The sequence below is a fragment of the Melospiza georgiana genome, chromosome 2 (genome assembly GCF_028018845.1).
Source record: "Melospiza georgiana isolate bMelGeo1 chromosome 2, bMelGeo1.pri, whole genome shotgun sequence".
In the NCBI taxonomy this organism is placed as follows: domain Eukaryota; kingdom Metazoa; phylum Chordata; class Aves; order Passeriformes; family Passerellidae; genus Melospiza; species Melospiza georgiana.
The window spans coordinates 85,716,242-85,925,973 of record NC_080431.1 but is presented as its reverse complement, the minus strand read 5'-3'; the positions used below and the strand labels follow the sequence as shown (position 1 = coordinate 85,925,973).

General features: G+C 44.1%; 9 protein-coding genes across 12 annotated transcripts; 6 read left to right on the top strand and 3 right to left on the bottom strand.

The window, feature by feature from the left end:
• Window positions 1–4,841: 4,841 nt before the first annotated feature.
• Window positions 4,842–6,463, top strand: LOC131080515 (apovitellenin-1-like). Its single transcript, XM_058018831.1, has 3 exons — window positions 4,842–4,902; window positions 5,273–5,432; window positions 6,034–6,463. Exons 1-3 carry the CDS (start codon window positions 4,842–4,844, stop codon window positions 6,131–6,133), a joined length of 321 nt encoding a protein of 106 aa, XP_057874814.1. The 3' UTR covers window positions 6,134–6,463.
• A 13,014-nt stretch (window positions 6,464–19,477) lies between these two features.
• GPR15 (G protein-coupled receptor 15) lies at window positions 19,478–20,578 on the bottom strand. The gene has a single exon (XM_058018497.1). It carries the CDS (start codon window positions 20,576–20,578, stop codon window positions 19,478–19,480), a length of 1,101 nt encoding a protein of 366 aa, XP_057874480.1.
• A 7,351-nt stretch (window positions 20,579–27,929) lies between these two features.
• On the top strand, window positions 27,930–35,872 carry CLDND1 (claudin domain containing 1). Of its 2 annotated transcripts, none has more exons than XM_058018933.1 (6): window positions 27,930–27,984; window positions 28,365–28,542; window positions 32,377–32,671; window positions 33,883–33,990; window positions 34,385–34,522; window positions 34,614–35,872. In XM_058018933.1, the coding sequence occupies exons 3-6, from the start codon at window positions 32,383–32,385 to the stop codon at window positions 34,832–34,834; spliced, it is 756 nt and encodes a 251-aa protein (XP_057874916.1). In that variant the 5' UTR covers window positions 27,930–27,984; window positions 28,365–28,542; window positions 32,377–32,382; the 3' UTR covers window positions 34,835–35,872. The 2 variants fall into 2 exon arrangements, with proteins under 2 accessions (XP_057874916.1, XP_057874915.1); XM_058018932.1 differs by lacking the exon at window positions 27,930–27,984 and adding an exon at window positions 28,181–28,229.
• Window positions 35,873–55,221: 19,349 nt separating this feature from the next.
• Window positions 55,222–66,499, top strand: LOC131080446 (phospholipase A2-like). The gene is made up of 4 exons (XM_058018702.1): window positions 55,222–55,286; window positions 58,409–58,574; window positions 63,162–63,268; window positions 66,336–66,499. Exons 1-4 carry the CDS (start codon window positions 55,244–55,246, stop codon window positions 66,497–66,499), a joined length of 480 nt encoding a protein of 159 aa, XP_057874685.1. The 5' UTR covers window positions 55,222–55,243.
• A 13,704-nt stretch (window positions 66,500–80,203) lies between these two features.
• GRAMD1C (GRAM domain containing 1C) lies at window positions 80,204–129,970 on the top strand. Its single transcript, XM_058045497.1, has 17 exons — window positions 80,204–80,329; window positions 96,044–96,128; window positions 98,872–98,975; window positions 100,727–100,822; window positions 101,974–102,054; window positions 108,332–108,450; window positions 109,658–109,778; window positions 113,561–113,720; window positions 120,142–120,285; window positions 121,064–121,182; window positions 122,282–122,424; window positions 123,995–124,098; window positions 124,788–124,967; window positions 126,425–126,482; window positions 126,987–127,097; window positions 127,921–128,026; window positions 129,764–129,970. Exons 1-17 carry the CDS (start codon window positions 80,282–80,284, stop codon window positions 129,839–129,841), a joined length of 1,857 nt encoding a protein of 618 aa, XP_057901480.1. The 5' UTR covers window positions 80,204–80,281; the 3' UTR covers window positions 129,842–129,970.
• Window positions 129,971–131,035: 1,065 nt separating this feature from the next.
• Window positions 131,036–138,383, top strand: ZDHHC23 (zinc finger DHHC-type palmitoyltransferase 23). The gene is made up of 4 exons (XM_058018709.1): window positions 131,036–131,157; window positions 131,378–132,073; window positions 132,750–132,917; window positions 133,738–138,383. Exons 1-4 carry the CDS (start codon window positions 131,051–131,053, stop codon window positions 134,003–134,005), a joined length of 1,239 nt encoding a protein of 412 aa, XP_057874692.1. The 5' UTR covers window positions 131,036–131,050; the 3' UTR covers window positions 134,006–138,383.
• A 3,059-nt stretch (window positions 138,384–141,442) lies between these two features.
• On the bottom strand, window positions 141,443–162,676 carry CCDC191 (coiled-coil domain containing 191). Of its 2 annotated transcripts, none has more exons than XM_058045370.1 (16): window positions 162,578–162,676; window positions 160,402–160,543; window positions 158,002–158,130; window positions 156,921–157,099; window positions 156,190–156,413; window positions 155,261–155,408; window positions 153,251–153,441; window positions 152,268–152,514; window positions 150,532–150,995; window positions 149,944–150,038; window positions 148,349–148,431; window positions 147,171–147,272; window positions 146,000–146,143; window positions 144,778–144,930; window positions 144,235–144,389; window positions 141,443–142,736 (listed from the first exon to the last, which is right to left on the bottom strand). In XM_058045370.1, the coding sequence occupies exons 1-16, from the start codon at window positions 162,674–162,676 to the stop codon at window positions 142,604–142,606; spliced, it is 2,688 nt and encodes an 895-aa protein (XP_057901353.1). In that variant the 3' UTR covers window positions 141,443–142,603. The 2 variants fall into 2 exon arrangements, with proteins under 2 accessions (XP_057901353.1, XP_057901352.1); XM_058045369.1 differs by having other exon boundaries at window positions 144,778–144,981; window positions 162,578–162,647.
• A 105-nt stretch (window positions 162,677–162,781) lies between these two features.
• Window positions 162,782–175,955, top strand: QTRT2 (queuine tRNA-ribosyltransferase accessory subunit 2). Of its 2 annotated transcripts, XM_058018822.1 has the most exons (8): window positions 162,782–163,055; window positions 164,029–164,084; window positions 165,306–165,382; window positions 167,993–168,202; window positions 169,125–169,324; window positions 171,838–171,989; window positions 173,478–173,595; window positions 174,637–175,955. In XM_058018822.1, exons 1-8 carry the CDS (start codon window positions 162,859–162,861, stop codon window positions 174,875–174,877), a joined length of 1,251 nt encoding a protein of 416 aa, XP_057874805.1. In that variant the 5' UTR covers window positions 162,782–162,858; the 3' UTR covers window positions 174,878–175,955. The 2 variants fall into 2 exon arrangements, with proteins under 2 accessions (XP_057874805.1, XP_057874806.1); XM_058018823.1 differs by lacking the exons at window positions 162,782–163,055; window positions 164,029–164,084 and adding an exon at window positions 166,688–166,691 and having other exon boundaries at window positions 165,339–165,382; window positions 167,945–168,202.
• An 8,818-nt stretch (window positions 175,956–184,773) lies between these two features.
• DRD3 (dopamine receptor D3) lies at window positions 184,774–198,009 on the bottom strand. Its single transcript, XM_058045642.1, has 7 exons — window positions 197,939–198,009; window positions 195,418–195,709; window positions 190,382–190,494; window positions 189,049–189,191; window positions 187,813–188,009; window positions 186,604–186,949; window positions 184,774–185,774 (listed from the first exon to the last, which is right to left on the bottom strand). Exons 2-7 carry the CDS (start codon window positions 195,697–195,699, stop codon window positions 185,578–185,580), a joined length of 1,278 nt encoding a protein of 425 aa, XP_057901625.1. The 5' UTR covers window positions 195,700–195,709; window positions 197,939–198,009; the 3' UTR covers window positions 184,774–185,577.
• Between the last annotated feature and the right edge of the window lie 11,723 nt (window positions 198,010–209,732).

Genomic DNA, 209,732 nt, shown 5'->3' with positions numbered 1-209,732 from the left:
TGAAGGAGCCCTCCATCTTTATTTGTTCCTCTAGTCCCCATAATTGAGATAGGGTGACTAATTGTGGATTGTGAACACAATTCACAAACTGTGAAATATGTGAGATTTTATCTATATCATACTTGATTTCCTGTTCAGTCACTTTGTTCATGTTTATAGAAACACTAAACAAAACTCTTCAGGGAAGATTGATTGTATCTCTGTGTTAATTTTGTAATTTCCTAAATTGTGACAGAAGTAGATTGGGTGATCCAGCAGGGAAGCAGAAATGATAGCAGGCTCACTGGTCTGCAGACCACTGTGGTTCATAAAGCCACCAGTTGGTGGGCTGTGAAATAACGACAAAGGAAATGTGTCTTTGCGTGCTTTACAGCTTCAAGCGGACAGAAAAGTGGGAAGAAAATAGGCTCAGCTTTAGATGCTTATTTCTGATTTTAATTGGCTATAAATGAAACCCATTGTGGCAGCATTGCACAGTACAATGTGGACCCTTTTCCTGTAAGCTCACAGGGTCTTTGACTTTTTAAGAGAGAGAGAGAGAACTGAGCAGCTCCAGTACAGCACATTGAAAGAAATAACAGTAGGAAATATCCTAGCCTCATTCTTTCTACATTGCAATTTATTCATGATTCATTTTTTAGCCATTCCAGAGAGCTGATGTTCATATGTCACCTCATTTGTGATGGAAAAAGTTGAATATTTCACATATGGGAGTTATTGCTATTCTAAACTTTTGTTCTTCTATTCTTGTTGAAAGAACAAGGAATATATCTTACTCCCAAAGAATGAATCTTCTGTCTTAGATAAAGTGCCTTCATAGCCACCTGTTTTTGCCTAATTTAAAATAATGTAATGAGTAAGTGACCATACCACACAGGGCCAGATAAGGTCACGCATGCTGCAGTCAGCTGCTTTCTACCTCAGACAAGAGATGCACAAGAGAGATAAAGAATCATGTAATTTTTCTTTGAATAAGAAAATACTTGCAATATCTGGCTTTCTTGCTTATTTGCAGAGCACCCTGCCATTCTGGAATGCCATTCCAGGAATGGGGGGCAAGGGCTGCTTCTGTGCAATCATTGATATGATCTTGGCAACTGCCCATTTGGCAGTAGAAAGTGCTGAAACACCCAGTTGCTATCTGTGGGACTGTATTCATGATAGCACTGCCTAAAGTTAGGGAGACTTCAGGGCCAGGGAACTTGCCTTGTATGATGACAGCCACAATGCAAAGCTCTGCAGCAGCATGAATCACCACACAGGGCAGCTGAGTCCCTTCTGTTACTACCTCCTGCAGCACATCAGTTTAAAACACCCACTCAGAGCTTCCCATTTGTTGACCTGACATAAGAAATAAATAACACTTGAGGTTTTCTTAAATTAACCCCTCCAAGTAATGACTGCTCATTTCTGTTTCTGCTAAGTGTAATGCCTATGATGTGCCTTGTGCTGGTCTTCTGAATGTTATTGCAGCTGTAAAAGATTATAAATGTGTAGATTCTCTTCAATGACTGTAAAATGTATAATTGAAATATAAGAGAACTTTCAACCAGTTGCTCTAGTGTGTTCTTCCTAGGCCATAAATTGCTTTTTTAGTGTTTGCACCAGAAGTGGAACTGAAAAGTGTCTGTTCTTATTTCTTGAGTTAACCTTTTTATACATCAGTAAGAATCTTCTGTTGTTAATTTTTTTGGACAAAAATGCAAAATGGTTTGTTTGTATGTAGGATTCCCCCCCCCCCCCCTTATTTTGGATACTTTTTTTTTTCTTTATTTTTCTAAGAAAAAAGGTCATTTGGATAAATAACTAGAGAGTGGAAAAATGTGTGGAAATCACTAGCAGCCCTCTTCAATGATGTGACTCATTGTAGCTTGGCTGCCATATCTGTAAAATGTTTGGTTCTAATGCATTTGGAGCACCATGAGAGGAAAAGTCCTCTAGAAATCTTGTTTGGTTGATAAATGAAGGTACTGGTTGAGCTTTTCACACTTCCCACATGTGAGAGTCACCTAAAATAAGTGGTCAACATAGGAATGGAAATCTGTTTGGTCTCATACAGTAGGCTTAATTTGTGTCCTCCCGTTCCCCCAGCTGAGTTCCCCCAGCTGATGCCCTTTGTAGTTCAGTGTTGCAGCCTTTCTGTCTCTTGCCCCTGTCTACATGTGCCAAGCACAGGTGACAGGACCTACTGGAGACCCAAGGGGCACTTGGAAAATGAGCTATGGGAAAATATTCCCTACTGCAGCAATGCAGCCACTTTCTGACTGGGACTGGGGAACCTCAGGAGATGTTACCATAGAATCTTAAGAATGGAAGGGACCTTACAAGATCATCTCAACCACCCTGCCCCTGCCTTAGGCAAGGATACCTTCCACTAGACCACGTTGCTCAAAGCCCCATCCAGCCTGGCCTTGAGTACTTCCAGTGTCCACAACTTCTCTGAACAACCTGTTCCATTGTCTCACCACCCTCACAGTAAAGAATTCTTCCTTGCATCCAATCTAAATCTACCCACTTTCCCTTTCTCCTGTCAATACAAGCCTCGGTCAAGTCTTTGTTTCTAATAAGAACCCTTTAAGTATTGAAAAGCTGCAGTAAGATCTCCCTGGAGCCTTCTCTCCAGGCTGAAGCCCCAGTTCTTTCAGCCTTTCCCCACGCGAGAGGTGTTCCAACCCCATGATAATTTTTGTGCCACTCTGCATCCACTCTAACAGCTCTGTATTTCTTGGGCTGGGGATCCTGTACCTGGATGTTCCTCCTGGTGAGGTCACAGAATTCTCAGAATAACTAGGTTGGAAGGGACCTTAAAGATCATCAAGTCCAACCCATAGTTTTGACAGCTGTCTCAGGTGTATTCTCATCTAGTCAGCCTGTGCAGAGTCGGTCACGGGGAAAGAAGCATGAGAGGGGTGCACACCTCTGTGCACCATTTGGTTAATGCATTTGCTGCAAATGGAGACGAAACTGGTTGTAACAGCTGCAGGTAAGTGCCAACAGAGCAGTGGGGTTAGAGCACAGGAAGAGTGGGAGCAAAATTTAGCCCAGCTGTAGCTGCTATTAATGTGGAGTCTGGTCAGTTTATGAAAGGGGCCTCTATGACATGGCTGCCTGCAAAAGTAAGGGGGCTCAGTGACCCAGAAGCTGCCTTCCACAACTCTTGGGCTCAGGTCAGACTGACCCTCCATTACCAAATCTCAATAACAGGTCCAGAGTCCTCCACAGCTTCTTGCCTGTCCCACTGAGCTGGATGTGCTTGCAAAAGAGCACATGGGGAAACAAAGCAGGACCTTTGACCCCTTGCTACCACTATATTAGCTCTGCATAAATGCCAGGGTCTCACATGAGCACCTACCTCAGCCTGAGAAAGAGAGGAAGCAGGACAGGTAAGAGCTGAACTCTGTTCTGGTGGCTTGGACTTTGTGACTGGTGTATCTAGCTCATAGACGAGTGGAGGTATCTTCTAATGTGCCCCATCTGCTACTGTGAACCAAAGTGTGAGCCCTGCTCACACTCCGTAGCCAGGAATTGTGCTGAAATAGAGGAGGGTGGGAGTACCTTCACCTGCTCTGAAGCTGAGTGATGGATGCTCCATAAGACATGGATGCTCCATCAGACATTCACAGGAGGGTCAGGCCCATGGTGGGAGTTGCAGAATTTCAGTGTTGGGAGATGCATTACCTTTTCCCAGGTGCCTTCACCACAGGGACTTCAGGTGCTAAAGCGGGTAAGAGCATCTGTTCATGCTCCTGGGAAGCAAATTTCTGCCTTTTGTGTACACGGAGAAAAACTGGCTCAGGGATTAAAAATCAAGGAAGGGTAATAAAGGAGCAACTGTGCAAACATCTAGTGAACTGGGTGGTAGCTTTTGGAGGTAATCTGCGCAGAAGGAAATAAAAATGGATGGAAATCTCCTTACTGGGGGATAAGATGGAACACTGACTTGTAACCACCTGGTACAGGATTTAGCAAAGCAGTCATATATAATAGACTTTCAGCCTATTTTGCCTTTGCAATTCCTATGTTCAACGTTTCATTCATGTTCCTCTGAGTGATGCAGCCCCCTAACTGGGGGCATAAATAAATTTTAATTTCTAAACAGCTTTTTAAATGCAGTGTGTTTGGAAACTTGTTTAGATGTAATGTCATATTTTCAGTGTGCCAAGTAGCAAATTCTGACTTTTTTAAAAGACAAAAGTAAAGGAAGTCAGATGAAGCTAAATTTTGCATTCCTTCCCTTTTGGGAATTTGTTCTACTTAGGCTACTGTCTGCTACATTAATCCCAGAGTGAAAAAGACAAGGGAACCTAGTTAGCTGCTTGGGATTTTCCTCAACTAAAGCAAGACAAAGTACTCAGATCACTGGGTCACTAAGATGATCATTGTATGTGATGCACTAACTAGCACAATGTTCTTTAGAGCAATTTACCAAAACAAGTCAAACGAAGAAATCCCACAATATTAATTTTTCAGTTGTACTTGAGCATTTTGGAAACCTATTCTGACTTCTAGCACTTTTACTGGTTTGCTCAGTGCTGAAATGGGATTTTAGCTCTCATATAAAAGAACTAGCTTTAACTGCCCGTATTTTTTGGGGTTCTGAAAGTTATTATTTGGGATATTTGTGAATATACAAAGAAAAGATAACATTTTTATACTGCCTTTTCCTCACTTCTTCAGAGGAAATGCGCATGATCTTTCTGTTCTTGTCTTCGTTTGTTGGTTAGGTTCGTTGCAAAAATCTGGTGTTTAACCAACGTTTTATTTCTCTGAAAACAACCCAAACACTGTATGCTGATTCCCGCAGGTCTCTCTGTGTAGAGAGCAGAACTGGTACTCAAACCATGCTGCAATCCAGGGCACTGGTGATAGCTCTGATTCTGCTCCTTAGCACCACTCTCCCCGGTAAGTCTGAAAAGCTTTGCGGTTTATCTGAGACAAAGCTCAGCTCTACAGGTTCTCATGCATCATGAAGTAGGAATGAAGTCAAATAATTCAGTTGAAGACCATGAACACACAGTGCTTGGCAGCGTGGAACCAGTCAGTAGAGACCTGGCATGGAAACTGCCCATACTTGGTGCAAATACTCTGCCGTGGAAGGTCTATGACTCAGATACCCATGACTGGGTGAAGAGAGTGTGCTGAATGCTGTAGAGCAAATTCTGGGAGAGGTTCTGAATCTCAGAATTTCAAATCTCTTCCCCTGCAGCTGGGGGAAGATACCAGAGACACAAGAGACATGAGAAACCTCATGGGCCTTTACCTTTTTTCTCAGAAGTGCAGTCAAAGTCCATCTTTGAGAAAGACCGTCGTGAGTTGCTGGCCATTCCTGAGACTATTGCATCTTACTTCTATGAAGCTGTGAACAAGGTGTCCCCTAAAGTCAGCCAGTTCTTGTTGGATACTGTCCAGAGTCCAACAGTTATTGCGGCCAGGTATGGAAAGCTCTGTCCTAACACTCCCACAGCCATGTGTGAAAAGGGAGAGGGAGGTGTGGGAGAAAGAACAGCTATCTCTGTGGAGAGATCCAAGGGGAAATTAATCAGCAACCAAAGCCTGATGTACCAAGGGAGCGAGGTGCTGGAAGGGGGGGTGAGGTGATATGGTCTGCTGGTGAAAGCTCTTCCCAGGGAGGCACATGGCACACAGTGTTCACAGGGATGGCAGGTACTGCTCTTTATCCACGGGTAGTGAGAGAGGAGGCTGCTGGCTGCTGGGCAATCAGCTCCCCTGGAAGGGTGCTGCAGTGCTGTGAGGGGCTGAGTACTCAGTGACAGACCTGGCTCTAGCTGTGCATGTGTCTTGCTCAGCGTAGGGGAATGAGTTTCCTCACAAAAGGAAGAACATATCACCCTAGAGACAGTTCCATATAACTCATGGCACACAGGTACTGCCTATTCCTGTCTTCTGAGGAAAGCCCCTCTAGGACTGCCGGAGCTCTGCACTCCTGGCGAGAGGCAGAGTGGTAGCTGCAGCAGACGGGAATTACCCTCACATACTTGTGTGTCTTACCACATGCTCTGTTGTCTCCTGCAGACAGAGAATCGCCAAAGAAGCAACCAAAGTCAGTATAATGTTTGAACAGCTGATTGAAAAAATAAAGAACCTGTGGTACACAAGAGTCCTAGGCTATTAGCCAAATTAAGACAAGTCAGCGTTTCCTGATGTGAGCGTGTAACACCTTCCAGCGTCCCCTTTCCCCCGGCCCCCCCCTACGGACCAAGATCAGTCAATAACACAGAATCGATGCTCCCCTTAGTGCCACTAGAGGGAATCCACCTTCAAAGACCAAAAGATGGAAGGCATCTGCCGAAGGCATCTGCTGAAGCCTCCCCAGAAAAAAATCAAGCAGCTGGGCATGGAGAAGGCAATATAGAGATTCTTCTGTAGCCAAATCTTGAAAATTAATTCGTCCTGAATGGCTTGGTCATTGCCCCTCTAATAAAAAAAAATGTTGGTTGCTACACTTCCTTAAGTCTGTTGTTTGTATTGAGCATTATGGAATCTGACTCGCCTCGGCATCCCATTCTGCTGGGAATGTAGCTGTGATTAACAAGAAGTGTTTACAGGCAATGCTAACAAACCCTGAGTGTTCAGGAACTTTTAACTAAGCTCAGATTTATCTTGGGTGGAGGAGGCACTACCTGAGCATCTCTTAGAGTAGCCACAACTGATTGTGCTCCTAGGTTAGGTGGGAAGCATATAGGTGCACCTGTATCTCATGTCTGAAGATTTCAGATAATTTGGGAAAACAAATGGCAGTAAATTAAACTGTCCATCAACCTAAACTGGACTTTGGAAGTATATCTCATTGGTCAGAGAGGCTACTGAATGAGCTTTTCCAAAGGAGAAATTAATGGAAAATTTCTCACTATCTTGACCAGTTTATGAGAGGGGTCTATGCCTGGCACTGTGTGTGAAGACCTGGCAAGTCCTCGTCAGTCCTGTGTAACTGCATTGGCCCAGATGCTCACACTGCACAGAGAAATCTATCTTTCTCATTAAGCAAGCAGAAGCAAGTAGGCAATTTTTCTGAATCACAGCAGGAGACTGTGACATAGGCTACAGCAAGCCAATTGTTTTGTTGTTTTGTTTTGTTTCTTTAATTATCAGTCAGATCAGCTATAAGCTTGCTCTTAACCACTTGCCTGGAATAAAATCCCCTCATTTTCCATTTTCTTTGTCCCAGCAGCTCCTTTTTACCATGTGCAATCATAATGAAATCAGAGTCCCCGTGCAGTGCAGCAAGTTCTTCCTTCTCTGATGGCTTCACCAGTTCTGCAGAGATGTTTTACAGGTTTATTAATTGCTGCTTGTATTCCTTAGACAGTCTTCGCTTCTCTGGCCCAATGAACAAACATGTATTATGTAAATGGACATGTATTTAGGAGGAGATTCAGAAAAGCAGACTGTTTTGCTGATAAGAATATTTACCACATGAAAAAGCCAGGTGGTTTAGCTCTTTTGCTACAGGGATGACTTTCTGCTTGTTTCCCATGTGTCTGTTCAATCTTTTCTTTTTTTTTCCTCCCTAAATATAACACTTAAAAGGAGAAGCCCTGCAACTTAAATCCTCTCTTGTCCCAAGGAATAGTTCAGCGTTCTGAATTTTCTCAGAATAGAGCTTGTTCTTCTGTCATTTCAAAAGCACTTCTTTCTGACAGAGTGAAAGTTATGAGTATATGAAAAAGCCTGAATATTCTCTTAAGAATTTGGTGTCCTGGAAATGGGCATTTCAGCCTTTTCAATCTACTTGTATGCCCTGCCAAAAAGAGTAGGAAAAAGTTTGGAAAGTATAGGGGTCCTCATGTAGCATTTTGAGCCTGTTGTGAGACTTCACCAATGCAACCCAGTGATATTTCTGTATTGCATCACAGAAATGCTGGAGCAGCACAGTAGCTGGTATGAATTCTGTGCTAAAACATTAAAAAGTTGACATTTTGTTAAGTGCACCTTATTTTATGTTTTTGCTTCTTTGCAATATGACCTCCATAAAATCCACGCCAGACAAATCCGAAAGAGCAGTTTGATGTCTGATTTTAGCAGATGGGCAAACAGAATCAGACTGCAGATCTCTGTGTTTGTTTGCACTCAATCTCCTCACCATGTAGTTACTTATCTATGCATTTTTATGCTTAAAAAAAACAAGTCGAAAATCTTCCAGGTCGTTAATCTCTTGTACAATCTACAATGTGGGGAAACTTATAAAGAGCAAAGTAGACAACCTTCCACTGCCACTTCTACCCCATGTTACCAGCATCCTTTAAGACAGAAACTAGCAGCTGAGACAGCATTCAGGCTGGGATTGGGTAGAGGAAAAAAAGATTTTTAGCCCAAAAAGGACCCTGGGGCAAATTCATGGAACATGTAATGAGTGGGCCATTTTATATCTCAATGTTAAACTATTTAATATCTACTCTCAATTCTCAATTGGAATAAGCAGATTAATCTGTAATTTCCTTTTAAAATATGTACAGAAATCACTTCCCAAGTGATGTCTGTTGCAGAGTTCACTGAGGGTTTCAAGATTCTTGGAGAGGATTCGTGAGTGAAGCATTTATTTCAGTGAGATTCATGTCATAGAAACTTTCTTTTTGAGTAATTATCATTCACTTTGCAGATTTGGAAAAGCTTGTGGTGTAACTGGTTCAACTGAGTCAATTAGCATGAAATCTTAAGAAATGTCAGATTTCTGTTGTTTCTGAGATGGGGGAATAACCCCTTGCGTGTTCACGATTTCTGCAAAAAACAGCCTTTCTTGAAAAATATTTTTATGGTGGGTACTTTACACCATTTTCAGTGGCTCGGATTGTTGATGGCATTTACACTTCCCAGCTCCCCTCCCCTCTTTAGCGCTTGGAAAAATCACTAATTAATGCTAAGGGAACGCAGGCCTCGGGCTCTGTGCTGCTTTGAGCAGTGGTTGCTGCCCTTATCGACGAACAGCCCAAGTCCTTCGGCGGCAAAAAAGTCCAGCGCAGGATGTTTGAGAAGGCAAGGACTGGAAAAAATGTTGTAAAATATTTGAGACCTCTGGCTGGTACTCACACGCAGACATTCCATCTCAGTACCGCAGTTTTTGTCCCCTCGTGAGGGCCCTGCGGCCAGGCACAGCGAGGGAAGGAGCAGGCTGCGATGCTGGACGCGCACTAAGGCGCAGAGCTGGCATCGTTCTGACGGCTCTGCCCTTCCCCACGGGCTGTTGGCAAAGAGGCTTTCCCAGGTTTTAAGCATGAACGCCAAAATCACAAACGGGGAGCCGTGTGTGCATGGGTGCGTGAAGTCAGTAAGATCAGAGGGGCACAGGGCTGCGGCGGGGGCACAGGGCTGCGGAGGGGGCACAGGGCTGCGGAGGGGGCACAGGGTTGCTGAGGGCGGCACAGGGCTGCGGAGGGCGGCACAGGGCTGCGGAGGGCGGCACAGGGCTGCGGCGGGGGCACAGGGATGCGGCGGGGGCACAGGGATGCTGAGGGCGGCACAGGGCTGCGGAGGGCGGCACAGGGCTGCGGCGGGGCGCACAGGGCTGCGGCGGGGGGCACAGGGATGCGATGGGGGCACAGGGATGCGGCGGGGGGCACAGGGATGCTGAGGGCGGCACAGGGCTGCGGAGGGCGGCACAGGGATGCGGCGGGGGCACAGGGCTGCGGCGGGGGCACAGGGATGCGGCGGGGGCACAGGGCTGCGGAGGGCGGCACGGGGCTGCGGCGGGGGCACAGGGCTGCGGAGGGCGGCACGGGGCTGCGGCGGGGGCACAGGGCTGCGGCGGGCTCGGCGGGCAGCGGAGCCTTGCGTGCCGGCCGGGGCCGCTCAGCGCCGCCGCTGTCGCTCCCCGCGGGCGCTGACTCAGAGCGGCACCGGCGCTTCGCACGCGATGCGCCCGCGGCCCCGCACGGCACGCTCGGGGGGCGGGAGCTGCCCGGGAGAACATGGAGTGCCCAGCCCGGCAGGGGATGCTCGGGGAGGCGGGAGTCGGGCAGGAGTGGCTGGAGGAAGGGAGGAGCAGTTTTACAGCCGTAATTCCACTCTTTGGTGAGGCTGGACAGGTAAATTCCCCCCTGCTGGCCGCCTGAGCCCGTGGAATGGGAAGTGTGTTTCGGCATGGGCCGGGCTGGGGCTGACGGGCTGCAGCTGGGCCGGCGTTGGGTGGGGAGGGTTTGGATGTTGTTTCCGTAATGCACAGAAAGTTTTTCTCATGTGTTTGCTCGCTTACCTGCGTGCTCACCCGAGAGGTGGGGGCTCCTTTCATCTGGGCGTGTAGTGACCGCGCTGCGCTTTGCAGACGCAGTTTTTTGTGGGGGAGAAAGGGTGTGCCGGGCTAGATGATCCCGTGTTGCAGATTTGGGGCGATATGCGATTAGGCCACTTGTCAAAGTGTTTATTTGTGAAATGTTTCTTAAAGTGTTTTTGAGTCTGCTATTAAAAAACCTAGAAAATTGCAGTATAAGTACAAGCTAACTGTTTTGACAGCAGCTGTGTTAAAACTGCTTTATTAAAGTTTCCCAGTGCCGTGACACGGTGGTGTTCAGATCTGCACCACAGCATCACGTACACCCCGTGCCTCGTGGGAGAAGCATTAACCTGCCCACTGCCATACAGGAGTGTATCTGGAAATGGTTTAAAGAACATTTGCTATCGACCCTGACGTGCACTGATTCCTGAAGATCTTAACAGAATAAATATTTACAAGTACAGCTGCTGTACATGTCAGTGAAGAGCGCAGATCATTTATATTCACCTTTACACTCACAGCTGCCTATCTTCAGGTTTACAGTAGCATCCTTGTTAAATGGATTCAGATGTTGGTTTTGCGGCTATTTTATTCTCAGTTCGCTTGAGAGAAAAAACTTCAGATGTGAGGGAAAATGTGTGAGTGACCCAGTGTTTGAAAACAAGTAGATTAAGTTCCCTGCTTAGAAAAAATACTTCAAGACAGTTATTTTTTCCTGATTGTAACATTTTCTCTTCTTTCCAAAGGCTTCCTTGTCTCTTGCATTTCTCAGGGGTGCCTGATGTTAAAAGTCCTGCCAGTGAAGGATTGCTCTCTTTGGAGTGGAGCGCAGATCCTCCCAGGTAACCTTCCCTTCAGCAGCAGCTTCCCAATGCTGTGCTCAGATGGGCTTTGATACTTGGAGGGCACAGGACTGTAAAACAGCCAACGTGGCTGTGTGACCTGCAGGAGTAATCTGTTCTCAGCTGTGGTCAATTAAATCCAAAGTTGTGTTGTTTTGTTGGTTTTGGATTTGTTTGTTTTCTTTTTTTTTTTTTTTTTAAGGAAGGAAACCCACCTAAATCAAACCTTTTTAATGGCCACTGGCTGTTTTGTCCTTAGTTTAATTCTGCCTTTTGTCAGTTAAACTGCCACTGAGGCTGTTGGCTAATTCAGCCTTTCAGGTTGCCCATATTTCTGAGCAGCTTTGCTCAGCGTGAAAATGGGAAGTTTCCTATTTCTTCTTTTTTGGTGACAAAAATAGTTGGAGCTACATACAATTATTTTAGCACTCTAAGTAACTAATTAAGCCTTTTCTGGTCAGGAGAAGGCTTGTGGTTTTTAGATTTCAACTGAGCTTTTATTATTCTAATAATAAGGTTGACTTGATAGAAATCCTATTTTGTAAAAATAACTGGTAGATTTTGCTAGAGGGAGAAAATGATAATTTTATTTGGAATTACCCATTTTTCCAAATAGTACTTTGATACCCCAGAAAACTAAAATCTATTATATAAAATTAACATATGTATACATGACACGTAATACTTAACTATTTATTGAGAAGCAATGCTTCATCCAAAACAGTCATTAATCTGATTAACTGTGTTTCTAAAATGTTCTTTGTTCATATAAACTCCATTCTTCTTCTTTGGACTTCTTAATAGCAGTTAGGTTTAAAAATTTTCCACTTCAATTGTAAGCGCCTTTTGCTCCATCATATATTATTGAGGAGGGTTCACTGTGGGGATGAAGGAGTGAGGAAAAGAAATATTTCTCTGTTGAATTGACTCCCCATAGGTCAATAATTTTTGCCAGCTCATGTGCAGTGTTAGAAATATGGTGCAGGCAATTGTCATCTGTAAACCTAGAGAAAAATTCTTGTATCAAAAGACAAAACACAAGAACAGTAGGCACTGTTAGAAGTTTTTTGGGCAGCTCATTGGCAGCTATCCACTAGACAGGGCTGGCAGGTAATGCAGACATTGCAGACTCTTGTCATAACACATAACATCAAAATATGGAGCACGAATGCAGAAAGTACTTCAGTTTTTGACATGCATTTCCCCCTACAGAGTACCAGGGTTTATGACTGACTCCCCTGATGAAGCAAATCTCAGACCTGACTTAAATAACTGAGTAAATAAAAAACCTGGTTTTGAAGCACCTAAATTGGTATGTGGCAGCATGGCTGTTCCCTGAGTGGACTGACTAATAGGTGGTTTTACCCTCAAAACTCTTCAGCTTTCCTTTTAAAGGAATGTTTGTTTCCCTTCCAGTGTGTGTAAGGAAAGTGTGTGGTTAAAAGGTAAACCTACAAGCTAAAAACCATGTAACAGGAACCTCTGAATAGATTTGGCAATGCATCTCATGATTTTCAGTGAATTTGGTGAGTTCTGAAGATAAAGGACAGCTACCTACCCTTATGGGTTTTGACAGATATGTGTGAAAAATAATCTGTTAAATGTGTGCTCTTAGTGAACCAGATGATTGCCTGCAGTCTTCTTCAGCTGTGCTGGTAATGGCACTTGTTAGAGCATGAGTCAGAACACTTGGCTTGCATTTTTCAGATAAAAAGGAAGATGCACATCGCTATTTGTGCTCTCCGTGAACATGAGACACTCTATGTCAAAGCCCAGTAGTTACCCTGCAGCTGCTGTGTTGTTATCCCACACTTTATCCTGTCCTTACAGCCACGGGAGAAGAGCAGGGAGCAGAGGTGCCTAAAGCAGAGAACACAGATGCCCAAATCACCGTGACCTTGTCCTATGCTTCATCCAAGTTGCTTGAAGGCACTTTAAGGAAGGTGCAGCCTGCAGCATCAGGAAACCCAGTCCAGCAGCACAGCTGGGAGCACTATTTGGGTGGCTCCTCTCTCTATGTGAGGCCACAGAACTACGAATTTCATGGGTCTTCAGAGCTTTTGGAGATGAATCATTAGCATGAATTCTAGGAGACAAATCAATCCAGTTGGGTTCACTACTGGGTAGGTAGTTTGTGAGTTAGGCTTTTAGTCTTCTCAGCCAGCCAAACCCCAGCTTTCTTGAAGTTAGTCATATAAAATTCCAGTTAATTTTCAACAAAACCAGCAGTTTCCATACTGCCAGTAATTACTTATTTGGACAACAGTGGAAATAAGGACTTATAAGCATCACCAGTCTATTTGTACAAGTACTTAAAAATTAGAAGAGTAGGAGAGTTACCTCTAAGGAGAAGGTATGGTTGAAATTAAGGTTGAATCAGCAGGGGTTTCAGACATTTTTAATAGCTTCAGGAAGGTCACAGCCTCTTGAGTGGCTGTGCAAAAGTGTGTGTCAGGGCACCATCAATGTGGTTGCCAAAACATGACTCCTGGAAGCTAGGGGATTATAAGGTGAACTCAAGGTTTATTCTCTTCTCTTCTCTAGCTCTAGATTTTTCCAAAGCCTTCTTCTCTCTTCTGGTGAGGCATCTGAAAAAGTTTTTAAATTACTTGGTTGTGTTCCTAAGTGGTCAGAAGTACCATGTTCTCTGATCAGAGTTCATAACCTCTGACACCCTATCTAGAGCTGAGGTTTTGGGCACACCACTGCACTTCTCAGTGCATTTGTTGCCCTCTTTGCTTCTCAGCACCTCTCCATCCATAGTGTCCTGGCTGGTTACGAGGAGAGCAGCAGTTTATGTATGTATATGTGTCTCTTGAAAGCTGCCAAGCTTTTACTCTTACTTGCACCACCTTTTAGGTGGCATGATGGCACCCATGGTGGGTAACTCTCACGGGTTCAAACACAGGCAAAAGCAAATACACACCTGCCTGTATTCTCTCTTTTTTTAAATCTTCTTTTCTTTTATAATGGCTTGCATGTTTTCTCTGTGTGAGACATGGGTAGAAGTTTCTGTGGCTGCCAGAAACTTCTGAGGAGTGGGTGACAGGGGAAATGGTGGTTGTGGTCAAGCACTTATTCAGGCAGCACACAGAGGGAAGTCACATGAGTGGTCAAGTCAGGTGCATGGTACCATATATGGCAAACATTTGTGCTGTATTTAATTATACATGGTGTTTCTCAGTGCAAAAGCTGCTCTTTGCATTTCAAGTCTGACTTTTTGGACATTTTGTGTAGCAGTTTTAAAGCTAGACTGAAAATTTTGATGGATTTTAAAACCACTGATCAGGTTTCATTCTCTGAGCAGATGCCACACAGTTTCACAGTCTGGTTTTCTTTGCCTCAAATTGAGGGTTAAAGAAAGGGCATTCTTTGAGAAACAGCTGTTCTTTTATATTCATATTAACTAGTTTTATCAATGGAGAAAGAAAGAGGGCATCAGATTCTGGGAACTCCATTGCACAGTAAAAGACAGAGGGTTGCTTGTTTGGCTTTTTTTTTTTCAGAATTGACTATTAACTTTTGGATGCATCCAGTTATTTCCTGATATTATTGAATCCACTTCGCTTTTGAAGGATCTGCTTTTTAGAAAGTGAGTAGTCACCTTTTCTCAATATCAATGCTAATACAAATGAAAGCCTCTGAATTTATCTTGTGGGAAGCATTTTCTTTGACATAGGATTCTCACCTTACCTCCCCTGTGACCTCCACTAGTCCCCAGAGCAGCTAAATTTAGTCCAAATTTCAAGAGAAACATTTGCATTTTCTTTTTTGAGGGTCTGGTGCTGAATTGCCTCTTGTAAAATCTCATGTACTCTAGAAAATGTGAGAAGTAAACAGCAGAGGATGTATATTTACTGATTAGATTTAGGGGGAGATTCTGACTAAGAATGTGGTCTCTTACTAATAATGAAACTGTTTTGAAGTTTGAAAATATGTATTTTGGTCACAATGCATTATTTAGATGATTGATATTGATCATATTGGCTCTCAAAACCAAAGTGGCCTCAGTTTCCAAAGCTGCTGCAATCTGTTACAGAAAGATAAATGAGGTGAATTGGGAAAAAAATCCCTACACTTTAACTCATATGTAAAAAAAAATATGAACACAAACAGCCTCGATTTGGGCAGCAATTTTTTACCAACCCAGAGGTGGAAGAATGCCTTTCTTCTTGAAGGCTGTTGGTTTTTAATCCACTTGCTTTCTCATCTCCCATATTTTGCATTCTTTTAGTTCATTATGAGCTCAAGTCTTAGCTGCCCAGATGCATGGGGCCAAAACCCCTCTGTCATTTAGTGAGACTGGGCTATTCCAAACCCTCCTGTCCCTTGCAGCAAGACTGCAGCAGTGTACTGAGCACCTGCACCTGCAAACCGAGCAGCTGCTTGGCTTGTTATTGAGAGCTAGAGTTCACTAATTGCAGGCTTTGTGGTACAGTATTAAATGTTAGATGAAATGCCATGGGCCCTTTCTGGTTTTCTAGGGGCTCCCAGCCACCTCTGTGTGTGACATTTGGTAGCATTGTAATTACTTCTGAGACCATTTAACTCACTGCCAGTTTCCATCGTTGTGGATTTACGTAGCTCTTTCTTTGTTCCTGTTCATGAGCTTATCCCTTTCTCTGACAATATGCAGAATGCTGGCATATTTGGTAAATAGCCTGAGGTGATGGATTTTCCATTGCAGGATTGTGGGTGTCTGCTTTCTGTTCTTCACTTGCTGCTTAACTCGGTGAAGCCTTTTAATCCAGAGAAGAATCATAGAATCATTTTGATTGGGAAGGACCTTTAAGAGCATTGAGTCCATGTGTTTCAGTTAGACGTTTTAGGACATGCAATGATTTGTGCTCAAATCAGTTTGCAGATCTACTCACAAGTTCCTGCTGACCTCAAGAATAGAAGTGATCCTGCAGGGATAACAAATTAGTATTCCAGTAGTAATAGTAACAGTCTATCTGTTAGAAGTATGTGTAAGTGTCCCCACCCATGAGCTGACATCTCTTTGTACAACATAACCTGCAAGCACCTGAGGAGAAAACCTCAACCTTCCTTTGTCAACGACCTTACTGTCCCTGTGTAGCAGTTGACAAATATATCATTGCAACAACATTACAAAGTCAGGAAATATTCTTTTTGTAGTCCACCCTGTTAGAAACCTGAGGCACAGACAGGCTGTGAGGGCTTTTCCTCCCACCAGTCTAAAGGAGCCAGGACAAGAAGCTGCAGATGAAATCTGGATGCATCTAAGTCAGTGTAAGTTTTCCTCTTGGCTTCCAAGAACCAATCTTCACTGCACTATTTGTGGAGGGTCAGTCCACACAGTGCCTACACCACTTTTCTTGTTTTGCAGGCTGCAAGTTTGCCCTGCTTGTTCTGGGTCTGAGGCTATTCTCTGTGTGACTTTCTCCTCAGTACTCTGCAACTCGAAGTTCCATTTAGCTGTGGAGCAGTTGTGGGTGTTAGCACATCTGCTGCTCAAGGTTGCAAAAATTCTTTGCTTATTTAAGCAAGCATCAGGTCTGGGTATAATTTTTCTTTGTGTTGAGATGAAATACTTTATTTCTGAAAATTCCTGATTCATTCAAGCCAAAATGGAGATCAAGAGATGTATCTAACAGGCTCCTGATTTATATCAAGAAGAAAAGGCGCTTCAGCTTCGATTGTGCACACCTCAAGAAAGTGCACCAACCTCTAGACTGGAGGTGGGACTGGTGGTGTAGTTGTTTTCATTAAAAACCTCAAAAGGTCTTGATTTAATTCTAAGGCAATATAAAAGTATCTCTGAAATAATGAAAAGGGTTGTGGGATGGGCAGATGAGTGTTTTCATCCCAACTCACTGACAGATTTTCTAGTAATGCTTTGCTACTTCTTCATGACAATGGAAGCAGAAGTTAGATTACAAAAAGCCAAACCATATTTATTAGCTGCAGTCATACTGAATTTATTTTAAAATAATAAATGTTGTGGGGGAAAAAACGCCCAATCTAAATTGCTTGCCAATGTCTTTTGCAAGTGTCATATCAGAATTACACTATTTCCATTTTACATAGCAAACCAATTTACTGTTATTCCATTCTTTTAACATTGATAAAATAGGCATCCTGTTACATTATTCAAGTCTACCACATTAAACACTTTCACAATAATTTTGGTATCATTCTAAGATATGTAAATGCCAACAAACAAATAATAAGTGTTAATATGGAATAGTAAAAGTTCCTGAGGTAAAGCTGTTCAAGTATAGGTTTTCTTTTCTTTAAAAAAAAAAAAAAATTGAAAATAATATTTACCATGTCATGAAAGTGCCAAATGACCTGCGGTTCACAAGAAAATAAATCACACTTGGGTGAAAGACTGAAAGAAACTGGCAAGTTGCCTCTTATATATTTTAATTCTTTGCTCATGTGGAGCATTTGCTGTGGCATTTATACATGATTCTCCTCAAGCCTGACAATATTTATCAAGTATATTTGTTATTTTCCAGAAAGTAAATCTTTAGGCATGAGATCTTGGTGGAGCTCCTCAGTAATTTTTCCAATTTGATCTGGTGTTTTGAAGTATCAAAAAAAAAAAAAAAAAAAGAAAGAAAGAAACCAGCAGCTCTAACTAGAATTATAACTAGAATTATTTAAAGTCTTGTGGATTGGACATATTCCAAAGTATTGTAGTGCTTTCAGTGAGGATTGAGGAAATAATGAACAAGTCTGACTTACTGGTTTTTTCCATAATAAAAATTGTATCTTAGTTGAAAGGCAAATCTTAGGCTTACTTTTCTAAAAAAAAAAAAGTCTCTTGTTGTACACTTTATTTGCAGTTTCTGAAGGTCACTGCAAATAAATTTGAAACCTTAGAACTTTAAAATTGGAAGTGACACTTGCCTCATTCTCAAACAGTGGCAGGTCTAGGAAGAATTGATGCCCTTCATGCAGCTGTAAGCCTGAAAAAGGAGTTTGGCAGTTAGGTGGGGGTGGGAGGGAAAGTCTGTCATGTGGAGGAAAAAAACCAAAATCTTTTAGAAGAGGTAGTGAGGGAGGAAACAAACACATGCAGTGAAGGGAGGGGAGAGCAAAAAGCTTGTGTGTCTCAATGATACCCTTGTTTTAGTATCCCACTGTGTGCCAGAGAGCACTCCGCCACCAGCAATTGCTGAAAGACACTTCTGCCTCCCCCGAGCCAGCTCTCCACCTGCTCTTCTAGCCAGTGCTACAGTGTGGAACTGGCTGGGGAGCTGGGCAGGATGTGCAGATGTGCAGGTTTCCAGGTTTGCGCTGCCCTTGCGCGAGGTCTGCTCTTGTTTCTCTGCAGACATTAAACAGCTCAACTGTTCAACAAGGTTCAATGCAAAATGCAAATACCAGGATTTATTTGTAACACTCAGAAGAGTCATTCCCATTTACAGTCATTTAGAAAATACAAAGGTGTGAGAAGCCATAGTGAATGTACACATGCTGCAGTTACATCAGAGGGATGGCACTTCCGTTGTCCAGTCTCCAGGGTTTTTTTCCTTTACTGTCCAGATAGTTTTTTCATGAGCTGTGTTAGCTGACATAGCTGTCCTCCCTTTGAAGCCTTTAAGCAGGTTTGCATGTGTGTAACCTTTCACTCTAGAACTCACTCCTTTATAGAAGGCAGTGACACTTTAGTTCTAACCCAAGAAATCAGAAATTGTGTTGGGTCCTCAAAACGTCTTAAAAAGCACAAGTGTGCTTTTGTTGGTCTTGTTTTCTTTAAGAGAAAGGTTAAGTGTAAGGTTTTGCTTGTCTCCTGGTCTCTCTGCCTTCAAGTTCTGTTTTTTTCTGAAATCCAAGGGGTTAAGCACTCATTATTACTATTAAAACTAAAGATTTAATGCTGTAATAAGAAGCTGAGAATTAAAATGCACAAAACTCGAGTTACGAGAACTGGTAAAACACAAATTCATTAAAATATTTGATTTTTAAGTTCAAAAAACCTCCAAAAACCCAAAATTGATCATGTTGGTTTGAGGACATCGCGCACTACTTGTGGGCAAACTAGGAACAAGAAAGAAACACCGGGGTTGCTTTTGTTGCACGGAATAAAAACCTGTATATGCATAAGTTCAAAGCTTGTCTTGGAGAGGCCCTGACTGAATCATATGGTTCTTTTCTGTAGTTTGTAGCACTTGTACTGGGGTTCCAGCATAAGCATTTGCACCTATTCCTTGGTATGAAGGTTTCACATTCACACCATGCATTGTCACAGCAATCCTTGTGAAGTAATTCTGTAGTTAAGGTTTCCATCTACCTGCATTTAAAAGGAAGCAACATCCCTCCCACCTGAAGCACTGGTTGCATTACACTTGCACCTGTCTCTGTTGCTTGTTTCTCCTTTTCTTTTCCTGCTATCTTTGGGGGAAGAAGTCCCTTCCTCCGCAGTCCCAGCCCGCAGTCAGAGGGACACAGAGCGCTTCCTCTTCCTGGCGGCGTACTCCCCTGCCACAAAATTGGATAGGGAATGGCTCAGGTGGCTGTCCAGGGTATCAGAGCTGTTGCTGCTCATTTTCACCCATGGGCACAGGCACTGGAGCATGGCTCTGCGGATGTAGTTGTCAAAGAAAAAATAAATGAAAGGGTTGGCACAGCTATTGGCAAAAGCAAAAGGGCTGCTCACCTTCATGCCCAGGTGGGCAACCGTGCCAGAAAAACAGTCGGGCTGGTTTAGGAGTCGCAAAAGGATGGCCATAAGCTTGAAAAGGTTGTAAGGGACCCAGGAGACAACAAAAGCTGCCACTACAATGAAGACAATCTTGATGGATTTTCTCAGTTTCTTATCACGTTTCCCAGCCTTCTGATAGTGCACACAGAGTCTCTTGGTGATGGAGCAGTAAAAGGTTAAGATACTAAACAGTGGGAAGAAGAAGGCCAGGATTAAAAGCGTCAGTGACATGATCTGTTTGACTTCTGTCACGTCTTTGTCTGTACAGTAAGTCTTTCCATACTGCGTCTTCAGTTCTCTGGACAAAAGGGTTGGCACCCCTAAGCAGCAGGATAATACCCAGACAGAGATGCAGAGTGCTCCGAAATAGGATCTTGTCCTGATCCGTCGTGCGACAGAGGGGTGCATGATAGCCAGGTACCGGTCAGCACTCATGCAGGTGAGGAGCAGGATGCTGCAGTACATGTTGACTGAGATGACATAGGAACTAGCTTTGCAGAGGAAAGATCCTACCCTCCAGCTCTCACCCGACACCTCCATGTCCACCCACAAAGGCAGTGTGATGAGGAAGATGAAGTCAGATGTAGCGAGGTTGATGATAAAGATGTCAATCAGCCTCCGGACCCGCCGCTTGAAGATCAAGGATGCTATCAGGATTGAGTTGCCAACAATGCCCACCAGGAACACGGCACTATAAAGGACAGGCAGGAAAGTAGACAAGTGTTGGAGGTGCTGGTACTGGCACTGGTCATCGTAGTAGTAGTCATAGTTGAAGGTGACAGTAGGCATGGATGACAGCGAGGTGAGTTCCATTTCTGGCCCAGCTGTCCTCATCCTCTCTCTGAAAGAGGCTCTGAGCCTCCCCTACCGATCCCTTCCAGATCTTTAAAAATATTATATCAGTGAGCAGGTAGGAGGGGGAGAGCCGGGAGGAGGAGAAAAGCGGTTTTTGTGGGAAGATAATTTGTATGCTTTTAACCGACGAATGAGAGTATCTGATGAGTCAAAACCCTGCCTTCAGAATAAATGCATTGTGGCTTTTTTTAAAATCAGGTATAGCTTTACTGATTCTGTCTTCCTTTTGTGTTTTTCAGCTTCAGGTTTTGCTTTTCTTTCAGGTGGAGGAAAGGTATTTTTTGAGATTCTGAACTTTTTGGTTTTTAGGAAAGTATATTGGTAGTTTGAAGAAATTTGAGATTGTACCAGCTTATAAGAAACCCAAGAACAGTGAATTCAGGTGCCCCAACCTTTGTCTATATTCAAAACATTTTGTATAAATTGCTTGTCAGGGCAAGTCTGACTTTCCTGAGGCTTGGAGGTTTTTACTTTATTCGACTCTTTATGATTGTTGCTTTCTGTTTGAAAGCAATTCACTCATATGAATATATATAGGGAAAAACATTTAAAACTCCTATATCCATTCTGCCCTGTAGCTGGTTGTTCTTTATCAGTCCCAGGTTCTTGGCTGCCCTGCCAGTGCCCCGCTCCTGCCCTGCAGCCCTGCCAATTCCCCTATGCCTGGACTTTCCACACCCAACTTAAGGAATGTATTAAAAACTTTGAAAATAATGTTCCAAATTGTTGTATATTCTTCTATATATATTGCACATTGAAACTTGATGCTCCCATCCCCCACACAGGCTTCCTCATCAGCCACAGTCCCGGACTCTAGAGCAGTGGTTTGTTCCTTCTCCTTCTGGCTGCACAGCCTGCGTGACTCCTGAGCTGTTCTCATAAACAGCACTCACTTGTCTTACCGAGCTCTGATTTCCTTCATCTTTCATGTGCAGTATCAGTATTGCTCCAGCTGTGGCTTACCTTACAGACAGCCCTTTCAGCGTCTCATAAATCAAACCGAAATTCTCATTTTTAAAACTACTGAATTCATTACACCTTTGTCAGTGCATACTAATTTGAAATCTGCACTATTGGTCTTCATCATCCCTCCTCTCTTCTAAAAATAAACTAATTTTCTCCTTCCTCTCCCTTCCACCAGTACATTCACAGACCAGGCAGGCCTCCAGGGTTCTCAAGGCTTTGAAGAAATTGCCTCCTGCTGCGTGCTCCATCCCTGGGCAGACAGATTGCATCAGTTTGTGTCTCCACATGCAAAAAACAATTCCAAATTGCGTGCACAGCGAGCTAGTCCTTCCAGAGCGCTCTGGATGCACTCAGATTCACTCTCCCAGTGCTCAGGTTATACCTCCCTGTGCAGCAGGTTCCTGGTAGACTTCCAGGCACCTGGAAAAGCAGAAGCTGCTGTAAAACGACTGGCTGCTGGATGGAAGAGAATTTAGGTGCGCACTGGCTCATGTGATATGTTGATATCTAATAAGTACTCACTGATACACAACTGCCTTCCTAACTGTAGAGCACTAGTGGACTCCAGCTGACTAATTTCATGGAATGTGTAAGCATTAAGTTAGTGAGTGTAATTCAGCCATCACAAACTCTGAAAAAGGCTCAAGGTGTATAAAAACACCCCAGCTAAGACTATTTGTATGCCTCAGAAGTAAATGTGAACACTTAATGAATAACAGGCTAAAAATCATCTTCCTGCTATGTCAAAGTGGGTTGTAAGCATTCACCCTAAAAATCATTATATTCTCTTCTAAGCAAGAGGCAGTGACTCTGTTCAGAGTAAAAAAAACTCCATAGATTTGTAAAAGGCCTTGTTGTTATTCTAGAAGTAACCTCCTGCACCTGATTGCCTGAAATACAATTCTTATTTTTAGTGAAATGTAAAGGTCTCTTCTGTAGTGATTACAGTGAGTAGGTACTGTTGCTGCAAGTCTTTTTCTTTATGAGAGACTTGTCAGTGGTCAGTTACAGAATGGATTTGTGTGCCAGCTTATTTCTTCCCTGGCAAAGCTGGCAGAAGGAAGCACAGAACCAAACTCCTAAAATTCTAAAAATCAGGTTGCATTGAGGACATTGCAATTTTCATGCAAGTGACATCAAGTGTAAACCTGCAAGAAAACACATGCTAAAAATCATCCTCTCACCATCTGAAAAGTACAAAGAGTTTTCAGCCAAGACTTGTGTAAAAGTGCCCAAGTAGCTTACACTTTACAAAAAACAATGGTTGATGAATTCAGTGCAGAGGTGAATTTTGTGTGATCTTTGCTTATTGCTGCTCCAAGGAATGTGTTTTAGTTTGGTTTGTTTTGGTTTTTTTTTTTTTTTCCAAGAAGCACTGGGAAATAGAGGCATTCTCTTTCTATTAGTACTAGGGCAGGAGACCAGCTGAACCCTACAGTCAATTCTACACTTGTTCTGCCTCTCTTGCAAAGGTGGATCTCCGTCTTGTTTTACTCTGCAGTTAGAATATAACAGCTTACATGCTTTAGAAGTCAGACACAAACTTCTCTTCCCTCCATTGCACACTACTTTATACTCCTTGAAATTCACTCCTTCCCTCTCTATCTCATCGCAAACAAAAAAATTAATAACTTAAAGAAGCTTAAAGGCATCATAAAGATACTTTTATATATGTGTATTCCTGTGTTTGTTTCTTACTTTGTTGTCTCCCTTTAGATTAATAGCCTTACTCACTAAAATAAAAAATTAAATAGTAAGCCTTTTCCAACAGGGACCAACTCTTCTGTACTGAATTTGCTGTGTATTTCTTGAATGCTCTAAGCAGACGTAGGGATGTCACTGCATGTTGCCATATTCCACATGTGACACTTCCTTATCTGGGCAGAAGAGTTGTGAAGATAATCTAAAGCATTCTTATGAATAATAAAGTGATGTGTAATTATCTGAGTGGAGCAGCAGCAGGCATATTTGTCCGTAGTCTGGGGTGTTTTTATGTGATAGGGATTCACTTAGGGCATCATGTAGGGTCTTACTCTTCCCACATCTCTCTTTCCTGAGACAGAGCCAAGCTATCAAAAATACTGAGTACATGGAAATTCCTCTCCTAACACCCCTGTATAGATATTCCAGAAAGTTCGGGAGGACAGACTCCATCCTCTCCTCATCCTACTCCAGTATTCCCACAGCATTTTCCTCCTCCCAGGATTCACCAGATACATGTAAACACTCTCCCCTCCTGAAAATTCTCGGAGATACCCATCTTGTCCAGCCCTTGATGCAGATCTGAAAAAAAAAAAAAAATGAAGCTTCTGGGTTCTGAGTACTTTTGAACCTGAGAACCAACTTAACTTTTGTAACCAGACATTCAGAGCAGGTATTGATGGTGGCCCTGCATTTGGCCAGATCTGCCTTTGGCTGTGTGTTTCTCTGACGGTTCTGCCTCTCTCAAATGCACCTGTGAGATCTGCCAGGTCAGAGTTTGCATCATTCCTCAAATCTTCCTCATAGGAATGCGGAAGTATTTCCAACAGCAGCAAGGGAAAAGCTTTCGTGTCTTTGTTCATGGTTCTGCACTGCCTGTGATACGTGTATTGTGGTAAGAAGTCATATAATTTGTGGGGAAAATATCTTCACAGGAAGTAGGCAGTGTTGCTGATTTTCTTTTTTACATACACCACCCCCCTTTAGAAATTTCTGCAGTTGAAGCATTTCAAGTAGCAAGGTGTGGATTTGGTTTATTTGGTTGTTTATTTTTTGTTCTTTTGTTGCTGTTGTTGTTTTACACCCTCTGTTTTACTGGTAATTTAAATGTCATTTTATTCCAGCTTGTACATTGACTTTTATATAAGCACAGTCATCTAGATAAAATAAGCTGCATATCTGTAAATTATTAATAGTGATAAATGCTGAGAAGGACAGAGGTTCATTTGGCTGTAAAATAAAGTGTAGTCGTTTCTGAATGATTTTACTTAAAAACCATGTAAGAAACAGACTTAATTAAAAAAAGAAAAAATCAAAAAGCCTACACTAAATTGGCTGAAACTGTCCTATTATGCTATGACTAGTTAAAGGCATGGTCAGAGGCAACCACATGAAGGCTAACCAATGGAAGTTTCATCCCTCAACAAATAGGAAAGGGTGGAACCTATTTAGGTAAAATTGTGGCCACTGAGGGCAATGCATCAGGATAGACTGAAATAGTTTTGTGCTGAGAGCAGCGGTCTAGAAAATGCAGTGCAGGAATAAAATATTTTTGTACACTTATTTTTTAAATATTAATTATTGTTTCTTGCCATTTATCTCATCCTTTTTTAATTTATTTTTTTGTTGTTTTATAATGTACATTATATATTGGTGTGGTAGTACATGTGTATACTTTAAAAAATATTTACATTATTAGGAGTGCCTGCTCAAAAAGATTTTACTGACAAGGTACATGACAAAAAGATGTGGAGACCACTGACATAGAGGATGAGTATCATTATAATGCCCCAGTGCTATTCATGGTATTTGGGAGAAGTACATCTAGAAGGCTTTTTGTCTGTGAAAATTATACTACTGTGTCCTGTGCCACAAAAAGAAAATAAAGAAGGCAGAAATAAAACCAGGCAAACTGCATAGAGAGGTCTGAGGGGAATCAGAGGATTTTCTGCTCACTCAGGCTGTGTAAAATGCTCATAGACGGTACCTAAAACTATTTTTATTATTGCCAAAAGAATATTTCTTGTGGGAGGTGGCTCTTGTAAGTTGACTCATAGTTTTGGAAAAAACAGGCAGAGACTTTTGAATGCCTTTTCAGATCTGAATCAATAACCCCTGGTGTGAATATGATATATGAAGAGGGTTTTGTTCTTTTTTCATCCTATGTCAGCTTCATTTAATACAGACAGTGCCACCTCCTACAAATGTTTACTTATTTCCTTAGATTGTGAGAACTAAAATTACAGACATTTTGTACTAAACAATTTAATTATTTTTACAACATAGTGGGGTTTTGGTTTTGTTTGTTCTGTTTGCAGCACTCTGATGTTAACCTCTCTGTCAGTGCCTGAGAAGTGAGTAACGCTTGTGATCCAGGTCTGCTAGCACAGGTACTTTTGCAAAAAGCAAGAAAGGCATTTATCCTATAGCCCTCAGTATTATTCCCTTTGTGCTTGTAAATTAAGCAAACTTTTACTTTTAAAACCTTCCCAACTGATGCTGTTCTGTAACTAAACAGATCAGCCAGCAGTTCTGCTGAGGCACATTGAGGAGGTGTGAAAGGAAGAGAAAAAAGAAAAAAGATAGTTGCTGCAAGGAATGACCCCGTGCATTCACTTGTAATGTTTTTACTGGCTTACTCTTAGATATAGAAGGGTATTTTTCCAGCAAAAAAACCATCCAGGCAAAGTCTGTAGAGAGTATTTGATTATAAGTAAATAAAATGAAAATGCATCTCTTCGCTCTGGATGCTTTTGAGCAGCTGCACATTTCACATTGATCAGGGCAGATTAAGAAAAAGAAGAGGTCACTGTAGCCTAATTTAATAATGCAAGTAGCAGTGGCTGCAAAGTTTTTCAGAATTGATTTTCATTTTTACGAAATTAGATCTTTTAGGAGAAAAACTGAAGATGTGCCAGTGTTAGATAATTCACTGCACTTTACAGTAAATGGTTCAGACTCTGCTTTTACCATGGCTTAGAATACACAGGGGTTTTGTTGAATTTTTTTTCTTTTAATGTTTTCTGGCTTCAAGCTGTGATAGCTTTTCCAGGTATACAGAAAGAAGTTCCTGTTTTTTTTCTTCCCTATTGCTACTACACATATTTTATAGTCTTGCAAGTCCTTAGTTCAGTAACTTAGTTCCTTAAATAAACTCCAGTAAATAAAATTGGCTGACCTTGGTGATATATTTCATTGAGAGAGATTTTCTAATTGCTCAGTGATTTTCATATCCCTTTTCAGGTTTATCTCTATTTTGTCAACGTATCAAAACTAGATGTGCTATTTCAGAGTCAGCAGCAATTCTAGATGTGATACCACATCTTTCCTCCTTGTGATTTCTCAGTTTGTACATCTGAGGTTACAGGAAAGTTGGGGTTTTTTGTGGGAGGGCCACTTCTTGGCAGTTGGTACTTCACCAACATTTTTCCTTTTCATTTTTCGTTTCCCAGGATAAAATCTCAGGTCAGGTAAGTATAGACTCCAGTCTTTGCTTTTAAATTAATGAGCTCATCAATGACCTTATTGAAATGCATATTTGCTTGCCCCAGCCGCAACACGATCAGGTCACCCTGTCCCAGTATCTTCTCCATGTCATTATTTACCCTTCCCTCGTGTCATCTGTGAGGTTTATCAGCAATACTCTGCTTTCTTCCAAGTCACTGATAAATATGTCAAGTATTTAGAGTCCAGGATTAATCCCAGACAGACCCAAAATATGCCTTTGTAGACAGCTACATTATGAGGTGGTGGTGAGACAGCTTCATGTTCCAGAAAGTGGGGCATATAGACAGAAATTTCTTAAATCAAATGTAATTTCTGTTTTTTTTTTAAATTAAAAATTAATGTTGCATCAAACCCAAGAAGTTTCTTCTGTGACTGCTTTCACCTTTGCATTGTAGTTGCTAACCTGGCTGCAACAATGCTCCCTGGCTGTTTGGTGGAGGAGTTGGACGGGATAGTTCCCCAGAACTCCTCAGAGGTGTGAAAGCCTCAATGTTTCTGGGGTTTTTTTCTGAATATTTCCTTGTTTGGAGTTTTGTAAAACCAAGACTGGGTGGGCTGGTCTCTCAGCCATGGAAGTTGTTAACCACTTCTAAGAATCTCTGGTCATTTCCACGGCTTTGTGCATCAGGGTGGAAGGAAACGGCCACCTTGGGGCATGGAGCCAGTGTTGCCAATTTTTGCAATTTTTCCCGATTTTTCCCCCCTTTACTTGGTGTTTTCTCGAGTCATTCAGCCAGGATGTCATATCACCAGTTTTTACAAGCAATCAAGAGAAACAGAAAGAACTAGAAAGGAGGGTGCAGCCAGGTGGGGATCAGCCTCTTCTCCCAGGTAAACAGCGACAGGAGGGGAGGACACAGAGCCGGGGAGGTTCAGGCTGGCCACGAGCAAGAATTTCCCCACAGGACGGGCGAGGAGCCATGGGGAAGGGCGAGGAGCCACGGGGAAGGACGAGGAGCCATCGGGAAGCACCAGGAGCCATCGGGAAGGGTGAGGAGCCACGGGGAAGGACGAGGAGCCACGGGGAAGGACGAGGAGCCATCGGAAAGGACGAGGAGCCATGGGGAAGGGCTGCCCAGGGCTGCTGAGGCCAGCGCCTCCAGAAGAGGGCGGCAGAACTACATCGCCCAGCGTGCCCCGCGCGGGCGGGCGCGGCGGGCGGAAGCGGGGCCGGGCCGGGTGCGAGGCGGCGGCGGCGGCGGCGATGGGCGGTGGGTGCCGGGCCGGGCCGGGCGGTGAGGGGATGTTGGGCGGAGACGGGAGATGGGGCTGAGGGTTCGGGCCGTTCCCCTGGGGTTTGCTGTCGGTCCACAGCTGCTGCCCCCCGCGCGGGGCTGCCGCCTGGGAGGCCCGAGACCCCCGGGGGCGGTGGCGCTCCGTGGGGATGCCCGCCCGGCCCGGCCCGGTACTGGGCTGATCCTGCGGGACGGGTGCTCTTGGCCTGAGAGCTCTTCAAGTAATTTCCCCTCTCCATCTTAGCTTTATTTTTTTTCTTTTTTTCGTTAATGATAGCACTGGGAGATGTTTGTGAAGTAATTTAAGAGTAAAATGATGATGATGTCCAGCCATTCCGTTTGCTCTTTGCTTGTAGGTCACTTGTTATGAACTGGTGGTGTGGAAGAAGCTGAATGAATGGAAGAGTCAGGGCAAAAGGGAAGTTTGCGTTTCATGCTCTCCGTTGGCCACAGGACACAAACAACGCTGTGCATCTGAAGAGACCTGGAATCATCGGAGCTGTGTGTCCTGAGGGACTCTGAGCATCTCTGAAGGTAAAAAAAGTATTTGGTAGCAAGCTTTCCTAACGTTTTGTTTCCCTGATCCAGCTTGGTGTTGTTTCCAGCCCTCTCCCCATATTTGCCCCCTCTTTCAGGCCTTCTAATCCCTTTCTGATTGCTGGCATGTTTCCTGAGAGAATGCCAGCGAATGCACCAGGGACTCTTTTGCGATGTCACGTAAAAGGAGTTTCTTAAATGTGGTGACCCACTGTTGGCTGAAAGGAGTGACCGCAGCAACAAGATAAAAATATGCATGTTTTTGTATTCCCTTCTGCCATGGTACAGTAACTTCTTACAAAGACTGTCCAGTCTTCAGTCTTAGAGTTGATTTTTTGCCAGAATACTTGTTTTTGTTCTGTTCTCTGTTTTTTCTTCCCCAACTCTACTGACTTGTCTCCTTTGTTTTTCCCTTCTTTGAACTGCATGCAATTTAGTCATTCTCTTGAGTATTGCTTCCAGTTTGGCCTTTACCTTCACTTTTTTGAGCTTTTTTCAAAAATTTTCTTAAAATGTAAAAATTTTTATGTGTCTCATTTCTTGTAAAAAATTAATATAATTGCAGTATCTCATTAAGCACTTTTGCCTGTTTACAACTACCTAGTGTTATCTTAAATTCGTTGCATAGCTTAGTTTCAGCTGTAATTTGTCTAAAATAGCATCTTCTGCTAGGCAAAAACATGCTGTCAGAGCTATATGAACATACCTCTTAAAACAATGAAGGTTCTTGTTGACAGCCTGTGGATAAAAAGCATTTTTATTTATTATCAATCTTTATGTCTTTATAATTAGTGTAATCTTTGGTAATAGAAATGTTATTTTTTTCATAAGTAAGTTTATTCTAAAGCACCTCCTACACATTGTTCTGCACAGAATCTTTTGCAAAGCGTGGCATTAATCCCATAAACAGGCAGTGTGTTTCTTCATGGTCTTCTCTGGTCACTATTTCTTACTGACTGTGCTCACTGCTTCCTTTGAGCTCAGCTTGGGGCTGGCAGGATGGTTTTCTCTTTTAAAGGACACCTCATTTAAGGCAGAGCTTGTTTCCTGTAGATGAAGATACAATGGATATGCACAGTGGATGGGCAGAGTAGTCAAGTCTTCTCCACTGACAGGAAAAACTGGTTCAAGCTTTGCATGAAGTGTTGTGGAGTTCTTCATCTTTTATCTAAGCATTTGAAGTGTTTGGCAGAAGCACTGAGGGGACCTTTGTTGTAAGGAATTGTGGGCCCACTCTTACCTTGCTTGTCACTGTCCTGTCCATACTGAAAGTAATTTTGGGACAAAGGCCACACAAAGCCACTCGCTAGATTTTGGGGTCTGTAGCCCCCTTGGCTGTTCTCTACCAATGCCTGCAGTAACATTACAAGAACTGAGTGTCACTAGAACGCCATCTCCCATTTACCAAGTGGATAATGAACACAGGGCAAAGCTTTAATTTGCTGTTTGGTGATTAAGCCTTCATTTTGAAGTATTTCACTTATGAACTGTTCTTGGTTACCAGCTGACATCAGCTCTGCCGTGTTCCCAGCACATCAGCTCACAGAAGGCTGGTCCAGCATGTGGTTGTTTTTTAATGGTGATCTGGCAGGGATAATGCCAGCAGCAGCGCTCTGTATGTGGCAGCAGGGATATTTAGCTGAAAGTAAGACTTTTGGGCCAGTTCTTTTCTTTCTCTGTCTTAGGTATAAATTTGATAGGGCTTTGTCATTGTCAGCATTTATATTGAAAGGTAGTGACAACAGATCAGTGGCCCTGATTACATTCCTTGTCACCAGACACTACTCTGAGGATGGAGCTTGTGAGTTCTTGTGATCCTTCCACCCAGAGAGAACCCTTCCTAAAGAAAGGAGTGTTGCAGAGAGTTCCTCTTGCAGTAAATGTGATTGCAGTATAGTGGAAGATCCAGACCAGCCTGCTCAGCAGCCTGTTCTGCTGCTTGCTCAGAGAGTGATCTGCTCAGCTCTGAGCTCAGCTGGGCAGCAGCTTTAGCCCTGCAGGTGCCACTTGCTCTGTTTGCTTCGGGGGCAGTGTGTGAAGGGGCAGGGATCCCTCAGTTGACTCAGTGGGGCTGAATGGTGAGGTCAGATCTATACAACAGCTTGCTCTCCCTATCCCATATCCTGTGTGCCTGGAGCAAGTCACTGGGAAAGAGAAAGAGAGTGGAAATACATAACCAGGGATTAAATACTGCACAGAGAATTTGCTTCCAAGTCTGGGCTTGATTCTATGTTTTCCACATAAATAAAACTGGATATGATGTGTTCTCCCTCTCAATATTTCTATTATCTTATAAAAGTTTGTAGATTATTATTTAAGTAAGTTGTGGTATGCAAACTTTGCAGTATTTTAAATGGATGTTTTTTGTTAGTTCACCACAAATCAGTTCTATTCCTTCTCATTGCTAAGGATGCAGTTCAAGGATGGATATTGCAGAGAGTGTGGCTCATTTAATATGGAAATGAAGCACAGGAAATGATATGGGAACACATAATTTCACCTCCTTGCAAGCCAGTTCCAGACAAATAGAGGAGCAGATGGAGAGGAAAAGAAATAAGAATGGTGCTGTTAACAGCAAACATTGATGCCTTTGAAATTCCCTTCTTTAATTTGCAGTTTGTTTCTTAGTTCATAATTTCTTACTGACAAGTCTGACTTGAGGCCCTTCACTGTTTTTTCTTGTGAATGTTGAGCTTTAAGTCATTACTGTTTCCAGTTGCGGTTTCTTTAGTTGAAAGAAAGTAGAGCAAAATATTTTGATCAAAGTGTGTGGGAGAAGGGAGGAGACAAGCAAGAGACAAGCTGATTAGATAGTAGCTCCTACCACAGCCTACCTCTAGCTGCTGAGCTAGTTTCAATTTTTTTTCCTGTCAAGTGCCTCAAGCCTGATTCATAGTAATCCATAAATTTAATCAAGCACAGAAAGCACATGAGAACAACTGGCATCTGAGAGGAGTCCTTTGGTGCATTGCAGCCACAAAACATTTTTACTCATTAAAATTATGGTGTTGTCATAAGCATGTGTGATATTTGTGTTTTCCCCATGCCTCCTTTGACCCTGAATCTATGCCATTTGGGAGCACGACCCCACAGAGGATCCTAAGAGAGGGACACAGAGCAGAGGCCTTGTGGGAACATATGAAGGCCTTTCAGTTTTGTCCCATTGTTCCCATGAAACAGGGCACCCCCCTGTGTTGTTCTAGGTCTTCAAAAATACCACGGTATATATTGTAGCATTATTGCAGCATTTACCATTGTTTCCAAGCCTGTCTTCCAGTGCTTCCTTCATGTTCTGTCTCTAGTGCCTAGATACATTTCTCTCTTCCCTAAAGGCATTCCAGCACCTTGGCATGGCTGCCCTTTGTGAGCAGCCTGGAAGGGCTTTTTCGGCATGCCTGTGGTTCTTATCTTTGCTGTAAACACAAGCTGTGAAAGCCGTATGTGGTGGCAGGATAAAAATAACGTCTACTCTTGGTAATCTCTTAAGGAAAGCTAAGTCTTCTTCCTGGGTGTTGTGGAGGGAGTCTCTGACGTTCCCTACAATCAGGATCACAAATGGCAGCGAGCTGTGTCATCTGCTTTGGGGATGAGTTGGTAGGGCGGGCAGCCAGTGCAGCGTGGCTGGGAGAGCACGCTCTCCAGGATATCATCCCTACTTGGAACGGGCAGATCCAGTGGATGCTGGCCAGCACTCCGTGTTCCTTTGGTTCCAGCAGGTAGGAAAAGGAAGGCCTGCATATCCTGAGGGGACCGTGCAGCAGGGGCTGATGAGTATGGCGCTGCTGGGATAACACTGTAGCGTTGCTCACTTGTCCCTGTGTCCCCGGCCAGGGCGCCATGATGGATAACCGGTTTGCCACAGCGCTGGTGATCGCCTGCGTGCTCAGCCTCATCTCCACCATCTACATGGCCGCCTCCATCGGCACTGACTTCTGGTACGAGTACCACACCCAGTCCCCAGCCGAGAACGTTAGTGAGGCTGGGAGGAGCATCTGGGAGGAGTTTGTCAGCAAAGATGCAGATGAGAAGACGTACACGGATGCGCTCTTCCGGTGCAACGGCACGGTTGGATTGTGGCGGAGGTGCATCACTGTACCCAAAAACTCTCACTGGTACAGCCCACCAGGTATCTCCAGAGCAGTTATCACTTCCCTGGCTTCCCTGGGGTGCTGTGTGCTAACTTTCTCAGAACAGACTCATGCCACTTTGTTCCTCCAGAAGGCTTATTTCTAGCTTTTGTTTTGGTTGGTTGGGTTTTTAATAAAGACAGTCCAGATTTTTAAAGAAGCAAAGGGCAAAATGGTCTGTGGCTGTCAGTGCTGCAGTTTCTGGGTTTGACACATGATACTTGATCTAAATTTAGTCTTACGAGCTTGATTTTTATTTTGTCTCAGCTGTCCAGTTGGGGATACCTTTATAGTTGCTCTACCAGTTACTGTCTTTTTAGGATAGATCCTGGGGTCTAGCAATGGAATAAAGACACTACTTTATCAAGGAGGTGCTCATTCCTTTTAGCTAGTCATTCACTTGTTTCACATCACAAATATCCCACCTTTACATCAGCACACTTGGAATCCTTGAATGGATATAGAGTGAAATATTTGTATTATTTTTTCAAGTCATTGGGGGATAAAATGTGTGGCAAACAATTATTTTAATTGCTTCAAAGTTAATTTTGAGTGCTTGCTGTACATGTGAACTCCTTCATTTTGAATCTTCTTAAAGACGTACTTTAACTACATTTTGTGGAGAAAAAAACATGCATGAAATACTTTTTTTTTCCCTCTCTCATGCAAATACTTATTTTGGAAGACAATTAAATCAGTTCTGATCAATAGTATTCTCAAAGTAAAATCTGAGGTAGAAACTTAGTGTAAAGAAGCAAATCCTTCATGTCCTTTAAATAGGCCTTTCTGTCCCATTTTTGATTTAACTGTTAGTATGAGACCACATCCTGCATGTGGAGATAAGCAGACCTTAGTTAAGGGACCCTGAGCTCAAGACTATGTGACAACATAGTTCAGCATCATATGCCACCACATTACTTTGCCAGTATGTTACACATGGCACAATTATCTGTGGATAATCCATGGAAGCTTGAAGATTCTGCATGTAAGAATGCTTATCCCTTAGTGTAGTACCTCATAACAGACACATTGTGCCAACTACATCATAGGAAAACATGTACAGATCTGTTTGGAGAGGTAATTTTTTTTTACAAATGGAACTCTGAGGAGCTTCCTAGCTCAAATTATTGGGAAAGGAGGATTTGAAAGCGGGGAAGGAGGGTTGAGGGGAGACACCTAATGGCAGCTTTTTCTTTTTTTCCACCCCTAGAAACTGATATGACTACAAACTGCATCAGTTTCTCCCTCTCTGATCAGTTTGCAGAAAAGTACATAGAGCCTGGAAATCACAACAGTGGCACGGATTTGAATCGGACTTGTAAGTGTCTTTCACTTGTAGTAGATAAACAAGTAGAATTAAAAAAAGTTGTTTCTTAAATTCAGTCACTAGTGAGGAAAGATTCTGTCTCTCTTGGTCTTGCTCACCATTTATTGTTTTTTACAGGTGCACAGGCAGTAGGTCAAAGTTTAAAAGGAAGACATAGATGTGTTAGCAAGGGTTTTGCCTATGAAGGCAGTACAGGGATTTGTGAATTAACAAATTAGGTTCTTTCTGTTTCAATGGAATCTTTGGTCCTTTTTGACTATGTAGAATGTAGAATGTCTGATGAAGCAGAAACAGCAGCTTAGAAGGGAATGTTAAGATGGTGGGAGAAGATCTTTTTCCAGCCCATTTTCAGCAGAGGTGACTGGTGTGTTTTGTTCCCATGCAGATCTCTGGCGGTTGCAGTTTCTCCTGCCCTTTGTCAGCATTGGCCTCATGTGCTTTGGGGCTCTGATTGGGCTCTGTGCCTGTGCCTGTCGCAGCCTTTACCCAGCCATTGCCACTGGAGTCCTGCATTTGCTAGCAGGTAAGTGTCCTGCCATCCTCCTCCAGAAGCTCAGGAGTAGCCCTGGAGCTCCGTGGGTGAGCTCACTGTGCTTTGCTGCTTGCCTCCCCAGGGCTGTGCACACTGGGCCTCGTTGGATGCTATGTGGCTGGGATTGAGCTGCTCCATAGGAAGCTGCCTCTGCCCGAGGATGTGAAGGGTGAATTCGGCTGGTCCTTCTGCCTCGCCTGTGTGTCAGCACCTTTGCAGTTCATGGCAGCTGCTCTTTTCATCTGGGCAGCTCGCACCAACAGGAAGGAATTCACCCTCCTGAAAGCCTACCGTGTGGCTTAAGGGCTGCTGGTGCAGTCTGGGCTTTCTGTATTAGAACCACTTCTCCCCCAGCCCTTACTACTTTTTTCTTTCAGTCAGAATTTTATCATGTACTGCATGCTTCTTGCCAGTCAAGACAATTTAGCCTGCAGGCCCTGAAGACAAAGACCTCTGGGCTAAATGACCAAAGCCTGCCAGAAGTCTGCAGAACTTGAACAGGTTTTTTAATTGGGTTTTTTTAAGAATTGTGATTATTTTTTAAGCTACCTTTGGTTCTTAACAGTTCCCCTTAGTTAGATGTACATGCCCCTTCCTAATTTTATTACCCTGTCAGCCTGGAGGAAATAGAAGTGGTGTTGTGTGTTGTGGGGTGGAAGAGAGACAAGAGAAGGTGCAGGTACGAAAGAATGGGAACCTCAGTGCGCAAATAATACATAATCAGGAGCTGTCTGCTGTGTGACTGAAGCAGGCAGTATCTACAGGGAGCACCCAAGAGACATGAGGGAATTCAGAAACCTCTGTTATGGAAATACTGTAGCTGAATTAGTCTGTAGCTGGGCTCTGGATCGCCTGTTATCACTAGTTTGCTGCATTTTGTGGCATCTGCCAAAACTGCTGGAGGCAGAGCAGGCAGCTGGGGCACTGCCTGTACAGCACACCCTTCTGAAGGCACACTCTGGACTTACTTCTGCCCAGGAGTGGGATTAGATGGCCCTCATGGAGCTCTGTCCTGCTGTAGCTCCACTGCTTCCAGGACCCAGGCTAGTTTGGTATCTGCACTACATGTGATTGTGCACTCTAATCTTAATTTGTGGTGCTTTTGCTTGATGTGGAATAAGGCTTTCTTCTCTCTTGTTGAAAATGACCTCCTCACTAGATTTTTGGTTTTAATTTGGTTTAGTGTATGTGTGTATATGTACATATATAAACTTAACTTTTCTTAAACCTCGCCTGTTTATCCTGTATAGCACACAACAGGGTTTTTTAAAAGGTGCTGCTCTTTTCCCCTCTTGTTTAAATTAAATAATAATAGTAATAATAAAGACTCAGAAATTTTCAGCATTGCATGAATCTGATGGGAGGGTGAGGAAATGGTCTAGAGTGGATTTTACTTGGGGAAGGAAGAACCAGTGTCTAGATCTGTTTTCATGGAAATGTCACCAGAAACAATGACATTAGATCAAATATTTAAAATTAAAATCACTGCAACTTTAGCCATACTAGGTGACATATCATATCTAGAAAACAGTGTTCCAAGACTGAAGTGTTTAATTCTGAGGCCTTGGCTCACCTTGTTTCCTTATTTCGGGCTTAATAAATGAAGTGTGCCTTAGGAGAAATAATTCCTGACAAAACGAGGGATGGCAAAGATTCTGTGGGATACTGGTTGATGAATATGACATAGAAGGAAGCATTTTTGTCTCATGGCTGTTTTTCTATTGTACCTTCTTGCTTTTTTTTTCCTTGTAGGTGTTTCTACCCAAGCTATGTTTGCTGGGTCAGCAAACAGCCCTAGTCAAGATTTCCCTGAAGCTTGGAATTACACTGCTTGTGTAATTTCTTTTATTTTTTTTTCCTCAAGTCTGTGATAGGGTTTTATAATTATCACTGTTGAAGCCTTTACAAGTAAAACAGAGATGATGAAAACCAGAATCACTGAAAAGCAGTGGCAGGTCATTCAAGATAATCCTCTTTCTCCTGCTGTTGAGTAGTTTTTTTATTTTTCTTCCTTAAACAGTCTCTTTCCTTCCCTACAATGTCTGGGTCAGTTGTAAGCTTGTGAGAGGAGGTGTGGTACTTTTGTGCAGTATCTGAGAGTAAATGAAAATCTGTGCTGCCTGATCTGTACTGATAGGCTGTTTTTTCAGAGTAATTATCCTGACTTAGATAGATAAGGCCTAACAGCTCAGCTTGTCATGTTCCTCATTTTTTAGAATTACTAGGGCACGCAAGCCTCAGCGTGGGTCAAAAGGACTGCAGTTGCTATTCTGCAGTTTGGGAGGAAACACTGCTGCTGATTTTATCTAGTACACTTTATGAGGTTTTTTTCTTTTTTTTTTTTTTTTGTTTTCAGGAGCTGGCAGAATAATTGTATTGTGTGATTTTAATCTGAGCAATGGAAATCCCATGCCCTCACTCTCCTCTTGTATGGGACACTTACTTTTCTGAAACGTAAATCTCAGTTTTCAAATTTTGGCTTTCTTGCTTTCTGTCTATAACAGAAGACTTGTTATAGACAGAAAAGGGGATGTTAGAGGTGCTGTCAGTTCTCTCTTCATAATTTTAAATACTAGCAAAACTAAGATTGCCTGCTTGTGTCTGTGCCTAAGACAAAAGAGGCTTTAATTGAGCCTCGATTTGGATCTTTTTAAGTAAAATGAGAGTTGCCTTTCAGATTTTGTGGGGGTTATTTTCTGTTTTGCCTTTTTGTAAAAATTTCTTCATCAGAGTGGGTCTTGGTGAGAGGCAAATCTCTCCCAGAAAGAGGGCTGGCCCTCTCTCTTTGGGGTGGTGGATCTGTGTATTGCTGTCTTGCTTTGTAACTGTGTGTTTTGCTCAAGGTTCTTGAGCAAAGAGTTCTTGGACTGCTGGCTTGGGTCCAATAAATGGCATTGGAGGAAAGAACAACAGAGGAGATACTGAAGATGGAGTAATTCTGTAAAAGAGGTGATTCAGCACATTAACAAATAATGAGACCCAGAGTGTGTGACACAGGCCCTTCACACTGACATGACTTGTGTTCAGAGGCTGTCTTCAAGAGGAACTTGAGGCATGTGTGTATGTTTGTGGTCATGGACATGTGTGCAAGTGCAGACACCCTTGCTCAAAAAAGGAAAAATTGCTTCAACTCAGGAGGATAAAAGGCTGTATTGTATTCCTTAGTCCTTTGTGGTCTGACCATGGAATATGTTTGCTGATACTGGTTCAGTGCTGAAGGTAGGGATGGGGCAAATACAGTCAGATGAAAATAGGAGAAAAAAGGGGCTATTATGTGTCTGTGTGCACAGGGAAAATGGCACACACCTCTGACACTGTTGTATGGGTTGGTGAAAGTGAATAAAATCAGTACCAAAGGAAAAGGAAAAACAAGAGGAGGAATCTGGAATGAATGTAAGAACTGAGGACTCTTGGCACTAGATGGGAACAAGCTCCCAGGACTCCAGCATGATCCCCATGTGGAATTGTGTAGCCAGGATTGCCAAGGCCAGCTGCTGCTCCTGCACCACTCACAGCACCGTCACAGTGGTGACTTAAGTGGGTGAATTGTCCTCTTGTGCTTATGAGAAGCTCTCAAAGGTTCTGTTCCCCAAATGTGAGGTCAGGAAGCTGCATTTCAAACAGGCCACTGTAGTTGTTTCTTCCTCACAGGCTTGGGTTTGTTTTCCTGCCAACTCTGAAACGTCTGGGAAAGCAGGACTAGCAGAAAGTTTCACAGATCAATTAAGTTTTTAGTCTAGGTAGCAGCCTCTTCTTTTTTTTTCTTTTGTTTCCTTCAAATGGATGTTTTCCCTATTCTCTCCCCATGCTCCAGCACTTCTGAGGAGGAACTGATCAATGAAGTTGCAAAGAGGGGGTTTATTACTGTGTCTGTAAGGACAGCTCCTGCTGGTTTTAGAGATGGCTGAAAACAGAAAAGTCAATCCCATTTCCTTAGTTTAATAAAAAAGTAAGGAAATAAAAAGTAGTATAGAGCAGACACAAAATACTGGTTTGTTGTGTAAAGAGGACAGTTTGTCACATACAGAAGTAATGATATATTTTGGGTGCAAGTAGTAGGAGAATCTGGGATGACCCAAGAAGCCTTTCTAAATCTTGTCATGCCAGAAACTGTCTTAATCTGGTTTTCCTTCTGGATCATGCTGGCCTAGTGATCTTTCCTCAGAGCAGGTCTGTTGCAGTCTTTTTGCAATGGTGATAATGAATGCCTCCTCTCTCCTCATATGAAATGCTCTAAAGTATTTTTTGAGAAGGATTTTGGTTAGAGTTTTATTTTGTTTTGTTTTCATCTGATTTTTGCTGCATAGGGCTGGCACCAAGTTGTGTACCAGCTTGCAGTCAGTCTCTTGCAGTGTTGTTCTGTGATCCAAGGCAATGACTTCTGAAAAGCTCTCTCCCACTTTCTAGCATTGTGTGTACTCAGCCAGCACCTGTTATTCAAAGGAAAATTCTGAAATGTCAGCAGCTTGTTATCATCACATCTCAGACTGACTATCCACGCACTATTTGTGTGTATTTCCTGCTTGAGTGGATTGTGTGTCTCAACTGAGAGGACAACATCTTGAAGCTGCTTTTTTTTTTCTCATTTCCTCGGGAATAGCTAGAGTTTGTGCTATAGAACTTTATAAACTGGTTTTAAATAGGAAAGGATCAAAAATTTGCATGCTTGCTTTTAGCTTTCCTATTGCTGTAGAATATTGTCCTAACTTTTTAAACTGTGGCTTTCAGGACTATAGAGTGACAAATGAAGCCTTTGTTCAGGTCATGGTTTAGATATATGGCAGTGGAAGAGTGACTCCTCCATAACTGGAAGATTGCATAGGTGTCTGTTGTGGCAATAACAGCCATATGCAAAATTACCATTTAACAAGCACTTGTCTGCCTACTGCTACATGCCAAGCCTTTGTACAAACCAATGAGCACTGAAAAAAAAAACGTGAAAGTAATAATATATTCCACTCCTTTGTCTCCTCCTTCCTTCTAAATTTACCCCTTTTAAAAATAGCTGCAAGGGACAGTGTTTTATTTATTCCTCAGGTTAGAGCCATGAGTGTCAGATGTCTCTGCTCCATGCTTTCTGTGTACAGACAAGGGTAAAGATAATGCCTGATTTTTGTAGGGGATCCAAGCATCTCTATTGCACTGGGTTTCCTGAGGTGAAGACTGAAAATCTTCACAGAAGCTAGAACCTTTTGTTTAATAAGAATTGTTACTCAATCAGAATCCTCTTTAAAAAAGGTAGGGATTTTTTTAATAGTTTATATTTTCACCCACCTTTCTCACATCTTTCATGTGCCTCTTTTAAAGTCTGTCTTACATTAAAATGCTTCAGAATACTATATTTTTATATATTCCTGCCCCTGGAAGCTCAGCCAAGAGGAGTTGCATTGCCTGTGTTAGTATGGAATGTCCTTTGCTCTGCCAGGCGAGAGTGATGAGAGCCTGTCCCAGCAGTGTCCATCCACCACGTGCCATCAGTATTTGTACTCTTGGACTGAGCTACAGAGTCAGCCCTGCAGTGAATTTGGGGCTTTTCTTATCCTCTGAGGCCAAGTACAGATTCCATCTTTAGGTGATGGGATTTTTTGGGAAATTTTTCTACAGGGCCAGGTAGCTGATGCTGTTGGCTTAGTGACCATGAAAATAGGTTTTTTTTACGTTAAACTAAAACGTTTTTTTTTACATTTAACTTTTTTACGTTAAATAGTTTCCATGTGAATTTCCTGGGAAACTTTCTCATTCTCAGAGGATTTGCCTGTGACAAACAGTGTAAGGCCACCTGAAGTGTTTACACTAACATTGATTTCACTGTTGACTGAGTCCACTGGGTGATCACTAAGTTGGTGGGTTTTGGAGCACTGGCTGGGTGAGAGCAGGAGTGTGCTGGACTGGCAGTGCAGAGTGGATGCTAATTTTCTGTGGTGCCTCAACTCTGCTAGAGCCTTCCTGCATGCTGGAGAGCTGTTTCCACAGCATTTCCAAGTGCTGGGTCTCAGCCCTGCACTGCCCAGTGCTCCTTTACGCATGCTAATTCCCTAATTTAAACAAACTGCTTTGTGTGGGTGATTCTGTGGTCCCGGTGACTTAAGTAATTTCTCCAGCCCTCATAAAATTGCTTTGAAATTAAGAAAGGCATGGGGTTCTTGCCCACAAATCACATCTACTTTCTGAATGTTCTCTAGGGCTGTAGCAGTGGTTTCTTCTGCAAACAGATACCTTTTGTCTTGTGCTGAAGTGACCCATTCAACCAGCTGGCCTTGATTTGCATTTTGATGTTTACTTCTACACAATACAACAGCAGCAGTGGTGTAGAACCACGGTGTCTGCCCAGCGCTGGGACTGCTCGGGTTCACTAAAGGTCTTGGAGTTCTGGGAAGTGGTGACCCATCCACAGATAATGAGGATGTCACCAGCGGTGGCAGTAGCACGGTGCTGCTGGCAGAGGCACCCCAGTGTCCCGATGCAGAACTGGGAGGTGAGGCGGGACAAGCTGCTGAACTGGTCAGGTTGCAGTGTGATGTGAGCAGCCCTGGAGAGTGTGTCCCAGCTTCTGGAGCAGCTTCACCATCCTGCTTGAGCCACTGCAGACCAGCCTGGGAGCAGCACTGGGACAGCTGCACCCCTGGGGTGAGGGATGGACAGCACGGACCACGCTCGCTCTGGGCTTTCCCCTGCGTGCCCACCGGGGCTCGAAGGGGCTGGAGCAGCCAGGGCTGTCCTCTGCTGGGAGCACAAGGAAGTGCACAGCATTGTGGGGAGAGGAAGCCAGACCTGTTTGGCGGCAGATAAATTTGCTTTACCTTCAGTCACCTTAGTGAGCTGACAAGAGTGGCATCATCCAGGTGGCAAACTTGTTCCTCCCCTTCTGTGTCTCCTTGCTTCCTTGCCCCAGCTCCTGAATGTCCTCTCGCTGATTATCCCCTCCTTGTCTCTCTCTTTCACCACATTAAATAAACTAGCTACTCAGGTCAGAGACACTTTGGGCCATCCTTGGAAGACCTTAAATCTGTCCATATTACCATTGCACACCCAGCTGGGTGCATCTGGAAGCCTAAAACCAGCTAATTGGAAATGTGAGGCAGAGGGACATGTTAGGGCAGGCAACTACAGCCACTGGCACTCAATTTAACATGGCCTGGATGCTGTTGGCTCTGCTCCGCCAGTTGCTCAGTTTACAGTTTAAACTCTCTGCATCCAGTGTTTAGACAATGAGAATTAAGAGCTTCATTTGCAGTAAAAGATAAGCACTGTACAGTCTGGGCTCTGCTTCTGTTACGCTCCCTGCTCTGGGTCATCTTCAACCCAGGAGATGCCAGCAGGCAGCTGATAGCTTCTTGGTCCATGGACATTGTTGGTGTTCAACAGGCTGTCAAGAAAACAGAGATCAGCTGATGGAGCACTAGAGAAAATTGCCATGGTGGTGTTATACACAATGCAAATATTCTGGTCTACAGATAAAGACAGTAGGGCTATTCCCCCCTCCATTTTTCAGCAGCTGTATCATATGTTTAGCTTGGGTTTTTCCCCTATTGCAGGTAATTTTTAGATTAATTGGTAGAATTTCTAGAAATTACAGGAGTCACCTTTGTCTTCTCATTTGAAGAGAATATTTTCAACAAAGATGTCACAAATTTCAAGCTCCCTAACTTAATAAAAAATTATGAACATTAGCTGAAGCAGTGAGAATGGACAAAGAAAGTCACTGAAAAAGAAGATTGAGGAAGTTGAATTTCAGGGAAAGATTATGTTTTCTCTAGGTTTCCTATTGTGGGGCATAGTGAATTGGAATATGTGTAAAAAATGCAGAAAACAATTGTTCATCGCTTGACCACATTCAGCCTTAAGTGGCATTGTGTGTTGAAGCTGTAAATAGCTGGGGGTGTCCTAAGAGGAGTGAACGCTGCCTCTAGAACTTTTAGAAACCATAACCTACAGAATAGGGAAGGAAGGATTTTTGTGTGGGTCAGGAAATTAATGCAGATAATTGTTGGTAGTTGTCCACATCCACTGGTGAAAGGACAGGAGGTAACCAGTCTGTAGTAACAGAGCACTAAGCTGATGGACTGGGAAAAAATCTCAGTTTTGGTGGCTTGATTCTGGGTGGATGATTGTTTGTCCTTTCAGCCCTACGTTGTTCCTCATCCAAGTCATCTTCAGGAAGATGCGTCATCTACCCAAGAGCTCATCTCCTGAGTGTTAGAGAAAAAGTCTGTGGGACTTCCTTTAATTCTGTCACACAATTATTTGTGAAATACAAATACCAAAACCACTAATTAAACATGGACCCTCAAATGAGTGTTGTGAAATTTGATGAAGATTCAATTACTTATTTTACCCAAGACACTGTCTCAAGCTCAAGATGTGTTCCAAAAAGTCTCTTACATAGGTGTTTCTTAAAATCTTTGTTTGTTGTATTTGTTTGAGATGTGTTTAATTTGGGGCTTATTTAATCTAGTTATTCAGTGAGGCAAACCTGAGGAAATGATGATGTCTATGTGTTTGTGATGTTGTCATTCCTTCCCCTTTAGAATTTACTGGCCAGTTCAAGCCATAGGGGCTGAAATACTAGTTCTGTTTCTTGTAAAGGAACCTCATGGAGGACAAGGACACTGGTGGTGCCTCTATTGAAGGTGACATCTGCATGCAGACTAAGATATTCTAAGCAGAATAATCCTTTGTCTAGATGGCAATTCATGGTTATCTTACCCTTCTTTTTTAATCCCAGATGTCACTGTTACTCAATGAATGAGAGGTATTAAATATCTAGACTTTTTTAAGTGATTTTGCAAAACATTAAAGAAATGCACTGGGGTTTGCTCTCCTGGATTTAGGACAAACAAAAGACCAGCCTTGAAATCCTGCAGACATTAGAGTGATGCCATGCAGATCTGGTCTATAAAATTCACAGTAACTGATACATAACTGTTTGGAACCTTGATCCAGCATTCTAAGTCTGTCACTTGCTGTAAATGGAGCAGCTCTGTTTAACTCTGACATGATACATCTCACCATATTCCTGTCCCCTTTATGGCATTTCCTGTAGGGCTGAAATGAGACCACACATATCATTCGTAGCCAAGAACAGCTGTCTCTTAGGCATTGCTGGAGTATTTCACAGGGACTTACATTAAAAATTTGTCATAAATAGCAGAATAAGGGCAGATGTTTGGTATGGGCAGCGAGATGTCTTTTTGATGTTTATATGCTGAATCAGGCTGAAAGTGATCAAAGAAAAGCATCAGAAATTAGAGGTGATAGAGGACTAGACAAAAGCAAAATTTGGAAAATAAGTCTGAGCTGTAAATAATAAAGCTGACATTCCTTCTGGCCTTGCAGGAAAGCAGACAGCTTCATACTAGTGACACAGGCATATCTGTTATGAGATAATATTCTTCTTCAGCTTATTCACACAGAAGTACTCATCAGCAGTTTCCCCACAAGCTTCTTTGGAATTTACCTCTAAAAATGATGGGTTTTGAGCACGATTTCTTTGTTATAGATTTCTCTTTCTTTTTACAGATTTCTAAGGCAGAATTCTCTTTCAAATAGGAAATAACTTGTTTCTCATCATACTGTTCTTCTAATAAGAGATTCTGCCCTATCTGAAGTCATTGTGTGCTTCATTCTTGAGCTCGCCTTTGTTCTCTGTGTCTTTATTTTTTAATGAAAATTCTTTCTAATGTGTGACTGATTGCTCTCAGATGAGTCCTTTGAACTGTTTCCAGCTGTGTCATTGAAAGCTGTACAGATCTTTTCATAGTGACAAAATTTACTAAACAAGAGGAAAACATTAAAATCATGAGCAGGTAAGCCCATGGAGATAAGAACTGGTCCAGCTGGAAGTAATCAAATTTGAAGAGGGTTTCTAGCATCTCAATGCCACTTTGGATCTGTGATGCTGATGTAATAGGTTTCGTATTCAAAACTTAGAAGGAAATGCTGTGAGTTCAATTCTGGTAATACCAGAGTTGATCACACACTTAAGGGTTTAAAATAAATTTTTAAGATTTTAGTATTAGATGTTAATTTTGCTTCAACATATTGCCCTGCACTTATAGAAAAAATAAGGAGAGACTTTGGGACTTTGTTTCTTGCCTAGACTCTGTGTTATAGGGAATTTGTTTTGAAACCACGTTGTGGCTTTCAGCTCATGGGGTTTGCTTTGCAGCTTTCTTTGTTTTTGAGGCAAACAAAACCTTAGTAAGAGAACTGTCTCCCTAGAGATCACTGCATCAACACTTATAATCTCTAGGATTATGCTGCTTTGTAGAATGTCAGACTGCTTCAAGGTCGACAAATTTACTTCTTCTGAGGCATTATCCTATGAAGAACTACAAAAATATTAGGTTAAGAGAAAGTGTCAGCCAGCTGAACATTTCCAATCCCTACTTTTTCACAAAGCCTGTTAATATCAGGCTTCCAGTTAAAGCTCTGTAGGATGGTACAGAGACAAGTGAGCAAATAGCACAATGGAGCCCTGAATATACAAGTTAAAGTAAACACACAAATACAGTATTATGCCCATGGGCAAAATATCAGTCTTGGCACTTCTCAACACATGTAGGTAGTAAGAAATGCAAATTCAGAAATCTTCTTTTACAAGTCAAGTATAGTAATTATAGCCAGAAAAGGTTGGCAGAGAAGAAAGTGAAATATTTTCTTTCAAAGAAAATAAGATGTGACTCAGAAAACAATATTTTGGTCATTTCTGGCATTAACATAAGTTGATAAGCAAAAATTAATTCAGCAGTAGTCTCAGAAAAATACTCTCTGTATGAACAGTAAACAAAGCACCAAACACATAACTTGGCAGTGGTTGGAATGTGTGAAGACGTGCTCAGCGCTGTGCAAGAGAGGATAGCACACTTGCCAAGCCAAATTTAAACTAAACAGTGGCCTAACTATCACTCTGCCAGGGAAAGCCAAACTGAAATGCCAAGGAAAATATAAAGGTTAAAATATCAGGGAATATAGTGATTACTGAGAAACATGTTTTGATTGATGGATGTATATATTTACAGTTAAACTTGCTAAACAAGTGATGCCCTTGGTAGATCTACAGACAAAACAATTGCTAATGGAAGAGCATTCATGTGATTTTGGCTTTTCTCTAGCAAAACTGCAGAAAAATTGAATGTTTTGGAAACAAAACAAGTAACATCTTCTGTATAACTTACTCGAAGAATTAGATTGCTTGTGTCACTCAGTCCACCAGAGCTTGATGGAATTCTGTTTGAAGAAAAAAACCTACAATAAGTTGTATTCCTAAAGTAATAGAAGACATGGGCAAATAGACAGAATCCTTGTACTGAAGTACATAAAGCCAAGGAACCAACTGACCAGTGCCTGGATCCCTGGCAAGAAAATGGAGCACCTCACTCTGGAGACATCTCTATTCACGTGGATGAGAAGAAAATCAGGAGTAGTCAGCATGGATTCACTAAAGGTAAATGGTTGTGTTCTATAATGAAGCAATCACCTGGGTGGATGAGGGGGAACAGTGGATATTGTCCACCTTGACTTCAGCAAGGCTTTTGGCACTGTCTCTCACAGCATCCTCATTCTCGAACCCAGGAAATATGGACTGGATGAGGGCACAGTGAGGTGGATTGAAGTGAATGAACAGCAGATCCCAGAGGGTCGTAATCAGTGGCACGGGGTCTAAATGGAGATCACTAGTGGTGTCCCTCAATACTGGACCTAGTATTAACTTCTCCATCAGTGGAGACTTGGGTGAAGGGGAAGAGGCCTCCTCAGCAAGTTCACTGATGACACAAAGCTGGGAGGAGTGGTCAATACCCCAGAAGTCCGTGCAGACGTCGACAGGTTGGAGGGATGGGCAGAAAGTCCCCACAAAACAGCCCACGTTTGGAGCTCTTGTCATGCTGTAATACACTGCCTGCCCAGCAGAGGAGTTTGAGAACCAAAATATCTGTATCCTCAATCCAACAGAAGTAGGAGTAAATATTGATGGAGTTGCCCCTTAGCTAATTTCCAGGCAGAAGCCAGAGAGAAACTGTGAGCAGCCAAAGAAGTGGCACAAGCTTTACCACTGTTCACATTCATTCTTCTGCCTGGAGAAAAGAGAAGCTTCATCCTCTCACAGGTCCCAAATGGATTGAGTATTCAGTATAGCTTTGCTTGTGAAGATACTGAAATCTTCAATAAGTCTTGTGTCAAAAAGTTCAGGAGCTGATTGCAACACATATCAGAGGTGTTCAGAATGACAAGAATGCCTTCAGGCAGACATGGATGCTGCTTACTGTGCAAATATGACAGTGATAGAGATCAGGGACTTGATGTCCAGGGGGATATGCACGGATAGGAACAACATGCAAAAAGAGACAAAATACACAAGTTCCAAACCTACAATAGAGCAAAGTGGGAAGGGTGAGTGTCCAGACTGTGAGAAAATGCACTGAAGTAGAACATAGCCATTTTAACTAGGACTATCTGGAGCTGACCTACTCTGTGCTACCCAGCCTAAAAGGCCACACACCCTACATCAACTTACCCAGTTTATCATTGCAGATCTTTTTTCTGCTAACTAATCAAGCATTCTTATTGAAGGCAGTTTCTTGGTGTGTTGGGAACTGGGTGAACTCCTGAACTCTCAAGTGATGGCTGGCATCCATGAAGTGATAAGACATTTCATCAGGCACAGCTTGCTATCTCATTCCACCACCTCACAACCAACAGCATTCTAGTCATACATTAGCACTTAAAATTATACATATACTGTGTTCTTCAGTGAAGTCTTAATTTTTCTGTAAGCACTACGTCTGGTATGAGATACAGGCAAGAGAGCAAGGTAGAGATTGAAAATTTCCTATACCTGTAAGCAAAAGGCTGCATGAAGTCATAATAAAAATGCCTCACCTGAATTATTCACTGACTATAAGAGAGACAGCTTGACTGAGAATTGAGATCTCCATGGGGCTGGGGACTTCCTGTGTTGGCAGCTCCTTGCTGTGTCTCAAGGCACAAGGCACAAAGTTCTTCAGCATTCAGAGCACAGCAGCATTCAGCCCTCTTGTGCCCAGGACCAAACCTGATCAAAGTTGTGGGCTTTGGTCTGATAAACCCTTGTCACGTAAGGGAGGAGAGGACTGGCACTGGCACTGCAAATGTGGTCATTTACCTGCCACAAGGACAAAGCCTGAAGAGGAGATATAATACAGGCAGCATGCCCTCATCTAGGGGCTGGCCAGACAGCAAAAGCCCACAAACCTGCTGGGTGACCATAGTGACCAGCCCAGAGCATTGTGTACCAGCAGAACAAATCTCAGAGCCATCTCCTCTCTTCTTCCTGAAGGGTGGAGCTCTTTTCACTGTCCTGATGCTTTTTTCCTTGTCTTTTTTTCCCCCAAAATCTTTTGATATACCCAACATGTAACTCAGAAAACAACAATTTCCAAAGCAGCAGAGGTGGTGAGTCATGTAACAAAACAAGGTAGCAGTATTCAATATGAATGTTGGTGCAGATGTGTACATATCTATAGAAAGAGAGAGGCATTGAAGGGCCTGTGGATGGAATGCACTGTGTGAAGTACAGTATTTTGAACTTGGGCTTGAAAATTCAGACTGGCATTGTGGAAGTAGTGAAGAGGAGTTTCTAGGGTACTTTAATTAATACAAGTTCAATTGTGTGTCTCCATGTAGGTTAACAAAATCCTGGTCTGATGAACTGCAGAGGGTTTCCAGGAATGCTTAAAAGCTTGCTGTCATGGTTCCACTTGCCGTATGCAGCATTGGTTGTTGTCAAGAAAAGAGAGCAGCTAAACCTTTGCTATGCAGTGTTTCTTCTACTAAGTCTGTAGCAGTAACCTTGAGCTCATGGCCAGCCTTCAGAAGGAAATCTGATAGCAAATCTTCATAGTAGCATCTTCAGAGGAAGATTTCATATTTCCTGTAGAAGTAGCAACACCACCTAAAATTTAGCCCATTATTGACTTGCTCTTTCTATTCTGAGGTATCAAATATAGGAGACTTTAGTCGGTACACTTGACACATCCTAATTTAGCAATCTGAATAATGGAGCAGAGGTAGTGTGACATACATCCTCTTTTCTTCAGGAAGTCCCTAATTGCCCTGCCTCTTAAAAGTGGAAGACTCAGAGCTCCCAAGTGCTCCCTAAATTAAACAGGACAAACTGCTGTTTTGAATGGAAGCCTTTAGTAAAAAAGCACTTTTCTGTGTCTCTAGCTGAGGGTGGAAACAGCTACCAGCCTGAGTCTCCAAGCGATTTATGATATTGAAGATGGAAGTGGTGGATTGAAACAAAAGGCAGAAGGAGAGAGATATGACATGGCAAGTGTAGAAGCAGGAAAACTTTTAGCAATTGAAAAAAATGAAAATGAAGCCTGAACAGTGGGAAAATGAGAAACTAAAGCAGACAGTGCACACCAGACTACTTAGATAGGAAGCACAGGAATATATTGGCAGAGCTGAGTGAGGACAGTGGTACAGAATTGGCAGGGTTGAAACGTACTTGCAAAGGTGGAATAAGAATTTTATGTGCTGATTGGTATTACACCTTCCCCACTCAGGTCAGCCCCTCCTCTGTCTCCCAGGAGGATCTATGAACACACCTCTGTTTACATTAACTTTACGACCAGAAAAGAAAAAAGTACCATTTTGCTCTGTTGAGAACTGCCCATGAATTTAAACAAGACTTCAAACCCCTGACACATCAAACCAGGTATTTTAATGGGCTTCTGAGTCTAGATTAGTATCATGAACCTTGGTGTCATTGGTATGAATTCGTGTCATGGGTCTTTCAGTTTTGTCTCTAACAGGAGTTCCTGTTAAATGAGCACAAACATTTATGTTAGTAATTCTTTTTCAGGGAATTTAGAGGCATTCCAGGAACTTGTTTTGGAAACCAGACTGTATGTTCATCTCCGTGTGTGGGTGTTCCCTGGCCTCCTGGTGGATGAAGCAGCCAAACCTCTTGGTGGATCTCACACACTAAAGCAGCTTGAGGGGGTGTTGGTATTGGAAGAAGACACTTTTATTCAACTTGTACCCATGTACTTTATCTTTTAAGTGGGAAATGTCATCAGGGCTCTAAATGGAAAGCCAGCTGTCTCAGGGTGCTCAGCTGATCATGTATTCCTGGCTTTTGCTACAGGCAATGCTCAATGTGGTTCCAAGGAGATGCATTTGTGGTGGTGATGGCAGCAGGTTCTGCACTGCCCGGGCATGCCGTGTTCCTGATTTCTGACTGTCTATGGCCAAGGGACATTGACTGCAGTCTTGAAAACCTTTTGGGAGTCATGGTCCCCTTGCCCTGACAGTTGCAGTGGGTTATGTGAGTTCCACCAAAGCCCAACAGTTCCTGGAGGACACAAGAACCTCTCTGCTCCTGGGCGAGCCTGTCTCTCAGGCGGCCGGCCGGCTGCTGCTCTAAGCAAAAGGCAGAACAAACAAGGAAGTGGGAGCTTCCAAAGGCCTCACCATGAGAGTGTCACTAACACCTGGGAGAAGAAGGCTGGGAAAGTCTTGATACTCCCAGTGACAACAGGAGAAGGCTGCTGGGGCCTGTCACCACCTGCAGTGACTGCACAACAGTGGGACATCTGCACCCCATCTCTCTTCTGTAGATTGCCCCTCCTCTCTCCATGGCTTGTGGAAGGAATGTGTGAAGGGATGCAACTCTGTGTGTCGTGTGAAATGAATGGACCTTGTGTGGTCACAGACCCTCAGGAGGGCTGGATGGAGGCAGCCGTGAGGGTGGCAAGGCAGCCTGCTGGGGTGGTGTAGCTCTTCTCTAGCACACAGCCCACAGGGTTTGCCTCACATTACCCAGTGCTGACAAGGAAGAAGCTGCTGCTCCCTCAGCATATCATATTACTCTCCTGCTTCAACTCCCTTCATTTCCTGACCCCTGTCAGCTCCACCTGCCTTCCACTCCAGCAGGTTATACATGCAGACCATGAGGTCCACTCCTTCATGGGAGGAGGGCAAGAAAGTGTGCAAAAGGGGAACAACATATGTAGAAATTACTTCCGAGGGGAAGGTCCTCCACAGTCAGCTCAGAGCCTTCTGAGACTGCTGGGAGAAAACTGTGACAGTGAAATCTTGAGAGAGGTGGCCTTTCACCTTTCACCAAAGGGGGATGTGTGATTATAGACAAAAGCAGGCACTGACTTTGAGAGGGTGCTGCAGGCTGGAGCCATCCAGCTTCACTATTCAGAAATGACACCATCAAGAGGAGACCATCACACAGCAGCAGTGAAACTCAAGGAGATGCATACTAGATGCCCTCAAACCAGGAGGCACTTCTAGAAATTGTTTTGGGGCTAACTTAGAAACTGGAAACAATAATAATAATAATAATAATAATAATAGTAGTGGTAGTAGTAGTAGTAATAATAATGTCTTTCCTCATTAAAGACTGAATGGGCTTTATCAGCACTAAAATATGTGCAGACCTTCCATCCAAGACAATATTAAGCAAGACTATTTATTTTTTATATTACTCTGTTAACTCTGTAACTGGTTATGTCACCAGAAGTCACATGGCAGTCTTAGATTTACTTTCTTCCTCCAGACAGCTAATGTGGAGTGTGCTTCTCTTTAGAACTGATTTTCTCTTCTAATTCTGACTACCCAAACAGTCATTCTGTATCCTCCAGTCTTCAGTCTCCTGGACTTTGCAGGGGCAGATCCTATAGGGAATTCTAATGCTCATGGTACTGCAAGAAAGAGTCCTCTGCCTCTCAAGGAATCTTGGAAATCAAGGAAAACCCTTTGGCCTGACAGCAAAAGCACCATTGATTCTTCTGGTGCTGAACAGAGATGTCCTCTTGAGGTTGGTGGCAACATCCACAGTGGTGGCTGGGTATTTCATTTGAGGAAGCACAGCCTCTAGGGGATGAAGGACAGCCCATCTTCTACAAGAAGATCTGAGAGTTTGAACTTCGTTGGGTACGCCTTATATAAAACTGTGGATTCCTTACACTCCCCTTCAACTGAAGACTTTTCCCAAATACTGTTTTTCAACAACAAGCCCAAGAGTATGCACTGCCACCATCCCTGAGGGCCAGCTGGTTTGGCGGTACACACCAAGGGAACTGTTTTCAGCAGAGCCAGTTTATCTGAAGAAACAGCCCCCCAGCAGCACGGATCAATTGCCCCACACAAGTGACCTGAGGCTCAAAGTAAGTTTATTTTGCATGCAGTTTGGGACAGACAGTAGTGTGAGTCTGAGTTTGATGAGGTGACATCCAACACTCTCATGTGCTGCCTCTTGCTACTAGTGAGAGTGGACCTCAAACAGGTGACATGCAAAATTCACATGAACAGGTGGGATTGGAGAATTAATTTTATTTCCCTAAACAGTACTAGAAATGCCCTCATGATCCCAGTGTATTTGTTGTAACATAGTAAGAACATGATTAGCATTTAATGCTACTTAACAAATATGTTAATTAATTTAGGCAACAGTAATCAGTACCTGCACAGATTAACAAACTTGACCAGTCAGTGGTGTGAAACAACCATGAGGATATGATATATTAACTCTGCTTTGCATTTTAAGGTTGAATTTGGGCATCCCTTCCTAATACCCTGAAGAAGTCTTCTTCCAAAATTGAAGATACATTTGGCTATGACAGGAGTCTCTATTTCTTTATTTTGTATTTGATGCTGAATGGGGGGCAAAAAACTAATCTGTTATTTGGGGTGCTGTGAGAACATAAATAAAATTAATTTGAGATCTAAAACTTCATAATGTCTTTTTTGATCAGGTTTATAAATCATCAAGGCTTTGGAAGAAAAAGATTAAGTGTCATTGTAAATCCAAATTATTCTGATAAATCCAAAGTAAATAAAGCAAAATATCTACCAGAATAGATACTTTTGGTGACAGTTCCTCTGGACTTGGGGACCCCAGGAATCCTGTAAAGCATCTGCAAAGGTTCCTCGCAACTCCCTCTGGTCCCCAGTTAAGAACTGGGCCAGCCAGGTACCTGTCAGTGGTGGGGTTTACTCTAACAGGGTGTAGTTCAGCCCGACCCCACATGGTGTTTCAAAGCCGGCCTTTGTTGCACTTCTCCTGTGTCCGAAGTGCCTTTGATCACAGCACATCTTCCTCCAGCATCCTCTTTCCGCAAACTCTCATTCTCAAGGTCAAACGTTTGCCAGCAACAGCTCCCACACACAGCAGCCCTGAGCACAAACTCAGGCTGGGTGGGGAATGGCTCAGGAGGAGCCCTGGGAAGGACCTGGGGCCATTGGTGGATGAGGAGCTCAACATGACCCAGCAATGAGCACTCACAGCCCCGAATGCCAGCTGCATCCTGGGCTGCATCCCAAGCAGTGTGCCAGCAGGGTGATGCAGGTGATCCTCCCCTCTGCTCCAGTTTGGTGGGACCCCACATGAGGTGTTACATCCAGCACAAGAATGATGTGAGCCTGCTGGAGCGAGGCATTGAGGGCCATGAAGGTGATCTGGGGGCAGGAGCACCCCTCTCTCCTACGAAGGCAGAGTGCTGGGGCTGCTCATCATGGGGAAAAAAGGCTCCTGGAGGTCTTATAGCAGCCTTCCAGTATCTAAATGGGGCTGCAAGAGAACTGGAAAGGGACTTTTTACAAGGGCTTGTAGTGACAGGACAAGGGGCAATGGCGTTTAAATGAAAATGAGTAGGTTTGTGTCGCCCTGTTCTTCTAAGTTCTTCTAAGCCTTCTGTTGTTTACATTTTTGTAATGGAGTTTCTCAGGCACACTTTCATGTAAATAATGATTGTTTTGCATTCTTTTCTGGGGGAAGAGAAAATTAATGGACTGTTGGTTTGACCGGTGTCATTGGACTGTTGGTTTGACCAGTGTCATTGGAGAGGTAGCAATTTCATCCTCCAATACAGGGTCACTTTTCAAATTCTGTATATATCAAGACTGAAAATAAACTGCCCTTCTTTTTTTACCTTGGAGGTTCCAGCACGTGTGTCATTTTGTGTCCAATTGTAACAGGTTTGGATTAGATATTAGGAAGAAATCCTTTTCTGTGAGTGTGCTGAGGTACTGGGACAGGTTTGCTCAGAGATGTTGTGGATGCCCCATTCATGGAATCATTAAAGGTGAGACTGGATGGCACTTGAAGCAACTTGTTTGAGTAGATGTCTCTGCCCATTGCAGGGGTTTCAAACGATTTTTAAGGTCCCTCCCAACCCAAACCATTCTATGATTCTGCGATTCTATGTGATTTGGCAATATGACTTGAATAAATGAATAGTTATTGAAGGGGGCTTCGAAGGGCAGAAGCTTTGCAGCTTCTCCTGAGCCCCTCTGAGGTAGTGCAGGGCAGGGAGCAGCGCAGGATGCGTGTTGTGCTCAAGCTGCCCTCCCTCCTCCCCTACTGCCAGCACATGGCCCTTCACTGGGGTGCTGGTGGAAATTTCAGGCTGGTAATTGTAATGAGATTTACTCAATCCTGCTGTCTTGTTTGCCCTGTACCACAGGGCATCTCCCAGGATGTACTGTATCTTGAAAACTTGCTTGGCAAAGAGTGACAGCAGCTGTACTGGGGCAGGTCTCAGCAGAAGGGAGCTGCATAAACGACTTGCTGATGAACTTTGATTCACTACCAACGTGTAGCAAGCAAATATTTAAACCCCTGCCATTCAGAAGGGAAACACAGCTTTAGCAAGGAACACTCAGGCAAGGAGTGCTGCTGTGATAGCCCTGGGCTGTCCCCAAGAAGGGGCAAGCAGCCCCCTTCCCCTCCTGTTCCACTCCAGCAGAGCAGCCCACCGTGCCCACACCAGGGCAGATGCTCAGACTCCAACAAGTCAAGTGACTGCTGTACCAAGGAAGGAAGGAGTTTAAAAGCTGTTTCAAGCCCAAAGACAAAATAAGTGTGGCCATTCCTCCTGCCCACATTGCCTGTGACCTCATACAGGCAGAGGCTGTGTGACAGGGAGGCCACCTCTGGATTTGGGTGCCTGCTGTGACCAGAGCCCCAGGGCTGGACCCAGCTGCTGGTCTCCTGCTGTGGCTGGCAGCCGCATACTGAGTCTTCAAGAAATCTATTGGTGTTAGTCAGGTGCAGCAACAGGCCAAGAGGGTATTTATCCCTCAGCGTGGGGCCAAATTAGCTCTTTTGGTCACTTTATAATTAGGTACCTGCATTTAACAGTATTCTTTCTGTTGGATTTTTATAGTTTTGTCTTTTCTTTTTTAAACATGAAAATAATCAGTCTTAAAATAAAATCATTTATTAAAAAATACCCTGGGAAGTGATCTATAAAAGGACAAAATCCTTGCCAAGGGAATGCCACAGCAGCGGGCCCAAGCCACAGAAAGCCCGGTTGAAGGCTTCGCTTTGCCGCAGCTTCTCAGAGGTTACCCAGGGTCTGTAAGCAAACAGCTTAAAGGAGCCCGGCTTAGTGCCGGGCTCTGGGGCTGTCCCGGAGCCTCCCGGAGCCTAATGCCCTGGCAGCAGCCCCTCCCTCGCTCCGGCCCGAGGCGATGCTGGGCAAACAGGGCCAGGCCTCGCCCTGCGCTCCCGCCGCGGGGCCGGGCCGCGCTGGGCTCGGGGGCATCGCAGGAGAGGCCGTGCCAGGCGGGCGGGCGGGCGCAGAGCCATGTGCATATAAAGCACGGGGCAGCAGCCCGGCAGGCTTGTTCAGCACAACCACACCTCGGCTCGCCTGGCAGCACGGCTAGGCGCTGATCCCCGGAGTACCCGAGCGTGGGAGCGATCTGCCCATGGGCCCCCGCCGGCTGCTGCTTCTGGCGCTGCTTCAGGCAGGTGAGTAGCACCCCTCGGTCCCTCTGCCCTGCCGTGCCGCCCCTGCCCGGGCACAGCCTCTCCCTGCGCCATCAGCTTTGCCTGCTTCGCGCCAGGACCGCCGTGTGATGCGGCCAGGTGAGGGGAAAAAGTGTCACTAGGCAATCTTCAGCTTTACAGTGAGGGACAGCGTAAGTGAGCTGCCTGCCTGCCTCACTTCCCAGCCCCAGCTATGGTTTGCATAACCTGTATAAACACAAATCATCTTCTTTTATAGTAGTTTTCTGCTACAGAGCTGTTAGTGTCCGTGTTCCGTTGAAATACCTTCCTTTTATACCAGTGTCCATGGAGTGAGCAGTTTTCATAACATCTGAATTTAAAATAGATTTTAAAATTCTGTTTATAAAAGCCATAAATGGCCACTAACATAAAGTCCCTACAGACAAAGGCAACAAAACTCTAAACTGGCACATCTGAGGTTATACCTGCAGTAGAGTTTTAAAAGAAAAAAAACAACCTCCTACCTCCATTTACAGCAAAGGCTGCCAGTTTAAGCAGGAAATAGTGCTAAGTTGTCAGATTCACCTCTGCTCACCTCTCTGCAGGTATGTTCTTCTCTAAGGTGGTCCATTAGTAGTTTAACTAATGATTGGACATGCTGCTAACGGGACATTTGGCTAGGAGCAGGCTGCTGTGGAGACTCCAACTTTTTCAAGGCTTTCCTGGCTGTGTTGGCTCAGCTGCCTAGCATAGAGAAAGCAATTTCAGTTCTTGGTCAAGTTATTAGCTGTGCACCTGAATATTAAAAATGTACTTGCTAGGGCTGACCTCTCAGCTGCAGCAGCGCACTGCTGGCTCAAAACCCAGACAGCTTTCAAAGAACAGGAACATCAGAGGCTGCCTGGACGCCTTTTGCAGAACACACAGCCCTAAGCACACTAATTGAGTCTTTTGGACTCAATTTCCTTTGGGGCGCTCTCTCCACTTTCATAGCAACTCTGCACTGTAATTACAGTTCCTTGATCTCCAGAGATATCCCCAAAAGAAGAATGGCCTTTCTTCTTCTGGGTGAGGTAAAGTTACCTTACAGCAGCCTCAACCATTTTCAGCCAGCGGCCAAAAGGCCCAGCAGTGCTGGCTTAAGAGGCCAGTGAAAGAGCTAAAAACGAAGTCAAGCCGTTTGTCAGAAGGCTGGGATTCCTACAAAGACGTTTTTGTCTCCACTGGAATATTTTCAGGGTCAGCAAACTGGAACAGGTTGAAAAATCATGATTTATACCCCCAAAGCCAAAGCAGCTCACTACTTGTGATTTCCCCTGAGAGCAAAGCCCCCTTCTAACTCTGGAGCCTTGCTGTTTAGACAAGGAAAATAAGTGGTCTCTTTAGTTCTCATTAAAACCCATCCAATGTGTTTTTAGCACGAAACCTGAACACTCAAGTAGTGTTTAGCTGAGCCAGCTTACTTTTTTAGGAATGTGCATTTAATCCCTGAGGAATGCCCCAGGGAGCAGACTGAGGCTATGCTGCACAGCCTGAGGTGTGGATCCCTGGGGTGAAAATGGTGGCACCCTCTCCTACTGGGGGTCGGGCTGGGAGAGGGAGCAAAGCCCTGCCTTGTCCTTCGTGGGGAGAGACCCTCCTTGTCTTCACTGGCATTTGGATTGGGCTCGGAGGGCAAGCTGGCCCAGGAGATGTGGGAAGAGGCCCAAGCAGGGGGATTAGAGGCTAGGTTTTAAAAGGAAAGCAACTGTTTTAATAATAGTATTGAGTCCTTGGGTGGTTTAGAGGATTAATTAGCCCGTGTTTGCACAACACTTTGAAGAGGTCAAGCATGCTGCAATAGCCAGGGGCAGGTGGCAAAGCAACTTCAGTGGCCAGTTCCCAGTTCCCAGGAGTCACCTCCCTCTCCATCCAAGCATGCTGGAAAGCCCCTGTTTGATTTTGGAGTGGCTGTGCATGGGTGGGATGAGCAGATGGGTCAGGCTTTCGGGCTGAGGATTTTGATCCTACCAATAAAGGTGTGCAAAGTGCATTTGGTCCTTCAGTAAATCCAGGCATGAAATGCTCCTGTTTGTCTCTACAGCAGGATAAGAGCAACATTTGTGACTGAGCATCACAGTGGTTTGAGTATTAGGGGCAGGGTACTCTTGGTTTCCATAACAGCTACTGCAAGAATGAGCCTGTGGCTTCTAAAAAAGTTCCAAATTAACATGCGAAATCACGAGACTGATCAAAAGACTTGTAACTCAAAAATCTCCAGACTGGTTTGGGTGGCCATCCACACACTCCAGCTGACACAGAGCTCCTTTCTCCTTTTTTCCCCAAATTAATGGGGCCCACCTGTTACGACTTAGGTGGAACATAATAATGGAAGCAGATACAAGTGTTGCCAGCACTTCCAGAGTCCCAAGAGAAAGTGGCAGTACATGCATCTTGGCTAATGGAGGCACTTTGTCCTTGACAAAGTATGTACTCTACAGGCTCTGGGGCATGTAGCCATCCCTCTATGCAGATTAATAGGATTATCAGTATGTTTTGCCACCTGGAAAATGGGTTAAAAGATCCTGAATAATAGAGAAACTTGGATAATGTAAGAAATCTTGAGCAACATAGAAACTTCATTTCTTTCCACGGAGTCCTGGTTAGGTCTGGTTGCCTGGCTGTAGTCTGGGGCTTCATGTCCCAGTCAGGAGCATAGCATAGCTGGAAAACTGTCCCAGGTTTGGGAGCTCTGGGGTGCAGTGAAGCACAGGGGGCCTCCATGGTGCTGGCACAGACCCTGCAGAGCTTGTCAGCTTGGGCTCTGTGATGAGCACAGCCACGCACACTGCTCGCGGGTGCAACACAGCTGCAATCACACACTTGGACACCAGAACTAACAAGTCCTGCTTGAACTGAGCTCCTGTGGAAGAAGTAGCATGCTTGGGCATTCCTGCATCCAACTTTTGATTATTCCAGCTTTGTCTTCCAGGCAAAGCTCCCTGCAAGACTACCTTTGGCCAGCTGAATGTCATGACTAGTTAGATTGTCAGGGCTGCCCCCAACCAACCAGTCAAAATCAAAACCATCTCCCTTTAAGGACTGTAGGAAGATCAGTAGGAGGATGTTTAATCCTTGTGTGTAACCGTGTCCTGTCTTTGCAGTTTGGAAAGGTGTTCTGGGAAAGTCCCATTCACTGCACACTCGAGGAATCATTGAACTGGCTGGAGCCATAACGTGTGGCACAGGACGGTCTCCCTTGGCATATATTGGCTATGGGTGCTACTGTGGACTGGGAGGACGAGGTTGGCCTAAAGATAAAACAGACTGGTAAGAGAAACCTTGCCTATGTGTCCAGAAGCAGTGCAGATCTCCCTACTTTTCTCTGTTTGTGCTGCTGTGACTCCACTGACACATTTGCTGCCTTGTGGGCAGGGAGCTTAGTATATATGAACATACTGGGGATTTGGGAGTGATGACCCATGTATCACTTGGGATTTGAATGAGGGCTTAACCTCCTTCTGGATGACACCAAAGCTCTTAGGACCTTGTAATATGTGGGGTAGAGGGCAAAGGAGAAACCAGGATGTAATTTTTTGAAATAGCTGTTTGTTTTTTCATAGAGAGCACACTCTGCCTGACAAAAGGAGTGTAATCCAAGGTATTTGGAGGGTTATTTCACCTAAATCCTTAAAATGGAAGTGATGCAAATATCACTGTTTATCCTCTTGAAGAAATCCATATAGTTGCAAGGAGTAATCAAACCTGTTGCCCTAATTGGCTGTTAGTTCCCACTGAATCAAGGCAGAACAATAAGGGAAAGCATGGTGCTATTTCTCCTTTTCCTTGTTAGTGGGGAAGATGTTGGCCTTGTTACTCCCCACAAGTGTTGGAGGTATTGCATGCCATCAAAGGCTTCTTTCCTGTACTGTGCAATGAGCATAAGAGAGTAAATGAGAGTAAAGCTGAGGATAGTGGACACTTGTTGCTCTGAGCCTGGTATTTGCAATCTCGCCAGGTTTGAAATACCAAAGTCAAAGCACACAAGTCTATCTACAGTCTTCAGACCAGGTGCTACTAGTAAGCAAGCTCTGCTTTTAGCAGGGGTGAAGGCAGTCTGCAGCTCACTAGGAAGGAAACTGAGCTTTCCAGAATACCTTGATGCTGGAGACATTGCAGGTTGCTACAAAACCAGATTTTGCTGAATTAGAATGACAGAAAAAAGGGGGGAGTGAAGGAAGAAAAGGTGTCAAAGCTAAAGATCTCTGTGGGCATGAACGAGAAGACTAATGGAGCTGTCTTCATTAATGCAGTGAGATGTTTCACTCCCAAAGCCCTCTCATCATGTCCCTTTATTTGTCTGTGAAATATTTCATCTATGAAACAGTCAATATGGGCCTCACAAACGATGAGTAACTGAAGTAATATCTCCTGACCTCCTTATCACAGCACTTATCTACAGCAGCGTATGTAGGGTGTTTAATTATTTCTGTTATCCTTTAACAAATTTCATAATAAAGCTTTGAAAGTAAAACATTACTTCACTAATTTGGAGCACTGCTTTTATTGAAGGGCTGAGCAGAGTGACTTAAAAGCTGTTTTCCATAGAGACTGAGTGACGTCCAAATTTATGTGAGCCTAGGAGATGCAAGAAGTCATCACTCCTGAAAAAGAAAAAGATGGCCACATGTTCGCCAGCCAGTGTTTCTGCTGTTGTTTAAATTGCATGGAGTATTTTAGGATTTTATCCTAAAGGCAGAAAATGAGACTTTGCAAGTGGAAATGCCTCAAAATATCAGATAGTTTGTAAAAGGGAAGCTTGATCCTCTAAGTACATTCATTGTTATTCTTTAGCTGCAATGCTTGGCTGCTGTAGAAAAACTTAAAAGTTTTATTTAGGTTCTTAGCTAGGACGAATCAGCAATGCCACACTAGATTTAGGTCTAAAAATTTCCATTTTCTGTTTGTAAGAGAAATATTGATATCTGTTACTAAGCACTACTGCAACGATTAGAGTGGTTGAGTACCCCACACCTGTCAAAATGACCACATTATTTTCCCTATTTGCCATTCTAAAAAGGAAAGGGTGGCAAAACTACTGGCTGTGAGTGACAAATACTGTTTGAAAATTATTCACCTCCTTGACCTTCTAGGTTTTTACAGAGACCTTTACAAAAGGAGTAATTTTCTTGTGTGTAATTCAGTCAATCTGTCTAGACTGGGCTAGAGTGCTTCTAAGCACCTCTCTTTTATGTGAAAAAGAAAAAAAAAAACCATTGAGTGGATAATCCTTTTATAAGGTTTATTCCACATACTGACTTTGATGTGGTGTTGTCACAAATTACCTTTTCCCTTTTGTTCCACTCTTCCACTCTCACAGTTCCATCACTTCAAGGTATAATGACATTTCTTCCACATAGACTCAATCGATTTGTTTCTCCTTTCTGTTCCCCTGGATTGCTGCAGCACCTAGGTTGTAAAGCAGGACCTAAGGGTGCTCAGCACTTCCCTGAAAACACCACGAAAGGCAGGGTGCATCCATGACTCATCTAAGTCACAGGATCCTTAAGGCTGGCAAAGATCTCTATGATCATTGCATCCAACTGTTACATCCTGGCCAACTCCTGGGAAGAGTAAGATCTCTCCTCTGTCGCAAGGTTAAAGCAAAAGACACACAGCAGTGAGGGTGCTGTTGGTGTGACAAACACAACGTGACAAATTCCTACCTCACTGGCATTTGCTCAACAGCAGGGCTCTGGCCAGCTGATCCCTGCGGGCCGGCCGGAGCTGCCTGTAGCCACCAGGGCTGTCTCGTAGTCCAGCCGTGACCAGCAGGTTGTTGAGTACCCAGGTGACACAGTTGTGTTTGTTTGCCATCGCTGATGATGACCAGTGCTGCTGGCTGCCTCTGTTTGTGTTGCTGTAACCGAATGTTAGCAGGTCATTAAAAGCTTAGCACCACTCTGACCCAGGTGCAGCAAAGGGGGACCGGAGGGGACCATCTGAAGGTGGCAAAGGACAACAATAGCATTCCTTAGTCTTCATGCCTTGACAGTTCTTTCAGATGTTTGTAAATTAGAAGCTTTGTGTTGGAGTAAGCTACCTGTTACCCTGCTGCAGCTGTGGGGATCATCAGGAGGAATGCTGTAAGGGGAGGCAGAATTATGGCCCAGACCCTGTGGTTCTGCAGAGCTTATGTGACTTCCCCTAGTTTTGCCAAGCCAGATAAGGAGCAGCAAGTTCTCACTGCTAGCTAGAACACCATTTGCTAGTGCAAATTCAGTGCTCATTTGCTTGTCCTTGCCTGATTCACAGAAAATGTTTTGCCCCCTACAGTATCTGTCCTCACTTCTACTACCTCTCTTTCTCTTTGTTCCTTCTAGCTCTTCATAAAGCACAATTTCTTTCCCTTGGTACACAGGGCCCTAACACCTCCCTCTGCTCGTCTCTCTTCACATTGTTCTTCTTCCCCATACTCCCCCATCACTGACTCATCAATTTGGCTACTGACTCACGCCCCAGACCTCAGAGACCTTTGGTTTCTATAGCTGGCACTCCCCTCCACCACAGCCTCCGGTGCTCAGTGTCCCATATATGAGACACTAGGGATGGGCCTGCTCTGCTACCTATCATTCCCCTGAGGATGGATTAGGCTTTGCTGCAGCTTCGGGGTTTTTATGTTAAATCAGCCTGCCTCAATTTTTCCCAGTTAGTAGAGTGGTTTCTCTGTAGAGTCAGTTCTTGCAGGGATGTCTTCTGGAAATACAGGAGATCACCGTTCTCTGGCTCCAGCCTCTGACCTTGCATCCTTGCTGAAACAACCTTTGTTATTCAGCAGAGAACATCTTTTAAGTGCTGAATCTTTTCTTGGTGGAATTTGAATCCCTAAATTACAAGAATAAAATTCAAGTGAGGTCAGATTTTCCATAAATTTAGAAGTAATTGACAGTGAGAATGATCTCACTGACTAGTCCATAGGACAGATGTCATCAGCTGAGCTATTCCTCCTCATTTCCTCTCTGGTCAGTGAAACACAACTGCATTTTTCAAATCTGATGCTTTTCACCCTGTGTTAGATCTCTGCAGCACGAAAAAGTGAACTGTGGTGCAGATGTGCATAGAGAGAAGATAGGTGAATGCCTTAGATGTAGATGGTTTTTAAGGTTCTTAAGTTAACTCATATGAATTTCACCATTGAGACTAATTAATTTGTAGCCTGCCCTCAGAACCTTTATGTGCCAAGGAGCACATGGCAGGTGAACTGAAGAGACTAAGTTTCTTGGTGATACCGAGGAAGGCAAGAAACACTCCAATTTCAAGTTTTGGGATGGGTCTAAGCCTAAACCAGTGAGCCACAATATTGTAATCTTCACAGCAACATTGTTGTTGCTTCTCTGCCAGGGCTCCTCTCTGACCCTCTCTGAATGCCTCACCCCCTTTTATCCCAGCTACCTCCACAGGCTACAGCTGCTGCCCAATTAAGCACATCACAGTTGCAGCCCATTTACAATAACTAGAATCAGGGCAATACAATACAGAGATCTTTTACTGCCATACATATGTTTACAATACATATATTTACTCAGGCCCCTACACCACAGTAGCACAACTTATAGGAAGACTTCCGCTCCTTTTCAGCCAGATTACCGTGTCTTGACCACAGATGCTTTCATGAGGGCAAAAGCTCAGAGGAAGAAGCGCAGTGGTCATGGGAGCAAATATGGCATTAATGAGCTCCTGAGACAAGCGAGCCTTCCCAGAGATGCCAGGATACTTGCACCATCAACAGATGATTTACTGACAGGCCAGGGTGAACATTGCTGTCATGAGCTGTGTGTGAGCAAAGCTCCCCTGAAGCCTGTGCCAACAGGCAGGATGCAGGAGGACACCCATTCTCTCTCTTTCTGTGTCTCCCAGGTGCTGCCACAGGCATGACTGCTGCTATGACACGGCAGAGAAGGAAGGCTGCAACCCCAAGGTGCAGCGCTACCAGTGGGCGTGTGAGCAGAACACCGTGCGGTGCGGTAAGGAAAGGCTGGCTCCTGTCTTGGGCTCCCTCCCTCCTTCCCTCCCTCCCTCCTCTGCAGGCAGCAGGCTGACCACAGAGCTTTGGAGGCCCCAGAGGCAGGTTTGTGCTTGCCAAGCTGGTTTCAAAGCTGCTTTAGGCAATGTCCGTTCTCTTCCAAGCTCCCTGCCTGATCCTTGCCAGGAGCTGGGAGGAAAGCTGAGCCCCAGCACAGCCCATTCCAGGTAACCTGAGATCCACCCAGCACAGCCCATTCCAGGTAACCTGAGATCCACCCAGGCTGAGGAGCAGGACTGGGGGCCATGGAGCCCCCAAACCGTCCCAGTTTGACAGGGATGCAGATGACTCTCTGGAGACTTTCTGCTCACTGGCATTAAGTGTGCTTCTTCCCACAGCTGTGGGTCTTCAGGGGTGCTCTTTCCATTGCAGTTCTGGCCCTCCCTCCAGCAGGGCTGTCCACTTTTTACTACCCTTAAGCACTGCTAGGGAAGAGCCAGGCTATTTAGCATGGCTGCAAGATAGGTTAAACAGGATGCCAGCCTGCACCTCTGCCCCGTTTGGGGCTCCAGCCTGAAGTCTTGGGGTTCCAGCAGGGATTTGGAACTATGCAGAATCAAATGCTCTCGAGTGCTTCAGGCAGACAGCAAGTGTGGGCTGTACTCAGCTCTACAGCTGGTACCCAGTCAAGAGGGTTTGAATTGCACAGTCACAGCCCGTCAGTGTCTCGCACAGTTTGTTTTGACATACACCAGATGACTTGAGTCTTAGAATTTGTCACTTGTGCTTCTAAGTCTCCAGAGAGCTCCTGGTAGTAAAATCCATTGTAGAAGACTTTGAAAGTTTGAAAAGAAATCGTGAGAGTAAAACTTATCCCCATAATCATCAAAGTTACTTGCTGGAACATTAAAAGACTATTTCTACCTTATCAGAAAACCATATTTTACTGGTGCAATCCTCAGCTTCACCAGCAGCTGAAGATCTGCCAGGAGATAGGGGATGGGACACAGCACATCTGCAGTTGCTCTTTTCCTAGTTCCAGAACAATCTAGTAAATACAAAGTCCTGGCAAAGGAATGTGTCGCTTTAATGTACAACTGCTCTCCCTCCTGCCATATTTCCATAGCTGACTGATATTTTCTGCTAGTCATTTTACAGGGGAAAAGTCCTGTTTCTCTTTGCTGTGAAGGAACAATCCAAGTTGCAGATATGAGATGTATCATTCAGTCCATGGCAGTGGACATAGGAGTGCAGCAGGCTGCACTGACTTGGCCAACAAGCATGAGTTAAAAAAATGTCATTAATTCCTTAACTGATGTCCAGGCAAGACCTGATGCATCCATCAACTGCTCTCCATAAGCCCTCAGCAGACTACACTCCCCCTGATATCCCTGGTGAGGAGGAACAATAGAAATGTGTTTTGAAGGCAAATTTCCTACCCCAGGATACAGCACTGGCAGGTCTTACTGGGATGTGAAGGTATAATGTCTGATCCCATTCAAACAAAAGAGATGAAGAATTAAATTTCCAGGCATGCTTGCTGAGCTCAGGGTAATGATGTCCAGAAGTGTTATAAGCAGAACTGTTTGCACTGTAATTTCAATGCAACAGGAATTAGATGCCTGCTGCCTGACACTGTACCATAAATACAGACATTTTCATGTAAAATAAACAGAAACTCATTTTACTTGGTATTTCTCCTCTTTTTGCTACCATTAGGTAGTTTTCTTTGTGAAATGAAAAAAACTGGCAAAACTATATTCTTCAGTCTAGATATGCCATCACCTGTAGGCAAATTCCATTCAATAGATATCTGGAATATTGAAAAGGCTGTTAGTTGAGGGGTCTGGTAAAAAAAACAAACATTCCTCTTGAACGAATGTTACAAATCCAGACTTTTGTACTCACATTTGAGGAACAGTTGCTGGTACAGCATAGGAAGAGCTCAAGTAGCACAGGGGTAAGGAGAGCATCAGGCAAGACTGGTAGCTAAGAGAAGAGTGGCCTTAAGTCCTCATTGACCCTTAAAGCACTTTTAGCAGTAAATACGTGATTATTCTGAACAGCTTAGGAAACTAGGGCTTTTCTTATTTTTCTGATACAGGGTTGATCCATCAAAGTCCAGTGAAATCTGGAAAAATTCCTATACTTGTTCCAGTTGGTTTTGGAGTGAAGCCCAAGTGCACTGGCACATTAAACTTTGCCTAGTGCAGGGTTTTGTGGCTGTTAGATAATCCATGGTAGCAGCCTCAAAGAAGCAAGGTACTGTGCTTTAAAATAATATTAACCCAACAACTGCATTTAACCCACTATAGGTGGGATGAGGTTCATTAATCCAAACTCAGTCATTTGCAATGTAGCCTTCTAAGCTAGTGCCTTTGATGTTATTTATGGCCACATAGTCATATATTTGCATTCCTGTATAGTTCCATGTATGACTTTGATCACTTTATTAGCTGCTAGCTCATAAAAATCAGGTACCTGGCCCTGCTGCAAAGCTCCTTGGCTCCTCTGCTGTGATCAGAGAGAGACAGCAGCAGCTGGTACAGCAAGAGTGAAGGATGCCTGGTGGGTGCTCTGACGCCCTCAGGTTTCTGAACATCCCTCTGGGAGGCTCCTTCTTTCAAAGTAGTGTTTTTTTCTTTTGAAATCAGTCTGTTTTGCAGAGGGAGGAGTTAGAAGGGAAATTCACTGACTGAGGAACAGTGGAATATTTTTACCTCAGGCTAAGATTAAATAATTTTCCTTTTCAGCTTTGACTACTGAATTAAATCCTCATAGTTCACAAAGTTCTAGAAGCAGGGAGTGCTCTGTGCTGAGCAGATTTTTATAAGCATTGCCAATCTACATTTAGCTGCTAATTTCTGATGCTCTTTCTCACAGTCAAGGTCAGATCTGTTGACAGAGAGGGCAGGGGAGGGTCAAATCCACCCACAGCACAACATGTTGATCTGCTGCCACCAGCCTTTGATCCCCAAGGGCTGCTTTTTTCGGGGATTTTTCCCCCTAAAACTGTTTCTTGCCTTTGATACAGAATCTCTCAACCTCAGCTCACATTTTTTTTGCAGATAACCTGACAGACCGATGTGAAAAAATGGTGTGCCTGTGTGACCAAGAAGCAGCCAAGTGCTGGGGAGCAGCCCCATACAATCCTCACTTCATCCTCTGGCCAGACTTTTTATGTGGACAGACGCATCCCACCTGCCATGTCAGATATGGGGGGCCAGAATAGTCTTTTCAGGACCTTTCTTCCAACAATTTGAACTTGAAGGTAGTGGAATAAAAATTTTCCTCATTTTCCAGATCTAACAGTGGTGTGAGAGAATTTCTATCGGTTCAGGATTTATGGGGAGGAGAGACAGACAGAAAGGTGCGTTGGTGGAGTTTCCTCTCTGTGAGAGAGCACTTGGAACGTATCGACCTCTGCCTTTGGGTGGACAACAAGCAAGTCAAGATCTCACTGGTAAGGGAAAAAGGGCAGACTAATAGAGGTAACACTGTTGTGAGTGTTTGCTACAGGCCACCTCATGCAGGAGAAAGTGCATGAGGTCTTCTACAGACAGCTTGAAGCAGCCTCATAGTCACAGGCCCTGGTTCTGGTGGGGGACTTTAACTACTCTGACACCCGCTGGAGAAACAACAGGTGACAAAAGTGATTAAGGGTCTGGAGTATCTCTCTTTTGAGGAAAGGCTGAGGGAGCTGGGTCTGTTCAGCCTTGAGAAGAGATGACTGAGAGGGGACCTCATCAGTGTCTATGAATAACTGAAGGGAGGGTGTCAGGCTCTGCTCGGTGGTGCCAAGCAATGGAACAAGAAGGCATTGAGTAGAAACTGATGCACAAGAAGTTTCACCTGAACAGGAGGAACAACTTCTTTACTGTGCAGGTGACTGAGCACTGGAACAGGTTGCTCAGATAGGTTGTGGAGTGTCCCTCACTGGAGATATTCCAGACCTGTCTGGACACAATCCTGTGCCATGTGCTCTGGAATGACCCTGCCTGAGCAGTGAGGTTGGACCAGATGATCCTCTGTGCCCCTTCCAACCTACCCAGCCTGTGATTCTGTGACAGGTAACATATATGATGAAGCAAAGGGAAGATTCTGCTCTGATCATGCTTTTGCAGAAACAGAGGGTTTGGTCTGTGGTGCAGTGGGAACACCTCTCCTGTCACCAAATAGCTTTTTTTTTTTTTTTTAATCATAGACTCATAGGGTAGTTTGGGTTGGAAGGAGCCTTTAAAGATCATTTAGTTTCAATCTCTGTGCAATGAGCAGGGACACCTTTAACCAGACCAGGTTGCTTAGAACCCAGCTGTCTTATCCCTCATGCTCCTGCGCCACAGCCCTGGAGATACTTCTGAGCTGTGTTCAGGGTAAGCAGAGTTACACTGGGCTATTGCAGTTGCAAGGTCAGCAAGGATTTCTGACTTCTGCTTACTAGAGGCATACCCACACTTTGCAAAAGAATATACTCACTGCTCCACAGGCTTCAGAGCTGATACACTGCTTTCTGATACATGTAGAAGAGGGTCTCCCATAGTAGCAGCAGCAGACCCGCCACAGGAACGATGTGCATTGACTCCACGATTGCAGGAGGCTGAACAAATGCTTTATTGAGCTACACTACACTATACTATACTATAGAAAAACCCATCACCCTTGCCAGACAGTCCAATATGCACATGGATCCAATTGGTCAATCAAAACACCATCACCAGAGTCCAGTTAGGAAATCACTCTTTTGGTAAACAATCTCCATAACACATTCCACGTGTGCACAATAATAGGTGCAGCAAGTGAAGATAAGAATTGTTTTCTCTGAGCTTTCTCACAGCTTCTCAGGAAAATCCTGGGAGAGAATTAAGTCTCTCTCTGTTCAGAGGATATGTGATTACCACAGTCTCCTATATTGGCATGTCCCCCAGTCACTGACTGCCTGGGAATCAATTATTGTCACATCAGGAAACAGAGGCTGTGGAGAACATCAGTCATGTCAAGCAAATCTTTCAACTCTCCTTTTTTTTTTTTTTTAAACAGTATTAAAGGCTTATATTCAAATGCAACATTTCCTTCTGGCAGGAGAAACCAAAATCCCATTCTTTCAGCCAGGAACGCTGGCTATGTACCAGTGGGCCCTCTTTGCACCTTTGTTACAAGCATTTAGGCTGGACAAGCCACCAGGACAAGAACCTCTCTGGGAGGAGGCACGGACAGGTGGGAGCTGCTCCTGCCTCCCCAGAAGCAATGCTTTTGACTTCCTCGGGAAGGTGCTAGCACTACCTGGATATCTGGAGCACCTGGGTAGTCTGGGCTCCTTCTGTCTGCTGAAACTCAGCTGACAAACTTTGAACTGCACTTTAAAATAAGATGGCACAGAGAGACCCAGGGTGCTTCATCAGAGTCTGAATTCAGAGATACGTGGCCAAACTAAGTGGAGTTTTTGCAGGTGATAATAATAATTTCATCACAAAAAGCTGTTTTGCTTTTTGCTGCAGGAGGATGGTAAATATGCCACTGTGGCAGACAAAGCTGCAGGAAAAAGAAGCTTGCTAACAAAAACAAAAATGCCAAAGTCAACATGTAGAGGCAAAGGCTTTTATTCCATCTGGAACTCCATTTTTTTTTTTGTTTATGAGGTATCAGAAGTTGTTCCATCTGCAGGCTTCGCATATCCCAGCGACTCCTGTAATGCTGTACCCTCAAGCTCTGCTGAGCAAAAAGGAAAGGAGAGAGAATGAGTGAGCAACAGAGTCAGGACAACACAATAAACTCCTTCGAGGCTTTCTGGCAAAAGAAGTTGTGAATTCTTAATATAGAGCGTTTGCAGAGGGATGCTGCCGCGTGGACAGCATCAGCCTACGGAAGGGAGTGCGCTTCCCAGCGAGGGCTGGAAGATCGTGCCCGGAGAGAGCTCCCGGCGTGTCCCTGTCCATCAGGTGGCGGCAGCGCTCCAGGGAACTGCAGGCACAGCTCTGCCTTCAGCCCTCCAGGGAGGGGATTCTTTCATCAGGCTCAGCAAGATTTCTGAGCGCCAGGAGAAGAGGTGCAAATCACACGTCTCCTCAATGAATGCAAAAAGTCAGCTGAGCTCGCTCTGAAACGCATACCACATCTTGGGTTGCTCAAAATGGGAACTCAACTTGTTTCAAAATGCAGTGTCAGTCTCCTCAAATTAGATCAGTTAGTTGACAGAATAGAAAAAAGTAGGCGAGCTTTTGGGTACATCAGCCTCTTATTGAGGCATTTCTTTGGCTCATGTATGGTGGAAATGCCTGGTTTTCCCAACGTTATCAGCTGATCTAATAGAAGATAGGTCTTTAAGTAAGGCTTTATAAACCACACCTGTCACACCTAAGCCGTCATAGGTTTTCTGTACAAAAGCATTGCAAGAATACAGATGTAAGCACGAAATTGGCAGGAGGAAGAACCATCCTTCAGTATAAACATAAAAGAACTGAATGAGTCCTTGGTCTTTGTTAAAAGAAGCTGCAGCATCTCATTGAAAAACTCTTAGTCCAAAGTGGCAATTAAAGAAGATCCTATTATTCTCTTTATAGGTAACTCATTAGGCCCATTGGTAAAGCTCTACCCAACATAAACAAAAACCTATTTGAAAAAGTGATGGAACACAGAACCAGCTCTGTTAGAGTTTTGTTCACACTGCTTATTTTCTGAACCAGATCCCATGTCTGACCTGAGGTAAGTAAATGTCTTGTCTTTCAGTTAAAACACCTTTAGGTCTTTCAGGTACCTTTGGTGAGACTCCTGTCTCATGCAGAGGATGCACTTCCTCAGCTGTGGGGTTAGAACAACGATCAGAACCGCAATGCCTCCAATACCAGCTGCCACAACCCCAATGATTGTTCCAATGGATTCTTCTATACCAAACAAGCCTGGGGGAGAAAGGAAGGCAGAGAGAGATGTAAAATGTTTTCCAGACAAGTATATGCAATGTAGCCAGCATCTTTTCTGCAGTGGCTGCAGAGGAAGCTGCTGACTATGATGATGCTGATGTCTTGTCTGACATGAAATCCCTTCTACATGGAAGAGTGACTTGCACTACAGAGCTACTGATTTTTTTAATTCCTGTGTAGGAACTCCTAAGCAGCATTCCTAAGCTGCTATGCTATCTGGTGCTTTAGGGACAGGGCAGCCCCATCATCCCAGAAATCTCCCTCAATAGCTAGACACTATGGGATGGTAAAGGAAGCTGCTGCTTGAGTTAATGGGACTCAGGCCTGTACACTTTATTTTTGAAAGGAAAAAAGTTATTCTGACAACTTCAGGAAAACCATTGGTCTGCCTATCTACTTCCAAGGGAGACAGCACCAGAGAGCAGAGACAGCTCCACTGGAGTCCTTTCTTTGCCTGATTGCTCTTGGGACTGTTGCATGACAGAGATAGCATAGTGCTGAAATTATACATTTCATCATCTCAGGAACACAGGAAGGCAATTATGCTGGCCAGAGTGCAGACATTTCAAGAGTAATCTGTGCTACCAAGACTGTGAGATCAAGCCAACAGGAGACCTCATTAGACACACAACCAAAGCCCTTGCAGAGGGGCATAGTTTGCTTGCTTTAGTTGTACAGTTTAAACTGAGTAATGTTATAAAAATTAGTAAATCAGGCTCAAGAGGCCAAAGGCTTAGTGAATCTTGGTGAGATAGAAGCTTTGGCGATGAAAAAGAGGAAAATGGCACTTGCATAATTTACTCTTGACACAGAAGGAGGCATTTTTTGTTAATTAGACAATAAGATAATAACCCTTCTAATGTATTGACTTTTTGGGACTGGAATCTGTTTAGCCTATATAAAAGGAAAGTTTGACATTTCCAGCTGCTGCAGACATAGCAAGTTACCTCTTTACTTAATATGCCTGGTGTGTATCTGTGGGGCTAAGAAAACATAGCATGGCACTTGTAATGCTACTTTAATGTGAATGAAGTTAATCAGAAATTATATAACGATCATATTACATATGATCCTCGTGATTATCGTGGGATTACTTATGTCATTCAGAGTTCAGGAATGACTATGCAAGTTAGTGGGTTGGAGAGAAATAACATCAAAAGAAAGAGGTCTAGAGCTGTTCCTTGAGATGGTACCTTGTCACCTGTCACTCATGGGGGTTCTGTCAGAACTGTGAGTACAAGGGGAACTTGTCTGGCTGCTTCATTCTTTGCAGTGACTTTATTTTTATGGATACCTGTGATTGTTTATAGAGACAAGCTAGTGAATTTTAGCTGGCCTTACAAAAACAATGAGAAATGTTATAGAGCAATTACACTCCATGACACCAGGCCCTTACTGCCAGAGGACAAACAGGGCAACTTCTCTCTTTCCACCAGTGTGCAGACCAGCTTTGGAAGAAAAACAAAGATGAAAAAGGTAAATAACTCCAAGTATTACCCAGAGCCCTCCTGACCCTGAGCTTTGTGCCATCTCCGGTCACCACCTTCCCGTCCGGAAGTGTAACCTCACAGAAATAAATGCCATGGTCACTGGTTGTCACATTGAGGATAGTCAGGGAAACATCCCCTTGGGACAAGTCTCCACTCATGAAGATCCTGGAATTATTTGGCAGGATGGTCACATTCTTTTCTAGCAAGTCCATCTGCCCCTTTTCATCTTCTTTGTACCATTTCACCATCAGGTTGGTCAGGGAGGGATGCTGTGGACTGTTAAGATGACAGTTCAAGGCCACAGTTTCACCCTCTTTGGCTTTCTCCTTGGCTGGTGTTTGAGTCACCAAAAGGTTCCAAGGCTCAGGTGTCAACCACACAGGCTGTGCTGTTACATGAATCACAGCTGCTGCATTCTCCTTGTTTGCACCTCCACCAGTAACTCCTACATCTGTACCAGGGAAGAGAGAGAAGAGGACAGCTGAGGCAGATAGGATGATAAATGTCCCTGCTGCTCCTAAACTCTAACCAGCACGAAGAATGGCTCCTGGCATTAGCACATGAGAGCAGTCACTGTTATGATGACAGGGATTTTCTTCTTAGTTCCTGCTTAGATTATGTTTTTGTGTACAGACAGGTCTTTTCCTGAATATCATCTCCTTTCTACTGCCATACTAGAGGAAGGAAGATTAATGCCATTGTCTAATGGCTTTGGGTAAAATTCAGAGTCCAGCCAGCCCCATTTCCATCTGCAACACTAACCTCTTTCTTCCCACCCCAAAAAAGTCTCAGGGCCTGATGTTCCTGCCTCAACTGCTTCTGAGGCAAAGCAAAAAAAAATGCATGTACAGTTTTACACTGGCAGTTCTATTTTGGAAAGTGCAGTGAATAAGTGTGCATCTAATGCAACTGCCTGTATCCCAAAACCTAATGTGGTTCTTAGAATTTTTGTCATGCACTTTCAGTTACAGGACAGGAAATCTTGAAATCATGGGAAGCATCTCCATTACCAGAGACTGAAGCCCTAGCAGATCCCATCAGCAGTCTGGGGGACAGAACATCAGCCTGATGCCCATACTGAAGCTGAGGGTTACAGCTATTCTCTGTGAAAGGACTGTCTCCAGCTAGCTTTTGATAGAAAAACATGAACATGCCTGTAGCAGACATTTCAACCTGCCTTCTCATACTCAAGTGCTAATCATAGTATCATATCCTTGAGCTAAGAGTAGTGAGAGGGGTTTCACTTCTGGGAACAGGCCTGGGCACAGAAAATGAGAGGAATAGTTGCTGTCTCAAAAAGAGGAAAAAGCAAACGCAAAAAAAAAGCTTTTGCCAAGAAATAGTTTGGAACAATTTTTGGAAAAGGCTCTTCTGTTTTATTTTCTTCAAGTGAAATAGTCTCCCTTTGAGAGAGTTGGTGTCTTCTCAAGGACTGCAGACACTTCCAGAGTGAAGGTCCTGATTTTCCATTGTCTTGAGTTTTTCATTGCCATCCACAGAGTGTGCAATGCTATTGTGGGGGTCTGGTAAAGCATCACAGTGATAATAGAAACTCTCTGCTCAGGAACAAATGTCTCGAGGCAATGGAAAACCAAACCCCTTTATGATCAGTTTGAGAGTTACTTGGACGGCTCCTCCAGGCATGCTTGTACACAAAAATCACAGTTGTGTTCACAGTTATTATTATTTATGACTCATATGGGAGTAGAAGATTTCTGTCAGCCAGCATGGTCCTCTTTTTCTGGGAACCTTGCAAAAGGCTGGGGTATAGAGCTTACAGTTTAACTATGAAACAAGAGAGAATTAATGGATGCAAAAATACAGGAACTATAAACTAGCTGTGAAACTAGGCAACAACAGAGCATGTGAAATACCTTCTGAGCTGTTTTGGCACTTTTACCTCAAAGTGAAAATTTTTGCCTTAGAACTGAAACAGCAACCCATAGAAATTGGATGCCTGAGAATTAGGTACACAAACACAGGTTTTAATCTAGTCCCTAAAATTAGTTCTTATTAAAGGTACCAGGCAAGATATTATCCTTCTGTTCATATCTTATCTTACCAATGAGCCCACTGGAGCTTATTGGGGAAATCTGAGGTGCAGATCTTCCCTGTCCAGTTAGATATGTGCATTGAGGTAGCAGTCATAAAAGTTGAAGTATCTTGACAAGACACATTGAGGAAATGTAAAGTATAGTTGAAATAACTGACAAAGCTTGACATACTACAGTTTTTGTGCATAAAATATTCTGAAGTGATCTATTTGGCTATTTATTAGAGTGAATTTGAGTAGTTTCATAATGAGTACTCTTATAAAATCTCAGTTTATTAATAATTTTCTCCACTGGATAACTGCTGCTTTAGCTAATGTGTGCTACTGCTACCTTGTTTTCGAGGAATGGCCACAAAATTTCTTTTCTGCTACAAGTATTCCAGTCTTGCCATATGCACCCCTGTAACACAACTGTAATTTTTATTTCTTTTAGTGATGCAAAAGGTATACTTTTTACACAGACAGTGGCATAGAAAATGTAGCTGAGTAGAAACAATGTGCTTTGATGTTGCCTCTGTTCATTGTGAGTTTTATACGCCCCTCCTATCATGAAATAATAGTCATGATATAATAATTGTCATCTGTTTTATTTCCACATCTTTTATTCAATACAAATCATGTAACTTAATTAGGAAAATTAAAACAGGAGAGGAGTAGGCTGTCTTGTTTTGTCCCAGCTCTCTTTGGGGATTTCACTGAGAAGGTCACAGCACTGCCTCTATTTCTCCCCTTTCTTTTGTTTCTTTTTCTTTTTTAAGGCTGCAAAACTGGAACATATTAGTTCACTGGTATTCGATTACACAATGCCCTTATCGTATTGGCATCTGGGAGCATACCATGCCAAATGCTTTGCTGACTCTGCTGCAAAGCTCTTTTAAAGTCAATTGCTTCATTAGCAGAGTGATGTGTAGCTCCCTTGTCATGCGGGTTGTGGGGCTCAAGCCCATGGAGAGGAATGCAAGGCTTTGTGGTGAAAGCACTTGAGCTAGACAGGGTAAGAGAAATACAGCATGGATGATCTTGTCTAGACCTGGACAAACGATTAGATGAGCTAATAGGTCATTGTCATATGAAGTCCTTAGTTCACATCCAGTTTTCAGCCATGAGGGGAGAAAGCTCTCAGGGACTCCCTGCAATGTGGCAATGTGCTCTGCATTTGGCGGTACTAATAGGGCACCTACCGAAGCCCTCAGCCTCTCCTCCATGTAACCTGCAGGTTGATACTTCCCTGTGTAGGGCCATATCAGACCCTTAAGTGAGAAATTCCGCAAGGCAGGCTAGAGGGGCTGGGGCGACAAAAGGAAAGAACAAAATACAGCTGCACTCTCTTCCTGTCCTGGAGCCTCAGTTAAGAATTTGGTGCCTGCAGTAAATCCGAGGGGCCCTGCAAGCTTCTTCTGCCAGCTGCCAACAGCATGGGGAAATCACAAAGGTGTGGGGAGGTCAGTGAAGAATTCTACCTTTCCAGTTTAGCCTCCTCTCCTACATTCACACTCAGTAGCTGGAGGAGGGGTTGAGGGCAAATAGGGCTCAATTTCCAACCCACAAAAAAAATCCTCTCCTGATGAAATTACTGTCTTTCAGATGGTTTTGTTTGCTTTAGATCTCAGCTTCACACTCATACCATGCTGGTGCCATGAAGGTGCATTACAAACTGTATCCAGCTCTCAGACATCTATGATTAAGTGATCAATGACTGCACATTGCTGCTTTTAATTTATATGACTTTTGCCTTGGGCTGAGGTTGGCTCTCACAAATAGATATGAATATGAACCTTGTGACAATAACTGGTGGCTAATATATCAGAGAAACAAAACAGAAATGAAGCTTCTAGGAATGACGAGACACATCTGGGAAAAGACAGGCAAATAAACTCTTTCTGAACACTAAATACAATTTCTCTGCACCCTGAGGAAGCTCACAATTGAAAGTTGCATTTTGAAAATAAAGAGAACTTCTCAAGCCAAGCTTCCAAGAACAACCCGTATTTCTTCTAATTAAGGAAGGTGGTTTAGTACTCACCCACCATCAAGAAGAAGATGAATGAAGAGACTGCAGATCTATAGAGCTTCCCAATGTGCTGGTCCATGTTTGCTGAAGTACACGGCCTCACCATCTCTCCCTCTGGTAGTATGGGTAAAAAATATGTGTGTGTGTATTATAGCAATGGGACCTCACATTCTGCCTAGTGAATGTCACACTTACTAAAGTTACCACAGCTTTGAGCTCACAGTGCTCTGCCTGCTCCCTGGATGAGAGCCACATTGTAAGTGACAACAATTATTTCCCCAGCGGCTGTTCTGATCTCTCTCTGAGAACATGTTGAAAATGCTCTGAGAGCAGAGGGAAGATAATTAATTGTTTTTCGCTTTTGGCTTGTATAAACCACAACTTTGGGCTGAGTAGAGAATATCCAGATACTCCAAAGGAGACCACTCTTGTGCTGAACCCCTCCCTAGTGATGGTGAGAACACAAAGAGCATTGGCTTAATTTTCTGAACAGCCAGACTCTAATGCACCACATTATCACCCTAATGCACCACAAAAGGAAACTTCAGGAACTCAGTATCTTTGTGGCTATACGCACATGGTGTTTACAGGTTAAGTGTATTCCCCAAAGTGTTTTTTTAGTGCAGAACAAAACCTTTTTCATCAAAAGTTGACTACTTAAACTCTACTTATATTTAAGTAGAGCTTGTCTATGCAACTTGGGTGGAGGGGGAAACTGCTGGAGAGGGCGGCCTATCTGCAAAACCAGCAGGTGTGCTCTGAAGTAGTCTGTGTTTATAGAAAGCCCACACAGAGCAGGACCCTGTGAGAGGAGCTACAGCAACTCCAAGCCCCACCTGTACCACCCAGCCCTGCCAGCTGTGCTATGCCTGTACCAAGCATGGACTACTGTCACTATCCGGCCGACACCTCTTCCCTCAACTGCAGGATTAGGGATTATGGCATACTTTATCTAATGTCTTCTATCCATATCTTCAAAGCTCTCCAGGTAATGGAATTGTGCTTGAGGGTCCAGTAAAGACTCAATTCCATTTCTCTTAAAGCACAATGCAGCTGAGAGAGGCATGAGTATTTCTGCTTTTCTTTGCATTTGAAAGCCAAAAGAATCCATAACTAATTCACAAAACTTGGCTGACCAATGTCAAGAAGAACAGCCCATTCCTGGAGTCACCAATTGTCATTTAAGCTTTGGTGTGCAGATCCCAAAGCAGTGGAAGCAGTGAAAGGAGGATGGGCTAGAGGGAGTATGGTTAAAAGAACCTAGGAGACAAATACTTTTCTGAAATGGCTAGGGAGAGTGGGAAGGCCTGTGATTACCAGGCAGAAATCATATTAGGAAGGGAACTGGGACCAAGTGCAGAGCAACAGAGCACTTCAAAAGGAAGATGGAAGTTTGTGAGGGTCTTCTGAAGGAAGTACTGCCAAAGTGTTAGTGAGCAAAGCCAAAATATTGTGAAAGGAAAAGTCAGAGGAGTAAAAAACAATAAAGAGTTTGATGAGGGAACAACTGGTAGAGTCGAAGGCACCTGGCAGATCATGAGGATTTTGGACTGAGTTACTGGTTTAGAGTGCTGATTGTGACTGTGTCAGAGGAGTTAGCATGCAAAGATGGATTTGAACTAAAGGCAATCCAAACACTGCCTGATTTAAAGCAAGTACTTGGTGTGTTTCAAAAAAGCCCTTCAAGTGTGTTATCATGGACATACCACCACTGCTCCTGCAAATGCTATTTATGTTCATGTCATCCGGAACTAGCAATTCTCTTGTGAATCCTCCATTAAGTAGGTCATGCCTGAGCCAAAGTGCCAGGGCAGCCAGCTTTTAACTGAGGGAATACAAAGGAGGTTGGTTAGTGTCGCTGGCAGCCAGTAGCTGAGCATGAAGTTTCTCTCACTTGAATAACCCAGTATGATTCAGTTTTTGGACAAGAAGAGAAATAAACTGGTACCCTGAGTGTTGTTTAAAAAAGCCCCCAAAATTCAAGTTTCAGGTGCATATCAAGAAAGCAAGGAACAAAAATGAAACAAACCACACATTCTTTTTTACACTCTCTTGTAAATTTAATTAAGCAGTTACTTGGATTAATGCTGTCCTGTCTGGGCCAACAGATGGAATAGGGAGTCACCCACGGGACTTCAGGTACTTTTTCTAATGTAGCAGTGAGCAGGTATCACAGAACCCTGATATGTCCAAAGGGAGCCTCCACGCATTTCGCGGGGAAGAGGCAGAGAGAAAGGGGACAACAGAAGGAAGTAGCATTGACACAACAGGCTACTTTACCCATCCATACTTTATCCATCCATCCATCCATCCATCCATCCATCCATCCATCCATCCATCCATCCATCCATCCATCCATCCATCCACCAGCCAACTACCTAGCAATGTGATTTCTTTGCACATCACACGGCTCTCCTTTTTCCTGTGAGGTGAGCTGAGGGTGCAAATCTGGGAGCCATGGTCGCTCTGGCTGCGTACCCTGATTTGAGGAGCCCTCCGGGTGCTCAGAGATTGGGGCAGGAACCACTCGGCGCTGCTCAGCAGCTTCAAAACTGAGACCCAGGGTTTCTGGGGTGAAAGCCCCTCACCGACTGCCCCTCATCCTCCGCTCGGCCCGCAGCCGGCCCTTCCCCTCTTCCCCTAGGAGTCCCCGGGAGCGGCCTCTCGGCAGTGTTTTCCGTCGAATCCCAGGAACCCAGGATCTGGGAGCCGTTTCGCTGCCCGGGCGCTGTTTAACCGGCTGCGCTCACGGAGGGCGGCGGGCGCGGGGCTCTCCTCGGGCAGGAGGCAGCGAACGCTGCCCCCCCTCACTCCCCGCAGCCGGGAGTTTTTTCCTACTACAGCCCTTAAACTTTCCACCGGCGCGGAGGCTTCCCAGTTAACCCGCTGCCGCGGCCGGGCGAGGAGGGCACCGTAGGCGCCTCAGCGCTCTCCGCCCCCCATGACGGCTCCCCCTTCTCGGGAGCAGCGGCGCCGCTCGTCCCTGACAACCTCCTCCCGCCGCGGGCCGGCAGCGCGGCCGGCGCCGGCCCCTTTAAATGGCGGCCGCGGCCCCACCGTGCGCCCCGCGCAGGCAGCTGGCGGGCGCCGCGCGGCCCTCGCCCCCCTCCATGGTAAGCTCTGCGCTCCCCGCCCCCCCCTTCGGCGGGCTCCGTGCCCCGGCCGCCGTCCCGCCGCCCCCCCCGGGCCAGCGGAGGGCCGCCCAGGTAGGTGCGGGCAGCGGCAGCCCCGCTCCCTTCCCGGGCAGCCGCACGGGCGGGACCCGGACGGGCGGCGGCGGCGCGGCCCCGCGGGCAGCGCTGGGAAGCTCCGCCGTCCCCACCCACCTCCCCAAAGTTTTTGGGGCGAGGCGGGGCCAGGGGCAGGGGGGCCCTCGGGGAGCCCCGATGAGGGGGGCGGCGAACGCCCCGCGCGTCCCCGCAGGGAGGGTCTGGGCTCCCGGGAGAGCCGGCGGGGAGGCGGCCGCGGGGCTGCCGGGCTGAGCCCCGGCGTTTGGTGGGGAGGAGCGGGCGGGCAGCAACTGCTGGAGGTTGCAGCGAGTGCGGGTGTTGGCGTGGAAAAGCCCCGCGGGGGCCGCTCGGCTCTCAGCCCACGCTGCCCGGAGTGTCTCTGCCTTTGCCTCGCTCCGCTGTCCCCTCCGCAGCCTGTCTCCAGCCCGGGCCGCGGCCCCGGCAGCGCTGGGCGGGGTGGCCCAACACGGTCTCGGTTCTGAGCTGGTTTGGAGTTGAAACCCGGCGTTACCTCAGCCCGGCGGATCCGGTACTGCAGGCGGGGTTACTGGTTAGGGCCCTGGGCTGGTTTTGTACCGTTTGCTAGCTGGGATGGCACAAGTGACATTCCGTGGCTCAGTTTCCCTTCATAAAGTAAAACTGACTTCCGAAGTGAAGAATACTGATAACAGTGGAGAGTGCTACAGAATTAGAAAATAGTGCTGCTTATTATCTTAATAGTGTTATGAGTCAAATTACTTGTCTCTGAGGTGTTTGTATTTCTGTACAATTTATAGTGTAACTAACAGTAAGTATAAACACTTGATGTGTCAGTATTATAATAATATATGTCAGTACTCTGGTAAAAAGTCAAACACCTGTATGACTTCTCTCAAGTTCTGAAAGGTGTCACAGGTTCCTGAGATGTGCTGCATGTTAGGCACCAATATCTTGTGTTGATATTATTTGAGTTCTAGATATCTGTGCAGCTTCAACATGCAAGTTGGGTGGGGGGGCTGCACTGGAAATAAAATACTTTGATAAAAAATGTAAAATATAATTAAATATAGTGTAGTCTAAGGGGAACAAAATAAAACCAATGAAAGAGATGTCTGTGGAAGTGTTTCCATGCCACTCACCTCGGTGAAACTACCATGTCAGGTTTCATTTAATATACAGCTGTTAAATGGACTAACCATCTTGTTTCACCTTTCTCCACCACTGTTGGATTACATACCTTACTTCTTTGTTCACAGGAAGTTCATGAAGTGGATCATGGTCTTATTAACCAGCTACTTGCTGATTCAGAGGAGACTCTTAATTCATGCACAGAGAAAATGCAGGGTCCTGCTCAGTATAGCTGGAGTGCTGACTGGAGCTTTTGGGTAATCTCTGCTAATTTGGCTTTAATTTATAAATATAATACCTGTCTGTTTTAATTTGCATATGTGTGTATATGTACAAGTTTTATATCCACAATTCTCAAGTTGCTTTGTAGTCATGAATTACTAAAGTGTTCTCCACCCATGTAGTGAGGCAGGTAATTTTATCATTACTGGCTTACTGAAGTGTAAGGTGAGACTGAGAGGGGGTGAAGTTGTTTATCTGATGTCTCAGATCAAGTTAGTGACAGATCTTGTGGCTTCTATGCCCAGTCCTGTCTCTCAGGTCATGACATGAACTCATGCCAGCCAACCTATGCCAGTGTTTCTTATGCCTATAGAAATACATTTTTGATGCTGTGATGCTTTTTAAGCATAAGGACTGAATTTTGATTCTTGGTGGTTGGTGGTTCTGAATTACGTTCCTAGTGTTCATTTTTGTCAAGTAAACATATTTGTTTTCCACAAGAGTAAATAAACTTCCTGTTTTCTGTAAGAATTGACTTTGTGAATAAAAAAGGCAGAAAATAAGTAATTTGTTTTTTTTTTCTTTCCGGGGAAATACCTGACTGAAAGCATAGTGTGTAATAAATAATAAGTGCCTATTTCAGTACTTTTCTTTTGGTAGTTTTTTTTTTAATGCCTTGAGAGAAGGTGAATTGTGTGTCTAGACTTGGAGTGTATGTTTTGCTGTTAATTCGGTGCATGGATTGTTATTGTTTGATAGGGAAGGAGACCACGTGTGCATGGAGCCACAGGCAAGGTAACAGCTGATCCTGTGGGAGACACAGAGTGCCAGAGCTGTGAGGAAGGGTGTCTGACTCAGGTTCTGTATCAGGTGTCCCCAGTACATCCCTGTGCTTCAGCTCACAGAACATCATCTGGTCCACTGTGTCCTTTTCCTGACAGGGTCATCACAGTGTTCATTGTACTTAGCAGGTGAAAGATTGAGTAGCTAGTGAAGGCCAAAAGGAGTCCATGGCAGAGCTGTGAGCAGAAGCAGGGGATCAGATTTTCCAACTCCTTGTTTATAAGTCTAGCTTGTATGTTTTCACTCCTCTTCACAAGCAGATGTTCTAATGATCATGACATCTGGTTTTGCACCTCAGGCCATAGGGATAAATCCACTCCAAATGTATGTGTACTCTTAAAAATGCAGTAGTAATCTGGAGCCAATGGAATGGGACAGGACTAATGAAATCCCAGCAGGTCATAGACTTGTGTTGCTAGAGTGAGTTCTTGGGGTGTTCAGTATTTTCTTCACTATCCTTGCAGAAACAAGGATGATCCAGGGCTGTCCTGCCTGTGCCCAGCTGTGTTGGTACTTGAGTCCATAGGACGTCGTGCTGTGCAGACAGTGCAACTGCCAGCTATGTTCTTGTTAGGTGGCACGTTGGATTGTGCAAGCTTGGTTTGTATACAACCACTAATGCAGGTGGTATTTTGTGAGAGGAATAAACTTATTCAGGTCTTGGTGCCAGGCTGTTGGACCTGCAGTTAACAACCCAGTGTTTCCTTGATAAGCCTGGTGATTTAAAATAAAGTTATTAGAGTATTCTATGTGGAGAATGTAGATGTGCTACTGGCTTTGCACTTTTAGGTTTGAGACATGTGCTGAAGGCTTGAAGTTTCTTTTCAGGAGAGTGGGATCCTTCAATGCAGTCGCAGCTGCTGCCTGGGGTGTTTTTCACTATTATTAAATGATTATCTTCTGTCTTATTTATACTCCAAGACCTTAGTATGTGTTTGATGTTGGTGTTTATCTGGCTCTGCAAACATGACCTTGCAGTTAAAACAAAGTAATTGCGCAAATACTTCCCTCTTGTAAGGTAATGCTGTGGCTGGAAATGTAGCCTTACCGTCTGTCGCTGATTAGTTTTAAAAGCTGTACCAGTCTGCTTGCAGGAAGCCATGGTGCTTATTTTCTCAGCCTCAAGGCAACTGAATTGTAAAGCAGCAAGAACCGGGAAATCACAAATTCAAGATGAAAATTAATTAATTCTATTTAAAATGTTATTGGCATCTCTCCTTGCTCTTGACAGAAGATGTTTCAATAACTTGCATGGTTGATGATCAACTGCTGACTATTAAACCAAATTGTTAAATCTCCCTGAATTGAGTCATAGTAAATGTGTAGGTGACAGCATGGAAGGCAGTGTGTGAGGTATGTGTCACTAACATTTGACAAAGGTGATCTTAGTGTCCTGTGGCAGGACCTGTTATGCTTGTTCTCACTCTTGAGTCAGTAGAATGGAGGAATTGCTACAACAGCAGAACTAGCCTCTGGTAGCATCCAGGGATCAGCTTTGTTGCCAGGGTTATTTGCTTGGAGAGGCTGCGTGTTTCCAGCAACTTAGGTGTGCTCCAAGGGTTCATTTCTTCTGAGGGTGATATACTCTTGTTTTGCTGATGATAGAAACCAGATGTGGCTGTTAGAGCCTGGCTGGTTTGACTTCAATTTTTCATGGATTGAGTGGGAGTAGGCAGTTGTGCCATGCCTCTGGAAGTCAGGCCAGGTATCATGCATGCACAATAGGTGCTGTGAGCACATGTAATTAGCAGCAGGCTGGGGTTGACAGCCTCTGGGACACAATCTCTCTCCTGGCTATGGTGAGTGGGGAGAAGGAAGGGTAGACAAAAAGCTATCGGGCAGGGAAGAAGAGTATCCTCCTATGTGGAATTTTTCTTCTCTCTTAAAAAAAAGAATACTTTGGATATCTTTATTGAATAATTTTGAGAAATAATTAGTTTTCTCTGTTACTGTTAGCAATTCTTAAACTGATAGTATTACTGACTGCTATTTTTAATGTTGGTGGTGTGTCCTGGGATATCTTTTGGTTTTTGTTTTTGGGGATTTTTTCCCCCCCTCACCTGGAGGTGGACAAAGCTGGACTTCTATAAACTCATTGGAAGAAGAAAAAAAGATTGCTTACAAACTTAATCTCAGGGCTTTCTCTCTCCACTGGAAACTGTAAAGCTTTTATCTCTAGTTGATTAAATAGTCCTAGTTTTGGCAACTGCAAATAGATGATGAAAGTCAAAGATGATTGGAAATTATGTCTGGAATCCCTATCTCAGGATTCTGAATTCACCTTTTTATGCGTTTCATACTGACATATGGTTCAGTTTAATATCCTTGGAAGAAGAAACCTGTGAAAGCTTTAATTATTTTCCTACCATAGTGAAGAAGGTAAAGGTGAATGAGGAGGCTAATGGAAAGGATCCTTGCCTCAAAAGTGAGGATGTTGTGTCTGGGAACTCTCGTTTGTATTAATGAACAGTCAAAGAAAGGTCATGTTATGCTCACAGTAAGAAAAATGCCCATGGGAAAAAACCTAAAAAAGTAAGTCCTTCCCTTGGAATGAAAAGGTAGGTGGAATCAGTGGAAATCAAATGAGCATCTCAGAAAATTGCTTGTATCTGGGAGGCTTCTTAAGGAATTTGAAAATGTGAGATATCAAGGTGTTGAAAAAAAGATAATAAAAAAGGCTTAAAAAGGCAATTGATTGGAGTGCAAGTTGGATGCCAGTTTAAAGAGTTGGTCAGTGTGAAGGAGTTTGAAAATAGAGGCAAATAATTGATACAGTGAAAATAAGCCTTTTACTTTTCATAATATAAAAGCAACTGAGGTTGCACAAGATGAAGAAAGTATTTTGAATTTTTACATGCATGGATCTGGTTTCTACAAGAAAGAGCTAGTCTGTGAGTGTGTGACAATATGTATGGCAAGAGTACAGTTAGCATATATGACTCAAACCTGCACAAGGAGGGATGCAGATAGGTATCACAATTTGCAAGATAGTTTATTGAAGCACAGATACAAATTGAGGCCCTTTGGGGCCCAAGACAGGTAGGGTTAAATGAAATATTTATTGCACCTATAGTTGTTTGAATCTTCCTTCCACCTTTCTCTGAAGACTCACCCCATTCTTGGAATGGCTTACTGGGCTGCTTGAAGTGGGAGTTGTTTTGGAGGCTGATATTTAAGGCCTTCTGACAGTAGCTCTCTTACATTATATACTCGGTATGTTGTTCTTATTTGTGCGTCCAAATGTTTGGGTTGTGGAGGAGATACATCAATTCTCTTCACATTGGAGGAGGATTTTTGGCCTCCTCATTATTTGCTGGTATGAAGCAGTCTGCTAAGGAGGATGAGAATTGGTTAAATTAATTGCTATAGGTCTACAAAGAGAATAAAATTCTTTAGCACATTAATGCTGCATTTTGGTGTATTGTTGGTGGGGCTTTTGTTTTTTGGGGTTTTTTTTTTGTTTGTTTGTTGGTTTTTCTTTAAATGCCCTAGCTTTAGTACAAATACCTTTTGCTGTGGTTGTAGGACTGTCATGTTGTTTGTTTACCTGCCTGGAATCTCCAGAAACAGGTACCTTTTTTCAGCCCTGTGATAGCCCTGATTATACAGCAGCAGTATTTTAACGTGGTAGGAGGATAGACTGCAGTTGTATCCAACCCTTGAACATGGGTGATTAGGCTAAAGGGGTTTTCTCCCTTCTTTTGGTGCTGGGAATGTCTTTGGTGCTGTTGATGCAGCTCCAGACTGAGCACTGAGGTAGATCTGGTTGACATAAAATTTCAACCAATTCTAAGCAAAGACTGCCAGTGGTGCCCTGTGAAAATTAGCTTTTGCCAGCTGCAGCAGTAGATAGTTCTATATATATTAATTATTACTATACACATATAAATTAGTCTAGAACCTGAAGATTAAGTATAAAAGGTCAGAAAGAAAATACTTCAGGTTTGTGTGGTGTACTTATTTTTTTCTAGCCACTGGGAGAAAAACCATAAGAAAGGCAACATGGTTCAGGAAATCTGCATGGATATCCTTTTAATGAAAGGGAACTCTCTAATGCAGAATGAGAGCTTTAAAAGTCAACTCTAGGAGATGGAAAGAAGATTTTTTTAAAGTTTTATTTTGGCCTTAGTTGTTCATTTACAGCTTGTATTTCTGCAAACAGATAGTGGTGTAGCACTGTCTTTTTCAGGTGTGCTATGGGTGAACCAATTGTATATAAGGAGAGGAAAGAGGACAGGTAGATAAAACTGTGCAAGATGTGATTGTTTTTTGGTATATTAAGTCATTAGCAGCAGCCAGGAGAAGTTTTGGGGCAATTGCTTGGTGAGTGCCACTTTCCATAGAATTTCAAATGCAGCAGGGCTACTAGCAGGCTTAATGAGATGACCAGAGTAATTTATAGCAAAGCAGTTTATGTAATTGGCCACAGTCATTCCTGCATTATTATCCATGTAGTGTTGTGGTTTAATATGCTCCTTCAGGTTTTCACTGTAGTCCTGACTGAAAGTATTTATGTCTCCTTGTATGAGTTGCTGAAAACCAAATGGCACCAAGGGGAATTACTACCATGGTGATTGTTTCCTTCATGATGTTGTTTTCTGATCCTTGTTTGGGCACTGTTACTAAACTTAAATATAGATCAGAGATGCGGTTACAGAGAGACAGATTTTACTGGCAGGGTAAGGAGGGAAATGTTCGTTGAAGGGTGCTGTTCATTTGCTTCTGTATTTGTCTACTTTGGTATCACATAATCTTGGTGGGACTTAGTTGCAGGTAAGGAGGATGAGTTGAGAAGTTAAGTCTTGTAGTTTCTTTATTGTATAAGGCATTTTTCATCACCCTCAAAACATCTGGATTTTCCCTGTCTCTGTTAAATGGATTAAATAAGTCTAAAGACAGGCAGTTTGAACTCTTTTTGGATTACTTGGGCAGCGTGCAGCAGAAGATCAGGTGAAAAAACAGATGTTCTTAACCAATAACATTGGCTACTTGTTCCACACACGTGATATAAAAACAAATGTGAGTCAGATGAAACTGCTGTTCAGAAAGGAATGTATTTTGTTATCCAAAAGGAAATAATCTTGATTGGGCTTTTAATTGCCATTGCATCATAATACTTAGTACACTTATGGCTGTTGAAAGCTGGACAACATAGTTACAAGACTCAAAATTAGCCTGGAGAGTAGACAGATTGACTTGAGCAGAAGGGTAACTTTGTGCTGGAGGATGACAAACTCCCTTCAAGTACACTTAAGTGTTAAGGTAGTGCAGAGTTCATCCAAACACACTTGGTTTATTTGTATTGTTTGTTTTAGAAGTTGGTGTATTACAGGACTTTGTGGTTGTATTTTGATTTACCCTTTATCTTTTTGGGTAAATCTTCATGGGGTGGACAAAACTACTAAAATAGAACAAAAAGAATGCTTGAATGCTGCATTTGTGAAGTCAAGACAGTAGATACAGATCCGCCATTTTCCCCTAAAAAATGAGAAGGACTTTGGCAGTTAGGAACCGTGTGAACTTGGCTTGTGCTAATTCTGGGGAGGCAACATGAGATGTGGTTTCTGGTGAGGGGCATTATAGGAATAGTTTTACTACCAGGTTCAAAAATGTTATTGCCAGCTAGGGAGGTGTTGATGAAGATGCTGAATAAATCTGAGATTGGGACACCTTAGCTCTTAAAAGCAGTTTAAATTCTAATTCAGAACTGAGGAAGATGTTTGTCCATGGAAGTGTCCAAAGTTCTTGAATTTTTTACCTAATTTTCATATTTAAAATCTAAGTGTTTGTTTCATCCAAACTCATAGGTGCCTGGTGGCAGTTATATAAATAATTCTTTTTGAATCTGAAATAATCAGCCTCCTTGCTAATTGCCAATGTCCACACTCAGGTGTTCAATCAGCTGCAGATGGTGTTATCTTATAAACAGGAAATGCACTTAAAACAGTCTGTGCTAATGCTATTTTTGAGACCTGAGTCACACTGGTACCCAGGCTCTGGTAAGGCCTTTCTGAGATCACTTTGAATCCTCTCACTGGCTTTCTGATGGAAATAAATTGTCAGTGAATATTTTTCTGTATGGATATACTTCTCAATATTCTCCTATTCCTTTCAGAACAGGAAGATTACCCGTGATATATCCTATCTTTGCTTTGGGAAAGCAGAAGAGTTACCTTGTTTTTCTGGTGAAACCAGTTCCTGCTATTTGCATATGTAGCTGATCTTGACAGCAGAACTGCAGGTCCTTCAAAACCACCACCCAGCTAGGTGCGCAGACAGCTACTTACCCTAGCCAGCAGCTGGGGCTGCAAAATGACTGTAAACACAACCTCTTTTTGTTCCATTATCTTCTCCTTCCAGACTTTCAGATTGAAATCCGAGTGATTACAATGCCTTGACGTGCATTTTTCTGGTTCTTCTGTCAGTTTCCTTAGTAGGGCTGTGCTGGGAGAGGGCTCTCTGCTGCTGACTCCATGTAGTTAGTTGTGAAAATGTAGCAGACAGGTAAGGCAGGTGGAAAGGGAGAGCCAGTGCAAAGACAGCAGAATAGGTGCATGGCTGCTGTTCCCCTCTCAGAGCAGGCAGAGATCTGTTGGGCATGCAGAACCCTGCATCCCTTGCCTCTAAGTGCCTGTGAAGAGCTGAGCTCTGGGTGGCTGGTAATGTACACATTTTGGGGAATTTGGGTGTACATGAAACATGCCCTGATGTCCTGAGCTCCTGCTCTGAACCTCAGCCTGACTTAAAACAGGGAACAGTGGCTGAGTTTTGATTTGGCTCCATGCTGAGCTGCCAGGTGCAGATGTACTCTTCAGGCTGGTTCATGGATTGTAGCCTTCAGCAATGCAGAGAGGAGAGGGTGCTAGGCATTAAGTGCTTCTTTCCAAGCTGCTGTTTCCCTGGTGATAGTACTTTTCCTCTGCTGTTCCCTTTGGGACTTCTGTGAACTTGAAGTGATTTATGCTACTGCAGTCTGCTTCCCAAAATCAGTTTTGGTGATGGTGGTTTTAGGTCGGAGCTGGGCAGTTCTTAAATGTCACCCCTGCATAAGTTTTCCTTGCCCAGTTGCTGCAATATTTGTGTGCCTGTTCTGCAAGGCTGGGGTGTTTCAGCCTGTTTTCCAAGGCAGCATGCAAGCAGAGGCTGGCAGAGCGCTAGCTAGCACTGCTGGAGGGGGGCCAGCACCAGCTCTGAGCAAGTGGGTGAGAGAGGGGGGAGTTGTAGAGGCTTTGGCCAGGGATTTGCATGGTTTGGAACAGGCTGCAGGCAGCTAGAGGAGGTATGTGTAGGGGGTGTGTGTCTTCTGTCTTTACATTAGCTTCATGTCTCAGTCAGTTTTATTCTGAAATGGGGCATATGCTTTGCTCTGCACTGTACATGGCAAGGTTGAGATTTTTATCTCCAAATCAGAGTTGTTATGAAAGTACATTGGCTGCGCTGTTAAAATGCTTTAAAACACTTACTTGCAGAAAAAAAACCAGGACTGAATACTACAAAACCATTGCTTCAGAATAAGCAGAGGATATTCTCAATCCAAGGTCTTGTTTTTCAGGAAAAAAGATATAGTACTAGTAATGGCAGGAGGTTTTCTTATAATTGATAAGAAGGTTATAATTTTGTTTCCCAAGCACCTTCAGCTGAACCCTGTTTCAGTGAAATGGGAAAATGAGCTAATTCTGGTGTGACCTTGCAGGAGAAATTTGTGAGAGTTCCTCACATGTTCTAAACTGAAATACTCTGTTACAAAATTCTTCCCAGTCTGTTCTACTGTTTTGGTTTGTTGGGTGTTTTGATTTTTTTAAAATTTGTTTTGGGTTTTTTCCCTTGTTTTCTTTTTATAGAACATGAAAAATGTAATCTCTAACTGGTTATGCAACTCAAAGTTCTCTGAAGAAATACCTCTGTATTTTCAACACTAAGTCTTTTAATTTTCTTCTTGGGAAGGATGCCAGATTTTAAAATTATTCACAAAAATGTTACCTTTGTTATAATTATATAACCTGATGTTAGCAGCATAGTATTTCATAAGATGTTAAATTTTCTTGTCTGTCAAAATCATAACTGTAGCAACTTTGGTTGTGGATTTTCTAGGCTGTTTTGATAGTCATATAGGGGAAGCTGAAGCATGAGACCTTCATTCCTGCTCTTGAAGGAACACAGTGACTGGTGAGGTGTGGGAAATGACCAGGCCTTCTGTGAGCAGTATTCCAGCTCAGCCAGGTTCATTTTCTACATGGGGAAACATTTGTGATCAGGTCTCCCTGGTCAGTAGTTGACCAGAACTGCTTTTCAGGAAAACAGGCTTTCACCATGTGCTAGGTCAGTGCTGGCTTGGTGAGACTGGTGTCCATCTCACTTGGTGAGAGCTGGGCTACTCCTGTGGGACAGTGCTTTGATGTGCTCTACCCAGTCCACAAAATAAATGGAAATAGTCTTCCTTTCACAAGCACCTCTTTCAGTCACTTCCTTGACACTGAGTGTCAGATGTTTTCTGAGTGGGCATCCAGTATTTCAGCAGCTCTCCATAATGCAATAGTTCTGAGGAGTTTCCTTCTATGTGGATTTTTGGAAGCTCCTGGTGTTATTGGCAAGGCATAATCTGCCTAACATGTTCAGTGTGCCTGCCTGTGTGAGAATTGTGAGAACTATTGAATGGTAACACTCATCTTGGGAGAACTAGGGCTCTGTCTTTAGCCTTGTTTATGGGGTCTCGTAGGCTTAAAGAAACACAACTACCACCCCTCACTCCTCTATTCACCCCAACTCTCCTCACCCCCAATGAAACTAACCCCTGGAAGATACAGTAGCTGGAGTATTTGCCAGTGACCTGTATTTGAATGACCTTTCTTTAAATTATACATACTGTATTTCCAACAGAAGAAAGACATACTTTCACCGAAGTTCTTCTGGGTGCTACTGAAGGAGGATGCTGTTGTTTTTCTGCTCGGTCAATAAGAAATGTTAGAGTTCCTTTCTCGTTCAGCTTCCACAAAGAAAAGGGGGGCTGGGCCCCAGGAGTGGGCACATAATGGCTTTAGTGCACAGCCCTGTGCCTGCCAATGGCCCTGTGCTTACGAGACTCCCCCCTCAGCAGGTAAGGGTGAAGGAAAAACAGCATATAATGAATGTAAGGAAAATATCTGTAGGTCCCTAAACATTTCCCCCTCCCGTTGTGACTAGGAGCTTGTTCACATTTCCTTGAGAGCATGGGAACTTTTGAAAAGCAGGCTTCTAAGGAATACAATGGCTGAGCAAACCCTGGCAACAGTTGCAACAGTTGCTTGGTTTCTTTTTTTTTTTAATTGGTTGACATGCCTCTCATGACCTATCAATTAAATACAACTGTGTGGATAAGCAGATGTGATCAAATATCTCCTTACTAAATAAAACCAACAACCAAAAACTCCCAAATACACACAACACCCCTCCCAAAACCAACAAAAGTGAACCAAAGTAGACAGCAAGTCACCCTAAGTAATGTCATGGTCCTGTGAGTGGTTCTTTCCCCATGTAAATTAAATGCTTTTGTCCTTCAAGAGAGAAAAGAACATAAGTCACTGCTAGTAAGGCTTTTGAGTACTTAATGATTGAAAATTGTTCCTAAACAGTTTTTTTTGTAATTTTTTTCAAGAAGTGGTTAGTGAAAGGAGATCACTATAACAGAGTAGATCTGAATTGTTTATGTACAACAAGATGAAGTGAAGAAGTCTGACACTTCCAACATACAGCCTAGTTAGTGCTTGGTGTCAACAGAATTGGGAAACTGTGCCCTGTAACTGCAAAAAGATAAGGCAGACTGGCAGTCATGTGGATGTGAGCTTTCACTGTGATTCTGTGCCTAAAAGCAATCTGTGATTCAGATTTATGTTTGTGGTAATTCCTGCAATACTATATCTAGCTTTCAAGAAGGGCACTGGAAATGAGAGGATTCAGAAAAGCCAGAAGAATTAGTCTGAAAAAGAACAATCTTTTTGCTGATAGGCTTGAGAAGCTTAATTCCTACCTCAGAAGGAGATATGGAGTAACTTGCTTACCATCTAAAAATAATTCACAAACTAAAGATGAAGTTAACCAAATATACTAGCAGAAGAACTATCCATAGATAGGATGGATTTTTCCATCCAGAGTAACTTTCAATTTTAAAAGGTAAAATATATATTTTATTTTTTTCCAAAAAGAAATTTGATCATTGCAGCTCTGCTTTTAAAGCCAGAGACTTGTGGCTTGTGTATTATAGATCGGATTGTATGATTAATGAACTTTTGTGGACTGGAGAAATGGCTGCAGTGGGATCAACATTTCTGTGATGGAAAGGCTTGTCAGACCTGGCACCTTTTACAGGGGAGAGATCCTCTCAGTGTGCCATAGAAAGTGTTCCTGTGATAATAAGGGAGTCTGCCTGAATCTGTCCTGGTGTATGTGAAGTCTCAAGTTTGTCTCCTTTACACTGTTAAATGAGGCTTTTATTCAGGGCTGTTAACTTGGTTCTCATCTCCCCTAGTGAGTCTTTAATTTCACTATTTCACTGAAAGTGGGATCTCTAGTATGTTTTGTTTAGGTTCTTTTTGGGGTTTGTTTTTTTGTTGGGGTTTTTTTGGTTTTTTTTTTTTTTTTTTTTTTGTAGGCTTTGGATTGATATTTTTCCCTACTTTCACTTCCCCTAATCAGGTGCGTTTAAAGAACATTTGCAGTATAGAGGAGTCCTGTATAAAATCCAGACTTCTCTCTGACTGGGTGTTGTTCTTCTGGAGACTGTGTTCTTTTTCTTTCTCCTGATGCTAAGAAGGGTTTTATTATTCAGTAGAAATGCAACAGCTTTTGCCAGAATACTTAATGTTTGTTTTAATATGCTTATGTAAGGTTAAAATGTACTTTTATCGTAACCTCACTAATACTTCCAAATTTGTTTTTGACCATGTCTAGAAACGTCATAGGAAAGTACAGGTCTTTGGGGAATGGTCAGATGATCTTCTATTTGGGGTTTAGAATTAGTGACTTGGATTTACATATTAGACAGAGGAGCAAAGCTTTAAGTTCCATGGGCAATATTTTGATGGTTAAGTGAGGCTTCTGAGCATAAAAGAAATGGTAGTTTGGGCAGCTTCCTTATGGGCTTGTTTGATTCTGGGACCCTGAGCCTGTGGTGATAACTGATTCTGAGGCTGAAGCTCAGTGGGAGGCATCTCTTGAAAATAGGTGATATGAGAGTTATTACCCTACTGATAAGTTTAACTTACCTGTGATTTCAGCTGTTGAATTCATAGCTGCATGTCACAACTGTAGAATGCAAATCTTCAGGTTACCTGGGTTTTGTGGTGTCTCAAAACAACGGGAAAACACTAACAAAACAAATGCAGAATTATTGCTGTCAGTAGTGATTGTTAAAAAATGTGCACACCATTCTGCTGAAGTTGATTGCTTATTTGCATGCTTAGTGATATCTGCAATCAAATAATTTCCTAATGATTAGGATTTTTGATGTACTCCTGAGAGAAGTTGTTGCTTAATTTTCCTCTGCAGTTTGCTAAATGGCTCAAATTGTTTGCAGTGGCTACACTTTGAAGATGTAAATGTGCAGGGAATCTGTTTTTCTTACCAGGCTTCTATCCTATAAATAACTCAGCTTAGTTCTATTTAAGTTTACATGTGTTTTTCTGGAACATGACTTTATATAGTTGAACCGTCCATTTCCAAACAAGGTATGAGAATAATTTGGTTTATGTGTCTCTAATATCTGGTTCTTACATAACTGTCTTCTGTAAAACTTCTTGGTTGTCACTGAAAATGGTTTTCTGTTGATGCTGTTTTACAGGTTTCTGGTTTATATTGTGGCTTCAGATGAAAAATGCTAATAAATTGTTGGCTGCACTTAATAATTTCCTTGGTGATTAAATATAGCATGACCATAAATGCCTAAGATTATCCTCAGGCCAAGTGTTTGCCTGATGATTTATAATTAAACTTAGAAATGTGTATGTATTAAAAACAAGTTGCTGTTTTCATCTTGTGAGTGCCATGCTACGACCTGTTTTATGCCTTTCCTCTTTTTATATTTGGTGCTAGATTTCGTAACTCAGAGGTGGCAATCTGCTTCAAATACTGCCACATGTTGGACATTATAGTAGAGATTAGGAGAGATGCTGTATTCATAGAAATGTGTTGTTTTCTTCACTTTAAGGAAATTAAAGTTACCAATAGTGTTAAAATTGCCCCTCTTGTTTCCCAAGTTTGTTGACGGATCTCTTCTCAATCACCAAGCCACCTGCTGAGTAGGTAAAAAGTACATATTTAAGTGAGCTAGCTTTCATGCAAAGTAGGGAAAATATAAGGTTCACAAGTTTCAATGTGCTCACATTTTTCTGCTGATGAGATAAGGATTCAGAGCAGACTCTGCCTAAGTGTCCTAGGAGCTCAGTAGAAATCTGCCATTAATAAGGTTTTCTTATAGTCCAGTCACTCATGACAACGCTTCTAAATGCTAGCAAGGGTTTCTAAGACAAACTGTAACAGGTTTTATGCTCTAGAAAATTTCAGTTCTAAGTTAAACTCAGTATCCAGAGTCTGGATTCTTTTTTTCTGTTGAACTGGCTGATTCATGCACTAATATAAATATGTCTGTGATGCTGTGATGCTCCCCTTTTCTTTGATTCCTTTTGTCTTATAACCACAAAGATGCTGAACTTCAGTGTAGCTCTTTGCTCTTGTATACATCATGTTTGAGAAACTACATTTCTCCTTAAAAGCATTGCTCCCTAAATCATGATTTCACAAATCGTGACTTTTTTTTTCCTCTCATGGCAAACTAATTCTTTTATTCCCTGTATGCTGGTGTTGGCAATGCAAGTCCAGACGTCAGTCAGCTGAGGTAGGACTGTGTGTAAATCATAGGGACTCTGGAACTACAGGTGGAAACTTGACAGGTGTGAGTTAATTTTTCATTTTTCCCTATGTCTCTTTCCAGAGTAATTGCAAAGAACTAGACTTCTTCAAAGCAATGCAGATATTGGAAGCTTTTTTTGGATGATCAGTTAAAAGTGTGCATTTCAGGGCTGGATGTTGCAAGCCAAGAAACCATAGCCCACCTACTTCAGCAGATTACGTGCTTTCCAAATGTTGTTTTTATAATCACAGAAATAACTGAAATATAACTGGAGGCATTACAGTTTAGAGGAGACGTGTCTAACATGCTTCTCTTTAGCTACACCCAAACCTTTCATGTTTACTTTTCTCAAAAGGGGAGGGGTGAATGTATTTTCTGTCTCCATCCCTTGCTGCCTTTTTGCATTACAATGCTCAGAATATCAGTGGACAGGAAATATGTACTCAAACAGAGGTCAAACATATAGACTTTCTTTTATTCATGGTGTAGATGGTAAATTGACTTATTTTTTAAGAGCTGATCTGTGTCAGAGCAACTTTGCACTCTCACATGTTACATGCACTTGATCACTTGACTTTGAGGTTGCACTTGAACTTGCACTTGCTGTGGCCTAAGAGCTCAGTTCTCAAGTATAAGATGCCAGACAATTGTAAGATCTAAGTGTAGGGTTGTGTTCAGGGAACTTTTGAACTGCAAGAAGCAGGAATGTCCTCAGTGAAAAAGAGCAAAATGTGGGAATCTTGAGGAGGTGGGAGCAGTGCATTTGTTCTAGTTTATTAAAAGGGCCATCAAGCTGAAGAGAAGTCTGGTTTTGTCCTGGGGTTTTTTGGACAAGCACAAACATAGTGAAAGGATAATGCCAACTAAGATGCTGCAGGAGTGTGTCTAAAGTAAGGTCATACAGTCAAAATTAGTTCTTTGCCTCCTTTCTTCCTTCTTCCCCCATCCTAAATATAAATAGCAACTAATCTTATGATGGAGATGGGTTTAATGGTGAATGTCAAGTTTTGGAGTAATACGGGGACTCAAGCAGAGAATAGCATCCATGTGCTTAAGATCTTTAGAAAGGTAAAAAAAAAAAGTGTGAAAGAGGCTTTTGTAGTATATTTATACCTGGTTCTAGGAACACTTAAAAGTGATTTCTTCCTGTAATAGTTTTAGTCCAGCTGAGTCATGGCCTTATACAGCATTTAGTTAAGACTGCCTCTAAAATAAGTGTCCAATATCTGTTAAGGAAAAAAAAATGATCCTCTTACAACTGAAAATGAATAGTAGGACTTCTATGCAGAATATTTTCTGGAGAAGGTGCTAAACTCTTCATTTGTATGGGAGCAGGGACATTGGTTTATAGGAGTAAGGAGTTAAAGTCCATTGAGATAGTCCTCTGCTGTGAGTTTACTGCCCAATTTGAATCTTAAGAAAATCCTAGACAATGATCTCTTTAAAATGGGGTGAACTGTAGAACATGACAGAAAATCAAGAAGTGATGGTGATGCTGCTATTCATTCTTACTGGAGGAAACTATTTTCTTTGTTCCTACAGTTCTAGTTACAGCAACTGTTGAAAAATCCCGTGCATTGAAGTATTCCTGAAGTAATATTCCAAGCAGACATTGATGTTCTCTGTTGGGTCCTTTTGTTCTATTGGCCTCCATGAGGGCTTGACTTTTTTTCTGTCACCTCTGTGTTATGGCCTTGCTGCCTTTTCACTTGGTCTGTGCTAGAATATTTAGTCCCAGAAGGGCTCTCATCCCCTTATAGGGGGAGCAGGTTGCTATCATAGCACTGTAATGCCTTGTGACTGGCATCTGGCCTGATACAGGGAATAGTTTGGCCCATGCCAAATAAATACTCTTACATAAGTAAGCATAAAGTTACAGTGATGATCACATTTAGATACCACCTATTCTTTATTGCTCTTCTGAGGTTCATTTGTTCTTCAAGATAAAATTACACATCCAGTGTGAAGACAGTTGATGGCTGAAAATAAATCTGTTTGCATAACCTTTTACTGTTCTTTGTTGCAGCTCTCAAGTTCCACTTACAAATATAGGAGTGAGGAATTCAAGAGACAGTTTTCTCATCTGCCAGACTCAGAGAGACTCATAGTAGGTAAGAAATAAGCACAGAAAAAGTCTTTGTCTTCTGTTTGGTGACTTCAGATTGCAGTCATGTCAAAGCATTTTGTGTTTTTTTTATGGCAAATTCTGACTACAGGTGATAACTCCCTATTCTCCTGTCTTTGAACTAGCAAAAAATACTTTCAAGGAAAGCCAGGTCCATACTTCTCTCTTCTACTGCCTGCTTTGTGGGAAAAATAAAAAAAGGGATGTTGTTTCTGAGACCCTGTTAACTAGGTAGATCATCTTTAGAAAAAGCTTTCCCCTTGCTCCCTGGAATTAATACCCCTTCCCAAGGCACCTTGATTAATGTGACTCCCGGGACAGAGTGACACGTGGGTGGTTGTAATTTAAAAGACTATTTTTCAGATGAATGGGAGAGGAAAGAAGCAGGTGTCAGAGAATATCTAACTATGATGCATTACTTTTCTCAGCACTGAAATACTCCTTTTCCTGCTCTCTTTCACTCCACTGCAGAATCCAAAGAAGGCAAGCGTGTAACCCTGCCTCCTTTGCATAGTGATGCACCTTATTCCCTTCATCATCTGCCTGTGTTGTATTTATGTAACAAATACACTGTATATTTTCATACAGAAGTGGCATTGTGACTGTTTCAAGTTCATCTCTCATTTTATGCAACTTTTAAGGACGTGAATATTGAGAGGCTGTTTATTGTATGCTTGGAGTATGCAAGCAACAGCTCTGAAGCAGTTAAATCCCTGTGTCTTTTTCCAGTCTCAAGAGGCAGTTATCCTCTGAAATGCCTTATGCATTTTTAAAATACTTCAGTTGGGATGTGAAACAGAAGGAAAGGATATTACTTCAAAGCATTGTTTTGATGTTTCTCCTTCTGTTGGATTGATGCAGAAAGCCATGGAGCAAACTCTGAAGCACAGTTTCAAAGGGACTGCATAGGATTTAGAGAAAGATTTAGTAACGGGTTAATCTAAATCTGCTCCATAAGAAGCAAAACCACTACTTTCATATAAATTTCTTTTACCCTATAAAAAGCAGTGTTTCCTTGAAAGGACTTTTTGCATCCTCCAAGCAAGGAGCTCTTCCTTTGCTTGGTGTAGAGAAACTTGGTCCAGGCTTTGCAGTGCTCCGAGAAACCACTGCTTGCTGCTGTTCATGAAAAGAATTGTTACTGCTTCTGTTTTTAAATCAACTGTTAAAATTAAGTAACTATTCCACTGTACTGAGCACTGCATGTAAATATTATAGAAAATAGTATTTTCTTAGGGAATTACTTAGAGCTTCTAAATGGGAGCTTAAAGGAGTGCTATTATAATTTGCCTGAAAATGTTGTTTTCAAGCAACATATTAAGTTACAGTTGTGAAAACTTAAAAGGAGAAATGCTAATCTCTTCCATCTGTTTTGATATTCTCTTTTGTGTAGGTAGGTCAGAGTGGGATTGCTCATCAGTTGCCCAATGATGACCTCTGTAGGTCTGAATCCCTCTCCTAAAAAACACAGAAGTCAGATGCAAGCTTCTTAGTAATGCTCTCCTCAAGTCCTTAACTTCAAACTCCTGTTGTCTTCCTCTGTCAGCATTTTGATATCTGACAGTTCTCAAATATGCACTTAGTTCTTTAGATTTAAGCTTCTGTAGTTCTAGTTGTAGTTACATCTCCAAGGGCTTGTATACATGACTCATTCTTGTTATAAGGAAATTTATTTCTGCTTGATTATTTGAGGAGGAAAACACTAGAGAACTTTTAAAATCATAATAAAAGCTTCTGTAAATGCAGATTTAGCTTGAAGTTAGGATGTTGGGGACTCCTGATGTTCTTGATATTTGAACAAGGAGTCTATTAATTATGTTCCTGTAGTACACAAAATCAAAATTCTGGCTCAGACAATACCAGATATAAAGGTATTAGATGCCTCTAAGGGCAAAATCACTAATATATATTGTATCAATACATACATTCTGCATATTTTGTGTACATTAGGTAGCCTTCTTTAGGTTGGACCTCGCCAAAGAAGTCCATCTTAATTATCTAGCAGCAGTTCTTCTGAAAATTCCTTTTGTTTGAATCTTCAGGCTCTGAAACTGGGAAAGCTCTGAGATTTTTAAGAAATGCAACTAAATCCTCTGCTCTTGTTCTTATTTAGCAGGTATCTGATTATGGGTAATTAAATTGTAGATGAAATCAATTTTTCAATAGGGGTGTTTCAGTCAGAGACAGAATGATAAAAATGATAGTCAACTTCAGGAAATACCCCCTGCCTCAAGAACTGGATAGCTTCAATTTGCCTGTTAGTGTCTCACTCTGCAGATAGTTTTAGCTAGTGAAAGGATCTGTTTAGTAGAAAACTATTATCTTGCTACAACATGAACTACTGTTATGTAGGAGTTGACAGTATAATCTGTTTTACTATAAAATATTTTGTTTAGATGCTTTGAAGTTTGACTAATGAATACTTCTCCCATATACTCCTGGTCTTGCCTGACACCTCTTCTCTGAAAACCTAAGATAGTACACAGGGGATGGAATACATAGATGGAATGCTGTCCTCACATGGATGTACCATCAGCTCTGGCTTTGGGCTGTTCCCAGAGCAATGGTCTGGATGCAAGCCAGTACAAGTCTGCCTTTGTAGACTTCTTAAAAGTGAAAGAAATGGCTTTTTATTGTATTGTAATACCCATTTCATTTCAGTTAACAGGTTTGGGTGAGCTGTGCTGCAGTCAGTGGGTGAGTAACTTGCTCTTGCTCTCTGTACACAGATTACGCCTGTGCGCTCCAGAAGGACATCCTGCTGCAAGGACGCCTGTACCTCTCTGAAAACTGGCTCTGCTTCCACAGCAACATTTTCCGATGGGAGACCACAGTAAGATCTCTTAGCTCACTTGAATCCCACCTTTTCCATGTCCTATTCTCTCAGGATATAGGATTAGAGTCTCTCAGATATCATACTAGTAACTCTGGGCTGTGAAGAAAGAGCCTGCATCCCTGAGTGGAAATTCAAATCCTTGATGTAAAATAAGAGTAGCAGTGGAGGCATCTGAATGCTGAAGTAAGCCTGTTCAGTCTGTCATTCAGCAGAAGAAGTTTAGGAGTTATGCTAAAACTGGCTTTTTAGTTCTGGTAATGACAGTTTGCCTTTCCTTACCATGCGAAATTGTCCTATAAAGGAATGTAACACATAACCTCCTACTGTAAGTCCTGGGGCATGGCATGGTACATGGTGTTGCCCTATTCAGAACTCTCCAGTATTAAACCTTACTTGACATAGCCTTACATGTAAATATCAGCATCTAAAAATAGCTAAAGGGAATAGATAAATGACTTCTGCAAGTTCTCATATTGTGGTCTATGGCTTTTGAACAGTACAAGCAAAGGTAGATAGGTATTTGTGATATGTTGGCCCTTTATTTCTATCAGATTACGTTAATGAGTTTAAATTTATTCATTCAGATGCAGTTGTTGCATCTGCTGCAGAACTTGCATGAAACAGTGAATAAGAAAATTAAGATAACCTAGCAAACAGAGGATGGACAGGTCAAAATGTTCTGTGAACTATGAGACTGCTCATAACTTAAGTCAGTATCTCACATTTGAGTGCTCTGAAATATACAGGACAAAAACCAAATAGCTTGTGTATTTAAGCCCATGAGGGGCTGTAGAAATACTTAACTGAAAACCAAGCTTAATTTCATCAGATGGATTTGATGATTGAATATGTCTTATTTTAGATGTAAAATTAATTAAAAAATAAACTATAGTCTTGAATATATAATCTGTTCAAAGACTGATTGTTTGTTTTTTTTTAATCCAAAACAGCATACATCCTGGTAACCTGTTTCTGCCTGTCTAGCAGGGTGATATCTTCAGCAATAGCTTTAGGCAATCTGAGCTCATCAACTACCATGATAGAGCCAAGTTTGGGACCTCATTAGCAGGCTGTGTTATTGCAAAGAGGGAGGGAGTAAGTGGAGAACTTCCTGCTCACACAGGAAAAAACAAGTTAGAGCTGTACCTTCCTCCTTTCTCTATGCTGAATGGCAGCACAGCCTTATATTCAAGAGAAGAGGGGGGGTAGGCTGGAAGGAAATAGCTTCTTGCAGCCAGTCAGACCATGTTCTTCTAAACAGAAACATTTCAACTACTAATACACAAGTCAAATGTGCCTAGAAAGGCAGAATTTCTTGCAGTGACAAGACTGCAAATAAAATTTTGAAAATTGACTATATTGTAAACATCTGTGAGATAGATGAGAGAGCTCAGGTAACAGACTATGTCCTGCTTTATGTATAGCATCCTGATTGGGATTGACTTTCAGATCTGTGATTTGTGTTTGGTTGGGATTGTGGCTGGAGGAGTGGAAGAAAAGCAGAAAGAACCACTTACTTCCCCAGCCCCAATGTGAAAGAAGAGATGACTCTTAAGTCACCTCAGCTTCTACTTTGAAATGCTTGCTGTTAAAGCAGCAAATGGAGACAGTAATTGCCTTTGTGATCTCGCCTGAATTGCATCCCAGAGTTTGGAGTTAGTTTGAGTTCTTCTTGCATGTTCTGTAACTTCTAAATTTTTAGTCATAAGTTATTTTTAATATGTCTTATTAAATGTGTTTCTGCTTAGATTTCTATTGCTTTGAAGGATATAACTTTCATGACAAAGGAGAAGACTGCTCGTCTCATTCCAAATGCCATACAAATAGCAACAAAAGGAGAGAAGGTAAAAATCTGTTTTTAAAAATATTCTTGCTAAATGATAGAGTCCTGAACACAGTACTTGTTCTAGTCTATATTTGCATAAGTACTTCCCTGTCAAATGTTTAAATGTGATTTGGATTAGAAGGCAGACTTAGATTTGGTCCCTGTGCATGTTTGCTTGCTAATTCATCTCCAGTTTGACTGCAGAATCCCTTAGTGGTGTTGATACAGTAACTAGAAAGTAAAAGTTTGTCTCACCTATTCAAAGGAAAACTAATTCAAAGCATGAATTCAGAATGTGTATTCTTCATACTGGAAAAATATCAAAGTCACTGGATTTCAAGTACTCCTTGAAGAAAACTACTGAAAACAAAAGGACTGTGATGTCATGGGTTTTGAGTAATGGAGAGATTTACCCCAGAACATGTGCTGGGAAATGAAGTTTTTAGGTGTGTATTTGAAAAACTAAAAAGCATGATGCAGAGTCTTATGTGTAATACACTTTGTGAGTAGTTCTTCTATAAATGCTTTAAAAAGAATAATTATTGGCAAAGAACAGAGCTTTCCACTGTGAACCTGGAGCTGTTCTTTGGGAAGCAACTGTGATTCATCCTATTTGGCTGTTCCCTCTCAATTCATCCAGCATTAACTTTCATTGACAAGGAAGAGAGACCTCTTGGCTAAAAAAGCCCCAGCTTTCCAATGGGAAAGATTCTAATACTTGAAATGATGCATATAATTTGATCTTCTATTTTAATTATTTTAATTTCACATCATCTTGTGTGAAAAAGTTAGTAAAAGGCTTATGGGGCAGAAGAATGGAAATAGCTGTGGCCTGTGAGAAACAGGCATATGTATTTCTGATTTGTTCAACCTCCTGTGGGAAAAATTTAAGTGTGTTTAAGTTGAGGAGGGAGCTCTTCCTTTATACCAAGGGTAGTGACATGGCCAGAACAGCATGTGTCTTCATTTACTGTGTGGACATTGGGGAAAATCATCACTGAAAGTGATTAAAACTGTGGAACCTGAGGAACATGACCCCAGGTTTGTTGAATGTGAAATGAGTCAAGCTGTTACTGATGACCTTGGGCTATTTGAGATACAAGGAAGCATTCTGGGATTCCTGAAGATAGCTACATGTGAGCTTATGTTTTACTTTGTTTTTTTCTGCAGTTTTTCTTCACATCATTCAGTGCAAGAGACAGAAGCTACCTCAGTATCTTCCGTTTGTGGCAGAATGTGTTGCTGGATAAGGTAAGCTTGTCTGCAACACTACCTGTGGTTAAGCAGCCAAATCAACTTTTTCTAATGTTGACAGATGTACGTCTGGAGAATAAGAGACTAGAATTTGCTTTTCTTTTCTGACTTAGAATTCTAATCTGATGTTCTGCTTTGGTTCCTTGTACTTTAGATCACAGACAAAATTCTCATCTTTTCCTTCTCAGACTGCCACCTACAACTCTGCTGTTGAAGGAGCATTTTGTCTTTCCATATCGTTTGCATGCTTCTCTTCACTATGAGCTCAAGCATATGTTACTAAATTGATATGCATTTGCTTCACATTTTCTATGCCTAATTTGTGATCAAAAAGGCAAGACATTTTCTCAGAGAAAACTTCAAGGAAAAGAGGCCAAAACTCCTTATTAGATAAGTTAGCTGAACCTTTGCCAGCCTACTCATTACAACTCTGCTGACCTTGCATAAATGCAATAAAAGCAGGCTGTATGATATGGAAGTGTATTTTGGCAACTTTGGCTGGTTAGCTTGATTTATATTGCAATTTGTGGCTACTTAAGCTAATCTTTCTAAAAATAGACTGACACATTTGCAGAACATCATGAAAGACAGACAAGACAATTTTTTGTAAGAAAGACAATTTTGTAAACCAGTTCCTTCCTGCTTGTCTCTCATTGTTTAAATATTTCAATTCAGTTGCAATTACACACCAAAATCTCCATATATAACACTGCAACGATCCCCAAAGGTTTAAAGCTGTTTTGCTACTTACACATAGTAGCTACACTTTTTTTCTTTTTGTTGGATGAATTTTAGGGCAGACTAGAGGCACTTGTTGTCAAAGAGCACTGCAAATAAAGGCAAGTGCTATTTAAGGCAAAACCAATGTTTCTTGCAAATCCCTTGTCTCTCAAATCAAATACTATTTAATTGATTTGAATCCAGCCACAATGTACTTTGTCACCTTTTGATAGAAACGAGCAACTGGAAGTAACCTTGCTTTCTTTCATTGTGCAGTTTGTCAGAAATGGCACTTATGTTATTCACTTATTTAGTTTGTGGTGCTGGAGGGTCAATGTATGGACATCCAGATATACAAACCTATCCTAGGACTGGAACAGAGGTAACAAGCTTTGTGCTGTTCAGTATTAATTTTTCTTGTGTGTTTCTTCTCTGACACTGAAATGAGTGTCATGTTAGGATCAAATTTTCACTTGAGAATAGTAGCAAAAGGACAGATAAGAAAACAGGAGGCATGGAATGCATGCAAGATGAGATTAATTAAGCCAGCAGGTTTTAGGAACCAGTGCATTAGAGTAGCTTGGGAACTATCCTTATTATTTCTGTCAAATCTTGCTGTTAGCTTGCTTTCATCCTCACTGCAGTATGTTAAAAGGTAAACCTGTTTATGAGAATTTCTGCTTGGGCTTCTTAGTTGTAAAATGGAGCATGGTCATGAGGTGTATCTAGGGCTTTTTAATATAGTATGTTTAGAACTATTATTGAAACAGGATTTCTGTGAGGTTGAGCTCCTACTTCTGAAACATAGTAATGACTTCTGATTCTCTGCTAGAATGTGTTTGAGTCACCTGTCAGCCTTCTTTATATTCTTTACTAGCTAAAGCTATAGAGGGGCACTGTGAAGTTGAAAGTAGAAACTGAAGTTGCTGGAGCTGGATCCACTGACACTACTAGAATGGCAGCTGTCTACTGAAGTAATACTAAAAGAGAGCCCTTGGTATTTTCGAGCAGTTTTGATGTTTTCTCCCCACCACTCCAATGTCAGGAACCGCATACATTTGGAAAATGTCCCATACACCTGAGGCCCTGCCATGGTACGCAGCACCTGAGTGTGCGGAGTTTGGTGTTCCTGGCTTCAGTGATCAAAGGGATGCCATCAGAATTTGTATGGCTTTTGACAAAAAACAAATGTCACTCTGGAACCAGTTCCAAAAGGAGCTGGTTTTAATGTTTCCTCTGCCAATAGCTAAATGTTTTGAAGCCTTTGAATAGCTTGTTTATATTCTGGAGCACATCTTCTAGACCTGGAGATGACATCTAACAGTTAAATTATGAAATAAAGTTGTCATCAAAAGTACAAATCTTACTTTGAGTGTCATAGTGCTGGTTTGCACCACCTGACAGTGAAGAATCCTCAGTTTTCAGGATTTGGATCCAGGGGACTGGAATTACATTTGCTTCAAATCATGGTTGTACAGAGGTAAATTTTACTCCCTGGCCTCCTCAGCACTTCTGGGCACAGATTTTGTGCTATGAAGTCTCACCTCTGAGGAGTGACCTGTCTGCATTAGCTGATTCACCTTAAGCTTTCACCACCTGTGGAACTTGTCGGTGGGGTCAGCCTCATACCCTTTCCCAGATCTCCATCTGGTGGCCATTCTGCCTTGTACCTCCCAAATATTGCATGTCCTAGGTGGTTGAACAAGTAGTGTTTTGACAAGTCTGCCTTTCTGTCAGAAGTTCTGCACTGTGCAAGAGAACCAGCAAATGGTTATGTGCTATTCTGTGCCCAGACTTACTTCATCCATCAAGATGCTTCCCCCCAGCTTTGCACCACTGCTCTGACAGGACTCCCAGTCCTCCTCAGCTCAGTTACAATTTTGTAGCTCGTAACTTCTTCAGACCTTGCTCAGAATACACTATAGTGTGTTTGGTGCCCTTCAACTCTAGTTCCTCTGCAAGTCAATGGGTACTTTCTTCTTAACACGGGTCTTTCTTAGGCTTTTTCATTTTTAAATGTCCGTGGAAAGACTTTTTTTCTTTGAAGGAAAATTACACTTTATTTGTTTTTCCATCCCTGTTGCAAAACATGTGCAGAGTGAGTCTTGTAGGCTTTTACCTTGCCATTGTGTTTTAAATGATCCAGCATCATGGAAAATAAGGAATCATTAATGCAGGTCTGGAAGAGACATGACACCGGTCTTGATAAAACAGATAGCTGCTTCCACATCCACTGCAGCTTTCAATAATACTTCAGTTTCTAAAATCAGCCAAAAATCCTATTTTGCAGTGGGCTTTCCAGATTGGCACAAGGAATTTATTCATGGCTGCTATTGACAATAAGAGCAGTGCCATTCACAGTTTTGCTTTGTTTTCCTAAACCTTACAGGTGTCGAATATCCTTCAAGTTTAAGGGAGAAGGAACAAATTAAAATGTAATTAGGCAGGTCATTCAAATCCCAAACAAACACAGCGCTCCTTATTTCTAATGGAACAAGATCTTAACTTAATCGGTCTCAATTCCCATGAGTCCTCTGCCTTAGAGTTGGATTTATTTTCCTATTGTTCTTCTTATGCTTTGCTGGGTAGAGATTTGCACCTGTCTCTGAAGACATTGTAGCAGGTAAGTCTAGAGGTGTGAGAAGGGACCAGAATTTCTGATCACCTGGGCTTCCTGTGGCAAGCATCTTCCAGGACAGCAGTTCTGCCTTCCCCAGCAGTTTCTTAGGGAAGGTTGTGAAAAGAGAGATGTTTATTTGCACCTTTGTGTACAACAAGATTAATTTGAGAGATGAAGGAAGACTTGGTTTGATTCTGAGCTTCATGTTTAGGCAATTAGAGGGGGAGTTTGCTGTTTCCCTCCCCTATTCTGCAAACAATCAGAGTTCTGTATCAGAGTTGCCTGGTAGAAGTGTGGTGTGTGGTGAAGGCTGTCTCTTTAGTCAACCTGTATGGCAGGTCTTGTTCTTATTTCTGCATTTATCCATAGAGGGTAAAAATCATCAGCTTTGCTTCTGTCGGTGGTACTCTGTAGTATTGCTTGTGCCATGACACTGCTTTGTCTAGCATTAAGCAAAATATTGATGATCTGTGCTCTGCTTGAAAAGACAGAAGTGTATCCCAGCTGCTTCTTGTAGCCTTTGTTTTTGTATACAAAGGGAACTGAGGGAAAACGCGGTGTAGACCATCACCTTGAATGGGCAAAGTAATGAATGTTTAGCTTTTGCCTTTCAAGCTTCAGAGCTTCTCTAAGACATCTCTCAGAAGCAGAAGTCTGACCCAGAAAATTTATGCCCTTTTTTTGTTTTCAAAACTGACTGGTTCTGATACAATAAAGCAAGTCTCCTTTGATCTTGGCTTGTGACCATTAAGAACTTACTATATCTAGCTGAGCTAGGAATAATTGAGCATAGTGGAAGAATCCTGTTTTAGAAGCAGAAGTTTGTAACATTGCTTTTACAAAACAACAGGAAACAGCTTTATAGATTCCTTTATAGAAGCTGAAAAGCTTCTTTGCTTTCCTCGAACTATTGAGCTGACTGTAAAAGGGCGGACTGATTTGCCCATAGAAAGAACATACTGGCCAAATTATTAGCAACGTTAACTCTGTACCATTATGACTGGAAATCAAGGCATTGGCAATATTGGGCAACAGAAATGAAAATGGCTTTATTTCTGTCCTTTGATTCCTACTTGGAAGGTGTGCTAGCTAAAGATTCACCTCAATCGTATTTTGAAACCATGTAATGCCCACCCCTGGTTTTGGCCATTTAATAAGAACTGTAGGCAGTTGTTTGTGGTTATGAGTTTATTGTTTCAGAAGACAGAATGCCTGGGGAAAGTAAGGCCAGCTGTAAGTGGATGCATGTGTTTCAGCACTGCGTTGCTCTGTGGAACAAACCCGCGTGCAGAGGGAGGCTGCTATGACCCTTGCTTTATAGCTGTGTGTTTTGTGTTTTAATGTTTACTTTGCCCTCGCTAGGATTAAATACCTTGAAACCGATCTCTGCCAATAGGGTTCTTGTTGCCAGCTGCTTTCTGAAAAGCCCGAAACCGTGTTGTGCTGGAAAATACCCGAGGGAAGAACCCTTCCTGGTCCCCCGAGTTGGGCTGTTTGTCCCGGCCCTGGGGGGAGCGGTTCCCGTGCCATGCGATGCGATGCAGCGCGGGGATGCCGCAGCGGGGGCGTGGGGACAGCGGGATCCCCGCGGGGCCCGGCGGCCGAGATTGGCTCTGTCCCGCCCCGGGCGGGCGGCGGCAGCCGAGCAAGGCGCTGCCCCGGCCCCGGCGCCGCCGCCCAGCAGGAAGTGGGAGCGCGGCGGCGGCTCCCGGCGGGAGCGGGGCCGGCCCGGCAGCGGCGCTGCCCCGCGGGACGCGCCAGGTGGGTCGCGGAGCGGGACGGGGCGCGGGCAGCGCCGGGGCTGCTGCGGGCGCGAATTTACATCCTGAGGGCGGGTCAGCTCCTCCGTGCCTGTCTAAAATTGCGGGTGCTGTAACTAACACTCTTCAGGTGAAGCAAGCGGGTGGAGAGGATCATTTAAAGGCCTGTTAAATAATGCATGGGTATTTAATGTCATCATTTCATGCAAATAGTAAGCGCTACTTGTGTTACTGCCTCATTAGCACAGTTCTGTTCCCTTGATCAATATGGATGGTGGCCGAGGCACATTTTCCAATGTGGTGTCTCCTGTTTTAAGATCGCTAGTATTTCTCTCTGAGCTCTGTTAAATACAAAAACCTTTGATTTCTTTTCTTTCTCTTTCTTTTTTTTCACACCCCCTCCCCCCCAAGTCCTTTACAGCTAAGGTGGACTTTGAAACTCATTGCTTACTTTGCAGATATGAGTGTGTCATACTACTTTCACCTCCAAGCTTTCCTGACAATTTAAGAGAACTTAAATATGTCTCGGTAGGTGTGGGAATTCTTGGAACAGGATAGAGATATTGTAGAGAAGGAGAAGACTTAGCTAGTCCTCAATCAAGGTAATCCTGAGGAAAAGCAACTACTTTTCATTAAGAGGATGCTGGTGGTACAAAGTGAGGACCTTCTGTCCCACCTTGGCGAAGTGGACATTTGGCTGACCTAGACACCAGTGTAGTGACTGAAATGCTAGCCTCCCACAATTTGTAAAGTACTCTGAGCATCCTCAGGAAACAGGTGGGTATCTATTAAGCAGTTTGTTCAGAATCAAAGAGGTAATTACTTACCTTGTGCCATATCAAGTGAAGTTCAAGAGGGAGGTACCTTGAAGGTATCTATGAAAATATTGGTGACATGTGAAGAAGCAAGTAATGGCTACAAGTGTGTGTTTTCTTAAAATGATGATTTTTCTTACATTGGTATGGTTGGTTGAACAGCAGTGGGAGTGTGGAGTAGACAGGAGTACAGTTGCCCAAAATGCTGAAACCCAATCTCGGAACGTGATACCTGAATGCTTTCGGTCCTTGTCAGAATTGAGGTTAAAGGCTGTGGTGTAATACAAACTTGTTGCCGTTTTTCCTCCAGTGCCTTACTGTTCCATACTGTGGTTCTTGACTAGCCTGCTTTGTTTCAGAGGCTGACCAAGCAGGAATTCTGGCAGCTGGTGCACCAGAGCTATGGCTCTGAGCTGGGCCTGAACAGCGAGGAGATGGAGAGCTTCCACTCATCGTCAGAAGACAACGGGCAGTCTCGGTAAGGAGAAGCTGAACAGCCTATTGAAACATCTGGGGAGAAGCAGTGTCCTCTTTCTTAGAAACTCAGTTTCTAAAGAGCTGCTGTAGCCTTACCAGAATGGTTGAGCCTGTAGTATAAGGGTGCAAAGGTCTGAACTGCATAGACTGAGTGTGCATGAAAACTTAACTGTGTGAATTTGCTAAAATAGTAGCAGTGCAGCTGAGGCCCCTTAGAAGAGGAGAGAGGAACATCTTGTTCTAACCCTAGATTGGCTTGGGGACCAGCATAGGGTAGCTTAAATAGGAGCCTTTTTGCATGATGGTGCCTAGTCCATCTAGCACCTTTATGCCCTTCAACAGTTTGGAAGGTTTGCATACAATGGACCTATATTATGGTTCAGATGCTTTCTTTCTTCCTGTCCTCTGTGGAGACTGAAATACTTGTTTTGCCTTGTTCCCCCGATATCTGATGTCTTAGCTTATTTTTGTATTGTCCTCAGTTTGAATTAAGAAACAGGAAAAATAATATAACAAGCCAGAATAGTTGTAATAATAATGATGTGGAGTTTGGAAGTTTCCTTGATTGTTTTGAACAAATGTGAACTGATTTATGACCTGCCAGTGTCAATCTAATAACAGCACTTTACATATCTCTGTGTAAATAAGTATGACTCTCCAAAATGGAACAATGTAATTTGACTCTTTAATCCTGTGTTATCTGAGTATGTTTGTGAGAAAAATGTCTTGAGTTCATTACAGGCTTCAAAAGATGTTCTATTAAGTATTTTTGAGTTTTTTTTTTTTTTTGTTTGATTGGTTTGGTTTCTGTTTTTGGTTTGCTTGGATTTTTTTTTGTTATGTTTTGGGTTTTTTTCTGTTAGAAAGTTGCAACTTTGGAATAAGCTATGCAGGAAAAAAATTAATTTCTGACACTTTCTTAATGCTTTTTCTTTCCAAACTAGGTAAAAGCTGTATGTTTCCTCATTTCTCACAGCACTCACTTTCTTGGTGTCATTAACCTTATGATCAGAAGCTGAATGTTCTAAGAGGTGGCTGAAATGAGGAAGATGGCTTGATATTAGTGAGCTGCATGTAGGAAGAATGACTTGGTAGTTTTTAATGTTATCTGAACAGCCATGTTTTGCAATGCGAAAATCCCATGAGACTCTTTCTTGGATTTCTCAGTGCTTAGATCTCCAAAGATATCTTCTTTTTGCTTTGGACAGATCCAGCATTTGTGATGATTCTGGAGAAAGGGATGAAAAACTACCCAAAGTGATTGGTTTAGTTCGTGAGCCCACACTTCAAACAGAAGGAGAGTCACTCAACAGACACATGTTGCCAGGAGTAAGTGCTGACACAGCCTTTCTTACTGATAAGTGTATGTGCTTAACGTGTATGTCTGCAAACATAGGCTGAATGGAGATTGTAACTTCCAAGGAAGTCTTTGAGAACTCAAGAATGTTTCTTAAATTTTAAAATGAGCGAAATTCTGTGTAAGAGAATATTGTTGGTATGAGCTTCAGCAGTGCTCTGTCACTAATTCGCTGCGCAGCCTTGCTACAATGCTGAGGCTTATGCCCTGGTCTGTTTTTTTTTTCCCCTTTAGAAACAAAACTTCTTGGTTTTTCTTATCCAGCTCCCAAGGGGACCATATTTGTGTTTTATCCAAGTGCTTTTTGAAAGTAATGCCTTTTTCACTTCCAATGCTTTCTTGCTTGTGCTTATTTGTCATTTAAAATGATATCTTCTCTTATTGTATCTCCTATATATAAGGCTTATTAAATGGTAGTTACACTTTGTCTTCCTTGCCTTCAATGGTCAGTCTGCTGTTGTGAATATATGAAACCTTTTTAATGCTTCAGAAGGAAGGGGAAAGCCCCTCCACTTGCTATAATCAAGATGAATTTTACCTTGACCTTGATGCCTTGGGTTAGTGCAGCTAACAAGCATGAATGCTCGCTCGTGTTCACTCATGTTGTATGAATTTGTGAATGTGTTTGGCTAGTGTGAGCAGCAAGTGCATTAGTAGTGATATGAGATGGGCACAGTGTCTAGCACAGCTACTGGGGCTCCTGTGTGCAGCTGTAGTCCTAAAAAGTTGCAGATATTTTCTCTTGGTTATTAGGTGTCCCAAAGGTCTTGGAAAAGAAAATAAACCGCTAATGCATTTTTTATAAGCTTCACTAGGGTTGGGTACTTAATTACCAGTTTTGCTTAGGAGAATATGTGAAGGAAGAAAGGAGATTATTTTAATAGTTTTTACTACCCTACCTTTAAATCTTCTGGCTTTTGTCACTTGCTGAAACTGACCTGGAGGTTAAGTAGGATTTAAATAATTTTGCCAAAATCCAAGTTGATGGCTAGAGATTCATATCCAGCAAAGAATATTGGGGTTTCTCAGATGTTAAAAGCATGGATGCTTGAGTGATGGGTACTCTTCATACTCCATCACTCAAGCAGTATGAAACAAGATTTTTGGAGAGTTGTAGGGGAGGCCTGAGAGTACTGAGGATGCTGTTGGAATTTGGACTGTTTGGGATAACTAAAAATCTACACAGGTAGCCTTAGTTTGCACTTGTAAATCTTACTTGCGCAAGAACAAGCCATTTAAAGATAATTGCTGTGCCTGGAAAAGAAGCCACACCCCAAGATGTCTCTTGCAGGTGCTAAATCTGATTTGGCATCTTGGTAAGGAGGAATGCCTGGGGATTTGGTCTGCAAAAGTGCCAGTGTTCTGCCTTGAATAAACTGCTTTTGAAGTCTTTTAATGGTAGCGTTAAACTGCAGTCTTGATAAATGTGTAACTAAACTGTTTACTGTTTCAGGGTAGCTAAAGTGCACAATGATTTTGTTTAGCTGTATGTGTCACTTGGCATTACTCAAGAATATCCATGCTGTCTCCACAGCCCCAGGATTGCAGCATATTTTGTAGAACCACAAGGGCAGTCGGAGGAGGCAGTAGTGCTTAGAATGTATTTATCAGAAGTCATCACAGTGATGACACAAAGCACACTTAATCACCTTCCAAAGACTGGAGGGAAACAGGCTTAAATTCCCTTTACTGCTCTGATAGACAAAGTAAGGCCCAAAGCTCTCCTAAGATGAAGATCTGAATAGTGGAGGTCTAGTATTATGCCCATCTTGAAAAAAATATTGTTAATGGCTGTCTTGTGTTGATTGACACAAGTTTACGTGGCTTACCTGCCCTCTCAGTACATGTGAGTGTGGGAGCCACCTTGTTGCCTGTTTTTGCAACCATCATCTTCCCTCCTCCCTTTATAGGGAGGCCTTCCAGTCCCAGATCTTGCTGTTCACAGGCTGAAAACCAAAAAGCCCTTGGCACAGAGCTTAGCACTACTGGACTAGCTCAGGAGAGAAGTGTATAATTGGCAATAAATTATATATCTCTAATTCCAGCTGACAGATCTTAAAATCTTTACTCTTTAGTGTGGAAAAAAATACAAACCAACCCAAACCCCCATGAAATCTGTGTTAAACTCAATCAGTTATTATAAAAGCCCCAGCTTGAATCTCTTCTTCCATGACAACATGAAAAGCTTTTTTTTTTTTCTAAGAGCTGTTGCTTTTGTCTAATTACTTGAGCCGGGCTTCCCTGCTCTGCTTGTGCCATAGTGGGCTGCTCTTATGCTGCTGTTGAGAGCCTTACTTCACTAGATTGTGATTGTTGTCAAAATGCTATGAGAGTTCCTTGGGTTTGTGCTGGATCTGAGTGTCAATTTTTAGGCTGTTCTGTTGCGACTAGCTCCTTTTGGACTTCATCCATCTGTATTGGTATTTTGACATTTAATGTTGGTTCTGTCCTAGATCCTGTTATGTGACTGAGTATAACTTACATGGCAACTTCTCTCAATAGGAGCATTTGTTAACTGATGTGTTTTTCTGATTCCGTCTTCCTTTATATTTTTTTGACCCCGAAGGAGTACTTTTGTCTGCTTATACTGCAGTCAGATTTATGCCTGTCTCTGTTTTCCAGCCACCCACACCTAATAGCCCTTGGTTGCACAAGAAAAGTAGCAGGGTTTTATTTTTTAAAATACCCAAGAAGTACAGGAAGTACATGATGATTGTTCAAGCAGTGGATGCTTTTGCTTTCTTGAGTCAATGCTGAATACTCTTTAGGGGTGATGGTTTTGCAGATGAGTCAGAACAACTCAACTGAGGAGGCCTGATCATATTTACTGTGGTCCACACACTGCTCTTCCAGGGCTGTGCTGCTCTTCATCCCGCATGTTCCACTGGTGGCAGTGGGGCCTTGAGGAGAGGATTAGAATGAAAACTGATTCAAAGCTGGTAGCCAAACTTTTTGGGTGGCATTTTTAGATACACAAACTTTGTCCATATAGTTTCCCTGTTGATTTACTTATTTAAGTGTGCAATGGCATACGTGCTTAACTGACAGTTCTTGTTTAAGGTGAAGAGCTGCATCATTGATTCAGTGACTGATGTTCAGAGGGATTTCCTTCTTGCTTACATATTGGAGATGGCAAATGATACTCCATTGCTTTGTTTGTGAGAAGTAATATTTTATAAGTAGGATGGCTCTAGACAGTATTGTAAAACCTCTTTTTTCAAAGGGTGATGGTATCCTACAAAATAAAAACTTTTCAAATATGTAATTGGGTTAATCTAATTTTGCTGAAAGAGGGGCACCCTGCCTGTTTCGTTGTGCTTCCCCTCTGGGTTGTTGGACCCTTGCTAAACTGCTAGGAAAAACTAACCTGATGAATGTAAAGTAAATCTGTGTAAGGTTAATTAATTTATCAATGCTGGTGTTGAAGCAGGGAAGGGGTCCAAACTGTGCAGATGGGTGCAAGAGGACTGTCCCATTTAAGGGAGCTCTTGGTACCGTCAGTACGTACAAGTAAGTCTGTTTCTTGTTGCCAGAGTTTAGTGAAATATTTAAATAAAGGGAAGAGAGGTTGGCTGGGGTGGAGGAACAAGAGGGAAATTAGTGCTTGACTGTGTGGTAATTGAGCAGATAGAACTTGTGGCTTACTTTGTATGGCTGTCTTCTTTTATAGTAACTTTCTCTGTTTTTTGTTTTTTTTTTTTTTTTTTAATGGTCTCTGATTGCTGGTATTTTTTTCTGCTCTTGGTTGTTTCAGGTGGAGGAGTCCTCAAGTGAGAAGCAAATAAAGAGTCCTCTTCCATCTTCAGAAAGAAAACCTGCTAAGCTAGTCAGAAGCAGGTCTTTAGAAAAGTCTTTGGACCTTAACGAGAATGAAAATCTTCCAGAGAAGAGCAGTGCTTCAGATAGTGAAGAAGGTATAAATCTCTTTCTTAACAGTTGAGATCTGGAAAACAACATGACTTTGGTGTTCCATCTCACTTGTGGAGAAAGTTAGAGAACTTTCTGATCTTTCGGAAGTTGTTTGCTTATTTGTGTCACAGAATTGCAGCAAAAGCATTTTTTAATCTTTGTTTCTGTGAGGGGAAAATGTTGTTGGGTGTTTAGAATGAAAACAAAGAAATTGTGGTTTTCTTTCTCTCTTTTGGTGGGTAGAGAGTTGCCAACAGCTTAAACTAAAAGTTTCTTGACAATGGGGTGGTGCTAATTTCAAAGATGTTTCTTTCATTTGTTTGTATTTCTTGGAAACTGAGGAGAAACGTTTCAGGCTGTACTTAAGTTTCTGAAAGTTTCCCCCAACCCCCTTCTTGTACTTGCTTAAGGCTTATGGGCTTCATTGTTATTGGTGGAGTAAACTGAGGAGCTTACTGAAAGCCCAAGGTTTCAGGAGAGTATAGTGCATGCTCTGAGTCTGATCTGAAAACGAAAAACCTTAGTGGATATCTTACAGCAGCTTTCACTCTCTGTGCTAACAGTGGATCCTAATATACCAACCTCATATCTCATTACCCAGTACAAGATAGAAGCAGCACAGGTACCTGGATGACAGACTTGTGCTGAGATTTGTGGGTGCTTGTGCTGAGATTTGTGGGTGCTTGTCCTGTGGTTCCACAGTAGCCCCTGACAAGTTCTCACTTTCTGTGATGAGATTTTCACTTGCCCTGGGGAGGTTTTCTGTGCCAAAGGGCTGTAGTTGTTCAGACAGCTCATTGAACTTTGGTGGATATTCTGTAATATCTGAATCTTGGGTTCTGTAAATGCTTTTAATGTGAAGTGTGCACAACCTGTATTGGTTCCAAGGTTATATGGTGGTGAGAAAAAAAAGACAGAAAACCCCAAGAGTAGTACTGTGCTCAGTAGCAGCTGTATATTTCTTTCATGTGCAAAGAGAACTTACTTCATCACTTGTTGGCAGGAATAGAACAGTTTAGTTAATTGAAGGCAGTTCTTAATCTCACTGAGAAATTTTGTGACTTGTTGTTTTCAGAGCTGACAACTGAAGTTGTTTGCAGGTGTTGTCACAGGGGAAATTGTTGAGGTATGCAGGAAAGCTTTCAGAGTTACAATTTGAGTTGGCTGCCTTCAAGTTGTGATTTTTGCCTGGGGATATGGTTATATTCAGTTAACTTTGCTGTTGCTCCCTCATACTGCTTCTCTGTTGGCTTGAGTTCAGATTCAACTCAATGTATGTCAGGCATTATCATTTTTGTAAATATACCTACTTAAAGAGGCTGTTGTTTATGCCATACTCCTGCACACTTAACAAGCTTCAAAAATTAATTTATTCTTTCACAGGTGTATCTCTTAGAGCAGCAGAATGTTCTGGCTTTTGGATGTTTTAGATATTTTGCAGCTTTCCTATTTTTCTATTACTACATCTCTCTTCTGTCTCTGAATTTTATTTTTTATGGCGAAGGTCTCCAGTTAAACTGATTAAAAAGTAGTCCTGTTGTATTTCCTGCTGCTAGTGCCTAAACAATAGCAGTAAATATTCCCTGTCATGCCTGCATTAATGATGTTGAATAAATAGAGCATGTTAAACTGGAGATACCTCTTTAATAAAAAACAACTGATTTCATGCTGCCTTTCTTATTTTTCTTCCGTTCCCTAAGACTAGTCTTTTTTTGTTCGGAGCAGGATTTTCTAGACTCACAACATTAATCTTTTCTCTCAGAATCTTCATGCTTAGAATTTTTTTCTTCTGTTTCTCTGTCTGTTTTCTGTTGCAGTTGCCCCACACTCTTACAAGGTGAATTCCTTCACGCAAATGAAACTAGCTTTCCTACATGGCAAAGGTTTACCCATGCGATTAATTTCTCTTGTGTCCTCTGGCTCATACTCAGGCTGCCCATGGAGGTGTCCTGGCAAATAAGGTGAGGGGCAAGCTCAAGACTGTTGTTCTTCACAGCAATAATTCCCTTGTCCTAAGCAGTTCTCACCTTGGGGATGGGGGTCTGCATCCCACTGTGCACCACTGGCCTATTGACCTGCATTTTGGTGTTTTTGTTCAGTTTCAAAAATCAGAGTGTAAATCCTGAGCCATGACAAACTTTTGGCTAAGCTAAACATTAATATCTGTGGCCTGAATTCTGAATTTCAGAAAACAGATTTTAGTTCAAGCATAGAATACATGTTTCTAACCCAGAGCCAGGAGATCTTTATGATTTCCTCAAGACTCTTTAGTATAGTTTGTTTGTTTGTCCGTTTTCCATGACCATGTTTGGCATGAAGTACTTCAAAGTAAGAAGGGGGAAGCAGGATATAGGGAAAACAGTATTTTCTGCTAGAAGGCTCTACTGTATGCAGGGAGATCACACATTTCTGCTCTCCTTGTGTAACATGACAGACTTACTGTGTTGTTTCTATGTGTAGTAATAACCACCTTAAATGTGTGACCTGCAGGAGAGCATAACTGCCTGCATCATGGTGCTGCAAGATGGGCACAGCAGAGGCTTGACTGCTTGCAGATACTGGTGTAGAGGGCATTCCTCTATTTAAAATACAGGACAGTTGAAATTAGGTTCAGCCCTGTATTAGTTGTCCTCCTCTTCCCCCCAATACAAAATTTTGGATATACATTGTATGTAAGGAAGAATAGCCCTGTTATCTTATTGGCATTTTAATCAAAATGCTGAAAGGATATACTTTGTTGAAAAACAAAATTCTTTATTTTGGTGTTTGGAGGATATATGTTTAAGTCACCTGAAGGCAAAAATTGGTGAGGTTCTTTTATCTTGTGAACTGGAAAAAGCTAGCATTGTGCAATACTTACTTAGTAGTTCCCCAAGATGATTCTGTACTTCAAGTATAGGAGAGTTCTCTGAAAATGGTTAATACTGCTGGTACAGTCTTTAAATAGATGATGTCTGGAACATGTTCACTTCTAGGAATTGGTTTTATTCACTCGATTTCAGGTGTATTTGGTTAAAAGCTTCTACCTACATATCTTTCATGCAGCCTGTAATTTTTCCCTATCCCAAACGGTATAGAAATGTTCAACAGTGCCAAGATTTGCATACATTCTTTTTAAAATCCTGATCCTCCCCCAACTCTGTGGAGTGGAAAATCAGCCTTCTTACTAATTTGTTTGATAGCCTGTGCTCTTATCAGTTCGGCTTTCTTAATTTGCGTGTGGTATGTTTAGCTTTTTGCTGTTCCTTGTTGAGGGGAATTTTAATAACAGTGGTTTTCTTACTGCCCCATTCCCCCCCCATTTTCTGTCTCTTTTTTTGCACTACAGATGTCTTTAAACCTTTACCATCTCTGCTGCATAATGGTATTATATTCAAATATTATTTTGCAGCTTGCTTTGCAGTGATGAAAATGACCTTAGGAAGTGCAAAGTAGTAGTGGGGGAGGGAATAGACCTGCTGTTGTTAGGCTGAATCAGAACACTCTGGGTAATATGCTTACTTCTGTGTTTTTGGGTCCCTAGTGATCCTTACCTAAAGTCAGAATAATCTCATGTTCTTTTAGCAGACAGCTCCAATTTAGCTATAAATGTATTCAGGTTGAGAAAGTTAGTGTTGATAATTATATGTTGCTGAGGGGTTAGAACAGCTCTCAAAGTGAGGGAGTTAAACTGATATCTCTCTATTTACACAAAATACTTTGTTAATAAAGAGCATTCCAAGCCATTCTTAGGGTAAAATGCTTTGTGTTGCCCTACTGGTGTGAAAAACAAAGGCAAAGTTTACCTGTGTGAAATGAAACCGTAGACAAACATGCACCTTCACTTGTAGCAGAGATAAGTGGTTAAGGCTGCCTGTTCTGTTCAAATGACAAGGGTGTAAAGTGTATGCTTATTCATTGCTATGCTACTGTTTGTGCTCGCTGCTTCATTAGAATTTTTACAAATAGATTTTGAGAAGCCCAGATGGAAGTGACTCGAAGCTTGTCAAGTTCCTGGTGTATCCTGCTACAGATGTGGAACTCACAGCATGTATACACACATGCACCTTCCAGAATCATTGTCCAGAAAGTTTAAAGTTTTCTTGGAGAGCAGCTGTTTGAATCCCAGCATCTAAAGTAGCTGATGGGCCTGATGTGTAAATCCAGGTTTAGCTTGGATTTTCTGAAAATTACTGTTGTATGTGCTAACAGCATTAAAAAAAACTCCTTTGTTTCTTTCAAGAGCTGAGAAGGATTGTAAATAGAAAACATATTTCTCAGTAGGTGCTCATGCACTTCATTGGCACTTAATTGACTATTCCTTATAAGAGACATGACCATATAGAGCTAGTGTAGGTAGATTAACTTAGGGGAAGTTTTGTTTAGACCTGTGGGTGCTTTTTGTTCAAACTCACTAGAAAGAGGATAGACTCAGAGTAATAGAGCTTGGTAGCAAGATCTGCACTTTGAGGTAGTAAAGCATGGACTTTGTGCATATCACAAGTTGACCTGGCATACCAAATTACCTTGCATCAGCAGAAGAATAGCAGCTGTCCTCTGCAGGTGAATGCAAAGTTGAGTTGTTTAGCTCAGGCTCACTGGGGCAGAGGTAACTTGTGTTATCTTGTGTTTGCTAAGACATATACAAGGAGCTGACAAAACCAATCTGATGCTTATCTGGTGGCTTGATCATGTGTCTCGGTGTCTTTATTTTTTTTTTTTAAGTGGTAGCAGATTCCTTGGGCATGTCAATGTCCAGCTGAGTAACACTCAACCACAGTAACTAGGTGTGTATTGCCTGGTAGCTGATGCACAGTAGGAGCGGGGAGGTCAGCATCAGTATCTGAAACTTCCTGTCTCTTAGCAAAAGAGAGGATGTGGGTAGTGCACTCTGAAAGGAGAGATCTGTAATGTTGAGGTCTTGTTAAATTAGGTCAAACTTACAGTTCACTTGGCCTGCTTTTTATTAGAGTTAGAATCAGTTAGGAGAGAAAATTCAGTGAGTAAAAGCTGAAAACTCAGGCTGAAATTCTGGCTTCCTGCAGAATGTTTCAGCACAGCAGAATTCATATTCTACGTGTAATGACTGTGTATTGACTGGTTAAATAGACCTCTTGAAATGTGTGTTTGCTTTCTGTCCATCTCATAATTGTTTGGAATTACAATTGCATAAGCAGAACACAGCATGGAGAGGAAGTCAACCTCTTGTGCAAGCACAAAAACACAGCACTCACGCTTCTCTTTTGGGGTCCTTTGAAGTCTGATGAGATCAAGGAGAGCTTTTTTGGAGGCAGATGTTCTAGCAGGCTAGGAGCAGCACTAGAGAGGGAGTCTGCTCAGTCAGAACTGGCTTTCCTTGGGGACTGCTGTGGTTGTTCAGTCAGTGCATTTGCCTTATCAATACTGACTGCTACCAAGCCAGTAATGTTTTAAGTGCTGTAACCTTAGCCTCCAGGCAGCTTGTGAACTACAGCGTGATATTCAGGCTCCCTTTGCATTTGTGGCTGGCACTGACCTTTCCTAGCCCTGAGCATTCATTTGTATCAGTTGAAAGGTTGTGTCTGTCTGCTGCAAGATTTGCTTTTGGGCTGCTTGTTTCATTTTAGTGATGTGTGGTGCCGGGGGGGGCTTGTTTGTCTTGCTGGTAATTATAGTTTAGGATTGACTTCTTTCTAAAGCATAAGCAGATTGAGTTGGGATTGGCACAGGATTGGCCTGCCCTCCAGGATTATAGTTCTATCCCTTATCTCTTGCAAGCGTGGCTGAGAAAACCACAAAGCTGAGTCATGCCAGCAACCACCAAAAAGCAGAAATAGCAAAGATCAGTGCTGCAGTCACAGAATACCACTGGGGTGCTCAGTGGCTTTGAAATAAATGGTGGCATTTGAGCCTCTCCATGCATTTTTGGGAACTGCAAAATGGAGCAGGGTGCCCCTTGTGTTCCTGTTCAATGGGTATGGAGGGAAGAACTGCTTGGGAGTCTACCTGATCCCTTAGACTGTGGGCATTACCAGTATTACAACTGTTAAAAGCAGAATTCTGGAACCAGCCATAAGAAGAAAACTGTTATGGTTTTACTGTCCTTTTTTCTTGTCTTTTGTACAATAGACATACATATTAATGAAAATTATGCTAACTTTCTTTCCCCAGTGTTTCTTGCAGAATTAGGAAAATACTGAAGGCAAAATTAAAGGGATGGTAGCTTTTGCTGTTAACTTATCAGTTTGCACGTGGTGGTAGTGGCGTGTATTTGAAATCAGCTTTGGACTTTGTTCCTGAAGGCAACCTATCTACCAAATCATTTGCTGCTATCCTTACTGGGTTTCTGAGAGCAAGAAACAAATGCTGATGCAAGCTTGGGAGAGATCTAAGCTGTAATAAAACCTAGAATGCTATCAAGGTTATGTGTAATACTGTTCTTAACCTGATTTCTGTCTTTCTTAGCAGTGAAGGAGACTGTCTCTGACAATGATCTCTATGGGAGACTTTTTATAAACAGAGTTTTCCACATCACTGCAGACAAGATGTTTGAAATCCTTTTCACCAATTCTCACTTCATGCAGAGGTTTCTTAATTCCAGGAGTATAGTAGGTAATAAACTCTTCTCCCTTCTGTCTGTTACAAGCTACCCTGAAAATTTTTAGCTCTGAGAATTGCTAAATAGGGCTGAGTTGAATTTGTTTGAAGTTTTTCCTTGCTTTAAAAGAATTTTTAAGCTTTTAAGTTTCACTATGAGAGAGGATATCTAAAGCTAGACTATTGTTTCCCTAGGTATGCACATTTTGGAGTAAAAACCTCATTTCAGTGCACCACAAAATTGCACCTTAATGCCTGAATTTTGAGTAGTTTATTAAGTTGATGCATTCTGTGGGGTATTTCTGGTTACATTGTGTCCCAGAAATAGTGAAATTTGTATGGTTGGTACACAGGCAAAAATCATTGCATCCTCCTAAATGATATTCACAGGCTTTAATTTTCTGGGTGAGTAAATTTTATTCACTGAGACCGTAAGAACAGAAAATCAAGTCAAAAAGGATAATATTTATTCAGTGTCAGCTGGGAAGGCAATGTGGCAAAAGCTTTTGATAATGCTAAAAGAATCTATGCAACTCTAAGCAAAAGGGAAATGACATATTTTCATTTAATTGCTTACTCTTTTGTCAACCCTATTTCAGTAGATTCAGGCTCAGCTATCCAGAGCCTCACCTTTGTTTATTAGCAGACTACACGGGTATGGTTTTTCCTGGAAAAGCCCCACAATTAATTGGAACCAGTTTTCTGTCTTTCCCCCTACTCCTGTTCTCAAACTGTTAAGACATGATAAGATGGGTAATTTTTTATGTGAGATCTTGCATAACTTCTCATCTAGATGCTGTATCAACCCCTTGGAATAGAGACTCCAATGGCAATCAGTTGAGGACTTTGACGTACACTGTAACGATTAACAATCCCCTCTGTGGGAAGTTCACCACTGCAACGGAGAAGCAGGTACTGTGTGTGTGTGTGTGTGTGTGTGTGTGTGTGTGTCTGTCTGGTGCCCTTTAGAGCGAGGGACAGATCCACTCTGTGGTCTGTCACAGTTCTCACTGTGGATTAAAGTTCAGTGAACTGAATGTGCATCTGGAGTTTAAACAAAGCATCTCTCAGGTGTCTTGCTGTGTCTCTCACCATTACTGAGCCAATGCTTATGAAATGAAAGAGGCTTTCTGCCTTTACAGATGTCTGTAAATTCCTGTGAAACATCTCTTAGGAACTGGGGGGTGAAAAGGTGCAATTAAAGGCTTTCAGTGTCCGCTTCTGGGCTCCCCAGTATGAGAGGTGAAGGGCTTAACAAAGGGCCACTAAGATGATGAAAGGACTGGAGCATCCCATGTGAGAAATGGCTGAGAGCTGGAAATCTTCAGCCCAGAGAAGAGAACACTCAGGGACATCTTAAAATTTATAGAAGCATCTGAAGGAGGGTGCAAAAAATTCTGAGTCAGGCCCTCACTATCAAAGGCCACAGATTTCAGTGGTGCCCAGTGACAGGACCAGAGGTTTGGACACAAACTGAAACACAGATGATTCCTTCTGAACATCAGGAAACACTTTTTCACTGTGACGGTGACTAAGCAGTGGAACAGGTTATTCACAGATGTTGTGGTACCTCCTTCCCTGGAGGTACTGGAAAGCCACTTGCACATGGTCCTAGGCAACCAGCTCTAGATAGTCCTGCCTGAGTTCTTGACAAGACAAGCACCAGAGGTGCCTTCCAATCTCAACCCTCTTGTAATTCTGCTTTGGGAAAGGTCTCAAAGAAAAGCTGTGGTCATGAGGCAGTGGCCAGCCTTATATCTGGTACTTGAGGTGGCAGTGGGGAAGTCCTGATGCTGCTGATGTTGGCTCTAGCAGGAGGCATCTTCTCTTTTCCCACCCCACCTATACTTGATATTCTTAACTGGTTTTTATAGTGTTTCTTCAGGCTTTCTCTCTTCTTAAGTTCACTTGGAGTTGGTTGATCCAGCCCAAGGAACTCAGGCTGAAAGGTGGTGGGGGAAATTTGTGTACCATGAGTATACCTTCTTAATTGTCTTTTCTTTTTTGATAGATCCTGCATAAGCAGAGCCAGAAAGGTCAGTCTTACCAGGTAGATGCTGAGGTCCTGACCCACGACGTCCCCTACCATGATTATTTCTACACTGTGAACAGATACTGCATCAGCCGCACGTCCAGTCACAAGTGCCGGTTACGGTGAGCCTGCGTGCTGCGCTGGGGAGGGCACAAGCCAAGGCAGGGATGTTCTCAGTTGAGATTTTCCAGCAGCACTGAGAATGTTGGCTTCTTTTATGAAGAATAAGCTTAGTTTATTTAGTTTATTAATTTATTTAGCTGTGCTTGGATCTCGTTAATGCAGTGAGAAATTAATGAGATGTTGACTCTGAGGTACAGAACTCGTCTCCCAGAGTGAACTGGGTCCTGACCAGCCTTGTGTTTTTTGAGTGCAGCTGTGTGAGTGGGAGAAATTGGAAAAAATTGAAATGCTTTATTAGAAGGTTTCCCAGTCATCCTTGTTAAAGGCTTGTAGAGGAGAATGTTTTTACAGGAATGTGCAGAGAAGATAGAATGTACTTAATTTTGCAAGGAGGGTACTCAAGTGAACTCTGTCTAGATATGGAATTTCCTCTCCCATTTGTTGAAAACAATGTAAGTGGTGCTGTCTTTAGTAAGAGCTTTTTTTCTGGAACTTAATCAGTGCTCAGGAAAGGTGAGCAAGCCTGGATTCTATTCTGGCTAATCTCAGGCTACTGAAAACTACCTCTCTACTGGGAGAATGGAATGAACAGTTGTCCTTGAACAACTGCTTTGGATTTTTTTTTTTTTAGTGAATCGCTCTTCTTCTTTGAGACCTAGACTTGCTTTTTCTGAGACATACCACAGCCCAAGGATAAGAGCAAAAACCTAGGTGCACATGCTGCACAGAGCATACATGTATAGAACAGAAAGGCACATGGTGATGTTACAGCTGGCCTTACTAAACTGTGTTTAAAATGGCTCAGAAACTCTGTTTGAAAGTTGTTTTCTTATACCATGCACAGTGGGCTAACGTTGATTTGGAAGATGACTTAAAAAGTTGAAAAAAGTGTATTCTAGGATGGTCAGTCTTCTTGATTGAAATCAAGTACTTTGTCCTTTATGAATAGCTTTGGGATTCACTCAGTTAAAGCATGCCTCTGAAGGATTCTAGTCCAATTCATTTTTATTCCGGAAACAGTATTGATTAGCTTTACCTGAGGAACGCAGGGAATGCACAGTAGTAATGGAGGTTTCCCCTCTGTCATGCTCATGGAAAGACAGATTTTAATTTCTGTCTACTCAGGGTAGGATGTGAGCACTTGAGTTGTGATAAAGAATTTCACTTTCTGCTATTGTAGTGCCCGTGTGATATATCATGTGTAGTCATACAAAGTAAAAATCATTACTTTATTATCTGGAAGCCTGAATCCTATTTTAAATATGTGTTAAAATGAGAATGCTTCAGAGGATAGAAATCATCTGGTAGTCTGAGCCTGAAGGAAAACATTCCAAAATGTTTCCCATAATTTGGACATTTAGATTTTGACACTTTAGCTAGAGATGTCTTTGCTACTGTCTGTCTCATGCATTTTTTCAATAAAAGTGCTGCCCAGCTGGAGAGCAATGGCAGTTCCAGTTGGTATTGCAGATTGTAGACATAAGCTGGAGGCTGCTTCTGATAAGAGATTTCTGCTATCACTGTGCCGCCTAGAAGAGCACTTTTCCATTATTGCATTCTGTTTTCTAGGGTTTCTGCAGAAGTGAAGTACAAAAAACAGCCTTGGGGCCTTGTCAAGTCTGTAATTGAGAAGAATACCTGGGGAGGAATACAGGAAAACTTCAAACAACTTGGTGAGGCATTTTCTTCTTTGTGCTGGAGTGAGGAGCCTACCTTTGCTATGTACTTTTTTTTTGTCTGTCAAACCTGGCTCCTCAAAGAAAGGCTTGGAAAAAAAGGCAACACCTAAGCAGTCTTAAAGACAGAACTTGCTGTCATCAGCGTATCTGCCAGTTCTGGGGTATGAAAGAAGCCTTGTGGCTAACAAGGGGCTCTTGTATACCTGGCCATAATGGCTTTCAGAAGGAAACAAGAGGAGCAGCAGGAAAGCTGTTATTCTCAGCTGGATGTGCTTATCTCTAAGAATTTCCTTGACTGTGCCTATGAGAAGAGAAGCAGTGGCACTTGGCAGGCTCCATGGATGTCTGTTCATAGCCTGGCCAGCCACTGCTGCAGGCTCACAGTCTAACACAATTTCAAGCCTCAGTCTAACAGTGTCTTGCAGTGCTCTTCCAACTGCTGTCTGGCATAGCATTGAACAATCCTGCCTGGGGCTGTGTGCGCACCACCCCTGCAGAGTGTTCCAAGTGCCCTCTAGAAAACAGAACAAGGGTGGAGGTCAGGGTGTAGTTCGCCAATTACCTGCTTTAAGTTCATGTATTGGAAGGTGTGCTTGTTCCTCTCACTGCCACCTTGCATATCTCACAATTTGTCTTCAGCTTTCTTTTTGACACTTTGGTAACCTTATTTTTTTCCACTGCAGAATCAGATCTCCTAATGGAGGAATATGCAATTAACCAATCCATAGAAGATTCTGGGAAATTACTTGCTCTGAGACGAAGGCGACGCACTTTACACCGGGGTTTGGCAGAATCACTTCCCAAACGCTCTTCCCAGCATTCCTCTGGTGACCTGGGAGTAGAGTCCCAGGGCAGCTTAATAGGTAGGAATTTTTTATATCAAGTGTTTTCCAAAAGGTATGTTCAAGAAAGCATAACTTTTAAAATAGTGCAAGAGTAGTGCTTGTGTATGTATTGCTCTTTTCTGTGATAGCAAATGCTTTAGCAAGTTCAAGCTTGCATAAATTATATTTGGAGCATGCATGATCACTTTTATCATAAGTATCTCGTGAAATTAAGGCTAAGATCACCTTCAGTTTTAAAACAAACAAAAATCAACCAAAATCTTAAATACTGCTCTGTATCTGCAAAGGTTTGAAAATGAGATTGGATCAGGGAAAGTAAAACCTGATCCATGTAAAGTTTCTGAAAAATTTTTTTCTTCAAATAACCACACACACAGGTGATGAGTTGATTGAACTTTGCCACTTGCCTCTTGGCCCTGTCATCTCAGTTTTGGCTATTGATTTTTAATGTTAAGAAGTCTGTTTCCCATATGCTTCTGTAATTACTGGGTCACTGAAGCATTTCTTGCAGTTCTACTGCCCTTAGGCATGACAGACTTGGCCCCCAGCATATACAACATTTGTTTCACCTAGGGAGATGAGGAACATCTGTGCACTAGTTTGCACTAGGGAATGGTGGATTCCATGACAGAAGTTGGATTGTAAACTGTGAGGTAGGAGCAAGTACACTTCCCTAAAGAGGGAGACAATGCTGATTATAGATAGCACTGAGGGAATATTTGGATCAACAGCATGTGTAAAGAACTCTACCTATGTGAAATTGCTTCCTAATTACTTAATTTTGCTACTGTTGCTCCACCTTTTCAGATGGGTGTGCCTCTGTGTGCATTACAGCTTTTATGTATGTCTATTGTGCAGGGCGGGATGTGCAAAATCAATTCTATTTAAAGATAAGTGTGCCCACAGTGATAACTGCTCGGTTTGGAGAGAACAGGTGCATTCTGTCCCTGATGCCTGCAGAACAGCAGGTGGCCTCCCAAAGAGCTGTTTTCAGGACAATAGATAAACCAAGCAGTAAGAATGGGACCAGTTACAGGAAAATGTGACTGACACTGGTTGTCAGAAAGATGAATGTGAGCAGGAGCGCAAGCAGCAGAGAGGCACTTTGCAGCCTGTCTCTGCAGTGCATGACCCACAGCACGTTTGTGTGTTAGTAATGGATGGACTTCAGCCTTCTCAGGCAATTCAGGTTTAATGTGACCATGCCCCAGTATTGTGTTCTCCCCAGCAGAGTGGGTAGGGGGAATTCTGATGGAAGAGCTAACTGTTCAGCCAGCTTCTCAGAGATGATTGCAAAAATGCCTTGGTGAATGTTGGAGGTGGTCCTATGCACCTACATGACCTGATTTTTTTCCATCAGAAGTTTTTGGGCTATTCTGTGTGAAGTGCTGGGCACTGACATGTATCTATCTGCAGACATCCTTTAGGAATAGTCTTTAGTACTTTTTAACCTTCTTCTCTTCCCTGCCCTATAGGAAGGAAACGAGATGCAGTAAGTAGGACCACCACCATCATTGTAGTAATGAGTGTCTTGTAAGTACTCACTTGCATTAAAGTGTTGCTTGACTCAAGCTCATCTTGTTTTTTATCTGAATTTTTTTCTCATTTTCATGTTAAGGATGCATGTAGCATGATAAACTAATTTGAGTGGAACATGGGGGTGTAAAAGAGGAATGGATTGACTTGGAAATGACATGTGGGATGAAAATGCTGACTTGTCAAACTAGTCTACCTTACACGTTTACTTAGGTCTGATTCTATTAAAGTCTATAAAGTCTAGAATCTACTCATTCCTAATTTTAAAAGTTCCAAGAAGAGATACTGTTGTTATTTTTTGCTATTATCCAGCTTAATGGCAACTGCTAGGAATTGTTCAGATAGATACTAATTTTCAGTATAGTGCTGCCCCACACTTTTTTTTCTCCCAGGATGCTGGGAGGATTCTGTTTCCTTAGCTATCTTTAGCCATGATCTTGTATTTGTGGCATTGCAACTGAAATTGTTGAAAAATTGATTGTTGTTCTCTTCTATCTACAGTTTGCTGCTCTTGGTTTTGCTGAATATAACACTGTTCCTCAAACTCTCAAAGATAGAGCATGCAGCTCAGTCCCTTTATCATGTCCAGCTTCAGGAGGAAAGCTCTTTGAAGTGAGTTCACAATCTTTGCTTGCTTTCTTCTTCAGCTTATGTGAGAATCTGATCTAAAAAATAAATTATAAACAATGAAATTGAGTGGTAAGTTTTCAGAAGTGACAGGGGCTTGCTGTACTTCTGTGGTCTATGCTGAAATCCAGTGACATGTCTGACTACATCTTGCAGTAATAAATTTCTTCTTTGACAAGCTGTTTTGGGAGAAATGTTAACCTTAGTTTGCATTTATCAGCCTGCTGTGACTCATCTTCTGTGAATATCATAGTGCTGATCACAGAACTGAAGTGTTTGTCCTGTGTGAACCAGCATGTTCTCAAATGGAATGTTAAAGATTCATTTAGCTTTTTAGCTTCTCTCTGTGAGTCCCCTAAATCTCATCTCCTTCACAAACTTCCATGTTAGGTGCCTTTTGTACTCAGGCACAGAAAGATGTTGCTTCCTCTTGAATACAGTATCAAGAAAAAAGTTAAAAAACATATCCTGATTTTGAGTCTGGAAGGGATGTGGCAACCTCCCATAGTGACAGAACTGGTTAGAGTGACTTTCTTCTTAAGAAGGCTCTTGCTCCCTCAAGTGTGGACTGTACATTGTGAACATAATGTGAGCACAGTTTTTTCTTGGTGGCTGTTGCCTGTAAAGGTCTGAGGTACTAGCTTCAAGCAAACAGGTATTGGAATTCAATTGCAAGCAGCTTTGTATGTGGCTTTTGTAAGAGGATGCTCTCAGCAATGGCAGAGCAATGGTGGCAGAGAACAGTTGCTTTTAAAAAGGCATTCGGGTGCATGTTTCATGTTTCTGATGTAATCTCAATCTTTTTCAGCATATCCCCAGAAATTGTATCAAAAGAGGAGATGCCTCAGTATGATAAGGAACAGGTTAAACATGTGAAGGGAGTTTTAAGAGACTCAATTGAAATGCTTGAGCAGGTAGGTCTGAAAATCTTTCCTGGTGATGTTTGTTCTTGTACATCCTGGTGATGTTCTTGTACATCTTTTCTCCCTTGTGTTATCATAGCTTGATGTGGTCTGATGCTAGATAAAGTTTTCTTGATCTGTTTTGCCCCAGGCTTGAGTTTAGTTAACAGGCAGTGCTTATGTTTCTGATGTTTCGGATCGCTTTGGTTTTGAATTTGTTTCTTGAAGGGTTGGTTTGTTTTTTTTTTTTTGTTTTTTTTTTGATGGTTGGTTTTTAGTTTTTGTTTGGGTTTGTTTGTTTGTGGGTGGGTTTGTTTTGTTTTGTTTTTTATTTGACTAAGATGTAAGTACCCATGTGAATTTTCTTAAACTTGTCATGTGCTTAAGAGGAGATGTGTTAATGCAGTTCTGAATCATGACAAAGCAAAGACTGGACTATTTTAAAACACATTCCCTTTTCTAAGAACACTCATATTAAGATTTGTGAAGTGTTTTCCCATCTTACTATGGAATTGCTTCATTCAGGTTTATGCTGGCATTTGTTCCCCACTACTCCTCTAGATATTGGCAAGAACTTCCTTTAGCTTTGATATCAAGAGGTTACCTAATCTCCAGTGAAAAATAAATAATTTCTGCAGACCATATGTTTCTGAGAGACTCCACAGAAGATAATCCTCCTTCATAGTAACTTAAAATTTCAGGCTCTTGTATACTACAGACAAAAAAAAAAAGAGTAGAATATTGTTGTGTCTCTCTGATCATGAAGCCCATGACTGTTAAATCCTTACAATCCCTAGACTGAAATTTCAACTCAGTACCTGAAGGACAGTAAATTCATGCTTTAGTTTTTACTTACTACTCAGGAATGTTCTGATTTTAACTTCATTGATTATATCTTGAAATGTGATGGAATAAATTATTAGTTTAGGAAAACTGAAGGGAGATTTCACATGTACCTTTCTCCATTGTTTGCTCTTTGTTCTTCCATGAAAGTACCCATATCAATTTTCTCCACTAAAGGAGGTTAGAAAAAGAAGCCATTTCTTACACTCCTTGTTTAGAGGTGTCTCTGCATGCGCAGCTGCTATTAATCTGTTAATTAACCACCACTTTGATCACAACTTGAAAAAGCCTAAGTGCTCCAAGTTTCACTTTAGAGATGAAATTTTCTGGTTTTCATGCCATTTTTATTTTCTCGGCTTACTATTCAAACAGTTCCTAATTCTGAAGCGTTAAGTGCTTTTTGAACACACAGTGTAAAAAAAGAAAAGTGAGAATTTAGCCACCTTTTTCATCCAGAATAACACTTTTTGTCTGGAAGTCCTGAAGCATCTTAATGCTTGCTGCCTTGTGTTTTCTGAGGGTTGTCAATAACCTAAACATGTTTTGTGCACCAAAATGCACTAGGAGGGCCAGGTAGTAAAAGAAAATTCATGTTGTGCTGCCATGTTCCTTGGAGTATTTGCACTGAACATTATCTGTGACTAAAAATGAGTGGAGTGGTTTATCTTCTGTGCTGTTGTCTGGTGAGGTGTTAAGACTTTATCATCCTGGACTGTTAGTATTTATAAACTCTACAGAGTGTAGCTGTTAGGAGAGCACAGTAAGCTGTTTATGGAAACAGGGAGGAGGAAATCACATGAAATCTTTAAAAGAAAATGAGGAGGGAGACTTTATTTTCCTGATATCTCACCCATGCAGGAGACTGACTTAAGTAATTGGTGGCGGGGGTGGATTGTGTCTCCACAGCTGAAGATTTCCCTTTCCATGCTCCAAAGAAGCTTTGACCACTTGAACAGGACACAGAGCAGCAAGACTGAGAGTTAATAGCCACATCAGCTTTTCATTCAAGATGCTGGAAGAACAGATGTGTGTGTGAGGACTTGTGGGGTAGGGACTGTAACTGTCTCCTCTGGACTCTTTACTGTTGCACAGAATAAAAGGTTTGTGGAAGAAGTAAGTCGGGTTCTGCATTGCCGTAGCTTGGCAGTCTTGTCTCTCCTGCCAGCCTTCTTCTCTGGGGAGTCTCAATTCCAAACAGTGCAGAGCTCTTGGATCCATCCCAGGGTGAGTGAGTGAGGGCAGTTGTACTGCTGGTGAATGGATCTGAACATTTCAGAGGGAAAAACACCCTTGGCAGAGAACTGGGCTTGTCTCTTACAAAATTGCAGCTTTTTATGTCAATGTAGGAAAATGACCATCAGTGAAGAGTGTTTTGGAGAAAAAAGAATGTTAGTGGATTCACAGCCACAGGATCTTCATAGGCTTTTTTTAGCCATGGGGACCTTGTGAAAGAAGTCACCATCTTAACGATGAATATGCCTAAGATTAATTAACAGGAAAGGGTTTGAGATCTCTTGCATACTGCAAGCTTTGGCAAGCTGCCTTCTGCCATATGTTTCCAGCTCTCCCAGAGAAATTTCAGCCCTCGGTGTTTTCCCTCTATCAAGGGCTGTGCTTCAGCGTGGTGTGCCCACTGATGATGAAACTCCTTTTCATGTGCTTCAAGCGTTTTCCAAGCAGGTTGAGGGAAAGAAGATGAATACAGAAAGAAAATCCCAGAAAATGCAAGGTCCCCCTCCCTCGAGCTGTGCTAGGAGGGCAGCGCTGGCTCGGGCGGTGCGCAGCCCGTGGGGCAGTGGTGCAGACACAGGTGTGGGGAGGGGAGGGGGTGCAGGGTCGGTGTGGGGGTGTGCGGGGGGCAGCTTTTCCCGGCCCCGTGTCCAGCCCGGGCCCGCGGCGCCGCCCCGCCGGCCGCCACCTGTTGCGCTGTCCCTTTAAGGCAGGTGCCCCCGCGTGACGGCGGCGCCGCCCCCCCGCGCGCCCATTGGCGCGCGCCGCCGTCAGGTGGACGGTCCGGGCGGGGGCGCCGCCCCCCGCACACCTCGGGGCGCGCGCGGCCAATGGCGGGCGGGCGCTGCGACGGGGGCGGGGCCGCGGGGCGGGGGCGGCGGCGCGCGCGGAGCACCTGAGGCGGCGGCGGCGGCGGCGGGAGCCGCTCCCGGCCCCGCGGGAGGGACGGGGCGGGCGGCGGCGATGGAGGAGCCGCTCTGCTGCTGCGAGTACGTGGACCGGCGCGGCCGGCGCAACCACCTGGCGGCGTGCTGCTGCGACTGCGAGGAGCTGGACGACGGCTGCGACAGGTACCGGCTCCGCGACCCTCGGGGGCCGCCGACTGTGGGACACCCTCCCGGCGGCGGCGTCCCCGCGGGGCTGCCGCCCTGAGGGCGGGATAGCCGCGCCCCGCTTCCCGGGAAACTTGTCGGGAGAGAGGAAAGGGGAGGCGGTGGGAGCGGGACGGGGCGGGGGGCGGGAGCGCGGCCGTCCCGGTGCCAGCCGGCGCTGTGCTCCCCGCGCTCGCAGGTGGCTGACGTGCAAATCCCTGCCCCCGGGAGCGCTGGAGAGGATCGCCGACACCATCGCGGACCGGCTGCGGGTCCCCTGGTTCTCGGGGGCCGTGAAGATCAACGTCAGCCTCGTGCCGCCGCTCGTCCTGCTGCCCGTCTTCCTCCACGTCGCCGCCCTGCACTTCCTGCTGGGGCTCATCATCCTGACGTCCCTGCCCGTTGTGGTGCTGTGGTATTACTACCTCACCCACCGGAGGAAGGAACGGACTCTGTTCTTCTTGAGCCTGGGGCTCTTCTCCTTGGGATATATGTACTATGTGTTTCTCCGGGAGGTGGTTCCCCGGGGCCACGTGGAGCATTCCCAAGTGGTCACTCTCACGTGCGGGTTAATTCTTATGCTTGCAGCCCTGTCTCGAGCCAAGAGGGACCCTGGCTACCTTCCCATCCCAGCAGGCAACGAGAAGCCATCGCACCAGGGTTTGCACAACAAGAGTTTTAGAGGGAGCTCCGGCGGGCTCCATGGCATCTCGGGTGCTGCCAGCAGTCGTGCTGTGAATGGGGAGGCTAAAGGTTATTGCAGCATGTCAGCTGAGCAGCCAGCAGGTGTGAAAAAGGACTGGTGCACTAAATGCCAGCTGATCAGGCCAGCCCGAACAGGGCACTGCCGGCTTTGTGGCAGGTGCGTGAGGAGGCTGGACCATCACTGTGTCTGGTAGGTTCTGCACGGCTGAGGCTCCCCGTGTTCTCTCTCTGAGTTCCCTCCTTTTTACAGTAAGCTTCTTTTTTTACAGTCCCTGACAAATAGAGTTGCTTTTGCTATGTGCAAGACCTTATGACACTCTTTAAATACAAAAAGCTTTGTATTTACCCTTTAAAAGAACAGTTAGAATAGCTGTTTATTCCAAGTGGGTTGAGCTTCTACAGCGTACTTCAGAATTGCTTTTACTTCTCTACTGTTTTTCATCAGTTTGGGATTGGTTTTGCTGTGGGTTTTCTTGGATTTGTTTTCTTTTGCTTTAGACTTGGTCTGTAGAGCACTAGTAATCCTGCAGTTAAGTTGCGTTAGCTCTGTCCTGGGGCAAGGGACCCCAAAGCTACCTTTTGGGTGTTCTTGTAGGGTGTCATGTATCTCAGCAAAGGATACTACCCCTGCTAAAAATTTGATGCAAACAGTCTGCTGCTATTACCCTACAGGTCTATTGTCTTGTGCTTGTAACCTTTCTATATAAAGTTATAAAGTTTCCTTGAAGATTTTTCAAAGTTCTTAGCCTGTGTCGACTGCAAGTACCTTGGAAATCAGGTTCTCTGACAGCTGTGGGAGGAAGAAGAAATAGAACACTGTTTCTTTTCTTTTTTTAAGCAAAGTAATCTTTTCTTTCCTTTTGGAGGATTAACAGCTGCGTAGGGGAGCAGAACCATCAAGCTTTCATCCTTGCACTCTCCTTCTTCATGCTCACCTCTGTGTATGGGATTACCTTGACCCTGCACACCATCTGTAGGGGCCGAAGTCTGTTTGTGGCATTGTTCTACTGCCCCGGGGCCTATTCTGACTACAGGTGAGATGTCTGTCTGGGAGAGCTGTGGTGGGAGCAGGCTTGCTCAGGCAGCTTAGCTCCTGTTCCTCATTCTGCTGGTTGTCAGACCTGATCACAAAGTGTTCCCTAAAAAACTCTGGAAAGCAAAGATGTGTTTCTGCTTTTGCCAAGGCGGGCAGCCTGAGACTTGGAGAGAGCTCGCTATTTATGTGGAAAAAGTGGAAGGAGCTAGGATTTGAAGTATTTATTGTGTTATGTATAGATCTGCTTTTAGATATGTATGTCCCTGCCCGATGCACGTAATGGTCTGACAGCTTGGAATCCACATGCTCTCTCTCTCTCTTTCCCTCTCATTCCTTACTATTTATCTAGTGAATGTCCTCCAAGCTGTCTGCCTAGAACATGCTGTCTGGCAGGGAAGGTGGTGGGAGCTATTGGACATGAGTTCAGAGACCAGCACTACCACAGATGGGCAGAGTACTGATAGTACTCAAGTGACTCTTCCTTCCTCTGCTCCATCTCGTGACCTGTAGAGTGAGAGCATCCTGGGGTCCTTAAGTAAGGCCTGAGCACCGTTACAACACGAAGAGTAAAGAGCTAGGTTGTGTGACAGCAATGTGTAAGAGTAGCTCTGCTAGCAGTAAAAGCTCTCATTAAGTAAACCCTGAAGCTTTAATTTTGGGAAAGCCTTTAAGGATTATCTGATGAAAGCAGCAAAGTGAGATCACTGTGGCAGATGTAGACAGGGATTTGAAAGGATAGTGATTACCAGGGAAAGTCACTTTAAAGCAGCTGCTCCTGTACTAAATGGCTTCCTTCCCATCTTTTTCCCTGCTGCCAGCTCTGCTCTGTCGTTCACCTGTGTGTGGTACTGTGCCATTGTAACAGCTGGCATGGGATACATCCTCCTTATCCAGGTGTTGAACATCAGCTACAACGTGACTGAGAGGGAAGCTCGGCTGGCTCTGCGGGACAACACTGGGCGCAGGCTGCTGGGTGGGTTAGTGATAGACACTGGCCAGTACAACAGGGGACTCCTGTGCAACTGGGGCCACTTCCTGAGCCTGGGGGCTTCTCCTCCACAGCGCTCTGCCGAGGATATCGTGTGACACCCTCGTTCTGCAGATGGCGTTGTGTCATGGCTCACTGACTTTGTTTAGCAGGGGAGCAGCCCCTCCCGCCAGGACTCCTCCTCACACAACCTTTCCTCGTGGTCATTATGTGGGCTATCCCCTCACTGACAACAGCAGATGTTTTCCCCGGTGGAATGGTTCTTCACATGCTGTCAGCCAGCAATAGGATGCAGAAAGCAGCAAGCCATATGTGCAGGTGGGGAGAGGAGGAGCCTGCTGCCTTTTTCACCGTGGGAAACAGCAAGAAGAGCACAAGGTTTTGAGAACTTGAGTTTCCCTTAGATGTGAATGCTGGCATCAGGAGGAACCTGCTGCTGGGCTTCAGAGAGTGCACTGCTTCCTGCAAAGGTTAAGGAATCCCTGGATTTGTACCTATGTGTGCCATTTTGGAGATGTCAGAAGAGTGAACTTTGGACACAGATAACAGATGGAGCCCTGCAGAAACCGGTCTCTTGGGCTAGAAGAGACTGTCTAGGCAGTCACTGGGCAGTGCTCTCCTCTCTGGTGCATTTATTTATTTATTTTTACTATCTCTGATTCCATCCAGCTGTGTACATGCTTCTATTAAGTGCCTTTGTGAGCTACATTCCTGTAGGACTTTGTATGATCTCTTCACCTCTTGATTCCTAAAGTTGTTATTCCATCCCTGTCTGTCTAAATGAGTGAAAAGAGATCCTGTTGTTCTTTCTGCAAGCTGGGTCTGTATTGGTTTGAAGGCTTTGCTCATCTCCCTCAAAGTGTTTCTGCTCTGATTATGGGTTGTGACACATGACAGCAGGTAAATACACCAAGTAAGGAGCTTTGAAGCAACATGTGAAGTGAACTTTGAGGGCAAAACAAGAGTGCTGTCTGTCTGGTATTAGTGTAGCTTTACCTTCATCCTATGTGTGTGGGAGAGCAGGCAATTCTGCTAGCAGCATGTTTGGTAGGTAGCATCTTGGTTGTATTGCTGTCAGCACAGTGATCTTGTCTCCTCTCGGCCCGGTTACTGTGGAGCTGCCTGACTATAGATCTGATTTCTCAAGCCAAGAAGCCAAGGAACAGATCAACCCTAAGGTACATAGGAAGAGATGGAGGATGTGTTGGAGGTGTTTGTTTTTGGGATAGATGACCTGTACTGGCAGGTAAATGAACCTGTTTAAATGTGCTCTGCAAGAGTGCCGTTTTTTCCTCATCAGCCTGCAGCTGTATTATGGCCTGGACTCAAGCTTCAGCCAAAATAACAAGGTTTTGGTGGCAGTGCTTTCTGGATTTCAGGGTGGGATTTTTTGTAGTTTTTTGGTTGAAGCCCTTTATGTATGCTGTTGGCCCTACAGTAATAGGAGAGGTCTGGCTGGAAGAGCTGGGGACTGTGGCACAAGAATTTCAGGTTGGGCCTGAGTTGCAAAAGCAGATATGGAGCTTTGTTCCTAGCTGTGGTGTTTTCAGGTGTGTGCAGTGTGCGTGGGTCATGCCTGCCCCTGAGTGCACGGGCATGGCAGGCAGCTGGGGGATGTTGGACTGGTGATGCACATTCACTGTGCTGCTGAGCAGTAGCTTTGAAGAATAAATGGATGGTGCATGATGCCAAAAGAAAGCAGGGGCTGTCTGTTGGGATCCCTGCCATATTTTTGAGTGCTTCTCATGATATGTCCCAGTTTAAGGTAAAGACTGTGTTGCTTTTTGCTCTGTTTGGTTTCCTCAAGTGGCACATTTTATAACCAGCAGATAATTAAGGAGCAGCTGCATTTGGAATGTGGCTATACAGTTACTGAATTTCCCTTATTTCTTTCTCCTTTTCATCCAGTAAAGCAGTTCTCTATAAAGAGGTAAAGGGACAGCTCTTTTGCTTCCTGCCTCTAACCAAGCACAGCAGAAAGTTCTGACTACTTTCTTGACTCTAATGTTAATAAAGAAGTATGCAGCTGGACTGTGCAAAGTGTTACTTTATGACCTTCTGTTTGGAGCTTGAAGCATGATCCTAGGAGTTCAAATTGAGACAAAGTTGCTTTCACTTGAGTTGTCTGTAAATGTTTCCATGGCACATATGTATGTTGTGACACCTGCTGAGATGATGTTAAGCTTGGCAACCCTGGAGATAAGGATGCTGTGGTCTAGGAGGATCTTCTTAGATCTTACTCTGCTGGCACTGAGGAAGATAAAGGCAGAAGGACCTCCTGGGCTAAATGAACCCCTGCAGTGGAGACAGCCAATTTGTCCGTCCCTGTGTGCTGCACACACCGGAATCAATCATGCACCTACAGGCTGAACAAGCTCTGGGAGCTTTTGCAGGTTTGAGATAAGTGATTTCTCAGAGTCCTGCTACTCCTGGCTGGGAGAAAGCAGAGCAGATCACAGGGTGCTGCCCTGGCACTGCTAACCCTGTGGTGCTCACTTACTCCCACAGGCAGAGATTTCACATGTTTCACCTTTGCAGCCTGTCTGTCACTGTAGCCTTGTCCCTTGTCTCTTAGTGAGTGGCAGGTTTCATCTGAGCTGCTTACACTGAGACTCTCTCTGTTCTCCCAGGCAGTGTGGAATTTGGACTGCAGATCGGAACAAAGGACCTGAGACTGATGTAACCATTCCATACCTTGGTCAAACATGCTCCAGTAGAGTGGGGGCAAAGTGCTAAAGTAAATTTCATTTTTTGCCCTGGCTCCAGGGAGAACTGAAACCATTCAGGACACTAAAAGATTGCAAGGGTGGAGTTTTTTTCTAGGAGGAAAATGCAGTGCTGTTTCCTCAGTGAATAGGAGGTTCAGGTGGCTGTCATCTGCATAGTAATGGTGACTGTTTCTTTAACATCATGGCATTGGTTTACCTCTTCTTCCTGAAAGGATTTGCTTTGTGAATGCATTGGGAGATGAGAAGCATAAAGTAATGGGATATTTTAAAGGCATCTAAATGGGCGGAAGAGTTTCAGTCCCTTCAGATGCATATGTGGGAACTCTCCTTTTAACATCCCTGAGAATTAGCAGGAAACCCTTGGAGGGTAATGCTTCCTTTCCAGTTATTGCAAGGGCAAACTGTTGTGATCTGGCGTGCTCAGGAACACTTTATTCTCTGAGTAATTTCCTGTTGAGCTTGGTACTGACCATGCTGGTAGAAAAATGTTAAAATCTAGGCACACACAGTCAGTCCTTGGGCACCCTGTGTTAGTAGCTGCCTAGATCCATGCTGCCTGGGGGTTGGAGCAGTGGGAGCAGCCTGCATGTGACAGGGGACTTGTGGGTTGTGTGTGGCCTTCAGGCAAGGGCCAGTGTCTCACCTGTAAGCTGTATGCCTGGCAGTGCAGAAAACAGTACCCTGCTGGCTCTTGATTATTTTCCCTGTTTGTGAAGAGAGGACCTAAAGCTGACCAAGAGCAGGGAAGGATTTTGATAACAGCTAGCCCTGATGTTTTCCCACCCAGAGTCTGAGAGTTAGTTTATCTTGTTTTACCCATGACCTTTTAAGAGGCATTTGTTGTTTCACAAATAGTGTGGATTTCTGCAGACCAGGCAGCTCTTAGGAGCCCAGGATTCTGGTTTTGCTGGTGTTGTAGTGTTACACCCTCCGTGTCCAAGTGCCATCACCCCACTGTTTGGTGTCTGTAGCAGGAACAGTGCCTCATTGGATACATCCTGTAAGTGGTGGCTTGGCACTCTTTAACTGTGTCTTCCTGCATTGTGCTTTTTTGTAGGTGAGTCACAGGTCCCCACGTTGACTGTTTCTCCATTTAACTTGTCCTCAAATGACAAAAGTCACTGGTGAGCCTGAGCTGGTGCTGCTTGTGACTCCTAATCACATTTCAGCCTTCATGCTATGATGGTGCTTTTTTTTCCTTTCAAAGTAGGTTGCTTTCAAGTGTCTTAATGAAACCATTTGCTGTAAAATTTCTTCTGAAGATAAAATGGATACTGCCTCACTGCCTAATGTCTTAATAATGTGCTTGGTTTTTTCCTCCTATATGAATGTATATTGCCTCATTAGGGCAGGAAGTGTGTGTGATTATGGATGTGTTTTCCTGTATTCCTTTCAGTGAAAAATTCTACAGTTACCTAGGATTTATTTTTTTGCCACTACCAGGAGGATCCTGCAGCAAAAATCTGTTTGCAGACAGGTGAGCTTCTTTGTGAAATGTGGGAATTCAGCCTCCCAAGATCTTGTCTTTGTGGAATTCCTCTGCTGATAATGTGAAGAGCGATGGGCTCTAGAAGAAAGTGGAAAGTATTTTTTTTAAAACCTGAGCTTTAGGAAGAAATTTTGTGAAACATTTGTGAGTGTTTTTGAAGAGACTGATGTGTGTGTTTACGTCCATTTTGCATCGTGTTCAGTGTTTCCAAATGGGTATCAAATAAATCAAAATAAATTAATGGAAGTGGTCTGTGGAGTGACCTGTTGATTTATGCCGACACATGCAGGCAAGCTGAAAGATCAAAAGCTGCCACTACCTCATGGCTATTCAGCTGAGAGCTGGACTTGGCAATAAGGGAACAAAAGGTTAAGGAAAACTTGGGAAACAAATGTTCATCCAGTTCTGCAAAGGTTGACCTTTGGCCTTGTTGGTGGTGAGATGAGAGACCTGCTGGCAGTTCTCAGCATCCTAGAGACATTCCCTCATGGTAGCAATTTGAATGGTAGCAATTCATCCTGTGAGCAATGCATTATCAGTATCTGAGCAGGTTCCATGCCTTTTTACCCTGGGTCTTGCTTTCCCTCTGACACCTGCCCACATAATACACCCAGAACCCCAAAAAGGAACAACCTCTTGCTTTAAACTCTTTTCTAAGCCATATTTGGAAATTATATAGGATATTCTCCTTGTAGATAGTGGGAAGAGATGTAACCTTTAATTCTGTTGGTATCTTGGGACTGCTGCTGAAAGTCAAGATAACTTTTAATGAGTAGACTCACAGGTGCCTTTGATTTGTTGTGGTACTTCTGTCTGCTGCTCAGCTGTTTGTTTGAAGATAACTTTGCACTGCTGACAGCAAGGACCTTCCAGCAGGGTTTTGGTTGGATGAGACTAGTGTTTGCAGAAGGTTGTCAGACTTGGACACCCAAGCATGACCAGTTTTAACTCCAGTGCTGTTGATGGGGACATAAGAAACTTGTTTCCCCCTAGCTTTTATTTTTACCCTGTTGTGGCTTGCTGTGCTGGCCCTGCAGAGCAGGGCCATGCCTGGGATGGCAGCTCCTGTGCTGGGAAGGCCAAGGTCCACTGCTGGGGCAGGTGCCTGTAATGGATAACAGATTTGCAAATATGTGGGCTGTGTATCACACTGCATGGTCCATGGACCCCTCCCAGGCTAACTACTGTTCCTCCCTGACTGGGGGGAGGAGAGGAAATTGTTTAATATTTCAGGCACCCTTTCAGATCCAGTTTGTGCAAGGCCTGGGGGACTTGGAAGTGACTGGTGCACAGATTTAATGAGAAGATGGTATTTCTGTGGTTGAGGTTTTTGGGAAACTGTTAAAATGCTGTAGGGGCAGGGGTCTTGCTAGAGGATGGGGAGTTTGCAATCACTTCAAGGTTCTGTATTTGCTGTTGTACTGCAGTAAAAGTCCTCCCCCCACCCCTGTGCAAGAGAAGGAAAGCCTGGCTGTGCAGCCACCTCCCTCTCTTGCTAAGAAAAGCAAGGAGCTGACAGGCAGGAGTGTGCCTGAGCTGTGAGTGTGGGCTGATGACCAGCATTAAGGCACTGACATCTGCATCTAGCCAAGTGTTGGAGCAGGAGGAATGCTCTGGCACAACTGCAAGCTGAAGCTGTTTCCTTGGTCTGACAAGCTCTCATGTCACTCTCCTGTGGGAGCCCCAATTTTCTCCAACATTGTGCCAGGGATTTTAGGGATATCCTGTGCTTCATCTGGCATGGCCTTGCTTCTGCCAAGGAGATATGAGTTGTTTCAGCCAAGTGTGCATCAGTAAGGAAGTCAAGGGGCTTCTCATGTCCCTTTTGATTTAGACCATGTTCAGTATGAATTTGCCTGATCCCTGAACATCTTCCCTGTCCCTCAGCTGGATCTAGCAGAGGCTTCAGCTCCATGCTTGCACTGGCAGTAGGCCAGGGCTGTCAAAGCACAGCTCCTGGATCTTCTTTTGATTTCTTGCTGCTGCAACTGTCCAACCAAAGAGCATCTTGTCAGGAGAATCTTTCAAAGCTACAAGGAATAGAAGGAAACCCTGGAAGGTAAGAGTATTGGAAGCAAAGGGCAGTTTCCAAAGTGTTGACTGTATTTCAAATTCTTTGAGGCAACAAAGCCCCACATAAGCAGCATTATTTTCATGGATGGTGAGTGGGAACTGAGATGAGTGGGAGGTGTGGGCTTTGAGGACAAACTGTGCATTGCAGGGGAAAGAATCTGCAGTTTAGTAAACTGGATACACCCCTGAGTAGCCAGTGGTTTGGGGCACCTTTTTAGCTGTGCAAGATGTAAATTCAATGCATGCCCAGCCTGTTACTAGGGTCAATTCCAGGCTGCATGTGGGCGCATCCACTCTTCTGCTAAAAACTCCTGTTCCTCCCCTTACAGCTGCAGCATGTCCTGCCTCTGGCTGGCTGGAATGCTGCCTTCTCTCCACATAGAGATGCTTTTTCTCCCTCACCTTTTGTCCTCTGGGTCACTATTGTCCTTAGACAAATCCAGGTGGAAGGTGGGCCAGAGGCCTTCCTTGCTGTGTTCATTGTCAAGCCCCGCTAGAGAGGAAAATTCCAGCAGAAAAATGGGAGTATAAGGGCTGGTTCAGAAGTTCCAGGAGCTCATTTTGCACTACATGGCAGAGACTTCCAACAGGAAAGAATGTCCCAAGAGCAAGTGGATTGCTGTTAGCAGCAGGTGTGGTTGCTGGCTGCACTGGGGCATTACTTTGGGAGCTCAGCCCCAGCTCTGCTCCTCCCTGGCTGTTTGGCTCAGTCCTCTGCAAAAAACGCTGCCTGCTCTTCCCCGCAACACGTGTTATCCAGCCTCTCCCAGCTTGTGCTTCCTCTCACAATCTGCCTCTTAGTGCAGCCAGATGGTCTGAGCTTGCCCACGCTCCGTGCAGGCACCTTCAGCTCCCTGCATTCGGAGAACGCGCTCGTCTGACCTGCTGCTGGTCGGGTCTGCGCCGCGCCTGTGGGACACGGGGAATGTTTGGGTGTTGCAGAGGATGGCTGTGGGAGGTACCTGCAAGTGACAGCTGTCTTCAGACCTGCACCAACAGCCTGGCTTTGTGGGCAGGGTCCTTTTTCTGGCCACATCCCTGCGTCCACTTGGACAAATTCCTGATGCTAAAGCTCTGGAATGTGCTGCGGTGCTTGGGCACCCACCCTGTCCTATGCCACTTTGTCTGCAGCACCTAATGCTGGTCTAGGTCCTGGCTCTGGCCTTTTGTCCAGTGCCATTCAGTTGGCTTGACACAATCTGCACCAACAGCTCAGTTGTATTAATTTCAGATTTGAGTTTATTGGAAACTTCCAGTGCATATATGGGTTTTACTAATGATCTGTTACAAGATAACAGTAAACTGTTGTCTTTCTGGTGTTACTCAAGTACTTCCTGTACTGCCAAATGCTTTTGGAAAGCTTTGCCTATCTTGCTGTGAGAGGGAAATGATTCCAGCTTCCTGCCTTATGTTGTTACAAAGACATAGTGTACCTGAATGGCATTACCCTGTCTGCATTATGCTGCAGGTTAAAGTTAAACAGTACTATGGAACTTCCATTTTAATCATGTCAGCAGCTTCTGTAAAACCTACAATCTGCCTTTTTCTTGGAGTCTTTGTCTTTTTTCTTTGAAGTACTGGATCAGGTGAAACACTGGATTAAGACTTGCACAGTACACCCTGAAATATTAAACAGCTTGGGAAGTGTTTAAATTACAATTGAGGCTCATAAAGTTGGGACCACTGCTTGGTACCAAAATCAAAGCACTGTGCTTATGAACTGGCCAGTGGGCAAACAAGACAGCCTCTTGCACAAGAACCCAGGTTTTAGACTTTCCATATCCAATGATATGATCTGGATCATTAACAAATATGGTTTGCATAAGAAACTCTTCTCTTTCCCCCTCCCATTCAAACCTTCCTGGCACAGTTAGCTAGAAACTGTGCTCTGGGTGGCCAAGTTCACAGCAGTAGTCAGGTGTCAGCTGACAGCCAGGTCTGTCTGTCCTCTGGACAAGCTGTCACCCTACATAGTACTGCCAACAGAAATGCACCAGGTTACTGCTTCGGCAAAAAGAGGTATAGTTTAGTTCTGTGCTTCCTTGGATGGAGGAGGATTCATGTCATTGCTGCAGCTAGCTCTGCATGTGGAAATGGCCTTGGCCTCAAAGACACCCTACGCTAGGCTTTGGTTATCTGGGCTTCATAGCCACCAACCAAGACACCCCTACAGAGGCTTAAAAGAACTAAGTTCATGAAGTGCATAACGGAATTGATGGAACTGTCCAATAAGCTTCCAGCTCTGCTTCATTTACAACAGCAGTGACCACAGGGAGCTCCCTTTGGCTCTAAGATCCTCTGCACTTTGTAAGCCTTCCCCCTGGACTTGTTTCAGTCTGCAGGGAGATAGCACTGAACTGAACTGGTCTTGCTGCCTCCTTCCCATCTCATCTGGCTCTCTTCTGTCATGTTTGGAAGTTGGGGAGAATTTCAGCTACTCTCCTGCGTAGCTGGTTTCTTCTTTCTTCTCTTTCCCTTTCCTTCTTCATCAGCAGTGGGTACTGCCTCCATGCCTTGAATGCCTTCAGTGTAATTCTCCTGAAAGAAATTAGTGACACAAGGAACAAAGTGACAACATGCAGAAGTGTACATGACATAAGTGGCAATCAAAAGAGAACTTCTGTTTGAAGGGGGAATTCAGATCTTGAAGATTTGTCCTTTCTGCTGTTAGTCAGGGCTGTCACATGTTAAATATCTACATGCAGACCATTTCATTGAAATGTCAATCATGCTGGGGAAGAATAACATATTGCTCTTTTCTATTCCTCTCCACCAAGAATTCTGCTCTCCTCTCTGACAGGATTCATTAGCTGGTGTTTGCTTAGCACTCTAAAGACGAAAGAGGTTTTCTGAAGAATAAATAGGGCCTCTGAAAGAAGTTTCTTTTCGAAAAATGCAGGCTCATTTGGTCCAAACCAACCCCTTGGGAGTGCAGGCAGCTGGGCTCATTGGGCTCCAATTCTTACCTGATTTTAATCATCCCACCAAAGGTGCCCTTGCCCTGGGTTCCCATACAGGCAATAGGGAACCACAGTCCTGTCTAAAGAAGAGTTTGTTATGGCAAGGTCTGAACTGCCTTTTGCAAGTCAAGAGAGAGATAAAGAAGAATGTCAGGTGATTATGCTCTTAATAGGAGGTCATATATAGAATGAATCCAGTCTCTTCCTGGGTCTAAACTTTCCCCTAGTTCCTCTAGTTTGCTGGCTTGTTAATGCTAAACTGTGCGCTATTCAGACCTTACTGACACAGCAAGCTAGAACAGGTTTACTCTACCACAAAAGAGATGAATTTCATTTCATTCTTCCTCTAAGGTGCTGCAGATCCTGTTGCGGCTGTGCACAGGCACAGCCTATTCATGACTGCATGCAGCTACCATGCTTCCATGATGAAGCAGATGAACAGACTTCTGTTCTCTGCTGAACTTTGACAATAGTTTTTTCTTCCTGCTAGAATGCATTTTATGGGGCAAGGAGTGGACTGGGTGTGTCCAGCTCCAATCATGATTGGTAGAACTGACTGCTCTAGTTTTAGCTGCCAAGTCACACTGGTGATGGCATAAATATAAAGACTTCTTAAGTAGGATTTCTAGTTGATCAACTTTGGATTTGTGAACTAAATCATCTGCTGTGGACAAAAAAGTACTATGTAATTCCTACACAATCATTTGGCTTGCTATAATTGTACTTAAAGATTTTCCTAAGACAGCTTTTAGTGGAAGCCGCATGGCCAGATCTGCTAATCAGCTTAGAAAGTTTCAGCCTCTTATCCTTACTTAGGCTTTCACTGTATTCTCTTTTTTTCAGATTTAGAAGTCCTGTGAAGGGTGCCATTACACTTTCTTTTCCAAGCTGCATAGAAACTTAGCATAAACTTCTGCAGATGCTGTCTGTGCATATCACAAAAGCAAAACACCAGCAGTACAGAACCTGTTCCATGTGTTCCTGGGGACAAGGTGACCTGTCAAAAAGTAGCCCCTAAAATAATCTACAGAGTATATTAAACTAAAGTAAAAAGAACTGCTAGTAAGGGTATGCACCTCTTACTGTGTCCAGCAGCAATGTTCAGCCTCTCCCATAAGGCCCTTTTTTCCTCCCTGGTATGATCAAACCATGCCCAGAAGCACTTCCTCACGAGGCAGACTGTGCGGAAGGTACTCGCTCTCTCCTCCTGAGCACAGAGATAATCCTTGTACTGAGGAGGAGGACAAAGAAACAGGTGAGAATGGCTTTTTTTCTTCTTTTCTCTTCCAACCTCTGGCCCAATAAATAAAACAGTGCTGAGACTGTGGCAGTGAAGGGTGGTGGGCACACGAGTGGAGGAAAATCAACAGGGAGCAGGGTGAGACAGTAGATGGTGGAGGAGCAGTGTGTAAGAGAAAATTCTGTATGGAAGAGAGTGATGGAGAGTGAGAAGCTGAGAGAAGGTCTTTGAAAAAGGGAATAATGTTGCTGGAATGGGGAGATAGCATTAACTTGGCAAAGGTTGTGCTACAGGTGAGTGAATTGGCACTGTGGTTACAGGAAAGTGTGGCAGCAGCCAGCCCTTTTGGTATCATTTCTCCACTGTGGTGCAGGCCAACCTTTAGCCAGTTCCTGAAGCCCCATCTTAGTAACATATGGGAAGAGAAGTCCTCAGCCCGAGACATCTTCTCCTTGAGACTCTGCTGGGCATCCTGCAGCCAAGTCATGAGGCATTTCCTCTGCAGGCCCAAGCTGTGGTGCCTTTCTGCCACCTTGAGAGAAGACAGCAGAGACAGCAGCTGGTTACCTGAACTGGTGACTACCTAAGTATAAAGCCACAGAAAACTGAGTGCACTAGAAAATCATCTCAGCTTTTCTGGGGCCACCCAAATCCAGATTTCAGCTGGAATAACTTAGAGGATCCAGCCAAGAGGGGTCAGCATAAGGAACAAGCACAGTCTCTCTACCAGGCCACTGCTGCATCACTTGTAGAGAATACCCTTTTGAATGAGATGCTCAGTGTAACTGATTGTGAAAGGGGCAGAGGCGTGGCCTGTAACAGCTTGGTCCAAGCCTGTCCATAACGCCGACCAGCAGGGTGGACATACGGAACAGCTTCTATCCATCTACTTCTTCCCAGCTGGAGGCCTGTGTGCATTTGGTCAAGTACTGTGAGTAGCTCCAGTTCCAGTGACTTAAATGGAAGCTTTCCAACTTAGCCCTGGGCTCTGGCTGCATTTTCAGGATACAGCTGAGTGTTATCAGTCTCTCCCTGATAAGGGATGCTGACTCAGTCATGTGCAGAAACGGTTTTTTAGCAACATTCCTGCATCGAGGTCTCAGAAGCTGCCACTCGCTGTTCTGCACTCAGGACAGGGCCAGGATAGAATAGATTGTTGGATTATCACCTGTAGTGTCCTGCCACTAGCAGTGGCCTGCTCTGTACCAGGAACTTCATAGAGAGTGAAAGCCCTGATGATAGGCTGGGGTTAACTTCTGCAGCTAAAGTTGCTTGGCAGTATCTCACTGATAAGGTTTGCTGGGGAATAAGAAAACTGGCAGGCACATGTCATATGACTTTAAAATTTTTTTTTTGCTGTTTAATCCTGTTTAATCAGCTATAAATGAGGATGCCATCCCTGCAGGTTTTTAATGGCTTTTCATGATTATTGTCAGATGGGCTTATTTGAAAACTAATATAAGGCTGGGTATGCAGGGAGAATTTTGCTTTTTTCCATCTCTACCTGGCCTAAAAGCCTATTAAGGCTTCTGCTAAGTGCTGCATCTACTTTTTCCCTTCCTCCTATGGCACCAGTCATTTCCTTTACCCTCAGCACTTACCACTAGGTTTTCCTTGGCTTGCTCCCTCAGCCTTTTCCATGGCACTATTCCTAGCTTTCTGAGAAGGACCCCCTCATAGTGATCTCTAGCCTTTTTCTGGAGCTGCTGCTCTTTCTCTAGCCTTCTCTGCTTCTCCAGTTCTTTCTGCAATACAAAAAGCAGTAGTTTTAATTCCCTCAGGATGAAGGGGATATTAAGCAATGGCAATAGATTATCATATTGGAGCTGGAGGTTCTGACTTGATAGGAATTAGAGATCTGCATCAGTTTTAGCACTGCAGACCAGACATGACCCCATGCAGTAGAACTGTGTCCTAAAGCATCTGTCTTCTCCTGGGAGATGATGGTATTCCTGGACACTCCCTTGGGCTGTGTATCAGCACTGCAGTTTGGAGTTACTGTAACAGACATGTCACCTGCGGCTACCACAACTGCTGATGTAGCAGGAACCTTCTTTGACATCCAAAACATGTCCAAAAATTATTCTGAGTTGATGCATGGACCCCACCACTTAATCTAGCCTAAACAGCAGGGGAGGGATGTGGGTATTTCATAACTGTGTAACACTGCTTTTGACTCATACTCAGGAATGAAGGTCAAATGTTCTAAAACACTCAATCCAAGTAGAACAGTAGTTGTAGCTGAATTCCTGTAGGATTTCAAATGCGCTATCTGGGTTATTAGGAGAACTCATTTCCAAGTAACAATAATGAAGTGCAGCTATTCCTAGGTTAGCTCCAAGAGAAAAAGGTGCCCTTGATATAACTGTCAGGCTCGTTTACTTCTGAATCATGTGTTTGTGACTGGTATCACTGCGTACATTGGAGGGGTGACAAGAGTGGAAGGAATCTGAGAGTAGGCTGAACATGCTGCCACTGTGAGGGACTTATGTGGCTGTATTTCAGCAGAGAATGTCTAGCAGCTGGGACCTCTAGTCCTGCTGAGGAGACAGACAGCATATACTTCATAGCACATTTGGGACACAGCTCTACCCCTCACACTGCCAGAAAGAGGGCAGTCTGTGAGTCTGTATTGTGGGTGCTGTGCTGTGGAACTCTGCTCTACCAATGAAGACCTTCATTTCACATTACTCTGGCTGCTGACTGAGTACCAGTGGGTACTTCTTCCCTATCCCTGCTAAAGGGGAAGAAACAGGTGAGGCATTTGGTCACCAGCTTCTGCTGCCTTCTCTCCTCCTGGCGTTTTTCCCGCTGTGCTTCCTTTTCCTCAGCTTCCTTCCTCTGTTGTGCTTCCTCTTCAGCCTTCAGCTGGGCCTTGAAATGGAGAAAGGTGAAATTCAATTTGTTTCATGTGACCTTTTCCATGAACACAGATCTTTAAACTTTCCTAGTATTCCTCTAATATTGACCAGCACCTGAAACTTCAGCAGGTGAGGTTTCACATACTAGACACGATCCGTGCTCAAGAGCGAACTGTGGAAAGGACAGGGAGGAGGGGCTGTCCTTTTTACTGCCTAGATGCATATCTATCTATCTATCTATCTATCTATCTATCTATCTATCTATCTATCTATCTATCTATCTATCTATCTATCTAACTTTCTTTGCCCTAAGTTATAGTATTTGTCCACTATTCCTCAAAAAAAAATGTAAACCATACCCCAAGTCATTTATTGAGAACTGAAGTCAGTTCTGAATCCCTAGGCTCTGCTCTCAAGTTTCATTTCCACATGCAAAGCAGCATTACAGGTACCCAAACATTTCTTTCCCCAGACTCTGAAGATCACACTTTCTAATCCTAATGCAATTTACTAGTAATATTTTCAGTAACAGTTTAATACCCTGACTTGAAGAAGGCTCCTCTGTTGTATGTGTATCTCAGAATTTGTATATTAACTATACAAACATTGTCAGTATCTTCCCTCTTCAGCAGAGATTTGCCAGAAATGTGCAGATTTTTACTAGGTGAGACTGCATGTCCTCAAGCTGCACGTGACCAGAGAGGAAAGGCAGGGAGGGGAACCCCACCACTGCCAGGTCCCATCAAGTGGATCTCTGGGTGCATTTCCACCCTTACCATTCTCAGCAAAGACAAGCTACAGTCATGGGGTAGGTGTGAAAAAAAGTGTTTGGGGGTGGTAAGGGAGGCTGTTTCTAGAACTGCAACTTCAAGATGAAGTACCTGTCTACGCTGCAGGAGGGTTGATGCTGCAAAACCAGCAGTAATTACTTCTTTTGATATGTGATGCATATTTGCTTTCTCACAAGTCATAAAACTCCTGCTTTGGATAAAGGGCCTTTTCTCAGTCCCTGACTCTGGAGTTAAATCAATATTTCTTGTAACTGGAATGATGTGAAAGACACTTTGTTTCATTTTCCACTTCCCTTACCAATTTTTCCTCTGCTTTTCGTTGTTTGGCTTCTTCTATTTTCTTCTTCTGTTCTGCCCGCTGAATTGCTCTCTCCTCCATCCCTACAGAAACAAGGATAAGGCTTAGTGGAAATGAGCTATGGTGTAATGGCAGAAGTTTGGTGAACAAGGATGCATCACTCTAAGCCATGCCCCCACTGCCCTGGCAATGCCAGCACAAAGGGACTTGCTTCCTGCTGGCCCTTGCAGCTGGCAGTGTCATCAACAAGGGACCTTTAAACGTCTGTGAGATGACTCAATACCCCAGCAATTACATAGGCTCAGGTATGGAAGAACGGCAGCGTTCAGAGGGTTTGTCCCTCCCTGCCTTGCCTGAGGCTCAGGGCACATGATTTAGCAGCAATTGCTCTGAGGTTTCCAGTAAGCTCTAACTGCTTATTTAAAAGCAATTTCTTGACAGCATCACTGTCACAGGGACATACAGGTACTTGGTCCCACTAGTAAGAAACTACTGCTTAATGCTTCTTTCGGAAGATAAATTGCAATGGAGTGATCTTGCTGGCCAGCAGCAAAGGTGTTACACACAGAACATGCAGAGGAGTTGGGAACCTGTGCTTGCTTCCTCTGCAGCTACAAACAAAGCACAAGCTGGAGCAACCAATAACTGGGAGGCATTGAAGTGTTTTGACCACAGTGTGTTTCCTCAGATTCTTTTCTCCTCTCAGCTGTCCCAGGATTCTCAGCCAAGGGAAAACTATTCAGTGATAACTTCTTCACTGAATTTTTTTGGGATCTTTAAACACAACTACTTGAAGGCTCTGAAAAATATATTTTCTGTCTCGAAGGTGTACAGAGTTCAGGCAAATCAGGGTGAACGATGGCTTGGACTAGGTAGCACTGGAGATGAACACAGGTAGTAGAAGACAACTATTAATGCCCAACTGTCATGGCCAAAAAGGTCTGCTGATTCCAAACTATTGAAACATCACAATGATTGTATTCCAGACAACTTTTCATGCAGACTGACCCTAGGCTGCATTGATACACAAGAACATGACTGAGGGATATAACAGAACCCTGATTCTAGTTTACTAATGAAAAGGCTATGTTGCATGTTTATTGTGTCCTAGTGTAGCCAGAGAAGGAGAGATATCTTACAAAAGGCAGGGATGTGGAGTTCCTTCCCATCCTGGCTATTGTTGTCTCACAAAACCTTGACTAGGGATTTAATTCCCTCTGTCAAAGTTGGATGAAAATGACTGGCTAGTTTAAGTGTTACTTGGATGCATAACAAGGGGAATGAGACTGATGGCAAAAACACCTGTACAGCTTCTCTGAGTCTTGTCATGGCAGAGGCAACCACAGGTGTTGCAACAGCTGCCACAACAGTGTACTAAGTGAGGAGCTTGCAGTGTCCCAGGTTTTACAGATGCCTGACTCAGACAAGAAAACAGCTCACCCTCTCCTCTCACAGCACTGTTAGACTGAGAAAGAAAGTGCAGAATTTTACTTCCACCATATCATCAACCAGCAAAGTTGAGGCAAAGACTGACATTTCCATACAATCTGTTGAGAAAAATGGTCTGGAATGGTGTTTGCTATCTAGAACAATACCTTTCAGTATGGGATGAGGTGAGGTCAGCTGGCTGGAAGGCCTCCTGCCTTGCATTGCTGCCCTTGTGTTTTCTGGCCCACGAGAATCAGGTGTGCTATGAAAGAAAAAGAGTAAGGAAATTCTTCAGTGAATGTGGTCAAACTATGTCTCACACCTACCACCTATGGCCTTCTTGTTTCTGTTCTTCATTGTGCTGCATTATCCCTGATACACTTTTCTTCTGCTTGAAATGGGACTGATGATGCACCCTTACAATGGAGTTCCAGGGCTCCTGCATGGTCTGAAATAAGGGAGGATGATGCTCTTTTTATTCATAACTAAACAGATCCCTGCTGCTGCTATGGTTGACACTGGTGTTGCTGTTTCTAAGTAGATCCTGCATGGACCACCTGATGTTGAGCCAGTGCAGGGAGGCAGAAGGACAGAGAACTGTGGCCAGTCTGATACTTCTTTTGAGGCTAAGTCACAGCTGAGAGAAACAACACTTAGCACTAGCATGACTGAAATGTGCCTGGCAAATTCTGGCTCAACTTGAGTGGGATTGAGACATGATGACTAACTGACCTTGCTTTATGGAGGGTATATACCTCAAAGGGGTTGTATTTGTGCATCTGGGTTCTTTTTTCTCCACGGATTGAGAAACAGAACTGTTAAACATGTGGGTTACAGCCATAGCTTGTGCTCCCCCTTCTTTATCTCTGCTCAGCTTCTGATTTTCCTGCAGTTTACGAATCAGCTCTTGCTGTTTCTGCAGCTGCTGCCTCTGCTCCTCAATCACACGTTGCTGGAAGGCATGACGGTGCTCAAATCGACTGCCATAAGCAGGAGATGTCCTTGGACTGGGTGCCTGAAACTGCTGGAGGACTGTGGCTATTTGATTCCTGTACATAGCCTGGTCCTGGGCACTCAGGGCTGCATGTTTAATTGTAATCTCCCAGGCGAATTTGGGATTTCTGCAGAAATGAGATGTGTGAACAATATTCCAACAAGACTGGTCTCTGGTCTGATCAGGCTCTTTCTGCTCTTTCTGTATAAGGCAAGTTTCAGTTGGCTAGGGAAAAACCAAAAGAAATGAGGAAAAATTGGCATTGATTAAAACCAAGCATTCTTCTGCCCTTCCTGCATAGTGTTTTTTTTAAATGCAAATCTAGCGAGATGCCTGAGAAGTAGGGTAATCTCAGCTATGCAATCCTTATCCAGTCAGGCCAGAGGGGCCCCATTATGTACAAAGTGGAGGCTGTGGGAAAGAACTCTTAAGAAGCTGTGTGCCATTTCACCAGGAGGAAGAAATCCTGATTAGACAAGAGCTTTAGCAGAAATACATCCTGACTATTTTGTTAGGGAGCACGTCTTAGGACAGCTCATTTCACAGGAATTAGCACACTACCTTTTGGACTGTGTTGTCCCTGCTCAGAGCTCAGATGGAGAATAAAATTAAAACCAGTTGTTGAAGTGATCTACACAGCTGATCTACTGAACAGTCCCCTTTTAAATGGAAGAGAAGTCTACAAGGTCCTGCTTCCTCATGCCTCTTTTCCAGCTTTGATAAATGTTACCACAAAACAGGTGCACAGTGGGGAATGAGGGTGCACCTTTCTGACACATGGTCATCCTCTGAGGAGGCATCAGCTATAAGGTTTGCTTTCTGATTCCTAGGTCAAACCCTAAATTCAGTCCCATTCCTAGAGCACAAATATTACCAGTGCAGCAGAAGAAAAATACATGCCTACTAGGATAGTATAGGCACTGAAAGAATCAACATTTGCTTACACTTAAGCAAACAGAAAGCTTGACCCGTAATATGTGTGTTTGAGCTCTAATGCTGACATTAGAGTACTGATGTGGTACAGGTTTCATAGACAGAAGGGAAGGTGGGATCCAACCTGACAAATGACAAGTTAAGCCAGCAACCTCTGATTCTCCTCTCTTACCTTCCTGTGATGTGCATTATCCTGAAACAGCCAGTGACAACCTTTTTTTTCCTCCATAGTTAAAAGCAGGAAAAGTGCACTGGCATGAAAAATGTAACTAATCTCTCAGTAAAAGTGATCTGGGGGTGGGATGCTCATTGCGACTCAGAGTACATGAAAGGTTGTTCTTTGGCAGCACTAGAGATTATTTTTAAAACTCATTCATTGTCCTTCACATTTGCCTCTGATTTTTAGACTTCTCTCCTGAACAGTTGCAGGGAGGTATTTAGGGGTCATCCTGGGAAAGAAGCTTTCCTCTGAGACAATGTACTCTTTATTTCAGACTGCAAAAAGTAAGTACTTTCTAAGAATACTGCTATGCCAATAGGCAAAACTACATGAGAAAGATTTACCTTGTCTTGCTGTAAATATTGATGATGGTTTACTTCTGCTGTCCCAGGCTTGTTAACCTCCAGTGGTCTGTCCTCACCTGTCCCCTGTGATATAGCCTCCAGCAGCTGCTGCATCTTTCTCTTTGTCTGCTCCCTCTTCCTCTGCAGCTCTCGCTTTTCCGTCTCCACTCGGCTCCAGCGTTGCCAGGCCAGAAAGCAGCAGCGCAGGAGCCGTCGCTGGTTGTGCTCCACAGCCACTTGGGTCTTCCTGAATGAGAAAGTGTTTGTGTTATGGCAGAAGTGAGGCTTCTGCCCAGGAACAAAGCCACATCACTTCCTCAGTCTTTTTGCTGTTCAACTCTGAAGGCCCTCTGAAAATGTACAGAGCTCCTCCAAGGAGGAGTAGGAGGGTAGAAAGGATGCCTGCTATTCTGAATTAAGTTTCACTAGTTCACACTTTGCAATTTCCTGTGGCATCTCTGGGATGCAGGACAGCTGCAAAAGAGGTATCATGTTCCCTGGCCAGCAGCATATGGCAAAATGACAGTGTCTCACCACTGCAGCCTGCCAGACACCTGCGAAGGGAAGTATTTTCTCTGGATGACAGGGAATTCATCCAACAGCCTCCTTAGTGAAAGGCACTGGCCAATATCATCTCTGTTATACATCTACTGAAACAGCAAATATATTAATCAGGAATAAATTTGGCAAGGCAGATTCTCTGGAGTCCAGAGCAAGCCAGGATAAGTTTTCTAGGAAAGACACCTACAGAGACTAAGACACAGACTTGTTGAAAAGTGCTAAAGCTCTTGTTTATATCTGTCCTCCTTTTCATCTGTGCCACAATGCCTCTGGCAGCCTGCAGGCAGTATAGCAATTTTCTCAGAAAGCTGCTGTTTCCCTCCTGCTGGATAACTGACAAGCTCCTTTTACAGTCCCTGATCACTGCTCTGTCCAAGTACAGCTGCAGTAGGAGGAATTCCACAGTAAAGGGTCACCACTACCTGTTTTGATCTTGGAGATGAGCTTCCAATTGCTCTGTCTCCTGTTCTACTTTCTGGGCCCAAGTATAGTTTCTCCAAGCTCGCAGGGCCTTCAGCTGGCATCTCCAGTCAGCAAGGGCTCTGGCTTTTCCCATTTTAATTCTGTGCTCCAGAATGACCTTCAGCCAAGCAGAGAAATGTCGCTGCAAGCACTGCATGGGAGAGTTCCAGAAAACCAATGAGAAAGATACAACCTCCTTTCTGAGATTCTTTTTAGAATCCTCTTTTTCAATAATTACCTCGAAGATTAAAAAAAAGTATTGCAGAGCATGTACAGGTCTTCTACAAAAAGCAGAAAGGGTCTAGAAAGAGACATATCAAGGGGCTTTATGCTTTGGAGTGAAATGCACTTAATTCACCAAGTATAGAGGAATGAAATGGGTGAGGAACATAAAATTTCTAGAGAAAGGGAAAATATTTTCTAAACTAGAAAATGTCTAAGATGCTACAGGTAAGAACACATCTGTAAATAACTGCTGCTTTTTAAAAAAAAAAAAAGAATTTTTAACTTAGACAAAAATCAAGACATTTCCTAGAGTGAATTTATGACACAGCCTCAGCTCATCCTCATTCCAGTAGGAAGCCAAACCTTTCCCCTATTGTGTAATTAGACTTGCTGCCTTTGGGAGTAATTTACATTGTACAGAGCAGAAATTTGCTGTCTAATCTACCCCATAATTCTAGTCCTGTCACTGCAGATACTGTTCATTTTGATCCTTCAAGTGGGTCAACTTACAGGACTCTGCTGTTCCCCTTTTGTCATAATGCCTTGTGTTAATTGCATTCCTCTCTCGCTGAAATCTTCAAATGGAGACTTACAAAAAGTCAATCCATTAGCTGTTTTTTTGTGCTTTAGGAAAGTAATCAAAATGTCACTATTGCTTAGCTCAGCCAAACTGTGTCTTCTTACATTATGCCAATCCTGAATTGTTCTGTGGTTTCATTCAGGCTTATCTTCACAGCTTAGACTGTGCTGGAGAGAGGTTGTGTACTGCTAAACAGCAGCCAAGCCCAAATCCAGCAGATGGGCAGATGGATTGAGCTGTGAGGAGAATCACCATAAAATCTATAGGATTCTTCTGCTGAAAAAACCCCCTAGATGCAGATATATAGACATCAACAATGATGACTGCTCTATTAATTAAAAACATTATGGGATGGATGGCATTCATACCTGCACTCTGGAAATTTATTTCCTTTGCTGAGACTGTTGAGATAATAAAAAATTATTCAGTACTAAAAGATCACTCTTTGGTAGTGAATATTTGATACACATTTAACCCAGAGCTGACCATTGTATCAGAATAATGAAGGTGAAACAAAGGGGTTCCTACTAGGAATTACTTAAGTCTGTTTGCATCAAAAGAGCTATTGCAGTAAAACAGAATATCCTACTTCACCCAGTGGAAGGGATCCTTGAGGAACCTGTTGCTGTGGATGTACTGGCATGCATCAACTCTCAGAGCCACTGCTCAAAATTCATCCCAGGTTGCAGCATTTCTCCTTCCTTTTCCTGCTCCTGAACTAGAGTGTGCAAGGCAATCTTTAAAATGTCTTCCCACGCACACAATAAGGGCTTCTCAGGCCTTTTTTCTGCCACTTTCCCCTGTTATTTCCCTCCTTGAGGGAAAATAAATCTCACTTCACTTCCTTCTCTGTATATGTCTTTATTTCTTGACTGCAGAAGCCTGTATGGTCTTATCTGTCTTGAGAGCCCTGTCTTTTCCACAATTCTAAGTGAAACATCCCACTGAATACACTTGAGGCACAGGCTCAGTGGGGTCAGCACCACAGGATTTCTTGCTCATAGTCTTGTAACACACTTTTGGCCCCGCTTTCCTACTTTCCTGGTATCAGGAAGTCTTTGAAAAAGTAAAAAATTCTGTATAACCAGGACTTTTTACTTCAGGTTTGCAAATGGTAGACAAGGCAGGTAGCTCAGAGTCTCAGATAAAGAAAGGTGATGCTCACTCTCTGCTTACTGGCGTGAATCCTGCGAAGCAACTCCTGAGTTTTCCTCTGTTTCTCCTCTTCTTGCTTTTCTCTCTTCAGGGGTGGTGACACAGCAGCCACCTCCTGCACTGACAGCTTCTGAGTTTTTTCTTCTCTCTTCTCCGCCCTGCAAAGCGAACAAACACACAGATCTAATATCATGATATACAATCTAACACTTTCTCTTTTTGGGCAATTGTAAGAGAACCACCTCTACAGCTTAGAAATTTGCTGATTATTTTAACTCAGCCTCCTTAAAAACCACCTCTGTAATGGTTTGGGGTCCCAGAGATTAAACAGTCCAGTGCATTTCCTAAACATAGAAGGCAGAAGAAAATAGTAAATGATTCCAGTAAATATTTCATTAAAGCACTTGTATAAGATTTAGGATCTCAGGGCTGACTAAGTAAATAAATGGCATCCCTAAAAGGGACATCTCTGTGAGAATCCAAGCTCAGCAGAAGAAAAAAATAATGTCTCTGCAGAATTCTCAGCCAAGAATGCTCTTTATTCTCTCGGAGTAGGGAAAGTATTGCAAGGGCTAGACTTTCAACACAGACTTTTTTCTTTTATTTTTTTCTGTGTACTGGCTTTCATGTGGCATTAGATGCTGACAAGACTAGATGTAGCCACAGTCTTGATGGAGAGAATGCACAGTGGTGCAAACACACTGCTACTTTGTGATTCAGTGCATATACTGTAATAATGGCAGAGGGGAGGATAACACTATCCTTAGCACACCTTCCCACTTATGAAAAACTCTGCCACTGATGTTGGTAACAGAGGACTAAAAGGTTTTGGGAGAGTTCAAAGTCAGCAAAACAGCTGTTTTGTTAGGGATCACCACTACTCTTATATTTAACAAAAGGACCTTATAAGTGGTTTTCATCTCTCCACACCCTGCTTACATTCTCCAAACTTTTGCCACAGTGCATTTTTTCTCAGCCATTTCCTTTCTCAGCTTCACTATTTCCCTCTGGATCTCCTCTTCCTCCTTCTTAGCCTGCAGGGCCTTCCTTCTCTCCTCCTCCTGTGCTTGGAGCCTGGCCTCAGACAGAATTGCTTTCTTCAGGGACTCTTCTTGTCTCTGAAGCTCTAAAGCCTTCTGATGCCTCATTCGGTTTTCTTTCACCTGGGCAGGAGAAAATTGGCAAAAGTCAAAGCAAACACCAAAGGCTGAAGAATTTGAAGTTCACTGAACGCTGCCAGGGTGGGTCACAATCCACCTTTCACATTAAGCAAGAAACCTTATCTGTAGCAGGCACTGACTGGAGAGAATTGTTCTTGACCAGCAAAACACTCCATGTGAGAGAGTGAAATTAAATCAATATTCCTCAATGGGAGCAAACTCAGATCTGACAGCTGTGGCAGCTCTTCCTGTCAGTCTTCAGAAAAAGGGGGAAAACCTCAACAGTTTTAGTGAAAGCTGATATGCAAGCTACTGCTGAATGGCTGATGTGCACACGGAAATGCAGTAAAGTTTCAGCTGAACTCTGGAAGAGTATCTTTGGGTAGTTGCTTCCAGGTCAGAGATTATTGCAGGCTCTGAGAGAATACTGGGGAGATATCACTGAGCATTTACTCTAATCCTATAATCCTCCACCTTATTCCTTTTAACTGAGCTGCCTTGTCTGCTCACCTGCTTATGTCTGAGCTCCATGATTATTCGTGGATCTGCAAGTTTGTTTTTTTCCTTGATCTCTTCAAGTCTAAGATGTTTCGCTATCCCACAGTTCACAGCTTCACTCTGCAAAAGATGCTGGAGGTATTTCTGGACAGAGGAACTTTCCATTTCACATTCCAGATAGCTGCACAAGTCTGAAATGAGAAATTCAGATTATCTCAGGCTAGTCTGAAATGAATAAACCCTTCTGTCTCAGATCACAAAGCCTAATGTAATTAAAGGGATCACTTCCCCAGACTGTGAATGCATTTCTGATGAACGCAGACACACTGACTGCACTCCATTTATCCCCAGAGTCTTAATCAGTCTCCCACTGAACACGCTAGAGCAGTAACAATGTTTCATCCATTTTTTACAGTGCCTCTGAGCATCTCAAATGGCTGTATAAACTTGACAGGCCTCAAAAATACCTGTTCACAAAAGAAAAAAGAAATCTCTTTTACAAAGGGAGACATTGAATGTTTATGAGTCACATTTATGCAGCCCTACAGCAAGATGCTGTAAAGATCTGGGGGAAAAAATCATCACATTTAGTCTTGTTTCTACTGAGTCCACTGTCCTGGCCTCAAAACAACTGTTACCTTTCAGTCTTTCAGACAAACCATAAGGCCTGACTGTGGCAGCAGCTCTCTGGCCACAGAGAGCAACAGACAACTTCCCCAGGCATCTTCCTGGGGAAGGCCATGAGAAGATGAGGGAAAAGGAGGAGAAACAACTCTTATCTCCACCTGCTGCACCTGTTGTTGTGCACATGTGGAATGTGATATGGAGATTGTTTACCAAAGGGTGATTTTTTAATTGGACACCGGATGGTGATTGGGGAGATTGACCAATTAGGTCAAAGCAGTATGGGACTGTCTGTAAGGGTCACAAGCTTCTCAGTAAGTATAATATAGTATGGTGGAATAAAGTGATTGATCAGCCTTCTGCAATCATGGAGGCAATGCTAATTATTACCCAGCTGTGGAGACACCTGACCTCCTTCCCCAGCACAGCCTCAGAGAGGAAACCAGGACCTGCTCTGCAGTGCTCTCACCATCAAAGTGCTCATACTTTGGAGGGGCTGCAGAAGGCTCTTCCTGAAGGACACAGTCAACTTCCTCTTCTTCATTGCTCAGCTCCAGTTGCAACTGGGACTTCATCCAGTTACTGAGCAGCTCCTGGGCTACCAAGAAGAAAGAGACTGATGACTTCACTTGCTTAAAAAAACCATATGGCTAAGTGTAAACTAGTAGTAGTCTGGGATAGTATTCTAGGAATGACTGAAACCAGATCTGCAACAGGAAATGGGATAAAGCTAATAGTTCTGTTCTTATCTTCTTGATATGTAAAAGAACAGGAAGAGAAGGTGGCAAATGTTTTCCCTGTCATGTATATCACAAATTAATTCTTCTCCATCTCACTTTTACTATGATTCCGCAGGCATTTAGATTACTTGTGATTACTTTCTAGCATTTATCAAGGAGATGGAATTCACATGAGGTAATTCATAATTTAGACAGCTTTCATATGTTCTACTTGCAGACACTTAGATGGTTTCCACACGTGCAGCCAAGGCTGTCATATGCTAAATTCAAAAGAACCAAAAGTTTGGACAAACTTTTGCTTCATGTGTACAGGTTAACCCTTTGCAAGTACCACAGAAACAACTGGTGAGTCTAATTACAAGTCTGTCAGGTGGCAAACTTCACCTGGGACTCAGGGTTAAGACTGCAGCTACAGGAATGCACTCATGATGGATGTGGTACTCCTCAGTGAGCTCAAATGCCTAATGAACAACTGGGTATGAAGTCCTGCAATGGACTGTTTGCATCTCCATTCTTTTCTGCAGAAAAATGAAAAAAAAAAAATTTTTTCAGAATTTCTTCTCAAAAGCAAGGTCAGCTCATGGGTCTGCTGCTTAAAACAAACCAGCTGGCCTTGCTGCATGGGTGGCCAAGCTGCTCCTGAAGCAGGACACAGGGCTGTAAACTGCAAGGCATCAGGAGCAGCCCCATGAGAAGCAGAACAATCCTCAGCCATCTGTGTGGTGAGGATGAGCAAAGAGCCGGGACCTCAGCAGGAGTCATGGCACAGTGTGAGACACACAGTCGATGGACAGAAGCAAGCAGCTGCTCCTCATATCCACTCCTAACACACACTGAAGATGCTCCCTGGTATTTGTAAGGCAATAAAGCCTTTTTCAAATTTTCTTTGAAAATGGTGAGTTTTTGAAGAAAACATAAATCTAATGTTTGTTCTCCTTCAAATCACTTTTATTCTCTTTCATAATCTCTCCAGCAAGATCAGGAACAGGGAAATATATCTGATAACAGAAAAAGAGCAGAAAACAACTTGCCACTTGGGGAAGGGTTACTTTTTTCACTGGGATTTGTGATCTTCTTGTAACTAGAGTAAAAGTCTTCTGGCACTTCTCTTTACAAAGTTGGCTTTGTGTAGTTACTACCATTAAGTATTGTAATAACGGATTCCAGGTAAAAGAATTTTATTTGAGTTAGGAACAATTCTGAGGGACTGGTAGCTATAAAAAAGAAAATCCTAGCAGAAAAGGGCAAACAAAAATAATAAAGAAACATGAGGAAAGCAAGCAACCTTTCCACCAAAAGAAAGACAAGGCTCTTCACCATAGCAAAGACAGCTCCTTTGGAGCCATTGGCTGTATAGTGCATTCAGACAGGGCACTGTAAGCAGGTAAGGGTATTCCATGCTGTTAGCTGAACCCTTGATGATTACAAGTGAAAAAGCTGACTTCCTGGACTGAAGTGGATGCTCTTAAGATGTGTCATCACGTTGTTCTGTAATGCTCACTTTTGATTCTTAAAAGAATGGTTCACTCAGTTTTTAAAATACTGTCTCCTATCAGCTTTTTACACTGCAGACATTCTTCTAGCACTGATGGGTAATAATCTCCCTCCTTTTTGTTTTTTAAACCTACCACAGGTTTACTTTCAAACTTCAGCAAGCACTTTTGGCTGCAGGCTTTACAAAAGAAATATTTATTTAGGTAACTAGTAAGGAAAATTTTGCATGGGAATCAAAACAAAACCACACAGTTACTCATAAATGTGAAATTTACACAGAGCAACTCCATTTCCAGAATTAATCTGCTATCATAAATATGTCACGTGATTTCACCTGGCTTCCTGCAGTGCACTAACTTGGCTTTGACCATACAGTGTATCTTCAAGGGCAGTTCTTATCCTTGTCTTGCCCTGGTATCTCCAGGAGACAGAGAGTTTATCCTTCTCTCAGGAATGCCCTTTAAGATCTGCCTTGAACTCCAGCAACTGATCCTTCTCCATTAGATGAAAGACATCTTACTATCAACTGTTTCTTGTGAACTCAAGCTTTGCAAGAGCCTGTTCAGGTTGAACTGCAAGCTGGATCAAGAACAATTCATTTTAGGCATCTTGTGGCAAGCAGAATTTTACCTCACCTTCCTCACAGGCCTCACGATGAACTTGCAGCCGTTCTGCAGTTTCCAAACTTGTCACAGGACCCCAAGGCCTCTGTGGACACCTTGACTTTTGAAGGGAAAAAGCTTCAGAGACAGCATACTCAGAGGCTCGGTCCACTCTCTTAAATTAAAGAAAGGAAAACATTTCTAAGGATATTCATTTTTACACTTCCTATATCCACATTTTTCCTCCAGAGAGCAAACATCAGTGGGAATGTAACATAAAAGCATGTTATAAAAGAATAGATTGTTTCTGAAGTGCATTTCTACAACTGCTTGATTGCATAAACTGGACTTAGAAGTCATTAGGCAATAAACAGTCATTTGCAATTAGTGCCAAACACAGAGACTGGAGAACACAGAGAATAGAAACACCCAGCCCCTAGGGGCTGGATGGAGACTTGCTGAGCTAGTGCCCAGCAACCAGCAACTATGAAATTTGATATCAGCTTTTTGTCATAGCCAGGCTGAGAGAATACCTGTCCCATATTCATCTTTCTGAAATGCTAATGGTCCTGACGTGTCACTGTGTTTTCACAAGTAACACCTGTGCACCAGACAGTCCAGATTTCCAAGCTCCTTCCCTCTGTGCTGCTGCCCGAAGCCCAGGATACTGCCTGAGGAAGCAGATACACACTCCTACCTGCCACAAGAAGCATGCTGAAGGTTGAGAGCATGGGTGTGCCCAAGGAAGCAAAACAAATAGAACCTCACCCTAGAATTCATTTTCTTTGATGTCAGGTGGTTGCAGGTGCAGGACACGGTGCTTTGGGGTAAAGCTCTTTTATTACTTGCCCAAAAAACCTGCAGCACTCCTCAACAAAAAGTTTTTTTGTGTTGTTTTATGCATAACAACACCTTATTCTTCATAGAGTTTGGATTAGAAGGTACCTTTACAGGTCATATAGTCCAGCCTCCCTGGCATGAGCAGGGACATTTTTGATAACACCAAGTTGGATTGGAATGCTGCTCTGCTTGAGGGCAGGAAGGCTCTGCAGAAGGGTCTGGACAGGCTGGATTGATGGGCCAAGGCCAACTGAAGTTCAACAAGGTCAAGGGCCAGCTCCTGCACTGGGGTCACAACAACCCCAGGCAGCACCACAGGGTGAGGCAAGAGTGGCTGCAAAGCTGCCTGGCAGAAAAGGACCTGTGGGTGCTGATGACAGCAGCTGAACACAAGCCAGCAGCGTGCCCAGGTGGCCATGAAGGCCAATGGCATCCTGGCCTGTATCAGCAATAGTGTGGCCAGCAGGACCAGGGCAGGGATTGTCCCTCTGCACTCAGCACTGGTGAGGCTGCCTTGAGTCCTGTGTCCAGTTCTGGGTCCCTAAATGCAGGAAAGACACTGAGGTGTCTATTCAGAAGTCAAAGCTGCTGAAGAGTCTACAGGAGCAGCTGAGGGAACTGGGATTGTTTAGTGTGGAGAAATGGGAGGCTCAGGAAATGTCACTCTCTACAACCACCTGAAAGGAGGATGTAGCTAGGTGGGGGTTGGTCAGTCCCCCCAGGTAACAAGTGACAGGATAATGGCGAATAGCTTCAAGTTTTGTAATGGGATATTTAGATTGGGTATTAGGGAAAATCTCGTCACTGAAAGGGAGATCACGCATTGAAACAGGCTGCCCAGGAAAGAGGCTGAGTAACCATCCCTGGAAGTGTTCAAACAACCTGTGTATGTGACACTTGGGGTCATGGTTTGGTGGTGAACTCGGTGGTGCTGAATTAATGGTTGGACTTAAGGATCTTAGAGGTCTTTTCCAACCTTAATGATTTCGTGATCTTCAACCACCTCAGGTTACTCAGAGCCCCGTCTAACCTGATCCTAAATGTCACTGTGCAAGTTATTCAGCCTTGGCCCATTGTTCCAAGCTACCCAAACCTCGGCAGGGACTAAGGAAAACCACAGCGTTCCAAGCTCCCGTGCCTCCTCCTGAACCCGAGTTTCACAATGCCAGCTTCAGCGCCTTTTCTCTCGAGTCCAGCGCAGATTTCCCACCCGCCGGCAAACCGCACGGCCCTGGGCAGCCTCATCCGTGATCCTGACCCTGCCATGCTGACCGCCCGCGATCCCAAGGAGGCGGGATCCCAGGGAAGCGTCCCGTCCCCGGCGCCGCTGAGGCGAGCGGGCCGCGCTCCCCGCGCCGTGCCCCGTTACCTGCGGGAGGCGCTGCCCGCGGTGCGGCCCCGGCCGCTGCCCCGACAGGGCCATGGCCGCGCCGGGCACCGCCGCCCGCCGCCAGCCCCGCTCGGCCATGGCAACGGAAGGGCGGAGCCCGCCCGGCGGCGCCCGCTGATGACGCTCAGCCGGGGCCCGGGCTGGGGCGGGAAGGGGCGGCCCGCTTTCCCGGCTTTCCCGGCTTTCCCGGCTTTCCCCGCTTTCCCCGCGTTCTCCGCGTCCCCTAGCCCCGCGTCCCTCGCCGGCGCCGCGGGACGAGGATGAGGCTGCAGCTGCTCGGTGCGGGCGGCGGGCGGCTGGGCTCGCTGGCGGGGCTGGGCCGCGGCGGGGCCGGCGCGCTGGCGCTGCCCGGCTGCCTGCTCTACACGCGGACGGGCGCGGCGCCGCACCTCAGCCACGACACCCTGCGGGAGGTGCGCGGCGTGCCCGGCGTGGCGCACATCGCCCTGCCCGCCCTGTGAGTACCGGGCCCGCTTGCCCAAAGCAGGGAGGTGCGGGGGCGGGGTAGCAAAGGTGAGGGGAAGGGAGCTGGAGGGCTGCCTGATTTTTAGCGTCTTTAGGCCAAACCCATCGTGGTGACTTCACAGTCATCGTCCTGAGGTGGGCAGCAGGGCGAGAGGGGTGATTCTGCCCCTCTGCTTTACTGACACCCCACCGAGAGTGCTGCATCCAGCTCTGGAGCCCGCACCGTGGGAATGATGTGGGCCTGTGGGACCAGGTCCTTTGGAGCACCACAAAGATGCTCAGAGGGCTGGAGCATCATTCCTGTAACAATAGGCAGAGAGATTGGGGGTGTTCAGCCTGGAGGAGAGAGCCTTTTACCAGGCTTCTGATACCTAAAGGGGGATTAGAGGACAGATGGGAACAGATTTTTAACAGAGCCTGTTGTGGTAGGATTAGTAGTAATGGGTTTAAACTATAACAGGGTATCTCTTGTAATGAGGGTGGTGAAACACTGGAGCAGGTTACTCAAAGAGGTGGTAGGTACCCCATACCTGAAGACTTTTAATGTAAAACTGGAGCAGCAAGTAACTTTCAAAACTAGTTAAATTGCAACCAAAAGAAAAGATAACATGGTAAAGCTTGTGCAGCTGTTGAACAATGTGAACACATTAGTGATGGTCCCCAAAAAGTCACAGTATAGCTTCATGCTCTCCTCAAGTCAGTGGTCCCTGGTCAGTGCAGGTGAAAGTTTTACTTTTTTGCCACAGAATTATGAGTGCCCCAGGTTGTGAGCTGTGATTCTAGAGCTCTGTGACCCTGGCATTTCATTCCATCTGGCCCTGCTTCACTTCCTGACAGCTGGATGGCAAATACCAGCTCAGTGTCAGACAATGCATAAGTATGGGAAAAAACCCTTAGTTATGAAACCACCAATCTCTCTAGACAGTTGCCTGCTTAGTTAATGTGTTCCTATATCTGGATTGCAGGGCAGAAATTCATGACGTCCTAGAAGAGTATAAAGAAGGAGCTGCAAAATTTATGGGTAAAGTACAAGTACTTGCTTGTATATCTGAGAGATGATGCAGGTGGATCCCACTAGAGCATGTTCAGGTAGTATAGTAGGCAGAAAGATGTAGGCTTTGCACATTTAGGGATTTTCTCAATCAAAGTGGCACTAGGGAAGACTTGAAATTGTATGTTGTCACTAGTATGGCAAAAAATCCTTCATTTAGGCAACAGAGTGATGATGTGTCTGTAATTTCTATAAATTACAGACAGTTCTTTGTGTATGGAATCTAGCACATTTTACAAGAAAAAAAATGAGTTGCCTAGGCTTGTTTTGTTTGTTTTAAAAATCACATAAAATTTTGGGACATACATTTCATTATGTATAAAAAAAAATTATGGGTTGGTTTTCCAAAGGAAGTTTGCACCCAAATTTCAATAAACCATACCTGTTTGGAGCAACTTACTTCTTCAAGAAAAATTGAAAAATGTATTTGTCTGGAACTTCCTGGAGGCTTTACCAGTTTCAGTGACTATCTCTGAAGAGGAGGCTGTATGTCATGGAGGCATACTGTCTAGCTCTCTGACATTTGAAACCTCCAGTCCAGCAGGGATGATAAATTTCTCATTTGTGTAGTTGAAACATTCTCTAACCCTCCTGTTCTCACTCTTTTGAGGGTGGTGAGCCACTCAAGTTGCTCATGAATGTCTCATCCCTGGAAATGTTCAAGGCCAGGTTGGATAGGCTTTGAGCAGCATGATGTCCCTGCCCATGAGGCATGATCTCTCAGGTCCCTTCCAAGCCAAACCATTCTATGATTCTACTTTGTCCTTCCTTAAAAGTTCTAGGCTTGGGATTGTTGCTAGTTTGTCTCAAGTGTCAGGTGTCTCCAGCAGTTATCAGTTGAGTGGCCAAGTGAGTCAGCTGTTGGATCTGGAAAATTTTAATAGGTAGAGTATTAATCAAGAAGTAACATAAATAAATCCCAAAGCAGCTATGCAGGCTGCAGAACCAAAGAGTGTTGTTTCATGGTTAGTGCTGCTGCTGCTGCACTCTTCTCCAGGCAGTTAGTAAAGCTGGGGAAGAAATCTCTCTTCTTTGGTGCTGAGAGATGAACAATATTTTCTTCGTCAGAAAGGGTGTATTTGTGTGGGGGACAATACCCTGTTCCCTTTTGCAGATCTGCAAGCCACATCTTTGTCTTAGCTTTGCTGTGGTTCATGGAACTCTGCTCTGGACCTGTCTCTCTGTTTTCAGGTATGCCAGATGCTGTGATCTACTGCTCCCTCCATGACCCAGTCACTCCCTGCCCCTCTGGCTACAACACTAACAAGGTACAGTAGCTGTAAAGACTTGAAAGGGTCCACCTAAAGTTCCCAAAAGAAATCTGCCCATCCTCCCTTCATCTTTGTGGGTGTGCTCAGATAGCCATAAGATTAGCAAAATAAATCTTTGCACAAAGAGGATTGTCATTTACATGCTCATACCTCTAACTAAATGAAGCTTTACATGTTCTTATTGACAGCATGTTCCCTGGATGGTTCCTGAGCAGTTGAATGGCAATTCAGGTAGAAAGGAGAACTTTGGGCTACCATGGTGTTGTGGTTTAATTGGCAGTAAAAGAAAATACCTGTGATTTGGCATGTTTGCTGTACAAGCTTGTGCTCATGCCACTGATAAGCAGTAAATCTGAACCCCTGTGTGTTTATTTACATACAGCCTGCTACAGGCCCACAAAGGGGAAGGACATCAGAATTTTTGCAGGAGGGTGGCTCAGCAATCCAGGAGTGCACAGTTGCAGGCATTTGCCTGTTCCACCCCACAGGCACACACTACTGTGAAATCCACACATAGGCTGTTTGGGTAGGGCCACGTGTGGTGGAAGGTCACTGAGTGATGGAGGATAACTCCTGCCAGACAGCTGTCAGTGTGTATTCCTTGCTGCTGGGATCCAGGCTGAGCCCTGTCCCTCTGCAGGGAAGGCATTACCTGAAGCTTGTCCCACTGTTGTGCAGCTTTGAAGTGAGAGCAGCAATCTAAACCTGGGTGTTGGGAGTTTGATTCAGAGGTTTTTTGGGTTTTTTAAATAAGCTGGTGAGGATATCTGTCACCTTGTTGTAAGGCCTCCTGCAGCTGGATCTGTGCTGACAAATACTTATGAAAGCTTTTTGAAAGCCATGGGACAGAAAGCTCTGTGCTAGAAAGCCTAGCACTGGCTGGATTTAAATAATCACAGGATAATGCTCAGCTCTCTAAGCTGCATGGCTATTTTATTTATTAAAGCAGCTTTTTTCCTCGCAAGAACAGAATGAAGGTAACTAGATGTGATTACACTCTGCCCTTTGGCTCAGACAGCTCTGACTTTCCTCTGCCTGCCTTCACCAGCTGTTCCTTGATGCTCTCATAGTAAGAGTCAGCAGGTACTGTCTGAACATCATGCTGCTGCAGAGAAACATACAGCTGCTGTGTTTCAGTTATTCTGTAGATGCAAATTTTGGAACTCCTTTTGGAGTTGCTCTTTGTTTTTAGTTGGAAATTTGCAAAAAAATTTATTGCTTTGGAGACTTCTGGTTTTGTTCAAATTTGGTGAAATTGGCTGATAAGGCCAGAAGTAATCAGTATGGATGGATGGACAACAGGCACGTGGTATACTTGTGCAGTCCTTTTGGGTCTTTGTGGGGACCAGCCCAAAAAAACAAAAGGGCTTCTGCTCATATTTTTTGCGTCTGCTGATGAAATTCAATTTGCAAATTAGTATACATGAGAACTGCTCTGCTTAATCTGTCTGGCAGAGGCTAAGAGAATGTGTTTATACCCTCAGGCCCCAAAAAGTGCCCATAACACTCCAAGCTATATGCTGTTCCTGATAGCTGAAAATCCCTTCTCATTTTAAAAGGCATGAACGGAATTGCAGATGAAAAGAGCTGACTTCTGAAGGGCTCAAGCCCTTGACTTAACCTACTTGAATACCCCTTTAAAGTTTTGGAGCAGCAGTGTCACAAGCCAATACAACCAAAGCAATGGCCAAGCTGCACTCACAGATTAATTACAGATTCTCCAAAATAGGCTAAAGTGTGAACATTTTACGAATCTGAATGTTTAGTAAATTGAATGGTGACATATGCTAGGTGTTGAGGTAAGATAACCTCCCTGTCCACATGCTTTTGTCTTGCTGTAAATTCTTTTGAAGGTGTCACGGAGTAGCGATGGAAGATGGGGTCCCATGTGTGCTGGCACGATGGGAGGCATGTGAAGAGACAGGGAAGATCGTGTGTGAAATCCTCATGAGCCATTCCCTACATTGACTTGGTTTGGGTATTTCAGTGCCTGCTAGAGCTGCTGGATTTGAGACCTAAAATAACATGGGGTTTTAAGACTGAGTGTTTAACAAGCTTTTGTATTATTCCCAGACTGCATGGTTTATATAAATGCAAACATTCACATGTGTTCACATTCACATTATACACATTCACATGTGTTGTGAGTTAAGTGCTCAGAAGAGGAAGTAGTTTCTTGGGTTTGCATTTTGTACAGAAAACTAGCAAGTTGTATTTGCCATTGCAGCCTTTGCTGCTTTTTATAAGCTTTTGCTTACTTGACAACAAGTTTGGTGGTAATTCAAGCTTTTTTTTTTCCCAATTCTGCCATTAATTTGTATGATGAGAGGCCAGCTGCTCTATCTTGGATTTTTAAATATGGAGAAGTTAGTGTTGAGTGGGATGGTTTCACCAAAGAGTATCATAGACGTTTCAGTTCAGTCATTTATCTCCTTTCATTCATTGTACCAAGTGCAGCTGATTATCTGAGCTGTGCTCCAGGGGAACTTATCTAATGAGCTATCATTCCAGTAGCTGGTGTGTCACCAGACCAGTTCCTTCTCTCCTCTCACCCTTAAGATCTGCTGTCATTTGGAATTACTGTTGGTCCCTGTTCTCCCTGCACAGACGGTCTCCCTGTGGGGCAGCTCAGGGCGCATGGAGGTGACAGCTTCCAAGTTCATGGACATCCAGCGGGCCATCCAGCCAGACTGGTTCCAGTGCATCTCTGATGGAGACACCATTTCTGGGGAAGCTGGCAGAAAAAGAGCCAAGAAGTCTGTGGATAGGTCGCTTTCCTTCTTGGATATATGCCTTCAGCTGCAAGAAAAATCACCGGTAAGCTCCCCAAGATACTGAGGCAGTATCACTGCAAGTGCTTCTTGGTCCATGCTGTGTCCTGGACCAGCCCCAGGAAATTGTAGTAGGAAGTTGGGTCACTTGTAAATCAGAGAATGCCCAGCTTACAGTCCAGAGTGGGTATAACCAGTAGCACAGTGAGTTTTCCTTCCTTCCTTTAGTAAATTGTCTTCTGCACCAGGATCACCTCTGATCTCTACTTTTTGAGGGGAACTACATTTTAAGATTTTTCTTTCTGCTTTTGGGTTGTGATGCATGTCTTTCACTTACCTTATTATTAGATGCATTGGCAAAGTGGGATCTTCTTGTTCAGATTAAGAAAACCCATCTTTTTGCTCTGAAGTCCCCTTGGTTCCAAGTGAGGGAGAATTAGTAAGTGCTATTCTTTATTTCTTCCAGCAGATTTGAAACTTTCCTCCCTCTCAGTGAAAGGAGACATACTATTTGAGTCTGCACTACAAGAGAAAACGTGACAGGAGTTAGTGTGTGGGTCTCCTGAAAGGGAATTCCCTGTGACATCTGGTGTCTGTGAGAACCAGGATAATGGCACCTGCTTTGTATTTTGCACTGACACATCCATTGCTGAGACCCCTATCCATAAAAAGCCATGTACAAAAATGATGTGTGCTTATTGCCTTCTGTGGGGAGGTGGGAAGAGTGGCATCAGAACTCTCAGTGAGTTAGTGTCAAGGCCAGGAGCAGAACCTTGTCTCTACTAGTCTCATTTCTGCCACATGGACTTGTGTGGGGAATAGTTTTGCGTGAGATGAAACCCCATGGCTCTGGCAAGTTCCTGGGAATGTGGGGCTTAAGCAGCAGGCATCTGAAGTCTGGGCTGTGAGATGCCTTTCATGTCTTTGGCAGAGCATGCTCTAACACTTGTAGCTTTCTCCTGGGACAGGAACTACAAGGAAGTGTAATGTTTGGGGCAATTGAAGGCGGAGATGTCTTGGAAGAGAGGCTCAGATCAGCCAGGGAGACTGCCAAGCGGCCTGTGGGTGGCTTTCTGCTAGATGGCTTCCAGGGAAGTGCCATGGTCAAGGAGACCAAGTTGAAACTGATAGCTTCTGTCACAGCAGAGCTGCCAGAGGATAAACCAAGGTAAGTTGTGTGGGCAACATCCCAAGAAATCCATCTGTTCTATTATGAGGAGCATCTACAGGCTGCTGTGCAGTTTCTCTGTAGGAAATAATCACTGTATTGCACAGCTCTATGTGTGCCAGGCTGCATAAATTTTACCATTGTCAAGCTGCAGTCTTCAACACTTGTTTCAGATTTTAGCTGCAGCTGGCACCAGGCTTTGCTCATACTGTGGGTTTGAGGAAAAGTTTTTAGGAAGAGTTACAGGTAGGATATATCAGGGTTACTTGCATTTGGAGGCCATGGTTTACTTGAAGTTCATCTCAAACAAAAACATTATTATCAAGGTATTTTACAGGAACTTCTTCTCAGTAAGAGTGTAATTTTTCCAGTTCTCTCTGGCCTGAACTGGCAGATAGCAGAGAGGGGGCTGGCAGAACCAGCCAGTGTTTGCTACACGATCTTGGTAGCCAGCTCTGTCCTAGTACCTGAGGCACTGAGCCTGTGTGCTACCAGGGTGGTACAGGCTGGCCCAGAACAGTGCTATTCTCTTCTTGGACAGTCTGGGGTTCACTGCCTGTCTGAGTTGTTAGCTGTGCCCATCACACCCATGCCAAGGACTGGACAGGAGTGGCAGCTTTCTTAATCCTTATAACTGACTTACAGTAACTAAAGACTTCTTGAAAATGTGTGCTAATATTTGCTAGTGGTTCAGAAGTGTAGGAGTTTCTTTATTGGTTTGAGCTCGCTGGATTGTTCTTACCAGAGCAACCAATACAGAAATAATATGGTTGCTTTTTTCATCATTTCCTGTAAAGAATGACTGAGGCCCCCCTCTGTTCCTGCTTCCCTCTGCTTGCAGACCATTGCTCTGACCTAATGGTGTTTAAAAGGAAATTAAATGCAAGAGCACTGTGTCTGGTGCTGTAGCTTGTTCTTGCTCAGGGGTGCCTGGGGTTTGAATTTTCCTGACAATTAGGAGGCTTGCTGTGTTGTTGCTGTTCTGTCTGGTTGAGCTGCTTTAAAAGATCCCCTGGGAGCATTGGAGTCCAATCTGCTCAGCTAACCTCAGAGTCTACCCGTACATCTGGCTCATCTATCAGATAGTTTGCTTGTCTTGTTAAGACAAGTGTTTCTGACCTCTTGGTAGGAAGAGAGCTGGTTAGCCCCGGGAATCTTGGAGGTACCTCACGTGAATTTCAGGCAGCCATTGCTCTGGAATCACCCTTGCCATTCTGGCTGGAGAGGTTGTTCTTCATCTCTGTTCTACCCCAGCATGAAATGCTCTAGAAGACAAGCAGTTTTTGTGCTCCACTCAAGAAGTGGCTGCTTTTTGTGTGATTGTAAAATGATCTTATGAGTGTACTCTTTATAAAAAATCCTTTCATGCACCTAAAGGGGCTGAAGTTACTTGATAAAATTTGTTTTCCTTTCCAATAGCATAGGAACCCTTGCAAGGACAAATGTTTGTCCTTACCTGTGCAGAGATGAGTTTCAGCAAGGCTTTGATCATATATGCAGAGCTACTGTTTTGACTTTTGCATTTCATTTTCTCCCTGTCATGGGAACCTGAAACATAAAACACTCATGCTGTAAACTTCTCTTCTTATCTGTGCTCATCAATTTAATTGGAGTACTTAGAAAAGTGACTAAAAATGGCACCTTGTGACTTCATTTATCAGCCCCTGTGTATTTTCCTAATTATCTGTTTAGCTCATTGCCCTACATTAACTTCTACTGCTTTCAGCCTATGCACCTGCAGGAGAGCAGGCACTGCTCTACTCTCTTACACTTCACCCACCCTCGGTGAAGCTGCCAACTAAATTTGGCTGCCAGCAGGATCTCTATTACCACTGATGGCAATCCAGGAAGAGCCTGGCTCTTAATGCCATGTCTCAGGAGATGTTACAGCCCACGTTCTTGGGTAAATCATTTGAGCAGTTAGAGTGTAAACTGAAGGGAAGACTAAAGCAAGGATGTTTTCTCTTTCTAACAATGTTTTTCATTAGTATGTTCTCTCCCAGGCAGTTTTCCAAGTGCTATAGGATGTGTCTGTCACCTGAAGGAATTGTATCTTTGACCAGCCATCTCCTGCTGTCTCTGAGACTCTTTTAAAGCAGCTAACAAGCAAAAGGGTCCATGTGTCTGGGAATTGGTAGCTCATTGGGTCACAAACATGATTAAGGAAAATATCTGTTCTATGGCACAGATGTTAAGAATCTAATGGTATTTATGTGTATGTGAAAAAAAATCACATACAAATCACTTCAAACACAATGAACAGAATGGGGTTTTTCCACAGTAAGTGAGGGGTTTTTGCCTGTCTCCCAAAGGGCAAATAATGAAAAGCCTGTTATGTGCTGGGTGTGTGGGAGGCGGGGAAGCAGAAGCACATGGAATTCTGAGTGATGACTGTTAGCAGTTGCAGAGATAAGCTGCATGTGCTGTGCATGACGTGGAGGTCTTTTCCTTCAGGTACCTGCTTGCTTCTACTCAGAATATTGCAGATTTTTCTTCCTGTGTGTCTTCTACAGAATCATTCATGGTGTAGGCAAACCAGATGAGGTGCTTGAGTGCATTGAAAGGGGAGTGGACATTTTTGAGAGCTTCTTTCCCTTCCAAGTGACGGAGCGAGGCTGTGCCTTGGTTTTCAGTTACAACTTCCATCCAGATCCTGAAGCAACAGGTAGGCTTCCTGATGGTTGTTATAGGGTTTGCATTTTGTATTGTGGTAAGCATAATTCACACTTGGGAGCAATCTGTATTTGAGGGCTTTGTTCCTGAAAAAAGTGCAGTGACCACTGGAAAACCTGGGATTCCACTACCACATGTTGCTTTTGAAGACAGGGTGCTTTGGTGTGATATCTGTTGAGTAAAACTTGAGGATTCTGAATGTCTCATTAGCCAAAATATGATGATTAAATATTTCTTAAACACCTCCTGAATAGAGGGGTTTTAGTTTGACACCGTTGGCAAATTTTATGTTACTGTTAGCAGTGAAGGCTGGACCTATTAAGTGGTCTCTAGGATTAAATTATTATGTGTCTGTTGTAGTAATATATTTTTGAAGTTCTTTTTTCTAGCTCTCAGAAGTTTCCCATTTATTTGGGCAGTTTTCCTCTCTGTCCTTGCATTCATAGGTTTATATCAAAACCAAAATGCTCTGTTCATTATACTGTGAGATGGGAATGTGTATCATCCATTAAAGCACCTATCAAATGTGTTTCAAGCAGCTGTTTTGTTTTGGCCTCTTAAATGTTTTTAATACAGGGAAACATTTCACATTTTTTCTCTTGGGTAGAACCTAGTGGCTTTTCATGCCTGGATAATTCAGAGCCAGCTGAATAGAACAGAACACCTTGTTTCTTCATGCTGTCTGCTTTTTTTTTTTTAACCCTTTTCTTTGTTTGTTGTTCTTTATCTTGTCTTACTTTATCCTTAAGTTGTGAGGCTCTGGGTAATGGCAGTGGTTTTGTCCCGTGTCCGTTTTAAACACGGTAGGCGTGGATTATGCAAACAGTAATATTGGTATTTCAAGATACATCTCCTTCTCCTTAAGAACAAACTCAAAAATGCAAACCTATAAAATCATGGGATAATTCTTTATTTTTCAGATAGATGCTGAAAAGGCAGATGTTGACCCACCTCTTCTGAATTAGTGCTACCAGCCTCTTTTGATTCCAGGGGGTTTTTTTTAAAAAACAAACCAAGAGGCATCTAAATCTCTGAATTATCACAGCATGGAAAGTATAATGAGTGAATGCAGATGAGTTGCCTGTCTACTCTAACAAAATCTCAATAAAATCCATTTGTTCAGGTGATAGCATTCTATTCAGCATGCAGTTCAGACAAAATACTTTTGACATTTTATAAAGAATTCAGCTCAGTAGAGCAGCAAAAAGTTATACTGTTGTTTCAGCTCTAACTTTTGATTTGTTCTAGTTGATTAGTTTTCACTTGTCTCTTGCTGTTTTGATCATCTAAAAGTGTATTTGTGTTAACTAACCTACAGCAATTAAAGTAAAATACCTGCTTTCTAGAAAAGAGAGGTGGAAACTTGTGGCAGGAGTTTTCAGCTGGTAAGGAAGCAGCAGAAATATCTCCTGTAACGTTGCTACCCTTGCTCTGCTCTTGCTTTCTGTTCTAAGGCTGTTTTTTTTTTAAATTTCATCAGTTTTAACACAAAATGGGATCCAGGACCTGGAGAAGAATGGTGCTCAAGAAGACCAGGAGGAAGTATCCAAAGCTGATCCAGAAATGACACCATTTGAGATATCTCTGAAGGATAAAAAGTATGTGAGTTTGTGAGGAGGGTATGTGTGACTAAATATGATACTTCAGTCCTCTGTATTTATTTGCAGCTGGTCAGCAGCTGGATGAGAGACTTCATAAAACATGAGGCTGTTGAAGAGAGTAATTCTGGACACTGAGCAGATAGTGTTGGACAAGCATTCTGGCTTGTTATCAGGCAACAGCCCAGCTCTGAAAGCTCTGTCTTGCCTGACCTAGAGCTAGGGGTTTTCTGATCATTTATTCAGCAAATGTGGTCATCATTATGTCTCAGCTGAAAGACCATAGGTTCACAAAGGTGGTCTGGGAATCACTTTGTTCTTCCACATCTAGCTTGGGTTGTCTTGAGATACTAGATTTTATTTTAACTATGGAGACCCTCTACTCTCTGACTCAGTTTGGGCAGCTGCAGAGCAGTTCTGCAGTATCTGGATACTTCCCAAAAACTTGGGCCATTGTTACCACTTGTCCTTCCTTCTCTTTGTCACAGCTACTTCCAGGCTGTCTGAGTAGACAGTGGTGCTGCTTTGCTCTCCCTGTGAAATGGTGCATCTCACAGTGGAGTGGAATACTGTTCTGTGAATAGTGGGATTTCTAAATCTGTGGTTTTGGTGCCTTTCCCCTTCATACACTGTGTGATAGCTGTCTTGCGCTGCAGCTTTTCTGCTAGGGAAGGCACAGATGGGGCCTCTCTGCTGTTAGCTGTGAAGTAGTCAGAGTTATTCTGGCTTAAATGTATGGCCTTTGGGCTCTGAGGTGAGTTCTGGCATGAGGAGGCCTGGGGCTTTCAGCAGCCATGGCCCCACCATGGAAGGTGTGGGAGTTACATGATCTTTAAGGTCCCCTCCAACCCAAACCACCTCTGATATCTGATGTCCTTTGTGCCCATGATGCTCGTCTGAGTTGTCAGCAAATCTGGATTAAGGACCTCAGCACTTTAAGGCTTAGGTCCCTGCAAAAGGCCAGGTGGTTACAGGGGAACTCTTTATTGCTTGGATGGCTCTTCTTAGCTGTGATGTTACCCACCATTGCTTGTTCCGTAGGTACCACGATGATTTTGGCCCTGTGCTGGAAGGATGCAGCTGTTACTGCTGTCAGAGGCACACCCGTGCCTACGTGCATCACCTGCTGGTGACCAACGAGCTGCTGGCCGGTGTCCTGCTCATGATGCACAACTTGCAGCACTACTTCGGCTTCTTCGGTGCCATTCGGGACGCCTTGAGGGACAGTAAGCTGGAGCAGCTCAAGGAGCTTGTCTTCAGGCAGGCACTGCAGAGACACTGAGCTCAGAGAGGACAGAGGAGCCTGCAGGCTGCATCCTTATCCAGTGGGACTGCATCACCTGGACCTGGCAGTAGTAAAATGCCTTTAAAATGCCTTTTTTCCTTCCTGGAGGGACCTGAAGGAGATGTGTGAAGGAGATCTCACTTCCTGGTGGGCAAGGATGATCTTGTTCAGATGCCTCTTTTGGTTAATTGGCTTGGTGCATTCTTGGTGGCTGGAAGGGCCTGGACAATTCACCAGTAAGACCAGTGTGGATGGGTTTGCTTCAGATACTCACTGTTGGTTTCCCATGTGCAAAGACAGAGTAATTGAACTTGTGATTGAGGATAAAGCAGGGCATATACTTAAAATTAATCCAGCTGCATGGAGACTCAGCAGCTGCTTTGGGACTCTTGTTCCATACGCCACAGTAATTATTTTTCTAGAAAAAGCTAGTGGTGTCCTAGTCTCTCGTCATGTATCCCCTTAGTAAGAAATCCCACCTCAGTCTTTAAATACTGTCCTTGTAACCATTGCCAGCATCTGTGTCCTTGTAAAGAACTGACTGGAAGTGCTGCTGTGTCCAGTGGCACAAGGGACTTTGTGTGTGCTCCTCTCTCAGGCCACCCGCAGTGCAGAATGTTCCCTGGGCCTGGAAGAAGTCTGCAACCTCATCCTGGCCTTGAACACCCCTGCCTCAGGGGTCCTGTTCAGTAACATTAGAGCCAGAGAGAAAAGAAAGTGTTTAATCCATGTCCTGCTGTAGGGCTTTTTTTTTTTTAACTCTGCACTTTTTTCAGATTTCACTCCTGTGTTAGCACATGGGTGACAATGTCTGTATCATCCTTTCCAGCCACCCTAGCACTGGTCACAGAGCAGGCTGCACAAATGTCACTGTGCAATGGAGCTGTGGAAGGGAAGTGTCATAGGAAGGGACTTTCAGAAAACATTCTGGTGGGTCCTTGTTTCAGAGTATGACTTAGTTATGTTACATTCCTCTTACTCAGTTGCAGTTTTTTACTGTCCCTCACTGTGGAATCATGGATTTAATAGTTTTATATTTCAAAGCAACAATAAAATACATTTATTATTTGTTTCACTGGCTCCTCAATGTGTGACAGAGGTGGTATACCAGAGAGTTTGAACTCAAGAAGGTATCTCCTGAAAACTTGACCTAGCAGCCTAATGGAGGGCATTATCTGGGAGTATCCTGCCATGGAGCAGGTTTCCAAGTAATTTGCTTCAAAAGAATGTCATAATAGACTTGGAAGTGTTGAAGAGAGCTGCCTGTCCTTCTCCCCATAAGGACTCTACTGCCTTAATTAAGCTTGAAAAAATACTATGCTTTACAGCCTTAAAGCCATTAAGGATTAATCTGTAGTTTGCTCTTAACAATTTCTGCAATACTTTAAGATTATAGTACCTCCCATCAGAATGACCTTACCGTAGAGTATAAGAGGTTTTTAGTTTCCCTGTCCCTTTGGGCAACTACACAAGGTTGTCATAGTCCTTTATGCCATTCCAGCTTTACACACTCTGTTGTACTAACTACACTTCTGTTCCACAGGATCCTAAAGAAATGGTGCAAATGCTGCTCTACTGTTGTCTTCAGACAGATTACAGAGAATGATTCAGCCACAGAAACGACATAAAATACAAAATTGCAATCCTCACTCCAAGTAGTGCTTTGTGGTTGTTAAAACTGATACAGCACTGGGAAACTTGGAGGTGGTGTCCTGGGTATACAGTGGGAGGTAGAAGGTCTGCCTAACTTAAAGGACAAGAATTCTAAAATAAAAATGGCTTGTGTTTCTTTCAAGAGGAATGCAGTGGTAGTGCATGGGACCTTGCAATGCTTGTTTCTGCAGCACCTGTTTCTACAACATTTGCAAGTGCCTGTGGAGAATCTTTTGGGAGGGGACAGGTTTTGAAACTTCTCATTCACTGACACTCCTGTATCCACATATTGAATCACTGAAACGCCTGAGTCAGCCCAGCCCTCGGGCACCAGGATGGTTTATCCAACAGGTCAGTCATGGTTGCTCTGTGATGACAGACAGGACAAGGGTTGCAGGTGGTTGTGTCCTCCTCACATTTCCTGCATACTTTTTAGGTTGGTAACCTTACTGCTAGTTTTGGAATTGCTGTTTATACCTTTTGGGGGCTACTTGTGATCACTCAGTCTCCCCGTCCTGCCCCACCTTTGTGAATCATTTGGGTTTAATATTTTTTCTTTATGTCCCAGCCTGGATGTCCTCAGGAGATAAACACAGCTGTACTGGGATCTTTGTGGCCTGCTAAGCTAAGTGCCAGTAACGTGCTATTCTCAATAACCCTTTTCTTCTGGCTTTCCAGTCCTTCCAAACTGCTGTGTTATGGTTTTCTCCCAGTCCTACCCATTAGGCTTTCCGGTTACAGTTCTCTGCTTAGCTTTTATATGTGTGCACCTGGGTACCATGGCTGCACAAAGTAAACCACTTCATACTGGGCAGAATTTGACTAGCTACATCATTCAGTGCCTAACAAACACAAACGTCACTAACCCTGAAACCATCTCAATGTGTTGTGTTTATATAACTTCTCAACATATCAGTCCTCTTAGTTCACACTAAAAAATCAGCAACATTTTTCATGCTAACTTAAAAATTTTTTAAATCTATTTCCAGGCAGAGATCTTAATTTCTTTCAAAAACAGAATTCTTGCCCTAATATGGGGATGAAAACTGCATGAAGAAAGCTAAACTTCCCGTGGAGAAGTGAAAATTGAAATTAATAAGGAGTGGAAAAATGTCTGTGCTAAATTAACTTCACTAAGCACAGAAGACTGCAAAAACATCCTTGACTGCCATCCATCCCCAAAGGGCAGAATATAAAAGAGCAGAGCAGAATACAAAAGAGATGGTGTGTTATAAAAACATTAGACCCTCGAATATCTTTTCCTTAGCAACCTTTAGTGTAATCTTCCCCTTAACAAAGAAAAACCTTTCACGCTGATGAGAATAACTGTCAGGGCCTCATGTTAAGGCCTGTGTCTTTCTGACCACTTCATCAGTATTCTGCTCAGTAACTTCCTTCTTCCAGAGCTATTTTAATGTTGCAGACTCTTTAGCAGTTTCAAAGGTATGCTTTGAAGTGTATTAAGGAAAAAAAAATCAATTGTCTTATTACAAAACAGTCTTCTTTCCTTCAGGGTTCTAATTCCCCCCCCACCACTGTTTATCCACCCCATCCTGTAAATCACCAGGACAGTGTCCAAGACACACACAGTGTATATCCAGCCTTCTCTGACAGTTTCCAAGTCTGCTCCTCTGTGGCTCTACAGGATCACAGGAGATGCCCAAGACTGGAAATGTTTCAGCAGGGTGTTCAATTTATTTCTATATAAAACTTAAGGAGATACCTTCTTGAGTTCTTATATCTATAAGGTCCAGCGGGTTTTCAGATCATGGGATTTATGTGCATAGAAAATTTAGTTCCAGGTGTTTCAGAGGTGCCTTTAAGCATTGAGTAGCTTTATTCTTTCTTCATCCCAAACCCTGTTGGGTTTTGATTCACAATGTGAGGTGGCAGACAAAGGGCTCCAATAAAATGTTGAAACCGTTCTTTCAGTAATTTCAGAGCTGTTTCCTCTGTGATGTGGAAGGCATACATTGAACAGATGATGGTGCAGGCCAGTTAAATGGTTTTATTTGTAATTCTCTGGAGTGATCTACATAATGTGCTAGGGACCTCATCTCTTTCTGGTAATGCAGCACTCCTTTTTACTACTGAAGATATTCAAGCACATTACCATCCTTTCTTTTGCACATTCTGTAGGCATGACAGGACTTTTCAGACAAAAAGAGAATGAATTTAAATCCCTTCGAGAAGTTGGATCTAGACTGGTAAAGTTGGTGCTGGGACAAAAATGGTGCACTAAAATGTTCTTGCTTCGCTGTTGCTGTTGCCAATGTGAACGGTGTCTGTCACAGTACACAGTCTCCTCCCTGGGAACATATTGACTTGGAAAAGCAGCACCTTTCCTGCCTCACAATGAGGTGATGATGAACTGCCTGACTAAGTCTACATCTGTTGTCTGTATGTTTCAATTACATTGGTCACATGAAGGAGCAACACAATGGGATGCTCTGCCGTGCTGACACAGCTCCTCCAGCTCCTGGCCTTGCTTACTGCCCATCATTGCAAAGTCTTTGGAGAAAGCCTGCTCTGTTCCCAGCTATCTGTGTGTCTGAACATCTTGCAGAGCTCTTTGGGAAGCAGTTTTGGATGAGAAGGGGTGATGTGGTTAACCAGGATTATTTCAAGCCTCTAAAGCATGAAAATCTAGGCATTTGTTAAGTGAGGACCAAAGGTAAAGGAATTATAAATAAAGGCATTTGCATCTGCCAGACAGCTCAGGATTAACCAGCCTTCTGTCTTCCCTATGCTTCTGCTGCTGTGTAAAGCATGTTCTGGCTCAAGGGAGTGGCCAATGCACTGGGAGAGGCAATGGCAGTGGTTCACGCAGAGGCTCTGCAGGACAAGGTGTATCTTACTGCCCATACCTGCAGAGTTGGTTGATTTGCAGGGTGCTGATCAAGAAAAGACCTAAAAACTACGGCACTTCTATGCAATGGCCCAGCACAAACTTTCACAAAGAAAGGAGGGTTCCAAGGCCCTTTGGCCAGAGTCCCTGGACCCATCGCTGTGCTCTATGTGTGACACCTTGTGCTCTTGAGCTCCTGGATGTGTTGCAATGCATGACACGAAGGTGGCTTTGTAGCAAGGCTTTGTCTTCACAGCTCCCTCCTTCCACAGGAGAACATCTGGTTTGCCTTTTGATGAGGCAATCAGGGGAGGTATTGAAGCAGCCAGCATCCTGCAGGAAGTAAGCAGAGTCTACAAATCTGTCTTGAGCTTTTTTGTACTGCCCTTCCTGGGCCAGAATGGAACCATCTACAGAGTAATGTCAACTGGTACTGTGGTACTGTGTGCTGGAAAACAGCTGAAGAAACCAGCCCTTAGGAAAGCCAGATGCTTTCCTCAGACAAAGCTGAACTGGGATGAGAGAACAGACTGGCAGGGAGCCGAAGCCTTTAAAGGGATGCAGCCTCTTCAAGAAAGGGAACAGGAGATGGAGCGTCTAGGAGGAAGGAACATAGGCAAACAGGATGATTAGGATTTGGCAAGGCCAGCAAAAAAAAAGGAGTGGGAGCTGTGCAGTATGTCTGTGGGTAGCACTGCCAACATCAAGTTGCAGAAGCCACTGGCATGTGCCTTTTCCCATCCCTTGTTTTGTGCACATCTTGAGGAGGAAGAAGCACTCTGTTGTGGTTCAGGGAAGTCAGCAATGGCTGCAAAAAGGCAAAAGGCCACGGAGCAATGCTGGTAGCCTTCAGAGCTGAGGCTGACAGAGGTACTCAGTGCTGGACTCAAATCTAGTACCTGGCTCCCCTGTTGTCCACAGCCAGTGCCATCTCAAATATTCCAGGGAGTCCTGTAGCAACAACCATCTGCTCACATCCCTTGACCTCACCCCCACAGAGAGACAGAAGTGCTGCTGCCTCTCACCTAAGGCAGAGCCAGGTGAGCAGTCCACCTGCACCACAGCCCCTCTGCCCTGACATGGGATGGCAGAAAGAAATGTATTTTTGCTTCTGTCCGGTGAAAAGTGGTCTTTATTTGGGCTGTTCAATTTGCAATGCTCAGAGCTGTGCAGTAAAACTTATTAAAACTGACAGGAGTCCCCAGGGCAGGAAGCCAGAAAGGTCCTCCCCACATCACCAAAGATACAACAAGCCTAATGCTTGTCTCACGGAGATGCTTAAATTATTATACTGAAATTAATTTTTAATTATGTTCATTTTCTTCTTTGGCCCCAGGGGTTTTCTTTGCCTCACATTTCCAGAGGCATTCAGGGATGAGACCGGTGTCTGGCAGGAAGAGATTTACTCCCAGAATCACAAAGGAAGCTCAGGAGAATTCCTGGCCTGGGCCTCAGAGAAAATCTATCCCTGTTGAAGAAAGGTGTGGTTGGCATCAGAGCTGGTGGGCTCCTGATCTGACACTTGAGGCAGTAAGGAACCAAGGAAAGGTGGCATGAGTGATGCCATGAAGGCATAACAAGAAAGGTCTCTGCTATGTGTTAAGATTGACTATGTGGGGAGTAACAGAGAATAACTGGATCAGTGGCTTTTGAGATTGAAAGGCAGCATTGCTCTGGGATGCATCTTCTACATCCTGTTCAATGCCATTCATCAAGAAGTACTTAGCTGATGCTGACTTTGAAGAAATAGAGTTTTGAATCCCTCACACCTTGAAATTCCTACAGTCTTGTGAGCCTTCCTTTGCTCATAAGGCAGAAGGACAGGTGGAAAAATACTGCCAGGAGATGACATTGTTATGTCAATAAGAATTCATTATTGTCATTAGATAAGGAAAAACACACTTCAGGGGCTCATTCAAAGGCTCATGCAGATTTGGGGTGCTTGCATTGGTCAGAGAAAGAACTGATGAGCCCATTCTTCTTGTTGGATGAGCCAGGGGTATTTGACAGCCAGGGTCCGTCACTTTGTGACCAAATCATCACACACTTAGCTGAAACTAATCAGATTGCGACTGCTGTCCTCTGGGTTGTCCACAAGTCCTATTTGTAGTTCTGAGTGTCACCATATCAGCAGCCTGCAGGCTGTTGATCCCGCCTTGAAATGCTGGCATTGATTAGACATTCTTCAGAAAACATCACAACAGCAATAAGCTGCAGCCAAGCTCTGTCTTCCAAGGAAGCTGCCATCCTGAGCAGGTTGTGCTGGCCCCAGCTGGGAACAGAGAACCCCCTGCCACTCCCATTCCTCTCAGAGAGGCAGGCTCCAGGTGCATTCCCTTCCCTTCCCAAGGGGGGAGCTCCCTGTGCTTAGCCCCACAGCGGGGTCCAGCTGAGCTCGGCTGAGTATCTGGCCAGGCCAGCCCAGCCCCCAAGAGACCTAAGGAGGGTTATCTGGAGAAGTGAGATTTTTCTGCAAGGCTTTGCTTTGTCCTTGTAGTCTGGCAAATGTGGATTTTAATGTCTGCAGCTGGGACTGTTAAAACAACATGTCCAACAGCTGCTGCAAGGTACCTGCAGAAAACTCACTGAGCAGTATCACCTGCAGAGCACTGGTCTTTGACCGTAGGTGAAACCTACCTCCTCCATAAATTCGTTGCCTTTCCAGGAACCAGCTTTTTTCTCATGGAACATTGTTTTATCTTCTGCCCCATGGACCTCTGTGCTCTTCTGCTTAAAGATTCTTGTATGGTCTGGTGCCTGTTATGCCTCTGACAAGGTAGAATGTTTCATGATTTCTTCTCTGTTTGTATTTTACATTGTAAAACTCAACATTAGGGCTTTTAGTTTTAACTCTGGATGGCTCCAGTTCAGTGTCTGGTACCATTTAGGATTTTAGTAACTTGGGTAACCTGCATTTTTGGTCCTAGACCTGAAGTTTAACACATGCAACATGTGGCACATCTGTCACAAATGGGGAGCCCCAGGTACAGTGGAATAGCAAACTGAGGGATATGTGGGCTCAGTGGCTCATTGATCCGGGTTCCTGCAGCTGAGCCACAGCCCATGGCTCTGTGAGCTGGGAGATGGTGGATGCAGGGGATAAATGGTGTTTTTCAGTCCATTTCTCAGGCGTGCTGTAAATGTGTCTAGACTGGCAGCACTTGGATGGCTGCCTTGTACCTTGTGGGAGTTGGGGCTGCTCTTCCCAGTGAGTGTTGCTGGCTCTCCTTCACAAATGTCTTGCAGCACAGGGGCCCTGGGGTGCCCCATTGCAGCTGCTGCTGGGGCGGGGTAGAGGTGAGCCCACCCTGCAGCGCTGCATCTGCTCCCTGCCCAGCCCTGCATCACCTGCACCCTGCCCAGCCCTGCATCTGCTCCCTGCCCAGCCCTGCATCTGCACCCTGCAGTGCTGCACCTGCACCCTGCCCAGCCCTGCTGCCACAGCACCTGGGACTGCCTCTGAGCTCCCCTCTCCTCTCTGCAGGAGGGGAGGCTTCTGCGTTATCCCAAGGCTCTTCTAATGGGAATATCAGCATGTAAATGTGTCCCAACAGAATGCAGAGCACAGCGTCACAGCTCAGCTCTCACAGCCAGTTGTGGAGTCAGGGAAAACAAAACACCAAGGAGGAAAATGTAGAAAATTAAGGCTAGTAGGAGACATTGAGCAGTTGGAGAGGGAGAATGCAGATTACTCTGCTGTAAATAATGAGTGGGGGTGTGTCTTGGGGGAGCCCTCAGCAATCTCTCTGGCTTGCTGGAGACAGTGGAGAGGCATCAACTGCTTGTGCCTGTAATTGCTTTTGTTCCTTGGCATTTTCTATAGGATCACCCATGATTGTATTGACAAAAACTGGGCATGGTGCTCAAGCTGCACTTGAGGGAGGAGACAGAGATTGTTTTGGTTCTGAGTTGAGTTTTTGAAATTGTGTGAGGGTTTTGTGCTGTATTTATTTATTTATTTATTTTTGTCCCTAGTCCGTTCTGTGATCTGGTAGTTCAGATCTTAGTAAAGAAAGGACCATTTGTTTAGATACAGGATTTTCCCCATCCTTATTGTTGTGTGGACACGAAAATGCTGCTTAGTTTTCTGCCACACCTCCTGTTCTTACCTCTATCCTGAATCATCTTGGGGATCACTCTTTGAAGAACTGGTTCAAATTCAAGTAGGATCAAGCTGACCCCTGAGAGATGCCAGGCCAGATTTTAAAATGGACCTAGTCATCCTTTTAAAGATCTTTTAATTTCCTCCTTACTGACAATTGTTATATAAAGCAACTGGACTGGTGATCTCTGTTATGAAGCATCTTAATGAGAATTACTTGAGTGGCAATCTGTCCACAGGTTGGTTCACTTGATTCATACCTCCTCCATCCTGTGTGCTGAGTGCCTCCTGTGCTATCCAGCATCTTTGAGCAGATGGAGTAACACTACTGCAGGTCTGCCTGGTGTAGCTGGGAAACTAACTGACTGTATTTCCAGAATTAATCTGCTGGAAGTGCTTACAGAAGCCTTTGATTTCTTTCCCAGTTGCAAGGAAAATGCAAGTAATAATAAAGACTTCTTGCAGGTGTCCGGGAGGATGATAATTTTTTTACAGGGAAAGTGTTAAGAGTGCTACAGATAACAAAAGGAAGGAGGTACATTAATCACAAAGATACTAAAACTTCCAATTACACTTGTGTTTTATTGGGTTAAGGCAGTTACAATGCAGTATGGAGGGCATCTGCCCAGGCAAATGACACATGCTCTCCACAAGATCCTCCTCCCAAAACCCAGACAAACCAAAGCAGCAGCTAGAGCTCTGGCATGTGCTCTGGAGGCAGAGAACAATGGCCTAGGCCTCCCATTAGGAAGGAAAGGAAGGCCTTCCCAGATGGAGAAGCTGTGGCATGGACACAGGCAGGAGCAGCACACAGAGTTATGCCCAAAGCTACCAAACGAGCATGGCTGACAGCACAACTAAGCCAAGTCCTGGCAGTGAGAGCTGAAGACTCTGATCCAGTACAGCAGGGGAGCAAAAGGGGAGAGCCAAGCTGAGGCTCTCTGGCCCATGCCAGGTTTGTCTATATGAGGGGAAGAGCATTAGAATGCCCTGACACGAGACCAGCTTACGGTACATCAGGACTTTCTGGTTTTTTCACCCAGGAACTACTGGAGATGGCTTTGTAGAATACTGCTAGGAAAGGAGACCATGGCCAGGCTGTATTTGTCTAGCTCCTGGATGCTGGGATATACAGAAGCCATGTGTGACGACAAGAGTATTGGCAAGGGGCGTCAGGGAGAGTCCTGGAGCTGATCCCAAGGCAAATGTCCCTTCTTACTGGGAGGAATGTTATGAAACAGCTGTCCCCCTGGTATGGGCTGTAACTGGAGTTACAGGTGGTACAAACCCCAAATCTAGCAGTGCCCCTGTCAGGAGAGGAGCACAGGTGAAGACTGTGAACAAGTTTGGAGACAGGGTGCATGCAACCAGCTGAAAAAAACAGGTTTGAATCTATGGCAGCTATCAAGAGCCTGTCTCTCTTGGTAGCCCCTGTACATCACTGGGGTGTGTGGTAGTTAAGTAATGGCCAATCTATCACTGGTCCTTGGGTCAGGAGGAGAGGGGACCCTGGGGTAGTGCTGCACTTGTCATGTGAGCTGACCTACCAGAGGGAGAGCAGCCACCTCTCTACCTTGCAAGGAACAGTAAAATACAAGCTGGCAGCACAAAGGAAGATTTCATTTGCAACTAGGGTGATTTTCTCAAGCACTTAGACTGACCCAGTTTTACAGGCAAACCTTTTGATGGAAACAACAGGAAAGTTGTTATTCTTCCATCAGTGCTCCTTTTCCAAGTTTTGTTGTCCAATTTTCACTCTTGGCTCCTGACTGAAGAGATCAGGATCCTTATCAAAGAATTCAAATTCTGTCCTCTTATTAGGACTGCTGTGCATGAGCTGGGTGCCTTCTGCAGGCTGAGGTTGCAGCTCTGGGAGGGCAAATGCATTTCCAGCATGTAGGCAGCAGAGATGAGGGATGCCATCTACGTTTGGGTCGCGTGTGCCCTGCAAGCCTGTCAGCGCCCAGCAGCGATGCCCTGCGCTGGCTGATGTGCTGCACACCCGGGGCTGTGCCCAGCACTGAGGGACTCACTGCCTTGTCCCTGGCTGCTTCCCCTCCCAGGGCGCTGCTGCAGAGCCGTGCAGCCCCACAGTCAGCAGCAGAGGATCTTGAGGAAGGCTCTGCGGAAGTCAGTGTTGAAGGTTGTGTAGATGATGGGGTTGAGGGCACTGTTGACGTACCCGAGCCAGGTGCTGGCACTGTAGAGCCCTGGAGGCACGTGGCAGGATGGGCAGTGAGCATTGAGGATGTGAATCAAGAAGAAGGGCAGCCAGCAGACTATGAATGCCCCTGGGTTTAGAGAGAGGCAGAAAACAATCCGTGAGTTTAAAGCAGCAACTATTTGGAAAGGGGCCTGCATGGGTGACCTCTCCCTCCAGCCCCTCACTATTTCTGTGTTTCACAAACACTGAAGGCCACGTTTATTCCTGACATAGAGAGATTTGGCAAAAGTTTGGGCTCCTTGGGACCAGGTTTGTGAATGTATGGGGCTTCAGAAGTGGTCTGATGACAGACAAAAGCAAGTGGCCACAACTTTGAGGGAAAGCCTCAGCTGCTTTAATCAGTTAGGATGAGGGCTGCTTTATTTTCCTGCTACTACTGAGTTAATGGGGGGGAACAGTGCATCTGGCGACCACAGCAGGTGACAGGGACAGCAGTGTCCTGGCTTCTCTACCCAGATGTATGAACAAGTTCCTCTGTGGCTCCTTGCCTCAGTTTCCCTGCTTCTCTGTAATCAGATTTAAGAGCTTCTGCATTTATGGAAACTTAGGATTGTTCCAGCCTTGCAATAGTAAAACAAAGGAAAAGGAAAAGCAAAGGTATTGGCTGTTGTTCAAGCAGGGCTTGTTGGCCACTGATTTTAAACAAGGGTAACAAAACATAGTAAATAAAACACTAACATACATGGCTCTCAACATCTGGGATCATTATTCTAGATCCCTAAATGTTCCACTACTGTCTCTCCTGAGTTTGTGAAGCAGTAACAGTTGAAGCCAAGGCCCAGCTTGCATTTTTTTAAAAATCTCAATATTGTATTAGGAGGTTTTGTATTAGGAGGCTCCTGGAAGTCCCAAATCATCACCCCCTGCACCCCACAGGCAGAATGGCTCTCACTCACCCAGGACAATTGCCAGCATCTGCGTAGCCTTCCTCTCCCGCAGCTGGATCAGCCGGGGCTGCTGCTGGGCCAGCCTCAAGCTGCTGATGGTTCCACCATTGCTGAGCCTCCGCACCTGCACTGCTGCCTTCGTGCTCCTCCTCCTCTCCTCCCACCGGCTGGCTTGGGCACTCCCTGGTGCCTTGGTGAGGGATGCCTCGTGGCAGAAGCTCCGGTACCGCTGCAGGCCGAACACAGCGAGCAGCCTCCTTTTTGTGGACATCTCCTGGCCTGCGCATTTGAGCGAGAGACGGGGGGGAAAAGTGCCTTGGCATCTGTTTGGCAAAGCTTTCCTCTCCATGTGTTCCTGCAAAAGATGATGCCAAGAGGATCTGGAAACCATCCAAACTGCTCATTGGGCCAGAGGATGATGAGGGAAGTTGTAGGAGTTATCCTTAGCCTCATTTGCCTCTTATATTGCACCATGTCCTCTGCACTGACCTGGGGGTTAACCAGCAGCTGGCAACACTTTGCCTCCATCCCACCAAGGAGAAGCATGAGAACAGCAAGAGCAGGAATACCTGCTCTGCTAACCTTCCATCTGTATTTTTGTGTTGGCCCTGCTCCCCTCAGCATCCCCACCCTTTTAATGTAGCTTCACTGTGCAAAAATGGGTAAAAGGAGTGGATATGCATGACCAGGTAATTCCTTTCAAACTGTTGTGTTGGTTCCCATGGTTGCAGATATTTCATCTAGAAAGGTCAGTGGAACAAATGTTGCATGCACCATGAGTATTTTGACCTCTTAAGTCTGTCAGATGAAGAGGGTTTTTTATTTTAATAACAGATGTTAAAGCCTGTGAAGCCCTGAGAGTGAAGCTTCATAGAACAAAAATCAATAAATGAAGACATTAAAATCAATAAATGAAGAAATTATGCAAAAAATGAAGACTTATGCATGGCTGAGAAAATCCTGCTCTGAAGAAATACTGAAGTAGGCTGTGCTCTTTTCTACTTGCCACTTCTAGAGGGCAGAGATACACAGGGGTCTGAAAAGGATTTAACTGGAGCTTCTGTGCCTCAAATATCATGGCGTATGAGCAAGTGATGGGATTAAAACATGTCAAGTCCCTCCTTATGCTTTCTGTTCTGTGTTTTAACCCTTTGAGGAGAAGAGATGATGCATTCCCCTCCTTTTTGACCACTCCTAGTGGGTTCATGTGGCTCTTACTTGGTGTGCATAGCACGGTTTGGTGCTGGCGCTCTGGCTGCCCTGCCACGTGAGGGTTCGCTTCTTCTGCCTCTGTCTGAGCACGAGGTAAATCCGCACATAGAGCAGCAGCGTCACCATGAACGGGAGGTAGAAGGACACCAAAGAGGAGTAGATGACGAAACTAGGGTTGGATATGGAACAGACACTGGGATCCCCTGGGGAGGAGAAGAGAGAGAGAGGAGTGGCTGAGCTGATTTCAGTTTAGTACAAGGAGGCTCTGGTGTGCTGGCAAAGCGAGACAAAAGGTGGCTGGGGGCAAAGGCAGTCTAAGGAGTGCAGAGTATGCTCTGGCTTACCCAATTACCTAAGTGATGCTTAAAATGAACCCAACACAGGGCCAACAAGCATTAGCAAACATGCATCTGCCTGCTTTTCTGGCCAACAGCTGTTCTCTCATGTCTATTCCCACCCTTTCTCCTATTCCTTTGACAGCCTCTGAGCTGTCTAGATGCAGAGTGTGCATTCACTCCTATCTGTCTGAACCAGGCAGAGGGGGGCAGCAGAATTTCCCACTCCCACCCTTTTCCTGCCTCAAGCACTGCAGAGAGGACGGAGGAGGGCAGAAGCTTCTGCCTGTGACTCAGTGGGAAGGAAGGCTCCCCTTCTCCTCTGCCTCCAGGGAGATTGTGCTGCCCTAGCTAAGGGGAAGGAAATAGACCAACCTGCTTCCAAGGTGGAGGCTAAGTTGTTTGCCCTCCTCAAAGGATTAGTTAAGGAAGCAGGCAGCCAGCTGGATAGGAAGGAGGTCTCTGACAAGCAGTGCTAATATGCAATCCTTGCTGTTTAGAAATGTGTTCTGTATCAGAGTCGAAACTGTGATTCTGAACCTGTGGATATCAGCAAGATGCCATGAAGGGTGTGTGTGCGCTGTATGTGCTGCACGTTTTGCTCTGTGTGCTCAAGTGATTGTTTGATGGGAATCTGAAGACCTGGACACCTTGATGGGCATTGATTTGGCAGTAGAGCAGGCAGGTTTGCCCTTTAGAGTGACAGTCACTGTCTACCTGAGCAAATGGCAAGTTTATAGACTTGAGTACATGCGGATTTTTCTCTCCCTTCATAGTGTGGTTTTCAGTTCCTTAAAATTTCCTGTAACTTGGCAAATCTGCAGACCCATGTTAAATGATCTGGCCATACACAGGGCAGCTCCACTGCCAACCCCTCCTGCATGCTATTGTTCAGGATATCACCTACCTGTAGTATTGAAGCCAAAGAGGAGAGGGCATGACACTGCAAATGCCAGCATCCAAACTATCACAATCATGAGAGAGACTCTCCTGCAGGAGCTCTGCCCAGTGCTGTACTGGTACTGAACTGGTTTCACCACTGCCGTGTATCTGCAGACCAAACCAGCTCCGGGAAGAGGAGATGGAGGAAGGAGGGAGGGAAAGGAACAGGTTTTTAAAAGGAGAAGTGAAAGCAGCACAGGGAACATGATGGTGAATGTGGTGAAGAAATAGAAGAGGAAAGTAGAGAAAATCAGATGATGGGATCAGCAATTTGTAGAAATGGTAAGTGGGGCATTGGGGGGAGGAACAGAGGAAATCAGAGTTAGTTGGCAGCAGTGCAGAGAAACGCTCAGCAGAACTCACAGCATGCAAAGCTACAAGGTTTGGGCTACCAGATGGATCAAGAAACCCCAGGAAATCCCTGACCCTCAAGGCCCTGGAGTTATATGGGCACTGCTGTGAAAGAGCACTCTGGAGTAACCACAAACTACTAAACTCTGTCTCAGCTGCCTGGTCTGGTGTTACCCTGACAGGCAGAGGGTTGCCTGGGGGTAGGCTGTCAAGGACCTTCAGTTGCTGGGGTGCTCCAGGAGATGCAGCTCATCAGGGCAAGGATTTGGAAGGTACAGGAGTCTCATCTTTAGGAGAGCCTTGGGGCTGTGTCTTGCAGACAGCCAAACTGAAATGGGGATACAGATTCCCATGGAGTAACACCAGACCAAAGCAGCACTGAAAGCTGCCTTGCATTATTATCCTTGAACTACACATTACAAAGGTACAGCATGCAGTATTTTTCCCTTCTCTCATTCCTTGGTCCCAGTAGGATCACATGTGACAAGGTTTTGGCTCCCAGCCCTCAGCATTGCTTAAAATAGGTGCAGTTTTAAAATGCAGAAAACCAGAGCAAAGCTCAAGATTACACAGCAATAATCTTCATCTCTGTCTGTGAATATGGCAGGATTTTGTTTATTAAAGCTTCATGAGTGAGATCTCCAGGAGGAGAAATCCTATTTGACACTCAGTGGGAGCTGGATGATCAATTGTGGTTCCTGCCTTTAAGATGTGGTTGACTATCCACTGGGGATGTTTTATTGCTTGTGTCTCCTTGCCCTCCAGTGCAGGCCTCCTCTTGCAGAGCCACATTAACAGCAGCGGTGGCAGGGACAGACCTTCAGGGGTTTGCTGTCCTGAGGACACCGATGCTGCCTGTGCTCACCCCACTTGTTGGGCCCTGCCTCACTGGGGCACAGGGCTGACCCCCTTATCCAGGCTGTCCCCTGGGTGCTGCTGTGTCTCACCTGTCAATGCTGATGGCACAGAGGTTCAGAATGCTGGCTGTGCACATCATTACATCCATGGTGACGAAGATATCGCAGCAGATGCGGCTGAACGTCCAGACCCCTCCAGTCACCTGCACCAGTGACACAAAACTGTCAGCCTTGCTCTGCACCAGGTCCTGACAAGTTATGTGTGAGAAGCTGCTCTCCTCCAGGTATCTCAGCAGCTTGGAGCAGCTCCACAGTGATGGGCAGAGGGAAACTGAGGCACCAGTGTTGTGCACAAGATAACACAGCAGTAGGTCGTGGAGAAGGAGCCTCACTTTAATTTCAATCCTTTATGTGCTCTTACAGAGGGAGGCAGGGAGAAGAAACAGCAGCTATCCCTTCTCTCAAGGCCTAGCATGAAAAACTGATTTAAATTTGCTATCACTGTATTTATCCTTTGATTAATGATTATCTGAGAAAATCTAAGGGCTGAAAGTCTTTCTCAGCTTAGGTGCCAGAGTGCTCTTGCAGGCAGCGAGCTGGAAAAGTGCTGCAAATTTTTTGCATTTATGTATGAAACCGAGATCTGAGACTGAGGCTTCTCAAAAACCTTATTTGAATTCTTATCTCAGTTAAAGATTTTGATTATTAGATCTGAGTGCGAACTCACAAGCTACTCAGATAAAGAGATCTGAGTTGCTACCAAGCCGTTCTGGTTGTTCTGAATTTTTAATCTGAAGTGTGTGGTTGTGAAAGCTCAGCCGCAGCCTAAGCTCAGACTTAGCAATGGAGAGAAGTGGGTTTTGGAGCAGGCACCAGGTTCTTGACAATGAACTTGTTGATTGACAAGCATGTTCCAAGCACTGTGTGGCCCTGCTGTCCTTGGGATTGGGATGACAGCCTGATTCTGAGGGAGGTGGTCTGCCTCAGTGCCCACTGCTTGTAGGAGATGGAGGGCAGGCTGCCTCCTTGTTCAGCTGCAAACAAACCCAGTCCTGTGCCGAATGGGGGAGCAGGAGAGAAAAACGGGGGAAAGTCCATGCTTGGGAGAGAGCCTGGATTTTAGCCTTCAGCCCTGAAGATCCCGCTGTTTCATCTGGGTCCTGGGAAGCAATCAGAAACTGCCACTAGTTTCTGGTCTCTCTGCTCACATTTAGACAACATCTGGAATACTGCACCTGGTTTTGAGGCAGCAGTACAAGAAAAACATTGATAAACAGGAGTGAGCCCAGTGGAGAGCCACGAAAACAATCCACAGGGGCTGGGGCAGCTGTGAGGATCAGCTAAGGGAGCAGGACTTTTTCAGTCTGGAGAAGTGATGGCTTTGAGGGGTGGGAGACTAACAGCCCTCTGGTGCAGTGGGAGGATATTGAAAAGGTTGAAGAAGATGGAGCTGGGTTTTTCACAGCAGTGACAGCAGTAATGTGGTGGGAGGACAAGAGGCAACAGGAATGAGCTGGAAGAGAGGTGCAAACTGGTTATGAAGGTTACTTTTCTGACTACAGGGACAGTGGAGCCAGTTGCTTGGTAAGTCTGTGTAGGATCCATCCTAGGAGCTCTTCAAAACCCATTCAAAAAGAAGTATCCCAACCATACTGGAGAGGGTGCCACAAGTAAGCTTGGCTTCTCAGCCAGTGGGTCAGCCCTGCAAGTGTTGGTGCCTAGGAAGGATGCAGCCCCTCTGCAGAGAAAAGCACTTGTACAAACACAAAATTCACTCTGTGAGAATTGTTTAAGAAATAATCCCGAGAAATGTAAATGATTTGATAGTGGCAGCATTCCCACACATGGGCACAGAAACTTGCTGAGGCGAGCTGTGTCTTTTGGGTGTTCTCTGCTGGACCCAGCTGCTACATTTCACAAATCAGCTATTGAATGAGTCAGTCTTCTATTAGACCCTCTGAGCCTGAATGAAGGCAGGGGAGGGAAATGGGAATTGGCTTGCAGAATGCAGAAGGGAACTGTGCTTTCTTCTCCAGTTCTCTTGATAATGGAGGTGCTCCTTTGTTTTCTAATAAAAGTAATGGGAAAAAGTCAAACCAAAACTATTGAGCTTTTCTACACAGATGAGCTACAAGACATGCAGTCTGAAGACTGTCCATCTGAGATTAGGGACCTGAACAGGTAGGTTCAGCTTCCTAAGAAACACTATACTGGTTTGACTTTAGTTTCAGATTTTGAGATCTGCTTGACCACCTCAAAATATATTAAAAAAATGCTGGAAGCCTTTGCAGTGGGACCCAGTAAGGGATGTTTCTGCAGTTTGAGGTAAAAAGCAATGCAATCTTTATGAGCTGTGGAGTCTGAAGAATATTTCACCAAGCCAGTGGCAGGTGTTGACATGAAAGGCAGCTGCTGCTAACCTAGCAGATGAACAAGCACTTAACTGAGGGAGTTTCCAAGGTCCTGAGCATGTTAAAATGCTGAGGTCAAGAATGGGAACCATTAAAACTGAAGAAGGTGCTGGTGGGGATGGCTCAGAATTGAGCCCTCTCAGGATGATGCTATCACATCACACCACCTGCATACTAGACTGCAGCTTGTGTAAGAGGATGCTTGACAGATCAAAATGTCTGGGCTTAAAACCCATTCTCACTTCCACCTGCCACTTCTGAAATGGGGAGTAGCTCTGCTGGAGTTGGTGAAGTAGTTAATATTTACCTGTGGGGTATATGAACCCAGAATTTATTCCAGAATTTAACAGTGAAGAAAAGCCTTTTTATTATATGCCTTGTTCAACATTTAAAAAATTCTATTTCTGATCTTCCTTTTATTGCTCTGTTCTAATCATCTTTGCTACAACAGCTAGAACCTGCTAGTCTGCATTCCTGGTTTTCATGTGCTGGCAGGATACTTCTCCTTTATCCCTCTGGTGCTTTTTGTCCAGGAATCTCAAAGGGTATCCCAGGTATTAATTGAATGAATCCTCATATCTGCCTGGGTGAGATGGATGGTCAAATATTAATCTCTTACAGCTGATGAGAGCAAACTACAGAGAGATGAGCTGATACAATCTCTCATTACCACTCAGTGATTATGCAGCAGAAGTGTCCAGGGTGAAATCTGGCTCTATCAAACACAGTGCTCAAGATCCCTATAGACTATTCAGGTCAGGTTTTCACCTAATCTTCCTTGACAACCAGTCTGCTTTATCTGCAAAATTGTGGTGTTATTATTTTTAACTTCCAAACTCTATAAGAAGCTTTCCAGTTAATGAATGCCCAATGATTATTTTTTTAAACTTATGCTTATCCACCACTCTCCTGAATTCTTAAAATAAACAACAGAATCTCCACAATTCAGATATGAATGGTGATGCTGCATTGAGGAGCACACAGATGGGAAAGTAGGAAACCAAGCTGCATCAGGAAATGGCAGGCATGAAAGCAGTGGTGCACCTAAGCAGGCTCCCTGCAGGGTTTTGTGCTTGAGAGCTGCCCGGGGCTGCTGCTCGCTCCTGCAGCTGTGAGATGGCTGCTCCTGGGTCTGCACAGTACAGAGAGCGCTCGTGTGGGCAGCACTGCTCACAGCTCTGTCCCCCCTCTGACACCAGTCCAGCAGAGCTCCTGGAGCTCACAGAGCAGCTTAGGTCTCGCTGCTCCTGTGTGAGAGACAAGATGAGGGACAGTGTGACTCCGAAACAGTCTCAGCAGACTAGACCTCAGTGACAACCTTCTCCTGAAGCTTTCTTCCCCTTTGGAGGTAGAACTGGATGTTGTGAGAAGCCTGAGGAGGGTGTTCCCAGCCATGCTGCCACATGTCCTACTCCATCTATGCAATGACTACATGGCATGATGGTGTTTAATGCCCTCAAACTCCAGTGGGGAGAGTAGTCTGATGCCACTGTGCTGGAAACCTTGGTGAGCTTCAGCAGCCACAGCACCAGGGATCAGTAAAGAAGAGGGCAGCAATATTGGTGTGCCAGGCCTACATGTTGGCCCCCAGAAGATTGCTAGACACTGCTAAATAACACTTCTGACCAGAAACCTCCTTGAGATGAGGATTTTGAGGCTATAAAATGTTCCTGTTGCTGCTCTGTCACAGCCTTCCCAAAAGATTTCTCAGAAAGAGACAGTTCTGGTTTGCATGATTGATAAAATAACACATTTCATGGCCACTGATGACTCTAAAAATGGAGTGTAAAGCACAAACTTCACAAGCAGCATTTAAATCTGAGGCATTTATCCACCTTAAGCTTTTCCATAAATAAGGGCCAGTTCTGAAGTCTGGTTTGGCAAACCCTCAGTAGATGAATAGGTATTCTACAGTTTTAGGGACTGAATGATTTTTTGGCAATTTCCAGGCTCATGGTGTATTGAAGCATAATGCCATTTCTGCTTCATTAACGGCATTGCTGATCCATAAATAGCAGCAAATATTGAAAAACTTTGGGGCTTTTTGGACTGTTTTTTAAATCTTAGTTTTCCTGGAGTCCTACAGCCCAGTTTTATAGGAAGTCCTGTGCAATGCTAGGATTGGTAGTTTGGTTTGGAATGTGTATGAGTTCTTTTCTTTGTTGTCTGGATGACTCTTGCATCAGCTGCTTTGATTATCCAAGCTCCTCAGACGGAAATTAGTCTTGAATAGGTCTACAAACACAACTAGGAAATGGACCTACTGTTGTGCTCACAAATCATGACCAAGGCTTTGTATGGGGCAGAGGCTGCTCCACAGATGTGCCTCAGTCCCACCCTGTCCACAGCAAGAGTGAGTGCCAAGTGTTTTCTAAAGCAAAGCATAATATGATTTCATTAAGGATTGGAATGCACTTGAGCTGATAGACTATTCCAGTCTCAAATAAAATTTGACTTTTAATAATATTTTTTAGTTGCAATCAAACTGAAGAGTCGAACTCTATCTTTCTGGGATGGCTTCCCCCACACACACACTCTTATACCTTTTTTTTAATAACTCCATGCAGCACACCCAAGCAGTACACAGCCTGCAGGACAGCTCCAGGGCTATTCCCCACAGATCAGTCTAAATGCTGCTACAGCCTTCATTAGGAACATGAGCACGCATGCAGTGGTGTGGTTAAATTCTGCTGATCATTCCTGAGAGGTACTCACCTCCAAGTACACCATCCATGGCATCACCAAAGTAGCCACCAGCAAATCTGCCACTGCCAGGCTCACCACGAGGTAGTTGGTCGTGGTTTGCAAGGTGCGTTCCCTCAGCACAGCCAGGCACACCAGCACGTTCCCAAAGATGATGGCCAGAATCAAGATGCAGTAGCAGAGGGCGTAGTAGGCGTGTGAATGGGGCAGCCCAGGCTCTGTGGTGCTGTTTGCCCCACAGGGAATGGGGTCTGTTGCGTTAGGATGGCTGCTGGCTCTGGTGAAGAGGGCCATGGGGCTGCCACTGCAAAGAGAAAGAAAGGACTGAAAATCACAGCTCTGCAATGACTGTGGAAAACAGAACCCCCTGTGGGTACCGGGATGATTTTTATACTTTCTGTATGAATTCTTCTCCAAGCCAATCAGAAAGGTATTTTTTCCACTCATATACAGGCAGAGCTTTGCTTAAAGACTTCCTTGGCCTGTTCTGTTCTTCACTGAATCTAAGCCCAGAGAAGAATGCAAGATTTCACCTCCTGTGTGCATGTGAAAGATGGATCTTACCAACCAATGCAGCTGTATGGAAAGTGGGCAATGGTTTTGAGAAATAACAAAGTCGCAGCACAGTGTAAGTCAGCTGGGCAAGAGTGCAGCCTGAAAGACAACAATTTGAAATGATGAGCAAGACCCAACACGGCTACCCAAACATACTAGGGCTTGGCCAAAATTTGGAACTTATATATTTTCTTCTGGGAAGTATCCTCTTCTTTCTCTCATCAAAAAATGTCTTCAATAAGTTCACACACTCAAGTGCTTGGCAGACTGGCAGCAAGCACCACCTCCAGAATTCCTCTTCTCCTGTAGCATGTCCCAACCCCTGCCTGCCTTGTAAAGGGTTGACTGCTGGTGCTGTTCCCATTCCATCCATACGGTGCTCTGTTTTCCATGCCTGGCCAGAAGATATGCTTCCTGTGCTGAAAAGCAAACCAGCTTGATGTCTGGGATGAAATAATGGGAAGATGCTTGCAGGGTGCTCTGCATTTCTTTTTCTTACAATAGATTCAAGTCTGTTCTCAGTAACCTACCCTTCCTTGATTTAAGAGGAGGATCTTTTTCCAGAAATATGAAAGCTGCTGTACCGAGGTTGTTCCATGACATTTAATGGCTTGTATCTTCTTTTTCCTTTGCTACTGCTCCTGTTGCTGAACTCATCATCAGTATGACAGGTACTTTGAAAAGCAAGGACAAAACATTGCAATACCAGTGGTATAAATATTACTCTGTTTCACCTCACCCCTTGAATAGCAGCATCTGTGATGCACAATGGGTATAAATTGCTCCAACCCCTTGGCATAAACTCATCCTTAAAACTGTTGCTACTTTCCCCTGATGATTTGTAGCTGGGAGAGGGCAAGGGTTGAATGAGATGGAAACTGAATTTCCCCATGTCTTGTAAACACAGATCCCTCAGAACAGGGGTGAAACAATCTCTTATGGCTTGTGCTTGTCTCCTCTATCTTTCTTCTGCCTGACTCTGACAAAGAAGTTAAGCTTTCCACTGGATCACGAAGCTCTCTTGTAGCATGAGCACTGCTGCTGGGTCCAGGACTATTCATAAAACAGTTGAGCTGTAGCCCCTCAAAGACAGGATTCATTTTACTGTGTCCCTTGCACAGACACAGTTCCCACTCTGGGAATTCTGTATTGTCTGGAGCCAGGAAAGGCTGGTACTGTAGTGCAGGAAAAAGCAGCTGCCTAGGTGATAAGCAAGGCCAGAACAGGGAATAAACAAAACATCACCAATAATATACATAACCAGAAGGCGTAAGGCATCCCAACACACAGTTTGGCTGTGGGTTTGCTGTCTTGTCTTCTGTTTCTAATATTCACGAGCCCTATTTTTGACTCTCACCCCAAAGTCAGTCTTCCCTACTGAGACCCCTCCCAGCCCCGTCAGGTCCCTCATCCCTGGACTGTCCTCAATTCCCCCCCCACCCCCAGTCCTGCTCACTCCACACCTGGCCAGGGTGCTGCCAGTCCAGGCACGTACCAGCGTACCTGGATACCCTCACAGAGAGAGGGGCGGCAGGACACCCACCACCCCGGCTAACGGGGTGACGACCTGCCATGGGGACAAGGGTGGCAGCCGTGGGGAAGAGCCGAGGGAGGGGAAAGGGGGGGAAAAGGGACGCTCCTCCCGCGGGTCTCCGCTTCGGAGGGGTCCGGGTGCCTGTCCCGGCCCTCACGGCAGATCCGGGTGCAGGAAAGGGTTCGGGGTCCGAGCGGGGGGTCCCGCTGTGGCGGTGGCTTTGGGTTCGTCTCCAGCCGCGGGTGCTGCTCCGCTCCCGCTGTTCCGAGGCTCCCGCACCCGAGGGGCAGCGGGAGCTGCGCCGTTCCCCGTGGTGCCCCGGGCCCGGCTGCCGTGTGCCCCGGGGGCTGGGGAAAAGCGGGCAGGGAGGGCGGCGGGAGCAGCGGGAAAAGGGGCTGCCGGCGCCGGGCGGGAGGGGAGCGGGAGGCAGCAGCCAGGACTTACCCCCGGCCCGTCGGGCCGTGCCGCCGCCGAGCAGAGCTCGGTCCCGCTCCAGGTGCCCGGTCCCGCCGACTCTCGGCCCGACCCGCTGCCTCCCGCCGCCTTCCCGGCGCGGAGCCGCGGGGCGGGACCGGGCTGGCCACCTCCTCCCGCCCGCCCCCTGCCCCGGGACCCCGCGGGGCCCGGCCGGGGGCAGCGGGGCCGGGCCGTGGCCGTGCCCGCCTCAGGTGGCCGGCAGGTTGCCCTTCTGCCCAAGGGGCGGCGGAAGGCGTCTGGGCGAGTTTTGGCGCCGGGGTCCGCAGCAAGGGCGTGCTTGGCTGAGGGATGGAGCTGCTCCTGCCGGGAGGCGAAGCGGGGAGCTGGGGGCCCGGGGCGCCGGTGCTGGGCTGAGCGCGGGGAGATGCCTCGGCCGGGGCTGCTTGCCCAGCGCACAGAAAGTTGTCGCTTAAAAAACCAGCAAAAACAAAAAACCAAACAGTTAAAAAAAAAAAAATCAAAGCAGAGATGATTTTAAGAAGGTTTAAAAAAGATATCTCTTTAAATAAACTGCCCTAAATCTGAGATGAAGGAGTGTGGGTAAGCGAGGAGGAAGTTGGAAAGGAGACTAATATTGGGAAGCATCCTTCTCCAGGGACCACTGCCAGCAGGCACAGCACGAATGGCCAGGGCACAGCTACAAACCCTGCCACATCTCTGCGATGTGGCTTCCTTTGAGGTCTGAGATCGAGTCCTCTGAGGCACAGTTCTCCTCAGACTGTGGTCACTGGGGTACGAGTGATGCCAGTGGATCTTCTCTCTTGAGGTTGGGTTATGCCCACCACCCACTCTGGCACAGCAAATGGGGCTTGCAGGGAGTTCTCAGGAGGGTACAGGAGGCTCAGCAGCAGGGCTGAGGTTTCCCTTCACTGTATGTAGGACCTGTGGCCATAGCAGGAGGAGACAAAGTGCCCTTCCTCTTTATGCACCCACAAGTCAGAGTGGCCACAGGCTGGCTTGTATGTGGGCAAGGAAAAGAGGAGATCCTGTGGAGAGCAGAGCTTATCTACCTATTTCTAAGAATTTACTTCAAAATGATGTGTTGAGGCTTGGGCTTCCTGAACCATCTCTCCTGCCTGCAGCTTTGCAGGCTAAGCTCTTTGTGGGTGTGGTACGAGAGTGGTACAAGGGAGAGGCGCTGTAGAAGAACCTTAGAACCTTATACCCATCAGGTGTGAGGGATGAGAATACCTTCTTTAGCCTGGCTGGGGATGGTGAAAGTGCCCCTGCAGGCTTTGATGGGACTAATCAGCACCACTGCCTTTACCCAAGGCTGTGACTGCCCCATGGCTGTGGATGGCACTGGAGGAGTGTGATGAGTCACTGCCCATTCCCTAGGGCCACACATGCACGTGTCCTGCTGGAGGATATAGCTGCAAGGCTGTGAGACCAAGTGACCCGTGAAGGGCTCTCCAGCCCCTTCATTCCCTTGGGAGCCCCCAAACGGTGTGACATGGACTACATTTACCGTGCTTACATTTGTACAGTCAAACTTCTGCTGCCAGCTGAGCCATACTGCTGTCTTTTGGGGAAATGCACTCGCTGGCGGTGTCTGGGGCAGTCCAGGAAGGGGGGAAGTCCTCCTACCCGTGTCCAGCAGAGGCTTTTTGGCTGTGAGCTTGGAAAGAGTCCAACACAGCCACACTTGTGTGGTTAAAGCTGGAGAGGAAAGCACACACCGTGATGCTCGTCCTGACTGGCGAGGGCTGTGCAAATCACAGGCCGGGTGCAGATGCCCAGTGAGCGTGACTCCTCACAGGGGGGCTGGCATTTTAACTTCATTTTAGCAGTTTTTAAATGCAGTTTGTTTGTGGGCAATTCCCCAAGGAGTGTGGCTGGCAAAGTGCTCACACTGGCTCTAGGGTGATGGGGCCTTGCTGCTGCCAGCTGTTTGATGTAGCAGCTAACCACAGATCGATAAAGAGACACTGCCTGGCCCTCCTAGAAGGAAAGGGAGATGCAGCAGGGGGAATGAACTGCTATAACCAAAAGATCACCATTGTTTTGTCTCACATTTTTTTATCTTCAGTGCTGAAATTTTCCCTTTGCCTCGCCTTGTGTGTCAGTGGATCCCCTAGTTGTGTCTCCCTTGTGAAACTTGTTTCTTGCTTTTAATTATTTTTATCTACTTTCTTAATATTACTCTGACTCCAGGAAGAAAAAAATGATACACTCACAAAATCATAGACTGGTTTGGGTTGGAGAGACCTTAACACTCAATCTTCATGATCAACAATCTTGAACACTTCCAGGGATGGGTCATTCACATCTTTCCTGGGCAACCTGTTCCAGTTCCTTACAATATCTTCCTAATATCTAATCTAAACCTACCCTCTTTCAGGGTAAAGCCATTCCTCCTTGTCCTGCCACTAGGTGCCCTTGTAAAAAGTCTGTCCCCATTTCCCTTTTAGACCCCTTTAGACACTGGAAAGCTTCTACAAGGTGTTCATGGAAGCTTCTCTTGTCCAAATGTTATTCTCCAAAAATAATCTAGTTGTAAATGCTTCTGTTCTACTGAAGTTCGTTATCCTAAGTACTCCCTACCCACCTCCTTCCTGGAATGGCTCCCTTCACACCCCCTTGTCAGGTTTCCCAAGACTGGAAGCTCTTTGGGGAAGGGACTTAATGACTTTCTTGTGTCTGCTTTGCAGTAGAGGTCTTCTGGAGCAAGATAATAATCTTTGGGATCATTTAATTTAGACTAGATTGCACCACACACAGAGGCAAGGCTGAATTAAAATTGCATAAGCAATCTAGATTGTGATATTTTCAGTGGGTTTTATTAACAGTACAACTTCTTTAATACAGTAGTTAGTGCAATGTCTCTCTCATAAAATTCTCTCCTCCGTACCTCAAAATCAAGTGTGTGGTGTATATTTGGCCTTGTTAAACACTGGACATGTTGCAGGCCTTGGTTGTCACATCATGGTGTCACTGGAGCAAGGCAGAGAAACAGGTCAGTAGTAAGTTGTTAGAACCTCCAAATGAAAGAATATGCCAACAGGCATTGCTGAAACTCCTGGTTCTCCCACTCCTTCACAGGCTTTCTGTCTCATGTGCAGAAAGGGGAGAGGTGCCGTAGTTCCCAAACCTGATTAATTCCCAGCCTGTTGATTTGCAATCACCTCTAAGAACAACTCCTTAATTCTCCTTTTCAGTCCTATGTGCCCTCCAGCTCTTTGGTAAAAATTTCAAATAACTTGGATAAATGCCAGTGTTCCCTCTCAATATTTCCCCACCCCCTTGGCTGTCAGTCCTGATGTTCCTCTGTGCTGTTTGTCCAGTGAGGGTTTGTGCACTCCTGTTCCCTTGTTGATCTCTCCAGTCTGTGTTCGTGTTTCTTCCTTTGGTTTCCAGCCACAGTCTCAGCATCCTGTCCAGTCCCCAAACCTGTCTGTCCTTCCCTACTAATGCTGATTCCCAAGCTTCTCACTCTTCACTTTGCCATCTCTGGCTGGGTTGCTATGCCCTCCACTCCCACAGCTTAAAGGATTGTTTGCAAATTATATTTATTGTGATTTCACAGTTGCTGTCACTACAGCCAGTATTTGCGGTGCAGTGTCTAAAATGTGCCACTCAAGTGGAATAAATCCTCCATCCTACTTCCTGCAAGCCAGGGTGCTGAGGGCATTATTGTTAAAATACTCTGCATCCATGGGGTTTTTCAATACCTGACTGCATAAAGCCCTAATTTGACATCATGGCTGACCCTGTTTGGAGCAGGATGCTGGACTAGACACCTCCTGGGTACTCTTGCCAAGCTGAGTTATCCTACACTGACATGAAAATAACCTTACCTGCTGAATGTGAAATAAACAGAACCTTTTTGGCTGGCACAACCAGCAAACTTCCAACAAAACTTTAATTCATACCCATTCCATCTAAGGAGGATATGCCTGCTTGGCCTCAGTAGCTTTACATTTTTTACAAGACTCACCTATTTTCACAGTGGTGGCCAAAATGGAGCTCAGTCAGCTTCAGGATTATCTGTGCACAGCAGCTTGCAGCATCAGTACAGACTCCTCGGAGAAGCTACTGCAGCTCACATCAGTTAAGGTTCATGTGAGATTCAAATCCTGCTGATATTGATCCCCTTCTGCCCAGCATTTACCTTCCCTGTTCCCCTCTGCCAGCAGTATGGAAAAAGGCCGCACATCCCAAACCTGCACAGCCCACAGAGATGTGGGTTTGGTCCACAGGGAGTTTTTTGCCGTGCAAATCACATCTGCAATGGATTTTTATACAGCAAAACATTCTGACTCCAAGGGTGGGTGGTAGCATAATAACTCTCTCATCTGCTGGTTAGGTATTAGACTGGGACTTTCAGGTCCAAGTCCTCCTTCTGCTTTACCTCAGGCATGATCTGGTTTAGAGGAGCTCTCTCTATCTGGCAGAATTGTGACTTCAGGCACTGTATCCCATAAAGCAGGCTGACTGAATAAAGCCAGCATCCTGCCAAATTCCTCTCTAAAATTACTGTTTTGGTTCTGTTTTGCTTTAATTAAATTTTGGTCACGTTAGAACACAAGTTTTGCAGTGTGTCACTGGAAGGATGGATCCTGCCACCGTTTTCCTCTGCATCAGTATTGGGCAATTGCTGCTGCTCATGAGGAGAGGAGATGGGGGTTTTCAAGTGATGAGGGCAACTTCTGCAGGGATATCTGACAGAGGAAGGGCTGTGGAGGGGGCCAGAGGATCATAATATCATGCCTCAGCTTGTGGTGTCTCCCCACAATCTTCACACTGCACCATGCCCAGGGAGTCCAAAGGGCTCATCCAGGTGAAGCAGTTTCAGGAGATAAGAGAGAAAAAATATCCATGTGAGGAAAAGGGCATCAATTTTCAAAAGTGCCTTTATAATTTTTGGAGTAACCCATTCATACTTTCATGCCAAGAAGCCATGTGGAGCAGCAGGGCTGTCGTTATCTCTGTCCCTCCCTCCTTCCCCAGAAAATGATCTTGTCTGCTCTGTGAGGAACTGTGCTGCTGGGGCTCTCGCTCCGTGAGGCACAGCCCTTCAGTATCTGGGGTTGTAAAGGTGGCCCTACATCTCAGAGAGGCTGGTTATGGTTCAGCGCCTGCCACAGACACCTCTGGGAGCAGGGAGGGGGGAGTTCTTTTCCTTTGGCACGGGACAGCTCTGCTGGAAGGGAGCAAAGTGCCCTGGAGGCAAGGCTGGTTGTGGGAACAGCTGCTCAGTTTGAACAGGAGGAGGGGTTCTACAAGCCAAACCCAAATGCTAATGCTCTATTATCTTCTCAGGCCAGTGCCCTTCCTTCCCCCATTTCTTCCCATCACCTTAGCCTGAGGATCCTCAGCAAACAGGATCCCCCCTTAGCAACAGTCTGCTGCAGCATCAGCTCCTTCTGTGGTGTCTGTGCCCCTCTTCTTCCCTCCCACCACCTCTATCCTGAAGGGCTTCTGTGGTCTTGGCATCATCAATACTGATGCTTTTTATTGAACATCTGAGACTCCTGCTCCAACCTGGCTGTCTGGCTCAGGGGTGTTCTCAGCTGGTGACAGGAATATGCTCATCTCACCTCACATCTTTAAACTTCTTTTTCTGTCTGAGGCAAGAGGCAGTGTGCACACATGTGCATGCAGGTGAGTTGAAAGGGGTGTTGTGGCTCCCTCCTGTCACACACTGGCCTCTGGCCCAGTGTCCACCCAGAGTTACCTCTCACTTTGTGTGGCAGTGTTGTCACCCCGCAGACTGCTCTCACCAGGCAGTGGCACTGGCCGCCTCTCCTGTGGTGTGACTGAGCAGCAGACCTCTGTGTCCCTGGGGAGGATGCTCACTGGGGAGACCCAAAGCTTCCTAAATGGACTTGGACAATGTTAATTGCCTCTTACTGAGATGCTTGTGTATCCCACAACACACACCAAGCACTTAAGTCTCACTCAAGAATGTTGCCTCTGCCAAATTTTGACTTTCTAGCCTGGAGGCATGACCCAAGAGTAGTGCAAGAACACTCCAGGAGATTTAGTTTCTATTTTAAGAAAGACAGCAGAAGATTCCATTTCCACTTTTTTTTCAGAAATTGTTGTTCCAGAAGCCTGAGCGGCTGCCTTTTTCTTCCTCATGCTGCTGGTTTTTGTGGGGCTTGGAGTAATGTCATCCTCTTTAGGTTTGCTGCTGCTCCCCCTGTCGGACTTTCGTCACTAGGCTCAAAGTTTTCTCTACAGTATGATTGAGATGGTTCAAAGTCATGTTTCCTTCAAAGAGCAATGAAGCTAAAAAGGTCTTAACCATTTTTACTTCAAAGCGCTGTAATGCTGAGCTGAGGCAAGGCTGACAAAATTATAGCCCCAACAGTGAGCCAAGAAATTAGGCTGCATTCTGGTACTCTTCATTATAGCTTTCAACTGCTATATACAGACAAACCATGAAGTGATATCAAGTGAAAATTGTTGGGGTGGATGCAGCATTTATGCATTTCCTTGACTGTGAACCGAAGTCTCTCTGCTTTCTGTCTGCCTTGAAGTCTTATCTCCTCCAGACCTCCCCTTTCTTTCCTTCACCCCCTCAGGTACCTGCCATGAGTGTTACTTGTCAAAGTTCACTTGCCTCAGTGAACTTTGCTTTACCTATGGTTTCTTGTGAACTTTTCAATGCCAACCTCTATTCTAGGCTGTGTGCTGGGACAGAAAATGTTGACAACTGCTGCTGCCTCCCTGGTTTTCTCCCCTGCATCCCTGGAGCTCACTAGAATACGCGTAGCAGTGTAAGGTGTCGCTCAGAATAGCATCTTCCTGTCTCACTGCCATTTACATGCTGCTCAGGTTTTAAAACCTCACGCTAAGTGCTTTTTCCTGAAGAAGCAAACAACAGCTTCATCAGAGTCATCTGCAGTGCACTTGCAGTCACACAAGTGTTATGTTGCTCCAGGTTAATTTATTTATTTCTCTTAAGCCAAGCCTCTGAAAGCCAGAAATCAGAAATTCCTGTGTACAGTTATTTTCAACTTTGGGGCCAGAACTTAGTTGTGGAGCAAGTACTGTGGGCCCAGGGCTGTGGTGCCAAGGTAGCTGGGCCATCACAGCTCCTTGGGGCCATGGAGTGGTTCCTTGTGGCTGGTGTGTCTGGTGAAGAGGAATAAAGAGGTTTTGTGAAGGAATATCTCACCATGGAAAATGCCCGAAAGCCAAGAGCCCAGAACATCTGGCTTGCTAGATCTGATGAAGGACAGATATTCTTTCAAAGATCTGAAAGCCTGTAATACTTTCACTATTCTCCTCCTGCAGCACCACTTACTGCTGATTTGCCCAACACCACTGCAGAAGGTATGACCTTCTTCACTCCTTTTAATTATGCTGCACATAGCAACTTTCCATGCCAGTGGCCTGATTCCCGCTGAACATTTTCAGAAGTGTTAAACTGGAACTAGAACACAGGGGAACAAAATTCCTTTGTTGAAACTCTGCTCCTTAAAATTGAAATCTCCTATGATTTAGAGCTCATACTCAAAATTTGTCAAGGAATTCCTGCAGGAGGAGCCCTCTTCTTCTTGGGGAGGGCTTAGTCATTTGTGTCCCAACCCAGAGCTGAGGTTGCACATACAGGTAACAGCTCATGAGCAGGTTTGGGGACTGAGGGCTCTGACCAGCCCTGAGGGTCTGTGGGCCCTGCTGAGCTCCTGTGCAGTAGCAGACAGATCACTTGGATTACTTCAGCATCCAGGAGAGCCAGCTAAGATGAGCACCATCCTGAGCTGGGCACTGAGCATACCTGGAGTAAGAGGAACCTATTTCCCAGTACACAGGCAAGACCTACAGTAAAGGATGACTGCAGCTAGAGTGGCAGAGACTTTGTTCCTGCTGGTAGCAAGGGAGATGGGGAGCCCAGAAGGCTGTCACAGGGCACATGGGGTGGTGGCACAGAGCAGTGATGACAGCCCACAGGCCTGTCTGTGGGATATGAGGGGTCAAAGTGTTGCTGCTCAGAGTGAGAACGGATGCACAATGTCTCTGGAAATGTATTTGAAAAGAGATTTTCCATGTAGCAGGTACTCCCTGGTGTTTGATACAATCTCCTGTCTTTATCCCTCCTGCCAGTGGCAAGGCTGGATTGTATCCCACAGCAGAGGGTGGCCCTAGAGCAGCATCTCCCCATTCCCTCCTAGAGCAGTGCCTCTGCCTCGTCCTGGTGGTGGTGAAAAAATCTGCAGCACGTGGCTGCAAACCAGGACACTGGGAGGGTCTGAGCAGCCTGGCCCCACAGCCCATGGACAGCCTGGGACCCCAGGAGGCTCTGAGCAGCCTGGCCCCACAGTCTGGGACAGCAGGAGGGTCTGAGCAGCCTGGCCCCACAGCCCATGGACAGCCTGGGACACTGGGAGGCTCTGAGCAGCCTGGCCCCACACAAGGGCTGTGCTCCCAGGAAGAGCCTCTGCTGTGTCCTGGCAGCTGCCCTAGAGCAAACCCCAGTCCTTTGGGTGGGAGCACAGTGAGCACCCCTGTGGCTTAGCAAGAGGGGCAACTCAGAAAATGAAGAATTACAGAAGAGGTTCCTAATCCTGCTCATGACCAATGCCCCAAGGAAAGAAAGAGGTATCCTGGTTTCTCTGTCTAACACAGCTGTGTACAGTCTTCTGACTCATATAAACACCATGTATTTTTTTAAAAAAATCAATATCTACCTTCTTGGTAGCAACGATAACAGTGTGGCAGTGACTCACACAGGATAATGATGGTGTTTAAAAAACAATCTTTGTCAGTGCTGAGTGTTTTCCCTTTTAATTTCACTGTCTTCTTATGAGGGAAGATTAATGCCACTGAATATCCCTAAAGAGAGGCGTTCTCAGGAAGGGGCTCTGTATGCACAGCTCTTAAGAGGTCATGACTGGACTATGGTTAGGGGTCTTTTATTCACTGCTGTGTTGTGGCTCATCCCCAGCCTAAAGTAAATCCCATACAGCCATTCACTCTCTTCCCTCCAGTGGAATAGGGAAAGAATCAGAAGAAAAAACAGCAAGAAAACTTAAGGGTTGAGATAAAGACAGTTTGATAGGTAATGCAAATGCTGCATATGCAAGCAAAGCAAAACAAGGGATTAATTCACCACTCCCCATGGCCAGGCAAGTAATCAGTAATCCCCAGGAAAACAGGGATCCCTCACATGTTTTGGGAAGATGAATACCATGATTCTTAATGGCTCCCCTGCCTCCTCCTCCCTCTGGCACTGTATGCTGAGCATGATGAAATGTGATCTGGAACATCCCTGTGGTCACCTGGGGTGAAGTGTCCCAGCTGTGTCTCCTCTGAGCCCACTCAGTGGTGGGGCAGTGAGAGAGGCAGGAAAGGCCTCAACTCTGTGTAAGAGCTGCTCAGCAATAATTTAAGCATCCAGTGTTAGCAACACTGTTTCCAGCACAAATCCAAAATACAGTTCCATACCAGCTACTGTGGAGAAAATTACTGGTATCCTAGTCAAAACCAGCACATCCCATAATTCAGGATCCTGAGCTGGTCTGGCTACTCACAAACTTTCCCTGTGGTTGGTCTCTGGTGGACATAGCCTCAAGCTTTTTTGGTGCTTTCAGAACCAGCCCCCTCTGTAACATGTAGGGCCTGAAAAGCATTTCAGGTGCTGCTCATCCCACAGGCTTGTCCACTTGACTTTGTCCAGCAGCCTGCAGATCAGCCAGCCTCCCAGGCAGCCATAAAATCATAGAATGGTTGGAAGGGACCTTAAAGATCATCTAGTTCCCCAAGCTGAAGCCCCAATTTAAATTCCTGCTCTGGAGTAGGGTGATTACAGTTTCACTCCAAAAGGCAGAAAAAAGGAAATAAAAATGCTAGTTCCGTGTGGTTTTGCCTTTGGCATAGGAGAGACACAAAAGTATATTAATGCTTCTCAATGCCTGCCCTGTTGCCTTGTGCTTATGTTACTGTTCAAGTGAGATGTGGACTAGCTATAGTGTGTTTGCATGGAGCAGCTTTGCACTGATGGGATGAATGTATTAGTCAAAGGAAGGAAACTTTCAGATATGCAGGAAAAAAGCTCCAACATAGATTTACTATAAATATATCCCAAAAAGTCAGGCAAGACACCAAATGCAGTGAGAGAACTAGTTGTTTCTCTAACCTTTTCTCTTTCAATGCAGAACATTAATCTTCTCAGTCCCTCATTAGAGGTGTCTTTGTCTGAGTTTGTTCCAGTGTGCCTTCTGGGAGGGGTCAGAGCTCCTTCACACCAGTGTCACAGCTGTCCCACCATCTGCAGCTGTGAGGAGACCTGGGGCACAGCTGGGCTGGGAGGCCATGGGGTGTCCTGCAGCCCAGCCTGGGACTGTCACACCAGGGCTCAGCAAGGTCCCTACTCTATGCCAGAGTAGAAGCCTGGCTGTAACCTCAGTGCTTTATTTCTTGGGTGGTTTTTCTTTCATTTTTTTCACATGAGCTGTTCTTTCAGTAAAATAAAAGGCTATGAAACTTCTAAATGTCCAGAGTTTATTGCAGCACTGGTGCACCACTGTTCTTCATTCTGGAAGGGGCTGGAAAGAACTAAACTGCCCTTACTTGTCCTGCCTGCCAGCTACTTGTGTCTCGATGGGTCAGTGCTTGTCACTGTAGGCCAAGCACGGTAATTAATTTCTTGCCTGGGCCTTCCTTGGGATCCTAAATATTTCCATAAAAGTTCTTGCTGTCTGTATGCTTCCCTACAGATTCTGAAAGTATGTCAGCTTATTAGAGGGAAAGTTTAAATTATTTCAAGCACTAAGGACATTTGCAGTAAAGGAAATACATGCTTTGCTGCATAGGAGTGAGGAGTGGTCTCCTGTCATTTGCTGACATGGATTTGTAATGACAGAAAAGGGGAGATATTACTTTAGAGAATTCACCTCAAGCTTTTAGAAACCGCAGGAGATGTAGTTGATAAAGATAACAAATATATGTTAGGTTCAGGAGAGGCTCCTCCAAAGGGGGATAATGGGATGCTGCCATGCAGAAGCTGCTGGCCCATTTCTGTTGCCATCAGGAAGAGGTGCTGGTGCTTTGGTCCTGTCTGGGATGGGGCTGCATGTGAGGCTGGACTTTGCCACACCAGGGCTCAAGCTTGCCCCATGAACTCATGGCACTTTGCTGCTGCCCTGTTGGGTCTTTTGCTGGAAGAGAAAGCTGCTGGCTTTCACCAGACTTCCAACCAGCACATACATCAAGTGGGCAACTGGGGAATTAAAGCTCTGAGTTCAACGTGCACATCAAATGAAGACCACTCTCATAGGCTGGCCAGATAGGTCTATAGCTGTTTTGGCTGGAGGATAGTTTGAGAGTAGGTGCAAAAAGAGAGGTATTTCTTGGTGGCCTTTCCCAAAGAGTCTTCTCCAAAGCATGCTCAGTCATATTTTTTAGAGGAATGCTTTGGAGATCAGGCCTCACAGGGCCAATGGCTTATGAACCGTTCATGTAGCTGACAAATGTGTGCTTGCAATACTTGAGTCCCTGCACACATCCTCACTCCAGATACTCAAGAGAGAGAAGGTGCAGAGGGCACCAAGAAGAGCAGCAGCTTTGCAGTACCACCATCAGTGCCAGGAACTTAGGAGGATGCCAGCACCTAAATTTCTCTGATGTTTATTCAGACATCACTCCAGGCTGGTGCAGGGTGGTTTCATAACACTTTTCTGTCTCACATATAATTGCAGACTAATGGCCTTATTAAAATACTTGGGCTTGTGATCTGATTTTCTCCTAAGCAGCTGTTTATACATTTTATTAATGGTTACTAATTAAGTTGCTTGAATGAAGTCCTTTGGAG

Coding starts and splice junctions, on each gene's coding strand:
- ZDHHC23 (XM_058018709.1), top strand. CDS start 131,051: ATGGAGGAGCCGCTCTGCTGCTGCGAGTACGTGGACCGGCGCGGCCGG. Junction 131,158..131,377: donor CTGGACGACGGCTGCGACAG/GTACCGGCTCCG, acceptor CCGCGCTCGCAG/GTGGCTGACGTGCAAATCCC. Junction 132,918..133,737: donor GGGGCCTATTCTGACTACAG/GTGAGATGTCTG, acceptor CCCTGCTGCCAG/CTCTGCTCTGTCGTTCACCT.
- LOC131080515 (XM_058018831.1), top strand. CDS start 4,842: ATGCTGCAATCCAGGGCACTGGTGATAGCTCTGATTCTGCTCCTTAGC. Junction 4,903..5,272: donor CCTTAGCACCACTCTCCCCG/GTAAGTCTGAAA, acceptor CTTTTTTCTCAG/AAGTGCAGTCAAAGTCCATC. Junction 5,433..6,033: donor CCAACAGTTATTGCGGCCAG/GTATGGAAAGCT, acceptor TGTCTCCTGCAG/ACAGAGAATCGCCAAAGAAG.
- GRAMD1C (XM_058045497.1), top strand. CDS start 80,282: ATGCAGGGTCCTGCTCAGTATAGCTGGAGTGCTGACTGGAGCTTTTGG. Junction 102,055..108,331: donor AGAATGTGTTGCTGGATAAG/GTAAGCTTGTCT, acceptor GCTTTGTTTCAG/AGGCTGACCAAGCAGGAATT. Junction 126,483..126,986: donor ATTGTAGTAATGAGTGTCTT/GTAAGTACTCAC, acceptor TTCTATCTACAG/TTTGCTGCTCTTGGTTTTGC.
- CCDC191 (XM_058045369.1), bottom strand. CDS start 162,631: ATGGCCCTGTCGGGGCAGCGGCCGGGGCCGCACCGCGGGCAGCGCCTC. Junction 150,039..150,531: donor ACAAATACAACCCCTTTGAG/GTATATACCCTC, acceptor TTTCTTTCATAG/CACACCTGATTCTCGTGGGC. Junction 148,432..149,943: donor ACCTCATCCCATACTGAAAG/GTATTGTTCTAG, acceptor TTGTTTCTGTAG/GGATGGAGGAGAGAGCAATT.
- QTRT2 (XM_058018822.1), top strand. CDS start 162,859: ATGAGGCTGCAGCTGCTCGGTGCGGGCGGCGGGCGGCTGGGCTCGCTG. Junction 164,085..165,305: donor AGGAGCTGCAAAATTTATGG/GTAAAGTACAAG, acceptor CTCTGTTTTCAG/GTATGCCAGATGCTGTGATC. Junction 165,383..167,992: donor CTGGCTACAACACTAACAAG/GTACAGTAGCTG, acceptor CTCCCTGCACAG/ACGGTCTCCCTGTGGGGCAG.
- CLDND1 (XM_058018933.1), top strand. CDS start 32,383: ATGATGGATAACCGGTTTGCCACAGCGCTGGTGATCGCCTGCGTGCTC. Junction 33,991..34,384: donor CACGGATTTGAATCGGACTT/GTAAGTGTCTTT, acceptor GTTCCCATGCAG/ATCTCTGGCGGTTGCAGTTT. Junction 34,523..34,613: donor AGTCCTGCATTTGCTAGCAG/GTAAGTGTCCTG, acceptor TTGCCTCCCCAG/GGCTGTGCACACTGGGCCTC.
- LOC131080446 (XM_058018702.1), top strand. CDS start 55,244: ATGGGCCCCCGCCGGCTGCTGCTTCTGGCGCTGCTTCAGGCAG. Junction 58,575..63,161: donor CCTAAAGATAAAACAGACTG/GTAAGAGAAACC, acceptor TGTGTCTCCCAG/GTGCTGCCACAGGCATGACT. Junction 63,269..66,335: donor GCAGAACACCGTGCGGTGCG/GTAAGGAAAGGC, acceptor TTTTTTTTGCAG/ATAACCTGACAGACCGATGT.
- GPR15 (XM_058018497.1), bottom strand. CDS start 20,578: ATGAGGACAGCTGGGCCAGAAATGGAACTCACCTCGCTGTCATCCATG.
- DRD3 (XM_058045642.1), bottom strand. CDS start 195,699: ATGGCCCTCTTCACCAGAGCCAGCAGCCATCCTAACGCAACAGACCCC. Junction 189,192..190,381: donor TGTGCCATCAGCATTGACAG/GTGAGACACAGC, acceptor TTTGGTCTGCAG/ATACACGGCAGTGGTGAAAC. Junction 185,775..186,603: donor GATGCTGGCAATTGTCCTGG/GTGAGTGAGAGC, acceptor CTCTAAACCCAG/GGGCATTCATAGTCTGCTGG.